Below are 288,358 nucleotides of genomic sequence, written 5' to 3' on the forward strand. Positions count from 1 at the left end.
GGAATCAGTCCTAGAACGCTTCTTTTGTGATGTTCTTCAGTTCCTTCGTCGCATTTGTCTCAATCTCAGGAATCGTCTCAAATCTTCTTCCTTTCAAAGGTCTTTTGAGTTTGGGTAACAAGAAGTCACAAGGAGCGAGGTCAGATGAGTTGGGTGGGTGGGGAAGAACAGTGATCGAGTGTTTGGAAAAAACTCACGAGTTCTGAGGGCTGAATGGGATGGAGCGTTGTCGTGATGAAAAAACCAGTCACCACTCTCGAAATCTCGTAGCATGATCTAACTGATATCCCACACTCTTTAGGAAGCTCTGTGATAGTCAGACGTCGATTTTCCCGAACCAGGATGTTGATTTTGTCTACGTGTGAGTCGTCAGTTGACTTGGAAGGACGTGTATGACGCTCATCGTCTTCAATCGACTGACGACCATCTTTAAAACGTCCATGCCACTTAAAACAGATTGCACGCTTCATAGCAACGTCGCCGTAAGCCGTATTGAGCATATAAAAAGTTTCACTCACAGATTTTTTGAGTTTAACGCAAAATTTCACAGCAACTCTTTGCTCGTTCAAGTCGCTCACACTGAAATTCTCCAAACGAGAAAAACACACTTCACAAACAACCGCGTAGCTAAGCAACCAATAATGATATTTGCAATCAAAAACCTGCGTTGTAATCAGCTGATCTGTACGAACATGGCGACGCCAAGCGGATTTGACTGGAACCAACTGGACTCGAGCAATTCAGTCTACGTATTTTTTGAACAGACCTCGTATATTTGGATAAATCACTGGATAACACTCATTTAATAAATCTATGGTAGTGAAAGAAGAAATTTCGTTTTTATCGGCCTACTTAATGTCCCATTTTTTGAGCTCTGTCTAAATCCTTTTGCCACTAATTCAGGAGACTTTCTAAAAGGTAAGAATATCTTTTAACTAACTGCTCAATAACTTGAAAATCGTGTCTATTCTCGGTATCGGGAAATAAAATTGAAAAATTATACGTTTCTGTGTTGGTAGTTAAATAATTTTCTCCGGGAATTTATTTTCCAATGGTTCTTGGTATTTTTATTCCAATTTTTAGCTCTTCAGCCATTCCACTTTTTTCAAGAAATATGTTTTTGAAATACTTCCATATATATTCTTTATATTTATTTCTGACATCTCAAAAATTTCAGTCATATTTAATGTCGCTTGCTGATTTTAAATCGATGCTTACTTTTTGTAAAAGTTGACTTTCGTGCATTTAACAAATCGGATAAACAAAATTATAGCTACCACACTATTAGTTAATTATTTCAATAGCCCTTGAGCTTTAATAGAAGTATCCCTATCTTTCCATTTAGAGATGGATGTTAAAACATTCACAACCATTAGTAATGACTACCTGAATTGTAATACGGCATCGTGACGTTCAGTCCATCTTGTTTCGCAAAGTTTAACAAGTTTCTTGTCGAATTTTGCTGTTAAAATTGTTGAACGTTTAGAAGAAGCATTAAGAAAGAATGTAGATTCTTGCATTGTATTAACTGCATTTCCAATTGCTCGTATTTTATAAGATTTAGAAAAGCTATTTTCAAAACATGATTAAAACACTGTGTAAAAACGGGACTTTTTGCTTCACTTAGTACAGTGGTTACAGCTTCGCAAACTTCCAAAATCATCGTGCTGTAACCATCAGTTACAAATATATAGTTTTTTTATAACCAAATACTACATCAAATTTAATATTAGTATAACAAATATTATATTTTTTATATTTAAATCGTTAATTACTTTCAAGACCAATTGTCCAATTTTTTCCCCGGTTAATTTCATTTGCTCTTCGGTCATCTCTTCGCTACCTTCTACATTTTTCAGGATCGTCGAATGAATTGATTACAGATTGGTATATTTTAACGCCCAAATAAAACCAACGGTCTTGCGATTTTCTTTAGCTGTTTTTAGTCGTAAATTATTTACTCGATTATAGTTAGTTAATTCTGGTTTTACGAGTACTATGTACTTCTAAAACGTCTTAGGCAGCGCTAACAGTATCTAAACGATATTTTGTATTACTATGCACATTCAAATGGCCATAAGTAACGACTTCAATTGTTGTTTCACTAAATAACTAAGAGAAAAGGTTTTTTGGTAACCACCAAGTTTATAATTTACAAAAAAAGGACAATATTTGCAAAAATATCCTTGTTGAGTATTTGATAATACTAACTATCCCCTGGATGGGTAGTAGTATCTACTATCACAAAGTAACAGACAGTAACAAAACATAGTTAACTTAATTTATTTATAAATTTTTATTATTATTTTCACATTAAAATCTTTTTTTTTCTCTAAACTATATAAATTAAAAAGAATTAAGTGATTTTCAGTCGTTAATAAAAGATTTAGTAACGGACTAAATACTACAGTAATACAGAGAAATGAAATTTGTTACTTGGGCACATTTGAAGGACCATAAAAAAAATATTAAATTTATAATTAAATTAAATTAAAACATATCATTAAACCACTTCGAAAATTAATTTCAATTAACTCATTCGTGGACAAACAACATCGTCCACGATTTTTGACATTAATTAAAATTTTTTTCATTTTTTTACATCAGAATGATATTAGTCTTAACATCTAGATTAAAGATATTTATGAATAGCATAGCGTTTTATTTCATTTTCATTAACAGTATGCATAGAAAAAGGAAATTTTTAGATTTAGGTAGAAACACGGATTCACAATTAAGTTTTTCTTTGTCATGTCGTTTATTTCCTGGTCAATATAGTTTCCTACACATACTTCACAGCATTTTGAGATTGTGTGTATGTGTGTGTGTGTGTGTGGTGTGTGTGTGTGTGTGTGTGTGTGTGTGTGTGTGTGCGCGCGCTTGTGTGTGTGAGAAGTAAAGAATGGAACAAAAGATATTATTCACTCTCTTTTTTAACTAATATATATATATTTTTTTTAAATTTGTTTTTTTAAAACTTATTGAATTACAAAACTACAAAACTAAGAATGTATGTACCTACCATATTATGAAAATGTTGTGATGAAAGAAACATCTCATATCTTTAGTTCATTTGAACTCATTCAATAATTTACAATTTTTATTAGCTTGGTATCTAATAAACCGTAAAATGAACATAAAGGCAAATCTTTTTCTTCTTTAAAAAAATTTGAAATCCAGTGACATAATAACACAGTGGTAGTACACAACTACCATGACATTACTGTAATTAAATAGTATCTTACTGAAATTTAAAAAAAAAAATTAGGCAGATAAACAGAATTTGAACATCATAATGGCCAAATAATGATACATTTTTTAAATTAATTATTCTTATTTTTATTAGTGTATGTAAAAATTTATTTACCATAAAAAAAAGAATTTAGTTTCTTAACTATAATTTTTTAAATTAAGAATTTTTACATGACTACAATAAAGTACTTACACTGGTTAAAAGTTGCACTTTACTTCACTTTTCATAAGAAAATACAACATTTTTGTTTGCCAATTGCAGAAGCTCTCACATCTACGTACTCAAGAAGGTCTAGGTGATGACATCTTAAGCTCTCCATATTTACTGCATTTTATTCTCTACTTTCAAATGTTTTCTTTTTCATTTCATTTTGTTTTCTGTTTTCATTAGTCAGGACTGACTGATATTATAGCATTATTCATAATTTCTGAAAATTATCACTGTATTCGTCTGCTTCTTGAAGCCTATAATTTTTTTTTTTGTTGCAATCCAATTTGGATTGTAACAACCACTGGGGATGAAAGTGCATTAATAAATTAATAGATTACAACATCATTTAAAAGATCTTACCAATTTATTTTTAAAATACCCACCAACAATAATCTCAGATTGATTCTCATTGCATCAGTTAAGTTTCAAATACTGATTAAAGACAAAGTTTATGAACAAAATATGGCTGGTTTGTCATAGAAAACAAAACAATATCATAAAAAAATAAAAATTATAGTAAAACTATTTTTAATCAATTAGAGTATTTTATTTTACAGATTGAATAGTGCAACTGACATGCAGAACTATGATAAAGATATGCTGAAAGAAGAAAAAATGAAACTGAACGAACATAATGTGATGATTAAGAAAGAGATTATAGATATTTTTGAATCATATATAAGTTAACAATATCTTATTTACATATTTAATTTTTAAAAAAAATTCAATGGATATTCTAGATGTAGAGCATCATTATCCTGCCTTGTTGGGTGTTAAATGTGATGGATATCTATCTGGTTTGGCTAGAGGGTAGCTACTCTGGTCATCTGAAGTGCAGATGTGAATGACCAACCAAATAGAAACACATCTCTTACTGGCAAGTCTCTGGTTGGGTAAGTGAGCATATGCAATTTGGAGTTGATGATTACTGCCGCTAGTTATTTGTCACAATACAACTTGGACATAATCCAAAAAGGATTTGTTGGATGACCGGAAAGGTAACAGTAGTAGTAGTAATAGTAGTAGGAGATCAAATATATATATTTGCTCTCAGCAAGCAGAAAAACAAATAAATAAAAAAAAAAAGTTTAAGTTATGCATAGGGTGTCATCATCTATCCTTGTGTAAATGTGACAGCCATCTGGATTGGCCACGATCTGGCCTACCCTGGTCAATTGAAGTGAGATTGCATAACAGACCAGCCAATGGGGGACACATCTGTGTCTCGGCAGAGGAAACAAATGCACTTTCAGAACATTTTCCATTAATTACCTTACAAATTAAATACCTACCTTAATAATAATTTTTTGTCATTAATTAGTATTTTAAATAATTTTTTATTATTGAATTTTTCTATTTTGACATAAAATAAAATGTCCATATTAAAAGTAGCTGCAAACAACATTTTTTCCTCATGTATAGGGATAATTTATTTATAAGTCAAATGCAACAGAATACTACTTGCACTGTGTTTCTCCCTAGGTTTAGTCTCAGAAACTTAGTTAGGAATAGAGAACTTAGTTAGGAAGGCTTCTATCTCATCCTACTTTTAAATGAATTTTAAGGAATTAAATTTACTTATATTAGAATCACTGATGATAATATATTACGACAAAATACGGCTAAGTAAAAAAATCATTTTAACTTACCATTTGTTAAGATGAATTCTGATGGCTGTATAACTACGAATATTTTTATTTTTTATTTTTAATAGAAATAAGAATAAAAAAAACATATTTTCTATTTATGTATTAATGAACATCAAAACATGTTTATTAATCTGCCTTATTTTTCTTTTTTTCAATAAGATAGAAAACTAAAATTTGATGTATTGATTACTATATTTAATATTATACTTTAAATTGGTCATAATTAGACAGTGTATTATTATGAAACTTCTCTGACAGAATCTCAGGGAAATATGTTAATTTATAACTTTTAAACATTTTGTATAAATAAATGATAAGGTAATTCTAGACAATTGTATACAATCATAGATGGATTTCTTTTAAAATATTAAAACAAAAATATTAGAAGCTATAAATATATGAGTATGTACTAAAATGAATAACCAACTCAAATCTATTTGAGCATAAATCTAATAGCAGTGATTCACTGACACTAGTTTACAGCTGTCCATATATAACCCAAATAATATACTTAAATTAATTTTCATAAAGAAGAATACATTTGTATAAAAGAATACATTTCTCTAGAAACATTATTATAAAAAAGAATTAATTTATTTAATACTTTTTTATTTTCCTGATGTGTACATTGGAATCTGTTCAACTAGTTAACAATAGACAACTCCCCATGGCCCAATGTAATGAGGATTATGTGTATGACATGTAAATGAAGTTTATAGTCTTGTACAGACTCAAGCTGACAATTTCATTTTTCATGCCAGAAAAATATATATTTCTGTAAAAACAATTGTATTTCTGTAGTTATTTTTCTATATAACTGGTGATTCAAAAAGTAATTCACAGGTTTAAAAGCATATAAAAATCTATTGCGATAACTTATAGATTTGGTTGAGGTCTCATTTCATAGAAAAACACATCAAGTTTGTCAGACAACATTCACTTTGGTTTTGATATGGCTTCCAAGTGTAATGTGACATACATCTCACCTCATGTCAATTTCATTTCAGACTGTAGCCAGCTAGTCGATTGTTATCTCTGCAGTTGTGGTATTAATTCAGGTTTAGTTCAACAAGATCAGCAGGCAAAGGTAGTATATAAACCCGATCTTTAATGAAACCCCATAAAAAAAAGTTTAGCGGGGTCAAATCTGCAGAGCGAGGTCTTCATGACCAATCCACCGACCTGGGAATCAAGTATCAGGAAAATCTCGGATATAGAACGTAGCGAGTCGATGCTCCCTCTTGATGATAGTAATGACATCCATCTTTGTCATCACATCTAACTGAGGAATTAGAAAATTTTGCAGCTTGACCAGATAAATGATACCCTTTATGGTTACTTCTTGGGAGAATAACGGGCCGTACAGTCTTTGTCTACTTCGGGCACAAAACATTGACCTTAGGATACGAATGTGCTGTGCTTCATTAGGGTTTTCGCTAACCCATATTCAGCAGTTATGGGTGTTCATCTTGTAACTCACGTGAAACGTTGACTCATCATTAAATTACACTGTCTAAAAATGTATCGTTGTCTGCATTTCTATCAATCATTTCCACACAAAACTGCAGCCGAGCAACTTTTTCGTCAATTGCAATGTGTTGAACCATGGTTAATTTGTATGGCTTCAAGTGCAGTCGTTCATGCAATACGTGCCAAACGGTCGTCTGTGGATTGCCAGTCTCTTGTGACGCACGTCAAGTTGATTTCTTCGGGCTACGTGCAAAGCTTTCTCTGATTGTTTCCGCAGAAGTTTCAGGGATGCATGGGCATCCTGGTGATTTTGTATGTTAACAGAACAATCTGTCTCAACGAAAGTTTAGTGCCAAGAGTAAATTTGTATGCTGACTAGGAGTTTCCTAACGTACTCTGTACAAAAATTACACTGAACTGCAGTTGCTGACTACTAACTTGCTGAGCAAACATTGATTAAAGATAATTTTTTAATAAAAACTGATATTATTTCTTTTATATTGTTTATGATTTAAAGTAAAGCATTTGTTAAAAGATTTAGTGGAATTGTTATAACGCTGTCCTTTGGTTTTATTTTCTGTTTTCACTCGTGTGTTTGAAGTGACTATGTTAATGTTTTCAAGAAGTTGTTGTCTCTTGTTGAGAAATTCTACAAAGAGTTTAAAAGTGGGAAGTGTTTGATTTGAAAATTTCTCATTCCATAGTCTTAAAGGTTATAATTCAATTTAGTTGTTAGAAATTGGACAACCATAAATTCATATCTATTAACAGGAAGTGGCATCACTTCAAGCGAATTTACATATAAGGATATTTCATTAAAAAAATTAGATAAAGTATCTATGGAATCTTTTTTTATAGAATCTGACCTTAAAATGCATTCAGCATTATGAAATGCAATTATTTGTTTGTTATCAAATTGTACCTTTATTAATTCTAGAGCAATAAAATAATTTTTGTTTGTTATTGATAGATCTTTAATAATAGCTAAGGCTTCATCCTTCAAAGAAGAATGTAGATAGTGTAATTTTTGAATATTAGTTAAATAATCTCTATTATGTATTAAATCAATAAATAAATATATTAAAATAGTGCTGCTACTCTAACACATTACCTCTAAATATACATATATTATTGGGTTGTAGTTGTGTTTGTTTGAATGTTGTATTTGGACTAACTTCTTGATTAGATGATGTTTGATTATTGTAATTATTATTTATTAACTTATGTAATTTACTCCCTATAGTACACAAATCTTCCTTGACTTCTTCACTTTTGAATGATAAAACATCATCATCAAAATCCATTTTAAGTTTAGATTGAATGATGTCATATTTACGTTGTAAATCAAGAAGATTCGTTAACTTAATTTGCAAGGGATGACTGACTATCACCTTGTGAAGGATCAACTTTATCAGCAAATGTGGCAATTCTAGTTATAGAGGACTTTACTGGCCCTCTGTGTTTAATTAATTGCTCCTTTTCCATAATAATAACTTAAATTAATGTAAAATATGAAATAAATTAAATGATATTACAACAATGATGAAACATTGTAAATTATATGTAAAATAAATTAAAAGATGTTACAATAAATAATATTGCAGATATAATTGTTGTGATCCCTGGTCGTATGAAGTTTGTTGTATATGAAAATTCTTGAAAAATTTTAGATTATATCCATGGTTCTGAAAGACCAAATGATGATTATTTAAATTTTCTGATGATATCCGGCCCAGAGGACCAAAATAATGTTGAAATAATTGCCACCTCAGTGAAGTATGTCAGTTAGGTTTAATTATTTTAAATATTTAATTATTCGCTCATCCCCGATATTAAAAGCTGGATATATAGGAAGCATGGGGAAGTGAATTTTCACCTGTCACAAAACTTTACAGGGCATGGCAACTTTAATTTTTACTTGCACAGAATCTGTAGAAGAGCATCGACGGAATGTATGTATTGCGATCGCGAAGATGATGTTGAGCACACATTTACTGACTGCCATAAATGGAGAGAATTAGTAGACATCGATCTATCATCTGATGGTAACGGCAGATTAATTAATCACATGTTGCAGAGTGAAGATGCCTGGAAGAGGGTTGATTCAGCTATTAAGAAAATATTAACGCAGAAAAATGAGGACGAGAGGAGATTGGGGTTCTGATCTTAGTATAGGGAAGGGCGGATAGCCCCAGTGGTGAGGACTGGCATGCTGAGGTGTGCCAGTTTCGATGAGCCACTGGGGACTCCAAGGGTTTTCTTGATAGGAAAGATCAAAGAAAAGACCCAATCGTCACGTCAAGACAATCATGGTATGGCATGGGGATATATATAGATGGGCATATCAATAGACTCAAAAGAACTGACCGGTGGGCCGACCTGCCATGCCGGACATACAGCCGGTAGGTGGGAAGGCCCATTTGAGTACAACAGGCACTCCCTTGGGTAGCGCAATACCAACCAGTCGGACCAGCCCAGGGGAGGAGTCAAAAAAAAAAAAAAAAAATTGATTATTTGCTTGTTCATTTACATAAATAAAAAACCTTACTTCAGTTATATCATATAAATTATATTTATTATAATCTTGATTTTGTAATTAACATATCATTATTAAATTAATCATGCATTGTAACAAACACAAATGAGTCTTTGAAGGATGGGCAGAGACTGGCTTATTCTAGTGCGGAGTCAACTTTTATAGCATGAATGGAGCTGACTGACCCACCAGGAGCTGTGTGAGCCATATGGAGCCGAGTGAACCGTCAGGAACTGTGTCTCAACAATGGTAACATCTAAATAATTCATTTTAACATTTTTTATTAATATTTTCACTGTAAATCTTACCTGTTTTTTTTTTTTCTAAATAATGACAAACCATGTTTATCCCTGTTTTTTTTTTTATAAGAAAATACATTGGTAAAAAAAAACATGAGCTACACATGTTATTGCATTTAGAAAATTACCACTTGGTTGCTAAAAAAAAAAAAAATTTGTTTGTTTGATATTTTCTTAAAATATAAAATTAGAGATTAATTCATTTATTCAATGTATTATTAAATAAAATGTAAAACGTTCTTTGTATGCACAATTTTTCAAAGTAATTTACTGATCTAAATTAAATTATTTTTATATATATATTTATCTTTATACATCATTTTTTTAAATATTTTAAATAGCAATAACTGTTATGGTCATTAGTCATTAACGACATGATATATTACATTAAAAAAAGTATAAGTATCATTAATATGCAGCTAAACACACTCAAATAACATTAATAGAAACCGGTTTGCTAAATGTGGCTTTAGTGATTGCATTTTATTACCAGGATCATTTTTTTCTCTTGTTTCATTCATTATTTTATTTATTCATTCATTTAAACTCCAGAGCAGACAAAGATGGATAGCTAGAGACTGAAATAAGCTATAGAAAACAATGCAGATGAATATATTTTAGAAAGATGGGTAGCGTACTATGTAATAAGAAAATAATTTAAAACAATAATATGTAATAATAATATGTTAAAACAGTTGAATGAAGTGATAAAAACGTGTAAGGTATGAAATCAATACATAAGAACAGTGACTCTCAACCTTTTTAGCTTCATGACCCCCAAAAAGTAAAAAAAAATATATGAATATTTCGCGACCCCACCAACCACTACCCGATGAAACCTACTTAAAACTATTTAGTTGTGTTGATAATGACGGGTTTGAAGTATACAAACATGAGCAATTTAAGTTCCAACATGATATGTACATGCTCCTTGTAAGTTAGTCTGCTTATATAATATTTGCTTTGAGTGCGTCATGTTTGAACATACATATGATATGTTTCAACATGTGTTTTCAACAGTAAAAGAGATTAAGGAATTGCAGAACGTCAATTTTTTTGAATGCAAAGCATGCATTTGGTGCCTTTATTTAAATTTTTAAAAGCACAGTTTCTTTGAAAATAATACTAATTGAGTTTCGGTTTTTTATTGTTCGGTGAAACAATATAACTGTTTTTTTTCAAATATACTTTTAAGCAAAATGGATAAATTTGTGAAAAAACGTAGTGAGGCATCTACATCCAGTGAACTGATTAGTAAGAAGACAAGATTGTTCAATGACAGTTACTTAAATTATGGTTTTTATCTCACTGGATGGAAAGCCACAGTGCAATCCTTGCTTTCAAGTCCTCTCCCAATGAAACCATGACGCCATACTGATAAAAGTACACTTGAAGCATCTTATCTTGTATGATTAAGAGTAGCTAAGATATCCAAACACCATACAGTCGCAGAAAACCTCATATTGCTTGCTGCAGTTGGTATGGTCAGTGTTTTAATAGGTGTGGAAAAAGCAAAGAAAATTGAAACAAATTCCGCTTTCTAACGACTGGTGAATCGATGACATGGCTGCTGTTGTTTGCAATCAGATAATTCAGTAAGTGAATTTTTTAGTATTCACTTTGATGAATCAACAGATGTGGTAAGCATTTCTCAGGTCTTATGTTTTATGAGTTATGAAAGTGATAGGGGCAGATAAATCAAAGAAGGTATTTTGATTTGGAAATCAATACTTGGTCATATACCAGGACAATGTCTTTTTATGAAGCTACTAAAAACTATAATATAGATTGGAAAAAATTCATTGCAATATGTAGTGATGGTGCAAAGATGACAACAGGAAAGAACAGTGGATTTAAGAAAAAATTGAACATCTTATACCAAGGGTGGAATGGGTGCACTGCTTCCTTCACAGACATGCTCTTGTTACAAAAAATATGCCAGAAAATTTCAAACAAATTCTCTGTAAAGCTGTAAAAATGGTCAATTCTATTAAAAGTCAACCATTACAGAATAGGCTGTTTGCTAAACTATGTGATGAAATGGGTGAAAAGAAAAATGATCTTCTTGATGATAACCCAGTTATTGGAATTGCGAGATGAATTAATAGTATTTTTCCAAGATAAACAAATGCCATTCTCAATGTATTACAGAATAATGAGTATATGTTTTTGTTGGCTTACTTACCTGATGTATTTTCATATTTAAACAACTTGAATGTGAATTTACAAACACTGATAAAAACATTTTATTAATGACAGACTAAATTCATGCTTTCATAAAGAAGCTTGATATCTGGATTATTTGTCTTCAGAGCAAAAATTTTGATATGTTTCTACTCATTTCTGATTATATTGAGAAAAATTTGGATGAAGATGCTATTATTCACCATAGTTTGGATACCATTAAAATGCATTTGGGTGAGCTAAAAATTCAGTTGGCAGAGTGTTACCCGGAAGATAAAAATGATTTCTTGAAGAGATGGGTACTGAGTCCATTTAGTGAACATGTTGTTGCAGCTGCTAAGTTACGACCAGGTCATTGAAATATCTGCTGATAAATCATTACAACTACAATTCACATCTGAAGACTGATAAGATTTGGCTTGCTTGTCAATGTGAATATGGAAATTTAGTCACAGAAGCATCGAAAATATTAATCCCTTTTATGTGAAAAGTGTTTTTCAGCTATGGTTGTGTTAAAACCTAAATATTCAAATCGTCATTTATCACTTGAAAAAATTTGCTTTTGTATATTTCTAACAGATCCATGTATGGAGAAACTTTTAAATGAAAAATAAATGCAACCATCTCATTCACTTTAATTTATTTTCTTTACATGTGAGCTTATAAATGTATATAAAATGTTTATAATAAATGATTTTTTTCTCATAAATTGATTTCATTATTGTTTACATGTAAAGTTGTAGGCTAATTTCTGTAACCCTCTTCATATCACCCCTGCAGGTAGAGAAACACAGCATTAGAGGAATAGCCCTGATAGGTTTCCAGACAGAAAGCTACAGGAATTAGCCAAGTTGGTAGAACAAAGAAATAAAGCATTTCTCAGAAATAAAATTTGGATATTGAAATTGATGGGGAGGTGAAAGAATTAATAGGGAGAAAGACTTGAATCTTTCTTTTGTTAAGATGGAAAAAACATTATTTAAATTCTTACACCACATCTCCACAAAAATCTAATTATACTAGAAACACAAACAGAATAAAAATAGGAGGAAGTAAGAAGTAATTAGAATATAAAGTAAGGGGAAACAAGAAAAAGAAGTTCGAAAATGGGTAGGGTTATTAAAGAGATTGTAGTAATATCATCTTCATCTAGTATCATCTTCATTCATCCTCTTGAGTAATACCTTACAGTGGTTCTGGAGGCTAAAGAGAAAAATGATTAGGGTTATTAAAAAAATGTTTTGTTATAATAAAGAAACAAGAATGTAAATGAACAAAAAGAAGTTCCAATATGAAGAATTACATTCCAATTACTGTACTATAGAAATAACAATTAAATATTTATTTAGAATGGATTTAAAAAGAGTAACCAATGCTGGAATAATTAAAAGACTTTTTTCAGAAAATATGAGATATCTTGTTACAGATGTAGCAGATAAACTGTACAGATAACTATCATAAACAAAAAGGATCATTTAAGCCATTAATAGAACCTTTTTCAACAACATAATGATTTTAAAAATTCTAGATTCAAAAGATGAACTTAAAAATGAAACATTAATGGCCAAAAAAGAAATTTGTGGATATTATGTAATCAATTTTAATAGTACAAGATAGCAGGACACGAGGTTAAGGTTACAAAACTTATAAATTTACTGTAAGTAAGAACTTGTAAAATTAAAACAGATATTACGAGAAGAGGAACTGGATGCTGTTCTTTACAGATACAGAGATGAATTTATAATAATTACATGCTAAGTGGAAATTGCAGACATTAAAATATAACTACTTTTAGAAGATTTACTTAAAATTTTAAATAAAATTATAAAAGACAATTATTTTTTTTAGATGTGGTTGTTACACAGGATTTTACAAGTATATTTAATAAAAGAGAAGTGGAAACACATTTAAATGAAAATTAGAACTTTTCAATAGCTGGGATAGGTTAGATTATAACACCATAAAAGTAAGTGTTAAAAATGACAACACTTACAAATTGCTTAACATGGCTTAATTCCAACTCAAGAAATAAGATAGAAGACAGAAATTAACTGACAAACAAACTTGTCATGAATCATAGTTCTTTTGTTTCAAACTGGGTTTGTCTGCATAGATGAAAGTTTAATTTGCATGTAAGAATTTATTATTTTTTTTATGTAAGAATTTTTTTTTTGTTGAAATATTATGGGATTGGTCCACTAAAACAAAGTCAATATTATTTTGCGAAAATTAATTTAATTATTTTAAGAGAAATCAAAGTCTAAAATTATTTTAAGATGAAAAAGTGGGAATACACTATTGTAAGATTGTGAATACACTATCTTATTGTAAGATTTTTTTTTTGTCTTCAGTCATTTGACTGGTTTGATGCAGCTCTCCAAGATTCCCTATCTAGTGCTAGTCGTTTCATTTCAGTATACCCTCTACATCCTACATCCCTAACAATTTGTTTTACATATTCCAAACGTGGCCTGCCTACACAATTTTTTCCTTCTACCTTCCTTCCAATATTAAAGTAACTATTCCAGTATGCCTTAGTATATGGCCTATAAGTCTGTCTCTTCTTTTAACTATATTTTTCCAAATGCTTCTTTCTTCATCTATTTGCCGCAATACCTCTTCATTTGGCACTTTATCCACCCATCTGATTTTTAACATTCTCCTATAGCACCTCATTTCAAAAGCTTCTAATCTTTTCTTCTCAGATACTCCGATTGTCCAAGTTTCACTTCCATATAAAGCGACACTCCAAACATACACTTTCAAAAATATTTTCCTGATATTTAAATTAATTTTTGATGTAAACAAATTATATTTCTTACTGAAGGCTCGTTTAGCTTGTGCTATTCGGGATTTTATATCGCTCCTGCTTCGTCCATCTTTAGTAATTCTACATCCCAAATAACAAAATTCTTCTACCTCCATAATCTTTTCTCCTCCTATTTTCACATTCAGTGGTCCATCTTTGTTATTTCTACTATATTTCATTACTTTTGTTTTGTTCTTGTTTATTTTCATGCGATAGTTCTTGCGTAGGACTTCATCTATGCCGTTCATTGTTTCTTCTAAATTCTTTTTACTCTCGGCTAGAATTACTATATCATCAGCAAATCGTAGCATCTTTATCTTTTCACCTTGTACTGTTACTCCGAATCTAAAATGTTCTTCAACATCATTAACTGCTAGTTCCATGTAAAGATTAAAAAGTAACGGAGATAGGGAACATCCTTGTCTCCTGACTCCCTTTCTTATTACGGCTTCTTTCTTATGTTCTTCAATTGTTACTGTTGCTGTTTGGTTCCTGTACATGTTAGCAATTGTTCTTCTATCTCTGTATTTGAACCCTAATTTTTTTAAAATGCTGAACATTTTATTCCAATCTACGTTATTGAATGCCTTTTCTAGGTCTATAAACGCCAAGTATGTTGGTTTGGTTTTCTTTAATCTTCCTTCTACTATTAATCTGAGGCCTAAAATTGCTTCCCTTGTCCCTATACTTTTCCTGAAACCAAATTGGTCTTCTCCTAACACTTCCTCCACTCTCCTCTCAATTCTTCTGTATAGAATCCTAGTTAAGATTTTTTATGCATGACTAGTTAAACTAATTGCTCTGTATTCTTCACATTTATCTGCCTCTGCTTTCTTTGGTATCATGACTATAACACTTTTTTTGAAGTCTGACGGAAATTCCCCTTTTTCATAAATATTACACACCAGTTTGTATAATCTATCAATCGCTTCCTCACCTGCACTGCGCAGTAATTTTACAGGTATTCCGTCTATTCCAGGAGCCTTCTGTCATTTAAATCTTTTAATGCTCTCTTAAATTCAGATCTCAGTATTGTTTCTCCCATTTCATCCTCCTCAACTTCCTCTTCTTCCTCTGTAACACCATTTTCTAATTCATTTCCTCCGTATAACTCTTCAATATATTCCACCCATCTATCGACTTTACCTTTCGTATTATATATTGGTGTACCATCTTTCTTTAACACATTATTAGATTTTAATTTATGTACCCCAAAATTTTTCTTAACTTTCTTGTATGCTCCGTCTATTTTACCAATGTTCATTTCTCTTTCCACTTCTGAACACTTTTCTTTAATCCACTCTTCTTTCGCCAGTTTGCACTTCCTGTTTATAGCATTTCTTAATTGCCGATAGTTCCTTTTACTTTCTTAATCACTAGCATTCTTAGATTTAATACGTTCATCCATCAGCTGCAATATATCGTCTGAAACCCAAGGTTTTCTACCAGTTCTCTTTATTCCGCCTAAGTTTGCTTCTGCTGATTTAAGAATTTCCTTTTTAACATTCTCCCATTCTTCTTCTACATTTTCTACCTTATCTTTTTTACTCAGACCTCTTGCGATGTCCTCAAAAATCTTCTTTACCTCCTCTTCCTCAAGCTTCTCTAAATTCCACCGATTCATCTGACACCTTTTCTTCAGGTTTTTAAACCCCAATCTACATTTCATTATCACCAAATTATGATCGCTATCAATGTCTGCTCCAGGGTAAGTTTTGCAGTCAACGAGTTGATTTCTAAATCTTTGCTTAACCATGATATAATCTATCTGATACCTTGCAGTATCGCCTGGCTTTTTCCAAGTGTACATTCTTCTATTATGATTTTTAAATTGGGTGTTGGCAATTACTAAATTATATTTCGTGCAAAACTCTATAAGTCGGTCCCTCTTTCATTCCTTTTGCCCAGCCCGTATTCCCCCACTATATTTCCTTCCTTGCCTTTTCCAATGCTTGCATTCCAATCTCCAACTATTATTAAATTTTCATCTCCTTTTACTTGTTTAATTGCTTCATCAATCTCTTCGTATACACACTCTACCTCATCATCATCATCATCATGGGCGCTTGTAGGCACGTTAACAATCGTTGTCGGTTTAGGTTTTGATATTGTAAGATTAAAAGTGGGAATAATTTTAAGAAAAGATCAGATGGAAATTATTTTTCACTTGAATCTGCTTTTTGCCTTACTGCTCGTGAGCGCGCGCGCGCTCACACACACACACACACACACACATAATTATATATATTCTCTCTCCTTATTCCCTTTTCTCTCTCTCTTTCTCTCTCACCCCTCTCCCATTCACTTAAATGTGCATTTAGTTAATGATTCATTTAATTTCTACTTTGTCTTTCCTTATTTGATTAGTAATAAACTTTTTTATGGATATTTTAGCTTTTATACAACAATGTGTGTTGATATATAAAAAGTGATTGTAGAAGATTGTCACAATAAGAATGTATTTGCACATAAAACTGTACATGGAATAATCAATCGTAATCTTATTTGAAAATTTTATTTATTTATTCACTCAGTGTTAACAAATGTTGCATCAGATATTTTTATCATGCACATCTAGGGTTTACAGTAAGCAACTAAATGATATTACTCTGCTTATATTAACATAATATAAGGAAAGAACTGTCAGTAACTCATTTTGATGCACCTGCTGCTAAATTAAGTCTACTCACACAATGATTGTCTATTGATTAGAATTTATAATGAACTGCTGCATTTTATGTATAAATATATTTTAAGCGCAGCTATGCGACTTGGAATGCAATTAAATCCGTCCTTATAACACTAAATAATAATAAACAAAATTGAAAAATTAGACCCGCCATTTAAAATAAACCTTTTAAAAAAAAACACGCCCAATTAGAATCATCCAGCAGCAAGGGACTCTGTCCAGGTTCTGCAATTTGTAGGGAGAAATTAACTCCCGCCAACTTTGCATTCCATTGCATACTGCTATGCGAGAGTGCTTTAAAATTTTAAGATCATTAAAAAATGAAAGATATTATTGTAAACGGTAAGGATGCAAAAAGAAAGAAAAGAGTTTTGAATGATAAATTTTGATTTTTACAAAGTATGTGTAAATACATACGAATATCTATTTATGACAGATGTGTTCCTCAATTTTAGACTGATTACTCTAATATTAAATTAGAAAACCACTCTAATATTAAATCAGTACAAAAAATTGTATTCATGATTAGCACCCTAAAGATTATTATTATTTTAAAAATAATATCCAATAATATAAAATAAACTAAAAATTCTATTTTTATTGGTTTTACCAGAATAAAAATGTACATAAATATTTTTCTCATATCATAATTATATGTCATTTAAATCATCTTATCCTAAAATATCGATAAGCTATTACACACATAAAAGAAGGAACTGCTGCATCCTTTACTTGGAAGAATGACGAGGAACTATGGAAAAACTTGATCAGCGTAACATGAAAAAAATTAATCAGAATCAAAGTTAATCATTTAAAAACATAAATTGTTTTAATCTGTGATAGTATATTAAAATAAAAATGATATGCAATTAAGTAAAGTAGTTACATACATTAAGTAATGTGATTTTGCGAACATAATCAATAAAATAAAATAAGAATTATAAGCTATTAATTTGCTAAATAAATTATTCTGCCATCAAGTTCACTTTAAAAAAGTATGCAGAAAATTCAGATCAATCTAATTTTCTATTACCTAAAAATAAGTGAACAGATTAATAAAAAAAAATGTTTTAACATAATTTTAAATACAGTAATCCCTCGCTAAATAAATAGATGTTGTGGAAAACTGATGAAGAAAGAAGCATTTAGAAAAATATAGCTAAAAGAAGAGACAGAGAAAAATTACACCAGTAGTATAGAAACCTTAGGTTCTACTTGAATCACCCCCCCCCCCCCACCACTTTTAAGCAGAACCTGAGTAACTTATACAATACATTAAAGAAGACTCCCCCACACCCCTTTTATGTTAACAACAATAACACATCATTATTAAAATTATTTTCATTATAATAAGACCATGAATTTTGAACGAATTGAAAATGCTAGTAAATTAGTATTTTGTTACAAAAATCTGTCCGAGTATGATTTTATTACATTTTTAGATAATATAAATAGTGATATCGAACAATTATATAAAAAATACACTTCTAATCCATTTACTACAGAATTAATTTGTGAATCTATTAAAGATGTTTTTATTTCATATGGAAAAAATCTTTATAAATCAAACAAAATGGAAAAAATAAAACTTTTCGTGGAAAATAAGTTATCTATTGAAAGCGCTTTTGATTATTTATTTGAACAATATTTTCAATTGAAACACAAACTAAATAAAGAAATATTTGTTTCTTGTTGCATATTCAAAAACCAGATACAAATCAAGCATTAGATGGTTCTTTAATAAAACACTCGTGGAATGTTGGTGAAAAAATTTTGTAGACATTTATGAATTTTTAATGGATATGAAAGATGTGGTATTTAACGCTATAAGATTACAAGTTGAAAAATATAAAGGAGACAATATTATATATTATATAGTCAATGTTGTAGAGTTGGAAAAATGTGTGGGTGATAAATGTGATTTTTTTAAAGTTAACTTGCACAGCAGCACTCGATTTACTTTAAATGTATGTGAAAAGCCAGAATGAACAGTATTTACAAGCTTATGAAAAAATTAACGAATCTTTTGAATGATTTATTCAAATGGGAAGTGGTTGGGTTATGAATGAAATAATTAAGCTTGGATCTCTCAATATCAGAATTCGATCCACTTTATGGTGGTAATAGTACATATTTACAAACACCAAAAGCTTTATTAAATAAACGTGCTATATTAAATGTACAAAATGATGATGAAAAATGTTTTTATGGTCTATTTTAGCTCATTATTTCCTAGCAATAATCGTTATTATCGTGTTTCAGTATATAAACAATTTGAAAATCGATTAAACATGAAAGAAATAGAATATCCTGTTTGTGTTAAAGATATTGATAAATTTGAAGCACATAACCCAAATATTGATGTAAATGTCTTATGTTATGATATCGAAGATGACAAAGAATCATTTAATCCTAATAATGTATATATAAAACGTGTAAATAATAATCGAAAAATTGTCGTTTGGTTATTGTTATTAACCGATGTTAAATTAATTCGTTCCCATTATACTCTAATAAATATGACAAACGAATATAATGGTTTTTCAAGGATGTTGAGTGGTAATAATAAAAGTCCAAGAAAAAGTGAATATTGCCCCTATTGTTTGTATTGTTTTAAATCTTGGTCACGTGAAAGCGAAGCTAAAGAAAAGCTTGCAAAACATATTGAAGACTGTAAACAAGAAAAGATTCAGAGAATTACAATGCCAAAGGAATGGATTGGCGTAGGAGACAATCGTAGACGAGGAAATGTAGTACTGTTTAAAGACTATTCTTCAACATTACCCGTGCCATTTGTTATATATGCAGATTTCGAATAGTTTATAATTCCAAACCGTACTGCAAACCCCGAACCGGGTACTAGTAATACTACAAAAACACATACCCATAAACCATCTGGATATTGCTATGTAATTATCTACGAAAACCGTCGTATTGTCGAATCGAAATTATACAGGGCCACTATAGATGATGACAAGGTAGTTGAAAAGTTTCTCGTTGATTTATGTAATAAATGCGAATATTTCAAAATGGAATTGTCAACTAATAAAGAGTGTATTATGAGTGAAAAAGATATAAAAATATTTGAAAATGATACTAAATGTGTTATATGTGGAGATGAGATTAATGGGAAACGTGTAAGACACCATTCACATACAAGTGATAAATTTATTGCCCCGGCCCATGAAAATTGCAATTTAAATTGTAAACACGCAACATTTGTTCCAGTTGTATTTCATAATTTACGCGGTTACGATTCACATCATATTGTATTAGCGCTGAATGAATTGAAGGACTTACTGTAAGACTTGAGGTCTTACATTATAGAACGTTAAAATTGTATCTTCAACAGGGAATGGTGATGACGAAAGTACACAGAGCCGTCAGTTTTAGTCAATCTCCGTGGTTGAAAGATTACATTTGGAAAAATTTCTATGTATGGCGCAACACAGAAGATCCGATTGAAAAAAAAGTCTATAAATTATTAATTAACAGTGTTTATGGTAAAACTATTGAAAATGTAAGAAAGCGAATCGATATGCGATTAATCAACAATAAATTAAAATTAAACGCCAGCCCAAGAGTAAAACATTATTACATTTATGGAAACGATGTGGTTGGAATAACAATGTTGAAAAAAAAATTTTAACAAACCCATATATGTAGGTTTAACAGTGACGGATTTGGCAAAACTAATCATGTACGATTACCATTATAACCAATTTTTACCTAGATATGGTCATGGAAACATAAAACTGCTAATGGCAGATACAGATTCGTTATTATACTCAATAGTGCCAACAAAACAGGAACATTTTGATACACCAAAACGATTGAATCAAAAAGATGGTTGGGATATAGGACTTTTAAAAGATGGAATGGGTGGGATGCCAATCTATGAATTTGTCGGGTTAAGAGCAAAAATGTATTCAATGATTTGGGGGCGTAGACAGTGTTATTTAGAACAAAAAAAGACGGCCAATGGAATTAAAAAAGGTTCTCGTATATTCGATAAAGATTGCAATTTAAACGTTTTAAATCACGAGCTTTATAAAGACTGTTTATTCAATAGAAACATTTCATATTCCACCTGGAAATCATTACGTAGTTTTAACCACCAAATATACTCGATAGGTCAATGTAAAAAACTCTCTCTACAAATGACGACAACAGATTCGTATTGGAAAACCGTATAGATACACTCCCATATGGGGATAAAGAAATTGAGAAATATATATTGAAAAAAAAAGAAACTAGTTTAAATGGGTCAATAAATAATTTTTAAAATATTGGAGTAAATTCTAAGCATCAATACCACATTTAAATTCTGCATCATGGTAATTATACGGCCATTGGCCGTTTTTCTCATACCCTTGTATATTATATCGTCTTTAGAATTATTAATTTCATTCAAATCTGACAGTGTAAGATCACTGAACCTTTGGGTAAAAATATTTTTCCAAATCCTTCAATTGCAGCAATACTTGAACCACCATTTATTGTTTTTATAAACTCTACTTTTTGAATTCGATATCGCCTATTTTGCATCATTTCATTAATCTTTCTAATGCTGGTACAATAATTTAAACTATTCATTTTATCGAAAATATTAGACATTTTTAGTATTCTATATATATAAAGTAAAATTATTTAAAATTAATATTTTATTGACGATGTAAACATTTTTTTTCTATTCACAACCTCTGTGATTAAGTAATCACAGAGCAAAAACCAAGAGTGAAAACAATCGACATTCTATATATGTAATGAAAAAATAAATTGAATAAAACATTAAAAAACTACATCGCTCAAATCGATCCAAGAATTGTACGTTTTATCAAAACCCAACCATTTTACATAGGCTTTGTCGCCTTTTCGCCGTAAAATTTTCTCAATTTGGCATACATCTGTATGTTTGGTTTTTTGTAGTTCGTGATGGTGAAAACGTCCTTTTATGATTTCGTTTCGGGAATCAATTAGTTCATAGGTTACAGGATTGAATTCATTATGAACAGCGTGTATTTTAAATATTTCATTCGTCCAATTTGGTAGATAGCCCTTTTCAAGTAATTTTTATGTTTACTTATACGAACACTGTCGCCTACATAAAATTTAATTTTTACAACTTTTTTTCTATCGTATTTTTTATTTAAATTTGCCAAAACTTCGCTTCGTTCGTCTTGTTTACATCTTTGGGTTTAAATAATATTGCCGAATGTGTAGAATTATTGTATTCATTTAAAAGTGTTTGCAAAATCTCAATCCATTTATAATTGCCATATTCTGTAAATTTAGTCAACATTTTTGTTTTCAACGTTCTATTGAAACGTCAATAATGGCGCGGCCTTTTTATCTGAATGGCTGGAGTAATGATTTATATTGAATTTTTTCACATTTCAGTCTCACATTCATAAATGTGAGACTATTTTTGAAAAATGTTATGAAATTGATGATGTAAAACAACTTCCCATTGATTTGTCAAAAGTAAATTTTCACACTCGTCCTTTATTCAAAATAACTTTTAGAGTGGTAATAATTTATTAATTTTTACTTTTCTCTAGAGAGGTATGAAGGAAATTCAACAAAAAAACTAAATTTCCCATTGTAAATGTATTGGGTGGATGTACATTTAAAAACATAAGTAAACATGGTTCTCTATTGCCAAACACCATTAGATGTATTGTATGCGGCCCATCGAATTGTGGTAAAACAAATGTAGTTTTTAATCATTTAGTTCAAGAAAACGGTGTTCGTTTTCAAAACTTGTACATTTACTCAAAATCGCTTCATCAACCTCTCTATAGAATGTTGTCAAATTTAATGATGATGAATCCTGAAATGGGTTATTATGAATATACTGAAAACGATCAAGTCCCTTAACCAGAGGCGATTGAACCCATTGAATAATGATTTTTGATGATGTAATAAAAGAGAAATAAAATAATATCGGTGCTTATTTTGCACGGGGTTGTCACAACAAAATTGATTGTTTTTATCTAGCACAAACATATAACAAAGTACCAAAACAACTCGTACGTGACAATTCCAATTTTTTAATTTTATTCAAACAAGACAATTTAAATTTAAAACACATTTCCGATGATCATGTAAACGTCGACATATCTTTTGATGATTTTAAATTAATGTGGGATCAAGTTTGGAATACAAACCAATATAATTTTCTAGCCATCGACAAAGAAAAGGATAAAAATAAAGGTCGATATAGAAACAATATCGATAAATTCATCATTATTGATTGTAACGTTTAACATAATGTATAAAGTAACGTTTAACGTAATTTTTAACATAACATTATTATTAATGTTTATAACGTTAATAAAATGATCGTTTTTAAGTTTTTTTCTTTATAGAGCAGTGAAAAAGGAGAAACAAAAGATTGAAATTGACAAACTAAATAAAAATTTTAAACGTAAACATGCAGCCTGTATAATGGGTTTGGCTGAAGAAGAAGCTTTATTTTCTAAACGTTTCAAACCAATAATAGATGCTATAAATGAAATTAAAGAAAAAGTAAATAGATCCAGAAAACTTCCACCTAAAACTGATGGAGTAATTGATGTAGACAGAGTAGGGCGTGAATTGGGTGATAGATTGTCGGCTCATTTAGAAAGACACCAAGACAGATGTGAACAGAGTTTATTGAAATAAGATTCAGAAGAAGAAGAAGATGTAGCCTATTCTACATTATTATCTGAACAAACAACATTACCACTAAATTCTGAACAATCTCAAGAAGAACAACCTAGAATATATACAAAATATACACCTATATTAGAAGACAGTGACACTGAAATAATTAAACCATACATGGAAACGTTAAAAACTGGTCCAAAAGCATCTCTAGACCGTGTATACGGTGTAAAGTATGATAAAAATACAGATACTTGTACTTTGGGCGACATTAAAATTGAATTTAAAGACGATAAAATTCATTTGCAAACCACGTCTTTTAGTGGTTCTGGGTTGTTGCACGCACAATTCAATTATAATCCAGTATATTTATATTGGGACGATCCAAACGAATTGATTGATAGATTGTATACACTTGTGGGCGAATATGATGCTAGAAACGAGACCGTTTCAAATGAAATCATATCCATAATTAAAAAATTGAAAGATGTTGAATTTGAATAGGTTTTTGAATGTTTATTTACATTTTCTTTATATAGAGAAATGTCGCGAATAAAATTAGGTAAAGGCCGTCGACGTGGAGAACGAGGTTCTTCACTCAGACCAGAAGGAAATTTTGATGTAAAACATCATAGATTGTGTAATGTATCCGATCCTATCAATGAAAAGGATGCGTTGAATTTTAAACGATGTAAACTTATGTTTGAGGAACTCGGTGAAAAGTTTGTGGGTTTAGAACGATTAAATGAAGAAATGACAAATCTTGATGTAAACATTAAAAAATATATAGAGGATGAAAAAATGAAACTTGGAGATGCAACTGTTGAATTTATTAAAGATTCCCTCGAACCTCTTAAAGAAAAAAATTCCAAGAATATAGACGATGAATTAAACGGTCGCATTACAGAAGATCTCATCGCCAATCAAATTAAATCATTGTTGGGGCAATGATTCGAGAATACATTTTAAATGCCAGCGTGAAATAGCATTCAGTAGTGCTGTACAGTGAATTACGTAAAAAAAAAACACAAAGAAAATTAACGAGTTTTTTTTAAAGAATAAAGTAAGATAACATAGGCCTATATTATGTTAAAACATTCTGTTCTTAGTGTTCAGTGTTTATAGTTTTTTATATAGGGTGGGTCATATTGATGGGATATATTTATATTCTGAATACTGTGAGCAATAACAGTATGCATGTTTTTCATATAGCTTAACAGGAAGTTTAAATATGGGAGTTACTGATGCGTGTTTCACTGTGGCCCCTGCCACAGTGAAACAATGATTCCCTAATCATTGTGATGATTGAAATTTCCTACGTCGTGGAGACGTTCTTCAGTAATGGAAGCTCCATCATCACACCACAACGACGTTTCAAACAACATTTTAAGAAACGAGTAGTACCTACCATCCCGAAAGGTCAAACAGAGTGTGTTCACGACTTTCATGAGACCGCAAACGCGAACAAAAAATGGTCCCGAGGGAAACCTCGATCGTCGTGTACTGCAATAAGCATTGAACGTGTGTCCCATGCCATGCACCACAGACCAAAGAAGTCAACTTGGCAATTGTGTCGTCAAGTTCATATTCCATGTACCAGTGTGCAGTGAATCCTTAAAAAGGAATTACAACCACATACGTACAAGTTACAGGTGGTGCATAAATTGTTTGACTAAAATAAGGTTCAATGAACCACATTCTGTGATTAGCTAACCAGCAAAGGTGATGACTTTGAGCAACACCTTATCACGTCCGACAAAGCTCATTTTCACCTCAGTTGTTATGTCAATAAACAAAACTATCGGTTGTGGGCTAGACAAAATTTGCAGCTGTTGCACGAGATGCCATTGCACAGTGCCAAGCTTACTGTGTGGTGTACAATGAGTCATGCCTATGTGATAGGTCCCTATTTTTTTCATTCTGAAAAAAATAGAATGAAAAATTTTTTAGAATGAAAAACTGCCATCACTGTCACTGCTAGTGGTACAACACAATGTTACGAACATCTTTAATTCCTTAGACAACTTTGTCTAAGGGACATGTGGATGGAGCAGGATGGTGCAACCAGTCATACTGCAGTAGTGACAATGACAACCCAGTTTGGAACAAGTAAATATTGCAATAATTTTTTATGGAAATAAATTATTTTTATTTTTATTATTTTTTTTTATAACCAAGGTAGCACTTTTTATTATTTGAATTTAAGAAGGAAGGTTTACCTGAATGGAATTTAACCTACTAGCTTATTGCAACAAAAGAAACGAAACAATACTACAGCATCCTCACTAGCTACAGCATCTGTAGCACAGATGCTAACAGGGTCATTGTCAAATGAATTAAAATTTGGAAGATCAAAAGGAAGAAAAAAAGTTGGATTGTTGAGAAAGGATGATTCTGATCATTCAACTCTGGAAGGAACCGTGTTACACAATGAACAACTTTCTTTCTTTAGCAAGTAGACACTCATTTTGTTCATATCCCTTGGATTGTAGCAGTATTTCCCTCAGGATGAGAAAAGTACTTGCTGACCAACAGTTTTATATTGAAATGCTTAAGTATAAGCTATAATAAAAACTAATTTTCCTTCAGAAATTAAAGTCATTCAAGAAAGTTTTCGCTTATTGAAAGAAACATCCCCCAGCCGACATTGAAATTGTTTAATGGATGCTATCCAACTGAACTACGTACAGATCAGTCAGCCAGGGCCAGGGACTAGACAGTGGTCTAGTCTTAACATTAATAGTTTTGCAAAAGTAGTTCTAACTATTTTTGGTTTAGGTTGTTTTTCTTGAAACCAGGACTTCACGGAACAGAGCTGGACGCGCGGATACAAGAATCACTTCCACCGCGCAGATGACCGCGTAGTTCTCCCACCATAGCGGCGCTGCAGCCTCACCGCTCTTAGGCTCCAATAAAAGAGCGTGCACGACTAGTGGTGGGATAAACGATTCTTTTTCAGGAATCGATTCTTTCGATTTGATTCGATTCTCAGAAAGGATTCGTTAATTAGAATCGTTCGTCCGATTCAATGTTATTTTTCTTCGCACCACTACCAGAGCTATAAATTCTAATGCGCATGCTCTCTTTCTCTTCTTCAGCCAGGTTTAGCGGTTCATCTCTTCATACTGCTGTTCGACTCAATTGATGCATACATACTAAATGTCTTCGATTCTTCCTTTTCAACTCTTATTCGACTCTTAGTAAACATCTGATTCTTTTTCAGTTCAATACGATGTTTAGTAAACTTAGAAGCCTATCACTTCTAATGCGCATGCTCTCTTTCTCTTCTTCACCCATGTTTAGCGGTTCATCTCTCTTTCATACTCCTTCTTCCATAAAAATGGCTTCTTCTTGAAACGGTTTCTTTCATACTCCTGTTCGACTCAATTGATATATACCTACTAAATGTCTTCGATTCTTCTCTTTTCATCTTTATTCGACTCTTAAGTAAACATCTGATTCTTTTTCGGTTGAATACGATTTTTAGTAGCCTATCACTTCTAATAAGCATGCTCTATTTCCTTCCATCTACCCAACGATTCTCCTTATTTCATCTCTTATTCGATTCCTTTACGAAAACAAGCTTACATCAACAAACCTCATCGCTAAACAGAGAAGGGAAAATTTAAACTGTTACGCACACATTCTATATGACATCAGTATTCTTTTTTCTTTTAATTTCATTCGGGCTGGAAGCTATGTTGCTCAATATTAATTACTGTCGTTCTTTTGCGCATACTGTCATGCTCAAGATATATTTCACAATTATTCTTAGTAGACGGATAAACGACGACAGTCGATTCTGTTTTCATGGTGCATAATCTTTGCGTGTTCTATTTAGAGTTATGTTTTTAGTTTGTTTATACTTTTTTTATTTGGGCCTACTCAATTTAAGATTCTTACTAAGATTTTTAGTACTTTTATAAGATTTTTTTACTTTACATAATCAGAAGACGATTTTTTTTTCTAAATGCTTATCGGTATTATTTTTTAAAATCATTAGTTTTTACGTAGTAGATTAGTTTTATAAGCACTTTTAAAAAAGAATATTTTGTTTTTAAATTTATAAACATGAGCTGCAGAAAAAGAAGTCGCATCTGGATTTGCTTTTCCGAAGCAAGCCCTGGAAAAGCTTTGTGTAATCTTTGCCGTAGTTCAGTATCCTATGCTGGTTGGACGATCTGTTTCGTCATATTAAAGTTAAACACCCAGGAGCTGATATTTCAAGACAAAAAAATCCTTGCCCTTCTGATTATGTTTCAGAAATGCATTACAACTTAAAACCTCCTGCGACTGAACCAAATGAATCGCAGCAATTAGCCCTTAAATTAACAAATCTTGTTGAATCGCCTAATCCTTCTTCTGTGCATCCAATAACATCTTTGTCCTCAAAAAAAAAAAAAAAACACAACAGTTGTCCCTGGGTACTTCCATTGTTACTAAACCTGTCCCTCAAAGTAAAAGCCGAGCGTTAGATATTCAATTAATTAGGTTAATAACTAAAAAATATCAACCTATTTCACTCGTTGAGGATGAAGAATTCAAAAAGTTTGTTCATATGTTAAACCCCTGGGTATTCACTTCCTTGTCGGAAAACAATTACAACTAGTTTAATTCCACAATTATATTATAGAATTTCTTGTGAGATTCGTAAGTCATTATATAATATAGAAGCATGCGCAATAACCACTGACAGTTGGACATCAGTTTCAAATAATAATTATATGGCCATAACTATCCATTACATTGACCACGATTGCAATTTAAAACCCCAGTTACTTACTTGAATGAAAATCTGCAGTCAACATACGGCTGAAAACATTGCCATTGAATTACAAGGTAAATTCAATGAATGGGCTATTACTGACAAAATAGGAGCGGTTGTTAGTGACAATGCAGCAAATTAAAAAGCTGCTATTCGCAATTGTCAGCTACGCCATACTCCTTGCTTAGCGCATACAATGAATTAATTTAATTGTCCAAGCAGCAGTGTCTGAAGTAAAAACAATTGGGGTAAAATCGAAGGCAATTGTCGAATTTCTTAAACGAAGTTCTCATGCTACCTCCAAACTGCAAAACATGCAACGACAAATGAATTTTAAAGAATTAAAATTAAAACAGGAAGTGCCTACCCGATGGAACTCACTATTGCACATGTTTAATAGATTATTAGAAACAAAATAACCACTAAATTCGACTATCGCTTTGGTGAATCCTATTCTAAATAATATTTCATTTGATGAGTGGACAGTTATAGCTGAAATGTGCAAATTATTGAAAATATTTGAAAAGATAACTATTGAAATAAGTTCTCAAAAAACGTTCACTATTTCAAAAATCTGTTTATTGGCGTGAGCGATGACAAGATATGTACTTAAGATTAAATCTTCTACTCAGAATTCTGAAATCGTTAAAGTATGTAACAAAATGTTAGACCAACTGCAACATAGATTTAAGGATGTTGAAAATAATAATATTTTGCTTAAACCGTGCTATTAGATCCTCGCTTTAAAAAACAAGGCTTTAAAGATGAAGCATCTTACCAAAATGCTTACACAAAATTTTCACAGAAAGTTCGAAGTATTCAGATAGAACCAGATGATAGGTTTAAAACCGAACAAGAAATTATTGAACCCTCCATTTCAACTGCATGGGAAGATTTTTATAAAAACATAACGCCAATTTTAACTAATTCAAACCCAACAGTAGCAGAAATTTTAGAGCTAGATAAATATATAAATGAACCGCTCATCTCAAGAACACAAAATCCTCTCTCTTGGTGGAAAGAAAGGCGGTTAATTTATCTAAAATAATTCAAACTAGACTTTGCATTCCTGCAACCTCTGTTCCCTGTGAACGATTTTTTCAAAAGCGGGACAGTTAATAACAGAAAGGCGAAATAGACTTACATTAAAGAATTTCGAAAAAATTATATTTCTACATGTAAATATGTAAAATACTACAAAGTTTATTTGAAAGGTACAACTAATTATTTATTTTGCTTTTTTTAATTTGTTTCATTATTTTTTTGTGATAATAAAACCAACAATTTTTAAAAACAAAATTTTGTGAATGTCTGTGTAACTGTGCGCGTATTAGTAAAAACATAAAGTAAATATAAAATAACATCGATGTGATAAAAAAAAACAAAGACGGAATCAATGGCTCTCTCAAAAATAAGGTACGGTTCAAGCTATATTATTTTAAATTATTCATTTTGTCATTTATAGCTTATTAGTTTAGCTTATTAGAGAAATTAGTTTAAGATAAATTTTCTAGTTATAAATACTTTTACCCCCCGGGTTGGTCTAGTGGTGAACGCGTTTACGCAAATCAGTTGATTTCGAAGTCGAGAAGGTTCAAGTTCTAGTAAAGGCAGATACTTTTATACGGATTTGAATACTAGGTCGTGGATACCGGTGATTTTTGGTGATTGGGTTTCAATTAACCGCACATTTCAGAACTGGTCGACCTAAGACTGTACATGACTAAACTTCATTTACACTCATACATATCACCTTATTCACCTTCTGAAGTAATTCCTACGGTGCTTCCGAAGGTTAACAAGAAAAAAAGATATAAAGGTACTTTTAATGAGTTGAAAAAAAAGTTATTTGGCTCTCATTTCGCGCTGTAGTTCATAAACAAAAAATGTTTTATGGGGCTTACAGTTAAAATTTAATTGTTTAAGATTGACTCATTTAAATAGCACAGTTAAAGAAAATATTTTATAATCGGAAGTAATAAATTTGCCGAATGTTCAATAAACATTAGTGATTGTGATTTAATAAGTTATGCGTCACGTGTGGAAAACAATAAATAAATAAAACAAATGCAAGCTAAAATTTCGTATGGTAGGAGGATCCCCCACTACAAGCTACGCATACGAAAGACTGCTATGAATCGAATCGAATCGATTCGTAATTGAGAAAGATTTGGTTTTCCGTCGCCTATCAATTTCATTGTTAAGAATCGTAAAAAGAATCGGTTTCTCCTGCAAACCGATTCTCGATTCTTTCGTTCAGTATAAAGAATCGAATCGAAGGAACGACTCGTTCACGATTCTTCCCATTACTAATTGGCAATTCATCGTCGACCACCACCTGGAGAAGACCAAGAAGAAGAAGAAAAAGATGGAAGAAGACAGAAGAAGTTCCCTGGCCGGCTCAACGTCGGACCTCCTGGCGGATGCCAACACCCCCGCCGGAGCATCAGGCCTGGCCGGTCCGTCGAGGGAGTCGATTGATGCGGATGCTACCTTACCGCTTCAACTCCAGCTCGCCAGGCTTCAATCGCCCTGGCGCAGTTTATGACTCAGCCGCAGGAGCTGGCCCAGCTTGCGATCGCTCGGGGAGAAGCGCCTCGGCCGCGCCAGCAAAGGACGACCGACGCCGACCCGATACTGTGGGGCTCTGGAGGCCACCACTGCCACGCTGTAATGGGGACCCAACTGCCGTTGAGGGGAAGCCCGGTTGGACTTCAATGGACGAGCCGCAATTCCCCTACTTCACCGGAGACCAGCTGGACCCAACAGCTCTTCTCAGAGCTAACGCAAAAAACGGCCCTTTTCAGGGCCACCACAAAGTTATGAAATATGAACCATCAAAACCATTCGATGACAACAGCTCTTCTCAGGGCTACTATAAGGTTAGCAATTAGAACGAGCTGCCGAAGCCAATCGACGACAAAAACTGCCCTTTTCAGGGCCATCATAAGGTTATTAGCAAGTGCCACGAGCTGTCGAAGCAATTCGGTGACAAACTATATAATTATTATAGGGAATTAAATTGCAAATCAAATTTATGTTCGTTTTGATTAATTTATCTGTATTATAATTAAAATAAACTTGTAACTTACGTCAGATTATCACATAATCATTATGGCAGTGGCAACTAACATACATTCATACATAATAAAAATAAAAGCCATACTTGTTTCAAAATAAATTAACAGTTGGTTTAATTTTATGGTATCGGATACCCTGAAAGGGTGATTTTATTTTTTGAAGTTAAAGTAACTGCAGTAATTAGTTAAATGCCATTTAGTGAATCAGCTAAATTTTTTTGGAGTAGTTGTATAAAAAATATAAAGATTGTGTAAACAAAATATACAATCTAACTAGATAAAATTATTGATATATCTTAAAGTAAAATTCATTTTTGTGTTTTTATTATTTTTTTTTATTTTAAAAGATTAGAAATAATAATTGACATTCTGTAGTTTAGATCAATTAACAGAAATCTTTTTAGTATGTCTCTGTTTATAATCATATTTCTGAAAGTTCACTGAACAGATTTTTATTTTTGTTTAATTTTTTGTTGAGATGAATATTATAATATAAAAATGATTTCAACCTTTCATAAAATTTTTTTAGTTATTTCTACAAAGTTTTTGTGAACTTCAGGATTTTCTTTGTGTTTTACTTCTCACAAAGAAATAATTGATTTTTAAGTTTTTCTGATTAAAGATATATTTTAAGATAAATTTTTAACCATGAATATTAGAACAAATTAATAAGGTAATCTAATCCATCCCCTGGATGAGTTTTTAGGAACTATAGTGTGAATCAAAAGTGTAATTTAAATCTAAACTTAAATTTTAAGCACTCATTATTTGGGAGAAGATATTCTTCAAAGGATTAAAAAAAATTCAATTATATCTGCTTTAAATTTTTTATGAAAATATTTGTTATCATAGACACTAATGTTATATGGTAATTTCTTCATGAACTGTAGCCCACCATAAATTGACTTTCTTCAATTAATGCAGTTCTATGAACTTCTACAAAAAATAAAACATGTTGTTTTATTTTCTATTTATAACTATGATTGGCTAACTAATAAGAAATCAGTTTCATGATGAAAAATTTCTGTTTAAAAATGTAAAAGGACAAGAACTTTGTAAAATTTTTGAAGATTATATCCTAAAAATGTTGAGTGTATTTTAAGTTGGACTTCTTAATACAATTTTAATGAAGAAAAAATTAATTTAACAAAAAAAAACTGAACTTAAACTAAAGCTCATATGAATGCTGAGGCTTTTGTAGAATTGCTTTTTTAATTTTGACCAAAGGTAATTTTCTGTACCTTTGTATGAAAGAGTGTTTGGTTATTATTTTTATTCTCTTTAAATGAAAAGAAAAAATGTTTTACTATCAGTTGTATCTTTTGTTTAGATTATTTAGAAAAAATTTTACAAGGTACTTAACAATTTTCATGGTGGTTTTCTGAACTATTGTAATAAGTCTGAAGTCCAAAAATATACTCATAATAGTTACATACATATACGTATGTATTCTTATCAGCTTTATCTCTTTTAACTTTTCCATATCACCAATCTCTTTTGTACAAAACTTAATGATAAAATAACTTAAGGTGTAAGTTTTCTATAGTTACTGTGAAAATGACCAGCTGTTTTATTTTCTTGATGATATGAATGTAGTTAATATTCAATAATATTAACATAATAATAATAATGTATGTATGCAATATTAATATGTTAATATGTATATAATATTAATAATAATGTTATTATTAATAATATTCAATAATTATTCTAATTTAAATATTAGTCAATACTAATATTAAATTGGAATAATATACAGCCATGGTAAAAAGTTGTCCCTATACACACAGTAAATTAAATTGAGGTAGATTAATAAATGTATTGAGAGTTCATTTACATTTTGTTTTGCTGGTACCTTCTAGTAGTTAATTCTCTGAAAAATCCCTTTTGCTTCATCCCAAAAAATAAAACAAATAAGAATAAATTAACGTATATGAAAAATAAAAATGAACCTATGGTTGGAAGTATGATTTAATATTGATATAGAACTAATGATGATTTATCATAATTATTAAATTACCATTTAATTTTTATGCATCTAGAGATTATTAAAAAAATAATTAGAGAATTATTTTTTTATTCATTTATTCGCAGGTGGACACTGATGTTTCAGTGGATACCCAATCATGTCAACATATGTCGAAATGAGAAGGCTGATAAACTGGCCAACTGGTCGATGCGGTGGTCAACAGATGAAATGAACAGCACCTTTCCAAGATGGCTGCTGGTAGGAGATGGGAGAATTTGGTTACTGATGGTCCTATCAACTTCGGCCTACCATGTGCGGTCAGCGTAGCTGCCTTCCGACTAAAAACTGGCCATGACTATCTTTCTCGTCACCTTCACAAAATCCATGTGCTGTTATCTCCTGACTGTCTGCTGTGTGGTTGCAGGATAATGGATGCTGATCACCTGAGAGATTGACCAACCCTGGACCATACCCAGATGGATGAGAGCCTGGAATTCACAGAAGCTCGTCTTTATTGGTCAGCGCATCGCCAAATGGCTCAACAGCCAAGGGCAGGTGCTGGCTAGTAAGTATATTTTTTCTCTGTTGTGTATTGAAGGTTATTTGCCCGATAATTTTATATTAAGATATTATTATATCTCAAATTAGGTAAAATTAGATATCATAAAGGCTTATATTTATGCAACGGATAGTTCACAAACTCTACTTAGCAATAGACTTTCTTATCAAGTGGCTATCTGTAAACAACTGAAGTACATATTCTTCTTTCTAGTAACTGAATTATATAATATTTATAAAATAATAAGTAAGTAGTTTGACTAACAAGAATTACTAAATATAGAACCTATTCACTAAAAGATTCTATAAAGAGAGGTTTGGAAGGATCACATAAGTTCAATTCAGGTGTGCTATGATTAGATTGTGTCGACAGTTAAGGATTGTTATCTACATACAATAACAGTTGTAGGAAGGAGAAGTTACATTAGAAAATTGTCAGATAAAACTTTATTATTATTAAACAAGAGAAAAAAAGTAAAAAATGGAAAAGGTGGAATTAACAACCCTTAATAATCATATAAGGAAGGCAATAAAAGAAGATTTAAGGGTGTATAAAGAAAATAGGTTAAGAGATGTTGGAGTAAAGACCTAGCCATGGGATAAAACTGGTTTTTATCTTTTTAAAATAAACAAAAACTTGCAGGCTGAAATTTCCCAAACAGATAATGAAATTATTTTTGAAATTGGAGGTGGAAAGTGCAATTGAGAATTTAAAAAATAAAAAGTCTTCAGGTGAAGATGGACTGGTCAATAAGTTAATTAAAGAGGGAGATTAAGAACTGGTAGTAATTTTGAGGAGTCTTTCTACCATCTTGGTTAAGGAAGAGATTCCATCTAAATAGAGGTAGTATAAAATTATATTGCTTTTTAAAAAATTATAGAAATAAAATAGAAAATTACTGGGTTAAATGATCAGTCCAGCATTATGTAACCTATTTGCAAGATTACTGAATAACAGAATAATGCGAAGTATAGAAGAAACTTTAATAGTGGAACAAGTTTAAAATTTTTGGAAGTAGACTATTTGCGTATGATGAATCAGTTAATTATAAAGGCCAAAGAGTATGGATTAAAACTTTATTTAGCATTTGTAGATTTCAGCAAAGCTTTTGATTGTCTTACTCATAATAGCATTTTTCTAGCTTTGGCCTCAATAGGTATAGAAAAGAAATATATTATTTTAATCAGAGAACTGTACAAGGGAAATACAATTTTTATTGAAAATGGTGTTAAAAGCGATTTTTTTTCTATAGAGCAAGGAGTAAGGCAAAGGGGCCCACTTTCCTCGACCGTCTTTGTGATAGTCTTGAAATGGTTTTAAAAAAGTTAGTATGGTCATAAATATAAATGAAAAATATTTGAATAATATTTCCAGATGATGTTTTCCTGACAGCAACACTGGAAGAGCCCCTTATTCAGATTTAAATGATTTAAAACAGGTCAGTAGGGGAGGTTGGTCTGAAGCTAAGTTATGAAAAGACTAAGATTGTGGCAAATGACATGACAAACCAGATCAAAAAGTGCCACCAAAATATTGATGTATTTGAGGAATTGATCTGCTTAGGGCAAACAGAATCTTTTCAAGATTGCCAAAAGAAATTCAGAGATGAACTGCTCTTCCTTAGCATAAATCGTGGTCTTTAATGATGGTTATAAAAGCAAAAATAGACATTAAATAGAAATGCCTTATGTTTAATAGCAGTATATTGCCGAACTTCACATATAGCTGTCAGACATGGTCTAAAATAAAAGCATTAAGAAGGAAAATACAGGTTTGGCAAAGAAATATGGAAAGAAGCATGTTGAACATAAAAAGAGTCACAGGGTTCAAAGTCAAACTATTAGACAACTTACCAAGTTACAGGATACTGCAGGTTTTTGTTGTAGATTAAATTAGGAATGGGCTAGTCATTTGGGCAAAATGAAAAAAGTACGATTGGGCAAGGGTTCTTACAGTGTTGACACCTATAGGAAATAAGCATAAGAGGGGTAGACAGCTTAAAAGATGGGTGGATGATTACAAAAAAGAAAATGTTAAATGGTTCAGGAAAGCAGAAAAGTAAATGTATTGGAGGGAAAAGTGAGCAGATGGAAAAATTGTGAACTTATAATTCAAGATACAAGTCACTGGAACGGACCAAAACACTTTCAAAAAGAAAAGGACTTCATTTTTTAAAAATAGTTTTGTTTTATCTGGTAATTTGGAAAGTATAAAATTTTGTTTTAGTTATTTTGTACGTAATGATGTATTTTTTTTGTTGTTAGAAATGGTTATTGTAAAAACGTGTTATAGAACTGCTATCATTAAGGATATAACTGTTAGTTCAGTTGTTACTCAGATGAAGCATAAATTAATTTTTGTAATTATAATCAAATATAAATTAATTTAGTATGTTTGATTGCATAATAACAGGTTATATAATGATGAATTTTATATAAGCAGAATTATTCTTTACATAGTCATTATAGAGTTGATCAAATGTAGTTGATATTTTATCTCGCTAGATAGAAGCAGTGAACTCTGCGAGTGTCTGATAAGTAAATTCTTTATTTAACAGTTATGTCTCTAAATTGACATTCAATTAATTTCAGTTAATTTATGATAGATAATGCATAGTAGCTAGAGTTAATCTTTCTTAACACCAAGAATGAACAAAAAATTAAATTATAATTAATGCTTTCTCCTTAACTTGTTTTTTACATCAGTTTGACAAAGTACATCAAACTTAAATAATTAAAAACGTCATAGGTATGTGTTTTCAGAATTCGTTAATTACCCTGAAGTTTTTGATGAAGAGTGAATGATTTTTAAATTGGTTATTTAGTAAATCTATTTTTAATTCATTATTTTCACTTTAATTCTGGGGTTAATGGTTGCATTAAAAGTTCTGATATATTTTGGTAAGCAAGTGAATGCTGTACGTACCATTAGTAACATTTTCATTGGCTAAATCGACTGTAATTAATTTAGCGCTCTTTGTGCGTTGCTAATTATAACAGATTTAGTGAGTAGCATTTTAAATGTGAATGAAGTAGGATTTTCTTTATATTTAGATATTGCTTTATAAATTGTATTTAGTAGAACGTAAAAATGCACATTGGAAAGTGCTGTACTCTTTTGGTACATCCAGAAGTCATATCGTTCCCGCCAACCGCTAGTTCTTCAGTTGGTTATGTACGTTAATAGTTTTTATATTGTAATTGATATTCTTTCTGTAATATTTTTGGTTCTATAAACTACTGTTATAGTGTTTAGATGAATAGTAAAACTTTACTTTGTATACATTTAAATTCGCACTTTAGTGACGGCTAGTGAAAGATTTTAACCGGATTTTAGCTGTTCTCTAATAAAAAAAAGCCCTACTGCAATTTTTGGGACCCAAATTAAGTTTGTGATCTTTTGTAATTTAAACGGGAAACTAGGCTAAAGTAGGTCCCAGAAGTGTAACTCCAGTAGTTTTTTAAGATATCCGACGTAAAACAAAATTTGGCGTCGAAAAACAAGATTTTTTTTTAGGTTTGTAGTACAAAAAGTAAGTAAAATTTTACAATTGGACAAGTTTACAGCTGTAAGTTTGAAATTAAACTGGGAAATATTACTATGCATCCCTTTTTAATACTTGTATTAAATAAATGAAATAAGCCAAATACTAAAATAAAATAATATATATTTCAAAACATTCAAGCATACCTTACATTTACAAACGAAAAGGATGACAAATAGTAATTTAGTTGTTGAATTCAACTACAATTTCTTTTCTCACTTTTAATGCAGTGTTAAAATAACAACCCATAAATCTTCAAAAATCTGTTATCTTAAAAAATGCAGATACTCATTCTTTTAAATTGTGGGGAACAGATGTATTGAGCCTTTTCTTCTTGGTGAAAATTTTAAATAACATGTGAGCCCATTAAATTCAGTTTTTCTGTAAAAAATTAATAGTTTTACAAAAAAAGAATTAAATATCGTAACAGAATTCAGTCAATATTAACACTTTTACTAACATGCACATCATATCAAATGCACAGCCGTATGCTTTTGGGTAGGCCATATGCGTAGTACGTCTATTATACTGGTTTGTCTATTATTAGTTTATTTAGCATTCAAACAAAAAGCAAGGTAATTTTAACTAGAAATAACATAAAACTTAGTAAAAATATAGTATAATATATTACCATAACCTACAATTGCAGAGGCTATGATGTGAAAATGCAGTAAATTCATCATCTGATTTTAATTTTGCAATTATACCAACTTGAAACAAAGTACAAAATGTTAATAACAGGTCAGTACCAACTCATTTCCATTTGGTTTTTATTGAACTGTGTATCTGTTTTATGCATGAAAGTAAAATATCTAGACTAACCTATGATTGCATATGATGCTCATGGACTTTCCAAAAGCATCACTGTGCATTAGATGTGATGCACATGGCAGTCAATGTGTTAATAAATATTAGGTAATTAAAAAACAGAATATCTGGCTGTTGTTTCATTCAAATAGGGTTTCCATGTTTGATAAAATAATTATATGTATAATTCAGTTTGACCTAGTCCATTTTGAGATGGTATCATAAACATCTGTGCTAATGCAGTGCTTTCTTTTTCCTGTTTAGCCTCCGGTAACACCTTTTAGATACCGTTTAGATAATTCTTCAGAGGATGAATGAGGATGATATGTATGAGTGTAAATGAAGTGTAGTCTTGTACATTCTCAGTTCGACCATTCCTGAGATGTGTGATTAATTGAAACCCAACCACCAAAGAACACCGGTATCGACGATCTAGTATTCAAATCCGTGTAAAAATAACTGGCTTTACTAGGACTTGAACGTTGGAACTCTCGACTTCCAAATCAGCTGATTTGGGAAGACGCGTTCACCACTAGACCTACCCGGTGGGTGCTAATGCAGTGCCAGAAGGAATTTAAAGAAATGTTTAAAAAAAAAATTTTTAACATGTTTAAGCAAATAATATAGCTATGATGCTATCTTTATAACTTATAATTAAAAGTAAGTGGTTAGTAATACTTTAGCAATATAACAATTTTTGCTGTTAATACAATTGTGAATGCACCATTAAATTTATTTAAACATAAATTATAAATTGTGCTGACTAATATTTTTTGCTCTGTTCTCTAGTGGATTTATAATTATGATTATACACGTATTTATCGAAATTCTGGCTAAGGTAATTTGTGTTTTTGTAAGTTATAAGTGAATTGGTTGCAAATTCACTATCAACTATAAAATTCTAAAAGGATGTACCAATTGCCCTGAAGATAATTTTATAGATTTATCATAGGTGGTAAGATCACAAAGAATAATTGGCTACTTTATTCTTTTATCTCTTTCTTGTACTTTTAAAATATTATCAAAATCTTTATATTAATGCAATTGTGAATATTATTCCACTCTTAATAGTTTAAATATGTATATATATTGTTATTTTATAAGAAAATTATTTGTTTTGTTCATTTTATGCTGAACTCAGTATCAGAAAAGTAGTGTCTCTTTCTTCTGGAAGGTTCTAATTTCATATCCTAATCTGGCTTACAATTTGTTTATACATGCAAAATTCATCTATCATTAAGTGACTACAACTGGGCTTAAGTCTATGGATAATGAATACATAAATATTTTTGTTTATTTTATTTTATTTTTTTGAAAATATCAAAAGAGATAGGTTTTGCAAAAAAAACAGTCTTTTCGTTTAATTTTAAATAGATTATTTGGAAGATCTTTTATATAGTTTAAAAAAATGTTAATTTACTAAGAAGCACAAGAGTCATATTACCATGAGTAATATGAGTAATATTTATCTATGCCATACAAATTGACATCCAATTTTTGAGTCCTCAGAAAATTCATTCTTTTGTTTAGGCCTTCAGTTTTAGCCCTAAGATATAATACTATCTAGATAGTCAGAATAGTAAGTGTTTAATTATAATGACAAGCTTATTGATAATTAAGATGCTTATATAATACAAAATGGTTGTTTGATGTGGCAAATGAAGTCAATTTGATCATCCCACAAAATTTTTTTATTTGAAAAAATGACCAAACTTTTATACTATGGAGAAGTGAAATATTAATATTACTTTTAATGGGAAAGCTATGCATACCTGTTTTAACCACAGATAGGCCTGAAAAATGCATTGTAACAGTTTTATCTATATTTAAAGTTAGATAGTTACAAATGATCTTGTGAACATTTTGAACTGATAATGCAGAATTTTTTAATCCTGTTGAACGATTATTTTATGATTAAAATACTGTACAATATCTTTGAAGAGAGTAAGAATGAATGATTTGATATTTTGGAAAAGTGATTAATATTAAAAGTAGAGACTAAGAATGCTTCCTTGATATAGTCTGCAGTTTGAAACACGGACCAGTATTATTTGTGGATTCTATTATTGAGAATTAAATTTCAACCATCTATTTACTACTACAGTCAGTAAGCTGTGTCTTAGCCAGCTTCTCTCTTTTCATAATTATTAAATTTTTAATTAGTATGAACTTCAAAACTAAATTGAATTGTTGATTGAAATTATCAGAAATATGAAACTGATATTTCTTATTCCATGTTATTTAAAGTAATTTGCAAAAGTTGGGAAATATATGAGTTGGTAGAACACTTTCAGAAAGATATACTGCTTCTTTTGCAGTGTTACGACAGAGAATAATGATTTCCTATTGTACTTCCTGCATGAACTGAAAATGGAGGTTCCATTTTCAATGAAATATGGGTTAAAACAAATGTGTTTATCTGAGCATAATCTATTTATAATTTAATATAGCTATTCAACCAGACAGAGCTAACATTTTCACTGACTTTTCATTAGTTCCTGAAAAGCAGATAATGATCCTTCTTTCATGTGTGGTTGTGTATATAATATTAAACGTGCTATCTTCATAAAATAGTTTGTTATAAATTCTTACAAAAAAAGAGTCTTGCCTTTTTATAAATTTTACAATTTTGACATGTTGATTTAAAAGTATGAGATATGATACTGATTTAGGTTTCTCACATAACTAAGTTCAGATTAACTATAAAATTAATGTTAATACATACAAATAATAATGCGTTGTACAAGTTGAATCACTTGCACGGTGGACATATATACAAATATGTTATTTTATATTTAACACAGGTGTTAAATTATAAATCTTGTTATAAAGTGATTGTGATATTGATATAGGTAACATGGTAAGCTGCATCCCTTACAACTTGTCTGTTTGTTCCACTATATCTGTGTATCTTAATTAGCATTTTAGAAACTAGTAATTGTGAGTAAAATGCGAACAGCCACATTTAATAAACTGGTTTTGGTAAATCACTGACTGTAAACAACATTTGCTGCAGTTTCATAAAGTGCTCTTGACATTTATTAGTGGCTACTAACCATAGCAGTCAATTCCACATAGAGTTTATAAAAAAATTATAATAATAATATACATAATAGTTAAAGAATGTAATTTAGCTTATGTTACTCTAGTGTTTAGGTATGTAATTTGAACATGTTATTTTGCTGTAGATTAAAATAATTTAATTATTTCTCCTTTCATAATAATAAAATAATGTAGAACTATCCATTTTTTAATGACAAACTGAGCCAAATTTATTTTAATAAAAAATTTTTAAAATCATATCATAATGCTTTCAATGGGCTGTTCCTGTTTTCAGTGGAAAATTATAACAAATAAAGTAAAGAGGTAAACTTTTTTAAAGCAAGTATTTTAAGACTAGTATAATAATGAAACTCAAAAGAATTTAACCTAGGTACATAACAAAGTTAATCCTAACAATCACACTAGTGACATGTCCTTATCGGTTCAATTTTAAAAGAAATTCTTTCCTGGTTTGATGCAGTAAAGCAAAAAGCTAAACCTAACCAAACTGTTTATTTTGTAGCATAAAATGCTTTATATTTAAAAGCTTTTATATCCATACTACGTAATATTTCACCAATATTTTTTATATTATTTACACCAATATTATTTATTCGATCCTTAATTTCAATTTTGTTATGTTTACTTTTATTCTTTTTACACTAGTATATCATTTGTTTTTTTCTTCCACTTACAATATATTATTTTGCTTTCTATTGTTCTATTGGTTTTGAGTGTCATTGCTAGCTGTAAAGGTGTTTATTATACTAGTGTGCAATTTAAGAAGTGTTTCTCTGAGAACCTCTTATTATTGATTTGGGAATTGATCCAATTTACTAAAGGTTTATGTAAAATAACAGATTGCAAATAAGCTTCGAAACAATAAAAAGAAATTCATATTCTTAAAAAATATTTTTATTTATAGTTGCATTAACAATTAAAGTCATTAGCAACTTATCAGTGTAATGTAACTATACTAGTAAATGTTTGTCTTGAACAAACTCAGGCTGACCATTCCTGAAATGTGTTAATTAATTGAAATCAAACTACCAAAGAACACTAGCATCAATGATCTAGTATTGAAATGCGAATAAAAGCGACTACCTTTATTAGGATTTGAACTCTAAACTTTGAAATCAGCTGTTTTATAATGACAAATTTACTACTAGACCAACCCAGTGGGTCTCATTCATATTTATTAATAGGATTTTGAATAAAATAAATAAATAATGAAGGTGGATGATAATAAAAAATACATAATTGTTTAGAAAAGCATACATAATTTTAATAAAAAACAACATTAGAACTGTGTTATGATGTGAAAACTGAAAAAAATATTGTTGGCACTAATTTTATTTTTACAGTCTGCAAATGTTCTGTGCATCAAGTAGCACTGTACGGTACTGTTACAGGCCAGTTTACACATGTCGATTACAAAACAAAGTAAGAATATTTTTTATTACTGGTACTTTTTCTTTTTCCTGTTTAGCTTCTGGTATTTACCTTTCAGATAATACTTCAGAGGATGAATGAGGATGATATGTATGAGTGTAATGAAGTGTAGTTTTCTACAGTCTCAGTTCAACCATTCCTGAGGTGTGTGGTTAATTGAAACCCAACCACCAAAGAACACCAGTATCCACGATCTAGTAAAAATAATTGACTTTACTAGAACTTGAACGCTGGAACTTTCGACTTCCAAATCAGCTGATTTGGGAAGACGTGTACACCACTAGACCAATCTGGTGGGTTTTATTACTGGTAATGGAGGAATTAAACTGTACTTTATCGTGTCACTGTCTGATTGACCATAATTGATTTTAATGAAATTTTGTACGACATCTGAATTCGAATCATTGATGCAATCAAAGAGAATAATTTATTTTTTTAGATAATTCAATTTTCTTAGGCTTTTACACTTCTCTGGGAAAGCTAAGCAGCTGTTTAATGGATTTTTTAAACAAATTAAATAAATATAAATTATATCTAAAGTTTTAAAAATCTTTTATTTTACGATCAAGTATTTTGACAGTACCAGAAATCTTAAAAGACAAACATCATGTCCTTTCAAAATTAATACATTAATACATTTATTATTTTTTTTTTTTAAATTAATACTTACTATATTTGTTATTTATTTTCAAAATCTTTTGTAAATATTTATGTATTTTTAAATTTATATTTTTTGAACAAGAGAATGTTCTACTGGATTTTTAGACTAACAGAAGAATAGTTTGCACTGCTGAAAGTATGTAGTTTTGAAAAGAGAAGAATTATCGATACAGCCTAATTCATACATAAAATTAATTATAAAATATGGAAAATAGTTTCCTTACTAAATTGGAATCCACTTTAATCTGATATAAAATCACTAAGTGTGGATACTTTTTAGTTGAGAGGAAGAAAATCAGTAAGAGAAGAGAATGTGCAGTTGGAAAGGGAAGTTTATTTTAAAATGTTGACAATGCTCTATTATAGATGAAGATAATGTAGGATATTTATATTATGTAATATGATTTATTTTAAGTCATGTTAGTCTGTAATAAATTATTCAATAAAACAACTCTGAAAAATTGTTAATACTGTACAACAGTAATATAATGTGTATTTTCAAGGGTATGACAGAAGGCAAAACAGCTGCTACTTTCGTTGAATGAATGAGCCTAATATGTAGTATGTTAAACAAACTTGAAATGAGAAATTATAATTTTAATTTTATTGGATCAAAAAATGTATTGATAGCAGGATATTTATTCAAGAAGAAACACAACTTTAAATGAAATCTTTAATCATTATTATTATTACTACCAGCTGGTTTTATTCTGTTTCAGCCGTACTGCCATGTCTTGTTCAGTTCATCCTATACATTTTCTCTTACCCAGTTAATATTTTAATAATAAAAGAACAGTATTGAACTACATTAATTCTAAATTTTATATTTTACTAAATAAAGTTAATGGACATTAAATTTAGAATCAATACTAATGCAAAGCAACAATAAATATGAGGTTGTCCCAAAGTAGCAAACTGATTTTTCTGTGTACGTTTTTTTATAATTTTATTATTTGCTTTATAATAATAGAATTTTGTATTTATATTGAAAGCAATAGCCTAGTAATTGAGAAACTGATTGTTATTTTATCAATTTAAGTCATTATATAATTTAATGTGCTTATATTATGTTTAATTTTATTTAATGAAAGTTGGATAAAATAAATTGCAATAATTTTTTAATTCATACATCTCAGTCTGATAATATACACAGATTTCAATGAATTCAGTTATATATTTTTGTGATATCATAATATTAATTGAAACGTTAGTAAAATGTAAATTTTTTAATAATCAAAACAGATTTTGAAGAAGAACCTGGTCGAACCTATAGTATTTAAACACATATTTATTTATAAAAAAATATATCATGAGCAATGAGGAAGACATCAGTAATCAAGCAGCAATCATTTTATATGTTTTTATATAACTTGCACTGTGTCGCACGGCGGGACGGTACCAGAATTTTGTCAGCAATATTTAACCTATTTCTAGATGAGTTAGAAGACTAAAATTTTGCAAACATGCTTGTTGTCTATGACAATGCATTGTGATAACAGAAATTTACATTAAAAAATTTCATAGAAAATTTGTTTGTAAATAATGAAAATTCAAACAACCACGCATGCGTGGTTGTTTGAATTGAGACTTTGGGAGTTTGGTTGAGACTTTGACACAGAGTGCCAGTAGGAGTGATTTGTGCTACGCAAGAAAATGAATAGCCTATAATGTGAAGATGGGCTATAACCCATCTTCATGGGTATGTCGGGTGATTCGAAAAGAACTTCACAATTTTAAAAGCTTATAAAAATATATTCGGTTGATCTCATTTCATAATAAAACACAAGTTTTGACTCACATTCATTAGTACTGAATTTGGCCAGAATCTTTGTTAAAAATGGATACATTTACTGGTGCGGAACATGCTCGCTGTATGTTTTGGTTCACGATTTTCAGATTGAAAATACAATATTACAACATTAGTAATCAATACATCAAATTTTTATTTTCTATCTTATTGAAAAAAGAAAAGAAAAATAAGGCAGATTAACAAACATTTTGATTTTCATTGTTACATAAATGGAACATATTTTTTATTCTTATTTTTATTAAAAAAAAATATATATATATATATATATATACATTTATATAAACACATATATATTTTCCTACACATATATTTTATGTCGGATCCTCTTTTTATTGTCTAGACGTTCAAAAAAATATGACTGCCGAAAAATTTGATGGGATGTAAAATAAATCGGTACCCTTTATGTTTATGAATATGCTATGAATTTCTATAAAATTAGACAAAAGTTGTGTTTGTATAACTCAATACATTTATCGTATTTGGTTTATGAAAAATTACCTTCTTTTGTTTTCATTACTACTTTTAATAAATTACCAAATAATTTTATAGATCTAACTAATTTCTTTTTAAAAGCCCACCACCAGTAAAAATCTCAGATTTGATTCTCATTGCATCATTTACATTTCAAGTACTGATGAAAGACAAAGTTTATGAACAACTGGATGAATGGAAACATAACAGCAGTAGAAGTAGTAGGAAAGCAGATATATATCAGCCAGCAAATAAAAAAAAATTAAGTCTAAGTTATGCGTAGGGCATCATCATTCATTCTTGTTGGGTGTATGTGACAGCTATCTGGATTGGCCAGGATCTGACCTACTCTGGTCAACCAAAGTGTGATTGCATAACAGGCTAACCAATGAAGAACGTATCTACGTCTGGGGAGAGGAAGCAAATACACTTTCTGAACGGATGTTTCATCCCCAGTGGTTGTTGCAGTCCAACTTGGATTGTAATCTGTAAAGGATTTGGATGAATGGTGGGTAACAGATTAGGTTAAAAAAGAAATTGTAGGCTTCAAGAAGTAGATGAATATAATAATAATTTTCAGAAATTATGAATAATGCTATAATGTCAGTCCTGCCTAACTAATAAAAACAAAATGAAATGAAAATAGAACATATGAAGTAGAAAATAAAATGCAATATGGAGAGCTTAAGATGTCATCACCTAGACTTTGTTGAGTACATAAATGTGAGAACTTCTGCAGGTGACAAACAACCATGATGCATTTTCTGATAAAAGTGAAGTAAACTGCAATTTTCAACTAGTTAGAACACCAGTGTAAATACTTGAAAAATAAAAAGTACTAATTTATCATTATTTGGCCATTATGATGTTCAAATTTTGTTTATCTGTCTAAACTTTTCAAAAAAAATTTCAATAAGATACTATTTAAATACAATTATCATGGAAGTTGTGTACTATTACAGTGTTTTCATTACATCATCGCATTTCAAATTTTTTTAAAGAAGAAAAAGGTCTGTTTTTATGTCCAATAGGTCTATTACACTGTCTTAAATCTCTTGAAATTTACGGGTCAGTCATCTTAAGCTAATAAGAATTGTAAATGATTAAATATGTGCACATGAACTAAAAATATGGAATGGATCTTTCATTATGTGTAGGTAAGTAAATTCTTAGTTTTGTAATTCAGTAAGTTTTTAATTTAATAATTACAGTAAAAGAACAAAAAGCATTAGTTTAAAAAAAAGTGAATAACATTTTTTGTTTCATTCTTTATATTCTCACACACACACACACACACACAAACACACACATATATATATATATATATATATATATATATATATATATATTTATTGTTACTACTAATTTAATATTGGTGGACAACAGTGGAGCACAGTATACGTACACGCTGGTACAAGCGCTCCAATAAGAGCGTGCACGAGAGTGAATTTTTAATTCATCGTCGACCACCACCTGGAGAAGACCAAGAAGAAGAAGAAGATGGAACAAGTTCCTTGGCCGCCTAAGCGTGGCCAAGGAATGGTAACGCGTATCTGTTTATTCCTCCAATGTTAAGCATGGAGAAAAACATTATCAAACTTCATCTGTTGCTTTTCCATGAAACTGAACCTTTCATTTCATCGACCCCATGTTTTGTGAGATTATAAAATGTTAGTACTTCTGGCTTGTTAGCTTTCCTAGATCCAACATCAGTATTGTCCGTGCAGTGTATTTTAGATAAAACAAGGCCAATTTTGTTTTTCTTTGGAACATACAACAGTAAAAGGGCGTCCAATACGAATCCAAAAATTCTGCTCCTTACTTTATTCTTCTACAAACAGAATAGTTATTTCTCTTGTTTTTTTCAAATATTACCTATTAGTGTCAGATTGTGTTTTGTAGTATGCTGAGTAAAAGGGGCACATATGAGTACCAATTGCCTGTTGATATGTTTCATCCCAATCCAGAAATCTGTGAAATCCTTTCGATTACGGGTGGGCTGTTATCTTGTGAAATGGTCCTTCAGGTTTTTGTTCAGCGTATACTTCCATATTATAGGTATAAAACATTCTGGCACTGGTCAGCACAAAGATTTTTATATCGTATTTTGCTGGGTTGTTTGGTATGTACTGGCAGAATTGACACTTTCCACTGAAAATTCAAGACTCATCAAATATTGCTAGAAAAATAGACTTGTCAAATATTTGCTAGGTGAATAATTTGACTTACAACGATGACCTTGTTTCTTATATTGTTGAAATGAAGACCTCACAGAAGGAACTTGCATTGCATTTTCCAATTCAGATATTGGTGAACTCTAGAATCGTGTCTATTATTTCGTCAGGAAAAAAAGTGCATCCACATTTTCAATGGCGTTTTTACATGCTGTATATCTCTACATGCTACTGGCAAATGGATTACAATATTCCATCCTTGGATATGCCCCTATGTAGCATCAGAATTTACATGCACATAACATTTGGTATTGTCCTGACCGAAATAATAAGGCCTGTCATCCGGTCAATTTGATTGTCAATTTCCTTCATCTTTGAATTCCGCAGATTCTTAGGTATTTGTATCATGGTCGCTGACATCCAGATAATCTTCCTTATCATCATGCTCTTCATTAGGGGTTATTTCATTTTCTTCATCCAGTTCGTCATCAAAAAGCCGTCTCCTGACACTCTTCTTTAAGTACATTATTCCACTTATTTTCCATTTCTAAACTCCCAAACATTCTTAGAATTATTTCTTCATCTTGAGAATCCATTTTTTGTGATGTTTTTCTATAAAAATAAAAACTATTGCTTATGGAAAATATGTTTTACTGACAATAATAATGACTACTGTGAAAAATGTTCAGAAAACAATAGATAGTAATATATTTCCTACACAAATATTAATGATAACAGTAAAAATTCTAAAAGTAAACATGTTTTATTAGGAATAGTAAGTAATAGAAGTGATTATAAAATAAATATTTACTAAACAAGTATAATAATATATATATATTGTTACTTACCTAAGAATAAGTTGATGATGAATACAAGTTGAGTGCGCTGGACAAAATATATAATATAACAAGTCATGCACGATGTGAAAGGCCGAAGTTGAACACTCGTAGAACTAAATGCAGGCCTGTAAGAGACTGATGGCGTAATGAGCAGCGAATGTATTTGCAATCCTTCACCAACATTCCAAAGGAAGATAACACAGAGTGACATTACCATGAGACGTGACTAAGATAAATTCTAACAGTATATATTACAATACGGTCCTTTCCCCACAATGCGACCTATCCCGGGTTAAATATTTTATGTTCTCCAACTTTTCAATAAAATCACAATCACATCCTGCTGCTTTCATGATATGTGATTTCCAAATCGCTCATCATTTACTACCCTGTAGTTGAAAATTAATGTGTGTTGTAAAAATATTTAGTAATGTTTTTACTCACAATAAGTTACTACTATCTTATTTGTATCGGATCTTATTCAGTTATTTTATTACTTACAATAAATCTTTCTCCTTCACAGTATAAGGCTGTACCATCAGCAAATGAGATCAAGGGCTCTCACAACTTGCCAGAACAAGTCCTGTATGTAAACTAAAAATAATATTGAACCTAAAACAGTACCTTGAGGAACTCCAAGACAAGACTTATTAGGCCTCTACTTAACATATTACTTGAACTCTTCTCTCCAACTAAGATGTAAACCAGTTCCTTTCATCTTCTTTAATGGTACACTATGGACAACAACATCAAATGCTTTATGGAAGTTTAAAAAACGAGATAACACTAAGTCCAGCCCATTGTTAATACTTTTTACCAACTGTGAATCGCTTAAATACATCATATTTGTACTTACTTTTTCCTTAAATTCATAATGGTTTTTTTACTATAAAATTCAATCTTTTTAAGAAAATTAATGTTTTTTTAAAAACTGTCACTAGTATCTCAGAAATTGGAATAACAAAGCAACAGGTCTGTAATTACTGATATAATTTCTATTTCCTGTCTTAAAAATTGAAATAATTAGTACTTGTTTAATTTTTTCATGAAATTTACTTGATTCCAAGGTTTAATTACATAAATGGGCAAGCCAATTCAATATTAGATCAATATATATTCGAGAGTGTGAAAACTTTATTCATCAAAACCAGGTCATTTTTTAGGTTTCTTAAATTGTATAATATTTTCAGTTTTCTGAGAATCAATAAGTTTAAAAAAAGTAGATTTCCACATATTATTCACAGCGAAACTCACAGCATACTTATCATGTTGCATATCATGCAACTCGGGGCTTCCTTAAGGTCAGATTTCAACTGTTTAACAATACCTAAAACGTAATATTTAATACATTAAATATTATATATTTTCACTAATTAGTTGTCTGGAATCTTTAAATTTAATAAAATTTCTATTTAATGTTAGTACTTTTCTGCCCATCATCTGATCAACTATCCTCCATTGCTCTGTAATTACCTTAATTAATCATACAGATTATTAAAATACAATTCCTTAGCATTTCTAATGATAAACTCTGTCACAAATGAGCCTATTTCTATAACTGCTATAACACAAGTCAAAATTTTATAGTTGATCTTTTGCTTTTATTTAAATAATGAAGATTTTTTTAAAATTAATCCTGTTAAAAAAATTATTTACAAACCTATGGATTAAGCTTGAAAATTTTTTACATTACTTCAGTTAACAACTTGAATTTAATATTATACATTCTTAGACCATTACTCCAAAATAATATTAAAGTATGATCAATTATTCCACTGAATATTATATCAGCATAAAAAGTAAAAAAAGGATCATGCTTTTTTTAATTTTCAAAAAATGTAATCAATATAACTAACTACCTGAATCTAACCTGTACAGATATTAAATTTCATATTTAATCAATAATCTGACTGAAGAAAGAATTTATAATTGTGTATAATTATACTCTCTCATAATAAATTAATATTTATATCTCCCACTAACAAGATAATTTAAGCTTCCCAAGAAGTTACATAATCTATTAATAAATATTTCTCTTAGAAGTACATGAAACCTATAAAAGGCATTATTTCGAGAGTACGTTTTCACATGAATAAAACATTTAAACCATTGGCCAATAAGAAATTAATTTTACCAGTAGTATAAGAAATATGATTTTTTTAAAATAAGATACATACTATTCCTAGAATACTGATTGTAACATGTAAACATCTTGTCTTCAATTTGTTAATTTTCTAATTTTGTTTTATAAATCCATATTTCTTCCATTAGAATAATATTTGGACTCAATTTTAAATTAGTAAAAACATTTATAGTCGCATCAGAATTTTTAAATTTTGAAGAACTAAAAACAAAGGCTTATCCCTTATTGAGAAAAATAAATAATAAAATTAATATAAATCATACAAAATACCTAATTAGATTATATTTCACAAAATTATATTATTTAATATTTTCTCCAAAGTATAAAGAACACTTACAGGAGTTTCATCTGTTTTACACAAAAACCTTTTTCCACCAGTAGCCACAAATATTTATACCCCTTCTGTTTTTCATCTCATTTGGCAAGCATATATTTGTACTTTCTTTCAACCTGGTAAAGAAGTTTATTAATATACACAGGAGTTTCAATCCACAGGCCTTTGTAGAAAAATTTCTTTTAACATGCCTACGATTCAAGATTCCATCTTTAAAATTTTAAGTAAAATGAACTGCATCACTGCAGGACCACATTTCCCAGGGCTATTTTATACTATGTAACAAATATCTATCTCATTTTCAGTTTGCAATGGCTTTTACCACATTTAGAACAATTAATTCATTATTCATGTCTTCAGTATTTCATGTATTTCTACATCGTAACCTTGATCATGAGGGTGTTGCTTGGTGTGCCCATCACCTTGTTTGATATTTTTTTCATATTTTAAAATTGTTTTTTTCTTTGTAATATAGCATTTTACAGCTTTCTTATAAAAGATATTGTGATTATGGTCTTTAAATATTAAAAGTTGATAAAATATTCAAAATAAAAGCATAATACAAGAAATAACCTACAATATAACCAAGACAAATGTCCTTTGCAGTCTGTGAAATCCCCAATTCTAGATATTGAAGAATGAGTAAAATTTTAATTACTTTCTTTATAGATTGAAATAAAAATGGATGTTATGAAAGTTAACTTGTGCTAGATTTAAAGTGAATTATTTTTTTGTGACATTCTTGGATTTACAGGTATTAGATTTAAAATATTTTCACAAATACTATTTTTTTATGTTACATCTTTCATTTCTTTATTAAATTACATAATTTCCCTCCTTTACATATCATTTTACACACATTATTTATATATTTTGTTTTTGAACAAATATAATATTAATAATGTATTAAGTAATCTCCTCAGTGGTGGAGTTGTAATATCTCCTTTTTCCATGCAGAAGATTCCTGGTTTGAATCCCAGTTTGACATAGCTTGTCTTGTGTATATTTATTTAAATAAATTCAGTATCACACGAAATTCTTTTTTGTAAGAATTTACCAAATCTTTGTCGTCTAATAACAAATAAATGAGCATCAAAAACAAAAAAAAAATTATATTGCCTGATAATGGTATTCAAACTGATATGATTTCAAAAAGTGGCACCAATACTAGAAACTAATAACATCTAAATCTAGATAACACATATGAAATCCATTTTTCTGAAAGTAATTTTTTGGAGCTAATCAGCATATTCTCAGTGGAGTAGCATTGTTTTTAATTGATATCTACCCTAAAGAATGAGTAAACCACTTAAAGTGCATAATTGAATAATATATTTCATCTGTTGTCTATTTATTACATAATGTTAGTATAAAAAATAATATATTTGTAAATTTTATATAGTTATAAATGGATTGATACCTTATGTTTTTATGTACTTTGTATCTATGTTATAACATACTTTGTATGTCATATTTCTATATTGTGATTTCTAAATTTGATTCTGTAGTTGTCTATAGTACATGTGTGTGTTTTTATTTATAGGGAATGTGTATCTATGCTATCCAATGAATAACACCAATGTTATTCCACATGAATATGACACATTTAGTACAAACACTTCAATTTAATTTGTTTACTCCTGGGCTACTAAACTTTTCAGTGTATTTTTTATTTTGCTAAATGATTTTATATGTTTGTTTTTTACTCAAATCAGAATATCTACAACTATGTTTACAATCATCATCTACAACAATAGTTTTATTGCTTTTCACTGCAGTTACAACTATAGTTATTGCTGAACTAATTTTAAAAATGAAAAGGTGTACATATAGAACATAGTTATAAAGTGTAATAGCTCTTAATTGTGTTAATTTATTGAGTATATAAAAGGTTTTGTATATTTATGTTTCATAATGTTTAAGAAAACATAACTCACTTTGGAAATTGATGTTAAGACATGGTTATTTTAAATTGTTTGATTTGCTGATTAAAACTGATTATTTTCACTGTTGTTTGTCAAAGACAACTAAATCATAGACAAATTTTACCTCAAGTTATTCTAAAGTGATCTGAGAAAAAAGTTTATGAAAATATACTAATGATTTATATTGGAAGTATACAAATTTACTTCCATGATATGATATATAGGTTAAAATAAATCTTAAGTTTATTGGAAATTCATACCTATTAAGTTACTGAAATGTGGATGGGATTTATGAAAATAAAAAAACTAACTTCTTGTGACAAAATTTTAAATTGTTTATTCATATTTACAAAAATTTAATTGTGTTTTTTATTAACTATTTTCCCATAACACAATATTCATATAAGATTATTTAATCTCAATCATGCTTATTTTTGGTTAAATTATATACTTTATAATAATAAAAAATAACAATTGACATTTACATAGTTTTCCCCTCATTTAAATAAAATCAACTTATATTAACAATATTTATGTTTAAGTTGGATCAATACTTGTTTTTATTTAGTAGAATATAACAGTTGATTAGATTTTATTAGATATTATAATCGGTTTGTTTTCATTTGTTCTTACTTGAGAATATACATACGAGTATCTACTACTCCAGTGTAGGAAAACGTACCAAGCGATAAGTAGTCCACTGAAAAAATTGGCCGCAGTTGATCCAATTAATAGCACTGATAAAATATTTTGTACTTCGAGACAGTTTAAATCACTATATCGATAAAATTTATTTGTAATATCTGTTACATATTCACTGTCTATAACAATTCTGCAAACACATGTTGAATTTAATACATTGAACGGTTCACATGTTGCTTTCGATAGGAATAATAAGTGAAGAACACCGAATGCACTAGCACAGAAACAAGCTCCACCAGCTAATATAGACACTATAATACTGAGAACCTGTAACAAAAAAATTAAATAAATATTGAACTCTAAAGTCCAAAAAAGACGGTTGTATTTGCATACACCATTACAGAAAATAAGCTAAAATATACACAAGAATATTATTGTGATCTCTCAACATACACATGTGATCACAACACACACACCACACACACACACATACATTTTTTATTTATTTTGCAAATTATTATATTTGATATTGAGATTAGTTTTCATATTAAGAAATTATATGTTATAATGTCATTATTATTATTATAATTTTATTGTTATTTTATCTATTGCATCCTTTGCAGGTGTGATTTAATTTTTTTTTATTATAAAATACAATGAAGTAAATTTATAAAGTGATTAAAGGTTTTATGGGAAGATTTTCTTTAAACAATTTCAATAAGCCTGTTTATTTGAGTGTGTTTAGATGTAATCTTACATGATATTTAAATGTTATTATTGTTTAAAATGTTATGTTATCTAATATAGTTTTTATTCTTTTTAAATATTTACATGTAAACTCTTTGATGTCTTTAAATCAGTGATTCTCAACCATTTTAGCTCCACAACCCCAAAAGAGTAAAAAAGAAAATATATAATGAATATTTTGCAACCTCCAGTCCCCAAAAAATGAAACCTACTTAAATCTCTTTAGCTGCGTTGATAACAACGGGTATGAACATGCATATTTGAAGTGAACAAACATGAGGAACTTACAGGTTTCAACTTGATGTGTACCTGCTCCTTGTAATTTGGTTTGTTTCCATAATATTCTTTGTAAGAGCATCATGTTTGATATGCATATGATATGACTGAACACGTCTTGCTCTCAGCAGTAAAAAAGAGTGTAAAGGATTGCAGAACGTCAGTTTAGTTTCGATTGCAAAGCATATGTCTGGCGCCTTTATTTAAGTTTTTAAAAGCCTAGTTTCATTGAAAATAATAATAATTGACGTTTTGGATTTTTAGTGTGGGGTCAAATGATGTAACTGCTTTTTATTTTCAATTAGATTCTTATGCAAAATGGATAAATGTGTGAAAAAAGTGAAGTGAGCAATCAACATCCAGTGAATCAACTGGTAAAAAGACAAGATTGTAAAATTACAGTTATTTAAATTATGGTTTTACCTCACTGGATGGGAAGCCATCAAAATTAATTCAACGCTTGGAAACTGAACATTTGGTTCATAAAAGCAAATCCTTGGAATTTTTCAAAAGATAATTACATACTTTGAGAAATCAAGAAGTTTTTATCAGTAAGGCTTGTTCGCAAAACAAGCCTTACTGATAAAAGTACACTTGAAGCACCTTATCTCATAGCATTAAGAGAAGCAAAGATGTCCAAACCTCATACAGTCGCAGAAAATCTCATATTACCTGCTGCAGTTGAGATGGTCAGTGAAAAAATAGGCGTGGATGAAGCAAAAAAATTGAAAAGAAATTCTGCTTTTAACGACACAGTATCAAGGTGAATTGATGACATAATTGCTGATGTCTGCAATCAGGTAATTCAGCTAGTGAGTTCAAGTGATTTTTTTTTTTGTATTCAATTTGATGAATCAACAGATATGGCAAATATTTCTCATTTTTTATATTTTGTGAGGTATGAATACAGTAGGAACAGACCTACAAAAGAAACATCAAAAAGACATTTTTCTTTTTCATGACAATTTATTTGCAAATCCCATATTTATGAAGCTACTTGGACAAAATATATTGCCAGAATGTAATGATGGTGTAAAGGCAATAATAGGAAAGAACAGTGGATTTCTGAAAAAAATAAAAGATTGTCTTGTACCAAGGGTGGAGAATGGACAACTGCTTCCTTCACAGACATGCTCTTGCCACAGAAAATATCAAAAAAATTCTTTTTAAAGCTGTAACAATGGTTAATTTGATTAAAAGTCCACAATTACAAAATAGGCTGTTTACTAAATTATGTGATGAAATGGGAAAAAATCAAAAATCTCTTCTTTTCCCTACAGAAGTCTGATGGTTATCGCAGGGGAAAGTGTTAACCCAGTTATTGGAATTGTGAGATGAATTAACAATAGTTTTCTAGGCTAAACAAATGTCATTCTCAATTTTTTTTACAGAATATTGAATATATGTTGCCGTTGGCTTACTTAGCTGATGAATTTTCATATTTAAATGACTTGAATATGAATTTACAAAAATGTCAAAAACATTTTATTAATGTCAGACAAAGTCCATGCTTTCATTAAGAAGCTTGATATCTGGATTATTCGCCTTCAAAGCAAAAATGTTGATATGCTTTCTCTCATTTCTGATTATAGTGAAAAAAATTTGGATAAAAAAAAAACACCATTATTCATCACAGTTTGGATAACATGAAGATGCATTTGCGTGAGCTAAAAATCCAGTTGGTGTAGCGTTTCCCAGAAGATAAAAATGATTTCTTGGCGGAATGTTTCCTGAGAGATAAAAATGATTTCTTGAAGAGATGGATACTGAATCTATTTAGTGAAAACTTTGTTGCAGTCGCTAAGTTACCAGTTGAGATTCACAACCAGCTCATTGAAATGTCTGCCGATAAAACTTTACAACAATTCACATCTGAAGATTTAGATATTTTTGGCTTGCTTGTCAAAGTGAATATGGAAATTTGGTCACAGAACCATTGAAAATATAAATCTCTTTTGCCACATCTTACCGTGTGAAAAGGATTTTTCGTTGATGGTTGCACTAAAAACTAAATACAGTAATCATTTTTATCACTTGAAAACAATTTACTTTTGTGTGTTTCTAATGTAGATCCACATATGGAGAAACTTTTAAATGAAAAATAAATGCAATCACCTCAATATATTCTCTTTACATGTGTACTTATAAATTAAGTAAAATGCTTATAAATGATTTTTTTCTCATAAAATGATTTCATTATTGTTTACGTATAAAGTTGTAGGCTAATTTTGTGACCCCCTTTTATATCACTGCGACCCCTAGGTTGAGAAACACTGCTTTAGATTAAACAAAAGATAACTATGATGTATAATATTATATATACGCAACACTTGTGAGAACCTTTGCAATAAAATGATACCACCAATTCAAAAATGTAAGTGGGAAAACTATTAGTTTGTAAATTTAGAATCCACAAAGTGTAACTGCTGTTTCTTTAGTTTCTGCCATTTTAAATGTTCAGAAAATGGTGTAATGTGATCATTATGTCAAGCATAAAAAATATAGTTAGGATTATAATTCAGCAACTCTGCAATCACTTGCTTAATTCACTTGTCAAATCATTCTTTTTCTTTATGCACCATCATCTTTATCATAAAGGTTGACATTTGTAATGCCTATTCATACTTTCAAAACTACTGCAAAAAGTAACAAACTGGAATTGCATTCAAATTACTCTCTCAGTTTATCCAGCCGAGATATTCAACTTTTTTTAATGCATCTCTCTTTCCTTGAATTTTCGCACGGTAAAATTGAGAGTAAACCATATTTCTTAGAAAACATTATTTGCCTTATGTACTCATATTATCATTCTGCTCCTATACATTCTATATTAATTTTCTTTCTTGCTTGTGTTCTTCTTAAAATCTTTAGTTTGCAGTTTTATCCAACCATGATATTCTCAAAAGCTGACGTTTCTTAAATCTGTAAGAAATGTATTAATTTTATTTAAAGCAGCTGGATTCAGAATCCTTGCCTACACTCCATTTATTATTAAACTAAACAAATATCATTTCAGTATATAAATCTTTAATTGTAAGGTTAAATTTATTAAAATTGTTTTCATTCTTATACAATTAGTATTTTTCTCTCAGTTACTATAGCACCTAGAAATGCATAGTTTTAATTTTCTTCTCTCTGTCTACCTCAATTTCTTAAAATGTCATTATCATTATTTATTTAGTTTTTTTTTTAGTAAACTTCATAAAATTTGTTTTGAAGTTAAAAGATATTGAGTTTGTAAACAAATTTTAACAAAGTATTTTTGTTAAAGGAAGGTTTAAAAATAATATTATCCAACAGAAGCGATGTGGAATTGAAGGAAAAATTTGAGACTAGAGTAGCTATCCAAGGAGAAAAAATTAAAGTTGTAAATATTAGGTGATGATATAAGGTCCCTTTTGGCAGAAATTAAAGATGAACTACAACAAATATTGAACTGTATGAATTTATTACTATAAAAGAAATTCAATCTTCAAATAAATAAGAATAAAACAAAGGTAGTAAATGTGGCAGAAAGGAAAAAAATGAGGAATTAGATGTTAAGGAATGAAAATATAACAAACCAGTAGTACGAAACTTTAGAGAGCAAAATTATAAAAGATGGACAAATTAATGTGTTAATTTATATCATAAAAAGAATAGAGTATCAAATATCAATTTAATAATTGAAAATAAATCTTTGAAAATATCTATGTGGAGTATAGTGCTTTTTGATGTGAAACTTGGACAGTAGGAAAAACATAAAGAAAAGAAATAGAGATATTTGAAATGTGATATTACAGGAGTATGATGAATATTACATAGTCTGAGTGTTCAAAATGAAGAGGCCGTAATATAAGTAAAATAAGAGAGAAATTTGTGGCAGAATCTTTTAGAAATGAATTAGCTTATTAATTGGCCATTAAACATCCAGATTTAATTAATTTGGTAATAATGGAATACCTAGAAAGTAAAAATTGAATTACATGAAACAAATAGTTGAGACTGTAGACTGTCGTAAATATATTGATATTTAAAGATTAGAAATGAAAGTTATGAAAAAATATCAAATCAGTTTTAATTGACTGATGACTGGGTAATGTATATTATAAACTAATTTTCCATAAACTATTATACCATCACATTTCAGATCCAGAGCTTGGTAAAAATTTTTCCTCTTTAAATAATGTAGGTAAAGAACATTTCCTTTTTTACTCATTTCTTCAAAGAGGCTTTTCAAACAATGTACTTTTTGAATTACTTATTTGATAAGTTGTATTTTGGGCATAAGGCCTATTAGGTTTCCTGATGTTATTCCATCATCAGTTTTTTAATATTATGTGAAGGGAGTTGTATTCTAAAATATTCACATTCTCTTGTAAACTGAAACTGAATAGTTTCAGTAGAAGAAAAAAATAGGAAACTCTATGAAAAGACTCATAGAGTTTTCATAACTTTTCATTTTTTTATGAAAAAAAATTAAATATTAATTAAATTTTTTATTGTGGTATTTTTAGTATTTTTTATAAACAAGTGCGTGATAAATAAATGTATTTCTTTTGAAGTGCATTAAAAATATAGTAAGACGATCATTAAAACTATATTTAAATTTCTCTACATTGAAAAAACTAATTTTATTAGTAACTGAATAATTTTTATAATAGCACTTTTAATCTAATAATATTTTAAGTTATAAGTACACAATTATCATAGTAAATATAAATAAATATTTGTAATCTTGGTTAAAGGTATTGAAATATTATTTCAATTTATTTATAGCCAATAAAACCTAAATGCTCTCTTTGAGTTTTATAAACGATATAAACATTTCATATCAATAACAAAAAAAAAATTAGCGTGGAGGAGTTGTATGATACCAAATTTACATTCTATTTAACAACAAAGAAAATAGAATAAAAAAACTACATATCAGATAGATGTAGTTATAAATAGACCTGCCTTTTATGATCTGTCATGTTTGATTACAGCAGTTGATGCCATATATTTTATTGACAAACAACAATATATATTTTATTTATTAGCAATATATTACTTTTTACTGATATTCAGTAAACAATATTTCTATTGAATAGCTTATAAATATAAAAAATAAATGCTTTTATATAAGGAAACCACAGTTAGAGTATTGAATAACGATTTAATTATAAATTAAAAAATCACATAATCAAGCAATAGAGTATAATGTATTGTAAACATCAAAATAAAAATTCTATCTGATATTATTAATAACTTGGACTGCCATGAAGTCCAGTTTTCATGGTGGATTAGTAGCAGTATTAACTCCTTTCATGCATATAATTGTGGGTTCATACTCTAATTAGGTTTAACTATATTTTTATATTAAAACCATATCAAACAGACACAGTTACACAAACACACACACACACACAACCAAGTAAAAATATCCACGTAATTAATTTTCATATCCTTTTAATCTTCATAATGAACGTTAACTGTATTCCACAGTAAATAAGATTACAAAAATTACAACAATTACAACACTACAAAATGTGAAGTATTATTTAATTAGGAGAAACTAGTTACAGCGTTCAAGTCCTAGTAAAGTCAGATATTTTTACATGGATTTGAATACTAGATCGTGGATACCGGTGTTCTTTGGTGGTTGGGTTTCAATTAACCACACATCTCAGGAATGGTCGAACTGAGAATGTACAAGACTAACACTTCATTTACACTCATACATATCATCCTCTGAAGAATTATCTAAACGGTAGTTACCGGAGGCTAAACAGAAAAAAGAAGAAGAAGAAGGAGAAACTAGAAAGTTGATTCTGTAGTTACTAAATTGTGATAATAACTTGACTGAAAGTTGGTTGGCTGACTAAATTTGAATCCATTGACCATATACAATGAAAAATTCATGAACTTGTTGGAATTTGTCACCAGGGTTGGAATTTATCAGACATAGAAATATATTTCTGAAATTTGTATACCTAAGTTGTGTAATCTAAGTGCAAGAAGCTTTATGACTATAACAGTTGAGCTTACTTAAATATATATAAAAATAGCCATATTTCTTTATTTTATTATAAAAAGGTAATTATGTTAAAAAAATGTACTTGCAAATCTATCTTAATTGTTAATCATTGTTTTTACAAAGTATTAATTTCATTATAAAAGCTTTCCTTCAATTAATGATTCAATCATTCTGATTGTGAATGATTTTGATGAGAGATCTATGATTAACCATCATAAATCATAAATTCCTGGTATAGTACACATCACTGACATGTTTAGGCTTCGGGAGAAGAAAATTACATTTTTTAATCGCCTAGATACATAAATGTTCATGTGAATGAAAAGTGGTGCATGATTTATAAATATTTAAATAAATTCAACTATTGAATTTAAGAAAAAAAGAAGAAAATTACATTTTTTAATCGCCTAGATACATAAATGTTCATGTGAATGAAAAGTGGTGCATGATTTATAAATATTTAAATAAATTCAACTATTGAATTTCGTAATATTATAATCTTACCTTAAAAATAAATGTATGGCAGTTGTATGGTTTTCCTGGATAATCTTTTCTACAACAGCAAAGTAGTATTAAGCCCAAGATGCCAGAAAAAAGAAGCTGAAATATAGATTTAAATATTATTTATTTTGTTAATAATTTAAATATTAAGAAATCCTTAATTTCTAATAATAAATAATTAAATTTGCTTTTTTAATACTGCAGTGTAATACTAGTAGTTATAAAGTTGTAAGAATTTTTTCCCTCTATCCCATTTCATAAGATTATACTCATTTTCATTTTTGTCTAATTTTCCTCATCTTTGTGTATATTTACAATCTTTCTTACCTACTCTCTTTGAAAACCCTGTCCTGTCTTTCTTTGAAGTTGTTCTCTTTTTTAATATTTTACATTAATACTCTAAACTTCAGTGTGTAACCTGCTTGGTTTAATTTCCAGTCTCTTCAACTGGATTAAAGATCTATACATTTTGTCATTTTAAGCTAAATTTATCCTACCTTTCATAACACCTTATTTTTCCCCCTTCTGATCTATGTGATTAATTTCAAAATTAATATTCCAATCAGTCATTTCTATTCAGTCTAGTAACTATCTATGTTCAAAAATATATTCAATATATATTTATTCCAGTTTATCTCTTTTTTTATATTTTTTACTTTCAGGTTTATGATTTTATGCCCTTCAGGTATAAAAAATACTTATTTTAATAATATTTAGTTAGAATTTCATTCAGTAAACTTAATAAATTTAATAATATTAAACTAATAGTTGAATTAAAAATAACTCTATGATTTCTTTGTTTATCTAGCATTTTACAATAAAAAGATTGTTGCATTATTTTGTATTTTACTAAGATGTAAGTAAAATATTTTAACACTTTCCTGGTTATTCATAATGAAATAACTTTATTTTTTTTTTGTAAACTAATTTTTTTAAAAACATTTTTCTAAGATTATTTTTTTTGTAAAAGTAATTTGTATAAAAATTTCGGGATCAGTGTTATAAAATCATAAAAATGAAATAAATTATGGTAATAGTTACACTTTACAAAAGTACAAATTTTTAGTCACAAACTTTTTCTAAATTTTCTTTTTTGGAAATTTTCTATAAAAAATTTCCAATGGCTAACAATATTTTCCATTTTTATTATACTAATGAATTCTGTAATTATTTCTTATCTAGTCTATATATATATACAGCATATAACAGATTTAGTGTGATATTAGTAGAAATATAAGAGATAAAACATCTACCTACATAAATCTTGCCATTTATCCTGGAATTCATACACAATAAGTTGTTAATTTATTAATCTCTAAACATTTAGCAGAAACCCCTGATGATTTTTGAAAATAAAATGAAAAGGCATTGTTTTGTTTATGTATGTACTTTAATAATAATTTAAAAAAATACATTTTTAAATAAAATTTTTTGTTTAATATTAACTATTATTTTTGAAAATGATCTTTTTCTAATGTTCTCCATTACCTTTTTTATACTATTGGAGTCTCATTTTGAAAACTCAGCATTATATGCCCCACAGTTACTTATAGGATGTTCTCAATCTCTTGTGTTATGCATTGACTGTTTAATAATGTAAAGTTGCATAGTGTCGTTTTTTTTGTAACCCCATAGATAGAAGTTTGAAAGGGGAATATCAAGAGAATAGAATGGCCATTTCACATCTCCAAATAGTGTAATGTGATTCTCTACTAACTATGCACAATAACCATATTTGATCAGACTGTGTGATCTGAAACCGAGAAATTGTAGTTGTAATCCCGAGTTATATGGATTAGACATGGCATTGATTTTGGGGATCAAAATGTTGTTTACTTTGTCTGTTTAATGATCTGCCTCTACTGTTGTTATATTCCTTCATGATCTTCAAAGAAAATATGGACCAATTATGCTTGGCAATGACAAAGCAACTAAACAATTAATGTTTGACTGTACAAAGGTACTGATGAAGTTCTCAAAGAATTTTAGCTGCTAAGTAGTGACAGTTCTATTTATTAACTGAATGTCAAGATAAGACTGTGCTTCATTGGAACAAAAAAATTACCCTGTTCTTCAGGATGATTTTAGTAAGGCTCACAGTTTTCAACGTTTTTGCTTGTGATTGTTAGTTAAAAAATGTTTAATCTGAATTTTTAAACGTGTAACACTTAAATATCCTGGTAAAACTTCTTGACAAGTTCAGGTTTGCAGCATACTTTACAACTGATCTCTTTGGGCTTTGAGTGACTACATTTAATACTCTAGCAATATTTTCCTCACTACAAACAGGCCTATGTGGACTTAGAGGTGTTGTATCAGTAACAAACTCTTTTTTCTAAAACTTTAACATCCACTAAATAATGTTTCAAGGTGATGCACTGCATTTATTAGACTGCCTGCAGAATTCTCATTGAGTAGCTACAATAGAATTAGATAAAATAAATAACAACAGTGACAAGGAAACACATAAGGCATAAAATAAACTAAACTTAAAATGTTTTTATAATACTGTACTAATCAGGGCAGGTGTTGATAACATGTAGGTTCAAAAATTCCCTTTTTAAAACAGTCAGTTGTTTCTTTTTTCTCAATTTGTACTTTAATTTTATTCAATCCTCGTATATGGAAGAAAATTGTCCAGAATATTACGTGGGTTTTTGAGCTTAGTTTTACTTATAACCAGGAAAGGATTCATTTCTTATAAAATTGAATGAATAAGACTATCTTGCTAATACGGTAGTTGGAATTACTACTCTTTGGTAGACCTGAGTTTAACCCCATGTTAAGATTCATACTTCCTTTCCTCTTTTTTATTTGTAAAAATAAAATAAAACTAAAACTGTTTAGTTCTTTTTACTCATTATAAATTAATTGAATTTGTTTATTCAGTTGGCTCTGTAACAGCTGATATTTTTATATGAATATTGTAACAATGCACCTATTTCTCTATTGTTCACTCTAGTACCAGCCATCAGAGATTACATGTGTTTTATAATTTACATGTGTTTTCATACACATAAAATAGAAATTTAAAGATTATAATAAAATACTATGAAATATAAACTAAATAAGGAATGTTATTCATTTTATTGCATCAGTGAATAATTAATCCAAACTGAGATAATAAACCAAAGGTAGATGTTCAAACACCCATGTGGATGGAGATTTTTGTATAAATAAGAGATCAATCAATATTAGGTTTACTTTTACTAAAGTGTTTTGCCTACCATGTGAATTCCATAAACAAGACACTTCTACAGAATGATAGAGTATTTATTTCTGCAAAATTAAAAGTTTCGACACCCCTACCAGGTTTTGAAAAGGAAATTTTGTTAACATATCAATTATTTTTAAATAAAAAAATTTGCTACTACCTTGTTTGACTACCCAATTGTAAGTACATTATTGTAAATGATACTTCTATCTGCATATTTTTACAACTATCTTTTTGTGTCCATTCAAATCTCTTCTACATATTAATAAATCATTACTTAATTTCTATTCTTTTCTATATAGTAATTTAGAAAGTTCTTGGCCCGACAGAAATGAGCAAGTGACTATAATATTTATCAAGTATGATCCTTTAGATGTCATGCTGTGAGGTTTCAGACGCATGCATTTAATTTCTTATTTATAGCAATCAAATACAGCAAAGTAGTTTTGACATTTTTTAAGAAATGGGTAAAACTGAAGTTCAAACTATTGTAAAGTTCTTTGTTTTAAAAGTTTTAACCTTTTAACCTTGATGGACTTACAAAAAGAGTTAAATTCCAGTTTAAAGGAATTTTTCCCCTTCGTTTTTGACTGTAAAATGGTGGTTGCTAAATTTAAAAAGTGGTTGTACAGTTATTCAAGATGATGATGGGATGCCCAAAAAAAGCTTGCTCGACTAAATCGTCACAAAAAATCCAGAATGCTGTATTAAAGGTAGGCGAGCTTCATTGCAAAACTCTCGACAGACTGTGATTACTACAATTTTACATGATGTTTAAGGTATTAAAAAGCTTTTCGCTTGATGAGTACAGTGTTTGTTAACAAAAACAGTCGACTCAAAATGGATTCCATTGAAGACTTCTCAAGGATGTTTAGACTTATTAAAATGCTATTTCGCTGAGTTTCTTGGATGTTTTATAACAGTAGATGAAATATGAATTCACGCCATTACATACCTGACAGTGGGTTAGAGCAGGTGGAAAAGAGAAAACGGTTCTGGTTTTTCAGGAAAAGTAATGGTTATAATTTTTTTGGGATTCTCATGATGCGGTACTACCTGGACCTGGCTTTTTTCCAGACTACCTGGAAAAAAGCAGGACCATCACAGGTGAGTATTACGCTTAATTACTGGTCCAATTTGAGTGTTATTCAGGCTAAACGTCCAAATTTGGCCAAAAAAAGTGCACTTTTTTCACGATGAACTGGTACATTCGTCCCGGATTGTTACTGCAAAACTCCACGCCTATGCTTCGAAGTGTTTCCACAAGCACCGTATTCGATGAATTTGGCTCCCAGCGATTACTTCCTGTTGCCAAACCCGAAAAAATGGCTTGTGGACGAAAATTTAATTCAGTTGAAGAGGTCTAAGCTGAGAACCATTTACTTGGTAGAGTCGGAAAAATCTTATTATGTCGAGGATATTAAACAGTTGGAAAATCGTTGATCTAATTGTATCGAATTGCAAGGTGACTACGTTGAAAATATTTTTTTAATTTTCTGAAAAGTTGTGTTTTTGTTAGGCCGTGAAATTTTCAAACAATCCTTGTAACCCGACTCAATTTCTTAGTCTAAAATGTTATAGTGAGATTAGAGAATTATAGTTATTTACTATATTTTTATCTAAAGTAACGTACAAAAATATGTGTGGATAAAAATACATAATGTACTCTTGACAAATATTCTGTTATATTCGTTAATTGACTATTAATTTTGTCGGAAGAATTTCGCTAAAAGAAAACTCTCTTCTTTTTATGTATGTGTGTGTATATATATATATGTGTGTGTGAGTTTGTTTGCGCGTCCGCGTGTTTCCTCATCTTAAATAATAAAGTTAAATGTATTATTTCTCAGATCTTTAGTTTGATATATTTGTTTTTACTATATAAAGTCTAATAAATCTTTTAAACTAAATAACACCTCAAAAATAAAATCAGAAGTAATGATACTTTTAAAAATATGAATAAAAAAAGTTTAAACATATATTTTTCATTTAAAAATAACAGTAAAACCAAGTAACATAAAAATTTATTTACAAAATAATTTTAATAAATTATTAGTAAAATATAAAACAAAGAAAAAAAAAATCTACTTACTGGAAATCCACTCCAATACGGTATATCACGAGTTGACAGACGTGGTGCCCAAACTAGAAGCCACGTGGCAAGTGTAGAGATGGCACAACCTAATAATGTCTGTAATGCTGCTAATGCTCTACCGAGCCTGTATTGTCGTAACACGTGTGGCATATGCTTCCTGTGTACTAAACAAACAAAACCAAACACGCACATATTATACAGTACATCTTAAAATGGAATTATTTTACATTACTATATATTAAACAAAGTTATACTTATGTATGCACGCACGCGTACCTTTTATATATATATATATATATATATATAAAAGGTACGCGTATTATAAATATGTATGTATATATATATATATATACACACTCGTATATCAGTGGAGTCAGAGGAAGTGGAGAAATAGACTGAAAAAGGCATGTGCAAACCAAGAATTAATTATATGTAACTGTGAAGTAAGATTTCAAAACTCTTTTAGAGCATAAAAGTCTATATATATAGATAAGCCTTCATTTTTCCTGTTTAGCCTCCGGTAATTACCTTTCAGATAATACTTCAGAGGATGATATTATGAGAGTAAATGAAATGTAGGCTTGTACAGTCTCAGTTCGACCATTGTGTGGTTAATTGAAACCCAACCACCAAAGAACACCGGTATCCACGATCTAGTATTCAAATCCATGTAAAAATAACTGACTTCACTAGAATTTGAACGCTGGAATTCTCGACTTCCAGATCAGCTGATTTGGGAAGACGCGTTAACTACTAGAACAACCCGGGAGTGTACGTAAATAAGTCTTTAATTTTAAAACTGTTCAAACATTATTTAATTTCTTTATGTCGCATTTTACCGGAATATTTTCAGAAATTAAATTTATCATTTTCTAATAGGATTTTCACGTAGTATTTATAGTTTCGGTAACAATATTAGCGTATATATATGTTTATATATTAAGCATCTTACGCTTGGTTCTCTATGATGCAACTACATTTAGATTACTAGTATTGGTATTAATCACTTTTTAAAATGAATATGGCCGATAGTAAAGTATTTTTTACGAAAATGGAATGTCATTGTTAATTAACAAAAAAAAAGTGAGGATTCTTGGAAAAAAGTAATGGAGGAAACTGGAAGAGAATAAACAAAAATTATGAAGTTGAGCAATTTAAAACAATAAGGCTTTGTGAACGTGCTTCAAGACTTAGAGTTACTTGGTTATCCTCGGTAAAAAGATTTCTTAGAAAAAATAAACCAAAAATTGTTCTCAAGGATGAATGAAAGAAAAAGAAAAGAAGATTTAATCAAAGAAAAGTAATTACAAAATGTAAAGTTCCGATTTTAAGGGATGATGGGGAAAGTATAAAGATTAACATGAAGGTTAAAATGAAGTTTTTGTTAATGTAAGATTCTAGAGCTGTTAATTAAATAAGAATTAATAAATAACTTCATTTTCTTGTTTCATAGCGTTTCTATTCTGTAAGACTACGCATTTATAATGCTAGAAAACTTACATACGCAAATGTATCTGTATCGGTAAAGCAATTTGTCCTGACTGATTCATCAACGCCTAGCAAAAACTGCTGACTATAAATTGATGAAAATGTGTATACATGTTCTTCTTACGGTGTAAGTGCATACTATGAAAGGATTTTTTGAAACTCCGAGTTTAAAGGGTTAAAATAGAGCAAAAATGAAATTTACTATTTTTTTTAAGTTTCCCGGTAACAAATGAAAGATATCAACTTAATTTTTGGTATGTGTAATATATAAATATCTAAAAAGTAAATTCTAATTTTTTTGAAATTTCAAGGTTAAAATGGATTTTGAATTTTTTTTGAAACCCATATTTTTTTTTAATTTCTCGGTAGCAAATGATATCATTTTTTCAATTTCGATCTTTTAAAAAGTCCGGGATATTATATATAACCAACACAACCACTGTTATTATACGTGAGGCTCGCCTGATTGCACTTGCCTCCGGTTACTTAACTAAAAAAAATTAAAAAAGATTCACCGCAACGGGGATGATATATATTTAAATTGCAGGCTTAAAGTAAGTTCAGTTTTAAATTTGCCATCTATATACGCGATGTAAACAGTCGGCGCTTGCGTAGCTCAGTTATATCAAACTATAGTCAGGTATTAAAAATAATAATTTAGTGATTTTGTTTATATTCATCCCTGCACTCATAATGAGTGCTACAATTCGTGATCCCGTCGGTTGTGAAGTAAAAGGCGTAATCAGATTTTAGATGCAAAAAATAATCCTGTGACTGAAATTCACCGGAATTTGTAACTTTATGGGTTGAATACTACGTACGAGTGACGCTAAAGTAAAATGATTACGCCTTTCATTTCGACAAGGGTGAATGAAAGTCATGATGAACATAGTTGCCGGTTGTCAGTTTTTGACTGAATAAATTGACGAAAATGTTTGATAAAACCGGCACTTTACCATATCAGAATCGTCTTTGATATTTCTTGATCTTTAATTTATGAAGTTTGACTGAAAAATTGGGCTATAAAAAATTGTGTGCTAGATGGATGCCGAAGATTTTAAACTGACAAACACAAGTAAAAACGTTCTGGTGTGGAGCATGAATTTTTGCTGCGTTACTAAAATAAAGGTGAAGAATTGTGTGATAGCATTGTTGTAAGACATGAAAGTTGTACTTCTTACTCGAACGTTGAGACAAATGATATTTGTCGTTTTCTAGAACGAAGAAGTTCAAACGAGAACTTTGGTAAAGAAGATTACGGCTACTTTTTCTTGGATCTTGCTTGTCAAATTCAGTGTTCTCGGAATTATGGTGAATGCCGATACGTATTGCGAATCGTTAAACAATCTTAGAAAACTATAAAAAACATACGACCTGGGATGCTATCGCGTGAGATTTTGTTTTTTCATGACAATACTTGGCTTTTTATGACAAATCAAACAGTGAGGCGATTGGAATAATTTCGTTAGAAAATCTTCAATATTCCGTCGTTCAATCGCTAATTTTCTTTTTCTTCACCTTAAACAACGTCTTGCATCACAAATTTGATTTGAAAAATGGCGTTACTGCATGATTTAAATCGCTGACTGCGGAATTTCTCGAATATGGAATGTTTCGCTATAGCTTTAGACGGGAAGTATTGCAATCGGTCCAGTTTGGGAATATGCGGTTTTCATCGGATCTGAACATTTTGATACCTAAGGAACTCAAAAAACCGGAAGGAAATTTTCCGGATGTTAATATTTGAATGAACGCGTACGTTGGCCTCTAAATCACTTATATCTCCAGAACTACTGAATTGATTTTGACCAAACTTGGTCAGATTATTTCTATATCTGGATCATTGATCCCATTACATTTTCAACTTAAAACATCAAGAGGATGACGCTGTAAAGCAAGGTCACCCTCAGTATCTCGATATTTCGCCTAATTAAGGTCATATTTTTCTTAGGCACATTTGCTAACAACTAAAAAATAACAATATCTGCAAAAAATGTTTTTGCAAAATCGCATCCTCACCTCAAAAAATGCTTTAACTACTGCTATGTTATGATGTCACAGGTGAGCGGTAGAATTAAATAAATGAATAATATTTAAAGTGTAAAAATAACTCGGTCTGGCTGGGTTTCGAACTCGATCGGCCGGTTGACTCGGTATTTGGTGCGTTAAGCCTCGCGACTACACCATTCTGCCGACCATGCAAGCGAAATTTATTCTATGTAAGTTGTGAAATTACATCAGTTTAGTTGGAGCTGACCGTCGCCGCTAGTACTGCCACACCCGTGCAAATTAAATACAGTATACACGCGCACTTTATTTAAAATCATTGAATTAAATAAACAAATAATATTATATTTATATAAAATGATACATATTTTAAATTAAGTTATATGTGTGTATGTGTGTGTGTGTGTGTGTGTGTGTGTGTGTGTGTGTGTGCAAGCCGTGAATCAAAAACAACTTACAATTGTAGGATTTTCCTACTACTGTAGGAAAGTCCTGCAACTGTGTTGTCAGCTTTTTTTTTTTATTGAGTATAATTATATAACCATCTTAGCTTCGTCATAGTTAAATCATATGCTGACTATTTTGATATACTCCATTTTTAAAAATCACTGTACTAGAGCATAGTGAGTTTACGCAAAAATAAAATTTATACAATACAAAAATTGTGAGGATCTTAGCAGAAAAAAAAATAATACTATTTTAACTTGTACATAACTTAATATGCCTTATCCTTTTAACACATCACTGAGTCCCTAATGAATGCTCATAACTTTAACTACTTTTCAATAGAATACTGGAATCCAAGCTGGCGGCGCTACATGAAATATTATTACAAATCAATAAATTTCTAGAACGTGATACTATACTTGTGTACTGAGTTATCCCAGTCTAGGAGAGATCACTGTTCATTCAAGTGTAGAAAGCTATTTAGGTCAGGTAATTTGAAATGGTACATATATATATATATAAAGCAGCCTTTACATTAGTCACGGGCTGGAAAAGGCTACTATTTAAGTGGGGGATATGCTGTAGTCTTAAACCGTGAAGTTTCGTTTATTTATTATTATTTTTTATAAACTTTTTACTCCGTTTATCTGTTGTATAATTTTTTGTTTTAATGAATATTACAAAAAAAAAAAAAACGAAATTCAATTCGGTTATAAATATTAGTTATTTTTACAATATTTTTTAAGGTAGAAAAACATAATCATTAGTTTCTTTGTTATTTATTAATTTCGATACAATTCGTTGTGTTTACAACTTATATGCGTGCTAACGAATAATGCGAACATGGTAAGCAAGCATAAATACACGTATAAAGAAATAGAAGAGTTTTAAAACCTGTAAATATTACTTTTATTTAAAAGTCTAATCCGTTAAAAATAACTTAAAACAGTTATTAATTAAGAAAGGTAGAACGGTATGAATTTTAAGTGTTCAAAAAAAATGTTATTTTTATAGGAACAGACAGTACTGTAAACAAAACAAAAAAATATACACTATTAGAATGCTAATTTTTTTTCTCTTATGAATAAACAAACAACTTTTAAAGGCATTCGCATTATAATTTTAGGAAACGTAACAGGTATATCGCATTGCCGTTGCGTATTCGTTTGAACTCTTACAGGTATTTTTTTTTTTAATATTTGTTTCACGTTTATTTATAGTAAATTGTTTATGAATGAATTCAAATAGAATCGAATTTCATTTCAGGATTTGTTTTAAAGTTCTTAGAATTTATTCTTAAATCATTTAATAATTTTTGCGGTATTTTTGGTTATAAATGAAATATACATATTATTTAATAATTATAAACAAGTTGACTTTTGAAAAAATGTCGTCTTTTAAATTTTTCCATTTAAAACTGATTAGGTATATTACGTCTCATTTTCAGTAATAAAATCTTTATTGCGTATAGAAAATATTTCCTTTACTACACGTACATGTATGTGTTTGTCTGATAAAGTATCAAATCCTGAAGCCTTCATAAGTTTTTAACCCGCATGAGATGCTTTTACCTTGATTCTCTCTTAGGAATTTATAGCACACACTAAGTATTCCCAAGGGAGTCACTTCTTCAAAAACGGTTTCTTTAGTTGAAATTTTTCTTTTTGATTGCCGTTGTCCGTAGGGGACCGGTCATTTTTCTTTGAAATTAATTCAATTGTAAATGAATATTTGTCAATTCCGATGCACCAATTCAATACAATATGATGATAATATAGTTAAGAATACCTTACGTATTTATCGTTAAAATTTTTATTTACATTTGATTTATTATTCATTTTTTTATTTTAAAGGTTGTGATTTCAATTATTGGAAAAAATATTATGTATCTTTTGTGAAATGATTTTTTAAAAGATTGTTAAAATGATTTTTTAAAAGATTGTTAAGTTTTTCCAGAAACAATAGACTAACGCCCTATTATAATTTCATAATAATATTTTTTTTTCCTTTTAGCGTATCAAAATACCAGTTCTTTCTGAATTTAAATACTGATGCTACTATTCCTATATGGAACTAATCAGGGATATATTATTTACTGAATTCGCGTAATATTATTACAAATCATAAATTTTAGTTTGCGATAAGTAGGTATAAAGTAATGCCTATCGTCTTCGATTCTTGGTTAAGATGCATAATTTTTACCAGTTAATTTTCGTTATAACTAACCTGAAATTAAAAATTAAACAATAAAATTTTAGTTTAGTATAAGATTATACCAAGACAGTACAAAAGTAGTTATTTTTTGTCTTTGTTTTACTTCTTGGTAATTTTTATTTCGGTAATATTTGCTTAAAATAATATATTTTACTTATCTCTTTTTCCTTTTATTCTAAATAAATCGATTAGTCTCTTTCATTCAGAAGGTTCAGAGTTCGAGTCCCTGTAAGGATTGGCATTTTTCACACGGTATAAAATTAATCTTTCATAAAAAAATTCGTTATATTGAGTTCCAGCCTGAAGTACAATAAAAATAAATTATAATGTAATTTTTTAAAAAATGTTTAAACAATTCTGTTAGATTTAGGAAATTTAACGATTTTTCGGTTGTTATCTTTTTTACGGTAGTCGTTATGTATCATTCACTGATATCACGAAACTTGTAATGTAAAGGGTGCCAGGTTTTGTTTTCACTGTTAATTCGGCCTTTATTTGATAAGTAGCTGCACAAATTAATTAATCGGTTTTTTAAAATACAACGATGAAAACTAGATCATCGGTTCTAAATACAAAGCTTGATGATTGTGTATTGACTGGCTTAAAATTCGAAAAAATTTCATTTAAAAAAAAAACACAAGATCCTTTCTTCAAAAAGATCCTTTTTTATTTTTGGAGGACGAAGGATAACTCGGAATAAACTACGTGTACGAGTAGATAAGAATGTGGGGCTGAAGTTTGTGTGATAGCAATGCTGTATACTTTTACGATCAAAAAATTATTATGTAGTTAATATCTTACTAATCTTTACTAAAATTATTAATCTTTATTTAAATTGTAATTTATTATAAATAATTACATAAATGTTTTTTTTTTTTCACTGGGTTTGAGTTCCCACAAATAATTTCTTGTTTGATGAATTAATTCACCTCAAAAGCTTGAAGCTTATGCGTGGGAATATAGAAATTGAATTTTATAGAGTACGAAAAATACCGTGATTGACTGGGATTCGAACCTCTGGATGAATGACAGAGACGCTACCACTCCGCCACGGAGATCGGCAAATTAATTTTATATTCATGAGATTTTTATTATGTTAAATTATATTGTATGTTACTGTAAATTGTATTTTTGATCAGTTTCCTGATGTACCTACTTTCTTCATATATATATGCATAGTCATGTTTTCTATATGTTCATTCAACTTCGCTGTATATTTAAGAGAATAAGCCGACAAACTAATTGTTTTATAATTCTAAAATGTACGTATAGACACATCGTTGCCTATTTATAGTCTAATAAAATGCGGAAGTTTCATTCAAAGTTGACAGTGTACTTGTGCTATTTATTATCTTTTTTTTATATAAGAACTTAACTCATGCAGTTAGTTACTAAGTATACATTAAAAATTTAATTTACTAAATAAATTTAGTCTGGTTCTTCAGTATTGCATACTTTTATTGCCCAATTATACACCATACTCATGGGTCTTCATCAGTCATAAAGAAATGCCGCCATATTTTATTTTGTTGTGATTGATTAAATGTTTTATAAACCCTTTTCTTTCTTTATCCTGTTTAGCTTCCGGGAATTACCGTTCAGGTATTACTTCAGAGGATGAATGAGAATGATATGTATGAGTGTAAATGAAGTGTAGTCTTGTACAGTCTCAGGTCGACCATTTTTGAGAAGTGTGGTTAATTTGAAACCCAGGATCTAGGATCCTGGGTTTCAATTAACGGTATACAGGATCTAGTACTCAAATTCGTATAAAAGTAACTGCCTTTACTAGGACTTGAACGCTGGAACTGTCGACTTCCCAAATCAACTGATTTGGGAAGATGCGTTCATCACTAGACCAACCTAGTGGGTTTGATTTATAAGCCCTAATTGACATATTCAATACGCATCCAATAATTCTGGATATTCACACGTCCGTTTCTCTTCAAAGTGACTGGAGGAATATATATGTGCAACTATTGATGGATTCCTAGCCATGTAGAAATCCAACCAAAGAACGAGCTGACGCCACCATTAAGAAAGCTTGCGTTCGGTCAGTTTTAAAGAAAAATGTTATTCATTCTGATTACGCGCTTTGTCAAATGTCATCCAAAAGCAGTTTGAAAAAATGATTTATCGAAAATCAGATTAAAGTTATCGTATCGTTTTGGAAGCAGTGGAAAAGTTTCCGGGAAGTTGTCCTCTTTCGTTTGCGTTTGGAAAATTTTATTTTAACTTTTTCGGGAGTTATTTTTACACCCTCTTTTGCTAGTTCTGTTTCGTACACGTAATTTATATATTTTTTTCTTACGATTTCTAAAACATGGATTTTTACATCGTTTTCAATTTCAACATTGTCTCGTAAGTGATTGTGCCTAAATACTTCCTACTTCAATTACAGTTGAATACACTTGTTAATACATTGTAAGAAGGTACATATGTATTTACTATTTATTGCTTATAAAATACAATATTATATTTTATGCTTCATAGATCATTTTGTTTTTTATTTGTTTTCCATAGCTTTTCCTTAAAATTTTATTAGCTTTCCATAATTTAAAGTATTTTGGCAATCTTTTGGTGTTTTCATGGTTATAATAACCTCTCGGGTTATTAGTCTTAAAAAAAGTAACCTATAAACCTATAAAAAATAAATTTCTAACACTTTTTTATTATCTTTATTACCATCATCACCACCCACCATCTCCAATCACACAATCTTGTTTTTACAAGAATTGTAAGCTGTGTATATTCTTTTATGCTAAAAAATAGTATGATTTCTTTTTTTTACACATTGAAAGAATTGTTTATGAAAGTGTTCAGAATAAAAATAAAAATCGATTCATTCAGCCTACGTGATTTTCTACCTACTTAATTTGTTACTAAAAAAAATATTACCAACTTCGATTTTTTTCTGTTTAGTCAGAATATCTTCCAATAATACATATTGTATACATATTTCACATTTTATGCGAAGTTATATGTAAAGTTAAACTAAAAATGAATAACAACATAGTCACATAATGCAGTACCACCGTGTTACGGCTTACCCATAAATTATTTCCAATATAAATACCTTTGTCGTGACTACTCCATAATAATGATAAATTATTAAATAGAGAATTTTAAGGTAAAAAAAAAATGTTTATTTGAGAACGTAGAATTAGCTGACTTGTTCCTTTGAATTGCATTACACTGCAAAGACATTTAGAATCATTACAACCAATGATAGCAAACTTTTTATGATTAACCGTTACTTTTAATTAAACTCTTCTCTATTATTCATCTGTTAAACATTTTGTTGTTGATTGAGTTGTTAATACCATTTTCTTGACAATTTTGTTTTTTATACAAATCTTTTAATCTTTTTGATTTTTAACAGACTTTTTAGTAAAAGGAGGAGGTTCTCAGTTTGATCTATATGTTTTTATTTTTATACATCTTCAAATTAATGCCCACCGGGATGGTCTAATAGTTAACTCATCGCAAATCAGTTGTTTAAAAGCTGTTTTTGAATTTTTTTGAGGTTCAAATTCTAATAAAACTTAGTTACTTTTATACGGATTTGAATACTAAACAGTGGATATCGGTGTACTATAGTGGTTGGGTTTCAATTAACCACACAACTCGGGAATGGTCGGTCAGAGTGTTTACAGTAGAAGCCTACATCATTACAGTCATACAAATCATCCTCATCTCATTGGGCTATGGAAGGGGGTTGCTTATTGCAATCTACACATTAGGAATAATAATATACTTTACTTTACCAATTAAAAAAATCTGATGTGGACAACACATGACTTTCTTGTACGCCTATTAAATTAGATTTACACATTTTTAAAATGAAAAGTACGTAAAATTTTATTTCATTAAAAAGTTCTGATATTTATTCATTTTTTTAAAATTATTATTCATTGCAATTTTTTTTTACAATGAGAAGTTAATAATTACAAATTAATCAGTATATTTAAATTAAAAAAAAAACGTTAAAAAAAGAGATGAAGTCTGATTCGAACCGATGTGCCTTCCTCTAAGATCCAAATATTTCATTAATTAAAATTTTATTTGGCTATAACTCTGAAACCAGTGAAAATAAGTACCACTCATAATATATTGTTGAAAAGTTCTCAATGAGGGTTTATTGCTGCAGTTAAGAAAAAATCGAAAAAAAACAAAATCCAAATGTTTTTGGATTTTGGGCTTTTTTGGACACTTTTGGCTCAGTTAATTGCAATCAAAAAGGGAGGTGCACAACTAGACGTTACAACAGTCCTAAATCCAAAATTTCAACATCCTATAGCTAATCGTTTTTGAGTTAAGCGAGGTACATACGTATATACATATGTCACGCCGAAACTAATCAAAATGGATTCAGGGATGGTCAAAATAGGTATTTCTATTCTGTTAATATCTGGAAACCGAAATTTTTCGCGATCACAAAACTTCCTTTATTTCGTAGAAGGAAGTAAAACGGACTTATTTTGAGAATCTTTTTTTTTATTTCACAGAAATGTTTTTCTGTCGATCCTAATTTAAGTAACTTAAAATAGGATCGATTTAAGTAACTTAAAATGGAATCGACAGAAAAACTTTTCTGTGAGATAAAAAAAAAAAGATTCTCGAAATAAGTCCGTTTTACTTCCTTCTACGAAGTAAAGGAAGTATTGTGATCGCGAAAAATTTCTGTTTCCAGATTTCAACGGAAATATCCATTTTGACCATCCCTGAATCCATTTTGACTAGTTTCGGCGTGATGTGTGCACGTACGTACGTATGTATCTCGCATAACTCAAAAATTATTAGCCGTACGATGTTGAAATTTTGGATTTAGGACTGTTGTAACATCTCCCATTTTGATTGCAATCGACTGAGCCAAAAGTGTCCAGAAAAGTCCTGATTCCAAACAATTTGATTTTGGACTTTTTCTATCTGCAGTAATAAGCCCTCATTGTGAGAACCTTTCAACTATGTATTATAAGTGGTACTTATTTTCATTGGTTCCAGAGTTATAGCCAAATAAAATTTTAATTAATGAAATATTTGGATCTTAGTGGAAGGCACATCGGTTCAAATCAGACTTCATCTCCATTTTTTCTTTTTTAACTTTTAATTTAAATATATTGACTTATTATTAATTATTAACCGCTCATTAAAAAAAAAGAAAAATACAATAAATAATAATTCAATAATAACAAAAAAGAAAAAATATCAGAAGTTTTTGATGAAATAAAATTTTACGTACTTTTCATTGTAAAAAAAATGAGTAAATGTAATTTAATAGGCGTACAAGGAAATCATGTGTTGTAGATATTTTTGTCTACTCTTTAGCGTAGTTATGTATAATTATAATGTGGTGTTTATATAATATTCAAAATAATTTCCCACGAATATTGAAGAAAATTAGTTGGAAAAATCAGTATATAAAATAATATTTTTCTTTTTCATGTCGTTTTAATTATTTCTTTTTTATTTATAACAATTCACAATTTTCTCTCCTCAACGTTTTTCCTAAGCGGCTTTTTCATACAGCAGTATGTTTTTGTAGGCTTATCCTAATTTTAAATAGAAAAAATATTTAAAAAAGTGAAATAAAGCTAAGATAACGATAATATTTGTTTAGTTCTTATTTAATTTAATCTGTTCGAAGTCGGTGAAAAATTAATTATTATTTTTAAATTTTCTATAGTTTTTTAATTTTGATGTAGGCTTCTAAAATCGAAATTTATACAATCGAAAATAATTTTTTTTTTTTACTTTTAGAGCGATTAAAAAAACTGATTTCTATTAAAGTTTATTTTACCTTAAGAATTTTTCCATAAAGTGTTTTAATTAATGTTTTAATTACAGTACTGGAGATAAGTTTAAGGTGCGTTCAAATTCAAATATCATATGTAACACGTTATTTATGATCATTCTTTTAGAAAACAAGGAGTATTTTATCAATCCTTTAGTTTAGCCGTAAATAATTACGTATCTTATTATTAACCCATTTTATTATTATCACCATTTTCAGTAAAAGATTATAAACAACTTGAATGATATAAATACTTTTGATATAAAACCATCAAAAGTTTTGATACTTTTATATCAAAATATAAAAACTTTTATAATTTCGGGCGCGCTAACATAATAAATGTACTTAAATATACTATTTATTCGCTTAATTCACGCACTTTTTTAATCAACATTTTTCTTTCTAAAGGTGGTTTATGAGAGCAAATGATTTTACATAGATTTAAATTGAAACTAAAATTTGATATCCGTGAAAAAATAATATTTATTTGACTGAATATTAAAAATTAAAAAATTGTTTAAAAATTCAGATGCTTAAAAAATGAGAGTAAATACGGTATTTACTATTTTGAGATTTTACGGCCTTCACAATTAGAAGTAGTTTTTATTAGGTAAGTTTTTTATTAAAAAAAAAAAGAAAACGCTATTTTAATTACAGTTTCTACTCAGACCCTCAAGTGACATAATTAGTTGTAATGATGTATAGCTAACAGCATACTTCAGACTGCTTTCTATTGTTAGTGAGTGGAGACACCGCATAGAAATCAAGCCGATCCCTTCTCGAGATGTTAAGTTTCAGACATCGCAACAAAGGTTAAATGTAAAACTGATTCTTTTATTTTCTTGATGATATATATATATGTTATAAAATGAATAGAACATTTACTTTGAAATAAATATTTTCTATGTTTTTATTTATATACTAGAAGGCCCGGCAATGGTTCGCTATTGCTAGATTTGAGTACACACGAATTAAATAAACACAATTGAAAGTTTGTAAAACATTAAAAAATGAACATTACGGAACTTCACAAAATTTAACCTTTCCCTTTTACCTTTTCACCCTTCCCTCGTTTCATTCTTATTGAATTCCCTATCCCTCTTTCCCTTATTTTCACATTTCCATTTTCTTCCCCGTTTCTCTTTCCCTTGTTTTCCTTCCCCTTTCCTCTGTTCCACATTTCCCTTTTCCTTTTTTCCTTTTCACCTTTTTTATTTTTTCTATTTTCTCCGTCTTACTTTTCACCTTTTTCGATTTTTCCCGTTCTCCCATTTCCCCGCACGTAAATCGGTCTAGTAGTTTTTTAGTCTATAGCGAACACATATCGGAAACATAGAAATGGATTCGTAAAATATTTAATATAGCGTGTGTTGCTTTTACGTCCAATAGATAGCGCTGTTAAAAAAAAAAACATGTTTTACTGTCACAGGTGTGACATCTAGTTATATAAATAATAGGTATATAAAAAAACACGTGCGTATTCGAATGCAACGTTGTGTCAAAATTTCAAAACAATCGGTGAAGAACTTTCGGAGATTTAAGATTTTGAACAAATGCACATTTACATTTTTATTTATATAGAAGACTAACTCTACCCGCCACGCTTCGCTGTGGCACATTGTGGTTGCATGGATGAGAAATGAGAAACAAAACAAAGCATACGTTTCATAGAAGTTTAATTTTGTAATACTTGTGGATATACAATATTTTTTTGTTTTTCCACTGTCTGCGTAGATATAAAGGCTATCTGGTTTGCCGACTTGGGAACACGCAACAAACAGTTGCCCATGTGAGAAGCAATCCGCATCTAAATCTAAACCACACAATTCTAAAGATTGACCTTGAGCTTTATTGATTGTGATTGCAAATGCCAATCGAATTGGGAATTCCAATCTTTTAAATTAAAATGGTGTATCGGTCGGGATTATAGGTATTCGAGGAATGAGGACATCTTCACCTTTGAAAGGCCCCGTTAAAATCGTTACTTCCACTTCGTTATTTATCTATTTCTTAACTGCAAGTCGCGTGCCGTTGCAGAGTTTTGGCTGATTAATATTCCACAACAGGATAATTGTCATTTTTTGATCGAATCGTAGCTAGAATCAATCGAATGAGGAATGTTTTCCCAGTTCCTCCTGGCCCATCCAAGAAGAAGGTTCCCCCCCAACTCCGTCATTTATCATTTGCATTATGCGATCATAAATGCCTTTCTGTTCACGCGTTAATTTGGGAATGTTTGATTGGACATAGGACTTAAGATCACCAATGTTGTAACTCTGTTCACGGCGTAAATCCACATCAAATGAAGCAATCGCAGCTCGGGTGGGTGATGGCATTCCCAATTGACTAAGAACTTTATTTGCAATAGGTAAGCACTTGTCTTCAATATTTATCAATGCTTCGTTGTAAATGCCTTCTGTAAATTCCATGGTCATATTGGTATTTTCTGGGCGTACTCTATGGAAAATATCCTCAGCCATATGCGATCGATATCTTTCCCATAACTCTGTTGGAGATGAAGGGAAGCAAGCGGTCAATATAATTGCGAATAATGCGCGAATTTAGTTTGGATGTGCAGTGTTGCACGCGTCATTAATACATATATCCCACTGTTGGTCGTTTTCTAATAAATTCAGAGCTTGGTGAAAGGCGCAGCTCAATCACGACACGATCACACAAAAGTACCTCGATTAAGGTGAATATTTAATTCAGATTGTATAATAATCTGAATCAGATGCAAGTGGATAAGGTTTTTTTTTTGTTAAGGAACGTAATTGGGAACAGGTATTGTTTCACATGTGACCGGTTGTCGTTAGGTATGGCGAGTGTTCCCCTCGCTTCCGGCAGATGGCGCGGTCACTGGTACACAACTGACCGTTAAAAAAACTGTTTTCTCGCGGTCGCGGGTATGTGACTAGTGCGAAAAATAGATAAAAACAATCTTTGATGCGGGTTATATATCGTGCTAAAATTTGAGCTCAATCGGTGCACAACATTTTGAGTTTTTGAAGCGTACTGAAACGAACTTAACATTTTTATATATAAAGATGAATGAAAATATTCTAATACACGAGTATTTATGAAAGATTTGGAAAATTTAAAAATATTTGAATCGCGTATTTATATTACACATAAAAGAATAAATTTAATATAAAAAATTTTTTTTCCTCAAAAATAAATACTGTAAGTCTGCTGATTTGTGGTAGGGTGTTTAATGATCCACTCTCTTATTGTAGGTGCTTTAAACTTTAACAGATCAAATAATTTTTAACAGGTCAAGGTTTAAGGGTAATAATGTTTGGCTGTTTCAGTGGTTTCTCAACAAAAGCAATTAACTTAAAATAAATGAATAAAAGTTAATTTATAAATGTGATAAAATCCATTGTTCAACCTACACTAAAAAAAAAAACTATTTTACTTTAATCTGATCTCACATAATATTTTTCTTTCTTTTTAGCAATTATATAATTTTATTTATTTTTATTGTTAAGCTATTTTATTGTAAAAAATGTTAAAAACTGACCTTCGTCTCTGTGTGAAAATAATATTAAAAAAAAGTAAACAATAAAGTAACTTTTTCTATCTGACGTAATAAAATTTCAGAAAGAATTATTCATGAAGTTTTAAAAAGGAATGGGAACAGGTATACAAACTCAACTTTACCCTTAAAAATTGTTACAAAAAACAATAAGATTTTCGTCCTAATTTTCTATTGTATATCGTTTTTTCACATTATGTAATTTTAAGTTTTTTCTTTTTATAAACTACTGATATAATTTATTTACAATAATTATGTTTTATTTGTTGATCTTCTGATGCCTTTTATCACTTAATTTAAATAATTAAAGTTTGAGGAGTTGCATTTAAAATAAATATTGTAGCAGTATCAAACAAAAATTAAATTAAAAAGTTATAATATAAAAATTTAATTCTCTTAATGATTTTAAAAATTGTAGCGTAAAGAGTAACAAAATTAATGGAGAACTAACTGCTGGTAAGAATTGCAATTTGTACTTTTTGTTAGGTTACTAGAAACATAATAAAAGAGTTGTAAGATTATTTACAGCGAGAATAAAAAAATTGAATTTCTTCTATAAATCCGTTCATCTTCTACATTCAATCAGCTTATTCAGCAACAATATAACCAAATCTATTGCATAGTCCATGACTTAAACCCTTCATTTTTAACGTATCGCTATCCAGATTCTGTAATATACAAAAATAATATTTCTGAAAAAGAAAATTATAAGCTAAGTTCTTAATAGTGGAAAAAAGCTAATACTTTGTCATTTAGTTAAATACTACGTTTAATTTTTGCAGTTAAATTTTTTCGAAGCGAGCTTTTGAGGCGTTCAGGGCTTCTCTCATTTGTATTATTGCTGTTACGGTATTTAAATTCATCTTCTGCAGAGATATTATTTAAAATTCCAAATTATTAAGTTAGTAGGATTTAGTGGTGGAAGTTATTTAACATTATTTCTAAACAGTTTTGCCTTATTTCTTGAAAATCCATTGACCAAAAAAGTTGAAGTTTGACACAAAAATTTGGCTATTTATCTGAATACTAGCATTTCCCGTCTCGGCTTCACTCGGCTTCGATTGCGAAATAAATACTTAGCATTTTAACATGAATAATAAAAATTAATTTCTCAACGCCAAGTTTTTTTATTTTTTTAATTACAAAAAATCTGATGTGGACACCACATGATTTTCTTGTACACCTACTAAATAACATATACACATTTTTTGCTGCACTTCATTCAAACTTTATTTCATTTGAAAGTGAGATACGATCCTTAAATTCTCTAATAAAATGGACAGTTACACAATTGCAATGTGGTGGACACTACATTGAATCACATTTTTTTTGTGGTGTCCGTAACAGCATTTTATATTAGTTTATATATTAATTTTGTTTCACGTCGCTTAAGTAGTTATGTGGTGTAAATGATAAAGTGTCAGATCCGTAACCATACACACAACGGTTCGAATCCGACTTCATGTACATCTATAATTTTTTAACTTTTTTTTTAATTTAAGTTCATATTGATTTATTAATAATTATTAACTTCTGTAAAAATTTTTGAATTAAAATGAAAAGTACATAAAATTTTATTTCACTAATAGTTTCTGATTTTTTCGAATCTTAAGTTAATAATTATTAATAAATCAATATATTTAAATTAAAAAAAAGAAAGTTAAATAAAGAAAATGTCGGATTTGAACCGATCTCCCCCTTGTAAGATCCAAATATTACATTGATTAAAATTTTATTTGGCTATAACTCTGGACTCAATGAAAATAAGAATTACTTATGATATATCGTTGAAAAGCTATCAATGAGGGCTTATTACTGCAATTAAGAAAAATTACAAAATCCACATTTTTCTTTGGACACGTGGCTTTTTTGGATACTCAGGGTAAAGTTGATTGCAATCAAAAGGGGAGGTGCACAACTAGATGATACAAAGTTCTAAATCCAAAATTTCAACATTCTACGGCTATCGTTTTTGAGTTATGCGAGATACTTACGTACGTACAGGCTTCACGCCGAAACTCGTCAAAATGGATATTTCCGTTAAAAATTGAAAACCGAAAACTTTTTCGCGATTGCAATATTTCCTTTACTTCTTACAAGAAAGTAAAAATGAGTGATTATTTAAAATTCAAAGTATCTTAAAAAGAAATTAATACTAATAGTACGAAATTTGCATGGTTTGAAAAAGAGAGTATTAAAAAGGAAAATATGTAAGTAATTTAAGTACAGTGATGATAGGCATAACAAGAAAAGGGAAAAGAACCTTTCTTTCTTTCAAGGTTGAATTCTGAAAAATCTGAAAATTCGTTTTTAGATATTTACATGAAGATTACACATACCAAAAAATCAAATTTATATTTTTATTTGTTATGAGAAATTCAAAAAGTAGGCGGGTTTAAAAAAATCAAAATCCATTTTACCCTTTAAACTGGGAATTTAAAAAAAATTAGAAATTACTTTTTGGATATTTACATGAAATTACACGCACCTAAAACCAAGTTGATATCTTCATTTGTTACTGAGAAATTAAAAAATAGTAAATTTCATTGTTACTCCAGTTTACTCCCTTTAGCCCCCAAAAATAAAGGGGCTAACGGGATCCAACTTCAAAAAATTAAATTAAATTTTTTTTCAAGATTGAAAATCAATTCATCTTGTATTTATGTAGAATATGTAGAAACCTTTAAAAAATTCCATCCGAAAAAATATTTTAATCATTTTTGGGACTTTTTTTTTTAGAAATTTCTGATATTTTTCTCTTTTTAAAGTTTTGGCTGTTATTAAAAATGTTATATGAAGTAGCTGTCGTATAAAGTCATCAAAGTGGTCACAAATTTTATTTTTATTAAAACCTTTGAAAACCGTCATTTGTTCAACTGGAATCCAAAATGTTTTACTAAGAATTTTGATTTTTTTCCCAATTATATTTTTTATATTGCATAATTTTTAAGGTAAAAACGTCATTTGATCAAGAAGGTCAACTCAGAAACCAAATTTTTTTACTAAGGATTTTAATTTTTTTCGTAATTATACTCTACGCTAATATTTAAAGACCCATGGCATATTTGAAATTAAATATTCTGGCTTTTTTTTCTATTCATTTGTTGCTGTAACTGAACGAACAGTTGTAGGCAGATGACCTAACATGAAACACAAATAAATTTGAAAAACTGCATAATCATCGTCAACAATTTATATCATTTCATACCAGGCTTATTAGCGAAAATAAGAGATAAAATAGTAGTTTACCGTCACCTTTTAGGTAGATTTCATAAGAAAGCTACCTATTGTAATGGGTACCATGATTCGACTTCCGGAAAATTTCGACATATCTTCGCATTTCATATCCCCCAGACCCCAAAACGACTCTCAGCTCAGAAGTTTATATATACATTTATTTTTATATATATTTCGATTTCTTTTGGATACAATAACTGCCGTTATGCCAATCACTTTCGAATTGTTCCTTAAAAATAACTCGTCCCAAAATCTCAGTCGAGATTGTTAACGGCCGAAATCGGACTGTGGGGGAGTAAATGGGGGCTTTATCGAAAAAAAATATCGCTATAACTTTCTTATGAAATAAAACATCGAATTCGTTTAAAATTCTTACTATTTTTTGGATAAGGGCCTAAAACTTATTTTCTAAGTAAAGTTTTTTGATATCGCCAACTATTGGCTCATGGGAAAGAAAAACGGGGTTTCGAAGACAAAAAAGAATCATACCTCCCTTAATAGGCACAGTATCGAATCGGTTTAAAGTGGTCGTTAGTTCTCTATACATCACCTATTATTTTTAATATGACGAACCCAAGGGACAACCCAAAGGAGCAAGGGATAAACAAAATGTTGCTGGAATTGTAAGAAGGTGGGGGGCTTGTATGCTAAACATGTGAAATTTTTTTCACATGCAACCATTGTCGTATTGTGTAAATTTGAAGTTTTTCTTAACTTTAAGGTGGAAATCTTTTTTATCCCCTTCTTAGCACCGGTGAAATCTACCTTCGCCTTCCGGCGTGCCAAAATGAATTTTTTTAATCGAGCGAAGAGTACTGTTACAAATTACAATGCCAAACCGGCAGATTTAATAAATCGGCTTGATAGATCGATCTAATAAATTTACCTTTTCTTTGTTCATAACGTTACTGTTTAGATAATAAACATAAATTACTCCCAGTAAAGAAAATAATTGAATCTTTTCTATTGTATTTCAGATATTTTACATGTGCCACAGCCATAAATAAATATAATTTATATAGGTAATATTTAGAACAGAAAATGTAATAATTTTATTTCTTTTAAATATTATAAATTTCGATTTATTGAGATCATTATTCTTTAATTATCAGATGTATATAAAATGTGAGAAATTATTTTGGCTAATACTATTTATGCATTCGGTTCTAGTGGTCGCGGTGTTTAAATTATCTACACTATCAAAGAAATACAGAAACTGGACGAGATCAATAGCCTAATAGTAATTTAGCTCATAGCCTGCTGTAGATCGTTTAATTTCTAATTTCTTTCCTTTACCATAATCCAGATATCTTTCTTTCATAATTTGTGGTGAATGTTTAAATGTTTTTCATTGGGATTATTATGTTTACTTGGTTAACTTTTATTAATTAAATCTTATTAACAATTTTTTTTTTTAATATAAAATCTAGTAAATATTTATTTTTGTTGATACTATCCAGATCAGTGTAAGAAAAAATAAAGTAACAAGTGATCTGTTCACCTAACCTAAACGAAAGAACGGGTAAGGAGTTAGCTATAAATAAAACGAACGCATCTATTCTTGTCTATGAATAGACCAGGCTACTTACTATGAATAAAATAAATATCTCTCTAGACATCGTTCCTTTTAACAATATCTAACAATTGTATCGTTATAGATTACTTTATAAAAAATTTTAATTAAATTAAATTGATTTTTATTTAATAATTACATTAATTGTTAGAAATAAATAGTTTTCTATTATAAATTTATATTAAATTCTTTTCTTCGTGTTTATTTCATAGTCTTCGATGCATATTAACCGAAATTCTATTAAGTACAAACCGTTCTATTTAACGCTACAAATTACTAATAGTATTAATTGTTTTTTGTTAAAAATATGGCTAATTCACAAATATTTGCATAAATTTTTGGAGAATTTTGGATCCTTTTAATTACATGTCATCTAGATTTATGCTGCAAGATGGAAAGCGTGGGAAATCAGAAAATGGGGTTAGGGTTTTTCATTTCTCGTCGTTTCACGACCCAAGGAACCCCAAAAAACAAAAAAAAAATTGGAGGCTAATGTTTGTATATATATATATATATATATATATATATATATATATATATATATACACGTGTGTTGGCATATTTTAAGCTTAATAACTTCTGACTGGATAAACCGATTTTAATGAAAGTTTTTAGACAGATTCATGTATTTGGAGCAATTTGTTGGTAAAATTTAGGGATCAATATCTACAGGGATGTAGTAGATTGTTTCTTTGAGGTCAGTTTTCTCAAAATTTTGTAAACATAACCTCTCTTCATATGTTACTTAACCTAATTTTAGCTTATCTTAGTATTTAAAAAAAAAAAAATTTACCACAAAATTCCTTCTTCCCCGAAAATCGAAAAAATGTATCTTATTTATCGCATATTTTTTAACCGATTTTTTTCTATACCTTCGTAGGCATAGTAGTAGTGCAAATGACCCCTATAAAATACTTAGGGGGAAATACTGGGTGTAGTTGAGCTAATAAAAGTTTAAAAATATCAATATTTTTTAATTAAACTTTTTTTTAATGTTTTTATTTACAGACTCATTTACAATTACAGTCATTAGCGACTAAAATAACACTATCATGTAGTGTTACATAAAACAACAAAAATCATAAACAACAAAAATAAACAATAAAGAAACAGGAACAATAAGGAATATATTTACAAACTAAAATACATAAATCAGACAAAAATCACTAAATCGTATTCTTCATTCCATTGTAGAAGAGGAACCGCAACAGATGTTTTATACCTTCTTTCTGGTTTAATAGAAATTTCATATCTGAACCCAGGTCTAAGTTTTGTCGGATGGTTCCAAAAACTGGGCAATCAAAGAGCAGATGGCGCACGGACCATTTGACATTGTAAGCCTCACAGATCTTCTGAGGAGAGCCATATAGATGAGTGTGGGTAAGCCTGGTGTGTCCAATCCTTAGCCGAAATAAGATGACCAAAAAAAACCAAAATATTTTTGGTTTATTTAAATTTTTAATAATAATATTACCATAAAATTTGATCATAATTAAATTTGATTGTTATATTATCCCCAATCTCCAATAAAGTAATCAGTCTTAGGTAACGTTTTATTGGTTGTACATTTTTTAATAGAATTTTTTAGTTTCTTTCATTTAACATAGTAAATGCAGGAAAATCAAAAAAATCTTCTTGGTAGGTAATTTTGGAGGATGGGAGCAGAAAAGAAACTTTTTTTTTAATTTTTAAACTTCTTTGATCTATCTAATCATATAATGATAAATTTTACAATAAAACTCTATCATAAATCACTCCTTCCTCAAAAAAAATATATTATTTAACTTTTTTCATGTATTATTCTATTTCCACCATATAAGAATAAATAACCAATGCCAGGAAAGAATAACTTTTGTTAGATTTTTTTTTACTTTCCTTACATTCCGTAAATGTTTCGGTTTGTTACATTTAACAGATCTATAAGAATCTCTTTAAATCACACGCATTTTATTTTTGTTTAAGATTTAGAATTCTTGTGTTAAGAATTCTTAAAAGGTGCATATTTCATCTCTTAATTGTTACTAATACTTGATTAAATTAACTAACTCTAATCGTTATTATAAAATAATACTATGTAACATTCTTCGATTCAAAATTTAAAGAAGTTGTTAGAATTTAATTAATTAAAATTAAATCATTTGAATTAAATAAATTAATAAATTATTTTTTTTATTAATTAATAAATAAATAAATAATTAAATTAAAATAAATAAATAAATTAATAAAATAAAACTAGTATAACATTCCTCCATTCAAAATTTAAAGAAATTGCTAGAATTTAATTAAATTAGTCAAAACGTTTTTTTTTTGTTTGATGCTTCACCATGTAAGCTTGAAGGTTGTGTGTTATAAAAATGGAATTTTGTAGCCTACGAGAAAAAACATGCCTAACCGGGATTCGAATCCCGAGACCTCCAGATGAAAGGCCAAAACGCTACTAATTCTCCATGATAATTTTCCTTCGTCTTAAATGTATGAGTTTATAATTCAGTGTTAAAGCACATACTTTTATTTTTATATGGTCAAGTACTTTATAATTCAAGGTTTTTATCCTATTACTGAATTTTGAACATTAAATCTCTTACTTAGTTTCAAATAAATAGTTGAATGTCAACATCTCCAACACTGTTTTGAGTTATTTTAATTAATCTTTTATTTTAACGTAGCGCGAGTGGTAGTGTCTCGGCCTTTCATCCGGAGGTCCTGGGTTTGAATCCCGGTCAGGCACAGCATTTTTCATACGCTACATTTCCATATCCCACGCACAAGCTTCAATTATTTGGTGATATCTGCAAGCAAAAAATAAAAGATTTTTGTTTTTCTTTAATTAGGTTTTGATTTTCTAAGGACAACGTTTCACTTCTTGGAATCCCAGAGAATGTTTTGAGTTTTAATTTAGTAAACATAAAGCGTTTTTTTTCTCGTAAGTGGATCTTTTTTCATCTCATTTTGATACATAGCAGAAGTTTTCCAGCCGTCTTTCTTTTACCATCATCAGAAGTTAAATAAATAAAAAAATCTCTTATAAAAATGTTTACCTAAAACTTAAAACTAATTGGCTATTTTAATTGCCAAACAATAATCATTATTAATAGATAATAAGGAAGGAAAAAATGAAATATACAATGAAAAAATAATAAATATTAATTAAACAATTACTAAACAATATTTACGAAAGATTATAAAATGAGTATTAATAAAGATTCCCAAAAGAACGAGTAGTTCTTAATCCCAATAAAACGTAAAGCGATTATTAAGATTGGTTAAAACGAACAATAGTTGTTTGTATTTTTTACCTTTTTTATAAACATTGTTACAAATATTCATTTAACAGAATTTCTAAAAATTATTTTTATTGTTTCTTCATTGCAATTTTTTCTTATTTATTTATTTATTATTTCGTTACAAATATTTATATAATTTTGTTTCAGTAACTACTTTTGATATGTGTTTAATAATCGATAAATGCATCTAATCTTAGATTTTAAATAAACCTTAAATAAATAAAAAAATGTTGTTAATGATTTTAAAAGTGTTTCCGAAGTTGCTTTTTTACATTAAAAAAAAATCATTCCTCGCTCATTTCCTTAAATATAAATTTTAATTGATTATCTCTAACACAATGAAATTATTGGTACGTACTGAATCATATAAAAATATGAACAATATTTTCAGTATTCTAGTTCAAGTGAGCCGTTGTTTAAAGAACTTACACTCTACTTTTTACGGAAGATTGTGGGTTAGATGATAAAATTCTTGATTAATCATGTATTATGAATTAAATAACTTTCATAGATGAAATTGATTATTTAAAAAATCCATGAAATTGTGTAATTATTTTTCTAACCTATTGCTTAAATAAGCTTATTCATTCAAATTGTTAAAATATTTATGAATAATGTGGACAGACTCATTCTTTATAGTTTTCTGGTCACAAAAACTAATAAAATATTTTAATGTTATTTAAAACAAGCAAAATAAAGAAAAGTATGTTTAAAAAACAGTTTTTTTTTGTTATTATTTTGCATTCTTTGTATGAAGTTAATAACGCTTTGTCTTTCTGTTAAGTTTTTTCTTCACAATAAGACATTTTATAATTCTGTATACGTAGTTCGCGTATTTGATTGAAAGTTCAATATCATTGATAAAAATTCAGCGGTTCGCTCATATATATTTTTTGTTTAATAATCGAGTGGGTGTGGTGGAGTACCACATACCTCTAACTCGGTTGTCATTGTTCGCTGCTGGATATAATCCAGCTGAATTATAACAATAAATAAAATGCAATATACTGAATGTAATGTTGCACTAAGGGTAACTCCAATAGAAAACAACAATGGGAGAGAATTTAATAGTTTAACCTACATTTTTACACATCTGTGATTTATATCACTCGAGTTAAATACAATACATTTAACTTTTATTATAATACTTGTATACGAGTATATGTAAGGGAAAAAGGGAATAGTTATTTATTTTACAACGGCAAATACTGCACGTGGGTGATCTGGCAGTACGTATAAGTCGGCAGATTTTAAGTGGTATTCATTTTGTTGACGTCTATAAAATAAGATTAACAGAGAAATGAGATTCACTACGGAGTCTTTGATTAAAATGTTTAAAATTGAGTACCGATTAATTCCAAAGCCGACGAAATATTTTAAATAATTGTTATTTAAAATATATTAACTTATCGTATTACATTAAAACAAGTTGATGTGATATCAAAGTGAGAATGTGTACCAAATGTTATTTATTACTCGGAAGGTAACTCTTGATTAAAAACAAGATAAATATTAAAATTAAAAAAAATACTGCTCTGATATTAAATAGCAATGATAAACATTGCTCTTTAATATCGGATAATTACTAATATAGCGTAATTAAGGAGCCTGCCGGTAAAAATTTTGTATATAGTATAATTCTTTTAAAATTCTATTTAAACGTGTGTATATATATATATATATATATGCAGATGATCCAAAAGGATTCTAGCTTATTTATTTTTACAAGACTATCCAAAAAGGTGTGTAATGTTTTTAGAGGATATTTATGTACAACATGCATTGTTTGATCCACCGTAGCAGCTCAACGGTCGAACCGATTTAAATGTATGACGCCGCGTTAGAATCCTTACGTTTCGGGTAGTGTAATAGGCTATATAAATAAGTAGACATGTATATTTAATTGTAACTTGTAATTACTAGCCCAAAAACATGATATAAACGATTCTAAATGGAAAATCGATAGTATTTTCAGTATCGATTTATTTGTATGAAAATAGTTGGGTTTTAATATCTGCTACAATATTGAATGAATGAATTACGGCAGTAAAATTTATTAATTTATTTTATAATTGTCATTACTGTTGTTATTTATTGTTTATACAGTTAAGAAAAAATCTTATGGTTTTTTAATGAGCAGTATGTTCGATCATGTAAGGATGTTCTTTCTTCTTGCTCTTATTTGTTGGTGATGCTTCTTCTTACTTATTGTTTATAAACGTTCAAGGAAAAAAAAAATCATATGACTTTGTACAGGCACTATGTTCGTACATGTAAATTGTTCTTTGTTGCTAAATAATATTAACTAATAATCCCATTTTTTTAACCTCCGAATCTACCGTTAGGCATTCTTCAGAAAATGAAATGAATGATTTGTAGCGGGTGTGAAAATGCATGCTTGACCGGGATTCGAACCTGGGACCTCCGGATGAAAGGCCGTGACGCTACCACTCGCGCCACGGAGGCCGGAATTTATTGAAAGCCTTACTTTTATTGAATAATTCGCATCTCACGTATGAGATACGAGATTTCTGAATCGTTCAGAATGAAGCGTTGAGGTGGGAGTTATTAAAAAACGACTCATTCATCTGAATGAGTCGTTTTCAAGTCGTGTTTCAAATCTATTATTATTATTATTATTTTATAAATCAAATGATCAGTTTTATTCATGTAACTAGTGATTTTACACGAATGCCCAAAAAGGAGTGTAACTTATTGTTTATATCTGTGTGTATGTACGTTTGTTTCACCGTAGAAGCACAAAGGCTGAACCGATTTAGATGTATGGCCACGCCTTGGAATCCTTACGTTACCGGGAGTGTCATAGGCTATATAAATGTGTATAATATATACACATATATATATATATATGTGTGTATATATATATATATATATATATATATATATATATATATATATATATATATATATACACACACATATTTACATAGCCTGTGACATTCCCAATAACGCAAGGACTCCAATGTGGGATCATACATTTAAATCAGTTCAGCCGTTGAGCTGCTACGGTGGAACAAACATGCATACATACATACATACATATATACATACACCCTAAATATATTTCACTCCTTTTTGGCCAGTCATGTAAAAAAAATTATACAACTTTTGCCTCCCTTAAAATCTTTAATAATTTCTTATTTTTTAGCGACAGAGCTTACAAGCCTTCGCGTTTCATGTTTTAAACAAAAATAAACTTAAAAAATTTAACTCCTGAAGGAAAATAAGTTGGTTTTCGCATGTGCACGAAAGAATGATTGCTAATCACGAAGAGCAATGGCATCATAAGGCTCGTCACTATAACATACGATATCTAAAATTAAATCACTTGAAAAATTAATTCAAAGCAGCTCACAGTTTCGGATATTAAAATAACTAAAAATCTTCCTTAGAGAAAAAACATACAATTTTCTGAAATTTCGTTGCAGTTGATTAATTTGTTCAAATATTATAAGGGAATAATGTACGTTGTTTCCGGCCGAAAAAAACATACAGCTGGCTCGGCTGTCGGCCGTGAAATAAAAAGATTAAACAGATTTAAAAAAAAATCAGTTTTATAAATTTCGACTTCTAAGAAATCGTTATTAAATTAAGGACTCATAAGTAAGATGTTGGTAGTAAATTTACAAAAAAATTTCGTCGATTATCTATTATGAAAGTTCTTCTTTGGTGTTGTAAGACCCAGTTTTAAATCCAAGTAGAGATAACCTGCATTTACTTAAAAACATTATTTTATTAACTTATTATTATCAATGCGGTTTAATTTAAAGGTAGAGCAATAATTTGTAAAAATACCGGATGGAATTATTAATAAACAATGCAGTCGATGAAAGACTCAAAATATATATAACGGGAATTTTCTGAGTGCTGCATAATAACCTGACGGTTTTCATTAGCGTGCAACTGATTGCGCAGACGGTGACTGGAGAGGGAAAGGACTGTTCTAACAGAAAAGACATGTGGAGCCGATCGCCCACACGGCTCTATTTTAGTACTGATAGAAATGTGGTTGAATGAGAAACAATGAGTTCAATCAAAAATGTTGAATGTTGCGTTACTATTCAACGCCAATTCCGCCAAAACTAGAATGTGGCTCAAAGAGATCGTTTTCCATCTCGTAATTCCATTTTTCTATGGATGTAAGATTAAACTTTAAAAACTTAACTGACGGAAAATCTTGGTGAGCCAAAATTCTGTGGTTTTAATTCTCTAGTAAATGTCGAGCACGTTATGCAAGGAGTGGAAACTACTCCCCATCTCTTTACGCTTTAAAATTTCTTGATATCCGAACTTCAAAAGAGACGCGTTGTTCGCAATCGAGTTCGGTACCATCAAGATTGCGTACATGCCTACATAACTATCAATGCAATGAATTATTTGAAACAGAAATTTACTGGGCGCTTTATTTCTTACTATGAAGACATTTTTTGACTTGCTCGTTTATAGAATTTCAGCATATGTGAGTTTTTCCTCTGGAGTTTCTTAAATCCAGAGTATACTTGAATAACCCTGAAATTAAGAATATCATTGTCAAAGAAATATCTGTCATAACGCAAGTGACGTTACATCATGCTTTTAAGAGCTTCAGCAAAAGGCTTGAAGAATACTGGGTGAAAAATAGACATCGTATGGATGGTCATTTTTTAAATTTAAACATGATTTTTTTTTATTTAAAAAAAATGGTATGTATACCAAATTTTATCGGAAAAAAATTAAGTATTTAAACTGTTGTTTCTTTTCCAAAACCGTCAGTTTTTTTGTCGCACTTTGTATAAAACTTAATTTTATCTTACAATAGAATAACTCTTTCAAAAATAAAATATTGGAAATTTTTTTTGGCATTACAATTCTTTGTAAACCAGTCGTATTCTTTGTTTTTTAACCAATCATAAGGTGAGAGTAATTCTTATCATTATTAGGTAAAAAATTCCAACCAATCGTATTCTTTGTTTTTTAACCAATAATAAGGTGAGAATAATTCTTATCATTATCAGACTCGATATTCCAACCAATCGTATTCTTTTGTTTCGTTACCAAACATCTTCAGAGAATGATTCTTAAATAAAACTATAATTACCAAGTTGTTCCAGAGATATGAAAAAGTATTAACTCTGTTAATACACTATTACAAACAATAAATTTTTATTTTTGGAGATAATTTATTTACTGTAGTAATTAGATTTTTTTTCTTCTAAATTTTCTGAGCCGTTCGGGTATTGAATTCTCGGAATTTTAACTTAAGCATTTAAATACTAACTTGGGCTATCATGACGTTCTTCATTTCCTTATTTGTAAAGGACCTTTACGAACTAGAAAGGGAGCAAGAATCTTAAATGAAGAAAGCAATTTACATATTACACTATGTTGTGCGTACGTGTGTGTATATGTGTTAGAATTCCATTAGTATTAAAAAAAGATTTTAAATATTTGGAAGATAACATTAAGTAAAAGCACTTAAAGATAATTTACATATAATTATAACCGATTAAAATGACAGAATGCTTTAAAAATTAAAATATGTAAGTAATTTATTTTTTTGTTGTTTTTAGAGTAAGTTGATTCTGTAGAAGAGAAGGAAATGTATGTACTGTATACTAGTTTAAAAGAATATATCGGTACTGAAATATTATCTACTGCATGTAATTACTATGTTATACAAATATAATCACCTTAATTACTGGTAGAGGAAAGAAATTTTTAAAAGTGAATTACCTGGATATTAGAAAAACTGTGTATGTTGTGATAGTAATTTAAGGCTCCCTTTATAATATATAACTTCATATTACTCGGTTGGATAATATAATAAAAAGTAAGCATGGTATGATCTGACAGAATGATGAGTATCAAGGCAATTAATACATTGCCATTACGTGTACGGAAATAAAATCAAAGTTTCTTTTTATATTACCACTTTTATACAAGTATAAAATAAATTAATACTTAATATAGATATTTTGAAATGTAAAATGAAAGAACAAACAACATTCCAATCCGCTTTTATTTCTATATATATATATATATATATATATATATATATATATAAACGTAATATTATATAGTAATAGACACGCATGAAACTTTCTATTCATTATCAAATTACGTAATATTAATATGATTATATAACAACTACTAACTAATTTTATTATAATTATATTATATCGATGCAATAATTACACTTCTGTCGTTTCTTTACCGTGATTTTATATATTCTTTTCTATAATACTTTTAAGTCCGTGTTAGCGTTAATTCATTAAAAATATATATTATATTAATGTACGGCATTCCTTTGGGTACTAGTTCTTAATTATTAATATTAACTGAATTTGATTGAAATTAAAAAAAAATTAACAAAAATTTTATTTATTTTAATTCTTTTTCGCTGATATCATTTGCTAAGGTATATCCCTCCGGCAAATAAATTATAAAGCAGACTTACGCAGAAGAAAAACGGAATTGAAATTGAAAAAAAAAATTATTCAGAGTGAAACATAGATAAATGTTATCTATGTTTTATTTTAGAAATTGGTTTCCTTATAAGAGATTTCCTTATAATAAGAGATAAAATAGTAGTTTACCGTCAGCTTTTAGATAGATTTCATAAGAAAGCTACCTATTGTAATGGGTACCATGATTCGACTTCCGGAAAATTTCGAAATATCTTCGCGTTTCACATTCCCAGACCTCAAAAGCACCGTCAGTTCAAAAGTTTATATATACATTTATATATATTTCACTTTCTTGTGTACACGATAACTGCCGTAATTTTGCCCCAATCACTTACAAATTGATACATAAAATATAACGACCCAAAATCTCGGTCGAGTTCTTTACAATTCTCTACAAGTTTTGATAATAAAATTTACACATTTATTACTTACAAAAAACGTGTTTTTCGTCACCGAATTTTTCTGCTTTACATTGGATATCATGAAAACTATGGGATATACAGTTCTGGGACCTGAGTTATTCAATTTTTCAGGTCAAAAAATATAAGAAATCATCAAGTTTACCCTTAGAAATTTCAGTATGATCTTATTTCAGTTACCGGATTTCAGTTACCCCGGTAACTGAAATAAAACCACTTTGTATCACGCATGACGGAAAAATATAATAATAATTCTTTAAAATACATATAAAATATCTATTTATGAGAAATGTAAATTTTAAATTAGAAAATAAATATAGAAGGAATAAATTAATGAAAAGTAATTGAGCCAATAATAATTGTGTCTGTCACGCGAAAGAAATACTTTTTTTCGGCTTAAACTGGTTAATTATTATGTAACTTAATTTCGTTTTAGTGTATATTTATGTCAGAATTTCGATCGATGTGGAACATTCGCCGAAGGTCAGCCGCAATAATTTAAACAACTTTTCTTGAATATTGTCATTTTTCTTATATTGACTGGAGCGGTTGTTGCAGCTGAACCTCTGTTTAACAGGGGTATTATGTATAAAATTAACCTTAGTTAATTAAAGTACAAAGTACTTAGTTAATTAAAGTAAAGTTAGTTAAAGTACTGGAACGTAACATTTCTCTAATTCTAATGGATATTCTAAAGCAAAAAGTACCTTTCTGGTCGCATGAAATCTTGCTTTGCGTATAAGACTACGTAACACAGTTATAAATAAAATTTTTAACATCTTTTTATTATAAGTCGTAATTGCAGATTCAGCTAATTTCATTGAGATGTTCTGTTACTTTTCGTACGAATTCAGATAGTATTGTTAAAGTAAATATAGCATTTATTAATTATATGTAAAAATAAAAAAGGTTATTTTTAGCTTTGTAATATATTAGAGCCTCAACAACAATTCGAGCTTTTAAAAATTCGGTTTGTTCGACCTTTGTAAAGTACGTTTACGATTCATACATGTTAAACACATACGTCTGTATTTTGTAAATAAAAATCGAATCATTACGTTTCCGTTGAGACGCAAAAAAAATCATGATTGTGTTTTAATGAATCAATATTTTAATTGCATACTACGATTATTTAGCAAATTACGTGGTAAAGATTATATTAAATTGCAGAAATATAAAAACAAGACAAACTAGAATTAAAGGTGATTAGATACAAAAAAATTAAACGAGATGGCCGATTATAAAGATAATAGTGAAGAAGATGGAAAAGAACGGTTATAAAATGATTACTGACGTCATTCAGTGAGATTGAAGTTATAAAATTCGTAAAATGAAACCGATTTCGACAAAAATGACAAAGAAGCAGTTGTCATCAGCAATGGATCATTACTCATGGTGAAGATTTCACTGCGTTACAAACTTCGTTCGCTTAATAACTTCAATCAATTAACTTCAGTCAATTTGAATCGTGTCTAACGTATTTACTTATGCTATAAAAAAGCAACTTAACGCAGGAAAACACTTTTAAAAAATTGTAGAGCCAAAAATTTACCACTATTTAAAAAAAAAAGAAAAAAAAAGATTTAATCTTTTTGCTCGAGCAAAGCGAGGTCCTGTTTTAACTAGGTCTTTTGTCATTTCGTCTATTTGTGTGTTTATAATACGGTTACTGCCGATTCCGATTTTTATGAAATTTACTTGTTATTTGGCGAAACGATGGGTTAACGATTTTTTTAATAAAATGTTCCGTTTCAAAATAATGCCCTGTACAGCTTCAATCCTTATTATTACAAAGATAAAGTTTTAACGAATGATTTGATCAAATTTTAAAGTCTACCAGCAAAATAGTTTATGCATGATAATTAAGTAATGATAATGTTTCTTCAACGGTTAACAATTCTTTTTTGAACGAAAATGCCAAAATATAACAAAAATCAAACTATAATTAAATTATATATTCGAGAAAATTAACATAGTTTAGTACTTCGGAAATATATAGTATGTCATAAATTTTTCATTTTTTACTAGCTTTAAAACAATTTGTATAATTAAGAACGAAACAATTAAGTTACAGTTGATGTATCTCTTCGATTGTCATCAAGAGATTGGTAATGTCCAAAGTCGCAGGAAATAGTAATACGATATTTGTACTATCTTGGTATCAAGTTTTAGAACTATCTTCAAGAAGGAAAGTAAGGTAATCAGTCAAAAAAATGGGGTATAGTTTTTTTTTTGCATCTTTCCGTGTTTCATGATCTAGGAAGCTCCAAGAAACAAACACGTGGAGGGGGTGATGTAAACCCTTCCACTTGAAAAGTGAAGGGTGTACAAATTTGGGTTGCAAACATAACCCCATTTTATATCTGTATGTTTATCTTACCATCTTATAAAAAAATTTACCTCCAGATTTTTCCCCTTCCCTATAAATCGAAAAGTTCTCTTCTTATTTATTGCATATTTTTAACCGTTTTTTTCTGTGTTCCTAGAAGTGCAAGTGACCCAAAAATAATAATTTGGAGCAAGTTTGGCGGTGAGGCGGTCAAAGTTTAAGAATATAGATTTTTTAAAAGTTTGTTAATTTATTTAAAGTTTTAATAATAATAATGTTACAATAGACTTTCATCACAATTCACCTCTACCCCCAAAAAAGAAATCTTAAGTAACATTTTTTTCAAGTATCACTTTTCACTATGTAAGATCAAATAATCAATGCCAGGAAATTATAGCAACTTTATTGTCAGCTTTTACTTTTCTGTCTAGCGCTATAGTAGAGCTGTAACTTTAGAAGGAAAGTATAGTAATCGGTCCAATTTGGATATATGCGGTTTTCATTGGATCTTTACGTTTTTAAAACCTAAAGAATTCAAAATACCGGATGGAAATTTTCCGGATATTCATATGTGCGTGTATGTGTTCGGTCTTGCACTCCTTATATTTCCAGAACTACTGGATCGATTTTTACCAAACTTGATCAAATTACTTCTATATATGGCATTGATGCCATTAAATTTTCAACTTAAAAAGTCAAGAGGTTGAGGCTGCAGAGCAAGGTGACCCTCAATATCTCAAGATTTTGCCTTATTAAAGCCTTATTTTTCTTAGACACATTTTTTAACAATTAAAAAATAATAATATTTACAAAATCGCACCCCCACCCCACAGAAATAGTCTTAATAAACTAGTGGCTAAGTGGGTATACTGCGTCATTAATACCCTCTCTGAATACAAGGAGCGCTAATGTAGCACTGAGGTACAGCTGCTGTAGTCGTCTGCTATTTTGTGACGTCATAGGTGATCGGTAGAATTAAGTAAATGAATAATATTTTAAGTGTAAAAAAGTATTTAAAGTGGCCGCTAGTATCGCTACACCCGCGCCAATGTACGATATATGTACAATACGATATGCGTGCGAGGTTTAGTTAGAATCACTGAATTAAATAAACAAAAAATATTATATTTAAATAAATTATAAATATTTTAAATTAAGTTGTGTGTGTAAGCCGTGCATCAGAAAAAAGCCGCGTGATGGAAAAATCTTACAACTGTGTTATCAGCTTTTTTTAAAAATAATATTACCACAGTATTTTTGAGGTTGGATAAAGTTTTCTACATTTAAACCAATACATGTAACTTTACTGATTATAACTCGATAACGTGTATTTGTCAGTAGCAAAGGTAATACACTTATACATAGCATTTAATTTCTATAAAATTTATAATTGTACTAATTTGGATAATTATAAATCATAGTTTTTAGAATTACCATTTATATGATTCACATAAGTAATTTTTTTTTTTGAAATTCGGCTATTTAGCGGATTTCTAAGAAGTCATTATTAGTAAAAATATTTTTACCCAGGGTTTCACTGTTGGTAACCTATAATCATAAACATGTTTTTTAAGTCATTTTAAATTCTTAGAAAATCTAACATGATGTTCCACCATGTTTGATTTATTGTTAGTATTAAATGTTTTGTCTTCCGTTGCGTGTATTTCGTTAATTCATTTACACCTAGACGAGACGACACGACAATCAACTTAACAAAACTGAAAAAAAAGAAATATATATACGGAGTGTTTTTAAAATGAAGGGCTGGTTATACTTTTTCAGATTTTACTTATAAATTACAAAAAATATTCTTAGGATAAATGGCAATTTCTCCTTCGTTCTCCCGCTGTCCGCCATTTTGTTATTTTTATATAAAAATTTATATGTGAAGTTCGGATAGAGGAATCACATTAATATTTTGTAAGCCTCTTTGTAATAAAGTTTTAAACTAGCAAAAAATCAGGACTTAAATACCTTCGCAAATTATAAAATGGTTTATTTTTCAATCCGTTATATCTCCATAAATATAAGTTATTGCTAAAATAACAAAATGTATGTTATTTATAAAATATTAAGCCTTTTATTTTGAAAAAAAAAATACAATTTATTTTTTAAAATCGGTTAACAAATAGCCCAGTTACGGCAGAAAATTGATGTAATTTTACTGCTGATCATGTTAACAATGTAAAAATGAAACTTCTTTCAACAGGAATGGTGTTCAAAACCATTACATCCAGCGTATCTGGAGCGACGAGAATCCTCATAGTACCTTCAAAATTAGCCATCAACAAAGATTTTTCCTCGACATATGGGCAGGTATTTCTAATGAGTATGATTTGGGTCCTGTCGTTCTACAAAATCATTTAAATGAAGAAAATTATCTTTCTCGTTTGACCGAAAGTCTTCCACATTTTTTGGAAGACGTACCTCAATAATTAAGAGGAAATATGTGGTTTCACCACGATAGAGCTCTAGCACATTTCAGTCAGATGGTATCAGATTTCCTGCATGACACTTTCCATGAAAAATGGATAGGCCGCGGAGGGCAGTAGGGCACTGCCCTACTGGCAGGTGATCGGACAGGCCAGGGCGGCCTGTCCGATCACCTGACGTAAACCCTCTTGACTCCTACCTGTGGGGCCATTTGAAACATATTGTTTATTCAACTCCAGTACTCAAAATTGAGTATTTTCAAAAAAGGATCCAAAATGGATCTCAAGAAATTAGGAATACTCCCGGAATTTTTGAACGGTTAAAACAATTTCACAGAAAAAGATTGGAGACTTGTATAATTTCTAATGGTAGATACTTTGAACATCTCTCATAACTTTTAACAATTGTTAACTGTTTATTTAAAAAAAAAGGGTAAACCTAATGTTCTACATCAATTAATGTAAGATTATCACAGGTTGATTGTTGTAAGAAAATTATTACTCAATTTGATACTAATTTGTAATTCTAGAATTAAAAATAAATAAAAACAATATTTAATAGAATTGAATGTAAAGTGGAGGACATGAAAACAGATACAAAATTACAACATCAATTTTCTGCCATAACTCGGCTATTTGATAACCGACTTTAAAAAATAAAATGTCTTTTTTTTTCAAAATAAAAGGCTTAATAATTTAGCAATAACATAAATTTTGTTATTTTAGCAATATTTATGGAGATATAACGGATTGAAAAATAAACATGGCCGCCATTTTGTAATTTGCAAAGGTATCTAAGTCCTGATCTTTTGCTAATTTTAAAACTTTATTACAAAGACTCTTACCAAATTTTATTGTGATTCCTCTATCCGAACTTGAGGAATAGATTTTTATATAAAAATAAAAAAATGGCGGACAGTGGAGAACGAAGGAGAAATTGGAATTATTTCTAAGGATATTTTTTGTTTAGTTTTACAAGTAGAATCCGAAAAAGTATAGTCAGCCCACCATTTTAAAAATATCCTGTGTGTATGTATATATGTATATATACATATATATTATAAAATTGTGTGTATAAATCCAAATGAGGAAAATAGTATATTTTATTTATTTTCAGATTTGTTTTAAAGTTAAATTTTATAAGTCAATTTTATTTAAAATGATTCAGTCCTTCATAGTAATTTAGTGAAACTGGTTTCGTTGAGTAACCGGATTCGTTTTAAATAATATAAAATATGATTCACGGCACAAGAATATTAAATAAATCATGATTAAAACGAGGAATTTTGTTATAAAATTTACTTTTAATGCTTCTTGAATTTAATCCGAAAAATAAATTCTTCTTTTAAATTAATTTGACGGTGAATATTTGCCATTTCCGAAATATAATACAAGGATATTAATAATAAATACAATTAACCCCATGTACCACATGTATACTCACTCGTAAAAATTTTATTTATATCTGATTTATTATTGTTATTACTTCATTTTTATTTAAGAGGTTGTGATTTCAATTACCGAGAAATATTGCGAATTTTTTCTGAAATCATAAAAAATTATTTAGGCTCCATAAACAACAGACTGTGCACTATTATTGTTTCTTAATGGAAGATGAATTTTGAAGGAAAAGTTTTGTATTGAATTTTTGTTTAACACATCCTACCTGGCGCTACTACTCTGCTGCAGAAGTCAAAGTCAGTATTACTAATCGAATTCGAATTATACAAACTGATAATAAATTATTCAGCACATTTTAGATGTTAATAAAAAAAATAAAAAAGCAATGTACTTACATCAATATTTTATTGGTGAACAAAGCATTTCAAACAGTTTTACAAAAACTTTACAATACTTATAAACGTAACAAGTTCCACTTGAGCAAGAAACGATATTCAGTTTCACGCTACCATTACAAAGAAGATCTGGAATTCCGTTAATTACACCTTCGATTCTTCTTTTTAGTTCATTGATGTTGACAGCTTCGTTGAATCTTGACTTTGACAAACCCCGAAAAAATAATTGAATGGAATCAAGGTGTCCAGAGAATCAGTATATCACGACCGATCCAACTATTGAGGAAGTTATTCATGTAGGTAGTCCCTAACATGTAAACCGAAATGTGGTGGTGCGCCATCTTGTTGAAAGTTGGGACGTTAGAATTTGTTGGAACTGGAAATGTTGGGTAGTCGATGTTCAATTTTTGGCACTGGGTGCTCCTGTAACTTGTCTAGATAACTAGCGGTAGTAACCGTTGGCTCGACGAAGAAAAATGGTCCTATCACTTTATAAGCAGTCAACGCAAACTAAACGTTAATTTTCGGGCTATCACGTTTTGTTCGACGAATGGCATGAAAGTTCTCCTACCTCGAATGCGACAATTATGACGGTTAACGTGACCAGAAACATGGAAAGTAGCTTCGCCAGAGAAGATTATTTGTACTAAAAACACATTATCTTCTTTCACTATATCAAGAATGTCCATAGCAAAATTGAAACTGTGTGTTTTACAGTTATCTTCATTTGCATGCACCGACTGAATTTTGTACGCATGAAGTTTTAGCGCTTATGTAGAACTTTCAGCATTGTTGACTGCAGTATTCCCAATTCTAAACTCGCACTAGTCGATTAGGTTTCTCTGTAAAGTTTCTCTTACACGATCCACAACTTCCTCGGAGATGAAGGTCTGCCAGCACCTTTTTTGTGTACTACATTTCCTGTATCCTTAAACTGCTGATAACGCGTTTAATAGAATCTTTATCAGGAGGATCACGGCCATAATATAAACGAAAACGTCTGTTGACAGTAATAACAGATCCGCTTTCATGAAACCATAGTACGCACGTTGTTTTATGCAACGATGTACTAATATTCTCTTCCACGGTAGCCATTGCTCAACTGACGATCCCTCTGTTGTTTCATCACGCCGGTGTGTTAATTCAAGGTCATTCATTAGTAACTCTAGTACCTACACTAATGTTTGAAAAGTATCAATGCGCGCTTTATTATTTTGTTCATTTTTTATTAACCTCTAAAATGCACTGAGTGGTTTATATTCTCTCTGTATAATAAAGATTTTGCTAGTATTATTACGACTGCTGAATTTTAACTTGTGGTAACCACATTTTTTGTGAACTATCTAATACTGGATTCGATTCTTGGCCATGATTTGTAGTTCATTATCTTTATAAATTATGATTGTAAACAATGGATATTTCAGTGCAGTAAAAGATATCAGGAAAGCACAAAAATGGTCTGTTTATTAAAATTCTTGACAAATTTTATAAGGATAGTATTTACTTGAAAATTTCATCAGTAATTTTTGTTTTCTTATATTCTCAATTAAATAGTTTTGGTCTTTCATCCGGAAGGTTCTGGGTTCCATCCTGATCAGGCTTGATTTTACACGCTATGAATTTCGTCACATCTCATATGGTAACTGTAATCGGATATAAACATATAGTTGTGAATGCCAATTTCCTTTACTGATATTTGTTAGAGATTCAGTCCCAGAACCCCTGAGTGAAAGGCGGAAACGCTACCGTTTTGCTGCGGAGATTTAATCTTCATCTTTAGTTATTTATCTTCCCTTTCTTTCTTTGGATTTTATGTGGGTTATACTATGATACATATTTTTTTCCGTGCAATTAATATATTTTTTGTTTTCTTGACATATGACCAAACCGAATTAGGTTTTCGTTTTGTTACATTTTCTTTACTTATTCACTAATATTCGAACTCTTATATTTTCATTATATTAATTTATCTAAATGAACGTTTTACCTCACCAAGTCTATCTACCTACCAAGAGTATCTAACCCTCGATAATCAATGCTTTAACACTTGATGTTCCAATTTAACATTTTTATGATTGTAGTACATTTCTTGATTACCATCTCTTGAGCCGACACAACCTAAAAATTGATGTAAAGAACTCTTTTACCTAAGGAATGAAATGTTTTCATCATAAAAAACGTTTTTTATATAGTTAAATGAAAATAATAAATACTCAAAAATTTTTTTTTTTGAAATCTCAGTTAATTTCTCATTTTTTCTACCTTGAAGTACTGAGAGTGAAAAAAAGTACATTACGCTAAGTTTTATATTTTTGTTGTAGTCGTATGTACTATAAATTTCTCTACAATCGCTGGGTATGTCTCTTGAAGGCAACAAACGCTTTGATCTCTTCATTTGATATATAAGATTTTATTTATAAAGAGGTTAGCAACGAGCACACATTTTTGTAATGGACATATTAAATTCATATACCATGTAGTATGTATTTAGTTTTTGGTTTTAAAACCAAAACTAAAAAAATCTCATATTTCTTTAGAGTTCGTTAAGTTATTTAAGAGGAACGTATTACACGTGCAAGGGGCAACGTGACACAAAAAAGGTACAGTAACTGTCAGTTTCTTTAGCTAATAGTTTTAAATTTAACTTCAGTCGACGGAACCTGGGTGATTAATGCTTGTTTCTCAGAACGTGGTGAAAGTACGTGCTGCAGTGAATACTTTTATCTGGTTAATGCCCCAATGTTTACTTCTGTGATGGGAGGGAATCGGCTACTATCCCATAACTCGTGTTTGAGTACACTCCTTTAGCGTTGCTCAGGTTGACAAATATTATGATTATCGACCGATGGTAGCATTTGTTAATCTACCCAGTCTTCTGGGTCATTCATACGATACAAATTTAACTTAAAAAAGATAAAACTGTTTCATCATTTGGTTTTAGTAAATATGTTTTGTTTCTTGTATTCCCAAATATCAATTTCACATCTCTTTTTTTAAATCAAACATCTTTATTTCTTTATATTTTTTTGAGATATTTTAAATCATCGTTTCTGATCTTCTTCCTCTTTTTTCTTTCAAGAAAGTACATTAGAGACAATTCCTATTTTGTACCCAATGTAAATATATCATCGTCATGAGGTTTTTCTTCTTTCTTACACATTCCTAAACATACCTCTCCATCTATTTTACTTTCTGCATTATAAATTTGAAATGTTTTTTAAGTATTTATCATCAATTCATTATTTTTAATTGTAAATATTGTAATAGCTTTCAAATAATTTAAACATTGAAATGATAAAATTTCAATGATTATTTAAATAAATATCTTAAGAAATTCTGTTGTATTATAAAATATTTCTAAAAATGGACCAAATTTCTTATTTAAATTTGAGAGATATCTTAGAGGATTGACGAATTATCAGTTTAAAACTGTTTTAAAAAAGCTTCTAAAATCGTACCTATGATTTTACAGTTAATTACTTCTTATGTATATTTATAGAATAGATGGAGTAATAATATAACTGAAGATGTACGATAAAATATTGGATTTAATTTCCTATTTCATAAAATTTTATTATGGAAATTAATTTAGTTTAAGCTGCTTATTAAAATAAATCAGGAAAAGGATTTCCTGCTATAATCGCGACCAAAACACAGTAAACAATTAATTTTAACTTAACGTTCAGTTTTAATAAATGAATCAACAGGGTTAATTTTCTTTTTATTTATTTTTTATTTTTTTTATACTGTATACGATATAAGAAACCTTGTAAGAAAGAGATCGGTCATTACAAGAGACCTTATAACTGAAAAAGGGGTTGTAGTTTAAAAAAAAAAGGGAAGTCTAACGATATTTTGTACATTAATGGGAAGTCATTACACATTTTCCACTAGAATGATCTAATGTAAAAGTTAGTATAAGGTGTGGTGTTATAAAGAAGAAATATAAACAGAAAAAAATATAAATAAAATAAGATTGAATAGCTATGTCATCACCAAGTGGAATTATTCACTCAGAGTACCGCCCTGAACCGGAAATACACGTGATGTTACTTCAAGAACAGGCTAGCTACCACCACCTTAGTTTGGCTACTTTATACCTTTATATTTTATTTGAAACACCGGAAATGAAACTCACGAATAAAAAAACACGACTGTTTATTTATATACATGTTCCCCTAGCATACATAATGATGTTAATCTTCTCTCCTTGCATATTATTTATTGTATAATGCATACTACATTCCTTTTTATCTACCATAGTAGCATTTTCTTCATAGTTTAGAATTAAAATAATATTTGCTTTTATTTTTATATTTTACGGCGTTGATAATACTGTACACAATTGGTTTCGGTCATAACTTAAGGTACTGATGACGTACTTAAAAAATGGCGGTGAATATTTTAACGTTGAGAAATCTATTGAGCTGATCGTAGAAGCTGAACCAGCCTATTCGGTAAGAAGTAAAAACAATGTCGTGTGGTGACCGGCACGGTGTATTTTTGGCAATAGGCTTTTTCTCATCGCTATTAATGATTTTCCTAGCAGAAAAGCGAAGAAGCTTTCTTTCATTGATGATTATAATTTCTTTTTCTCGGCCTTCTCGAAAAATAGCTGGAGCGGTTCAAACATATACACATGGTGATTGATACATTTTCCTTGTTCTCCTTCTTTAATTGAAACCATTCGTTTTTAACATCTGTACTATACCCAGTTGTTCGTAAATTTAAAATTAACAATAATCACGAAAATAATTAAATTTGCATGTAAATAATAATAAATAGATGAATAGATACGTAACTAATATTTCCCGGAATTTTCTTAGATTTTTAATTAGACTCTTTGACAATGATAAATCATTAACCAGAACATCTTGCAGCTTGTCGTAGACCTCTGATTGTGCGGTAAAAGAGGCTTTTTTGCAGCCACCTTTCAGTAATCGATCGTTGTTTTGAACGACTTGTCTGTTTTCTGAAGAGTGTGATTCGTAATGACTGGCAGAGTGAATGGAATGCTACCATAATAAACTTCGTCCTATTAAGGACACTGTGTCACCCTGGAGCTCTTCATGTAGGAATAATTGTCGTAAGGAGGTTATTATTTGCCATTTGCGAATAGGGAATACTAGGCTCACTCATGGATATCTCATGACTAAGATTGATGTACCCGTTTGTTTTCACTGCGACTGCCAATTGACGGTACACTATATACTTGTGAATTGTATCTGTTATGCGCCATTACGTCGGAAGTTTAAACTACAGGTTAACTTCCGAAATATCCTAGGAAACAGTGAGATGATGTTATCAAATATTTTACGATTTCGTAGCATTGTCCGTTTGTACTCAAATATTTGATTGTTACTATAGTAATTTTAAGCTATTTGTCGTATGGAAGATGGTAATTTTATTTATTTTTATAATTTAAATTATCAATGAGACATTTAATTATGGTTTTATTCTTATTTTATCATACGTCAAAGGCGTTTTCCATTTTTGGTATATTTTTATATTTCTGGGTATTTGCTTTTAAATTAATTTGTAATATTTATTTTTTTACTGTATAAATATTTTGTCCAGGCTCTGATAACGACACTACATTGTGCGCCCAGGAAAGCAATAGGAGTGGACCGTGAACCACCCAAAAATTACTTTAATTTTTTGAAAATACGAAGTCGCTTATACCTATGTCCGAAACATATGAGTGAAAACGGTTGGTTTATCCGTATTTTTGTGTAGACTAAGAATTACAGGTGTAGAACGCGGATATTATCGTGCAATAACGCAAGCCCACATCTCCGATTTTGATTTTTGCGGGAAAAATTTCTGAAGCGTTTCACAGAAGCTTTTAAAAAAATTAAATTCTAAAATCCCATATTATCTGTTGTTCTTATAAGGTTGTATAATGTTGTCGATCGTATAATTAATCGATATTAAAAATACAATAGCGTAATATATTAAAGCTGTTTTTTACTTCCTTGTACGAAGTAAAGGAAGTAAAAAACGAAAGTAAACAAAGTGATCGCTAAAAATTTTGGTTTCCAGATTTCAACGGATATATCCATTTTGATCATCCCTGTATCCATTTTGACTAGTTTTGACGAGACATCTACGTACGTACGTATGTATGTATGTATCTCGTGCAACTCAAATACGATTAGCCGTAGGAAGTTGACATTTTGGATTTAGGTCTTTTGTAACAATTAGTTGTGCACTTTTCCTTTTGATTACAATCAATTGAACCAAAAGTGTCCACAAAAGCCAAAATTAAAAAAAAATTGGATTTTGGACTTTTTCTTAACTACAGTAATAAGCCGTCTTTTGAGAGTTTTCATCGATATATCATGTGAGCTAATTTTCATAGGTTCCAGAGTTACAGCCAAATAAAATTTTAATTAATGAAATATTTGGATCTTACATCGGTTCGAATCAGACTTCATCTTCTTTTAACTTTTTTTAAAAATTAAATATATTGATTTATTAATAATTATTATTAACTTCTCATTGTAAAAAAAAAAAAACTTTACGATGAATAATAATTCAATAACAAGAAAAAAATCAGAAGTTTTTAATGAAATAAAATTTTATGTACCTTTCATTTAAAAAAAAAATGTGTAAAAGTAATTTAATAGGCGTACAAGGAAATCACGTGTTGCCCACATTAGATTTTTTTTACAGATGAATTAATTCAATCACAAAAGTTTACAAAAAACCTTATACGGGAAATATGAAAATGGAAATTAGTAGCGGATGAAAAATGCCACGCCAAAGCAGGATTCGAAACCGGGACCTCCGGATGAAAGGCCGAGACGCTACCACCCCGCCACAGAGTGGCAATATTTTTATAATATTTTATATTGCTTTTTTTATCTTTTCTTACGTATGATTCATTGAGTGTCTTGTTAAAAAAAAAACAATAAAAGTAAAAGGAATAAAAGAAAATGTAAAGAAAGATTAAGAGTAAGATGAAGAAATATAGAAGGTCACGATTATAAATCCGGTATTATTTTTTGGTCACGCACGTCAATGTTTGGATAAATTCAATTCCTGATTTCTACGGTAAGATAAATCGTTAACGATATAAAAAGGATAGCAAAAAGGATATGTAAAGGATAGTTACCGTTATCCTTTTCTATTCTGATTTTCTAGTATCTTCATTTTTTTCTTAATTAGAAAGTTATACAAACCTTATTATTTTCTTTTTAGGCTTTAAGTTCTAGGAGACTAAACGGAGGTATATTCACTATATTTTTAGAATTATATTTTTTTTTTATATTCTCACTATATTTTTTAGAAATATTTTCTAATATTCTAAAACTTTAATGTTAGTTCGTTTGTCTATAAGTGTTTGCCATAAACTAAAGTGTTTTCTTTCTTAAATTTGTCGATTTCCAACAACTAACCTGTATTTTGTATAATGATTAAGGCTTCTTAACACCAATTTCCATCAATTAACAAAAATTAGAATATTTTGATCATTTTAATTATTGTTCATTTTTTAAGAAAAACAAATTATAATTTTGGGGTAAAAAATCAATGATGTTAATTTTGCTCAAATACTCTTGCTTCAGCATTTGTGAATTAAAAAGAAAGAATATTGTCATGTTCTATATAGAGAGATTAAATATCTACGGTGCCAAAGAGGTTCAAGTCTTTCTTCCGTCCCGAGGCTACGTTTATTTAATTAAAATAACTTACAAACCTCTTCATAACATAATTGCAGCAAATATTTATTTATGAAAATATTTAACGTAACGGAGTGTCTATATAAAAGCCGATGTATAAAGTAATTTTTTTTTTTTAATTTTATTTGAAAATATTTTATTTCATCTTTAGTTCATTTTATATATATTAACAATGTGTTGTCGTAAATAAAAAAATACCCTAGTTACTTTGCTTTAATTTCTGAAGATGAAGGTGTACCTTCGAAATTACTTAGGACAGATTTAAATTAAAAATATTTTTTTACATTTTGGTAACATGGATTAACTTAGTAATAACATATTCTCATAAATATTATAATAAAGGAACAAGATATATATATATATATCTAATAAAATTATATATGCATATATATATATATATATATATATAATTAACTTACAAAAAAAAAAAAACACCCTACCCGCTATATATATATTCGCACATATATAGTAAGCATGGTAACATTTTTATGTAATCAAAATTAAAACACAATTTAATGATAACCTGTAATTTTTTTAAAATTCTAGCTGTAATAAAATTGTAAATCCCAATAAAGATAAATTGCAGTATGAAAAGGAGTAAGACGACAGAGCTAACAGAAGAAAATAATACATTTTTATTTTTGGTAGATCAAAGAATGATTTATATGGTTTTATACAAATTGCATGGCTAAAAGTAGAAAGGAACTGAATACAGTAGTATGATAAATTTTAAGAAATAGTTTTGTGTCAATAGCATTCCAGAGGACAGACGAATTATTGTGCTATTTTGAAATTTTATAATATTTACCTGTTATAAGAATGAAAGAAAAACCATAACGGTGTTCAGTAAGTGAATTCTTATGTAGACCTACCTACCAGAAGGTGATGAATGAGAATGGATATGTATTTACTAGTTTTATTTCAGGGTGTTTTTTTTAAGTGTGTTTTAAAATAAAAATCTCGATTCATCTTTTATAATGTCCAGTTTATATTTAAAAATTTTATTTTTTATTGTATAGATATAAAATCCTGATAAAATCGAAAAAGATGTATCAAAAATACAAATAAGGATCTCTTTTTAATTCTTTTTGGAAGAAATCTCAGAAAACGGGCATACGTTTAGTGTTATAATTTACATAGTTTTTTATTTAATGAAAATGTAAAACATGTTCTTTTTTAAGTATCCAAAAGGACAACGTTCCAGAAAAAGTTAAATTTGGTAGAAATAATATGTTTCGGGAAATTTCCGCTATACTTCATAGTGCTTATTCCTTTCATCAAAGTAATGAAAAAATTTCATTTAACATAGGTCTGTAAACGAAATATTCGGCCAGATTTTGTTCTAAATCTTAAATGAATCTACGGGCAAAAATTACATAACCAAATTAATTGTTTTGTTTAGAATCAAACATTAAAAAAAAAGAAGAATCCAGCACTATGATAAATTCCCGCTGATATGTGAGAAAATTATTATATAATCAAAAAAATTTGAGCCGAAGGCATGATTTTTAAATTTACTGTGTTAAATTACCAATAAAGAAACTAAAACATTAAGTCAAATTTTTTCTTAGAAAGTTGATATAATGTAAATAAATGGTTAATGGATTAATGATGTGAAATAAATTAAACACAAACCAATGATCAGTTTTAGAACCAAACAACAAAATTCTTAGTCTTCTATTACTGAGTAAAAATCCTTTCTTCTTTATTGTGTTCAATTTTTTCTATTTTTCTTTTAGTAAATTGTTTAGCTGCCAATAAATGTAATATTACCATTAATAAATAATATTTAATTAATTAAATAAGTAATTTAAGTTGTTTCAGTAATTTAAGTTATGCCGATCTCTATGGCGGAATGGTAGCGTCTTTGTCTCTTGTCCGGAGGTTCTGGGTTTAAATTCCGGTCATACATGGTATTTCTTTCAAGCTAAAAACAATTATTTCATTATCAATTACCAGGAGCTGACACAGAGTGTTAACCAGAATAAAACGGAGAGTATAGAAAGTTAATTAGTATTGATCTTTTTCTTCCTCAAGGATGGTTACCAGGTGTCCCGATTTCGGCGAGAGTTTCCTGATACTTAAACTCTGTTCCCGATTCCCGTTATGTAATCACCAATTCCCGATTGTCTACAAATCGCATACTAAATATTTTTTCGAGAAAAAAAAATTGTTTTGATAGTTCATATTTTATAAAGATCTAGTTTTACCTTAATTTAAAAAACTAAAATTTATATTTCAATTATTCAATCCAATTTCAACCTTTATAAATTTCATCTCAATTTTTGTGTGTCTTCAGTATTATGAAGTGTATATTGAAGTTAAGCTAAGGTACGCTTCAACTACATTACGATAATAGTTAGGTTTAACAATAAATGTCGCAGTGCGTGTGCCATGTGTCTTCATGTTCATTATTATAATTTTTTTTTTACATTTATGTTTTTCTTTATGTTGTTTTTTATATTATTGAAAAAGGACTTTGAATTTAATTACTGATTATTTTAATAAATAAAAAAAAAAATTAATTTGTTTTTTCTGAAATCCCGATATGTCATTTCGAAAAACTGGCAACCCTGCCCTCAAGTTACTTATAGACATTCAAATCATCTATTTATTATTGAAGGAATAGATTTTAGATATTTAATTGTGTCAATAAACCCCAGTTAAGTAATTTTTTATTAGTGGTAATCATGAAATCCAGCCGAATGTTGTCATACATTTTTTGCAGTAAGTTGGGTTTTGTAGAACCGATTTAAAGAGATAAGAGTATCATTTGTTTACAATGTAAGACTTATCTTTTGGTTGAAAAATATATTTTAATAAAACTAACGATTACAAAGATATAAAATATTTAAAAAAGTCAACACGACCGTCACTTTGAATTATGTGAACTTGTTTACACCGTTAATTTTTATTTATTAGAGAAAGTTAGTGTAAAAATTTGTACAAAATATTATAATAATTTCTCAGTTCGATCTTGAGATATGCATTTTTCTTTAAAAAATACAAAATGGTAAATTGCAGGAAAACTAAGTTACCTCGTCGAAATAACTAATGACGTAATAATTAGTTGTTTCCTAAATGTTAACGACTGATTAAAAAAAAGAAAAAAACATTCGCTTATACGAAGATTATTAATACTAAAAAATTTTGGCAAAAAAAGAAGACAAACATTTCAAATCGTGTCTTCGTAGACAAAGTATTCTTCATCTAAAGAATTTCCCACTTAAATTTTGCGGATAAGAACGGCAAATAGTCTATCAGAGGGATCTCGTCTACAAAATAAAAAAAAAATAGTTATTTAAATCCATCCATTTGGTGAAATATATTTATAAATTAAATCATATATAAATTCATAACTACATAAAAGAAAAATACGGTTGGATTTTTCTAGCATGTAAAAAGATTATTTACATACAATTATGGTTATTCTATTTTGTTTAAATTTAGTTAAATATAGAGATTCAAGTATTTGTAAATGTTTTTATGTACGAGTTGACGTAGAATGTAAACGTGGTAACTGTCAATATAAATTTTTTCTTTGTAAGAACAAAGAAAAAATTTAATCTTTTTCCTTTTTATCCAGAAACAAACCAAAAAAAACATAACGTGATCTTACTTTATGTAATTACCAATTCCCGATTGTTCACAAATCGCACACTAAATAGTTTTTTCGAGAAAAAAAAATTTGTTTTGATAGTTCATATTTTAAAAAGATCTAGTTTTACCTTAATTTAAAAAACTAAAATATATATTCTAATTATTCAATCCAATTTTAACTTTTATAAATTTTCTTCTCAATTATAAAATTTAATAATCGCAGTGCGTGTGCCATGTGCCTTCAGTTCAGTGTTTCTTTTTTTTACATTTATGTTTTTGTTTGTTGTTTTTATTTTTTATTTGCCGTTCTATAAATTTTTTTTATTAAATGTAAACGGAGGAAAGAACGTAAAAATATTCTATTCAAATGTAAACTAATATCGTTTTAAAAAGTACCGGTTTTATAGAAATATCTGTCAAAAGTTTTCTTTCAACAATAAATACAAATGACAACCAGTAATAAACGTCGGTCATGTTAAAAAGTAGTTGTAGTAAGATAGTATTCATAGTTTGGACTTTACCTTAATGTATATTCTAATTTATTTTATTCTAAAACATGTATATGATTTACGCATAAAATATAATCTTACAATACCAAAAATAATTATGTTTGTTTAGTTTTAAGTCAAAATTAAATCAGTAGGAAAAATAATTACGTTAAAATTACTTTATTAATGAAAAACGGTTATACCAGAGAAGCGAGAAAAAAATTTTTAACATCTGAAACGTTTTAAAAATAATAAACATCAGGCTCAGTTTGCTGTTGGGAGGAGAAAAATAGATGCGACATATTGTGACACAAGTGGCCAAAAAGCGTTCAACTCGAGTATGCAATGCATCTTTTTTCAGTGTTTGTAAAAAACTTCTGGGTGGGTTTTACAAAAAAATATCATCTTATTAATTGAAAATTTTATATTAAAATATATTTTATAATAATAATATGTTTAAAAAATTCTTCTACTACTAAAAATAACCAATAAAAATTTTATTGTAATCTAAATATGATGAAAGGTCACTTCACATTGGTGCAGATCTATAAATTCTTCTCTGTGTAAAACTTTTTATTATATATATTTACTAACATATTTTTATATATATTAAAAGTTGGGAGGTTTTACAGAAAAATATTTGGAAAAATTTCCGAATACTAATATATTTATTTTAAAATAAGTTACTAAATATAAAAGTTAAACATATTTTTCCACTTTACATTAACTTAATTTTTCTAATAAATAAAATAGCCGCTTTTTGTCTTTAACCATACGTTTGCAGCTTAACTATTCACTTTATAACTGTGAAAGATCAAAAGTTGTTTTAATTTATATCCAATTAGTTTTGTATTAACCTATGCGATTTTAATCCATTACTAAAATTTGAGATCCCTTATCGTTACATCGCGCCGGCGTGGTCATTCAAGGTTCATTGAAAAATATCAAATCGTGCTATATTTCTTTGTTCATTTTTTATTAATCCCTAAAACGCGCTGAATAATTTGTTTACTCTGTATATTCTGTGTTATCAGGCAGATGTAACTGTACTTCCTTCTAAGTTGTTAATGTTGCAGTTTTACAAAAAAAGAAAATTTCAATTACTTTTCTACCCCTGTAGTTACTTTAATTATTATTATATTCAGTCTCTTTCTCGGCTTATCAAACGAAATATAAAAAAGTAACCATTTCTAATTAAAGAAGATATTATTTAATTAACCGATGATAACCGAAAAATTGTTCGTTCAAAATTATCCAAAATAAGGTTGATTAATGGAACAAATTATTTGTTAGGCAAATAATAGAAGAATATTTTTATATATTTTATTTTTTTATGAGTTTCAACTGGCGTAAATATAAGTTAAGTTAAAAAAAACTTAAAAAAGATGCTTTTGTATAGTTTTCTTTGAATTTAATGAACTAATTTCATTATTAATAAAAAATGATTGGGCGAATAGAATAAGTTTTTTTATGCTATTATTGTATTATTAAAAGCATGTTATAAGCTTTTAACTTATCAGCAGAAATATAATATGAATGATGTAGATACTTACATCTATTCTTTTCTTTAATCTATAAAAAACAGAAAAAAAATGTTTCATGAAAATCTACTTAACACGAATTTACTAAATCTACGATTTAGATAGAAATAAATTTTAATACCTTGTAAAATTTTTAAAATACTTTTTTTTAATATATTTCTTACATTCAAAATAAACGTGTGTTTTTTAGGATTATAAAAAAATTTATGCGAATATATTCTACCTTTCGTAAAGTTCTCGGCTTGACACAGATATGGCGCAAATATAACCAAATAACTTAGCTATTTATCAAGTATGATTACGGCATGCTGCGAAGTTCAGTTGCTTGTTTGTGGTGGCCGAGAAAACTAAACAAGTTTAGTAATTTTGTGAAGATGAATAAAACTGGAGTTTGAACTACGATAATTAGATAATTAAGATTAATAGAAATAAATATATTTAAAGATATTTTAAATTAAAGATATTTAATTAGATAATTAAACTACGTAACCATGTACAAGTACTTTGTTTTAAATGAACGTTTACGAAGTTTTTTAAATTACTTTGTTTTATCCCGACGGATATACAAAAAAAGAGTCCGAAAACTAACAATTCAGAAACCAAAAATCAGCCCAAACAGTGGGTGGGAGCATGTGTATAAGTTTGCCAAAGAAAGTGATAACGATTCCATATGAAGGAAAAGTCATGTCTACAATTTACTTGAGATTCTCATGGCGTAGTGCTCATACTATTAACTGGAAAAAGGCAGAACCATCACCGCCGGGAATGTTACTTCACTCCTGGACTGATTAAAGGGCGCCATTCAGGCTAAAAGTTCACATCTGGCCTAAAGTAAAGTGCTCTTTCAATACGATAATGTGCCTGCACATATGTTTCGTGTGTTTTGCTGCAAAACTTTACGCTTTGAAGTGCTTACACATGGGTCGTTTCGCCGGATTTAGTTCATAAATTACTTCCTTTTTCCAAACCTCAAGTAATAACACTCTGGACAGAAATTCACTTCAAATGATAAAGTCAAAGCTGATACAACGGCTTATTTCTTTGCAAAATTGAACAAATTGTAAGGTGAACTACGGTGAAAAATTTTTTTAAATTCTGAAAATCTTGTTTTCTTTGTCTGGCCGAAAATACAGAAGTAACTAAGAAAAACATTAACCATAATTGTTTGAATTACATTATAGTACATTATATGTGAATATTTCTATCCAGACCATTGGTTAATTAATAATAATATATACTTCAAGGGTGGAAAGGAACTGGTTAATACACAATAAATATTAAACAAAGGCATTTTTATATTGCATTCTAAGCTGATTATAGTAACTTATTGTATTACTAGGTAGGTTAGATCAACCCACCGGGTTGGTCTAGTGGTTAACGCGTCTTCCCAAATCAGCTGATTTGGAAGTCGAGAGTTACAGCGTTCAAGTCCTAGTAAAGCCAGTTATATTTACACGGATTTTAATACTAGATCGTGGATACTGGTGTTCTTTGGTGGTTGGGTTTTCAGTTAACCACACATCTCAGGAATGGTCGAACTGAGAATGTACACACTTCATTTACACTTATACATATCATCCTCTGAAGAATTATCTAAACGGTAGTTACCGGAGGCTAAACAGAAAAAAGAAAGAAGGTAGGTTAGATCAATCCTCAGACTTTTAATTAATATAAATATTGAATAATTGAAAAAAGAAAACTGTTTAAAATGTGATTTATTTTCTATATTTTAGGAGATTTTATAGGACTGCTTTGGGAAAAATTAATTGGTTTTCTAATATTACTAAATTTAGACGACATTGACACTAATAGAAACAGTGTTGTCTCGCAGTTCGTTCTAATAGTATATCTGTCTTTAAATCACATTAATTATATTTTAAAACCTGTTAAGCAATTACATTGATCTATTAGTATAATATCACTAACATTAAAATACCATTAACAAATGAATCACATGATATCTTGTAGGCCATTAATAATTAACTTAGCGATGATTTCCTACACTTACTCTTTCATAATACTCGTAGCATAATCATCTTACATAGTTGTAGAGTGAATTACTATACACAGGATTTACAGATTTAAAGGTTATTACTGGTTAATATCATGGCAAGACATAAAATTAAAAATTAGACTATTACTCATTTTCAAATAGTCTTACTATTTTAATATTAGTCTATTCATTTGGTTTTATTTTTAGATAAATCGATTGTTTAGTTTTCAAGAAGCAATGAGATCACATTTTGAGAACTGATCTCTGTGATAATGTTTGATGATTTATAATACCAAGGACGAAATATCTAAAACAAAATTGTTATGCTTTCGAAAATCTTTTAAGACTGTGAAAATAATAATCTTTTCTTATCATTTTAAAAAATGAAGTTATCTTTTTAATTAACTTAGCTAAGAATGCAGCTAAATGTAAGGATAAGTAAACTGAGTTGTAAAATATCAATTGCAGAAAACGAAATTTTAAAGAATTTTTGGTTTTTGTAGACTATTTCCACATTCCAAAACGCTGTAATTTTTTTTCAGGTATGTTTTCGTAATTGAAAATTTTAAACAAACATATAACCCCTTTTTTAATCAACTTCAAAAAACAATTAGGAGCTTCCGTTTTTTTTTGTTTTGCTATATGTAAGTTATATATATATATTAAAAAGTTATATATATATATAAAATCTGAAATAATAAAAATTAAAAGGAAAATAAAAATAACACAAATTTCATATTTCAGATAATCTTAGCTCACGCTCGGTAATGTTAATTGTCGATGTTTCTCTACGAAATTATTTTCTTATTTTTATCAAGTCCCAAGAATTATGATTTTTATGTTTCTTGTTAAACAACTTTTTTGCTATGGTAATAAAGACAAAAAAATTATAAACTTAATATAAATAAGCGTAAAAGTAAAACCAATTGAAAAAAAAACGCACTATAATTAAAAATGGAATACAATTTCATTCTTCTTTAAACTTTGGCTTTTTTGAGTTATCTTTCAATTAAAGTTAAATTTTACTCGTCAAAGTTTAGAAAACTCAGTTGATCCACAGGGTAAAGATGGATTGTTGTTGGACCGGTGTCTAGGATTTTACTTCCAACGTTCTGAAGCGGTTTAATATCCTCTCCAATATACTATTAGCACTACTAACACTACACGTAGAACTAACGAGCTTTTACATGAAATTATTTATGACTTCTGAAACTTGAATAGCAGCTAAGCGCACGCTTATACAAAAACGTCTTCGGACAATAATTGTTCAGTTTTGATGTATTTTAATCAATTTGAAGACAAACAGTTTAGTCTAAAGCAGCGGCGCACAACCCGGGGTTCGCATGGAACAGTAAGTGATTCAGTAAAAGAATCATAGTTAAGTAGTTAAGTTGTGCAAATATCGTTAAATTTCTCTTTCGTAGTGAATTAAGGAAACAGAAATTTTTTTCTTTTTGTCAGTTACTAACATTGTAGCAGAATATACTTCGGCCCATTCTTGGTATATTAAAAAGAGGAATTGAAATTAGCTTTGGCATTTCCAATTAATTGTAACTTTATCAAGGCCGTTTCCAGACGGCGAGCTCATCAAATTTCTTTTTGATTAGGAGATGGTATTTTTTTTGTTATTTTTGCAAACCCTTTCGAAATTTCCCCTGATGAAGTGGAACCTGCACTGCAACTAGAACTATTTGATTTTGAGTGTAATGAAGTAGAATTCATTTGCGAGATGCAAAACGCAGGGGCCATGGTTCGTTCGGAATACCGAAATTCCTGAGTCTTTAGGGTTATCGTATATTCGAGAAAAAGTCAATCGATTGACACGAAGTAGCGAATAAAACTTAATGACCACATGCACCATCTAGCTGTTAATCTCTTTGACAATGGTAAAGATGTTAGACGGTTAAAGCAGCTACATGTATTAGACCAGGAACCTAAAAATGATAATCAGGAAATAGCCTCTATTCTTGAGTTCAGCTCGGAGAAATTGGTTCTTCTTTAGATTTGATTTTTAATTGGAGAAGCCGGGCCGAATGGGTAATTTTGGAGAACTTCATGTATTTGGTTCTTCAGCAAGTTGTGGAGGCGTATAGGAAAAGTAGTTCAGACAACCAGGGTGCCTAGGGTTCGCTTGGGCGTTTTCTAGTCTCCAAAGTAGTCGTTTCGCAGTTTTTGTTTTGTTATATCGTGATGTTGCGCGAAATAAGTTCATTTAAGTTTTGTAGATAGGGTAATAGCTCAAAATTTAATACTTTATTTCTACTCAGGGCAGTTCGTATGAGTAGTTTTAATTTTTGGTTTGTGATGATTGTTATAGGTTTTACACCGATGGAAATGTCACCTGCGACATTTGCATCAGTGGAATCCTGATAAGAGGCCAAGCTAATGACTGGGAGATGTTAATCAGTCTATGGGTCCAGAAGATAACTTCCGGTAAAGCCCATCAGGGCTAGGAATGGAGGTGATGGCGTGGCGACCGGAATCGTCACATGGCGAGTGTCTTTCCCTTCGGGGTCAGGATGTACATCATGGAAATATTTATGGTAATGTTTATGATTCTGGTATCATTTGATCTTATGTTACTTTTTCTTTTACCTTGTGATTTTATTCGTAATACTGAACATATGGATTCTAGAACCTAGTTGTGTTGACTTTATCATAGCATACATTAGCTTTGATTTGCTATTGATGTGTTTAAAATGTATTTAATTAAGGTGTTTCAAGGAAACTCCTTTACATTTGCTTATTGTGATGATGCTTATTCTTTCTACCCTGGAAACTAATTGTAAATATGATTTGAGATACGAAAAATATTTTCAAACAAATGTATCAAGCTATGATATGCTGATGGAATTAGATCGAGCCAATTATAACATAGACACAAGGCTCCGACAAGCAGTACCTCCCGGTGAAAGATTAGCAATCACTTTAAGATAAGAATTAAAATCATAACATTAATGCTCATTTTATTAAGAAACGACTTAAAAAGAATCATATTTTTGAAGTCTTTGTATAGGTATCTTTCTCTCTCAGTAACTATTAAAAAAAATGAGACGAAGGTTTTTAACATTTTTACGCTCTCATTTTCAAGTAGTTGTTTTATACCTACGTAAAGAGGATGATACGTATTAGTATTTATTAAAAGATTTAAAAAGTTATATTCCAAAACTAAAGGTCCATCTTTATAAAATATTTAGAATTATACATAGAAAAATTCACGTCAATCAGTTATGAGGCTAATTTTTGCCACTATTTAAATGAAATATATAATTTTTTACAAAGTAAATATATTATTAAATAGTAAAAATAACTTATTTTTGTTAAAACGTTTTATGTCTTACTTTATTCACGTTTAACAAAAGGTAAATATGCTGCAATTTCAGCAGCATATCATAGCTTGAAACATTTGTTTGTACATTTTTTCCTATTTCAAATCATATTTACAATTAGTTTCGAAGGTAGAAACAATAAGTATTATTATCTTTTTTAACATTTATATACAGTATATTTAATTTTATGGAGAATGAAATTTAATTAATCAAAGACAGAAGATCTAATTTAAATTCAATAAATTAATACTAAAATAACAGTATAATTATAATTTAAGAAATTAGATATCCAAAATTAGGAAAAAATATATAAATATTTATAATAAATTCAATATATTCTAATAACTTGAGTTTATTTTAAAAGACAGTTCAGTTTAGAGTTTCTGATACTTAACGCTTTATTACAAGGAAGCAGACAATCTGCTTCTGTTCTTCTCAAGCGCGGTCTGCGATGTATGGCAGGCAATTTTGTCTAAAGAGAAACTAAAAACCTTTTTTATCTGTGGTCTGTGTGCTGTTATATATTGTTTCTTAACACGAACCGACTTAAGACTGCCTAAAATCTTTTGTCTACAGTTTGCGCTTAGCCTAATAAGTTGTTTGTTTTTAATTTCACTCCAACTTTAAATAGAATTTTAAATCTAGAAAAGGGAGTTAATGAATTATTTTTAGTTAATTTTTTAAGGTCGGGTTTTTAATTTAAAAAAAATTATCTTACAAGTAAAATTAACCAAATTTTGTCAGTTTTTTATTTTTAAAGAATTTCTGTGAATATAGTTTAAGATTTTAATACGAATATATATATGATATTAAAACAGTGTAGGTTTTTACTGTTGATGCACAATTTTGTAATACATTGTAAGCTATCTCACTAACGATTGAACGGCTAATTATTTCATCAGATTGTAAGTGGATTAGTAATGTCAGTGCGGAAAACGTTCTACTATTTAATTTTTTAATTATTTAAACGTTAATTAATGTTCTACGGAATGCTTGTTGTGAAACGATTTTCACTTATTACATCTTAATAATAACGCTTTTATGTAGATCGGAATTTATTGTAGAACAAGAGTAATTTAATTCATTAAAATCGATTCGGTTAATATTTTTCAACGTTTTTCTTTTCTGAAAAGTAATTTTGTGGACTAGTTTGGCAGGTTTGGATAAACATAAATCTTCGAAAGAAATACATCTGTCTGTATGTCTATTGGTCTAACCGCAAAAGGTATTTGCAACTGTATCTCGGGAAGTAACCGATCTATTGCTTTGAAACAATAAACTATGTAACGAATAAATATATAAATCCGATTGATTCATAACTTATTCAATTTCTGTCGGTGGTAAAACAGACCAAATGATAATTTTATTGTCTTTTCTTAAACAATTTCTGAGTGATATTATTTTTCAAAAGAATCTTTTCGTTAATAATCATTTTTATGTCATGCAAAAACTATTTCAAATTTCGTCACTAAAACATATTTACGGAATAAAAGTTGGGTTTAACATCAGGCGTAACTCCTAACACTTTGAAAGAAATTAATATTAGTAACGCTAATGAAAATACTAAAATTCAAGATTTTGATGGAATTTTTTATAAAATATTTATAATAGTTTCAGGAAAAAAGTTGTGTATATTTTGATGCGCTTTTTTACAAAACAAAAAAACACACAAAAAACAAAAAAAAACAGAATGATAACTTCTTAAGTCCATCAGTTGCCAATAATTGAATCATCAAATTTTTTACTTACAGAATATATCGTTATTTTATCATAAGAGAAAATAACTGTTTTTTTTTCTTACAATAAAAATACGATCTATGCTCTTACTAATTACTGATGGTGTGTGAAAGCACTAGAATGAAACTGTCAATTTCATTTAAAACTTTTAAGTTCTGCTAGCATTATATTATTTTCTTAAGCCTTTTTTAAACTTAGTACGTTTTAGATGATTGAATTATAATCTAAATTTTTTGGAAAAAAAAAGTATATATATTTTGTAAATCTATTTCTTGATATTTAAGTAAATCAAGAAGACTCAATTAAACTGAATTATAGGACAAAATTGTCAGTGTTGCGATCAACAATTGTTTTGCTGGTATGAAAACAGTATTTCTAGTATTTAAAGACTCGATCAAGTAATGTTTGCATGCATAGTCTAATTGAAGTTAGAAATAGGAAGAGTTTTTGTGTGAAACCTTTGGTGTTAAAGGAAGGCGCGGGGATCGCGCTTCCGCGAATCGATTAATTTGATAGTTGAGGGTTATAAATTGTGGTAAGTGGTCGTGATTGGAGGAGGTTAAGCGAAGGTGATACTACGTTGTGTAAATATACTGATGGAAACGTCTGCCGAGGCATTTGCATCAGTGGCATCCTGACAGAGGCCAAACTGTTGACTGAGACGGGTGATCAAGTTTAGAGGGTCTAAAAGAGAACCTAAAGTAAAGCCCATTAGGGTTAGGAACAAAGAGGGTGGTGTGGCGACCGGGATCATCACATGGTGGATGTCTTCCCCTATAGGGGGTCAGGATGTAAGCACAGAATTTGTTAGATAATAAAGATAAAACCTGTAAGGGGGGATTACTATAGAGGATAATTAAAATATAAAAGAAATTCCTGTTTTTAAATATAAAAACATTTATTTGTTATAATCTGTAAATTCTGTATAATCTGTAATATTTAAATCTTATTTATTCTTAATAATTTGTATGAGTAAATTCTAGGATAATCTGAAAATATAAAAACAATTGAAAACACCTTTTATTCAGGCGGGGTCCATAGGTAGGTATGGTTAAGTGTTTCCTTTATTTGTGTATTTGTGAAAGTGTATGAATTACGTGTTAATCTGATTGTAATGTTTGATCATAAAAATACTGCTAGGTCTCGATCTGTCGTTCTTCCAACAGAAAGACAAGCAGTTAATTTATTATTACATAATCCCGACACCAAACTTAATAATTTTTTTAACTAAAAATCCTTAAGAACTAATCTTATTAAATAATTTATAGAATAGGATTATTTTTACCTTTCCCTGTTCTATTGAGAACGATCATCCTGGAATGACGAAGAGAATTTCTAGTCGGTGTATGTCTTCCCGCTATCGCATTTCCGGCTATATTTTGCGGAACAGTTGTATTTAAACATAACGCTTGCGATGGATTGGCACCGTTTTGAGTATTAGTTGCAGGTGGACAGGGCGTACTCGAACCGAGTACTCCTGTGCTACTTGCATTACTCAAAACACCGCTTCCACGTAAATTATCGTATAAACTTGCCGGACGATCTTGTCGTGTTCTTGTAGCTCTTGGTAAAGTATTCGTCGAATTTGTACTTAATTCCATTTTTTAAATCTTATTTTATATAGTTACGTAATAGTTTTTTCCTAAATATTTTAATTTTTAACGAATTTCACCATGCTAAATTAACACACTTTGTTTTTGATCACCTTTTAATTCACTCTAAATAAAAATGTTTGAAAAATATCTGTGTTCATTTTTTTCATCGTAATCTTCTTTTAACAATCATTTATTTATTATAAAGTCGCTAAATGTAAAAATAACTTCATTAATTATAATTATTTTATAAGAATAGAGATTAAATTATAAAATGATTAGTACATCATTTCCTTTAATTTAAATTGAATATAAGTAATATTCAAATGAAAAAATTCGATTATGGTTGTAAAATCTAATTATAGAAAGAACTATTATGTTAAAAATAATGAAGGAAGTTGTATTGCATTATTTAAATAGATTATATCAGTACCCCTTCACACAATTTAACTGATGTGCAAAAGATCTTCTCAAACGGAAGTTTACAATAACAAAGATATATTTGGTAGTAGCGATTATATACCTTTATTTCAGCCTGTACCCTATCCATCCAATAAAGGAGTGAGATTTTATCTAATATTTAAATAATACAATAACAAAACGTTTTTTAATCTACAAAATGTTTCTGCCAAACGGTTGTAAAAGTTACGTATGGATTACAGTCGAATCGATAATGATAAATAAACCCATTTTAATATTGATTTATTTCTGTGGGGGAATTGAGGAAATAATTTTCAAACATGTTTGAACACAGTTTTCATCATAAAATTATCGATACTTTTAATAAGATATTAAAAATAAATTATTTTAAATAGTTTAAAAAACAGAACAGATCTCGTTGGTGCCGATTTGCTAAGGCACTATGCTCCAAATAAGATTGTAAGGAAAATAATATAAACAAATAATATATAAGTTTTGATTTAATATCCATAGTAGGCTAAATACAAAATTTTCTGTTAATGGTAACTTTTTTTCCAAGAGAATAAAAAGTTTATACCTGCATAACGACCGATTTGTTATAATGGTTTTATGAAATGATTCTATGACGGACCTAGCACACAACCATTACTAAATTTAACAAAAAACAAAGTAAACTGCAGGTGGGTTTTAAAAATGTTATCAGATAATTCTTTTAGCTGTTTCAAATTATAAGGCAGTGATTCCCAAACTGTGCCCCGCGGCCTCTTCATAGGCGCGCCACGAAATATTGTAAAAGCTTCATAATTAATTTAATTTACATTCATAATTATTAATTTAATGTTAAAAATGTAAAAAAAAATTAATATACTCGAGTTTTATTTATTTTTATCTCTTACGAGTAGTCATACTTTTACTTTAGGGTAGGGTGTCATGGGAAAAATTTAACTGAAAAAGGGCGCCGCACTCGGAAAAGTTTGGGAATTATTATTACAAGGGATAAAGCTGCAATTAAAACAAAATTGTTAAGGTATGTCATTCTGCCCAATAACAAGGAATTTACCTGTAAAATTCCATAATAATCGGAATTAAAATTGCATTGTCAATTTGAAAATGTTCACTGCCACAAATAGATGAAATTCCCAAAAATTGAGTTAAAAAATTCTTCACTCAGATAATAAAAGTGAACATAATACGTAAGAATTAGAAACAGTTTGTGAAAAAATAAAAATATTTAAGTAAAAGATTGTATTAAATAGACTAGAAAGTATAAGACGAGAGAATAATCTTAACATTCAAATTACTAATAAAAAATTAAGTCAGTTAAAAAAAAGAAAATGTTAATTTTTGATAAATTAAAATATTATATTTAACCCCATTTAAACTTTTATCGTTTAATGTGATCATAAAAAGATTAAAATTTTAGAAAATGATAAATCTTTAATAATTATTAAAACGTTTTTTAAACGTTAAGAAAACATGATTCTACTTTTTTTTTAAAGTTTTAATGTAGAGTATAGAGATAATACGGTTACGTACATACATAAATAAAAGGCAGTGTCTTGCATAATTTTACTTAGATTTATTAATACGGTCTCGAATAAATATTTAGTTATTTTAATCGCATCTCAATGAAGAGAATGAATTCATGAAATTTTGATTTTGATCTTGTTTTAGGAATCGAACCAGACAGCAACTGATTTAGAAATCTCAAAAATGAACGTAAAATTATGGATGTATTTATTAAAGTATATCAAAAAAATTTTAATAAATCTGTTTTTTAACAAAAGATTTTAATTTGGTGAGGGGACGTGTCCAATTAAAAAAAAAAAAAAAAAAAAAACTAGTAAGAGATTCAACATAACATTAAATAAATTTCTGTTTTTTTTTGTTTTTTTTCTTTGCATAAATTTGTATTATATTACAAATCTTAAATTGAGATACTTTAAATCTAAAAGGCTAAGCTAATTTTAGAAAAATACTGTCAAATAGTGTTGAATTTTAATTATGTACAGCAACTAATTAGCATAATAACATTATCTACAATATCTTTTTAACGAAAATGTTACATACACATTATGTTAAGTAAACATTATTGACGTTTGGTAATTGTAGTCAACTAACGTATAAGTGTGAAATCTTTAATAGCTTTATTAGAAAAATCTTACGATTATGTTTCAATTTAATTATTATTTGGTAATAGATTGTATATACATTGCAAAGAAATTACGTTATATAATTTTTTTTTATATATAAAAATGAATGTTTGTTTGTTTGTCTCGTATGCGTTCCTATACCATTCATCCGATTGCAATGAAACTTTCATGAGTTGCGCGCACGCCCGCGAAGGTTTCTGAATTAGTTTGGACTCGCTAGGTGGCGCTGGGGTCGTGATATTTCAAAAACTTTATTTGTAGTCCGATTTGTCTCATATTTAGAATATATATTAGTTACGCGAAAAGAAACATTTTTGCGAAAAAGAAAAAAGGGAAAGAGGGAAGGAGTGAAGATTGGAAGAGGGAAAGAGGGTAAAAAGAAAGGTTAAATTTTGTGATGTTCCGTAATGTTTAGTTTTTTAATGTTTTATCAAACTTTCATTTATGTTCATATATATATATATATATATATATATATATATACTCAAATCTAGTAATAGCGAAGCATTGCCGGGTCAGCTAATTCTTAATAATTATATAGGAAAAATTTAATTAAAAAAGAATAAATCAAGATATATAAATTTGTTATAAGCAAACATTTGAATTTGTGCATTATATGGATAGGTTATGATTATTTTGTAAAATAAATAATTTTTAAATTTCTAAAAAACATGAAAAATGTTAAAATAAGAAGTGCAACAATAAAGTAATGAGACTGATTTTTTGAGCAAAATGTGGCAACCCTGTAGACGTCATAGACACTCCATCTTTGACCTTGATCTTCCCGCCACTAGTAGTTCAATCGGCACATCTGTCATTCTCTCAGTCTTGAGTAGTGGTGTAACAAGAGGACGCGTATTTTGGTCTCTCTTCACGGAAAAATTTTATAGTTGATCTGTTGGAAAAAATACAAATCAACCCAGAGTTATTGAACCGTGTTATCACTGGTGGGAAGAGTTGGTTCTTCCAGTATGATGCAGAGGCTAACCGTTAAAGTTCGCAATGGTGTTCAAAGAGATCATCCAGACTAAAAAAAGATGGTATATTGAGGTCAATGCACGCTTTTGTGCTTTTTGGATTCCAAAGGGGTGGGTGTCTCCTCGATAAACAGTTAATCAATATTTCTACAAGGAAATTGTACGTTCGAAACGTTTCCTCCGTGTCCGTTCAAACATTGGTAGGAGTTGAATTCTTCATCACGATAATGCGCCATCTCATGCTGTATTGTCTGTACAGCAGTTTTTAACATCAAAATGCATTTCAGCACTACCACAGCCAGCTTATTCACCAGATCTCACCCCAAATGATTTTTTTTACTCCCAAGAGTCAAACTGGTGATCAAGGGACATCATTTTCAAACAACAGATGTCTTAAATGCTGTGACCAGGATCTTAGACCACATTTCAGAAAAAGATTCCAGAAATGTTACCAGCAATGGCAGAAGCGTTAGAGTAAGTGTATGTAAGCACCCACCGGGTTGGTCTAGTGGTGAACCTGTCTTCGAAAATCAGCTGATTTCGAAGTCGAGAGTTTCAGCGTTCAAGTTCTAGTAATGGCAGTTACTTTTATACGAATTTGAATACTAGATCTTGGATACCGGTGTTCTTTAGTGGTTCGGTTTCAATTAATCACATATCTCACAAATGGTTGACCTGAGACTGTACAATATTCACTTCTTTACACTCATAAGTATCATCCTCATTCATCCTCTGAAGTAATACCTGGCGGTGATTCCCGGAGGCTAAACAGGAAAAAGGGAGATGTGTGTGTAAGCAGAAGGAAACTACTTAAAAGGAGATTACACTACAGCTGACTAGAAACATAAGTAAAAATTTTATCATATCATTCTCATTACTTTATTGTTGCATCTTGTTTAATTATGACCGTATCAAACAATCCAAATTTAGACGGAATAAAATGCCAGATTTTAAACTGCATTTAATTAAAGATTTCATTGAATTAGTTGTGGAATCAGTTGTATGAATGATACAATAAAGCTTTATATATTTTCTATTTTCCTTTAATTAAATTTTTTATATTACAATTATATCTTTTTTCTACGGAATTTTTAATTTTATAATTAATTTAGTTTATAAAACATTATGATCGCGGTAGGATTTTTTCTAGTCTTTTCTGATTTTCTAATTTACGATGTCGGTTTATTTTTCACCGTTATCCAAAACGGACTTCAGAACTTTAAAAGCATATAAAATGTATTTAGATAAGTTATAGATTCGGTTGAGTTCTCATTTCATAGCATAATTATTATTGTTATGAATGAGTTTTATTCACGTGGATCATTAGTACCGACTTTGGCCACCAGCGCTATCCTCAGTGTTGTTAAAAATGGATACATTTACTGGTGCGAAACGTGCTCGTTCTGTGCTTTGGTTTCACGATTTGCAGTCAGCAATTGTAGTTGAACGTAATTTTCGTAAAGAATACATTAGGGAGCCTCCTAGTGGGCATTCAATTTACTCTTGGCACCAAAAGTTTGTTGAGATAGGTTGTTCTGTTAAACATACAAAACGACCAGGACGCACCGTTGCCTGCTGATCTTGTTGAACTAAGACTTCGAGTTAACGCCGGATTTGCTGGTTACAGTCTGAAATGAAATCGATTGCAGTTGGGATGTATGTCGCATTACAAATTGAAGCCAAACCGAAACCAAAATGAGTTTGGGTGATAAACGTGATTGATTTTTCTATGAACTGAGACCTCAGCCGAATCTGTAAGTTATCTCAATAAATTTTTATATGCTTTTAAAGTTGTACAGTCCTTTTTGAAACCCTCGGTATTATCTTCTGGCGTTTTCTTCTATTCTTTAATAAGTTATCTATCTACATATAAATTAATAACGATGACAATTTACGTTCTCAAATATGTTGCCTTGAATGTAGTTAATACAATTCAGTTAAAGTTATTTACTCGTTGACCACATTATTAAGCTTTAAAAATTTCGTTTTTCTTGGTGACAATTTATTGTAAATTTTGTTAAATCTTTAGTAGATTTTGTATATCTATCTTATAATTTTTTTTCGGGTGATACTACAGTAAAAGAATTTCTGCTCGTGTAATTATCAAGAAGGAATATTTTATTTTGTAAAAGTAGCAGCTACAGCTTCGAAATATTAGTTCGATTTCAACTCGATGTGAAGGTTATATGAAAGCAATATTTTTACTATTATTTATACGATGATTTTTTTTCTTTAACTTTCATTACTTAAATATATATTATTATTCTTTAATATTATATAATATAATAATTATTATTTTAATCTTTTTTTAAACACAAGATTAATATTTTTTAATGGGACTAACAACTTTCTAACTTATTCAATAGTTTTTTTTTAAATGTACAACAATAATTACTTTAATAATCATTGCATTCTCGAAACACAACATTCAATAATATAACAAATTTACTGTTAAGGTAAAAGAATTCCACAAGTTATAACAGAGTGCGTAAATTATAATCTTAGATATACAACACACCTGGCTTTAAAAGGTTACACAGATATATATACACATACATACACGCATTTTAACATCTAACTAAAGTTAGATGTATTATTATTTATCCCTACCATTCATAAAACTACTAATATATAATTTGAGGTCATTCAGCCTATATAACTTGTAAAACATGCCTGGTTAGAATTATTATTAGTATTATTACATCATACTTTCACCAATACAATTCACTCGATAACTAGGCACGACTAAAAAATAATTTCATTGTGAGTCGTGAGGTAGGTATATACATATTCTTTTTGTTTTTTTTTTTTTTGATTACATTTTTTATCATCCTCTAGACCTTAAATTTAATGTACGAACTAAACTTTATATCGGTGTATATAAACGGTATATATATATACTACCTAAAACTGCGTTTGAAACACTACACCCATCTGGAAATGATACTGGAACTTGTCTGTGACGTAATTTTATGCGTAGGTGTGTGTAGATTCTTCTTCAGCGTTCTTACTTTTCTTGAATCTTTTAATTTACACAAAGTCCACCTCCAGGTTCTTTTAGAACCTTCCTTCTTCTTCTTCTTCTGTACATAATATATTTACTGAGTAGTAGCTCTCTGCTGTATTTAACATTAGACAAATAAATTTCTATTTCTTTAATAATTATTCAGTTTTCATGATCTTTTATTGTTTTAAAAGTATACAATTGTTTAATCTTTAAAGTACAAACTCGAGATTAAAAAAAATAAATAAGTAATTAGGTGCAATGTGAACATATTTATTTTGATAAAGACGTATATAAGAGCAAATAATTTAAATCTTAAAATACTTTAAAAAATTTACCCGGATTAGCTACACATTTTAGGGTGAATATAAGGAAAACTAGAAAAACATTAATAAAAAAAAAACATTATTTATTTTAAGATAATACTGCTTAACCCATAAACCCATTTATAGTTCCGAATATTTGTCTTTTTCAAATAATAAGTCGAACAATCGTGAAAACATGTCATTAATTGAATCCTGTTTACCTAAGTAATGGCAGCACAGATATTCAAATCCAGTTAAAATTCACCGCTCAATTTGAACTACTTTTTTTGAAGGACATATGAAATAAATATTCGTATACTATGGTTATGTGTCGCTTTTTAGATACTTAGTAAATAAATAAATAATAAGACAACATTAATTATTTAATGGTAATCTATGAAACGTAAAATAATCTAAAATTTATGGATTAACACCTTTCCTCCATGTTTCGGGAAGAATTAGTGGAACAATTTCTTATATTAAGTAACATAAAGTTACATTAGAAATTCCTGTATTTTATACAATTATGAAATGTATGTATATTTATTTATAATATACCACATAAGTGGAAAATTTTAAAAATAATCATATACAAAAAAAAGAAAAGTAAAGAAATTTACTCAATACGACAATGATTGCATGTGAAAAAAGAATTCACATGTTTAGTATACGTTTAACCCCCATTTTACAACTCCAGTAACATTTTGATCATCCCTTGTCGTAAGAGTTGGTCATATCAAAAATTGTTTCAGATAAAGGTTTTAGGTAATATTTAGAAGACTAACAACCACTTTAAACTGATTCAATACTGTGACTATTAAGGGAGGTATGAATTTCTTTTTCTTTGAAACTCCATTTTTTTCATCACCTGGGCCAATTGTTGGTGATATAAAAAAATTTTACTTACATAAGTTTTAGGCACTTATTCAAAAAATAGTAGGACTCTAAACGAATTTGATATTTTACTTAGTAAGAAAGTTATAGCGATATTTTGTTTTTTTCGAAAAAGCTCTTCTATTTCCACCCCCATGGTCCGATTTTGGCCGTTAAAGAATTCGAACGAGATTTTGGGACGAGTTATTTCTCAGAAATAATTTGAAAGTGATTGGCGGAAAATTACGGCAGTTGTCGTGTCTACAAGAAAGTGAAATATATATAAACTTTTGAGCTGACAGTGGTTTTAGGGTCTGGGGGATTTGAACCGCGAAAATATGTTGAAATTTTTCGGAAGTCGAATCATGATTCCTATTACATTAGGTAGCTTTCTTATGAAATCTATCTAAAACATTAGAAAAAGTATGGAATCCAAATAAATGTTGATATAAAACGATATCAGAAAAAATTTTGTACTAACAAAACATCAAGCGTACAAGTTTTGAAGATTAACAATATTGTAAAATAATAAAACCGTTTGAAAAAAGGTGGAAATAATGCACCACAATATTTCTTTTTATACATTTAAAGGAAACCATTTTGGGATAGAAATTCAAAGGATGTCCTATAGAAAATCATACCTTGATTAATACGAACAGCTTAATGAAATGTAGAAACAATCGAATAACAAATATAACGAAAAAAGAAAGCTAGATTGGTATTGTATCATTTTACTAATCAGAGCACGGTGATGGTTTTGACGATGTCAGTATTGTTCATTTATTCTTTCTTTTTTTTATAAATAAGATTTAACTGTATATATATATATATATATATATATATATATATACAGAGTGATTCACAAAGAATGTAACAAACATTCAGGACATGTTTTACTGGTGAAAATAAAGAAGAAAGTTGTGATATAAACATAGGGTTCGGAAACGCTTCGTTAGCGAGTTTCGACTGGCCAATAAATTTCGCTCTGATTTCTGCGCCTTCAGTAAAATTAAATCAGACTATAATTCTTGGAACCCAAATTAAGGGAGTAAATTTTGTGGTTTTATATAAAATTTGACCTGAAAAATTAAAAAAAAAAGAATGAAATATTTCATATCATGAAATGAATTGTTTTATATCATGAATTAAGATATTTCAAACAAATTTAGATACTTTCTATAGCAATTTTTTATTTAAAATTTGAAAAAAAAGAAAATATTGAAAGAAAATGAAAATTAAATTTGAAATTTAAATAATTAAAAAATTTAAATAGTTTACTAAATTTCAGTAAATGTATATGAGCTATTGCAGCAACAAGAATACAGGAATACCACCTCATACTAGAATTTAATTTTTTTACTAAGAGCAAATTTGTTTACTCGTACATGTATACATTAAAACTGATCAACAGAAAATCGTTGGTGAGTAATATACTTTTTTAATCCTTGGTTTCAGTGACCTGATTTCCTGATGACGTTGGGATAGGTGCTCGATATTTTGAGAAGGTCTCTAAACTTAAACCTGAGTTGGTTGCTCATCTCAAACTGTAGCTCATACTTTGGGTAGGTCGCCCATTTCGTCATTCACTCTTTAGCTTAATTTCATAATTCTTTCTTTCTCATTTAAATTCTTTGAATCTGATCCAAACCAACGATTGGTCCGTTCCAGGGATACGAGATGTGTAGACCTGTTGCAATCTTAAATGATTTAATTAGTTACAACGTACTTACGGACATATCAGGATAGTTTTTATTTACTTGTACGAAATAAAGAAAGTATTGTGATCATATGGAAATATATATTTTGACCATCCCTGAATCCATTTTGACTAGTTTCAGCGTGATGTCTGTAAGTACGTATATGGCCGTAACTGAAAAACGATTAGCCGTAGGATGTTGAAATTTTGGATTTAGGACTGTTGTAACATCTAGTTGTGCACCTCCCCCTTTGATTGCAATCTACTGAACCAAAAATGTCCAAAAAAGCCCAAAATCCAAAACAAAATTGAATTTTGGACTCTTTCTTAACTGCAGCAATAAGCCCTCACTGAGAGCGTTTCAACGATATATTATGATATATCGTACTTATTTTTATTGGTTCCAGAGTTATAGCCAAATAAAATTGTAATTAATGAAATATTTAGATCTTACGAGAGGAAGGCACAGCGGTTCAAATTCGACTTCATTTCCTTTTCTTTTTTTTAAATTTAAATATTTAGATTTATTAATTATTATTAACCTCTGATTGTAAAAAAAAATTACAATAAACAATAATTCAATAATAACAATTAAAAAAAAGAAAAATATCAGAAGTTATTAATGAAATAATATTTTGTGTACTTTTCAGTTTAAAAAAAATGTGTATATGCAATTTAATAGGCGTACAAGGAAGTCATGTGGTGTCCACATCAGATTTTTTACTTTTTTATTACTATCAGCCTGTTACTGTGATGCTGAGCGTGTGTATCTCCTTCTCCATTTCATCATCAATACAGAACTATAACATTTGAGCGTTATTATATATAAATTTTTTTTAAATTTTTATTTCGGGTTAGTACTATCTGAAGGATTAGTCTAGAGTAATTTCATTACTGATTCTTCTTTCACTTTTACCAATCTTAAAAAGAAAAAACTGGAAAAAAGTCTCTGAATTTGTTTTTCTCTATCTATCACGCTCTCCCTCTCTCTGTTCCCCTCTGTCATTCTATTTATTTATATACCTTTTTTGCCTTTACTCTTCTAAACATAATTAAAAAAGTAATATCTCCCTTTCTCTTTCATCTTTTTGTGTTTGTGTGCGCGCGAGAGGGAGTACATCTCTCTCTCTCTCTCTTTCTCTCTCAATCTCTCTCTCTCTCTCTCTGTTTGTGGCTTTATAATAATCAATCCTTTTTTTAAAAGCTTTTATTTAACTCGCTTTTGGAATAATCAAATCTTGCAACTGCTATATCTTTTGATCTATCGTATGAAAATCAATGAAATTTGGTACACATATGTAACTTCGATGAAAATACAGCACTACGGTGTCGGAATTTGATATGATCCACCCCCACGCGCTACCCCTACGCTAAATTCATGCATTTAGTTGAAAATTTTCATTTCTCATGAACTATCGTATGAAAATAATTGAAATTTGGAACACGTATGTAACTTCGATGTGTAAAAATAAATATTTTTACTTTTTTTAGTCTTAAAAAAAATACAAAAAAAAACAAAAAAAATTACAAAAATATATTTGATTACATATAAAAAATTATTTTTAAAAAAAGCTTTTATTTAACTAATATTAATATTAACATTAATAAAAAAAGGAATCAAATTAGAAAAACCCTCTAAAAAGTAAACAATAAGAATTAAATCAAATTGAGAATTTTAAACAAAAAAATATATTATATATAAAAATGCACTGAAAACTAAAAAAAATAAATTATATAAATATCTAATAAATAACCAATAAATAAAAAATAAATAAATTTAATAATTATTAAATTTTAAAATTAAAAGTAATGAAAATATAGTAGAAAGTAAGTTAAATAAAAGCGTGGCCCAGTTTTTATAACAATGTTTTCGAATAAGTACTTATAGACATTTGCTATATTTAAAAATATATTTTTTGTTTAATTAGGTTGTTTGGTATATGTATATACTTTATTTATCTGTAATAAAATAAACTCAAGTTTTATTTCTTTGATGGTTCAAATTTGCACCGAGATGACCTTTAAGGGTTAATAAGATTAAAAATAAAAATTAAATTTTAAAATCTTGCACAATGTTATTTCATTTTGACGGTAATTTGAAAAATTAATAATTATTATCATTATTATAATTGTAATCGTAATTATGAATTCATTAAATAAAAATTTATAATTAATTAAAATGAAACTTTTAGCGGGAAGAGTGCGTTCAATTTGGCTTAGATTAAAAGCAGAATTCCAAGATGAACTTAAACTATATGAGAACACGTGCAAAGAAAGCGAGTGGGTGCATTTTCCCAGATTGTTACTTGCAGCTAGTCAGTCTCAACTGGAGAGGTTCCAGTAGACTTTTCCGCCTCATCGCGTCGTTATTGAAAATGAAAATAAAAATTAATTGTTGTAAAAATATATGTTCTGTTGTTTTAAATAAATTAAAAAAACTGTGCTACACTTTTATTTTAACTAAATATTTTTATTACTTTTAATTTTAAAATTTAATAATTATCACATTTATTTATTTTTTATTTATTGGTTATTTATTAGATATTTATATAATTTATTTTTTACTTTTCAGTGCATTTTTATATTTGTTAATATATTATATTTTTTTTTGTTTAAAATTCTCAATTTAATTTAATTCTTATTTTTTTACTTTTTAGTGGGTTTTTATAATTTGTTTCCTTTCTTTTTTATTAATGTTAATATTAATATTAGTAAAATAAACGCTTTTTTTTAAAAATAATTTTTTATATGTAAATCAAATATATTTTTGTACTTTTTTTTAATATTTTTTAACATTAAGATAATTTCTAATAAAATGAAAATATATTTTAATAACATTAGGATATTACAGGTAAATAAAAAAATAACATACAAAATAAAAGGTAACAAAGGCTTTTCAAATATTTTTTATTAATTCACTTTTAGAATATAGATATGCGTAACATATTACAAAGAAAAAAATTCTATAAAATCTATAATCGAATGAAGCTTTTTTAATGGTTTTTTTCTTAAAACTCTCGTATATAAATTGTTTTATTTAAGATATCCAATACCGTCACCTTGTTTGAATAACTTTCAACCGAAGTTTTTTTAATACAGTAATTTGTACTCAATTAAGATCGGGTTATAAAATCCATTAGAAACAACTGAAACTTCCTTCTTTTTAAAGCTGTTAAATATAATATATGCACAATTTCAGCTAATTGATAATAACGCGTGGTTGTGGAGTTAAACTTATCTAAAAGTAAAATGAGAACTAAAGAACAATACGAATTAGCGTAATGCTTTATTACATTCAATCATGAATTTTATTTTATTTTTTTAGATTTATTCATTGTTGTTTTACCGAGTAAGACATTATTTTTTTATGTATAATTCTTCATCCAATTTTCTATAGAGAAGTAGTTCAACAAATCTATAAATTTTAAAAATTCTTGTGGAGAAAATGAAACAGATTTTATGATCAAAAAATTACTCAGTAATATAGCAAATATTATCATCAGTTTTTTCGGGAGTTGAAATTTATCATTACGGATCATTTGACATTTTCATTTAACTGTTAAAAAAATTGAAGTTTTCTTTTATTGAATATTTTTTTGTCTTAATAAAGGAGAACCAATTTTCCTGATTTCTGTATGATATAGAGGAAAAATAAAAAATTAAAGTTTTCTCCAACGATTTATGTATTTTAGAAACGGTTTTAAGTAGAAATTAAAGGTTTAGAACAGTGTTTCTTGAAGAAGTTAGAAACCACAAGACAAGATTTTCATTTTTTAATTAACCTTTTACAAAAAAAAAAATTATTGGGGTCTATTTTACCGGATGATAAAAAACCCTTTATAAAAGAATTCACAAAATTATGCATATAAATTAAATATGCATTTGATGGGTTTCTGCAAAAAAAAAAAATTGATTGTTATTTTTTGGGGGGGAAAATCCAATTGCTTAAAAAAATTATATGTTACTAGCCGGCCCGTCTAGCCAGAATCTGGCTCGCAGGACTCAGGTCTGTCTAGTTAAAACCTGGAGCCAACTCAGGGGCTTCTCGGGGCCATTGGGCCGCAAAGTTCACTTTGGTCGCCACTCCCGTCTACCCAGAGGGCTCCGCCCTATGAATCCCCGCACTGTTCGTTATCCTCATGATTGTGGGAATAATACTGATAAAACAGTTAAAGTATTTAGGCTTTACAGAAACCTGAAAAAGAAACTAAATGACAAAACACAGAATAGTAGTAGCTTTGGTAACTAAAGTACACACAACTTTGACGATGAAAAATTCATAACTTATTTTTTTAATATACAGGTAGAAATATAATAATGAAGTCAAAGGATTCATTTTTTTCCTTAATGAATATCTTTAATTTACACTTTCATCCTCCATGGAGTGGTGAAGAAATAATGAACATTTTTAATATTTTAACCTTCAAGGGAGCTAGCTAGGGCCTCGGTCTGTGGCTTAAAACCTTCCGTAGTACAAAACAAATGTATCCTGAAAATTTGAAGGCAATCGATTGATTGGTTCTTAGAGATTTTTCGAGATGAAATATATTTTAAAATCTTTTCAGTTATGTCAATAAGCATGGGTAAAAATTTGGTTGCGATTGATCGAGTAGTTTTTTTATTTATCCCGAACAAAAAAAAATCTTCCTCTTCTTTATATAATACTATAGGGGAATACTATACGGGGAAAGAATAGAATTTTCCTGTTATAGATGCTTGCTGATGTATTTATATTATTGTTAAAATTATTTCCTGAGATATCTTATTTCATAAATATGCCTTTTTTGTTACATTTTTCAGATGTAGATGATACTATTCAATAATTTTGTTAAGCATGGCCCGTTAGTATAAGTATATAATTCAATTTAATATACAAAAAGCCGAAGCCGCTAACCAACAATTGAATTCAAAACGTTCAAGCGCTTTCGGAATTCAATTCCATCTTCAGGAACTCTCATATTCGTCCATTTGTAATAGTAATTAAAACATCACATGTAAATTATAAAAATCGTGATTTTGCTTAAAATATAACAAACAGTTGGTCGTCATATGCTATAAAATTATGTCAACGTAACTGTCCTGTCAATTTGGTGGTCTCATCAGTTCTCCACCAACTTGTACAACAGATGAGACGAAACAATTATCACGACTTTTATAATTTACGTGTAAAGTTTTAATTACTATTACAAATGGACGAATATGAGAGTTCCTGAAGATCGAATTTAATTCCAAAAGCGCTTGAACGCTTCGAATTCAATTGTTGATAAGCGGTTTTTTGTATGTTAATCACGTTATTCAAACTTATTTGTACAAGCAAAGATATTTTTTTAAGAACTATAAATATAAAAAATAAGTAAGTAGTATATTTTTAAAATTATTAAGTAAAAGGAATCATGGAGTAATACGGCTAGGACAGTTGGTCGGCATCATGAAGCTTTATGTTGTAATCAACATATCTCCCCCCAGTTCTGTTTATATATATATATATATGCAACAAAAAATAAATTATGCTTCAATCATGCGTATATTTCAGAGTATTCATCTAATATGCATGCATAAATTACGACACGCTTCATGGACTAAAAACTATTACCTGAACCCAAATTCAATTAAAAGTTAATTATAATCTGCTCTTGGATTTGTTCTAGAATTCTGGATCATCACAGAACAGCAACTTTCCGAAATGTATATCGCATCTAGCGGATTATATCTTAGTATTTGTACATAAAATAAATATTATTATTTTCACTGAATAATGTTTAAAATTATTTTTGTAAATGTTTTATAAATTATCATGATTATTATTACTGGTAACAAATATACACAAAATGTAACCAGATATTTGTTTTATTAATATAAATAGGTGGGGCCAGAATACCGCAATTACTTTTAATTTGGTTTTTGTTAATTTTGAGTCCATTTTGATAAATATTTATTAGTTTAATCGTTTTTAACAAATATTGTTTGGAATTCATTCAGCAATATAGAAAAGGTTTACGTCACTTTAAAAAAAGGCAGAGTTTAAAAATTTCGAAAATAATTATAATAAATGAAAATAATTATAATTATAATGGTAATAAATATTTATAATGTGAAAAAAATCTGATATGGACATCACATGACTTCCTTGTATGCCTATTACATATACACATTTTTAAAAGTACATAAAATTTTATTTCATTAATAACTTCTGAAATTTTTTCAAAATTTTTTTTTATTGTTATTATTGAATTATTATTTATCGTAATTTTTTTTTACAATCAGTGGTTAATATTAATAAATCAATATATTTCAATTAAAAAAAAGTTAAAAAAAGAGATGAAGTCTGATTTGAACCAATGTTCAAATCCTCTCCTCTTAAGATCGAAATCTATATATTAAAAATGAATGTTTGTCTGCCTGTATGTCTCTTATGCCTTTCTAAACCGTTCATCCGATTGCGATGAAACTTAGGCGAGTTGTTGGGCGCACGCCCACGAAGGTTTCTGAATTAGCTTGGACCTGCTAGGTGGCGCTGAGGTCGTGATATTTAGAAAAATTTTATTTATGTTCCGATTTGGCTCATATTTAGAATATATATTAGTTATGTGAAAAAGAAATATTTTTGCAAAAAATTTACCCGCTAGGTGGCGTTGGGGTCGAGATATTTCAGAAAGTTGCATTTATGGTCCGATTTGGTTCATATTCAGAAAATGTATTAGTTACGTGAAAAGAGATATTATTGCAAAAAATAGTTCGCTAGGTGACACTGAGGTTGAGATAATTAGAAAAATTTTATTTATGGACCGATTTGAATCATATTCAGAATGTATATACGAATGATACATGAAAATAAAAGTTTTTACAAAAACTATATCCGCTAGGGAGGCGCCGGTTATTCACGAAACAAACAAACAAATATACCAACAGACTTTCTTCTCCCTTTCTCTCTCTCTCTCTCTCTCTCTCTCTCTCTATATATATATATATATATATAAAATGCAATGTTGATATATATCTCCTCTGTAGACTAAAATACTACTGGACCGATTTACGCGCGGGGGAAAAACGGAAAATGGGAAAAAATAAAAAAGGGAATATTGGAAAAGGGGAGAATGGGAAAGATGAGACATGGGAAAAAGAAAAAAAGAGGAAACTGTAAAATTTAAAAAAGAAGGAAATAGCGGAAATGAGAAAAGGGTAAAAGGGAAAATGGAGAAAAGGGGAAAAAGGAAATGGAAAGTGAAAAAGGGATAAAGTGAAAGGTTAAATTTTATGAAGTTCGTAACGTTAATTTTTTTAATGTTTTATCAACTTTCAATTGTGTTAATTTAATCTATATATATATATATGTGTGTAGCAAATCTAGTATAGCGAAGCATTGCCGGATCTGCTAGTATTTCATAAATGAAAATTTATTTGGCTATAATTCTGGATCCAATGAAAATAATATGATATTACCGTTATGAAAAGCTATACCGTTGAAAAGCTCTCAATGAGGGCTTATTACTGCAGTTAAGAAAAAGTTCAAATTTATTTTTTGGATTTTTAGCTTTTATGGACATTTTTAGTTCAATCGATTGCAATCAAAAGGGGAGGTGCAAAACTCGATGTTACAACAGTCCTAAATCCAAAATTTCAAAATCCTACGGCTAATAGTTTTTAAGTTATGTGAGATACATACATACGTACAGACATCACGCCGAAACTAGTCAAAATGGATTCAGGAATGGTCAAAATGGATATTTCCGTTGAAATGTGAAAACCGAAAATTTTCGCGATCACAGTACTTCCTTTACTTCGTACAAGGAAGTAAAAATACTAAAACTGGTTGGTTTAAAGGGAAGTTCAATTAAATTTCTTCCTGATTTAACGTTAAAATACTGTTATAAACGTATGCAAAATTTGTCCATAATAAAAATCATATTAAGAAAATGATTTAGGTCAAAATATATATTATAGTTATATGAGTCAATTTTCCGGCCTCCTTGGCGCGAATAGTTGCGTTTCGGCCTTTCATCCAGAGGTCCCCGGTTCGAATCCCGATCAAGTACGGCATTTTTCGCACACGCTACAAATCATTCATCTCATCCTCTGAAGCAATACCTTATGGTGGTCCCAGAGGTTAAACAATAAAAAAAATAAGATTTTTAGTAAATTATACATAAATTTTTGAAATAGTCTTCTGGTAATAATATTCCAGCAATCTTTTACATAATGTGAATAATAATAGTATTAGACAAAGAATCAACACAGAAGTATTTAAATTATTATTAAATAAAACATTTTATTTAAAAAGTATTACGTTTTAATATTTATAAAGCAATAATATGATAACAGCTATATTAACATATTAAAATAGTCTCTCTGATAATCATATAAAAGAAATTTTTAAGCATAATTTAAAAAAATAATAAATTAATTTATTGATTTAATATTTATATTAAATATTAATATAATATTATATTATATATTTTGTATATTTGTTTAATATCTAGTCATAACTTTCTAATATAATTATTAGACAATAAGTAGCTTTCATTAAAAAGACATCTTAGTTCAAATAATTCTTTATAGACACTAGAAGAAAGACTGGCCTGCGGCCCACCGCAAAAATATTACGTGGTTTATGTTTTCATAGGCTACCAATTTCCGAGCTAATGATCATAGCTGTTGATGCGTGCTCTTTCAAACAAAATAAAACACACACACACACACACACACACTATTACAAACAATAAACGAAAATGAAATCTAATTTGTGTTTCATTATGCATGATTTTGTTAAATTTTGTTGCCAATGTAACTAAATAGCGTTCATGAATTTAGCGTACTAACAACAACAAAAACATTTACAACGAAAAGCTTCAAAATTCTGAACATCTTTAGCCGTTTCTTGAGTTGTGATTTTTTTAATACATCTCTAACCCCAATGTTTCATTTTTTTATCCCAAAAACACAAATATAATTTTAGATAGATCATTTATATCAAGAAGTATAAATCGTTCGAACGAATGAATCGTTCATGTGCTTCATTCAAAATAAAAATGTGAGCACATACAGAAAACAAATCAACGTACTATGCTTTTTATTGGAGAGAATTAAAAATGTTAAAATAATTCTGGAAAAAACATAATTAGTGAAAGCATTAAAAAACCAAAATTGAAATAAGGCCAGATCATAATCTATGAGATTTTTAAACATAGATTTTTTTTCTATGGCTGTATTATAACATTTGAATTATGTGGATGGAACCTGTATCATAATTAGGGTTATTATGAAACAGATTTTCACAATAGTACAGGCATTCAATCGAACAAAAGCCTACTCTTTTCAACTACCAACCAATCAGAAGCGGGTATTGATTAAAGTATCAGCTGTTTTTTTTTTTTCATTTTATTTAGTAGTTAGCAAGCAGATGTTAATTTGAAAGCACATCTGGTGCGGAGCCTACCTCCACCGGTTCGGCAGAAGAACATCTGAATGTCGCTACTGTAACCATGGTCAAGAGGATTATAAAGACCAAAGAATGTGAGCCAGGGAATGGGACGGGGTGCAGTCTGGAGATAAGGGCTCACAGGGGCAGCTCTGCTCATGAAAGGGCGGTTCGCTGAGGTGGGCCGCCCTTGATGACTGACCGGGGACCCCTGAATTCGTGGAAAAATAAAAGACCGATACCCAGCTGGATCCCCAATTGTGGAGGGGGTACAGTTAGAGCTAATGGCAACATAAAAGACCAAGTCCCAGCCTACCGGGTGAGCGACCTCCGTAGGTCACGGTATAGCCGCATCCTGCGGAGTCCCGGGAGGTTAGAGGCGTAACAACCACTGAGGATGCGCAATATACAATGCTGGTCAATCCTCACTGCGAAGGAGAGAAAAAAAATTGAAAGTACACCAATAGATAACTAAGTTTCTATAGTACCCTCTTTATTCTTTTGTTATTATGTCGGATTCTGGGGAAGAAATGTCTTTTACTACATATCGATATTAGAGAAAAGCCAAAACTTATGACTAATTACTGTCACAGAAATGTATTTTTTGAAAAATTAAAAAAAAAATATTCCGTAAGCAATGTACTTCATCATGATAAAGTACATTGATACATTGATAAAGTAAAGTATGGCTGTAATGGGCATTAATGCACTCTTGCAAAGTTTACGACAATCGGCAAATTTGTAAATTTCGCAATAAATTCGCACTCGTGCATCAATGGCTATTATTGTAGCCTTGTTGGTTAAAATATTATATATATTGTGTGACTTTTTTTTATCATTTGCATCGAATTTGAAGTTTTACCTGCAGACTTTCCTCTCTTGATAAAAATAGATTTTTGCATTAGCTCACAGGATGTACATGGTCATTAACTGCCCTGAGATATGATCCCCTTGCATCATGTCCTTCTCCATTCTCTTCTATTCCTAGCCTATCTTCTAAGAACCTGATTTAACTCCTTTTCTCTTGAATCGTTTATAGTTTTTATATTTATTTTCATTCCATATTCTTTTATATTTTTTAAATTTGATATATTTTGTTGAATAAACTAGCAACACTCCTTAAGATAACCATATCATCTACTAACCTTATAATATTTATTTTTCTTCCTTCTATAATGATTCTTTCATCCTCTTTTTGAGCATTTTTCATCATAACTTCAATATAAATACTAAACAAAGTTCTTGATAAGCAGATCTTACACCTTTTTCTAGTTAAACCTACATTTTCAGAATCTTTTATTTTAAAGGTAAAATTCTCTAATAAATCTTTTATTTTTGAATTCTATTCTTTGGCTTACATTTGATACGATCGAATGCTTTTTCCACATATAAAAACATACATTTATTCCTTTAGGCTCTTATATATACCTCTTTTCATTAGTTCTTATTAGCTCAATAAGTTGTTTCCATCCCTTGTTCACCTTCCCATCCTGAATTACTGAATTTATAAGGGATTTTTCTTATAAGGGATTTCTTTAATACAGGGAATTTTTATTAAAGGTTACACAACAATAAGAAAAATTAGGTAGTGTTAAATTCGTTCCCTTTTTCGTGAAATTTTTTTAATTTACATTCACAGGATCTATTTTAATAGCAAAACAGATAAAAAATGGCCTACATTTGAAACAACTTTCTTAGAATTTTTTATTTATTTTCATTTCAAACGTTCTATCCTCCTTTTGGAAAAACTATTTTTTATAATTTTTTAGTTTAGGATAATTTTAGCGAAAAATGTCAAATGGTAAAAATTAAAACATATTAAACTATTATTATAAAAAAAAATTCTCAAATAAGAGGTTGCTTTTGTCACTTTTCAGGGACTGTTTTATTATTATTTTTTTTTTATCTCGCTGGAGATATATTTTAGTAAAATATTCTAGAGAAAAAGAATTAAAATAAATAAAATATTTATACATACTTTTTTTGCAAATTTGATTGAAGGTACTCTAACAATTAGTCGGAAATAAGAACTGATATTTGAGAAAAGTATGGGTAATTCATCTTGTGCTGTTTTTTTAAACGGTAATATTTTATAAAGTAATTTTTGACAATAGTGTACTAACCATAATTTAAGTTTCCGTTAAATTTGAGCCTCAGGAAACATATATATATTTAATTATTTTATTTCGTAATTTTAGTTAAAAATATGCTTAGAGGAAATGTTTTTTATTCCATTTTTAACCACGTGTTCCATACACATCCTGCTTTCCTGTTAGAATAAAATTTTACATTACAAAATGATAAGAAATCGGTTAAATATAAGGTTTTTAGACAAATTTGAAATCCTTATTAATCTACTGATGATTGATAGATTTCCATTATAGATGTGAATCTACAACGTATTGAAGTTTCAGAAATATATATTATTGTAATTGTAGGTAAAAATATTAAAAATTATGAGTAACATCTTAATGAGAATTCCTAAAATAGAAGAAAAGTTAAACACAGTATAAGGAGGGAAGTTTTAGTTTAGTAACTCCACTGTGCTATATAAAGCAACAAGCAGAGATCAAAGACCACACAGGTAGAATTGAAATAAATAAATAGGATTGCGTGATGTTGCAAATAAACGCACTGACGGACAGAAACAAAAAGCACTTGAAATTTTAATAAAATCAACTTTGATATTCTTTCCAGATAAATAACTTTTTATATTATTGTTTTTTATTTGTTTTTTTTTTGTAATTAAAATGAATACAGGCGTAATTTTAATAAATTTTTCCTTTTATAATATTTATTTATTCCTCACTAATTCCAGTCCGGGTTTTATTAAATTGTCGAGACTCCATGTATTTAGTTCTTTAAAACAGTTATGTCTTTCTATCTCGTAATTTTTTTACATTTTATTTCACCAAACAGCAGGTTTTTGTATAGAATTACAATTTATTTTAAATTTTTAATTAAAGAAAGAAATAAGATTAATTTAAGGTTATACTAAGATTCATTTAAATATTAAATTAAAGAAATTCAAATTAAGATTTTAATTTATATCTTTGAATAACTTAAAAGATTAAGTAGAGTAGTAAAAAATATCATTTTTACGATAAATGATAACACAGACCTATTATCTGAAAGCGTGTCTTGGAAAGTACTTGAAGCTAATATGTATGGTTGTTTATTTTCCCACGAACGTAAGACTATAAATTTCGTATGTAAATAGTTGGTTTTTTATAACATTTAATGATACCTCAAAGTGTTTTATAAAGTGTGAAAATACCCGAATTTTTCTGGTTTATATATTATTATTATTATTATTATTATTATTATTATTATTATTATTATTATTATTATTATTATTATTATTATTATTATTATTATCTATATATATAAAAATCAATGTTTGTTTGTTTGTCTGTAACAACTTAACTCGAGATCTACCTGACAGATTTGTCTAAAATTTTGCACACCTACACTTTGAAGCCCTGCGGTGAACAGGCTAATTTTTTTGGACCTCCGACATACGAAACTTTAAAAATGAAATTTAAAACACTATTTCTTCCTTAAAGCTTATTTAATTTTTAGCTATCATTTTTTCCAACATTGAATTGATTAATTTTGAAAAGGGTTTTAACGTACAGTTATTCCTAAGTTTCAATTGATTTAGCGCACATGCATATGTAATTTTTACGATTCATTGATTTACAATTTTTTACAGCTGTCTAAAAACATTTTATCTTAAACATTTTAGCTTTTGTTTATCATGTGTGTGTTACTAATTTAAAGTGTGTAAAGTATTTAACTACAATCTTTTAAATTCTGTGATCTTTTTTCGAAACATCATACCATGCCTAAAAGACATTCTTCAATTGGGAGAAATACAAAAAAAGCACGTATGATGAAAACTGCGGCAGAGACTGAAGACGAAAGACAGTCAAGATTGGAAAGCGACCGAATACACACAGCCCAATCCCGTTCGACTGAAACAACTGAGCAACGGGAAATACGTTTAGAAAGCGACTGAATACGCTCAGATCAATCCCGCTCGACTGAAACAACTGAGCAACGGGAAATGCGATTAGAAGGCGTCCGAACTCCCTGGCTGGGAGTTCCGGCGAAGCCGGCCTAGCGGCTAGTTTTATATAAAATTTCGAGATTATTAACACTTTTTTATTAATCCAGATTGATTTAAGAATTTGCACTGTAGATAAGAAATGAAAGTGAGCTTCGTTAAAGTAAAAGGATATACAGTACATATAGTTTATTAAAGATAATTTTTGTTAAAAATGTAAATATTATGACACACGTAATTGTTAATTTATTATTTTTTCACCGTATAGGTAGATTTCATAAGAAAGCTACCTATTGTAATGGGTATCATGATTCGACTTCCGGAAAATTTCGATATATCTTTGCGTTTCACATCCCCCAGACCCCAAAAAAAAATATATATATTTCACTTTCTTGTGGACACGATAACTGCCGTAATTTTGCACCAATCACTTTCAAATTTATACATAAAATATAACGACCCAAAATCTCAATTGAGATTGTTAATGGGCAAAATCGTACCATATGGTTGGAAATGGGGGGATTTTTTCGAAAAAAAATAAATCGCTATAACTTTCTTATTAGGTAAAATATCGAATTCGTTTAAAGTTCTTACTATTTTTTGTACAGGGCCTAAAACTTATCTAAGCAAAGCCTTTTAATATCATCAACCATTGGCCCAGGGGGTTGGAAAAATGGGGTTTCGAACAAAAAATATCATACCTTCCTTAATAGGCACAGTATCGAATCGGTTTAAAGTGGTCGTTAGTCCTCTAAACATTACCTAAAACTTTTATCTGAAATAACTTTTGATATGACCAACTCTTACGGCAAGGGATGACCAAAATATTAGGTAAAATATCGAATTCGTTTAAAGTTCTTACTATTTTTTGTACAGGGCCTAAAACTTATCTAAGCAAAGCCTTTTAATATCATCAACCATTGGCCCAGGGGGTTGGAAAAATGGGGTTTCGAACAAAAAATATCATACCTTCCTTAATAGGCACAGTATCGAATCGGTTTAAAGTGGTCGTTAGTCCTCTAAACATTACCTAAAACTTTTATCTGAAATAACTTTTGATATGACCAACTCTTACGGCAAGGGATGACCAAAATATTGCTGGAATTGTAAGAAAATGGGGCTTGTCGTATGCTAAACATGTGAAACTTTTTTCACAATGTAACCAATGTCGTATTGAATAAATTTTAAGCTTTTCTTAACTTTAAGGTGGAAATCTTTTTTATTCCTCATTTACCACCGGTGAAATCTACCTCTGCCTTCCGGCGTGCCGAAAGGGATCTTTTTAATCTAAATTAATAATGTTTAAGTAATGAATCTTTCTCTAATATAGTTTCAAAAATGTTTTATATATATAAAAAAAAAATTCTGTACATTAAAATAAGATATAAAATTTACATTTTATTTTTTCTTTCCTGACCTTATAGTTAGTTTTACTGCACATTTATGAACTGCAGTATATAATGGAAAGTATGATAATCGTTAAAAGTTTATTTATTGGGATTTTTTTTTTGATTTCGAGCGTTTCATTATCCTCTCCAGCCAAAAAAGACAATTTTAACATTGAAAAATTTCGGAAAGATATATCTGTGCTAGCCTATTTTTTGCTTGATATCTGTGGACTGGATAGAGCGATTTGGATGAAATATGGCAAGATTATTTTAGTATTTGGGACATTGATGCTATCTACTTTTGGTCACTGGTCAAGAAAGAAGGGAGAAAAGAACCATACGGTCTCTCATCTGAACATTTTACTTGAAGGTAAATTTTGAGATATAATTTTTTCACATAATCTAATGCCCCTTAGGTAGCTAAGATAATTTCTGATGCTGTTTGATCTTATTCGAACCCTCCATATATGGTGGTGGAGGGAAGTAAAAAGCCTTTTTTACTTTTTTGTTGTTTCTGGTCTTAGTCACATCCTTTAGTAATTAGTTGATACCAGTATGTTATAATATATCACTTCGGCTATGTTTCAGGGTTTAATATGATCAACGTGTGGAAAATTACGTCAACCACTTAGCGATCAGTCTGTTTGATAATAGCGGGTATGTCCGAAGGTTGAAACGTCTCCTCCATGTGCTTGATTTAGGAGCTCGGTTTGCAGACTATTTCCAAATATACTGATGTTATTTTTGTTTACTTTTTTATTATTTTTTCGTTTGTAGCTAAAAGTTGTTCTGTTGTCAATTTCTACATTGTTATGTGTCTATCGATTCACTATCACTTGATTATTTTCCGAGCGATGGTAATGCAAAGGCATTTTTCGCCCTCCAAAAAAAAAACTTGATTATTTGTTTGTTCTTATTGACTCTTTATTCGTTAAAGTTTGTTTTTATGGACGATGAAGTGAAGGCAGATATATTCTTTTACCAATGAATTTTAAGTAAATTGCTTATTGATAACTTTTTTTATGGATGACTTACGGGAATTCCTTAAGAACCCCGTATCATGTGCTTATTACCAAACGATTTACTTATAGTTCCACTTAAGGAGCCGATTGTAAATATAATAGTTGTGGAAAAAACTTCATTCAGAGGTGAGAATAATAAACCTATTTTTAGAATATTTTTTTCTTAAGTAATTTTTTTTTATTGATATCAAACTGGATTAACAAATGCTATTGAAATTTTGTAAGTTGACTTCTGATTACGGATGACCAATAATTTTGGTTACGATTTACCAAGAGAATGGGAAAATGTGGTCACCATGGGCCCAGTATCTCAAAATTTTACTCTAAATAATTTTTTTTGCATGTTTCAATATTTCTTAGCAGGCGTATAAGCCTTTGGTTAAGATTTTATATTTTTCCCAATCGTAGAGATAGGCACTGTATACAGAAAAAAACACAATTCATCAAAATCTCTCTTTTTTTAAAAAAACCAACTTCACGATTTATTTTCCTTAACCAATCTTCATTTATTGCATCGTCTCTTATAAGATCGTATTTATTTTTTCAATTTTCTATTCCACGTTTTCATTAAGAAATCGATTTCAAATTTCTCTGCGAAGTGGGAGGTAACTCTTTTTATTCGGAATATGTTTGTCAGAAAAATTAAAAAAAAAATTCTTTTACGTATAACATTAATGAAGTACTACAATAACATAGCATTTAATATACAAATAAGATAACAAAGCTTTTTAATCCATGAATTATTTATTTCCTTTAATAATAACGTATGAAATACAATAACAAAAAAGAAAACAAACTTTTTGCATTTAAAAATCTATCTGCCTTTAAAATATTGTAATGATTTGCATGTATGATTGTACATATGAATATGTGTATGTATGTATATATATAAACGTACGTATTATTTTAAATAATAGGTATTGTTAATTAACAAAAAAAGCCGGCTATGAATTTCATTAACTTTCCCGATTACGCCGGTAAAGTGGAAGGGGTAAAATCTTTTGGCTAATTCTTTTTTTATTCGGAAAATAAAGAGCTAGGACTATCAAATATATTTTTTTTTAGGTGAAATAGGTAACTTACAAGACAGATTTAAATTTAAAATAATTTAAATTATTTTAAATTAAAATAAATAAATATAATATAATAAATAATATAATATAATATAATATAATATAATAAATATAATATTTTAAATTAAAATAAACTCCAGTGTCAGACGACCACTGGAGTGAGCTCGGCAAAAACTTTTTATAATGGTTTGAACGTTTATCTATCGATGTAGAAAATATAGATGCAAAACATTTCCATTAACTCCTTTTCTGAAGAAAGATATAGGTAAAATGGGGGAGGAAGGTGAATAAATAAAAATTCTTGGTAATTTTTGATCTTGATGAAAAAACATCAACTCTGGTAAGACATTTTTTTTACTAAGTAACCCAGTAAAGATTGACATTTTATTTTGGCTAAAACAACCCCACTCCTTCTTCTAATCTGCAAAAAATTAATACATTCTTTTCTTCGAAAGTTAATAGGTTCTATCAATCAATTCTGAAAAAAATCGGTCAACAGGGTCCATAGTTATAGAATAAAATACAGGGAAAATAGTACGTACATTCGCACAAACATTTTTCTGGTGAAAATAGATTTTCTGGACTTCGGAATAAAATCTCCAATCGGGGATAAAATTTTTTTTTGCAGATTATTTACAATTTATTTAATTCTATTTCTATTGTTAAATTTTTTTAAGTTTTAAGGCAAAATCTTAAAAAAATACTAATTAAAAAAAAATTTTTTTGACCGATCTATACACTTTTCCGTTATTGCTGCAACAGCATATATCGTTATAGTCGGTAAAGTAAAAGAAATTAAAAGAAGCTTGAATTTTTTTTAATATATTTTTTACAAATTTTTACGATTATAATTTTATTGGATCTTAGATTAAAAATAAATTTCGCAATTATAACACAAACACATTGATCCCCGAGAATCAAATCAAGAACTGTAGAATTAATAAGGCTTCATGTAATTTATAGCTATTGTTTGATTGCATTGTTAACAAAACTGATGAAAGCATAGCCTATATATGTAGGCAGTACGTATATATACTTCCTTAAATAGAAGTATTTAATTAAATATACAATTTATGTTAAATGCGTATATGTGTATGTGCGCGCGTGTTATTTACGTTGCGGAATACTAGATAAATATTACGTAATAATTCGTTGCTAAATATGTGCTAATCTGAATTTTCGTTTAATTAATATGAACGCAGTATTAGAATCTCGATTGATTATCTTCAATGTAACAGTCTACCTCCTTATTAAAGTTAGGTTATATATTTAAAACCAAAGGCTGTTAACCATAAAAGATGAATTCAAGACAGCCAATAGTTCGCAAAAGGAATTACGAGAATAGTAAAGTATCAGTTGAATTGGAAAATTTAGTATATCAACTAAATTAATATGTCTATAACTAGTTTAACTATCCATGTTATTCCGTTTACTACAACTTTTTACCGAAAAGTGTAAATTAAAAAGAAAATAATAAAAACCTTAAAAAAAATTGTTTCAAATTTTACTTTATATAATTGTTGTCCTTTAAATTTTTTACTTAAATTTATTCAAATGCTGTTAATTACAACAAAACAAATTCTTGCAAGATGAAAGAAGAAAATCTTAGGTTTGAAATTCAGAAAAAGGTTTTTATGAATGAATGTTTTATACAATAATTTTACGTCCTTTTACTTTATTCGAAACAATTTTCTGACATACATCCTAACCGTGGAAATTAAAAAAGAAAATTTTACTAAAAGGGAAGCCAGTTTTTTTTGTAAATTGTATTTTAAGCGAGTTCATAAATGTTAATTTTTTTTTTTAAATATTTAAACATTTCATTTTTAACATTTATTGGTAAATATTTAAAGTATAAAAATTGCTAAAAATCATCTAATTTTTTATGTTTAGTTAAAATAAATTCTTTCTGAAAATTTGTTAAAAAAGTAAAATTTATGCGTAATCCTTCACGATTAGTACAGAGGGAGCAACATAAAACCGAACCTGTAATAAAACCGCTATCTAACACTTTTGAGACTCTCACACAACTAGCGCGACTAGTGGATGTATTTGTTATTACTGATTGTTGCTGCCGTTTGTCACTTGGTTACGTGTCAATGCAGTATACGTTTTGTTGCAGTGCAGTATTATGAGTGCATTTGTGTTTGTGTTAAATACCTTATTCAGTCCAGGAGAGGATAGCTATAGTTGGGTATATATTCTTTCTGGGTCGTTTGAAGAATAACGTGAAGTATTCGTAGAAAAATTTTCAAATGCCTGTATCTCAGCGAAGAGTAGCATACACGATTTAGTTAAAAAAATGGCATACAACAGGTTTGGTTTCAAATGCAAAACAAAACAGGCAATCTTCCGTTAGGAATCCACAGATCATTGCCGATATTGAAAGGAGAATTACAGCCAGTCCAGAAGATGCCATTTTCAAAGAATTCTATACCCAATAAACTGATGATGAAAAAGAATACAGCTTCTTCCAACTAGACGGAGCAACGTGTCACACATCAAACGTTTCAATGAATCGCGTTCATGCAGCTTTTACAAATGAACGATCTGTCAACAGAGACGGTGGCCTCCACGTTCCCCAGAGTTGTTTACTTGTGTTTTTTTCCTTTAGAGCTACTTAAAAGAGAGAGTTTATGCATCTAATCCCCACAATATTGATGAACTGAAGGTGAATATTTATCGAGAAATCAACGCAATTGACAAAAACGTTTTGTGTCAGACGACTCTCAATATAATCAATCGAGCACAAAAGTGCATCGATGCCCAGGGTGGTCATTTTGAACATTTTTTGTAAAAATAAGGTAAACAGATGTAACATTTAAATTCCGTTCTATGTTTTTTTTATTTAATTTATCCGTATCATTCATAAAATTTCATTCAAACATAACCTACCAATTCTGCAGCGGTTACTTTATGGGTTCGGTTTTATGTTGCTCACTCTGTATAACGGACATAATTCGTGATAATGGATATAAATAAAAAATAAAGCCATTGAAGCAAAAACTTTTGGTTTAATTTTATATTTTGAAACTTATTAATAACATGAAAATAAAATGATTATTATTTGCTGACATAATTTTAAATAAATAGGGAACGCTTCGAAAAATTACGTTATTCGTCTGTCTAAACAAAGTCATACATTAAAAATTTTCCCGTTGATTTTTGAGTAACATATATTTTGAAAATCAAATTTAAAAATATAAATATCCATTCGCGCGAACGAAATTTAAAAAAAAAAATGTGCGACATAACATAATCACATATTTTGGTGATTGGAGGAGGACACAAATAAACACAATTTTAAAATTTTTTACTTGGAAATCATTTCTTAATTATTTGTAAGAAAAAATACTTGTAATGCAATTTTAAATTATTTGATTTATTTAGTTAAATTTCATGATTTATAAATAGTTTCGAAATGAACATCAATGTGTTACTGATATTGGATTAGTTGAAAAAAACAAAATTAATTTGTTTCTAACTATTAGACGTTTTATGTAGGAAGAAAGTAGAATGGAGAATCTTTACTTGCGATAATATTAATTAGTTTTTCTTATAAATGAAAGAGACTAGCAATGTTTAAAGTTAAAATTCTGTTAACTTTTGAGAGAAGTTAATATTTCGTTTAATTTCAAGGGTATGCGAACACTACTAACTTTTCTAGTAAAATAAACTAATTTTTAATGGTAAAATTTATTGTAACTAAAAAATTAACCCACCGTATAGTAATTATAAAACGTAGAAAGCGAAATTGACAAATAGTCCTGTCACATAAATTCAAAGCAAAAACAAACCGTTTGTTCATAACTTCCCGGAAGTTGTAACGAACATAGAACTTGAATTATGTCAACAGTGGAGAATTTTTTTTTTTTAATTCTATCTACCGGTTTGTTAAAATCGAATGGTTTATTAGTTGTTTTAATTCTCAAAAGCGTTGAAAAATAAATATTTTCTATCAACTCACTTTTAAAGATTGGGAAATAACTACTTTTATTTACAAATTTATTGTAGCCTAAATATTTTTTTACAGATAGGTTTCTCGTTAATAATAACGATTGTAAGTTTGATATCTACTTATAAAAAATTTCAACAAAACTTAATTTTATAATTTATCATAAATTATTTAATTTCTGTATAATTTATATTTTAATCAGTTAATTTGATGCTCTTTGTAATTCTGAAGCAATTAAAAAACATAATATATATATATATATATATATATATATATATATAATAAACGGGTGATTCAAAAAGTAATTGAAAACTTTAAAAATATATATTTATTGAAATAATTAAAGACTCGGTTGAGGTCTCATTTCGTAGAAAAAACATCAAGTTTTTCACCGAACGTTCACATTGGTTCTATATGGCTTCATTTGTAATGCGACATACATCGCAACCGAAGTCGATTTCATTCCAAACTGTAGCCAGAAAGTCGGGCGTTATTTCTGCATCTGTAGCGTTAATTTGAAGTCTTAGTCCAATAATATCAGCAGGCAAAAGTGATACATAAACTCGATCTTTAATGAAACTCCATAAGAGAAAATCTACTGGGATCAAATCAGAGAGCTAGGTGGGCATGGAATTGGACTTTCACGACCATACCCCCGACCTGGGAATCGAGTTTTAAGAAAATCTCGGACTTCTAGGCGGCGGCAGTGAGTTGGTGTCCCGTCTTGCCGATAGCAGTGGCGTCTATCTTGGTCATCCACGTCTAACTGAGAAATTAGAAAATTTTTAACAATGTTCAAATAAACGATACCCTTTACTGTTGCTTCCTCAAAGAAGAACTGGCTTCTTTCTGGAAGAACAACCTGTCTCAACGAAGGTTTGGTGCCAAGAGTAAATTGTAAGCCTACAAGCAGGCTCCCTACCGTACTCTCTACGAAAATTACGTTGAACTGCAGTTGCTGACTGCAAATCGTGAAACCAAAACACACAGCGAGCACGTTCCGCACCAGTAAATGTATCCATTTCTAACAACACTGGTGACAGCGCTGGGGGCCAAATTCGGTACTAATGAACTACGTAAGTCAAAACTTGATGTGTTTTGCTAAAATGAGACCTCCATCGAATCTGTAGGTTGCCTCAATAAATTTTTACATGCTTTTAAAGCATGAAAAAATTATGAAGTCCTTTTTGAATCACTCGATATTAAAGCAGTGTTCCGATGGGGAAAAGTTCCTGTTTGGAATACTTGGGTTACCGATATTATTGTTTCTTTGGAAATCGATTGCTATGGTAATTAGTGAAACATACATAGTTACGCTGTCAAATAGATACTGTATCCAACCATTATACAAATTTATATATGGGAAACAGTTTATTAAATAAATGCAGTTTCTCCTGTTTATCATTTTATCTATACTTGTTATTATCTTATTTCCATGATTCTAATTTCTAACATAGGTGCTAGAGATCTTTTATAATGGGTATACAGTTTATTGGTTTTCTTTTTTTTTAAGTAAGGCATTATGTTTTATCTGATAAGTAGTTACTCATATAATATCCATGTAATATTGAATGAGAAATTTTTATACACATTTTTTTTTGCGTCTATATATATAACACCATTTTATAAAAATTAAATATTGAAGTGTGCATCCGGATTTATGTGATTGATCTTTGTATTTTTAAAACTTAATTAAACACATCAAGTCAATAAACTAAAAGTCTATGTGCAGTACAATAAAAGTTCATTTTGGCAATCTGACAGCTATTTAGTATAAATAAAAGCAATTTTGTTATAATTTAAGAACAGTAACATATGCATCTGAATTAGATATTTTTTTACTGAAATGAAGGGTACTATGTATTTATATATCTATATATATATATATATGATTCATTATATTATAAGAAACTAGCCGGTCGAGACTCGACTCCCTGGTCTCCCCGGAGCCAAGGGGCCTACCCCAGGATCGGAGAGGTCGCTTCGCTCATCATTCACGTCTAGCCGGAGGGCTCCGCCTCCTGGACCCCCTGCAGTGCTCGTTACACTCATGATTGTGAGAATAATACTGATAAATAACGATTAAATTATTCAGGCTTTATAGCAGCCTGAAAAAGAAACTAAATTAAAAAAGACAGAATAGTAGTAACTATGGAAACTAAAGTACACAAACCTTTGACGACAAAAAATTCATAATATTTCTTTGTCATGAAGGCAGAAATATAATATTGAAGTAAAAGGATTAATCTTTTTTTTTTAATGAATATTTTTAATTCATAACTTCACCCCCAAGGGGACTTTTGGGTCTCGGTGTATGCCTTAAAACCTTCCCTGGAAGAACACAAATATATCGTGCAAATTTGATAGCATTCGGTTGGTGGACCTCGAGTGATGTGAGAACAAATAAATAAAGAAGAAAAATTTTCGGCTTTATATATAAGATAAACGATAAAAGATGAGTAATATGAATAACGTAACTAGTCTCCAGTTGTTGATATTGGATGAGCATAACAACTTCTGTAGAATGGAATTACAAGGGAACAAAGTCTCATTCCATTTGGTTGTCCTGGAGAATTAGATTTTCTTCTTCTTTTTTTTTTTTACCAATAAAAGAAGGTTTTCGACTCGACCCGTACTATTTTTTCATGTGTGCTCAAACTTTACTCTTTTCAAAATGTACCGATCTGAATGATTTTCTTTTTTAATTTTGTGTAATAAGTTTACTTGGTTGGTTGTGCTTTTCAAATTATGAAAAGTTTTGAAAAAGGGAAATTACATTTCTGCTTAGACGATTTCAAGGTATTTTTCACTTTTTTGTTATAATCAATGCTTGGGATTGGACTCTTATATAGTATAATGATATATGGACTATTTTAGCATATAATGACGTTTTGACATTCTAGTATTATCATATGAAAACGAAAAACAAGAAAATTAGTTGAAAAAAATTTATTAGAAGAATAATAAATATTCCCTCATTTCAGTGAATCTTAGCACACTCTCTATTATAGTTTTTATCTGAATTTATATTCTGATCTTTATCAAAACATAGATTTTCTTGCCTTTGCGTTTCTCAGGGGGATGACATTTTTTTGCATGAGCAACATTTTTTTTGTAAATCAATCGACATTGTAAATGAAAGAAATATATCTTTTATGAAATAACATCAAATAAAGACGCTCTATAAAACACACACACACACGCGCGCACACACACACAGAGAGAGAGGGGGGGAGACTTTTTCAATTTTGGATTCATTTTATTCGAACATGGTTAGATATTATAAATAACAAATAATTTATCACCTTATGTCCACTTGAGAAACGTAGAAATGCTCCTTATCAGTCTATTTACATATCGTCGTACAAAATAGTTTTACCCTTTATTATTTCTTCATTAACCTGAAGATTAAATTATAATTACAGTAGTTATCGATTCTGTCAAATAACTTCAATTACTGGATATAAACATAAGTGTAGACTATATTTAAGAAAATCGACAAAAAAATAGAAGTAATTAATTGATTAGAAACGTGTAGTAATAGATGTTTCAGTTATTACAAATCTACTTGTCTTCCGCACACCAGTATAGATACTGGTTAATTAAAAACACTGACTGCCATTGTTATTAATAATTGATCGAATTACGATGTTGATGTTTTCAGTTTCTCTACTTCTGTATTCGATGTTCGTAGTACATGTACGACGTACGTAGTAGGAAGAAAGCTAATATAATCCTTCTCGTTATGCAATTCAATCTAGATTTTGATAATTCATTCTGCAAGTTATTGTTCAGTTCAAAAAGGATTATCTACTCATTAGCATCAGAATTTATTTATAACCTTTATTTTTGTCATTTCAAGTTTTCTTTGTCGGTGCCGCAGACTAACTGAGATAACTCAGGGTTTAGACTACTCGTTACATCTAATAAAAAAATTCTAAATTCACGTTTTGTAAAATAGTAAACTCGTAAAATACTTACAACAGGGAAGTCATAAATTTCGTATTTAATTTATTATACTACGTTTTATAAAGAACTTTTAGAAAAAAATATATGGCCTAATGCAAAACTAGAAATGTTATTAGCAGCGCGTAAGATTTGTTTAAAAATAAACTTTCCATAATCGAGTTTTGAACCCGATTTTATGGGCAAATAAAAAACCTTCGTTCAGAAATTTTATCTATTCAACTCGTAATAAATATCCTTTATATCTTACTTGTGTTATTGAGCCATATAAAAAAAATAATTGAGAACGAAATCGGAATTTTTTATTTATTTTTGTGTTAGACAACTCAATTTTTTAACATAATATTTGAACTTATAATACGATGTTCTTTTTAATGTTTAAGATGATAAAAGAAATGATGTTTGATTTATATCAGTAATTACGAAAACAAATTTTATAATATGATTATTTAAAACATAATATAATCCAACTTAGGTTTTAGAAATTACTTATTGTAAAAAAATGGTTAAGATTTATATTACATACATCTTTTATTTGATGAAATTAACAAACGAAGTAGATTAAAGCCAAATCAAAAGCATACGTCAAAATTTATCATAATAAAAAAAAGTTGTTAGATTGTAACCGATTTAACAAATGAAATCTGTTCAAATGAAAAGTAAGTCAGTTGATGGCGTTTATTTTTTTATTGTATAATTAATCTATAAAATATTAATCTAAACGCTTCGTTTATATATTTTAATATTTATTAAGGTTTTGTTGGTTAACCACTGTAATCTGTTTCTTAATTTTAAGTAAATCAAGAGGACCTTAAGTAAATTGAATTATAGGACAAAATTGTCGTTGTTGCTATCGAAACTTGTTTTTTTTTTGGTATGAGGATAGTATTTTTGGTGTTTAAAGACTCAATTAAGTAATGATCTGAGTGTATACTCTAATTGAAGTTAGATATAGGAAGAACTTTTTTGCGAGACCTTCGGTGTTAGACGAAGGCGCGAGGATCGCGCTTCTGCGAAACGGTTAATTTGATAGTTGACGGTTGTAAGTTATGTTACGTGGACGTGATTGGAAGAAGCATTACGAAGGCGACAGTAAGTTGTGTAAATACACTGATGGAAATGTCTGCCGAGGCATTTGCGTCGATGGCATCGTAACAGAGGCCAAACTGATGACTGCTGTGCTATCAAGTTTAGAGGGTCTAAAAGACAACCTCCGGTAAATCCTATCAGGGTTAAAAAAGGAGCGAGGGTATGGCGACCGGGATCGTCACAACTCTTCCTCTACAGGAGTAAGGTTGGTTAACCAATGTAACGGCAACTCATTTCGAGAGAAATTCCAACTGAACTTTACGATTTAAAAATATGAAATGATGCAAAGAAATATAATTATTTGATTGGCAAAGAAAAAACTTGTTTGAAAATTTTTATTTAAAAAAATATATATCTAGATCGTTTGTAAAATTAATAAATAATAATCGTTTTTAAATGGGTATTGTGATAAACGAGTACCTTGTTAAGCTATTAAGAATTTTCTACGCATTAATGTAGTTATTTCTCCACCTGTTTTAAGAATAAAATGTAAAAAATGTTCTACCACTTCTTTTAAACACAACTATTATCCCTATGAAAATATATCATTTTACTATGATTTAAGAAAATGTTAACAGTTCCTTCTCTAAAATCTTTATGAATATTAGAAAAATTTTCTATTCGAAAGTGTAAAATAAATCACAAGTTAGTAAAAACTGATGTGTAAATGGATTACTCAGATATATAAACAGCCAGCTTAAACAAAATTTTATTTTATTTCAATAGGAAGATTATGAATCCGACTTTACAAAATTTCACAAATCTACCTCCTTTTAGCTGGTGATTTAGAACCCAAAATATAATTAAAAAAATTAATTTCTCCGTTATTTTTTTTATTTTGTTAAACACAAAATATTTAAAATTGATCTATTGAACTGTTAAAAAAAGTTTAAAGTAATACTAAAAAAAGAGCACAGAGCACAGTCAATTTGATGATTATTGAAAATTGAATAAAATATGTACCAGGATTATTAAATAGCGTAGACTTGTTTGTTTCTTTGATTACATCTTTCAATGTTCTTATTATATTAAGTGCAATTTTTACATGACCTTACTGATTCAAATAAGTACGTATATTCATATTAAGAAAAAAGATAGAGCGCGCGCGTTCGTATAAGAGAGTGACTATATTACTTAACTATTAACAGCAAAGTATTACGTGTTTATTACATTCAAAGAAAAAAATACATTTATTTTTAATAATGAGTAATTATTTATTATTGCGAGTTTACGTAAATTATTTTATTTCTTACGTGATTATTACTTTTCTCTTCTTAAATAAAAAATAGTTAACTTTCAAATACAATCTGCTTTTAATAAAATAATACTTTTAATTGAGCAATATCTGTGTTCATTAAAATAGAGATAATTTATCTTAACGTAGAAAATCTTACTTATCCAAGTAATTAGGGATTCCAAGATTTATTTAAACATAAATACATTCGTCATTATTTATTGCAGTACCATTAACAAGATAACAAAACTTTGTATCAGTAAAATATGTACCCTTTAATTATAAAGCTGTAAAAAAATATACCATCAACGGTTGACTTCTTAGTATATCGGTCAGCATCCAGATCTATCGGGCTTGGTTTCACTTCCTAGCACGATATGCCATTTTTTTGTAAATTTATCTTTTTTGTCATCTTATCTTGCACGTTAAAAATGAATAATCGAAATTATTTAATAAAACAAAAATTTAATGTATGTCTAGCTTAGTGTTATTTCCTGTAAAGTGTAAATATTAATAAAGTAAAAATAAAAAATATCCAGAATCGATAAAAATTTACGAGGATGAAGTTAGATAAAAGTTTTTACTATTTTTTGTTAATTTGTTGTTTTTTTTTTTTAATTTTATTACATTTAAAACCTCAAATATAATTCTTATTAACTTTTATTTATAACTTTTTAGTATATTTTATCATTACTACCAGGCTAAAAACAAGATATATCTAAATAAACGGTAATAAAATAAAGCATGCACGATAATTAAAATAAAACTGAATTACGATACATTAAACTAAAACGCATAAACAGACAGTAACCAAAATAAATGTTGATTATAGTTTGTAATATTTTTTGTTTACAATTTTATATAGAGATGTCCCACGAAAAAGTAGCCCCGCCAACTGTCGGTAGCCCCGTCAGACAACTGACGATGACGGTCTGAGCATAGAAATGAAGGTATATGGTTCTGAAACCTGTTTTATTCAATTTTTCAGGTCAAAAACCATAAAAAAATCAAGTTTTCCCCTTAATTTGGTTTCCTAGAATTTCAGTAACGTTTTTATTTCACTCGAAATATTTCGCTAGCCATACCTCACTAACGGTGCGTTTCTGGATCTATGTTTATATGGACTTTTTTCATTATTCTCGCTAGTAGAAAGAGCTCAGAAAGCGTTAGTAATATTACCTGAATCACTCACTCTGTATATTTAATCAAATAATTTTTCGATTACGAAAAAATAAAACGATTGATAATTTTAGTACGATACTCGTTAAATTTAACTGAATAACTTTAAAACATAGATAATTTATTTTTAAAATATTTATATGAAGGAAGGATAATCAGATTACAAGGCAGAATTACACCTTATAGTTGAGTCAATAAAGATTTTAACGTCAAAAAAAAATTCTACAACAAATAAATTATTGGATTTGGTTCGGAAAGATATGTAGAACAAAAGTATGCAATAGTGGTCATGAGCGATTAATTATTTAACCTGATAATTAAATTAAGGAAACATTTTTAGTTTTTCGCCAATAGCGGGTTTTTGCATAAAAAACCATTCGAGTACTTTTTTCTACGAACAAAACTAAGGGTGCTAGCGAATTTTACAATTAGCCCCTAAATCGCCCTATAGATATCATATGTAGCTAGAGCATCTCGACGGCGCGAAATAAATAAACTTCCATAACTGTTTCTATTAGAGATAATTAAAAAATTCAAAAAAGTTACGGATTTATAACACCCTAGGCTATAAATTAGTCAATTTTTTAAAGTATTTTTAATTTCTAATTGCTCGTTAATTCAGATCAACTGTGATAATTTGTAATTTGTTGTTCTAGGCGTTGATAAAACGCCTATAACAACGAAACGCACAAACCGAAAACAACGAATTGCAAAAAGGAAAAAGTCAAAATAGCATTCTCTGTTCTTTAGCTTTCTACCTATTCATTCCGTCAGTGATATCTCTATATCTTCTTTAATTATTTATTTATCAACATTTGAAAATTGAATTTTTTTTTGAAAAACCTTTTTTTTGTACCTCGGGTAACAAACAAAGTTAATTGATTAATTCTGTTTCATTATTAATTCTGTTTTTTCAAATATAAAAATATTTTAATTGTTATTTGTAAGGTAAAATACGTACTTTAAGATGTACGATGGTTCTTTTAAAAACTTTAATTTTTCAATGAGTTTTAAGAAGTAAATGTTGGTGTATTTTGAAAACACATGAAAATGATGCTGTAAACAAATTGTTTACAAAATGAATGAAAACAGATATTTTTATGCAATTTCGTAGATTTACGTAAAAATACGTAATTTATCAATATTTAACCTTACATTTGATTGATTTTGCAAACGTTTTGCTGTTTGTGGTAAAAAGGTGGTTTTTTGAAAAAATATCTAATTTTTCATCAATATTTTTATTTTTAATTTTATGAAAAAATAAATACAATCAGTAGAGAAAATTTGCATAAAAAAGCGCTCCAGAACACTTTTTTCTACGACCAAAATTAAGAAATTATGGATATATTCTTAATTTATCCATTTAGTCTTACTGTGTACGAGAAGGTACCCAGTTTTCAAGCTACTCTATATCATAGCCTGATTTTGGTGATTATTGTAAAATTCGCTTGAGCCCTTAGTTTTGCTTGTAGAAAAAAATACTTGTGAGGTTATTTATGCAAAATTTCCTCAGCTATCTGTGGTGCTTTATATCTTTATATACGATTAAAAATAAAGCCACTATTGACGAAAAAATAAAACTTTTCCTTAATTTGTTAATAAATTAAATAGTTATTCGCTCATGTCCACTAAGGCACACTTTTATTCTACATATTTTTCCAAACTCATTCCAACAATTTATTTGCTGTATTAAATTTTTCCGAAGTCAAAAATTGAAAACTGTTTCTCTCTTGACTCAGCTATTACATGGCATCTGCTGTTGTAGAGAAAAATTTATTAATGTAAAAATGAAAAAGGTGTTTACAATTTTAAACAAAAATTCAGACGTAAATAAAGAAAGAGAAGATTTTTTTTTAATCTGTAAAGAATCACATAATAGCTGTGATAAGATTAAAAGACAAAGAAGAAGTTATAATGAAAATGAGGAACAAGTTTGAAAGCTGAATAATATTGACAACGAGAGAAAGTAAAATGAGATTAAAAATCCTTCGTTAGAAATAAAGAATTTGTTAGAAATAAAGAATTTGTTAGAACAGTTACTGAACAGCTTGAATTTATTAGAAGAAAAACTAACTATAAAAACAAAGGTAATGGAAAGGAAATTCTTTTTGTAAAGGAAGAAAGAATCAATTTTAAAATTAATAAGAAAAGAAATCCCCATGAATCTAGAAGTTCAGATTTAGGAATTAAAAGAAATTCTTAGAAATATTTGTGCGTCTTGAAATACTGCAGAAAATCATTTCCAACAGGAAATTACAATGGAAATAAGTTTGAAATTTGCTTCGGTAGAAGAATTTTTAAAATTATTGTCCTTGGATAAAGTTTAAATAAAGAGGTTTCAAGACGAAGAGAAAAATAGAATTGTGGAAAAATCGGATTCTTGGTTGGTGGGTTGTAATTAAACATTCAAATTTAATTGATTTATAGAAAGAAGTGTAGAGTAAAAAATTTATTGACAAATAAAGATTTAAAATATATGAAAAATAACTAAGGGTGTAGGATTTCAAAATATGTTTAAGTTAAAAGATTAATACAGAAGAGAAAGGAATACAGAAAAGCATCATACCAGTCAAATGATTATTTATAAACAATCGCTACAATTAATTTAATAATTTGTTATAAGAGCTTATTGCTATCAATAGTAATAACGCATATATAATAATAATAGTGTACTCAATTAATAATATTAAATGTATTAATATAATTAATTTGTTCGTTTAATTATCATTCGCATAAATTATAAGGCAATTAATTTTCATAGGAAACAATGTTTTAATTAACTTAAAAGAAAAAAAAATAATTACGATTTCTGAAGTTATTTCATAGAATAATTCATAACCAATTAAAGTTCTACAACACAAATATTAAATAACACGTCGCACTACAACATATCACGTATTTACGTATTTATATACGTCAATGAATGTCATAACACTAATAATTGTACACTCCAACTACCAGAAAAACAAACGTCGCGGCGCTGCGTTAACTGCAAGACTGAAGAGAAGCGAGGAGAACTGTAGGTGAAACATGATTTCAGAGAGTGAAAGAGAGAGTGAAAGAGCGAGAGAGAAACATTGTATGACTATAGTAAAAGGAGGGGAGGATCAAAGACGGGGACGCTACCTGACGAGCGATTTTGTCGGATAGAATTTTGTGCGAAAGAGCGATCGGTGTGAAACACAGTAGACGCCGCTAAGCGGCAATGGTCATAATCAAATTCAAAATGATGTAAAGAAAAAAATCCTTATTTTATTAAATAAATAAAGCCATTTCGATCTGTATGCTACGTATTTTATACCATTAAAAAATAAATACATTACTCTTATTTGTACTTCCCACGTCCTTGGAGTTTACAATACAAAGTCACGGCGTAAAAATAAAATCTTGTTTAAGGTCACGTTTGCATTCTAATAGATTAATAAAAAAGTAATAAAACATACAATACATTTACGATAAAAAACGGAAATGCAATTTATATCTTTTTTATTGTAATTTTACCTTTAAAAATTAAATATCTAAATTAGTTATTTTAAATGAATTATTCATAAATAATGATCTTTTTATCGTTTAAAGATTTTTACTTGTAAACGTTATTAAATAAATTGTTAAGTTCTCTACTGTATTAAATAGTTTTTAATGGAAAAATGATTAGTGAAAAATAATAATTTACAAAAAAAAATTGTTCTCCGAACTTTCGTACAAAAATTCCATACTCAAAATTTATCATCAATAAAATAAGTTAAAAAAAATGACTTAAAAAATACCGTAAAAAATAATAATACTTTTTTCAATTGTTCTTTAAATATTGAATTTGGCTAAAAAAAAAAAAAAAAAAAAAAAAAAAACAAGAATATACCACTGTACTAACCTTAATTTGGCGCCACTTAAAAAATAATATATTTAATAAAGTATTTTTTTTACGGTAATTTTATTATTATTTTCTATACTTTTTAGTTTTGTTTTTATTTAAATTATGGATTGGAGCATAAAAAGCGCTTCCCATTTGAAAAAAAAACCGTTTCCAAGAAATCTGTATCATGGTTAATATAAGAAAAAAAATGGGTAGAGAAAATTACGTTGACAAATATGTATTTTCTAAAATTTATTTATTTTATTATTTTTATTTTTTGTATAAATTAAATTTTCACTAACCAAAAATTTAAAAAGTGTAAATCCTAGTACTTTTGGAGCTGTTGCTCCATCTTCAGGGATTTTTAAGGATGTTACTTTAAATTCAAATCAATATTTTTTACTTTATTTTTATTTCTTTATTATTACATTTTTATTTTTTAGTTAATAGTATACATACCAAAATATTTTTATTAATTTTCTTGACTGGGTAAAAATACTATTCATAGCAAAATTAGATTATACTGTATCTCTTTGCTAAAATAATTCAATGTTAAGCAATAGTGATTAAAAAAAGCTGGGAAAGGACACAAAAACTTTCCTGGTTTAACTCTCGACAAATTTTTATTTTAAAAATACCGTAGAACTTTTTAAATGTTAATGACTTAATTATGCAATATTTACAGTAAAATTGTGAAAAAGATCCAAATTTTCAGTAAAAACGTTTAGGTCTGATTTGAACCCTTTGATCGAAAGACGTTTTTACCTTAAAAATGATACAATATCTAAAGTATAACTGAGAAAAAAAATCATATCTCTTAGAAAAAGGATTTCGGTCCCAGTTGACCTTGCTCTACAGCAGTGATTTTCAACCTTTTTAGTTCAACGACCCCCAAAAAGTAAAATAATATATAATGAATATTTCTCGACCCCCCCCCCCAACCACAAATCAATGAAACCTAGTTAAAACTATTTAGATATGGCTGTTTTTTAAACTGTGCGATTAAATCGGCGAAAAGAAAAAAAATCCCTTCTTTTCCATAAAGAAGACAGATGGTTATCGTGTGGATTGCATATGTTATGCGGCCTTACGTGTAAATTTAAATTGCCCCGGAATATTCGTCAAATCCTGGGCAATAACAAAGAAGTTTTGGACCAGGTGTTTTTGTTTCTTCGACGTGTTAGTATTTTACATACTTTTTAACAGTGTTTTATTTCTTTATTGTTGAGAATTTGATGTTAAATTTTTATTATTTCTGTTGTCCGAGAAGGAGCCCTTTACACTCCTCTCGGAGTTGGTTAAATTTATTTTAGTTATATATATATATATATATATATATATACAGATTTTTTCAAATTTGATTTATTTTTAAGATATTATGTGTGATAGTAGTTGTATGCTTTAATGCTTAATATTTTAGTTAAGTTTTTATTTTGTTTAATTTTTTTTCTTAGATTTTATATTTTTGTTTTCCGGGTGACGATAACGTCAAAACATTTTTTGAATCATACTCATTGTAATGCTAGTGATGTTCAACCTTATTTAACTCTGTTCACTAGATTAACTGTGCAATGATTGTAGAATAATTGTACTATGAATAACAACGATGTGATGGTAAAATTTTGCAAAAGGAATTTAAATATTTAGGAATTACTTTAGATAGTAAATTGAAATGGAAAAGGCATATAACAATTCTTTTAAAACAACTTCATTTAGTTACTAGTAAATTTTATTCTCTCATTGGTGTATTACCCTAAAAAATAATGATTTTGAAATATTAATTAATATTTGAATCATTAATTAGGAATGAGTTGAAGTATAGGGTTCATCAGAAATTATTTAACTGAAAAATTTAAAAAGGCTCAAAAAAGAGTAATTAAAATAATTCTAAGTTAAAACCGTCGAATTCACCGGGTTGGTCTATTGGTGAACGCGTCTTCCCAAATCAGCTGATTTGGAAGTCGAGAGGTCCAGCGTTCAAATCCTAGTAAAGGCAATTACTTTTATACGGATTTGAATACTAGATCGTAGATACCGGTGTTCGTTGTTGGTTTAGTTTCAATTAACATCACTAGCATTACAATGAGAATGATTCAGTGACTAGATAGCAGTTTTGTTAATATTGACAAAAAGTAGGCCACTTTCAGAAATGACTTATTTCTCATGTCACAATAAATGACTCTAGTTCCTAACAAATATTCAATATGTATTTATAATAAAATCTCAAAGATTATTTTTTAAATATACCTTTTTCAAACACTTTTTTAATACTCATCTCAGGAGTGGCGAACTGAGACTGTACAAAACTATACTTCATTTACAGTCATACATATCATCCTCATTCATCCTCTGAAGTAATACCTGAACGGTAATTCCCGGAGGCTTAACAGAAAAAGAAAGTAAAAACTGTCGGATGATAGGAAGGAGAAACTATTTTAATGTTGTATAAATACTATCGCCTATAGGTTTTAATATTGATGTGTATGTTCCATGTGAAAAATGAATTTAAAACTAACAAAAAATATTATTCATCAAACTAGGTATAAAGATCTATTTGTTGTTTTAAAATATATAAATTTATATAATAGAAAGCTACTGAAAGTTGTTGTTCCCAGTTTACACAATATGTTATCAAAAGAAATAAAAGATATGACAAATTATAATTTGTGTAAGAAAGAAGTATTTCGATGGCTAGCCTCTGAACTGCAAATATCTGTTATCTTAAAGCAACAAACATTAAAACCTTTAATATTTTGTTACGATTGAAATACATATTTTTACCGCAACATATATATTTATATTTTTAGAACATTTATATTTTTTACCACAAAATATATATTTTTACCACTTTACGACTCCACTAAATAGTTTTCATAATTAATAGTATTTTTATTATAAACTTAGTGGTAAACTGTTTTTAGTAAATATACAATTTTGTTTTTTTTTCTTTTATAATAAATTTTCTAGTAGATATATTTTTTTAAACTTTCTTTATTGCTGTAATTATTTATGTAATTTTTTCAGTATTTGTATGTTTCATTGTTAATGTATTTGTACTGTATTGAATGGGCACTTGCCGATAAGGCTATTGCCCATTTAATACAGTGAATAATTGTAGTGTAATTGCAGTGAATAATTGAATATGAAAAGTGTGTCCACGGATACGATAAAAATTGAGGGTTACACTTACAAAGTAATAAGTGCAATATTACGTCATCACGGATCTCCGATTCATGAAGGTCATTACACTAGTTTTATTAAAAAAGGAAAAATGTGGTATGAAGTGAACGATATGACTATCAACAAAAAATTGGCTGAAATTCAAAAAATGTATATTTGTTTGTTCTAGAAAGGCAATAAATCTTAATAATAAATACATAAGATAACAATCAGTAATTCATAAAAAAAAATAAAAGATAATCTAAAAAACTGCAGTGATATTCAAAAAAAGTACAATGAAATTGTAAACCGTACGGTAAGAGTCTCGCAAATATCATTTTTTTCGCTCAAAAAACAAAAATTTTTGTAATATAAATAAAACTGTTTTTAACAAAATGATACTGATATCAAAACAGGTAAGACACTACATTTCTATAACCAAAATCTGTTATTAGTTTAGAATTTTGTTTAAAAAAATACATGTTAAATGTATATAATAGACAATAAATATGCAATAATAAATAATAATGTTTAACCGTTCCATATAATAAGCAAAGAATAAAAAATTTGGTTACAAAATTCTTACCGGCCCGATTTCATTTATGTGTAATACATATCACATTTACAGAAATAATACAATTCTTATGATTATTCGTTGTTTAATAAATGAAATTGAGCCAACAATAAACATTGTTTATTGTATATTATTGTACAACAGATTTTGATAATAGAAATGCAATGTCTTGCCTTTTTTGATATCAGTATCATATTTTTTAAAACAGTTTTATTTATATTACAGAAGTTTTTGTTTTTTGAGCGGAAGAAATAATATCTGCGAGACTTATCGTACTGTTTAAAATTTCATTGTATTATTTTGGGATAAATAGCTTTACCAATCTCGTTTCTCTTTTTTCCTTGTAAGTTTTTTCCTTATATTCAAATATACGTCAATGGTTACGCGTTATAAATATTTATTATTTAAAATCAGTTATTGTAAATTAAGATTATTTTATATGTATTAACTTCCCTTATTATTACCATAAATAACCTGTTGTATGTAGGTACTACATATATTTTTTCATATGTGCATAATAATTAATTGTATTTGTAAATCGGTTATTTACAAATAAAAGAAAAGGTATGATGTCATGTATCATGAATAATGCATACTACTTATTCATAAACATGCATCTTAATATCTTATGAATATGTACAGTTTGTGTTAGGAAGAGTACGCTAAGTATTATAAGTACTATGTAATGTATAAAAGATAATGACGTAAATATTACTGTTTGTTTAATTTTTTTTAAATAGGCTTTTCAAAACTACTTTAGATGCTTCTGTTTCATTTTTGATCACATTATTTCGAGACTGTTATTAAGGGCTTAAGGTAAAGCTTAGATTTTTCTTGTTAGTACAAACACCTATTAACCCACCGGGTTTGTCTAGTGGTGAACGCGTCTTTCCAAATCAACTGATTTGGAAGTCGAGAGTTCTATCGTTCAAGTCCAAGTAAAGTCAGTTATTTTTACACGGATTTGAATACTAGTTCGTGGATACCGGTGTTCTTTGGTGGTTGGGTTTCAATTAACCACACATCTCAGGAATAGTCGAACTGAGACTGTACAAGACTATACTTCATTTACACTCATACATAACATCATTCATCCTCTGAAGTATTATCTTTAAGGTAATTACCGGAGGCTAAACAGGAAAAAGTAAGAAAGTACAAATACCTATTTGTAGTGGTTTGTCAGCTATAAAATCGCAGGTATATTCGTTTGTGAGAATATTTTTTGTTAATACGATTCATTCCATGAATCGTATTAACGTTTCGTAATCGATTAACGTAATCGTATAATCATATGACACGGGGTCTTATACATTGTAGAAGGGTTGGATTCAAATTGCCCTTGCCTCGGCTGTATATCCAAATTTAAATATTAACACAGATTATCTGGTAACATGGTGATATATTCCAGTGACATAGTGACAACGTATAAACGTTGGCTGTGTTACCCGATTGAGGTTCGAAATTATTGGTGTTCCTTACCTCTCAAGACAGGAAGAAGAGTTGGACTCACACCTAAGCGAGGTCTGATAGTTCTGTCTTTCACTTAACCTCTACCGCGTAGCAGGTGATTTCAAGCTGAATCAGCTCTATTCAGTTAATTGCATGTCGGGGAGCGCTTCCATCTCGTACGAAGCTGAATGATCGCTAGAATAGACCGTGCTGATACGTACCAGACCAGATCCATACCCGAAAAAATTCTTTTCTCTCCGTAGGTATCCACCTGGAAAAGGCAGTATAATTTATTTGATTTTTGGACGGGCATATTAAATGCATGCTGTTTTTTATTGGTAACTGGAGATGAATAAGGGTAGTTGAACGGCTACAATTGTTGTTCCACGATCTACGGTAACATGTGGTTAGGTAACATGTGTTGTTCAATTAACCACACATCTCAGGAATGGTCAAACTGAGAATGTACAAGACTACACTTCATTTACACTCATACATATCACCCTCATTCATCCTCTGAAGAATTATCTAAACGGTAGTTACCGGAGGCTAAACAGGAAAAAGAAAAAAAGAAAAAGGTAACATGTGCTGAATCATAAGTTGAGTTCTTACTGTAGAGGTAAGCGGCTCCCGTTAAAGTCCAACAGGGAAAGGAACTGGGGGGGGGGGGGGGTTGGCGACCGGAACGTCAATAGGCGGGTGTCTTCCCCTACGGGGTTGTGATGTAGACGTAAGCGGGAGATTACGATGATGCCATCAAAACTTAGCAGATATTTCTTAACTTAGTAAGGCTCTTGTTCCGTTTACATTACCATCGTTGCGCTCGGAATTCTTTCCGATATTCCATAGAACGATTGAATTCTGGAATATTTCCGGTCTGCTTTAGTGATTTTTTTTTATTTTATTTTATTTATATTGTAAAATTTAAATTGTCTTAAAATAAATTATCTTCCGTCATACTTCCGCCACATTATTTTAACTTGTAAATATTTCATTTTTTTGAAATTTTGAATACTCAAACAAAGAGATATGTGATTTATTAGAGTGATATCGCATATTTCTATTCTGGGCACGGGATCGTATATAGATTCAATGCCCAAAAGTAATTTTATATCTTTTCTACTTAATAAAAAAAAGATTTTTTATTAACGATCACATAAAAGCTTATGATTGATAAAAACAATTTCACCTTTAAGGTTTCATTATTAAAAAAAAAAACCGGAAAATGAATTTTCCCATAAATGGGATCCTAATTATTTGTACCAATAGAAAAGGGATCTGTATATATATATATATATATATATATATACATAAAAAAAACCAACAACGTTGAGTCGCTGGTATACATTTTATTCAGAATAATTATAGATTCTTAGGGGAAAATATCTTTTATACTATTATAGAAAGTATTATAGTATTTTATACTATTATACTTTCTGCTTCAATTTTCTCTTAAATCTTATGATTTTTATTAGATAAAATAAACTAGATGTTAAACAATCATCAATAGACAATATGATTTGATCAGCTAATAAAGATCCTATTCCTGAATCCTTTGAAATAGATTTATAAGAAAAAATAATCGCAGTTTGTGTGCGCGCGCGGATGTGTTATGTGGAATGTATTCTGCATGAATACCTCAGTAAAATAATATACATTAATGTTTTTTAATATATATTAACAACATCACGTTGAGCCTACTGTAGCGGTCTAATGATTTCTCAGATGACCAGTCGATATTACTGTCACAGTACGTGCTTCTAATACCATTTTTATTCTTTTTCTTTTAGTTTTTAAATATCCAATTTAGTCCATCTGGTGAGAAAAGATTTACTCAGGTGGCAATAATTTCATTTCGTTAAAAAACCTCTGAAATTCTCGTTTTTTTAATCGGTTTTGAAGAAAAGAGTTGAAGTTTTGTATTCAAGAAAGCATTAGAGTGCACGATTTAAAACTCAGAAAGTGTAAACAAAAATTTAATTGAAAACACAAACTTTTCGTAAATTACATCTTATAATCTTGGTCGGTTGGTAGTCCTGCTGAGTCGAACTGCGGAAGCCGGATACACAATGCTTCAAGTGCTGGGAAGAGAGGCACACCGCAAGAACCCCGATCGTAGTTACAGATGTTACAATTGCGGGGGCAAGGGACATAGGAGGGCAAACTGTACGGAGCCGACCAGGTGCATCTTGTGTGATGAGAGAGGATATCGGATGGGGCCCAAGGATTGTTAACTCTTTAAGACATTAAGTGTACACAAATAGAAGCTCCATTGTACATGATTTGGTTTGGAGGACAACGTTGGAAATTGATGTTTATTACCTGATGGTCGTTGAGCCCAATTTGAGGGTTGCGGCGACTCCGAGGATGGTCGATAATTGGGGAGACGTTTCTATTTTCAACGTGTCTGGAAGATGCCCAGTAGCTAGCGTGGTTAGAGGAACTGGGTTTCTGTCAATGGAGCTGACTGAATACATCATCACAAATAGACATACTTCACCAAACTGTGACATAGACCGGTTTCAAGTTTTTATTGGTGAGCTGGAGTCCTGCATAAAAAGAGTAGGCCGGTAATACTCATGGAAGATTACAATTCAGAATGTAGGGAATTAGAAGGATTTAGGTCTACCATGAGGGGGTATATTCTTGCTACTATGCTATCTGCGACGGGACTAGTGGTACTAAATGCACGTGAATAGTTTACCTTTACTGGTAGAGGTAGGAGCTCGGTAGTAGACCTGCTGGCGGTCTCAGCATGAGTTTTAGCGAGAATCAAGGACTGGTTGATACTAGAAGAAGATCATGCAAATGACTGTGCAATTATCTTTACGGTCGATTTTGAACGGCCTTGCTGCAACGCCAGGGTTCCACGTTGGAAACTATCAGGCAAGGCGAATTGTAGATGCGGTTGTTGATCGGATTGACCCCGCTGGGAGTATTACCCCTGAGGTGTTGATGGATGCCCTTGGTGAGGAGTGCCGTCGGGCAGGGAGACACACTGCTCCGGGTAGAAGAAGGTCCTATTGGTGGACGGAGGGCACGGCTATAATGAGAGCAGAAACGTTGTCTGCGAGATGAAAGTTGCAACGGGCGAGCAGGAGACCTTTTTCTGATACAGAAAGACTAATTGAAGAATACCGTAAGGCCAGAAAATCTCTATGTGCCGCGAAAAAAGCAGCCAAAGTGAAGTCATGGGAGAAGCTTTTAGAGGAGCTAAATGTAGATCCATGGGGGCGAACTAACAACAGGTTGATTATGGATAAGTTTGGAAGAACAATTCTCCCCATATCACGTGGACAAGATCAGAGAGCTAACCTTGAGCTCTTCCAGGCTGTGGAGCTAGATTAGTGTGAGATTAAGAAATATAACAATAAAAGATTCACTATAGACGAACTGAGATGTGCAGTAAAAAATATCAACGCACATAAATGTCCTGGACCAGATCAGATACCGGGAGCCGTTGTAAAAATGTTAGCAGAAAGACATCCCTGGACTGTCTTAGACGCCTTTAACTATGCACTAAGGAAATGTCGATTCCCAGATTGCTGGAAAGAAGTTAGAGGGTCTAAAGACGACCTCCGGTAAAGCCCCTTAGTGGTCGGAATGGAGGGGGTGGTGTGGTTAACGGTAACGTCACAAGGTGGATCTTCTCTACGGAGCTGGGATGCTGGAAAGAAGCCAGATTGGTTTTAATACCAAAAAACAGTGAGATAGGCTTGGATATTATATCCTGCAGGTCTATTAGCCTATTGAATACAACTGGTAAACCTTTTGAGTGCATGATTGCCGGGCGACTTAGGATGAAACTTGAAGATAGAGGTAGGTTTGCAGCCGATCAGTATGGTTTTATTAAAGACAAATCTACGATAGACGTTTTGAATCATGTCTTGAGATGGGCTAAGGACCGGGCAGGTGGCACCTGGCGTCGGAGGAGGATCCCGTTAGTGATTCTCCTGGACGTCAGGAATGCGTTCGGCAGCCTACCCTGGGATGTTATAATAAAAAGGCTCAAGGATATGGAGGTCAGTGGATATTTACTGGCAGTGATAAATAGCTATCTGCATCACAGTCGTTTTACGATTGGGACGGAAGATGGAGACGAAGGGTTTGAAATGTTTGGTGGGGTTCCACAGAGATAGGTCCTAGGATCGCTCCTGTGGAACTTCGTCTACGATGGTTTGTTGACAGTTGTTTGAAGGAGACACAGAACTTGTCGCCTATGCGAACGATCTCGCTCTTCTGATCACAGGGAAGACAGAAGAGGAGGTAGAGGAGACAGCTAATGCAGCTGTTGAGGTAATAAGTAGATGGCTGGGGAGTAGAGGCCTTCGGTTAGCCCCTCAAAAGATCTCGATAGTCGCCTTGGTAGTGAAGAGGCGTATCAAAGAAATGCAGGTCACAGTTGATGAAGCTATGATATCCACATCAGGGTGTGTTACGTATCTCGGCGTGTGGTTAGGAAAAAGTGAGCTCTTTATTGTACTTACAGAAGGTTGCAGAGCGTGCGGGGATCGTGGTTGATTTAACTGAATAGATCAATGCGAATACACCGTGGTACCCTTGCCTCTAAAAGGCGACTCATCTTGTCAGTGGCCTGTGCCATAATTTTTTATGCGGTCCCTGCGTGGGGGGAAGCTCTAAACAGGAGAAAGAATGTGGAGAAGCTGTTCTCGTTGCAGAAGAGGTCAGCGATAAGTACCGTGGCAGCCTATCGGACCATTTACAGATGTGTCAGTATGTCAGGTGGGATGACAACCACTTCAAACTTGGACTAGATTGGCTAACGCCGGATGCAACAGTTGAGTATATGCTGAAAGGTAGTAAGGAGTGGGAACAGGTAGCCAGACTCTGATAATAGAATATAGAGAGAGATAGAAGAGGCAGGAAACCAGAGAATGGTTAGGAGAATAGGGTCATCACTACTAGAGGATATGTTGAGAAGCCATAAAGCCTAGAAAAAAGCCCTGACCGAAGAGGGAGGGGGGAAGGACACCCTCCTATGGAGCCGTCGTGCGTTCTCGCTTGCGTGGATGGGCGGCGGTGATGATGCATGGGTCACTGAATCCCTTGAACTCGAAGGCACTTTCCGGGGCCGCGCAATGCTTTATTGCAGGTCCGAACCCAGGAAGAGGAGCTGATGAGGTGGTCAGGTTTAGTCGGTAGGGCGCAGGTACACATATGCACTTTAATAACACCTTGCAGAACCTGTTGCGAGTCTGACACTACACCCTCGGGGCCGTACGTAAATGTTATTCCCACATCTCATCAATACCAAAAAAATTACACCTTATCAACTTCAAGATGACATACAATAACTCTCAAAATAGGTCCAGGTGAAAAAATCAGAAGGTATTTCCAAAGTTCTTAGTTTTTTGTTCTGAAGCCATTAAATTTTTATTTTTGTGAAAGGAAAACTCCTAAAAATATTTGTGAAAAACGACATAATAGAAAATAACTATTCAAAATCATATCGATAATACTCGTTTATCAAATATTTGTAATATGAATAATTTATCTACAATTAAAATCTAAATTACTAAAATATATTACTATAATTTATGTTATTTTATTATTACATAACATTAATTTCTGATAAACATAGTAATTTAATTTTATAGTGCTTTAAAAAATATGGGATTAAATCTATAACCACAGATTTATGTCTCACTACAATCTCTAATTGGTTGGATTCTGCTACCTCATCCTACAATGATCATATTTTTCATGATGTCAATGTTTTTTTTGTTTTTTTTTGTATGCTTATCCAAATTTTAAATAGAGATAAATGTGACATGCATAAACACTTTTTTTTCTGTAAATACTGTATAGTGTACAAAATATGTTTTTGAAAAGAAAATCATGGAGAGATTGTTACCGGATCATTTTGTATGTTATAAGTAATAAGTTCATAATTAATATAACCATTTACTTAAATTAAAAAAAAATTAAATCAATTTAAAAAAAGTTGATAACAGTTGTAGGACTTTCAAGTCACGCGGCTAAAGCCGCGTTCCGGGAAAATTCCTACAACTGTCGGTTGTTTCTGATGCACAGGTTACACACAACTAATTTAAAATTTAATTTAATTTATTTATAATTTTATCTAAATATATTTTTCGTTTATTTAATTCAATGATTATAATTAAAGAGCGCGCATGCAGTATTTAATTCGCGCAGGTATGGCGGTACTAGTGATGACAGTCGGCACTAACTAAACTATTGTGATTTCACAACTTACATAGAAAAAATTTCGCTTGTACGCTCGGCAGACTGATTTAGCAACGGAGCTTTACGCACCAGGTACTGAGTCAACCGGGGGATCGATTTCCTGACCCACCTAGACCGAGTTATTTTTACACTTTAAATATTATTCATTGATTTAATTCTACCGCTCACCCGCGACTTCGCAACATAGCAGACGACTATAACAGCTGTAGGTCAGTGCTACCGACATTTAAAATATTAACTAAGTTAAATAAAATAGTTAGTGTTTAAAGTGTAAAAAATAATTTTGTTGGCAACCCAGTGGAATTTCAAATATCCTGGTGGGAAAAGGAAATTTCCCACGGGGAAAAAGGACAATTCCAAGATAACCGACTGCAACACTAGCGCTCATTGAGGTGACAGGGGGTACTATTGACGAAGTATACTCACTTAACCATTAGTTTAGAGTATTTTTTAAGGTGTGGGTGCGACTTAGCAATAATATTTTTACAAATATTGTTATTTTTTAATTGTTAACAAATGTGTCTAAGAGAAATAAGACCTTAATTAGACGAAATCTCGAGATACTGAGGGTGACCTTGTATTACAACCTCACCCCCTTGACCTTTTAAGTTGATAATTTAATGGCATCAATATAGGCCTATAGAAGTAATCTGACCAAGTTTGGTCAAAACCGGTCCTGTAGTTCTGGAGATGTAAGATGAATTAGAGGCCGACACCGAACACACACGCGTACATACGAACACTAATGTAGGAAAATTTCCATCCGGTTTTTGGGGTTTCTTAGGTGTCAAAACGTCAAGATCCGGTGAAAAACTCACGTACCTAAACTGGACCGATTACAATACATTCCCTTCCAGATTTATAGCTCTGCTATAGCGCTATCTGGATAGGAAAGTAAAACTACTCTAAACACTGAAAAATAATACTTTTGTCAGTTCTTAAAATTTCTGAAATTTGTCTCAAATTAAGTGTATGGTTGGAAGTTGTTTGTTTTTAATTTGGCGCAGACTTGAAAAATCGAAATTTAGAAAAAAAATTGAAGTATTATTTTTACTTCCTTGTACGAAATAAAGGAAGTATTGTGGTCATGAAAAATGTCGGTTATCAGATTTTAACGGAAATATTCATTTTGGCCATCCCTGAATCCATTTTGACTAGTTTCGGCGTGACGTCTGTACGTACGTATGTGTCTCGTGTAACTCCAAAACGAATAGGCGTAGGTTGTTGAAATTTTGGAATTAGGATTGTTGTAACATCTAGTTGTGCACCTTTCATTATAATTGCAACTGACTGAAACAAAAGTGCCCAAAAAAGCCCAAAATCCAAAAGAAAATGGATTTTTGACTTTTTAATATATGCAGTAATAAGCTTTCATTGAGAGCTTTTCAACAATATATCACAAGTGATACTTCTTTACATTGGTTCCAGAGTTATAGCCAAATTAAATTTTAATTAATGAAATATTTTTATCTTACAAGGATACATCGGTTCGAATTAGACTTGTTTTTTTTTAACTTTTTATTTTTTAAATTTAAATTAGCCTCCGATTGTAAAAGATTTTATGATAAATAATTCAATAATAACAATAAAAAAAAAAGTATGAAAAATATTAGAAGTTATTAATGAAATAAAATTTTATGTACTTTTCATTTAAAAAAAAAAATGTGTATATGTAATTTAATAGGCGCACAAAGAAGTCATGTGGTGTCCATATCAGATTTTTTCATTAGGTTTAATCTTTAAATAAAATTGGTAATTCTAAAACTTAAACTTAAAGGAGAATTTAATTCTTATTTACTTAACTGATAAAATTTAAAACACAATTTAATTTTTCTTGAAAATACAAGAAATTAATTAATCATTTTACATTTAACCTACTGACTGTTCTGAAATTAAGTCTAGGTTAAGATTATTATTAGACTGAAATGTTTTAAACAAGATAATTTAAAACGTATTCATGTTTTTCATAATCATTCTATTACTTTTTATTTTAGGATCAGTTTTTATTTATTTAAAACTGACTATTGTTAAATGCAGATATTGTACAATTCATTTTTAATTATATTGGAAAAGATCCAGCAAATATTTTATAGGTTAGTTGAATTGTATGCTTATTAACCTATTTAAAAATAAAAAACAAAAATAATATACAGCAGAACCATAAGATGATTTAAACTATTTATCTTAATGTTTTGGAAATACCATGAGATCTGAATAAAAGATATGTTTGTGTAAGCAAACGTATTATGTGCCAAACAAAGAGTTATTTGTATTATTAATAGTTTATAATATTGTCAGCAAATTTTCCATTTGTTTAATTTTATAAACTCTGCTGTTAAACAGCTGGCAGAAGCCAAATTTCTTTGTTGCTGTTATATGATGACGTTTGTGGTAATATTTTTTGGATCTAAGTTTATTACAAAGATAGTTAGTTAATCTTTACAACAAAAAAAAACTGATTTAGATAAGCCTATCAAAAAAATATAAGATGACAGGCAATCTTTTGATACCCAATCCTGTAAAAAAGGTGTACAGTATTTCTACCTGACATCAATGTGCGAAGATTGATCAAAACCTTAATATGTTGTAATATTTGTATATTTGTACTACTTTTGGAATAGTTTTTATTTTCTAAATATAATTATTCTTGTCGGTACCTTTACTTCCATAATCTGTTTTATGGTGGTTATACGTTAGTAAAAATTTTTAAAAGAAGTAATTGGTATCTTAAATGCAGATCTTGAAAATAACATACTTTTATTTTTAATCTTTTAAACAACAAAAGGAATTGCCCTCAAAAATGATGTTTTTTTAGGAAACAAAATTCTTTGCTTTCATATATTTTGAAATAATGTCTTTGGCTTTAATCTAAAAAAAAATTACAAATTTTAATTTATAAATTAAATTTTTTGTCTGTGTTAGTCTTAAAAAACTAATACTTTTGTATGTTTTGCATTTATTTTTAATTATCACATTTTTTTAAATTATTACAGAAAAAAAAATCTCATTCTTCAAACATAAATACCCTAAATGCAGTTTGTTTCTTGGCAATATTTCATACCTTGAATATCTTTAAACACATTTACCAGATTTTATTCTGGTTGCCTGAATGGTATTCAAAAAAAATTTTTAATGTGTTTGGAAAAAAGGTTCCTGGAATAGATGCATTAAGTAAATGCACTGATGCCATTTGTTGTGATAAGCCATATTTAAAAAAATGTTTAACCATTTACTGACTGAATGTTTATTTGCTTAGGTCTGGTACATTCAGCTCCTCATGGTTCTTTATAAAAGAGTTGTGAATGTCCTTTACTTCCCCCCTTCTTATCGACCACTAATGCTACTGTCCACAATTAGTAAAATATTTCTAACAATTTAAGTCTGACAACAAATGCCAGCACAGAGTTACACAGTATATGGTATACTGCCATGATGGCAGGGAAAATCTTCAATCTTCTGCATCTTTATCTAACATGTATATGGGTCCAAATAATTTTCATTAATGCCTTAAATAACTTTTTTTGTACTTTTTTAATATTTTTACATATGTATTTTACTTCTATTCCACATATTTATTATTTTTAAATACTAATATGGACTGTAAACACCTGAACTTTTTCTATATTTAATTGTTTTGTGACACTGTCCTATTCAAGCTTTTCGATGATCTCCCTTGATTTATCTCGGCAATTGTATGGAGCATTTCCTTTCTTTATCTGTATAGTTAGCACACACTCATTTCTGACATGATACATGTATTGTATTATTAATTTACAGATAAGAATAACATTTTCATTTATTTATTTAGTTATTAGGACAGGCGACCATTGTTATATTTTAGGAATTTTTCTGGACATTTTTAGTGGCGAGTCAAAGTAACTGTATTCCTTTATTATTACTCGTACAACTGATTCTTAGTTCATTTGGATAATCTACATGTCAATTTTGGAGAAAGGTAAAGTTGCTACTTTAGAAAGTTTCAGCTTGTTTTTAGATAGCCCTTAAATTTTTGAAGAAAATCAATTTGTTCTCATGTATTTAAAGCTGTCAATACAAAATTGTTAATCAGTAATGAGTTGCTCAAATCTCTGTTAGAATTATTTTAGTCTTTTTATGGGTTGTGAGCAGGTTGAGCAACTAACAGTGGAGGAGGGCTTGAAGATACCTTCAAGGCAGATTTTTTGTTTTAACATTGTTCCCCTATAGATCAATGTCTCTTACTTATTAGACATTTGTCTTCCTTATTACCGATTCATTCTGGTTTCTGTGGGAATTGATATTCCTTTTTCCAGTAGGAAGTTGTTGGGACTAAATATGTAAAACAATCTTGGTTTTATCTAGTATCAAGATTTCTTTTGGATTTATCAACGGGTAAATATACTATATATTTCTTCTACACATATTTTGTTTTATGGTGCCTGTTTAATAATCCTAACAGCTGAATTTCAAATCAAGTAAAATTAGGTTTCCTTATTTCTACTAAAATACAAAGAAAAACAAAATACATCATTAGTAAACAAGGTGGAATAATTTTAGCTGAAAAGTAACTGTAACTCTAGATAATGAATATTTGTAGTTTTTAATATTTTCATGAATGATCAGAAAACTTTATTGTAGGCAAAAATTAAAAAGGAAAAAAAAAATTATAAAAGAAATCATGGTAGTTTTATTTTAGTCATGATATGTTATTTAACTGATAAATTATAGTTAAAATGTTACTCATGAAAAATAAATAATTGAAAGATATACAATGAAAGGAAATACTTATTTGATTACAAATACAATATCAGTATCAGTTTAACATAAAAAAAAAAAAAATATGGCTTATGAATTTCATATATTTCATTACAATAAATGAGATACATTTCCTAACATATATTACTTAGAAATATGTATGTAGTAGTATTTCAAGGATATTGAAACAAGATAGTTAAGGTGAAAACCATAATTTAAGTTTTTTATTTATTTATTTTTTGAATTCTTCCTATCTGCATGGTTATTGTAATCGTAAATATTAAAAAGTATTTTGTAGTGAAATACTTTACGTGACAATCATTAAAAAATACCATAAATTAAGAGTAAAATCTATTTATTCTATGCATTTATGATTGTGATTTTTGCTTATAATAAAATAGAAGTTCAAAAGAAGACATCTGTAAAAAATGTCTATCCAAACTTACCTGCAATTAAATTCTATTTTTATTAATATAACTTTCTATAGCCCATTTAAATTTTATTAAAATATTTAATAATATTTTGTGTGTGGATTTCTAAATGAAACCAGAAGTTGGATGTCGTTTGTGGTAGATAGGTAACAATAATTTATGATTTTTACAAATATTCTTGACATTGCTTGATTTATAAAGATTAATATGGATATGAATTATTTTACTTTAGTTAAGTACAAAAAACATTTAATTAATTACTTCCTTATTTAATGGTAATATTTATATCAGCAAGCATTTTTTCAAACGTTAGTTCAGAGGTTAGTGTAGGTTAGAATATTATATTAGATATTACTAATGTCATTTTTCTTTACTTAATTATCATTACATCAGTTTTTATGATTATTATTCAAAATCAATATTAAATGAATTTATTATAAAATAATTCACTATTTTCCAATAATTTTGTTCATATTTTACTCTAGCAACCAATACTTGTTTTTCTAAATTAACAGTAACAAATACTTAATTTAACAATTTAATTATATTCTTTTGATTTTATGCATATGATGTATGCATATAGATATAAAATAGATCCAATTTATTTTAATAACTATTTATTATAGCTCTTTATTTGTGTTATACATAAATATATTTTACTTATTTTTTTACATAATTTCCATAATGCTATGATTTAACATCTAATGCAAAGAATAATAATACCAAAGATTAAGAATGCTACTTACACAGTTCTATTTAAAAAAAAATTATAAATAATTTATAACTATTTGTTGATTAACGTAAAAAATTAATTAAAAAAATTCCTTTTATAAATACATTTTGCTTCCATAAAATATTTTTAAAGCATATCTTCATAATGTTAAACTTCAGTGAATTTATATTTTTAAGAGTGTTGAGATCATGTGTTTATATGTCACATTTAGTCAATATCTTTCTCCTGCATCTACACATAGATACTAAAAGATTATTCAATTGATGTAAGAAGTACTAGAGTGTGGGTTCTGTGTATCTATTTCTGTATGTGCAAATGATGTTTCCAGTATAGTTATTGAAGCTTAATTTACTGACCTCTGTGGCAGAGTGGTAGCATTTACCCAGAAGTTCTGGGTTTGAATTCTGGTCAGGCATGACAATTTTCACTTACTTCAAGTTTCTATATTTATATCATTCCACTAGTTGGTATCAGAAAGGGCATCTTATCTATCTCTTCCATTACCTATCCCAAGAAAAAAACTAAGAAAATGGGGTGTTAAAATAAATGTAGTTTTTTACTTGTGGTTATTTGTGTTATTAGTATTTGTGTCATTAGTACTTTGTTAGTTTATGGCATAATTTTGTAATTAAATAAAATAGTAATTAAATAATCTAAACACTTCAATATGAGTTCCATTAACAAAATGACTAATGAAGAGACTGGACATCTTCTGGGGGCATATTTCCATGTACTCAGAAGGGCATAAATTTTGTTTAATGAATAAATCACGTTTCATTATGTAACTTGCTGATAAGATGTAAAACTTATGTACTGAAGATGTATAAAAACAACGGAACAAACCAGTTGTCGAAATGCAGTGAAGAGTTAGTTCTATAATAGGCAGAATTATATATCTTAAAGTCATTAGTTAGTAGTTTAAAGTTAATTTTACATCAGAACAGATATTATAGTAAACAAGTTGGTTAGAAGTAAGGTGAATAATAGTTTCAAAAACATGTAAGGGAATGCTAGCATTATCACATGACACAATTTAATGTAATTAAGCAACCTGAATAATTGCTAAACATGAAATACTAGATTAACAACTACAGATATATAGTTCTGAAGTTTTTACAATATTATGGTCGAGTAATTTGTACTACTGTAGAACTGGTAGTCACTTTATTGACTGGTAAATGATAAAAGTATTTTTCTGAACATAATTAGTTTTTTTAAATTTATTTATTCAAAATTACACTGACTTAAATTATATACAGATGAATCTAACTAGAAATTGACAGTTACTGTTCATTTTCAAAGTAACTAATCTTAACAATACTGTTAACTGAACCTCAGTGATAAATTATATTGATAACTTTACCATTAAATTTAAGAAACAGGAACTGTATGTTCATTTATTTGGATTTGAACTTGTGTTTTATAGTGAACTACTGACAATTAAAAAATGCTTAGTGCTCTTTTTGTGGATAATAACAGTTTTTCTATTGGCTAACATACCTCTTAATTGCTGTACATCTTTTCATAAAACGTCAAACAAAGAAACTTTAAATGAAAATAATAGTTGGATGAAAACTACAATGTACTCTAATAATTTTTACTTTAAACTGAATTTTTTCTGTTTTTAATAGATTAGAACTGGTGCTACTGGACTAAAACAAAATTTCCTTATCAAAAATGCCAAGACCTAATTGCAGTTGCTATTATTCAGTCCTAAATATTCACTAATTACCTCAATAGAAAAATATAATGAATAGGTAAGTGTATAAAAAGATTTTCATATTAATGATTTTTTTTTAATTTAGAAAAAAGCTTTTGTAATGAATTTTTATTTTAGTTTAAAATATTAACATTACTATGTATACACTGAATGCATACCACAGACAAAGATTTTAATATTAATTGAATGATTACAAAAACTTATGGTTTTATTCAAAATGATACTTTTAAAGAAGAAAAATACTGCTTTATAAATAAGCAGGTGAGAAATGAGGCAGGTGTATTTGAGAGGCAGTCTTTTTTATCCAAAAGGGAGAACAGCTGGCAAACAAGGGAAGGTAGATCAGAAACTAGCAGACTTGTTTACTGAGCATATGGAGTTGAGGACCATTATCTTCTCATAATAGGTATACTCAACCTTCTCCCCTTTTTTCAAAAATCTTAACCGCTCTTATTCTGATTATTTTCTTTTGTTCAGGTTTATTTTTTCTTTTTATATAAAAACTTATGTTCTCATGAAGGATTTTTAATCAATCAACAACAGAACAAGTAGTTCATAATGTAACTGGCACATGATTGTACACGATAATGTGCTGTTGTATCATCATAAAAATAATCTGTCAAATTATGTTGTTTGAAAACACTCATTTTAGCAATTACTTATCTTTTAAAAATTAAAAAAAGAAAAGATATTTGTGTAAGCTATTGATAATTATAGTTTATCGTGACAAATCAATATTCTGTACTCATAAAGAAAAATACTTACATTAAAGAATCATATTATTATTGTTTTCTGTTCTTTATCAGTTTTCAGAATTCTTTCAATTTAAGAATACCAATATTTGTTTTTATTTTGTTATTTGCATAGTCTCCTGTGTACTGAGGGATATAATGTACATTTACATTTCCTATGAAATAATAATATATTTCAATTTATATTTACAAGGAAAACTTTGTCTTATTATAATCAGAACTCTTGATATGATATGATAATACTGAATTCTTATTATAATAAAGAAACTTTTGTAAATAAGCAATACAGAGGATAAGGGCAAGGGTCATATCTGATAAAGTTGTTTTCCAGATTTAACTATTTCAATTAATGTATATTTAAGTACAATAAATCAAAAAGCAAAACCTCATTGACAAGTAGCATGGACAGGGAAATAACTAACATCTGTTGATGATGTTTTTGTATATTAAAGTATATATTACATAAATTATATCTTCTATAAATATAAAATATATTATGCAACAATGTTTTATAGAATGTATATTTTAGCATCATAATATTTTTACTATGTATTAAAGCTACTGCATCTGTACTTTTTTCTTGAATTCCTTAAATATTAAACTTACTAACATACATCTGGAACAAGATGTCACTATTTTCGTATTAAACAAAGCATGACATCACAATGACAGTCTTCCCCCTTATGGTATTTACTTTCCTGCCTAGCACTATAACAGAGCGACAGCTTTTCACAGGAAAGTATTGTAATTGGTCCAATTTGGGAATATGCAGTTTTCATTGAATCTTAACGTTTTGACACCTAAGGAACCCAATAACTGGATGGAAATTTTCCGGATGTTTGTATGTACATGTGTATGTTTGGTGTCACCCTCTAAATCACCTTATATCTCCAGGACTACTGGACTGATTTTGACCAAACTTGGTCAGATTACTTCTATATATGGGACATTGATGACATTAAATTTTCAACTTAAAAGGTCAAGGGGGTGAGGCTGTAGAACAAGGTCATCCTCAGTATCTTGAGATTTTGTCTAATTAAAGTCTTATTTTTCTTAGGCACATTGTTAACAATTAAAAGATAATAGGAGTATTTGCAAAAATGTTTTTGCAAAATCGCACCCCCCACCCAAAAAAATGGTTTAAATAAACTAGTAGCTAAGTGGGTATACTGCATCAGTAGTACCCCCTCTCACCACAAGGAGCGCTAGTGTAGCACAGAAATACAGCTGCTGTAGTCATCTGTTATATTGTAATGTCACAGGTGAGCGGTAGAATTAAATAAATGAATAATATTTAAAGTGTAAAAAAATATTTAAAGTGGCTGGCAATTAGTACCGCCACACCTGCACTAATGAAAGACGACATGCGCATGCAATTCAGTTAGAATCATTGAATTAAATAAACAAAAAGTATTATATTTAAATAAAATAATATTGTAAATTAAGTTATTTGTGTAAGCCATGCATCAGAAAAAAGCCACGTGATGGGAAAGTCCTACAACTGTGTTTCAGCTTTTTTTTTTATAACTTTTGAATTTTCATGTTATAATTTTTTCTTTCACAGATGGTAATGCTATACAAAATTGGTTTAGCATACGGCAAAATCTGCCGTGATGCTTATATAAAACTATTCTAGATAATAAAGATAATATTAATTTACTTTTAAATTATATTTAATAATAAGTGGGTTTATATGTTTGCAAATATCATAACTGTAATGGTTGTAGATGATCTGACATGAGTCGCAAGTCATTCTCAAAAATGATGGAGCCATTCTCAGAATAACGAACATGACATGCAAGGTTTATATGGTACCATGAAAGTAAGAAGGAAAGTAGTATTCCCATTGTCTTCTCATCGATCCATATATACAGTTGCATATCAATGAGCCAAGTTCAACTAATAAATGGGGTAGCTATGCAGCCCTACAAGTGTATATGCATCTTCACGCTGCCCATCATAGAGAATGTGTCATAGAATTCATTAATCTAAGAAGAAGTCATTCTCAGATTAATGATGCAACTGGTGCTTCTTGCTTTGCCTCAAATGATTCACTTGCATCACAGTGATAAGGAAAGTAGGACAGATAGAATAAAGCAGTAAATTAATGTATCTTTTCCTTCTGTAAAATAATGCATTATAATGTATATTGCTTCAACTTAATATTGTAGGTCATAAGTTCACTTATTTATTAATATGATCACCTGCACAGTATGTTATGATATTTGTTCTGGTGTCTGAGTAAATTGTTACAAATTTAAAAAGTTAGTAAAAAGAGTCTTTGTTGCTGAAATTCAGAAAATAATTATATAAAATTTAAGAATCCCCTTAAATTTTAAGAAAATATATAAAGGAAAATTACTTTTAAAATTCTTCTAAAAAAATGTTTCTTTGGGGTTTAAAATGTTTGAAAAACAGCCCTTCATTTCCATTAATATTATTAGAAAAGGATATGAATGCTATCATTAAGATATTCATTCACTGTTCTTTATTGTTTCAATTTTTTCTTAGCTGTCTGCTTAGAATTAATTTGATTTTGCAAGAGTGACTATCATTGATTGAAAGAGTTATTATAAACTGCCTATAGTAGAAAATATAAATATTAAAAGATTAACTTAACTGGCTATCATTCTGTTTTCATTTTACAACTAAAAAAAAGTCTTTTTCAATGAAAAAATATTTAAAAAAAAAATATTTCTTCTAATTATTTTATTCACTGATTTTTATTATTGTGTTGTTTGAAGTAAGTGGTTTATCATTGCAATATTTAACATTTTAAATATGAATGAAAAAAGCATTATAAGATAAGAAGATAAGATAAGAAATGATAAGATGTTTTGGTGATAAGATAAATTTTAAAATGGTAAAACATATTACTCCAGAAGTTTTAAAATTCTGTTATTATACCAGTAAAAAAACAAGGTTGAAAAAAGTAAGGAATTTTAAAATATACTATCTTATCTTAAGGGAAGAAATTCTTTGTGCATAACAAAAGTCTGTTATGTAAAACTTGTAGCAATTTAAAAGAAATTTTAAACACTTTAGAGAGAAATAAGAACTGTAATATTTTCTAGCTGTGAAAAATATATGGTAGGGAGACTAAATAGGCAAAAATAAAGCCTTTGGTGTGAAAGGAAAATTTAAAGATTAGGTTTATGGTTAATTTTCATTGTTAATTGTTTTAAAGTAAACTTTAGAAGAAAGCTGCTTTATACTAAATTGCTTTTTATTACTAGAAGTAAAAGAAGATGCTAATCTGTTTTTACTAAAAGATCACAAGATTCACTAGAAATCACTTGAAAATTTTACTAGAAGAAGTAAAGATTAGATGCATTATTATTAGAATTAAAAATCAAATTAGTAATTGGCACTAATAAAATATTCAGGATTGGCTTGTTTAGTAATAAACAGAATTTTAGGGTAAAAATTCTACCAAAGTAGGAAGTTTAAAATATAGTAAGGGATATGTGTACTGTGACAAAGATAAAATTCCTCACTTTTGTTAAATGCTTGAAGACAAAAAAAATTTTTTTAAATATTTATATTCAGTAGAACAATACTTACATTATCATTATGATTGTTAATAAAAAAAGACTAAAACAAAACCTGAAAATTGAATCCATTAATTATCAGAAGAGAGTTGCGAGAGTATGAGTTATTTCTTATTTAACACTTTTTCCAGTACATAACTAATTAATCAGTCCTTACCAGACCCTTCCATTTATTGTAAGTAATTCAAAAATATTGGCTGCTCTGTAGGCCTGCACACAAAAAGCATTATCTGGTTTTAATTATCTAAGGATTTATTTGGTTTGTTTATTATTAGATTAGCCATCAACTTAATTTTTAAAATTCTTTAGTTACACTACATTTTAAAAGGCTCTATACCTGTCCAGTCTCCCAATCATATATTTTTCATTACTAGAAAGTGATATAGTAATTATTTCTCACTAAAGTGTTAAAAACTTTTTTTAAATTTCTGCAAGTTTTATATTAGTAAACTTTTGATTTTGCACAAAGAATTTCTTCCCTAAGATATCTGTTTTTAAATTCGTTACTTTCTTCATCCTTTCTATTTTTACTGGCATAATAATTATTTGGTTAATTTATTATTTTGGTATTAAGAGTTACCTATTTTTGATTTTTATAAGCAAAAGGAATGGTTCAATTATTCATGTTAAACTTAGGCAGTTTATGGCTGTTATGTTATGAGTTTAGATCAGGTATGATATTATTTACATAAATTTCATAACAATTAAGTAAGTGTAATGGACTGAGAATTGTGGTCTTCCTTGTGTATTAGCAGATCATGTCCAAAACTTAAGTGATAACTAACTAAATATTTGGAATTTAAATTCAATTTTTCACATGATACAATCTGGGATATTGTTCATCTTTGTTTTGAGTACTGAAAAGTATGCAGTAACTTGATTCAGGTACAGCAATCTCCTATTTAAAAAGATAATAATGAATTTTTGGAGAAAAAATTCATTTTTGACAATTCATGTCAAGTGATTGCATTTAGATAATGCAATGTCTTTGATAATGTCATTTAGATAATGTCTTGGGTGATGTGTGAAAATGACAACAGCTGGATCAAGTTTCATCTCTGAACTTACACAGTTTAGATTTACGGGTTTCATCCTAAAGAGGATCAACCTGAAATGTAATTACATTGAAATGTAGATATGAATATTTTCAAAAGTTATAATATTTATTTACAAATAAATTATAAAAATTACATTCAACTTGAAAAACTTATTTGCTGACTTCCCTTTGTATTATCCTGATTTGATTGATAATAATATGATAGGAAATACTCATTTTATATGTAATAAAGTTTTTTTATTATTTAAAATTTATTTATAAGTAATATTTTTGATTGGGTTCTCAATTTCCTGGACTGTAAATATTTGATACATGGTATATATCATTGACAGTTAACCAGCCTTTGAACTGGTTCATTCTGTTAGTTACATCATCAGCTGCAACACAAAATCTATATCCATAACAAAAATGAAATGTGTTTAAGCATGTAATGTTAGGAAAATGTTTATGATCTTGTAGCAATTTTCTTACTTTCATCAAGGATTAATAAATTTCTACAAGAATAAATAGGTGGCTATTATGATTTAATAAAATAAAAAAGCACTGAAAAATATAAATAAAAAATCTTTTAAAAACTTTTGAAAATGTATACAATTATGGACTCATGATTTTTTAAAATTTCATATGTCTGTTCTGGTTTTAACTTGGTACCTTGTAAAAAACGAAAAAATAAAACCTGAACAAATAAACTTGAATCCCCCATTCACATTTTTAACATAAATAAATACTTTTAATTAACACCCAAATTTTCTTTCTTTTCTTGTCTTTTTTTAAAAATATTAAATCCGTCCTGGGATTTGCCTATTTATTATTTTTATTTTGGTAGAGTTTTCTATATTTTTTTATGGATACTGTAGCAACACTCTTTAAAAATATATTTGGGTTTCCTAACTTTAAATTTCTGGATGAAAATTTGGATTGGTGTATTTTGTTAAATGCAATGCTCAGTTATTTATGATTTTTTTATTAATAAACAAGTGACTTACATTTGATTTTTTAATATCTTTCCTTAATTTATAATTTAACTTGTAACTTGTCTGAACATGTGTGTTTTGATACTTAAAAACCTCCTGTAAGCATTGTTATTACATTTATTGATATAATTTCTGGTCATGGTCTTTTAGTAACTAAGTGAAATGAAGGATTTTAGGCAAAACATCAATGTAAGCTTAGCCAGTTTTTGCTTTAAAAAAATGAAATAAAAATTTTTGGCTATACTATTGTTGTTTTTATAATATTAGTTCTTTTGTGTCTTTTGTGAATTTTGTTTATTCTAGTTATAGTTTGAATATAGATTGTATATATTTATTAATTAATCTAAATTTCTTTATTTTTTAAAAGTTTGTTTTGAAATTAACTAGCCATAATCAGTATCAGTGGTAATTGTTATATAATTTTAGCTTCAGTTATTGTCTATCTTGGCTTTTCTTTGTCTTATGTTTTCAGTTACTGTCCTTTCTTTGGTCTTTGGGCTTATAATATGGTGCAACTATTTTGTGTGCAGAATTTTAATATGCCACATTTTTTTTACATTAAGTATCAATTTTATTCAATTTCATTCTAAAATTATATTAAAAAATGGTAATTATGAAAATCTATTAATTCTTATATTATTGTTTATCTATAAAAATTGTTTCAGACTCACAAATTCTATGAAAAGTAATATTACAATAAAAATGTTGTTTATTACATAACAGGATATCTGTTGCTAAAACTGAAAAGAAGTGAGAGCAGTAGTATTAATTATGTTTGAAATTTATATCTGTGGGATTTAATATTAATAAGATGGATGATTAAAAATAAAAAGCCAAATAAATATATATATATATATATATATATATATATATAATTATTATTTTATTCTTATCAGTGTATATACAGCGCAGATTTATAGTCGGTAAAAGTTTTTCAAAAGTAAAGCCACTCATGGCTTTTGCAGTATCCTTACATATTTTCTATTTTTTTTCTGCTTAGGAATACAAAAAATATACGGCAGAATTTTGGCATAATTCTGAATTTATATACATGCTGTCTAACTGTGCAATCATAGAACATTCATTTAAAAATGGAATTTGAAAATATCAATAATAATTAAAATTACCTCTATCTAAAAATATAGTAAAAAACAAAAAACACTTTCTTATCATATTACTCATGCCATCATCAGGTGTAAAATATATTTACAACTACTCAAAATATAAAGTGATTGTTACCATGAGTCCATTTTTATCATGTAATTTAAAAGGAATGAAATTCATAAGAAATTTAAATGTATTATTTTCAGACACAAAAATTGTCTATTAAATGAAGTGTAAAATATATTTAGGGTTAGTTTAAATTACAAAATTTACTCATTGTTTCTTTTCTAGATAAAACACCACATTCAGATACTGGTTACACATTTATCAACTTATTGTTGTTAAAATGCATATGGTCATTTTCAAAACTTGTAATACAATATTAAATTTATTATTTGAAAAGTACAGTACTTGATGATTTGGGTTAAATTTATGACCATCTTACATATAAATACGAAAGTTGTGGATCTGCCAATCTGTTTGTTTACAACAACATCATGCAAGAACCAGCAAACCGATTACTTTGAAATTCAGAATACATTTCTGTTATCACAGAAAGGTTTTAAGCCACAGAACAAGGCCTTACTCCCCTTGGAGATTAAAATATTAAAGATATTCATTTAAAAAACAAAATTTAATCTTTTTGCGTCACTATATTTCTATCACCATGGCAACAAAAATGTAATGAAGTAAAACGACTGATTCTTTAATTAATATCTGTAAAATATTTAATATTCTCACAACGATGAAGATAACGAACATGTCGGTAGGTGATCAACAGCTAGATGGTTGGGTGAATGAAGGGAGTCAGTCCTGACTGGCTAGTTATGTAATAAACAAATATGGAAAAATTTTATTTATCAATTTTATTTTTATTAATATCATTTATGTATTCTGAAAACCTAACTTTAAATAAACAATTAGTTACACAATTCACAATTTAGTTTTGTATCCATCTGATCTTTCATTAATATTGGTTTTAAGTATACTATCATATGTAATTCAATGACTTTTTCTTGTAGCTCCTTTTCCTTAGAGCTCTTTTAAATTATATTATTATCATAGTTTAATTTATGTTTAAATTCACACTTATGATACATTAGATCTGAGTATTTTAATTATTAATTCTGCATGATTTATCTGTGATATAATAATTGCAATCGTTTTTTAAAATTTTTCAAAGATTTTCATCCATTTTATTTTTGTATGATTTAAATTATTTTGACTAATTTTAATTATCATATACTATCTTACACTCCTGAAGATGATATATTTATCAGAAAACACTGGAGAATTTTTAAATATATTTTGCTGATAAGAGGTGGTTTTTAATTATTATTAATATTTCATATTAATTATACTACGTCTGATTTTGGTTATGCTTGATAAAATAAAAGGAAATAGTCTTCACTGATTAAAACTTTCGAGAGTCAATATCCACGAGAAGAAATTTTTCACAGGACAAAAGTAGATGTTGTACATCCTAGCTTTGTAAAACTACCCTAGAATATTTTAAAAGTTATACTTAAAGAATATCTATATTAATATTTATTATAAATTTTGAAATTTTAATTATTAACTATGAGTATTACTTAATTAGGAACATATTAAAACCATAATTTCTCAAAACTGTTGCAGCAAATACAGATACTACGTTAATGTTTTTCCTGTATGTAGATTTTATTTTAATTCTTGGAAGAAAAAATAACAGTATGAAAATATATTGTTCTGGCATCATAGAAATTAGAAATAATTATTATACTAATTGCTTTATTGGATCTGGTTGAGGTAACAGAAATGACTAAAACTGAAAATGAGAAATTATTAAATATTAAAAGAGTTTGAATAAAGTTTTACTGGTTTAGTGTAGTCAAGTAACACTATTGTATTCTGTCTGGTTATGTAGTGCTCTGAGCCATATATCACCAGGACAAATCTGTGTTCAGGGAGTATTCTTATTCATAATAATAAATTTGTTAGAGAATTTTCAATATTGAATTTTGTCATAAAACATTATGCTCAGTTACTAAAGAGTCGGTTATATTGAATGACTACAAGTAAAATTTCCTAGATAACTTTAAGAATGATCTGTAGAATGTTTTAAGTTGGTTAGAGCTGCCATTTAATAATTATTTCTTAGAGATTGAAAGGAAAAAAATTGGACACCATTTTACTAACTGTATAGTACATTACTAAAATATTTTAAAACCTTATAGTACATATATTGCATGAAATTGGCTTGATACAAGGTATCATACAGTAATGTGACGTATGTCTCTGATGCTTACAGTATAGTACTTATGCCAAAGCATATGCCTTAATAAATTACATGTATACAATTTCAGAGATGATAACTATTGCGGATTAAGTACCACATGCATGAGCACCTTGAACTAAATGGTAGTTGGCATACCTTTGGATCAGTAAGCCAATTGGGAATGGGGAGTAATGATCACATTAGGTATATACTATTCAGTAGGTAGGTAACACAAATGAACTCTGAAATTTATGTAGAGGCTTCAAAGAAAATCCTGATTTAAGCAGGATTGTAAAATACAAGATTAATTTACAAAAACTTATCTGTTACAGTTCACATTAATAATAGTAACAATTACTCGATGAAATAATAATGATCAGAATATAATACATAATTAATATGCATAAAAAAAATTGTGGAAAAAAATAGTTTTATAGTTAAAGTAAAAAATATTTTAGTGTTTATTTTAGAACATATTTAAAGATGATAAAAGAATAAAAATAAAACAAGTTTATTTTATTTTAGGGTTTTTATTATTTTATAAGTTTATTTTAACAAGTTTAGTTTATAAACAAGTTTATGTTTAGGTTAGTTTAGTTTTATTTTAATTTTAAAAACTTTGAATAATTTTTTTAACTGGAAATTTACTTTTCATTAAGCTTAATGAATAATGATTGTAATGATTTATAATGATGATAAGCTTAATAATGATTAACAGAACTTTTAGATGGTTAGGTAATTTATTACAAGTTGCAACAGGTAAATAATATTACCAATAAATCAGCTATTCTTGTAAACTGAAGTGTTATGTTTTTTCTAGATAATTTCAAGCTTAATTAGAAATAACTTATGTTTTTTGTTTGTGCAAATGACAATAAATAACAAAGGTTTTTCTTTCATTCATATTCTAAATTAGGGTAAACTGTTAAAGTCATTTATAAAATAGTGGAAATAGTATATGAATTTAGTTGGTAAAGTTTTTCAAATGCATCCAACATTATTAAATTTTGATGATCAGCATTTCATATTGACATATAGGTTATTAATAGTGACTGTGGCTGTTGGTTTTTAAATTCAAAAATGTTAAATCCAGGATTCCCTAGGGTATTCTAAATGTTACAAACTTATCAAATAGAAGGTGTGGTCTTTGCCACCTTCTTCATGATGAAGTTTATTTTAACTCTGTTTTTCATTTATTTAACATTCTTTTTTTATTCATACTTCAAAGCACCTTTAAGTTCGATGGGTTGCAATCTTAGATATTTTATTAAAAATTCTGTTTTATGTATAACATATAATTTTCTTAATAATAATACCAGAGGAAATGGCTTTAAAACTGGTTTAATCTATAAAACGCATTTAAAAATACCAAATTTAGTATTAGATATAAGAACTGGTTTTAAATATTTGTACTCCTACATAACCAGACATTGCGTGGGTTTTAACTGTAGAAAAATTTCGCTTATGTTAAATTATTTATTCAAATTGCTGACAGCTTATTAGAAAGTCTTATTATTTTGATATATTTATTAAATCAAGTCATTCATATTCAAATTATGTTTTTAATATATTTCATATTAATTGACTTCAATGAAAAAATAATAAAGCCTTATAAAAGCTGATATAAATAAAAAAAAAAGGTATGTAAAAGTTACAATTTTTGGTTAATTCCAGTACATGCTAAAAACTATAATTATAAGTAGCAGTAGTGATGTGGAAAAAACAGAAAATTTTACATTTTATTAGTGTTCCAATAGAAATAATAGAAACATTAACATTAAAAAATCAAAAATTTGCCTTGTTCAATTGAATGGAAAAGAACAATACGTGAAATAAACATTTATAATTTTATAAAGTAAATATTTGCTTAAAAAGTTACAAAATTCACCTTATATTTTGTTTAAAATTATTATAAATAATTTGTTTAAAATTATTATTTTCTCATTATATATATTTAGAAAATAATTACTCTTGGGGTGGTTAATGAAAAAAAGGAGAAAGATTTGGAGTTATAAAAATTTTTAAAGCAATGTATATAAAATTTTATTACATTTTTAAAACCAGATATTACCACTAGGTTACATGTATTTATTCTTATAATCGTATTTTTATCATAAGTTAAAAATTGTAATCAGATCTGATAAAGGTTATAAATATTTAAACCATACTCATTTCTGACAATCTCACTGACTACCTATCTTGGAGATGTTGTTTGCAGCTCATAAGGACTGTCAAAATCTCAACTTTTCCATATTTGGGAAGCTTTCTGTCTTGTGTAAATATAATAGAAATCAATCCGGTTTTCATAATGGCTGTATCTTTAAGGTCCTTAAGGTTAGACAGGCATTAATCATATAGTAGCAGTTAATTTAGCTTTGTGGGGTGATTACTTTGCCTTATTTGCAAGTTGTTTAGAGGTTAAAATTATGTATTCTATATTCATAGAAAAAGCCCAGCTAGAAGCTGAATTTCCTATTAAATATAGATCAGACTCATAATTTTGTTCCTTAAAACAAATATCCATGCAATGGTTCTTTACATCTTTTAAATTTTGTAAGTAATTTTATGATGACTTTATTTTTCACATTCTAAACTCCATAAAACAGTTAAAATTATATTGATTGAATAAAATTGATACCTTGTTACTGGAAAGAAAATTAAAAATTTTTACAGATTATTACTCTTTGTACATTGATGGCAATTGTAAATTTTTATTCAGTTTTGTTTATAATTTTGTAATGACTAAATGGAAGAAAACTTTGAAATTAGGGATTAGGTAAAAAAAAATTGTTATTTTTTTTTTTATAATACTAATGCATTCAAAATGGTAATTTTTTATTTTTACATAAAAATTCAAAAGTAGATCACAACGCAACAGTTCATGTGTATTTTTCTGTATAGAACTTTATTTCAATTTTGCATTTATGTTGCTGTTAACTTTGTATTAATTTTTCACTTTAATACTGATTCTATATATTCATATACTGCAACAGTACTCTTTATATAAATAAATCTAAAATAGAAAAAAAATATTATAAATATCTTTTACATTTATAATAATGTACCTAATAATTTTGTTGTCATTTAAAAATATAAACTTTTGAAATAAAAATTGAACCAAGAATTTTATGAAAAAAAGTTTTTAAAACCTTAAAAATATTTTCAGTTATTTTTGTGACTATCTTCAAGTCTTGTTGCTTTTGTTCTCATTGGTTGATGCATTGGCATAAGTAATTTTCTTCTTTTTTTTTTTTAATAAAGTATTCAAATGTTTAGAATGTGGTTGAGAAGAATGTTTTTGAATTATTTTAGTTCAATAATTATATCGTTTGTTTTTTTGTGTGTTTATGTATTTCATAATATTCAAGTGTGTTATGATGTGAACCTTTTTTTATGTATTTTAGAATATCAAGGTTGTTGACAGTGTTGATGTATTTTTGTCTATGAAATGGTTGGTAAATATTGACTCTGTGTTGTTATGGAAGCCTTTGAAATGTTCAATGTGTCTGTTTAAATTTACATCCCATTTGACTTTTGTAGAACATTATACATTCAAAACAATTCAGTTTAAATATTTTAGAGGTATTTTTTTTGTTTGATGATTGTGTTCTGTGTTTTATTTGTTATTTTGAAGGCTAAATTGTATGCAGATTTTTAAATTTGTAAAAAAAAAAATTGTAAAAAATTTGTAAGCTATTTTCCCTGAGTCTTTGTTTATGTGATGTATTTTTGAGTTTTATTATTGTTTATACTTTTAAAAGCAGGTAGTTTATGTTAAGCAGAGTGTTTTGAGGTATTAATAAGAGTTTCTTTAATTATTATTTTTCTGTACATTATGCAGAGTGATTCAGGAGGAAAGGGAGGTAATTTGAAAACTTATTCCAGAGCTTGAAATAAGGGAAACGTTCATATTAAAATACATTGGACTTATTGACTGACATATGTCAGTCAAATGCATTGTTATAAAGTTACAGCTAGCAAAAAATTTCATCTGAATATCAGTTCCCCAGTGAAATCAGGTCATATTGAAATTTTTAACGTGTTATATAAGGGGTAAACTTAAAAAATTCTTATGTTTTTTGACCTGAAAAATCAGAAATTTTAATTTTTTTAAAATACAAAAATTCAGTGATGAAATCAATTTTTTTAAGATTTGAAGTACAATAAACTTTGTTAAATAATTAATAAATATGTAAATTGTATATCTAAACTTGTAGAGAATTTTATTCTGAGAAAACTAATGTAATAAAGTTTATGAAAAACCAAAAAAACATCAACTTTTATTATTAAAAACAAAACTTAATAGAAAAATGTTATGAATTTGTAGAAATAAAAGCAGCTGTTTTTAGTACAAAAAACTTACACCTTTGAAAAATTAAAATACTTTCAATTTACTTTTAAAAAATACTCACTGCGGTTTATACTGTAATAATTAACAATATTTATTCAAAAATTCCACAATTGACATTGATACACTTTTCAACTTGTTTTCTTACCAAGCCTTGAAGAGGACAGCAGCATTGAGAATGCAAGCAATCAGTTCATTATGAGTGTCTACCTTTGCTTGTATATATCGCATCCACAATAAAAAGTAATCTAATAAAAAGTAGTAGTAAGATTCTGTGATCTAGTAGGCCAATCTACCAGCTCCCTACATCCAATTCCTTTACCAATAAATTTTTATCTAAGAATTGTCTTAATTCATTCATGAATGTGTTGGTGCTTAACTGATAATACATTTCAATTTGTTTATCCGGAGAGAAATTTTCAAGCTTTGTAAGAAATTCATTGTTTAAAAATTCCAGATAATTTCTCCCTGTGACATGTTGTTCTAGATGAAAGGGCCTATTTAATTGTTTGTAAATCCTGCCCCACCAAATGTTCACTGAAAATCGTTGCTGGAAATTTGACTCAGTTACACATGTGAGTTTTCTTAAGACCAGGATATGATTTTTGTTTGTTGTTTATACCAGGTAAAAGTAGCTTCATTTGAAATTAGTATTAATGAAATTAGGTGGTAGTTATTATTAACCCATTAACAAAACTTCTGTCATCTGGCATAGTCAACAAATTACAGGTGTTGAACTTCCTGAATATGATAAGGGCACAATCCGTGAGCATGTTGTCCTTCATACTGTACTGTATGGAAAGTTGGGTTGTGTAAAAATTCTTTGTCTGCTCATTGTAGGACTAATCTGCACCACTTGAAGAATGTTTTCCTTTTATCACCATGTACCAGTTGATGTTCAGATGAAACATGAGTGCTGGGAAGTGTAAGATTCTCATAAAGATTATAAAGAATATTTTGAATATAAAGAGCATTTATTAATTTTAAAGAATATTTTATAAAATATTTTATAAAACAGTATTTTGTAAAAATATTTTACAAAGGATACAGAACAGAGTTTTATTTTTTTAAATTCAGATTTAACTGGACAAATGTAGCTACAGTTTAGAAAACAACAAAGAAACACTACACAACTTGATTCTCAAAAATAATTAAACACAATCAAAATTACGTCAAAAACAATTAAACCGCCTAATGCTTATTATTAATACCTAACCATAATTTTATAACAACAATAAGTATTCAAATTAATTTCAAAGTATACAATTAGTCATTGCCAACCTATTTTTCAAGGGTCCAAATTTATTGTACCAAAATCAGGTGTTTTTAATTTTTATAAATGCATCAATTTTTCTATTAAGTTTTGCTTTTTATAATAAAGATTTATTTCTTTTTGTTTTTCAAGACTTTATTAGATCAATTTTCTCAAAACAAAATTTTATACAATTTTTGGTTACAAAATTTTTCGCATTTATTAATTATTTCACAAAGTTATTGTACATCAGACCTAAAAAAAATGCGTTTTTCATCAATGAATTTTTTTGTTTTACTACCGAATATGAAAACTGCATGAAGTACTGTTCCGGGAACTGTTTTATTTGATTTTTCAGGTCAAAAAACTTAAGAAACCATCAAGTTTATACCTTGTTTAATGCATTAAAAATTTGAACATGACCTCTTTTTACTGGGAGAACTGAAATCAGGGGAAAATTTTTCACTAGTCATAACTCAATAACAAACTTTTGGATGTGTTTGTATGAACCTATTACTTACTTCAAGCTCCAGAGTCAGTTTCCAAATTATTTGCCTCTTCTCCTGAATCTCTCTGTATTTTATTGATTTCGCTGAGTTGCTCTACTGTCATCCAGTTACTTGGCTTGTTTCCAAAAAATTAAATTGATTAAAATTTATGAAGGTGATAAAGGTTTTAAAAAATAAATATATAATTTAAAATTGTTCTTATTATACTACTTTGTTCTTTATTACCTAAAGTGGTAATAAAGTATATCATAAAAACATAAATTTTTGTTTCTAGTTTACCTTTATCAGGGAGGAGTTGGGGTATACCTCCTTTTTCCTTTTTCTGTTTAGCCTCCAAAATCACTGTAAAGTATTACTTCAGCGGATGAATGAGGATAATATGCATGAATGTAAATGAAATGTAGTCTTATACAGTCTCAGAGGTATACCACCTGCAAAAATTAAGTGTAAGACTATTGCTTCTATTTAGGTATAAATTTAAAAGGAATAATTTGTCATGATATCAGTATCACATTTATTTTTTTATATCATCTTCTATCTTTAATAAATAAATTGGGTACATTATGTGCTCCTACACAGAATTAGTATAATATTGTTATAATTAAAAGTACAACATCCAGTTATATTAAAAAATTACTTAATACTTTAAAAAAATACTATCTCTTAAGTACCAAAACCAAATAGTAGTAGGCAATCTAGCATTACGGACAATTCTCCCTAAAATAGCACTGGCACTCGAAGCAGAATGATACCATTGGATGTGCTTTTGTTGTAAATGACAGAACTTATGTGTTTGGTCTACCTGGTATTACAAGTATCTGCAATGCTGAACTGCATGCCATTAAAATGGTGTTGAATATCAAAATATTGTTCCACCCTTATCTGTAGCGATTCATAAAGTGTTTTCCAACCTTTAGAGGAACTGTATTCCAGACATCCTATTGTGGCCAAAATACATATTACATTCAAATTAAATTGCCATAACACACAGGTGAATTTCTGCTGGATCCCCTAGCCATGTGGGTATCCTAGGTAATGAATGTGTGAATTTCGCTGCTAAAGGTGCATGTAATCAACAGTGTTTCACTACTCGAGTTACAACTTCCGATTTTATTAATTACATTAAACATACACTTCGAAGAAGGTATGACTGAACTGCTTCAGTGGATAATAAACTCCGACACATCAAAGATATGGTGTTACCAAGGAACTTTTCATGCAGAAGGATTCGCTGAGAGAAGGTGGTCCTTTACTGATTGCAATTAGCACATACCAGAGTTACTCATGGATGTCAATGGAGCACATAACTGTGTGTCTGACGTGACTGCCACTTGGCTGTGTACCATCCTTGTGGACTGGTTATGTTATGCGGCCTAACATCGCAAATTTAAATTACTGAGGGACACATGGAACGTTCTAGGAAGTGACAAGAATGTACTAGACCAGGTATTGTTACTTCTAAGACGAATAATTATACTTAGTATGATTTAACCCTTCTTTTTCCTGTTTAGCCACCGGCAATTACCGTTCAGGTATTACTTCAGAGAATGATATGTATGAGTGTAAATGAAGTATAGTCTTGTACAGTCTAAGTTCAACCATTCCTGAGATGTGTGGTTAATGTGTGGTTAACCCAACCATCATAGAACACTGGTATCCACAATCTAGTATTCAAATCCATATAAAAGTAACTGCCTTTACTAGGACTTGAACGCTGGAACTCTCATCTTCCAAATCAGCTGATTTGGGAAGACGCATTCACCACTAGATCAACCCGGTGGGTAGTAAGATTTAACCTGTCTAAATTTTGTTATTACATAATATAAATGTAATGTAAAAAATGTATGTAATTTTGATATTATTTTGCATTACATATATTGTCCTAATTGTTGCGTTTCTTTTTCTATTTCAATTTTATTCCTATTATTATCTTACTTTTAACCCTACTTTTCTAATATTTTAGTGTCCGAGAAGGAACCTCTTGATATTATTTTGATCCGGGCGATGATAACATGAAAGCATTTTTTGTCCCAAAAAAAAGAAGAATTGGCACTCTCAAGAATTACAAGCATTTCATGCCAAGCTTTCTTGGTAAAATGAGGGTGGAAATGATTTCTCCATTCCTTTCTTTATTTAGTCAAATAATAGACCTTTTGTATATATATATACATATACATATACATATATATATATATATATATATATTCCATTTCCATATTCCATTTCCACATCCCACACACTAGCTTTAAGATTACATGGTGATAATTAAGCAAAAAAAAATTATTACATTATTTACTCAATTCTTTATTTTTTTCATATTTTAAATAAATTATTTAATTATTAAAAAAATAATCGAAGTTTATTTTATTACATTTCAGAATTGGATTAAATTAATTTTAATCTTATATTATTAAAGCAGGTTGTTTATCTTATTTTGTTGTCTTTGTTTTTAAAAGAGGAAGATTAAAAAACAGTCCAGTCAGACTTCTTAATCTATTCTAATATACAGTGCAGGTGCTCAGAACACATGGCCCCTTCGATTATCATCAAGATGTTTAGAAAATACTAGAGTATAAACATTGTTATCTAACAACAGGAAAATGTAGAATTTAAAACAAAAGAAACAGAAATAACTTGTTCTTAATTTTAGATCTGTTATAATGTTCTAGTATACATACCTTAAATTTCAAACAATAAATAGTTATAATCACTATTGTAGTAATAATGACTGTAAGAAATTTTAGATGCATATTTAAAACTCTTGTATAATATGGTTTGTACAGTAAAATATTATATTAAAAAAACAATATAATAATATAATAGTTTCGTTATAAGCTTTTATTTAACTTGCTTTAGTTATAATCAAATCTTGCAACTACTATATCTTTTGATCTATTGTATGAAAATCAATGAAATTTATATTAAAAAATAATATATTTGTTAATATATTATATTTTTTTGTTTAAAATTCTGAATTTTTATTTTAATTCTTATTTTTTACTTTTTAGAGGGTTTTTCTAATTAGTTTCCTTTTTTTATTAATGTTAATATTAATATTAGTTAAATAAAAACTTTTTTAAAAAATAATTTTTTACATGTAATCAAATATATTTTTATAATTTTTTTTTTGTTTTTTCTATTTTTTACTTATTAGTCTTAATGAACAATAAATTTTTACATCCAAAAAAAATATTCTTAATAATATTTATTATATCTGAATATTATTGTTTGTTCAAGTTTGTTTGTTTATTAAGACTAAAAAGTAAAAATATTTATTTTTACACATCGAAGTTACATATGTGTTCCAAATTTTAATCATTTTCATACGATAGTTCATGAGAAATGAAAATTTTCAACTAAATGCATGAATTTAGCATAGGGGTCGCGCGTGGGGTGGGTCATATCAAATTCCAACACCGTAGTGCTGTATTGTCATTGAAGTTACGTACGTGTACCAAACTTTCGTTGATTTTCATACGATAGATCAAAAGATATAGCAGTTGCAAGATTTGATTATAACTAAAGCAAGTTAAATAAAAGCTGATAATGAAAATATTATCAACAATTTATATTGTTTTTTATTTTTAGTTTTTACAAATACCCAGGCAAAATTAAAGAAAAAAATTATCTATTAAAAAATTGTTATTTCACACCTATTTTATTGACACATGTCTTCCTTTTTCCATTTTTTAGACTTCTATAAACTTTTTTTTCTGAGAGTTTCTTTTTTTTTAAGTACGACAATTAAAAAGCGTGTAAATGCAAATATTTTGAAAATTTCTGTTAAAAAAAAATTACTATCAATAATTAATTTTAAAGTTACAATAACAATTGTTTATTTTAAAAATATCTCAGAACCTTTGTTGTATCATATAATTCTCTTTTAGAAAATAATACTGAAACTGGTTTGTAATTTTATAAGAATTACTACTTTTTTTTTGTTTATAATCAAACATGAAGGAAATTTGTCTCTATTTTAATTGAATTACAATATTTATTACATTAAGATCCTATTGAAAGATATGTAAACATATCATGTCATCAAGTTCTCCAACATGATTGTCATTTAAGAAGTTAGCACCCAAAGTTTGATTCTATGTTCATAAATTCTATTAATTTAGGTAATAAAAAACAAGTTTTAATATACTGGTAATTTAATATTACACCAACTGTTATAAGGTATCATAAGTAATGTTCATTATATCGCTTAATGTACGGAAGAATTCCCATTAATGATAATGTTAGTGTTTTTGTTGATCTTCTTCTTCTTATGCACAAGGATTAGGCTTATTCCTGTTCCAAACTCGTAATGTGCTATTGCTATCTTTTACATGGTCTTCCAATCTTTCTCCTTCCCCATGGCTGATAATTTTGTACTTGTATAGGAATGCTATCATCAGAAATTCTCTCCAGGTGTTGCTTGATTACATTAATCTGTCAATTTTTCATTCAAGCTACAAATATCCAATTCAGTTTTCATTTCTCTATTCCGTACCCAATCTAACCATGTGATGTTCTTCAGCCTCCTTAGAAATCCCATCTCCATTGTTTGTATCTTATTTTCTTATCTTTATGTTGTGGTAACCCATGACTCACTTCAATAAAGAAGAACTGGAGTGGCCATAATCTTATAGAATTTGGATTGTATTTTTTTTCTAACTCTATTATTCAACGTCCTGCTTATGGTATCACACACAGCTGAGAATTTATTTATTTTTGTTGACAAAGGGAAATTTCTTGGTGTTTTTATTAGATGATAAATTCTCTTGGAATGATCAAATTGATTTTGTTTGCAGCAGAATCGAATTGTACTGTTTAAGCACTGTAATAAAATGTTAAATTTATCATCATTATTAAATAAATATTTATTAAGCTTACATACAGTATAGTCTAAAATATATCTCTTGGAGGGGAGGGTCTCCTCAAAAGATCAGGATTTTGAAGATATAAAAATGGTCTGTCAGATCATTGTTTGTCAGTCATGAATATAGAATCATGTAGACCAATATTTAGAAAATAAAAAATATTAACTTATCCATGTATTTTTACAGAATCATCATAAAAGAATGTAGTTTTAGGGTATGAATTAAATAAAAATAAAACTATTTACAATTACATTGTTTTACTTGTCAGATTCTTCATCTCAAATACTTTTGTTACATCGTCAATAAATTTCAGTATGAATGTCCTTAGTTGTTCAGTAAAAGTCCAACCAGTTTTTGCCTGTTCACAGTGTAACATATTAATTCTGTTATAGTTGTAATTACTTCTTAAATTATTTCCACTAACTGATTCTGTTTACGTAATTTTTAGGAGTAAACATTGTTTTAAATGTACCCTCACAAGAATAATTCAGAAGGGTTACATTGGCATTTCTTGAAAGGCAGAGTATGTAGCCTTCTCGGCTTATATATTTGAAAATTATTCATCCATAGCCTGATTAATGAATGCATTAAAGGGTAGGGGTGCACATCATGCTATAAATAAATTCTATGTATATTTTCTAGTGTATCCAGTTAAGAAAAGTTCTTATTGAGATAAACATTGCCATAAGTACGAGTAGTCCTTTCAGCAGAGAAAAGAGGCCAGTAACATGATTTTTCATTAACCAAAGCAAGCATTAACTTCAATGTATCAGGTGTTCCTCAAAGATTACATGTCAGTTTTCAGATCTGCATTTTCATGAGTTACGTTTGTTAACACAAACTTTAAAATGAAAAATAGGTTCATATGTAAAAATTACATCATTTAAAAATGATTCGTCCTTATTAATTTTGATTAAAATCTCAACATCGAACTGGAAATGTTTTTCTGTAAATGATGATTGTATTTCTTTGTAATAACTAAATTTCATATACATGCAAGTGCACCTTTTTACTTAGAAGTTTGTAAATGGTTGTTTTTGGAATGTATTAATTGGGGCTTTAACAAGTGATGGATTTATTTCGAATCCTGTTTGCAGATATTCTAATTCGTTCAACACTTTCTTCTGATCATAGTAATCATTCAGGCGATTTCTGTTTTAGAACAGATTCTGTTTCGTTGACCCGATTGAACCAGCGTAATATATTGTTTCCATGTGGTGGCTGCTTTTCATACAGTTCGAAATAAACGTTGAACTATTATTTCTTTAGTTTGGCAAGGCACGAAATGTACGGTTTTTTCTTGACAAAAAGATATAGTAAACAAAAAAAACACACATTGGCAATGATACAAAGACTGATGCAATGGTTAAAATAGCAATTATACAAATTTTTGGTGGAGATTTCAGTGCTGCAATCATAATTTCTCAAAATTAGGCGTAAAAGTACACCTTTACGCCTAATCCGAGTTTGATATAAGACTTTCAGGACATGTTCTACTAGTGAAAATAAAGAAGAAATAAACAAAATAAGTAAAGAAGTTCATATATATATATATATATATATATATAGATTCGGAAACGTTTTGTTAGCGAGTGTCGGCTGGCGAAAGGATTCGCCATTTCCCAATTTGTTCGCCTTCAGTAAAAATAATAAATATATGGTATTGGACCAAATTTGTATTAGTATAAATTAAGACTGCGGTTTTCTGAAAATACGGAATTAGAATAGAAATACAGGAGAAATATGTTAATATTATAATACTTATACGTTTAAAGCGCTAGGAAAAAATTTGCATTGGTTGCTTATATATGTTTATTTATTTATTGCAAAAAAGGAAAAGCAAATAAATACAACATTTTATTACAAATCATTTAATAATAAAGTTACATAAATGTAATTTTATTCTAAAGAACATTACTTACGTTATCTGAAAAGAATAAATATTTTTTACTACTGGCTTCAAAAGCAAAAAAGAAATCTCGTCTGCTGAAGGAAGTTGGAATTAAACTATCGTCCACGTATATAATAATAGACTCTTATGTACTTACACACTCATTCAAAAATAGAGATTTATAAAAACATGAATGACCAGATTTTATTAGCTGTTATAGTGAAAAAAAAACTTCTTACATTATAACGATATAAAACTAAAACAAAAAAAAAACTAAAACGCAGTTTGTTACCTGGATTTAATACAGATATGGTACCATAATAATAAGATTATATAATATTTAAAAAAATTTAGAACAAAAACTATTTTTGGTTATTCAGATGATGTACTGTTATAAATGTTACCATTAGGAATGTTTATCAAATTAATTGGAATTAAATTTATTAATTTAGCGCTAACGAAATATAACTTTCTTCGTACCGTGACAACAAATAACTTGGGTTAATTAATTCTAAATCTATATTATTTTCATTAGGTATGAAATTGATCTGTATTTTAGTACACATTTGAAAAACCTTTTGACGTATAAAAGATGTAAACTGTTAATACATAACAATATACCGTCTACAATCTCATAAAGCCAGGTTTTATTGAGTATTTTTTTAAATTATCACTTTTTGAACACTGAATAGTGTTTTTACATGGAAATCAGAAGTTCCGCACAAGAAGTTAAACCATATTTATTGACAGACTAAACGAACGCAGCATATGACATTTTTTACTTTAAAATTTTTCAAACTTCATTGAAAAGATACGATATGAATCTTTAGAATTTACAATAAAGTTTATGCTTCTCGTTTCAAATTTTCGTCAATTATTAAACGTAATTATTTATTATTTTTCACCTTCCTTATAACAGTGCATGAACAATCAATCTATCTGTTGTATTAGTCTATACGTATAAAAATGAATGTTTGTCTGTCTGTATGTCTCTTATGCCTTCCTAACCGTTCATCCGATTACGATGAAACTTTGATAAGTTGTGCGCACGCCCGCCAAGGTTTCTGAATTACTTTGGACCCGCCAGGTGGCGCTGTGGTCGAGATATTTAAAAAAAATAGATTAATGGTCCGATTTGGCTCAAATTCAGAATATATGTTACATACATGGAAAGAAATACCTCTGAAAAAAATGGACTCGCTAGATGGTGCTGGGGTTGAGATATTTGGAAAAATTATATTTATGGCTCGATTTACCTCATATTAAGACTATATATTAGATACGTGAAAGGAAATATTTTTACAAAAAAAATGGACCCGCTAGGTGGCGCTGGAGTTGAGGTAGTTGGAAAAATTGTATTTATGGACCGATCTGGCTCATATTCAGAATACATATTAGATATGCGAAAAGAGAAATTTTTGCAAAAACTATACCCGCTACGTGGCGCCGATGTCAAAATATTTTCGAAAAAAAGAAAGAAATATACAGACTTTCTTCTTCTATAGATATAAAAGGCAATGTTCGTGTGTTCGCTACAGACTAAAAAAGTACTAGACCGATTTACGCTACTGGTCCGATTTAAAAGGAAAGAGGGGAAATGGGGAAAATACAGGGAATAGGGAAAAGGTAAAAAGAGAAAAAGGTTGAAAGGGAAGAAGGGAAATAGGGAAAAAGAGATAAAGTGAAAGGTTAAATTTTATGAAGTTCCGTAATGTTAATCTTATTAATGTTTTACCAAACTTTCAATTGTATTCATTTAATATATACTCAAATCTAGCAATAGCGAAGCATTGCCGGGTCTGCTAGTATACAGTAAAAGTGTACCTTTCATATCTGGTTGGCTCAAACCACTTGGTGGTTTGAAAAATCTAAGTCATAAATTTAAATCTAAGTCATAGATTTAGTTTTTTCCAGATCAAAAATCCATCCACCAGGTTGGTCTAGTGGTGAACGCGTCTTCCTAAATCAGCTGATTTGGAATTCGAGAGTTCCAGCGTTCAAGTCGTAATGAAGGCAATTACTTTTGTACAGATTTGAATACTAGATCGTGGATACTGGTGTTAAGGTTTGTAATTAACCACACACATCTCAGGAATGGTTGAACTGAGACTGTACAAGACTACACTTCATTTACACTCATACATATCATCCTCTGAAGTAATACCTGAACGGTAATTCCCGGAGGCTAAACAGGAAAAAGAAAAAAAAGATTAAAAAACCACTATTATTTGCTAGCCTTTTTTAATTAGATATTTTCTCCTTCTACATAAAAAACATATTGAAGCATGAATTATTAGAAGATATTAATGAGGTTTTACACGAGAATAGCTTTCAGTTACATAATTTTGACATAAGTATATCATTGACGTAAAATTTAAGGAGTCTTTATCTCCTCTAATCAAGACCATATGACAAACAATTTTACCTCAAGAAAATTGCTACATACATAAAAAAATAGATGAAAAAAAACTGGATTTACGTGTTTTTATTTGATTGCCTCTGATTGAGAGTTATACTATTCGAATAAAGCATGTTGGCATCTTTGATTTTGCGTATCATTCTCAAGTGCCTCAGTTGCTTTTTACTTCCCTTTTTCTCATTAACGTCATTATTTCACTATGTTTAAAAATTCTCACCAGGCTTTTGCTGAGAATAAAGGTAAATCCGTTTTAACTGAAAATTTGCGAAGAAGAGTTTTGTTCGACCTGATGAAATAATAATAATAATAAAAGATATAACATTTAAAATAATAATAAATATAACATTAAACATTTGAAAAAAAATCATTTTTATTACTAGGTACGTGTAAAGTCTTAATCTATTTTTAGACAAATTATAAACAAAATGTAACTGTTTTGATTGCAAACGTTTCTGAATTTAAGTTCAATGTACCCGCCACTCGGTCACGAAGAGTTATCTGGATGAAGCCGGGTGAATTGACAATATTATAACAAGGTCGTATAACGGGTTTACGTAACGGGTTTTTTTAATTAAGAAGAAAGAGAGAGAAAATAAAGAAAGAAGAATCTAGAAGGAATTAAAAGGGATTCTTTATTTAGAATAACGGGTCCATTTTCAGTTTTTAACGGGAGGTCAATAGCGCCTATAAAAGCTCCAATTCAACCAGAAGGATTACCGGACAGGACAAAGAATTTATAGAAAAACGTAATGGGTTTTGCAAGCCAGGAGTTATAAATACTGCCGGAGACCAGCGGACACAGTCTTGCAAGCCCGAGTTCGGTGCCGTTGCGATAACAGTAAGCGTTTGGTAACGAGTGAAGAGTACGTCACGAGCATTCCGTTGTTGAACAGTGGGTGAATACAAGAAGTTGTTCGGTGAGGTATTGGTAAACAGAAGTGAAAGTGACAGTAATCTATTCATTTATAAAGTGTAGGGTAGTTCTTTTATAAATAGTAAAAGTAATAATATTTGCAGAAGTTGAATTTTATCAAATTTTGACTTTTCTATCCTGTTGTTAGTGCAATATTAAGTTCTAGCGGTCTTATAACGTTTATGGTGAATTGGACTATATTTTGGTATTTATAATTTAATTGTCATTAAATACATTTTGTCTTTTTGTATATGGATTACTATTTTGTGTGTTATATATTTATCATTATTATTATTATGTTATGTTATATATTTTTTAGAGTAATAGATTGTATTAATAAGAAGTTTTTACGTCTACTAATCACTCAAATCCTTGTCGAACCGCGAACACGCAACAATATTATCTCAGACTATCTTTCTTCAAGGTTTTATCTTGATATCTGTACACAAAATATTTATAAACTATTTTTATAAAGTAAGAAAAAACTTAGAAATAGATCAAAAGATCTTTATTTCTTTTGAAGTCAGTTAAATGTTATTATTTATCAAGATTTCTAAACACTTCGTAGAATTGTATTATAAACTTTATAATACAATATTTATTTAAATACTTACAATAGTTACAGTACTTAAGGGTAGCGTGTGTAAAGTTGGCTTGATATGAAACGTCAGTCTTGAGTTACGGGACTTATTTCGATTGTCTGGAATCGAGTATTGATGCGAGAACTTATCCTTAATAATGACACGATTAGATCCGCTGAAATCGAGACTGATGTTAACATTGTGAATTTTAGTATCCACTTTGGTCCGGCTAGCCCGTTCCTGATTGATGCTAAATTAAAGACGTTCTTTCCTTTAAAAGCTTTTCAACCTGTTATGTTAAATGTCCTCAGAGATAATCTAATCAGGAAGAAAAGTAAGGTAATGGGAAGGGATTAAATAACAATCATTAGCCCTTTCTCCATTCGCTCCTATTTTTTACCTGAGAAAGACCTTTTACCTGTTAAAAATAAGAATCCACCCTTTTGGTATTACTCCATCAATCGTTACATTTACTATGTAGCGCTACGTTTTATCTGTTCGCTTCACTATCCTAGAATATGCTCTCTCTTTTATTGTCTTCTGTTGAGTATAGAGAAAACAAGTGTTGATTGGTAATCCTAATTTTTAATAAATGATAAGGTCACTGAATTGAAACTTTGTGATTTAAAAATCTGATGTGGACACCACATGATTTCCTTGTACGCCTATTAAATTAAATATACACATTTTTTGCTGCACTTTATTTATACTTATTTAATTTGAAAGTGAGATACGATCCTCCAATTCTTTAAGAAGTAGACATTTACACAAATACATTGTGGTGGATACCAGTCGAGTTAGAGATTCTGTCGCGTTCGGACGTATTTCGGTACGCTCTGCTAGTATTTTGGTTTTATCAGTTCAACAGTCTTTGTTTCTGATTTGGAATATTGAAAATTCTCGGTGGAAATTTACTGGAAGCGTCTTTTAAATTTTATGATTTCTGGATACGGACTGACCTTTTTATTTAGTTTTTTAGTAGTAACACGTTAGTGGGAGTAGTAGTGTGTTAGTGGATTGACTTGTTTACTGCTTGGGGAGTTGTTTTTATCTTTAGTAGATAGTATTGTTACAACTGTTATCGATTGTGGAGAGTAGACTATCATAGCTTAGACTGATAAGCGCTGTTTGAAATTAATTTGATTAATTTCTATTATAGGTTATTTCAATAGACAAGAATAAAAAAATAATAATAACTGAGTTAACTGTTTTGTGTTGCAATGCCCATCACGAACCTGCCCATCATTCACCTAAAACCATTCTGGTTGATGAAAAATGGAAGAAAGCGCTTTTCAGCCGCGGAGGAGCCTTGCACGCTCGCCGGAGAGTAGAATGGACCTCAGACCGGTGTGTCGAACTAGTCTATCGGGTATTTCCACCATTTACCCTGGCGTAGAAAGAAGTCGAGAGGCCGTGGAGCAAATGGAGGAGTGTACTGGACGGGCACCCAAGAGGAAAATAGAGGCACTTGAAGAAAATAGCGAATGTGATGCAACGGAGGGGACCGACATGGATCACCTAATGGAGGAAATCTACCATCTGTTGAAACTTATTAGAAGAAACCCTAACACCAAAAAATAAATTAAATTATATGCTGATCTAATCTTGGAGAAGGCAAAAGACGTTAACACCACATTATACGAATAATCACACCCGAAACTGATGAAGATTATGGAGACGCAGACTGAATCAGAGAAAGTCGTGGAGGAAAACTAAAGTGAAGAGTCAAGAAAGAATTGAAAAGATTCTATCCGCTGGCGATGTTAAAGGATGAGAAGAGATCATCGACTCCCGTTGGTCAAGAGAGGTATATGAGAAAGTGACCATTGCAAGAGGTTCATTGACCATAAATGAAGACAGTTCTCGGGTTTTTATTGTGCCGAAAGATCATGATAATAAGAATCCTTATCTGGATACAATTCAGAAGCTCGCGTCAGGAATTGGACGGCGGCTTGGGAATATGACGAATATACAAAAGGAATAGTGCTTAAAAGATTGGTGTAACACTGCGACATTTTATCCGGAGGATAAAAATATGATAGGATAAGTGTACTATTTTTGCAGTTGTAATGGATGAGAACAGCGAGGAGATGATTACTCAGACTGTGAAGGCCCTTTACAAAGTAAGACCTGCGGATAATGATCGATTATGGTTTTTCGACCCGGGTGACAGTATTGGAGAAAAGTTCAGTAAGATACTTAAGTATTGGATTAGGAAGACCCATCTGACACGCGGTAGCCCCTATTCCTTACGGATAGAGAACCCAGGAAGAAAATTATCCAAGGACCAGCGACATCGGTGGTTACAATAGGTAAAGCAGGAGTCAGATACGCAGATGTATTAAAACAAGTTAAAGGTAGCGCCAGGTATAGCAGATGATATTTTATCACTTAAGAAAGGACGTGCGGGTACGATGAAAATTAGAAATAGCGGTGGTGGAACGAAGAAAAATACTCATTTTAGTATCGATGTGGATGAAGTCCAAATGGGCATGATGCTGCATGTTAAATATTTGGGAGTTTGGTTTACTTAGAATGGTCTGTTTAATAAACTCCTTCAAGAAGTCACAAACAAAGCAGAAAAGACCATTAACTCCCTCAGGTTTGATGACCTCTAAATGGGGGCTAAGAGCAGAAAAAGGTAGACTATTAATGGTAACGGCTACAGCTGTGATCTTCTATGCTGCGCCTATATGGTACGTCGCTTTCGATAAGAAAAGAAATGAGCGAAGGTTGACCTCACTGCAACGTCGGACCACGCTAAAGATTACGGCTGCGTACAAAGCAAAAGAAGATACGAAGGGATGTCGAAGGAGGACGCCAGACGCTTTTATACCAAGAATGGCAGGAAGCGTGGGACGCGGCACGCTCGGGTGAATGGACTCGCCGGCTAATTCCCAGACTAGAGCCTTGGCTGGAAAGGGGTCATGGGGACACGGGCTATTACGTTACCCAGCTTCTTTCCGGTCATGGGGAATATGGAGAGTACTTGCTTAGATTTGGGCGAAGAGAACTGTCCAATTTTATATATTGTGGATTGATAGACTCGCCCCATCACACATTTATGAGTGCCACAGATGGGAAAGACTCAAGCATAGACATGGCTTGGGTTGGATTGCTCCCGAAACCACTGTAGAGTACATGTTACAATGCACCGCAGAATGGGAATCAATTGAAACACTGGTTACGGAAATAATATTGCAGAAAGAAATTGAATACCGAGAGTGGCGAATGGTCTGAAAAAAAAAGAAGCAAGACTGTGTCCCAGCAAATGGGGCAGGATCTGGAAACGGTATAACCGGGCCCGGCCTCTCCCGCTTCAAAGCTTGAGGCAGGCAAACAAAGTTAATTAAAGACAGAGTCCCGGCTGGCGGGGCGGGGACCCCAGGAACGGCATAGACGGGCCTGGGTTCTCCCCTGTCCCGTCAGTTAGAGAGGCAGGCTAAGGATGGTAAAAGATCCAGAACCGGTAGGCTGACCTGTCGTGCCGGACGGGTGGGAAGGCACATTAGAGTCACAGGACACTCCTCTGGGTTGAGTTAGTATCCACATGTTTGATTGCAGGACCAACCCACGGGAGCAGAGAGAAAAACAAATTGTGGTGGACACCACATTGCATCACATTTCTTCCTGGTGTCCGTATCAACATCTTATATTTATTAGTTTATATATTAATTTTGTTTCACATCGCTCAAATAGATTGTGGTGTAAGTGAGAACGTTATTCAGTTATGCGAGATACATACATACGTACGTACAGACGTCACGCCGAAACTAGTCAAAATGGATGCAGGGATGGTTAAAATGGATATTTCTTTTTAAATCTGAAAACCAAAATTTTTCGCGATTACAATACTTCCTTTACTTATAAGGAAGTAAAATAAGGATTAATTTTTCCTGTGGCCTCGTTAAACATATTATATAATTATAACAATTATTTAGTAAAAGTTATTTCGTAAAATAAGTTTTTCTACTCACTCTATTTGTTTTAAAGTTTTAAAGCCACAAAAGATTATCTAAAGATTTGGCTGTACCTAAAATTGACACCCAAGTACTTGAAAAACTCGGGTAATAATGACAAATGATAGTTATTTCGCAATTCGGTACACTTTTTTTCAAAATGTTTTTCTAAAATTTTACTAAAAAAAACCAAATTTTCGTATGTGTTCTGATGTATTGGTATGGGTTTTACTGTAAGGTATGTGGATTGTGTTTCAGACGCCGTGGGTTTACTGGTGTGAATGTACTTATAAATTTGATGATAAGGATCTTTTTGGACTTCCTAGAGAGGACGTGAGACCCCTGTAGGATGCTTGACTGCTCCCTCTTGGTGGCTGGGTACAGTTGCATTGCTAATTACAGAAAGGTTCTCCATCGGGAGTTTGTCGTTGCCTCCGGCTCTACTGAGAGTTACTCCAGTCGGTTTTCTAATCCCGGAAAGTTCTGTGGCCTATACCGGGGTTTGCAGCTGAAAGCGTGTCAAGCCTGACTGGAATTTGAACCCGAAATTTTAGACATAAAAAAGAAATGTAATAATTTAGTCATGTAAAATTGGTTTTCTTAGTATAGTACCATTTTTGTATTACAATATATATAAATACATATTAAAAATTTCCAGTGATTTAATCTTAATTTATTTTACAATAAATCTTTGTTAAGCCATACATTTATTTTTAATTAAAAAGTTTTAAAACTTTCAGGATTATTTCGATCAAAATTGTTTTTACATATACTTAATTTCGTTACGAAACTATAATAAACGTTCTCTTGACATTTTCTTTCCAACCTATTTTGTTTATTCCTCTTGAGATTTATTTATTTATTTATTTTTTATTTAGAAAAAACATCCGATATTTTCATGTCTTCATATATTTCTAAACCCAGTATCACTTGTGCAGTTAAGACAATTGTTTATTAAAATGAAAATCGGTACAACCATTTTAAAATAAGCGACTTACAAACATTGTATACATGCATCCCTTTACAAGATTGTCAAGACACATTAAAATTGCATCATGAAAAGGTTACGTTCACTTTAAATCATTAAAATCTAGAATAATTATTACTTATTGGCAGTCATTTATTCAATGTTGGTATATTTAGATCGATATATTAAAAGAAAAAAATTGTTAATAACGCTTTGTTAGCTCACTGTACACAACTCATGAATGTGTGCGTGCGTATACATAGTATTCTTTTTTTTGTGAATAAAAGTTATATATAGTCTGTCCATTTGATCAAAAGAAAGAACGTAAATTTTGCATGTAAATTTTATTATAAGTTTTGCAAGTTAAATAAGAAAATGTATAGATATAAATTTTAAATGTGTTTATTTTAAAGAATAAACAAAAATAGAAAAAGTTAACATAAAACTTACGTACATCCATAAAACTGATAGAAATGTTCGATATCAATGTATCCGATGCTGACTGGTAGGAGTCTTAATGAAACAGAATCGCTTGAGTTTAATGGAGTAAGTTTTGCACGGTCTTTCATCACTGAACTAGTGCGGTTATTAGTTTCCATGCTTTTAGTACCGTATTTTAATACTCTTAGCTCACTCACCCCACCGCATTTGATTTGTTCTATTTGTTTATTTGTTGATTAACATTCTGCCAACTTGGCGAGCTTAAATGATTCAACTATACTTGTTTTGACTACAGTAGTTCTATTTAGCTTATCTAAGCAGGAAGAAAAAAAAATATTTACACAACAAAAAAACGCATGATTTTTATTGAATTACGGATTCTGATTCGTTAAGACGTAATGTAGCAAAGACAACAGATCAGTTTCTTCTATTGATTTTTTAAAAGAGGAACAATATCTAAAGATTAACTATTAGAAGGAGCTATAACCTGCTTCGCACGGGTTCCGTCGACTACATCTAATCTCTTAGAAATATTTTTTTATAATCGATTCAATGTATCATCATCAAAACGGTTTATTCCTAGTTAAAGTAACAGAATATTTATTTTGCAGAAGTTTTTTGCAGATTTTACTTTGTTAAAATTTTTTCCTTAGAATTATTTTGTTACATCTGACCTCATTAAAAAAAAAAAAAACATTAAAATGATGAGAAACTAAAACAATTCCTTCGAAATTAACTAGATTTATTTGTTTGGTGTGTTAGGATTCTGATCAAAATGGTTAAGATAATATCCTGAGATATCTAATCATGTCCTTTTTCTTACCTATCTCTTCTTGGTATCCTTGGTCCTTTCTCCATTTTTGGTTCTGATAGTACAGATTAAGCTGTACTGTTTTGTGTGTTAAGGATACCGGAACCTAATGAGCCAATGTATCCTTAGTACCTGGTAGAGGGGCTGCCATGACTTAGTGAATCTCATTTCCAATTGCTGTACAATAAACGTTTTGGGTAAAGATGAGCCTGCTAAATCCCCTTTCCAATAATCAGTAGGTACTGTAGCTGAACAGCTGTAGGTGACTATTCACCTATTTGTTTGTTGTCTCATGTATGTGGTGGTTGATATCTCATTTCATAGTCTCATTTTTCATAGACTTCTCACTCAGCCAAATATTCTGTTTACTGAAGTGAATCTCCCTGGCAGAGTGGTAATATCTTCAGTTTTCACCCGAAAATTTTGATCCCAGTCAGGTTTGGAATTTTTTATACTAATACAAAATTCATCTTCCATACAAAGAATAGCAATATAATTTTGAAATCAGCCTGTTAATATTAAATAAATAAATGTCAGTGACTGACAATACTAAATAAATATCACTTCCAACAAAATAGAGGTGATATTTGATTCTGCAAATGACACTATAAATAAATACTCAGTTTATTCTGACACTGTATTTCACTCACTTCACTGAAATGATTGACTGTTAAATGAACATCAATACTCTCAGAAAATAACTCTTGACTGGTGCCTCTTATTTAACAGGTGCTTTACAAGTTACAACCATAAAAAATAATATTGGAATCAATAATGCAAATACCTTTCTTTTCCTTTTTGTATGGTAACTTCAAATATTTATCCCTTTCTGTGTGAATCATACAAACGTTATGTAGTGTCTACACTTGGAAGGGAAATTTAGATTTACACACTTTAGACTAAAATTTAGTTAACAAGGTTGTACATATATTTATTAGATTTGTGAATATTTTTTGTGAACCAAAATAGTTTTTTGTAAAAGAATCAGCATTCACCATAAACTGGAAGAAATAGACAAGAATTCAGTCAGGATTAAGATAAGTTCATTCAGCAAGATTTATTAACATTGTTAATCTGTGATTGCTTAATAGGTCAACAGACACCCAGAAACAATCTCTCAAAAATTTATTTGATTTACCTGAAATCCTAAATTAGTGTTAAGTTCAAAAATTGAAATCAGTAACAGCCAAAATACAAACAAATTTCTTCAAAAGAGATTTATTTTTGAAAATTGTGAATGCGTAAAGTTATATAGATAAGTTTCTTGGGGAAAAGTATGTCTATGTATTATTAGTAATTTTATCATTGACACAAAATTTATATTTTTTTGTAAATGTATTCTGATTACCAGATTATGTTTCAGCAATGACAATTTTCTTTGACACAACACTGATTAAACAATCTACTTTTTTCTGATAAATTTTAATCTTACAGACTACTGTATTTCTTAGCCACTAAAATGACAACATGATGTATCATAATTTAACATAGGTATTACGTAGAAAATTATTAATATGCCAGTATTATAAAATCTTTGGTTTAATAAAGAATATATGTTTAATTAAAACATATTTTCATCAGCTATTTGTATTCGATGCTTACTTCACAGATTGAACAGTTCTAAATTGTTACCAGAGCAACTCCTTCCAGGTAGTCCTAGAATGATTTTTTTTTAATATTCTTTAACATTTTTTTTGTACTCATGTATTTATTTAAATATATATATATTTATTTATTTATGTGTGCGTATATATATTTTTTTGTCTATTTATATTTACTTTTTTTTTTGTACACATGTATTTATTTAAATATATATGTATTTATTTATTTATGTGTGCATATATATTTTTTTTTCTCTATTTATATTTGTGCATTTACAGTAGCGTGTAAATTAATCCGAACACAGATGTTATGTAATAAAAAATAACTTTATTTAGAAAAAAATCATACCTGTACAATTTATGAATATCTAATAATAATAATAATAATATGCCCTCCTTTATGTTTAATCAGTTTATGATTTGGCATCAATTCAACAAGTGTATTACATAGTTTTTGATTTCTCATCATGAAACCATACTGATATCATTGCTTTAATGAGGTCAATTTTTGTGGCAGAATTCATTTTGAGAGTCAGTTTTGACTATTGCCCAAAGATTTACAATTGAGTTTAAGTCTGGATAGTTGCCTGGCCACAGAGCATTTTAATGTTTTGTTTTTCAAAAAGTTTTTCCACTTTTTTGCAGTATGCCTTAGTGCCAAAACTTATTGGAACACTCTGGTATATTGAGGGAATGTATTTTGAAGTTGTGACGCAACCTTTTCCTTCAGACTTTTAATCTGTCACTTTTTAACATACCATCTATTGGAAGTAATGAATAAGTACCTTCAAATGCAAAACAACTCCAAAACATTGTTTCTGGGATGTTTAACTAATTGCTGGATATGAGCCAGTGGTATGTTTTCATCTGATTATTTTCTAATGTATGGAATCCTTTGCCCCAGAACATAAAAACATGACTTGTCAGAAAAAATAACATTTTTCCAGTCTTCATTGGTCCAGTTAGCAAGTTCTTTGGCTCACAAGAGCCTTTTTTGCACATTCTGGTGTTAAAAGCTGCTTTTTAGCTAGCCAACAAGCTTTCTGTCTGCAAGAAGTCGGCATCTAACATTTGTTACTTGAAAATTTGTTTCACTGACTGTTAATTGCTGAGATTATTTTGGATCAAGTTTACTTTGTCTCACTAAAAATCCATCGTATGTAGGAGTAATTTTTCTTTTACAGCCACATATGCCTTTTCTTTGAGGTCAAAAGGAACAAGTTTCTTTAAATTGTTTTAGAATATCAATCACTGTTCCTAGTTCAACACCACATACCCTCAGAAGCTGTTTGTTGTTGTTCATACTGTGGTATTCTCAGAAAGAGAAATAATTTTCAAATGATTTTTTTGGAATTACGTCCATTATTATGTATTCAAGACACACAGAACAAAAAATATGATTTTGTAATAATGAAATAAACTTTGTCAACACTCTTTGTAACATGAGAATGACTAAATAACTAAAGAACAATAACCTCACATTACACTGACAACTTAAAGAATGAATGTGATCAAGCAGTGTAACCACAACGTAGAAATAAACAAAAAATTCCCTGTGTTCAGATTAATTTCCATGCTATTGTATATTGTTTTACATTTAATTCAGATTGTTCTTACAATACTAAAAATATCTTCTTATTTTTTAAGGTTATTAAAATTAAATATCAAATTGAAATTATTAAAAGTTGTTGGTTTTTATGATTTAGATTAATTACAATCATAATATGATGATATACAATGCATTGGTTTACACACCACATCTCAAATGTGGTTATGTAAACCACATTAATAAACATCATTATATATTTTATTCTATTATTAATCTTCATCATCACTTTAGTTAAGCTAAAACAGCTTCCACACAACACTGGAAGGCAGAGAAAACATATTATTTTGGCATGTGTAGTTTAAGATCAATGTTTAACTGCTTACTGAAAAAAAATCTCATTTTCAAGAAAGAATTATGAACAGTTACTTTTATTGTTTTCATTTCCTCAGTATATTCACCCTATCATTAATAACAATTCCCAAATATCTTTCCTTTAAACCCTTTAAATAACTGGATCGGCTATCAATAACTTGATAGCTGAAATAGCCACAACACTCTGGTGTTTTTGTGAAAACAATAAACTTTGTCTTATTTAAATTCATTTTTACCCCCTAAGTTAAGCTAAAACATTTCTTTGCAAATCTTCAATAATTTCAACCAATAGAACAATATTATTTACATTCCCTTATGTTGTTAATCGGTACACATTTACTATAATTCCAGATGACTCATTGTGAAATACCTCTTTTATAACAGTCTCTCATAAACCGTATGTGGAACTGAAGGTTGAAGTACAAATAAAATTGATAAAAAAATCTGATATTTCTGTAAGTCGGATGCTTAGCTGATTTACATGGTAATAAACATCATTCCTGCCTTCTTATGTTACAGGTTCTTAGCTACTGAAATCAAATACAGTATCTGTTAATGAGTTTCAGACTCTTTCGATCAAACCTCTTTTTAAGTTACGAAATCCTTAGTGAGAGGAAAGTTAGTTTTAGAAAAATTTCACTCAAAAGCTATACATTTAATTTAGAAAAATTACAATTGTTTGTTACAAATTATGGATAAAGGATACTTATCTAAATGGCAACGTTTTGCCGTTCATTTGAAGTATTTACTTTTGACGTTTTTAAAAATTGTACTAATAAAATTATAATATAACAAAGAATTTACATAATTATATTTAATTTTTTACTATGTAATATGCTTTATTTTGTACTATGTAGTAAAAATCTGAAGTTAGAGTTAATGAAGAAATTAACTAAATGCATGGGAGTGAAAGATAAACAATAAGGAAGAGGGAGATGGACTGGATTGATACTTTTCAAATGTAGGTTTGCAGAAGGATGGAGAAAATAAGATGAATGGATAATGTGAGGAATGAGGAGGTAATGAACAGGATTAAAGAAGAAAGAATATTTGTGAAAGAAGTAGACAAAAGAAAGGGAAAACTGGTTAAAATATGATTAGAAGTGGAATCTTTAAAACTACACTGTAAGGATCAATGGAAGGAGAAAGAAAGAGAGAAAGAAGAAGGATGAAGTTAATGAATGAGAAGAAGATTGGAAGTTATAAGAGGATGAAGGTAAGGCTTGTACAAAAATGGATAGAGTCAGCAGTGGCAAACAACAGATGACGATAATGATTGGTTTAAAATTATGTGTAAAAAGGCAAAACTCAGCATAGAATTAAATAGGTAAAACTCAGTTTATCAGTAAATAAATAGAAAAAGCAGTAAGTAAATAAGTATATCAGTTATAAGGGGATGGAGAAAAATAGAGTCATTCTCTTACACAGTGAAAATTGACATGCCACATATGGTGAATAAATAAGATTAGCCAATGGTACAGTCAGAGTCATAGATTTTCTCATGGTTATGGTTATTAATATCTACTAATGGATAAGTCTGGTAAAATTAATTTATTTTGAAAAAATATGTTATAATTTTCATTGAGACATAAATACTTCTTATGATCGGCTTAGCAAGTCTCCTTTATTTTAAGTGAAGCATTTTATGATTTATTATTATTATTATTTCTGATTTTGTAGACTATTTAGAGACAGAAAATTTTCTTCAATGCTGGATTGAATGACATTATCATTAATAATTTCATTCAGAGCATATAGTAACCCATCCAACTAAAATGTCAGTGATGTTAAACTTTTTTAACTAAAAAGAAAACCTCACTGGTTGTCATTTTGATGGCTGCATTTTTTTTTTTTTTTGTTACCTAAAGAAAAGGTAAAATTTATTTTTAAATTTAATCAAAAAAAATTATTGTTATGTTTCAGAAAAATTAATCTCTTTTGCTATATTTTTTTTACAACCTTTCATTTTTACATACCTGGTATTCATCATACCTTAATCAATAGATCAGGATGATGAAGTGTGATTTGAAATTCTGTAAAAACAAAATTATTCATCTTCATAACTTTATTTATAAAAAAAATATTAAATGAACTATCAAACAGAAAAATGTAGTTATTTTGTATTATTTTAGAAGGGAGTGAGAACAAGGTCCAATGCATTTAGGAAGTCTTTTATGCACTCCCAGAAATTAACCTATCATAATTTTTGTGTTTCTAATAAATCAACCATCCCAGCCAATTCAGAAAAGGCAACAAGTAGGTAGGATACAAAGATGTGAGTTTTAAACTCGCATACCTTATAATCTAAAGAACGTATTTCTATCTTTTGAGACTGATGCCATATTCTTTATAGGATATTGTCCTGGACTATATGATACTACTCAAGTGTCTCCATGTTTAGTAATGAAAAATAGAAACTTCACTCTTACCTTCTAGCAGAATAAGAATTTTCTGTCTACCTCTACTCATTTGCGCCAGGGAGTTCAAGAGAGATCTATTAGGTTTGTAAATTAATATTAGCATTGAATTAATACTACTTACAGACCTGGGCGAATATATGAGCATCACATTTAGCCTTATACTATCATCATTAGTGTCCTGGCATTTGATTCAACTCTCATCTATTTTAGGTAATGAGAGTAAGCAAAGCTTGGTATTCTTACCAGCTGATTACTAACATATTGTCATCTTATCTGTTTCATGTGTAATTGTCGTACTTATTCAACATAAGTAATTCTAACAGACAAGCTTAATATTTCAAAGGATACATGAATGTAATTTTATATAAAAAATTCAATTACCACAGAATCTTCTCACTCTGTTGCAGCATCTCTTGCACATATCTCTTACCATAGTATTTCCTCACACCATAAGATAGCATAGATTTCTTCTATTTAAATGCTTTGGTATTTTCTGGTTGTTGGTATCCTACAGTCAGTCTCCGTACATCCCTGTCCATTATTGTACTTCACCACTCTCTTGTACTCATGATCACAAGATCTATTGTCATTCCATCTATCCACTTCATTTTAGGTAATATTTCTACATTCTGAATCTGTGGTTCTTTCTCTTAATGGTATTATTCTTCCTCCACTCTAAATAATTGTCTAAGCCATTTAATTTATTGGGATTTGATGGATCTAACAATAAATTTTCCTTCTAAAAGAGAGTCCAACGCTTAGTTAACTGATATCATAATATTTGTCTTGGAATTCTTGTTCCAAATATTTCATAAATTTAGTTCTGGAAAAATGTATCTAGTATTGAATCTTAATCACATGAAAGTTTTCAAACAGACACCCCATATTCTGCTCATTTTTTCATGGGATCATCTATGAAAACTCAATATTGTTTAATTTAATCACTAAGATAAAATGATGAATATTTTAAAGTTACAGTGCTGGACTATACTAGTTTGTGACTGGTATACTGACTAAATTTAAAATCCTTCATACATTAATTTTTATCTCTCCTTGGAACTGTTATTAGGCATCACTTCATGAGAGAAAGTCAAAATCTAACTTTTTTGACCTTCCACCACCCTTTTCAATTTCATTCTGCACTTTTCACTAACCCAATAATATTTTAATTATATCTTTTATTCTTTAATAGGTGAATATTCAGAACACCATTATTTTGCTTCTTTGGAATGCAACATGGTCTTCCGATCTTATTATACTGTTGTGTTGTTCTTTGGAATATTCCACTTTTTCTGTGTAGTGTAATCTATAATTTTCTAGTTGAATGTTCATTTATATTAAACTCATTTTGATTCATCATCAATTTTTTGTTAAGGTTATCTTCAAACATACTTGGAAGATATTTTAGAACAATCTTCTACCTTGGACAAAGCTTGCTCATCCATTTTAATTCATTGTAAATTTAGTAACTTTTTAAATTTCTTTTGTATTTTTCTAATTTTCTTTTTTCAATTTTCTTGTGTTCAGGGCGACACTCTTATTCTTCTGATTTTGCCACTTTCTATCCACCCGAGTTTTTTGCTGCAGCGAAGAATTATACAAACCAATAATTAGTCAAGGTCTTTTCATCTACTTAAGTTATTCGTTTTAACAATCATTTTTGAACTTCACGTTATGTTACATTTATTGTTCATATTGATAATTTCATGATTTCATTTGATGGTTGTTATTTCTCTCCTTCCAAAAATTAAATCCCTGTCCTTGTCAGGCCAACTAGGTCATTTCTGAAGATGAATTTGTATTAATTCTTTTCTCAAATCCTATTTCTTTCCACATTGGCAATCGAGTTTTCAGTTATAATAATCTCTCCTCTTGTTCTAAGGCATTTCTAATCACCATCTGAAACAAATATAGACATGTGATCTTTATCCAAACAATGAGGCCCTAAACAGATGCCTTTGTCAGTTGCATAGAACTTTTTATTCTGATTTGTTTGTTAGATATAGACCTGCAATTGGTTTCTTGGTAATAATTGTGATGGATTGTTTATACTATACACTAATTAACAATACATAGACGTCTCCTTCTTTGAAAACCTGGATTAGCAGGTCATATTGAGCCTGTTTACCTTTATCCAAATCTATTTGAATATTTTAACACATGTTTGTTCATTTGGAAACATTCTTTTTGCCAAAACCAAAACCCAAACTTTTAAAATCAGTTTCCAATTTTTTAATGATCTCAGGTCTAGTATCCAGTGTTTTAATGCATTTTAATCTCTTTGTAGTCAGACATAAATTTATTATCACCTAGTTATAAACCAGCAATAAAATGGTTTGGTTCATTGAAACAAATATTATTAATTTATAGATGTTGACTACACTTTAAACCAAAAGAAAACTTGTTCATAAAACATAGTAGAGTTCTCTTTTAAGTTCATATTTAATTAAAAATAAATATTACAGATAATAATTATAATTATATTTAATGTTATGTAATTTAAATTTTGGTAACTTTTCTAAAATTAAATTAAACATTTAACATTTTAATTAATTTATTTACAGATGCTATTTTCTATTATTGTTCAATTTAATTATTCATATTTTGAAAATTGAAATTTCATCTGCTTAAGTCAAAAACTAAAGCAGTTAAGACATTCGATATTCTGTTTACCCTCGTTCTGTTTACTTGCTTTCTTCTCGGTGTCAAAACAAGTTATACTTGCAATTGACATATATTATTTTATATGTAACTTACAAAATTCTGAAACTTTCTTTTTGGATTTATATTCATAAATTTATGAACTAAAACAAATTTCAGCATACTAAAACCCATATTAACAAACGCATCAACTTAAGAGAATACAAATTAAACTGGATTGGTTACACTAAATACCATATCAGAGAGTCTAATTAACATTTATTTATCAAGTGATAGTTGTAAAAAGTAATCTAAGGCCTAACCTGGACTGGATCAAGGGAAACCGTACCATCATAGCCAGAGGCCTCAACACTGAAGCATTTGCAGTTTTATTTTAATTTAACATTACTCATTGAAAGATTATCAGTGGAATTAATTTTAATAAAATTTTTGACTTCTTAATGATTCTTTCATAATGAATTTCTTTGATAATTCTATAACTTGTTTAATTTGAATTTTTCACTAAAACATTTCATGCATCTGTATTTATTTATAAATACGAGGGCTATCATGCTTAAAAAAAAAACAAGAGCAAATGTCAGCTAAGCATCTTGGAGTATTTGTCTATTTAAAGCATGTCATTGTTTACCCTTTCCAGTAATAATGTTGTTATATTTCTCAAATTTTAAACCTTTATCACTTATTAAGTCTTTTTAAGGTATGGTAATTGTGAGAACTTATATCCGTAAATTTGTTGACAATTACAACAGGCAATAATTTGGTGACAATTTGTTGAATTTGTAGAAATAGGGTCAATAATATATATTGCCTATTCCTTTATTGAGTATCATCTTTCCTGGGAGTGGCTTATATCTCATGTAACAATCATTGGTTATAGAACCAAGTATATGTATATATCATTGCTCTTGCTTTGATTATGTGTGTCACTCATATCTCTAGAGTTCATGAAGTGTTGTAGTTGATGGGGGAATTTGCTAGTCTTTGAGAAGCAAACAGCTGCCATAGGTACTACTAAAATGTACCTGTGGAGAAGTAAGATCAAGGAATGTTTTCTAAATGGTGCTATAGCTCTTTTATTAATTATTGAGGGCATTAACTGATTTGATAGTAGATGCAGTCTGAAAAATAAAAACTTATGGTTGTTAGATTTTGAGTAATGAATGTAGTTGACAACTAAAGATGTATTTTCTGACGGTATGTATTCTTCATTTCTTTCACTTGTTATAAAATAAAAATTATTATGACTCTTCTCAGGAAAGGTATTGTAAAGGTAAAGGTCTGCTAATCAGAACTCTAAGTGGAGACTACATCAGAGGAGAGCATCAAACAATATAAGAATCATAACATTGAGCTAAGAGTATGAAATGCAAGAATAGATAATATAAAACAAAAAATAGATAAATAAAGTGAACATAACAATATGAATTAATAAAACTTTAAATATTACTCCTACAGCTATTTAACTAATTGGAATTATATTAAGTGAAAAGAAAAACAGAACTTATGTCCAGAATATTGAATAATCTCAGAATTATTTAACGGGAATCCAAAGTAGGTATAATGAATAAGCAGTTAAGACCACAGGTAATATTCTAAGTACTACTGTTGAAGAATAGTTTTTATCAGGATAAATTCAAAATTTAGACCAATGTCAATTAAATGTTAACAGTTTCAGAAGATGAAATGATAGAAAAGGTATGAAAAAACAGATTTTATTCAAGTGTGTGTAAAAGGTAGTGAAGTTCTAACAAGTAATGAGGGATTTGGAAGCCAAAGAAGAGGAACTATGAAAAGGGAAAATTATAGGAGATTACAGTCTTCATCAAAGAAATGGAAGTACAACTGGCCTTTCAGAATTTTGTACCTAATATAAACTGTACCTAATATAAATTCATTCAAGAAGACACACGAGTGAGGCCAGGAGATACAGTAAGATATCAGACACCATTTAACAATGATGAAGTTATGATTAAACTGTGGATTGAAGTTCAGTCTGTTAAACAGATTTTGTTTGGTGTCATAACTGATTATTTGTAGACAACCTGACATGAGAAATCATTTGCTCCTGAAAACAACAGAGCAATTCCTAAAAATAATAAGTTTCTGCACATAATAGGGGAAGCGATTAGTGAAGTGGTTTTCTGTTACCTTTTTTATTGCTTTTAATGTACTAATACATATTAATATTACAAATACACTGAAATGCAGGTGACATTAATCCTGAAAGTGGTACCTTTACTGTGTCCACTAATGTCTGTACTATGTTAAGTAACAAAAATTCTTATGTCTTATTTATAGCACAATTCTACATGTATAAAAAATAAATTTTTTTCAGTTTTTTTTTTTTTTATTAACCCTTTGTCATATATATTTATGATTTCAATTTTCTTTTATATTAATATAATAATAATTTATCATTACTGTATTGACTAGTGTTGCAATCAGTTACCAACAGTTTTAACCAACAATTTAACATTTTTTATTGGTAAAAATAAATAATAACATGAATTACTGAAGACTGTTGTATTCACACCAAAAAAATAATAAATACTCTTATTCTACTTCTCAATAGATTTAATAATCTTCTCAGTATAATTTTGATTTGATAGATTTAAATTCCAAAACAATTTATTAAATGCAAAATTTATTTAATTTATAATAAATTTTGAAATTTAAAAAAGTCACCACATTATAGTCACTTAGTGGTTCTTAAACTCATTGGTCCTGAGTCCTGGGGATTCAAATCCTAGTCTGGCATGGCATCTTCACACGCTGCAAATCATTCATCTCAATCTCTGAAGCAATACTTAACGGTGGTCCCGAAGGTTAAAAAAAAAAAAAAAATCATTGGTCAATGGATTAATTGTAGTTTGTGATCCATATCAATGAAAAAATATGTGTATTAAAAAATATTGAATGCAAGATTTGTTTGAACTTTAAATAACTTTTACCTAATTCAGTATTAATTTACAGTATTAAATACTGTATTCATACCATGAGGTGATTTCACATGAGATTAAAAATATATAATTGTTGCGTTGGAATTTTTCATTTTAACATTGAAATACACCAGTTTTGTAATACTTAAACAACATCTCTTTTAATGATTGTGCTGGTGACAACAAGCCATAAGCCAGATTAAAGTCGGTTATTGGTCTTGACCTAACTCAGCTAGATCAGTCTTGAAAAAATACTTAATGCAAAAAATAATCAACATTGATATAAATTAGTAGGTGATAAATATTTTGGCCAAGTGACAAAGCTAAGTAGCATACCAGTAGTTTCGTGAAGTAAACTTGTTTATGAATTCAACAGTAAAATTTATTCTTGTGATAAATAGTCATTCTACAATTTTTTTTTTTTTTACTTTATGATTTTCAGTATTATTCCATCATTTCTAATTTAATTATTACTTGTAATGCAATTTTTACTGTTGTTTCCAAAATATTGTGTTATATTTAACTAAATTTTTCTTTTTTTTATTATGCATGTGCTTATTTCATTACAGCATTACTTTTGAATTCTTCTGATATATGTAAAAAGTACTGTAATTATTATAAATAAAAATAAGTTATTAATTCATCAATTCGATTAAATAAAAAAATAATATTTCAGTGTAATATATGATTCAGTTTTATACAATAAACATTTTATTTTTAGCAAAAGTTTTAGTCTGTAGGGGAGTACAATAATTAAGATATAATCTCTCTCTCTCAGAGGGAGTATGCAAATATATATATATATATATATATATATATATATATATGTGCAGTAGAAGCAAATATAGATCGTTGAGCTTTGAGAGGGAGAGAGAGTGAGTGAGAGAGGGATTACTTTTATTGTATAAAACTGAATCTTATATTACACTGAAATATTATTTTGATTATATTATATATTTTCAATAGAGGCAAATGTAGATTGTTGAAAAAGCTCAATGATCTACAATTTGCTATAATGCTCTGCAGTAATTTGGATGAACGCTTTACTTTGCCTGAATGTATGTGTACTGTTATTCAGCCTAAACATAAAACAATTATTTGAAATTTTTTTTTTAATGTTTAATTTTTTTTCCATTATTTCATGTAAACAATATGTATTTAATGTATACAATATTGTTATAATACGAGTATTATAACCCTGTTATACTGTTTCACTTAGGAACATCTTGATTGGTTAGTATGAATTTTAATTTTAGTTCTGATAAGCAGAAATATATAAAAAAAAAAAAAAAAAAAAAAAAAATAGTAAAATAAAATACTCAATAAAAATACTTGAATAAAAAATTATTTTATAACTCTTCTGATACAAATATTAGAGCTGAAATAATAGTGCCGATCTGGTCATAATGAGCCTATGATGTAATGAGTGAAACAAAAGTAAAGTAATAATTAAGATCAATTAAGCAGCATCATTTTTCTGATAAATAATTACAAATCGTAATGATAACTAGAAAAAAGTGTTGAAATATCAACAAAAATTTATATAAAACTTTTCAAAATTTTATTATTATTGTCATTACTATTCTATAAACAGATAGACTTTCATTTTAATTTATATTGTTTACATTATGTTTTGAAATTTTAGTAAGTAATGTAAATAATTAATAATTAATGGGGAATGATAATTCTAATAATACATGGGAATAATAATTCTATTCTGGTTAAATATTGTTATTCTAAATGTTTAACTTTTTGGCTTAATTGGCAATGAGGTTCAATTTGGTTTTCTTTTTCAGGCATTTTGTTTTGTTTTAAACACACAGGTAGACTTTTTTGTAGTATTTGTTAGTCATATTTTTTACTACCTACTTATCCATTTATTATTAAATTAACCAAATCTCTGGATGTCTTAAAATTTGGTCCATGAATCTAGTTGCTTGTAAAAAGTTTCTACCCTCTTCTATCCATTTAAAAATCTTCTATTCAAAAAAGATTTTCCACCTAGTTCTAAACATCCTCCTGTAACATCATATTTCAAAGACATCTAATCTTTTCTTTTCTATTTTACATGTTTCATGGTGACAAACCACTACATCCTGCATAAATATTTTCAAGAATTTCTTTCTAATTTTTAGATCTATATTTGATACTATTATTATTCTTTTGTTTCTTTCATTTCTGATTATGTCAATCTGCTTTTGTTTCTTTTCTTCATTTATACTTTCTAATTTTACTAGCTAATATAAAAAAAAAAAATCTTTTAACTTAATCTAATCTTTTAACTTATGGTATGTTGAGTTCCTTTATCTTATTATATTTCCTCATTATCGTCCTTTCTATCATATTTCATAACCTTTATTTTATTTATTTTCAAAATAAATTTCTTTCCTGGCAATAAATCTATGCTGTTCAGTGTTTTCTCTAACTTACAACTAATCTTTCGGTTTGTGCCAAAATAACATTGTTATTTTCACTTCTTGAATGATTAATCTACTCTCAAATTTAGTTTCACCTTAATTTGTTTGTTTTATATACAAGTTGAAGAGCAACAGGGACAGACTTATTCATAGTTCTTGACTTATTCATAGTTCTTGACTTATTCATAGTTCTTGTCTTATTCATAACTGAACCAGAGTTTGCTTTTTTCTATCTTCTAATGTAATCACTGCCTCCTGATTCTTATACAAATTGTAAATAAATAACTTTTCTTCTCAAGGAAGATTTCAGTCTGTAAATAACTTACAGATTGACATTTAAAATGGTTTTTGTAAATGTTTTATTACATTATCAAATTAAATATAGGTGGCTTTATTCTCTTAAGCCTTCTGAAATTACTCTTGAGTACTTGAATGGCTTCCTTTCCTTGTACCTATTTTACTTATACCACACATATTCTATTCACCTGTGAGCTATCCTAACTGGTGCATTAGTTATTAAACAGATGATGAAAAAATTGTTTTTTTTTCTATTCATGCTTTCTTTGGTCTGATAACAATTGACACTTTTTTAAATGTGAGGTTACTTCTCCAACCTCATAAATTTTTTATATTTATTTTAAAGGTTATTTGTACAGACTTCTTCCAGTTAGTATAGCTATTCAGAAAGTACATCAAGTCTTTCAGACCAAACATTTATTTGATTAAATTGAATTTGAATTTGATTTGAAGTTTCGAATTCAGCAAAAGATAAAACTTCTTTCAGAATAATTTTGTGGACTTAATCATATAAATAATAGGCAAGAAATATCAAATTATTTATTGAAAACCCTCATAAATATACGTATCTACATTAAATTTACCCTATTCACACAAAAGATAAAACATGCAGCTTTTCCACATATATTGCCTCATCTAATGTATACATCTTTATCACTAATGACACTAGAAAAGAATTCAACAGAATTAAATGTCTAACATTGCAACATCATCATGTTGCAATGTTAGACATTAATATGCATCTTTGTTATGTGATATGCAAATCCAGAGTTCAGTTTAGTGTCACCTGTGTAATCATCATTAATTTCACTATTAGATAGTCCAATATAATTTTGCTACCTAGTAGCTCGTGTTTATTTTTCTTCTTACAATGGTTTCCAACCTAATCTCCAAATCTAATACTACCTTTAATTAATTGTAAAGACTACAATTTTGTCTTCATTTCTCCAAAGTTTTAGCTTATGTTTTTTTTATTTGCCACAATCTACTTTTCCAGTGATCTCATTACACCTCTAATTTTACATATAAGTTTAACTTAGTATGTTTTTTGTTTGCTGCATTACTTCAATCCCATTTAGCACAGTTTATTATTTATATTTAAAATGTTATTCATGTTTTTCAAACTTTTTTTTTCGTAAACATTTGAATAAAGATTATAAATTGAAAGATAAACCTCTGTGGTTTCTGAATCTATTGAGTTTACATTTGTAGTTGAGAAAATGTTTTTTTTTAAGTGATTAATTAAACTTCAAGAAATATGAAAAGCAAAAAGGTAACTTTCAAATGCCAAATATAAGTAACTGAATATGGGAATGTAAAAACTTTTTACAAAGATTAAAACCTGTGCCTATAAAAAAAGCTGGCAAAGTATTATATAATTTTCCTGGCTACACCAGCCAAATGAGATGATTATCAATACCACTGGCGATACTACTATTTCTTCTTGCAAATCATAAAAATTAATGCTGTTATTAAAACACTTTCTTTTAGATTCTCATATACACTTATTTAGACTTTCACTGGCTGTAAATATTGTACAGTACTCTAGGTATCAGTTAAATTTTTTTTTTTTTGTATTACTATTTTCACAAGTAGGCAGATGAATTTTTTTTAGCAAGCAGAATTCATACCCATTTAACAAATAATTACTATTACTTCTGTAAATAATTTCTATGATTTGGTTTTACTTGCATGTTATTTGTTGGTTCTGAAAAAAACTACTTCAAAATGCCTTTAGAAAGAAAATTTAATTTAAATTTATTAAAACTCCAAATTTAATGTTTGGGAATTAAACTCAGATATTAAATAAAACCAAGTACTGGACATGTAATTTTTTTTTTGTAAATCGAGTGAAGTAATTTTACATTGTGAATGCAATTTATTTGCTGTGTTTATACTAATGTTACGATTTTAAGTTATTGCCAATTTTATTGAAGTGATCTTATGTAATAGTATAATAATACTACAATATGTTATTATAATTAATAACGTTTAACATAACATTAAGTATAATAATGAACATCATAATAACTTATAATAATGGTATTTAGGCTACGCCGCGCACTTTTGGATGAAAAACTCTGATCCGTCAGGTTTGAACTGAAACGCTCATTCGTGTAAACTTCGGGCGAATCGAGTTAAGCTGAGCGCGGGAGACAGTCTTCTGGGTAGAGAATAAATATGATCGGTCAAGACTCCGAGGTGAAACGCTGATTCGGGTAAACACGGCGAGCCGAATTTGTCCGAGCGGGAGAGAAACGGTTAGTGTGTGTGCCTGGCTTCTGTGTTTGGCTGTTTTATGTTTTACGTTACAAAACGTTTATAACTTTGGTTCGGTGTGCGTATGAATTATTCGTGTAACTACTTTACCTATCTTTCGGTGTCTACCTTTAGACATCATCGTTCTAATTCGGAAAAATATTATTGAAGAGTAATTCAGTTATTGTGCATGTAAGTAAATTTATGTATTTCTCATGTATAAACTTATGAATTTCTAATGTATTCCGGATGTATAATATTACAGTATAATATTTCTAAGCAGAATTACCGTTTATGAGAACGTTACGAATAAATTTACTGCAACTGGAAATAGTAATATACAAGTTCTGAAATCGTAGAATTATCAACTATTCCTTTAGTTGAATTATTCACTCAGCCGCCAATTTGAAGAAACTATTAGGATGTAAAATATACAATATTGCTTGAAATAAAATCTTAATTCATTCCAATGGTCTAGAGGTAAAATATGAAGGTAATTAGCCAACTGATCTATGTAAAGTCAAAACATTGTTTTGCTTCTGATTAATAGATGAAGTAGAATTGTTTAAGAATTATCTTAAAACCTAACCTATTGTCACCTATTTAAATTAATTTTCAAATTGGTTTCTTACTGAATAATTAAATATTCTCTACATATTATCCAGTAGTTGAGATTTATAATAAAATAATAAATAAAGTAAAAGTTTAACTTAAAACAAACATTAAATATCATCTTATTAGTCACTAATGTTTTTTATGCATACAAGTTACGTGTATTGAAATTCATTCGTAATATTTTTTTCATATTTTACATTGATGTAAAATTAGCAAAATAAAAAATAGAAACAATTTTCTAAATATTGTGTAGTAAATTAGGTAAATAACAATAAAGAGTGATTATTAATGAAATAGATGCTTTTGTTGGTCTATAAAAAACAGAATTAACTTTTATAAGTAAAGGGCGTAATTAATATGGTTTTACAGGAAATATTTTTAAGCTAGTGTAGTCGCTGTTGTTAATAACAATATTCTGAGGCGTAACAGTCTGATGAGATGGCTGCTACTCCTGTGGAGAAAGCTTTTTGTGTAGTTGAATTACCCAAAACAAACTCCATTACTATCATGCAATGACATTTCAGAATGGAGTACGTTAAATGGCTATCAACAAGGCAATCCATCTGACTGCAAAGAGCCATCAGAAAACTCAGGGTTTCTTTAAAAAAGAAAAGTTGTGAAGACTTTCCATATCAAAACAAGTTGATGATATTCGTGCCATGTACCAAAGTAGTCTAGGTAAATCAACTAGAAGCAAGTTTAGAATTACAAATTCAGCATCAACCATGTGGGAAATTTTGCTGAATCAATTGAAAATGATGCCTATATAAATTATAGTTAGTATAAAGTATAAATGATTACAATAAAGTATTATCTAAAACTTTCTGTGTGGAGATGCAGGAACATGCTGACAAAGAAGATGGTTTTTTTTATCTTCTAATTTTTCTAACGAGTGTACATTTTACACCAGTGTCAATATGGAAAACCCTGCAGAACTGTGCAACATATCACAATTAGCATGCAGTGAATGTAGTTTGTGATATTTCCCTCAAAAAGGTGGATGCACTGTTCTTTTTTCACAAAGACCTATTAGTTGGAGGTCCCGACATGTTGAGTGAATGGCTAATATTTCAACTCAAGGAAGGAACCAAGAACTTCATTGTTGCACAAGATGGAGCTCTGACACACTGGCATATGAGGTTTGAAATTATCCTCTAAAAGATTGGATTGACTATGCAATTAACAAAATCATGGTGTTTATAGGTTGACCATCAAGAAGCCGAGATAAAACTTTTGTTGCTTTCGTTCCTGTTGATGTAGATGACTTAAAATGATGTATTTATTATAAAACATTGTTGCTAGTGTTGAGTGGGATATGCTTCCAAGTGTTTGGGGTGAATTCGTCTACTGTATTGATTGATATCTGTCATGTGACTTACAATGTACACATGAAACATTTATGGATAAAAATTTTAAGAAATTTTCTGTAAAACCATTCTTGATATTTGAAAAATAATTTTTTTGCAAATCATCAAATGTGTTTATTTTGTTTGCATTTATTCTACATGTAATGTACGATTTACCACAGACATTAATTAACACTATATGTACCAATCCTTGTTATAGTTATGATGAGTGTAAATCTGATAAATATAAATTAATCTGTTGTCAGAACTTAACTTTCTCTGAAAGTAGTGGTGTTATATTCAGCCAGTCCTTTTTGTGAACAAAACAAAGGGGTAACATCCACAAAATATATATCATTTGGATTTCAGTAGACTTGTAATCATGATTTGCAGCAGTACACTCAGCTCAGTGGAAAAAGCAATGGTAAAGCAAGGTATACAGTATATGAATGATAAAATGAACTGCAAAACCAGTTCACTCTTCATTTACCTTGTTAGCATACTAATTTTGGATTTTTTTTATTTTTGGGAATGTATATGTCATTTTTGGAAGAGTTGTTTGTCTCATGTCAAGTCACGTAAGAACATTTGATTCAGATACTAATTATAGTAACAGTACAAAAAGTTTCGTGATTTTGAAAAAGTTAATTTTTGATTTCAGTGGGGATTGAGGATTAATCCCTGATTTGTTTTTAAATTTTGGTTTCATAGTATTAAAAAATAAAAATACAATAAATATAAAACAAAAAATACAAATAATACCGGCCAGGTTAGTCTAATGGTTAAACTATACATCGCAATATCAGCTGATTTTGGAAGTTGAGAATTCTAAGGTTTGAGTCCTTGTCAAGGAAGACCTTTTATATTGATTTGACTCTGGATACCGGTGTTCTTTGGTGGTTTGATTTTAATTAACCACATGTCTCAGGAGTGGTGAACCTGATTCTGTTGCAAACTACATGTTGATCAGTATATTTACACTACTACTTCAGCCCTAGCAAGCCGATAGCAGTAATTGCATTTGTTTATACACATGCACACGTGCTGATTGTTTATGACCATGAACAATTGATTATTAAACTCAAATGCTAATTGTTTGATTTATGATTATTAATAATGGTGATGTTACTAAAATAGGTATTGTCAGTTAGCAATTTCTTCTCTAATAATATAAATTAACTTTCTCAATATTGTATGTATACAGAAACTGACTAGGTTGTTTTAACACATGATGAATATTATTGATGTTAAGTTATTATTAAACACAAACTACCCACTAATTTATTGTCAGACATGACATCTCAATTGTTGAATTATTATGTATTTTTACCTCATTATTACGATATATAATTATTCACTATTGTATGTAATGGTTTATATAATATATAAATTTGCTTTTTGTTAGGTTTTTTTTGATAATTGGAAGTTGTGCTATTACAGCAATATATTAGTAGAGTAATTTTTGTTACTGTTAATCAGAATTATTTATTATTACAACTTGCAGTATTTTTCATTTATAATAAATTATCCATTATATATTTTATTTAAACTGAAAAACATAATTATTTAGTGGTTAGGTACTTCATCTGGGTACTTGAATAGTGAAGATATCATTCGTTTAGGGCCTCTTTATAAACACACTAAATATTTTTTTCCCATGAAGAAATAAATGATTAATTAAAAAATTTAATTGATTAACAATAAAATAAAATTTAAAAAAAATGAATTAAAAAATAAATAAATTGAATAATTAAAAAAGTAAATTGATGAAAAATATAATTTTTTGGACTTTTATTAAATATATTTGTACCTACCATTTATATGAGGCTCGGCTGATAAATTTTGCACATATATGCGTAAAATGGGAATAAAAAGAGATATTGGAATGAAATAAAGAATGAATAAAAATACAATACCTTAGCTAAAAATGCAGTATTTATTTTTCAATATAATCCCCGTTTACACTGGTACACTTTTCCCAACACGTGAAAAGTTTTTGCATTCCGTTACTGAAAAATTCTAGCGGTCTTTCTCGGATCCAAGTGGCCATAGCTTCCTTCACCTCATTGTCGGTGGTGTAATGATTACCTTTGAGATCCTTCTTGAGATGAGGGAAGAAGTGGAAGTTGCTCGGAACCAAATCCGCGAGTATGGTGGATGTGGAATAGGCTCAGACTTCAGCTTGCGGAGAACCATCAGAGAGTTTGCGTGGTACCATCGCGCACAGATTTTACGGTAACCCAAAGTTGACAAATTTTTTAAAATGTCAAAATCACAACTACACCACACATTACAAGAACTAGATAATATAATAAAAATTTTATCAGTGCATGAAGAATCATTACATTTTTATTATCAGAGAGATTTTTTTTTAATTGTCAGGAAATTCTACATACCACAGTCTATGATTCATCCTATGAACTATGCCTGAAAGCAGGGCTTTTATTTTTGTCCTAAATGGGAACCATGTGTAGGATCAACTCTGGAGTGGAAATTTGTAAAAGAAATAAAGACGATATCAATTGGCTGCAGTAAGGTGAAAAGAGATCCAATGAAATCTAAGATTTAAAAAACTGTTTAAGTTTATCTCATTGTTTCTCTATATTACATACACACTACTACATTTTTTATTCCCCCCCCCCTCCCCATTTAATTAATTAAAATTATATAATTATCCATTATATAATTGTTCGTAGAAATGCCTTCTTTAAGCTCCTTAACCAAATCAGATTTATAAGGAAAACTGAATCATCACTCTGTTGATTCACAAAGTAAAGCACAATTCTAACCTTCTACCATGAATCAAATCTGTTTACTAAGCTTCTATTAATCTAAACTGTTAACAATGTAAATAACTCATATTACAGAAAACATATTAATGAAGCTGACATTCTTCAATACAGAGCAAACAATGAAAAATTTGCAAATAAATCTTATTGGCATTTAGAATTTAGAATACACTTGCTCAGCAATTATGGATTATTCTGTTTAAAAAAAGATTGCCAAATTGACAGAAAAAAATAAAGAAGTATATTTTAGTAATTTTTTACGAAATCTAAAATTAAAAGAATATTGCTTCACAGTTCAGTCTAACTTCATATGATACTATAGTCTAGCAAAACTTGTAGAAGTAAAAATTAAAAATAAATAGTCAAAAGGGCAATAAATTATTCCCACCATGCATTTCTATTCTTTTATCATAAACATTTTATTTATTCTTTGTCTACCTATAATATCATAATAAAATGAGACTGAACATGAGGGTTTTGCATAGTTAGGGTTTGTGTTGGCACATCTGTGAACAGAATTTCCCTTTGGGCATAGTATAGAAGATCTATAAGTGTGTGTATGTGAATACATTTATCAAATAGGAAATAAGTAGATAATTTAGCAGCTCTTTTAGAGTTGTTTCTTAATTTTTGCTATTGCACTAACATTAATCATCTTATATTAATAAGAGAGAATATTAATTTCTTTTATAAAGTATTGTGCAGTTTTTCAAACTTCATCTACATTTCATCTATTACTTTTTTCTTTTTAAAATAAATGTGCAGCATGTCTGAGATCCTAATAGTAAAATAAAAACATTCAAGTTTATTTTTTTGTTTAGCTTGAAGTAGTTTTTATATGCTAGTTAATTATACTTTATTTTTAAATTGCACATCATGTTGGTGCTATTAATTCATTATGAATTAATTTTATTCATATGCTTGAAGCTCCATTCGAGGATATGTGGAAATGGAATCTTGTAGCATATGAAAAATGCCAGACCCAAGATTTTGAACCCGAAACCTCTGCATGAAAGGCCTAGATGTCACGTGGATCAGCTTATTTAAACACCATTGTTAACCTGAATCACTTATACTACTCAATAATAAATAATTATATGATAAATCAATTTTCTAATGAAAAGTATATTTTAAAATGTATTTTATCTGGCTATATCATTTTCCATTAAAAAAATTCTAAATACTTCACATAGAAACATAAAAATTTCTTTTTTTTGCAGAATAGTTTTCTCAGATTTCAAGGTGAACTTCAGGTGTAGTTAATAGTCATGTAGTTAATAGTTCATAATAGTCATGAGAAATAAATTAAATTAAGTGGATGTTAACAAATTTACATATGGTCTTCTGTACAAAAAAAAGTTATCCTAAGTGGTTAAGTTTCTTATACATACATTCCACTCCACCAAATGAGCCACCACAAACCATTTTTTATATGTCATTCAGAGAAAGAGTCAGTGTTTTTATAAATTTACAGTTGGCCAAGTTACATTTTTTCTCTTTTCAGCATTTTGGTGTAAGTATACATATACGTGCACATGTTCTGTCAGATATTAACCTTGAAGGTTAATTCCACCTTGAGGTGGAATATTATTCTCAGTATAGGTAGAATTGCTGCCTTTTAAATGGAAGGTTCTGGTTTGAATCCTGGCCAGGCTTCAAAATTCACTTCTTATCATTAAAAAAAAAGTATTAAGGTATTTAGTTGTAGGCCTGTTGTTACCAAAGATAAAACAAATAAATGGTCAGTTATTGTGTATGTTTTGTATCTATTGTATTAATAAAAATATTTAATTTAACTAATGAATCTTCATTTTGTATTAAAACCATTCTGTAAGGAACAATAAATATTCTAATTTTGTTTAATTTAGGTAAATTGAAAATCTTTAACTAGACATGAATTTTGAATTTTGATTGGTAAACAAGATATTAAGTCACTAATTGAAAATAACTACTTAATCAATTAAAATAATCATCAACTCTGTAAGCATATAAACAAAGTTTTAAGAAAATTAAACAGAAAATAAATTACATATTTAAACGAAGTTTAATAATTTAAATAAACTTAATTATACAAAGTTGAAAACAAGTTATTAAAACAACTCAGCTCATGAAATATTGTAAAATTTTTTCTCTGTTTTAGTTAAATAATACGTAAAATTTGACAAAAAAATTATATATATATATATATATATATAATGTTTGTTATATATATAATCTTTGTTATATGTATATATATATATATATGATAAAATTATCTCCAACCCAAGAAACAATAATAACTGACTGGAAGAAAGTTTATAAAAGTATATCTCTTCATCAGTTAAGATGTAGGCTAAAAAAAACAATATTCTGATTTAAAAAAAAAAACACTTATTTTTGTTAAGCATTTTAAAGTATATATTAGTCGCATATCATTATTCATATTTCATATTTTTCTGTCATCCTAATAAAAAGGTTTTATTATGTAAAGCTTTATTAAAAACTTTATTTCTTAAACAGTTTTTAGACTATTCCAAGCAGTATTGGACTAGCCAGTTGTATATTCTATATTGGCATTCTATATTGGCAATGAGCTAAATATTCCTTTGACTAGGCTTACCATATGTCTGGTATTAGCCCGGACAGTCCTGGATTTTTAGTGCTGTCCAGGGTTTGAGAATTTTATGTCAGGCGAGGATTTGTAATAATTTTAGACTTGTATGTTCGACATTGTGTTTTTGATCATTCTCTTACGGCCGTGCATCTCTCAGCTGACCTTGGAGCAAGTGCTGATTTTAATTTTGACAGGCGTGGCTACCGGTCTCGCCACATCATTTTATTTTATAATTATTCTAAAAAGAGTATGAAAAAGATATACTGATTAAAATTTGTAATTTAATTATAATTTTTGCTTAAATTATCAAACAATAAATGAAATCTGATCCTTTATTATTTTTTTCTTAAAACATTTAAAAATAAATAAATAGCAGTATTTTCAAATATGCTGTTATTAAAGTGGTTTAGTAAATAACGCAATATATTTTTTTAAATATAAAAACTTGAACTTCCTATTAATAAAATACATAAATATATAATGATTTATCATAATAATAGATAAGTTGAGGATAATTTAATTTCTATTTTTCTTTATATTTAAATATGATTTGAGTTTCGTTTATGAGTATTGTTTTTTTGATCCATCTCCTCATACTTAGATACTCTTACTATTTAACTTATAAATTAAGGAAATATAAAAAAAATGTACTATACAAATATTATATTGCTATATAAAACATTCTTACCGCAAGTTAAATCGTAAAGTATTAATTTAGAATAAATTTACTTGTTAATTCATATAAAATAAAATATAATATAACATGCACGATTGCTATTAGTAAAATTATTCTTTAAAAATAAATATTATAATTTTAGCGAATCAATAAATACAAAACAGAAACCTAACTGATAATAATACAGCGATGATAGGATTTGATGCAGATCACCCGGTGTCCATGGCTCAGTGCCACAACACCCCTTAAAATGGATTGAAAAGGACAGTGCATGAGCAGATACTCACTCTTTTTTACGTAGACATTTGCATAGCACTGTCATGTCAATCGAAGGTGGTAAGATGGAACATCAATCCATTTCAAAAATTTTCTTCATCCTTACACCGAGCAATTTGCGCTGAAAAATATAATTTTTATGAACAAAAGATATTTCACTTTTTTTAATTTGTTTAAAACAATGGCCAGAAATTCTTTTATTTTAGTCTGTATATACAAAATGTACCATGAAGTTCTCCTAACCTTTTCATGAGTAGAATATATAATATATATATATATATATATATATATATATATATATATATATATATATATATATATATATATATATATATATATATATATATATATATATATATATATATATATATATATATATGTATGTATGTATAAAGAACAATAATAAATGTTATAAACACTATCTATAAAATTTATAATGTTAATACTTTTGAAAAAAGTATAAAGAATGGAAAGAATTCTTTTTATTGCAGGTAACAAACTAAGGAACATTGTGCTGCTATAAGATAATACTTTTTTGTAATTTGTTTCCACAAATTCACAGAAATATTTAGTTTCGTTACTCTTTCTGTATGTATGTGAAAATATTTATAAATTTTTATAACAATAACCTGTATATCCAGGGGTAGAGAATCACATACTGTTTGTACTGAATTGTGTACAATAGGTCTGTCTAAATCACTTTGAATTTTTTGAACACATTTTCATTCCCCTTTCTCTTCACACCACCAAAATTATTGTTAGTATTATCAGCAGTATAACAAACCAACTTTTCTTCAAGTTTGTATTTTTTCATACACTGCAAAATATACTGAGTCAAAATTTGATCAGTTTCAGCCGACACTTAAAATGAAATTTAAAAGTTTAACTTGAATTCCCTTCTCCAGACTGAAATATCTTACGGCAATCGGAACAAGTTTTACATCACTTCTCTTTGAGCTATCCATCGTTACTGTTACATAATTGTTGTTAATGGAAATGGTGAAATAACATTAACAATAATTGCCTCAGTTATGGTTCTAGCAGATGAAAATTTTAGGTCATTTAACTTTTTAACCAGTTTAGATGTGCACTCTGATGTTTCGAAACCGAGTTCATATCTAGCAGTCTTGTATGAAAATGTAGCTTCTTTAGCAGCACATGCAGATCACTGTTATTGTTATTCCCATCTTTAAAAAAGTCTAAAAAAGTTAAAAAAAATCTCTGTTTGCTGAAGCAGTAGCATTAATAGCACTCCTATGTTTAGCTGTTTTCACGTGGTCTTCAGTATCACCCTTTCCTTTATGTCAACAGAAAATTCTCTAGTACATACTCTGCAATAAACATGTTCGTTGTTACTGTCATTACACAATTTCAAAAATTTGTATTCCTGTTACAGGTTAACATTAAACTCACATTTTCTTTTGCCCATTGCTAAACTATGAGACAAAAAACGAACCGAGATAAAATGATGAAAAACGTGTAGACAAGTTACTTCACACACAAAAACAACATAAACACATTACCTGTGTTGTGTTTCAAATGACTAGTAAAAAGTTGTGGCAAGACCGGTAGCCACACCTCTGTCAAAATCATCAGTGCTTGCTGATGAAGGTCAGCTGAGAGATGCACGGCCATAAGAGAATGAAAAATGCGATGTCAAACATATAGGTCCAAAATTAAAAAAATCCTTGCCAGTCATAAAATTCTCAAACCCTGGACATTTTTGCAACAATTAACAACAAGAAAGTTTATAAAAAGATCTCTTTCATCAGTTCAGATTTCTTCTTCTTGGTAGATCTGTCTTGCAACAGGTTTCAACTGGACAGTTTTTCCACTTTCTTGTTCCTGAGTTCTTTTTTCTTTGATCACTATATTTTCTTTTGCCAATGAATTCTTTCCTTTCTTATATCTGTTGTCACTCCTACCTTTCTTCTACTTTTCCTGATTTTCCTTCATCTATCCTAAGATTAAGATCTCGTAGGAGAAGATCCCTAGTTACAATTTAGGATAAAAAAAAAAAAACAATATTCCTATAAAAAAAGGAATACTTATTTTTGTAAAAATTAAAAAATTTTTAGTTATAATTAAAACATTTTTTTAAATTAAAAAAAAAATTATATTAGTTGTATATCAATATTAAAAGTATTGTTATTGGTTTTAACAGTAACATTTCAAATCAGATAATTCTTTTAAAATCACATAACCATTCTGTACAAGGTGAATGTTTATACAACAAAGATATATTAATTAGTGATCCTTGGTTTCCGGTTTTTTTAGAAAAATATTGTAGAAGATTATCTAGTAAAGTAGAAAATCAAATTCCAATTTGACTGAGTTACAGCTAATTTTATTTTAATTGGCATTTTACTGATTACAGTAAAGAAGTTTAACTTGAAGAGAAAATTAGAGATAAATGAGTCCAGAATTCACATTAATTGATTGCTTTTTATAGTAAATCTAAATTTCTCTTGTTGAATGACTTGTTTTGTTTTTATGTCAAACTAGCATCAACAAGCATCTCCCTTAGCCACTGTGTATTTACTCAATTATCGTTTGTTTTGTTGATAAGTCAAAAAAAAATCCACAGTCCATGCTAAACAGTTGTAATTTATGTACCATAAATATCTTCAATTTACTTTCTATATAGTCATTTACTAATGCATTTCAAGCTTTTATTTGACAAAGTTACATTGAAAATCATGACTAAAAAGTGAATTATTAAAGACACAGTAATTTTGGATTAAAATTACAACTGCCATTTAATCTAAAGTTTTTGTAATTTAGATGATCAAATTGATTTCATTTGTAATAAAATCAAATCTTAATTGATTTGTTTTAAAGTGTCGTAATGAAAGGCTAAGCTCATCACACTATTATTAAACATTTGTTATGCTATATATATATATATATATATATCTGAAAAAAGAAATCAATATATTTTAAACCAGACAATAGACAAAAACTCTAGTTATATTATACTCCAAAGAACAATTAAGAGCCTTTATCTGTTTGATTTTATTTCAATTTTTAACATAATGTTAATCCATTTGAAAGGTTTTCTATCTGTTCTTTGAAATATTAAAAGAATTACTCTACAGAAAAAATATTTCTGAACAGTCACAAACCTAACCATTCCTGATGTGATCTGAATAATGTATTATTATAAACAAATCAGAACAAAAATATTTATTTATATTTATCAAGCATACCCTCAATTATAAACATTAGTTTTAAATTCTTGTTGCCTTTCTATTCAGCAAGTAATAAAACTGCTCTATAGTTTTATTTAAAACTGTTCACAGTTATGTTTAAAACTGTGTTTTGATATATTTACTGTTATCTTAAATGACATCTATTGCTATAATCATTAGCCACTAAAAAACCTAACAGACTGCACTAAAGTTGTATCCAGATCTCTGTAATCTAAAGAAAGTTGTTTATTTAAATTATTAGCTTCAGGCACTGCAATTTGTCTCTATTCATATCTACAGATTTCCAGAATTCTTTTCCCTTATTCATTTTAGGCATTGAAGAAATATGTGGTGATGCAGTTTTACATCTTACCAGGAGAACTTACAGCTTTTTAAAATCTTACTTTTTTAATTCCTCTACTACTTAACCCGATGCCTTGTTCTCTCTAAATTTCTCCTGAATCCATAGCTCTTTTTGCTTTAATTTACTTTGATTAAATTGTTTTTAAATTTCTGTGGTTTTAAATCAGTACTACAGTATATGTGAACTTTATCTCTAAAGTATGAATGTTATTCATGAGAGAGCAGAACTCAATAGTTTTATATGAATTACTATGATAAACAAAACATGTATAGTATTTTGAATAAAGCTATTTGCAATATATTATCCTAAGACACTTTTACATATATTTCAGAAGGTTAGAAAAATTATTGGATGGATTGGGCTTTAAATGTGGATAAAACCATTGATGCACTTTCTCAGGTTAATGTGCCATTTTTATACACATGGCATATTCCATTTAATGATTATATTAGTATTTTTGCTGCCCACAGTATAAAATGTTTACATTTGAGGCAGCTCATATGTAATGTTACACTAAGATTTTTTTCATTTAGTTAGATGAACAATTTTTGTGGGATGACCAAATCAATTTCATTTGCAAGTTCAAGCTATACTGTTTGCTTTGAAGCATCTTAATCAATTTCTAAGCTTATAGTGACACACATTCCCATCTGAAATATAATATTACACCTTGGGTCTACTTCAAAATTTCAGACTGCTTTCTTGATACTAAAATATACTGTCAAATATTTTTTTAATCCTAGTATGAATCATGTAACTGATAATAGCAATTCAAAAATTCTATAATTTCCACGCATAAAAAGTAGTTTATTTCTAAAAAAAACAACATATTTGTGTTTCTAAATCAAACAAGAGAAGTATGTTTGCGTTGCACACAATGTTTTGGCCTGTTAAAAGAAACATTATTGTGCTTCAGGTTTTGTTTTTTATGGATTAATATACAATCTAAAATTAACCTTATAACCAAAATAAATAAAATTAAAAAGACCTTTACAAAAATAATTGTTGAATTTTTAAACAATACTAATGAGATAAACCTGAATTTTCAGCATATCCATTTAATGTGTCCTTTAATTCTCACTCAGATATTTAACAGTATTAACAATTTTTAGTGTCTGTTGTTTTATTCTGTCAGTTTAATTTTTTTATGTTAATGTGGATTATTACCTCTCATACATTTCATTCATTTTGTTATTTTTTAATGCTGATCTGTTCCAAGGTTTTTGTATGATTTACATTGGTCCTTCTAGGCATCTGGTAGAGCAGTTCCTTTTATTATTTGTGTAGTAGTATTCTTCACATATTCCTGATGTGATCTATTTTATATAAAATTATATTATAATTTCATCAAATATCTATTTATGATTACTGAATCTTGAAAAAGATGTGTAAGGTTAATACTTGATTACTTTACATAAAATTAAAAGAAAATACTAAAATCTTATCTAACAGACGTTAAGCCAAATCATTCAGAGGTTTGGGTTTCAGTTAGACTTGGCATTTTTCACATTCAATAAAAATTAGTTCTCATTTTAAAAAAGAGAAAGGGAATACAACAGTAATTGAGCATCAGGCTGTAGTTTCTGAAGTAGAATTTATTTAAAATGCAATTAAAAAATTTTCTTCTATAGAAACAATATTCCTCTATTGTTGAATTTTTAAATAATATCAAGTAGGAAAAAAGACATGATTTGACTACATCCAATTTAATATGAATATAAATATGTGCACAATTAATTTTAATTAACACCTTCTGAATTGTGATGTATTTTGTATATATTTTTTATACAATGTATTCATTTGTTTATCTTAATAATATTTCATGTGTTTATACTTTAAATAATTAATTGAAATTTAATCAGATTTATTTTTATCTTATAATTTATATTTTTGTATTTATAATTTATCTTATGATGACAATCTAAATAATACATTGTTTTTACCGATCAGAATAACCTTATTTATTAATTCACTCAGACCCTTCTAACTTTTAAATTGATTTATAGCTAAAAATACAATGTAGTTATTAACTGGAAGATGCAGTATAAGAAAAACTACAAAGCCAGATGTTTACAAAATGTTCTTTTTGGATTTACAAAAGGATTCATTTATAAACTTGTATACCTAAAACAAAATTCAAAATAAAGTTTTTTAATGGATACTAATCTTTATATTATTTTATTATAGAATTCTAAAAAAGTGAATTTCATATTAAAACAAGAATGACAGGTTTTTAAGAACTAGTTTACCTCTTTTTTTTTAATATTGAACAATTTAAACAAACATATATAACTACTCATACACATATTAATAAACTCGGATTTAGTTTGAAAAACATAACAAAAGTACAGCTGTCTGTTTATAACCAGAAAATAATAATAATAATAATACTGATATATAATTCAAAAACAAAAACAATAATCATGAGAAGGTTAACCAACTATTATTTCTATTACAAAAATAATTGCATTAAAAAGATTTATTTTCTTACAGTTTTCTCCCACCCCACCAATACCAAACTATTTTTTGTAGGTTTGATGATTTCACCACATAAGCTTGAAGATTGTACATGGGAAATTGAAATGGAATTTTGCAGCATATGAAAATGCCAAGCCTAATGGGTTTCAAACTTGTGATCTCCAGATGAAAGGCAGAAATGCTACCACTTCGCTACAGAGATCGTGGCTTTTTATCAGTGTCTTTTGCCTTCCCTAATTACTACTAACTCTCTTTTATTCTGTAAATCTCTTATGAAAGATATAAACCAGAATGTCCTTCACTTTATTATAACTTCTTCCTTGCATTGTCTATTAGAATTCCAAACTTTTTTCTTCCTCTTTTTCATTTCAATTTTATCTCCTTGATTCTTATCTGCAGACAATTTGGACAGTGCGTGATCTAATGAAAATGTATTCCTTTTTGTGTTTTAAACTTCTAGGGAAGTTTTCATCAGTAAATTTTCAATTTTAAAAAGTTGAATGAATGACTTTAAAATTGTTTGTCGCAGTCAGTGGTCTATGCTGATATTCTGATCAGTCTCTTTCGCGAATTTATCCAACAAATTAACTTTAAATCATAAGTTGTTAATGAAGTTATCAAGGACATTACCTTCCTCAGAAATTTAACGTAATATTAAAACCTTGCATGTCTTCACGCATGAATTATTTTCCTCAATATCATTTTTTATAACATGTTTTTAATTACTGTTGAATTTGTAAAAATACGTTTGCATATATATATATATATATGCAAACGTATATATATTATATATATTATATATATATATATATATATATGCGAGTAAAAGAAAGAAAGAATATTGACAAAAGTATGTGCTTTATTTAACATCATTCAGTTAATGAAACTAAATGGAAATATTTCTTTGAATGAAACATTTAAAAAACTCGTCACTTCTTCATATGAGTCTTATTTTTTGTTATCTTTTATTAATCATTTTTACATAAGCAGCTGTATTAATTATCTTACAATACATTTAATATAGTTAGTAATTAATCAACTTCAGAGAAAATATAAAATAATTATGTATAAGTGGTTTTATGCATCTATTTGTACGTGACTAGTAATTTTTTCATTCTTAATAATACTTTTATTTTTTTACATTTTTATTTCTATTTTTTGTTTAATATTATGGCATAAAATAATTACTTTATCATTTAAATTAATTCAAATTTTCATAATATGATATTATGAATAATTAATCACAAATAATATAATTGATGAATCATTATTTAGTCTTTATTTTTTAATAGACAATAAAGTGAGTTAGTGAAGTGTATTGCTAAAAATATAATTAAACTTGGTTTTGATAATTAATAATGATATTTTTTGAAGAAAAAATTTAATTATTATTATTAGTATAAAACTTTCTTTAGTTTTTTTGACTACCTGGCATCTGTGTGTGGTCATTATGTCAATGAAAATAATATTATATAAATATATATAAAAGTATTTTAAGAGAAAATCATTATATGAGGTCTGTAAATAAAGTAATGAGACTGGTACAGAAAAACTTTTTATTTACAGTACAATTATACATGGACTTTTATCACCTTCGAATTAGTTCCCTTGGGTAGCCACGCAACAGTTCAAATGGTTTTCACACTTCATAACAGTGTTGCAACTCAGAAATTGGAATATTCTTCAGATGGTCGGTTACACATTTTTTAAATTTTCTACTGTTCCAAAATGATGTTCTTTGAGGTGTTTTTTTAAAGTTGGGAACTGGAAAAAGTCACAGAGGCTGAAGTCAGGTGAATAAGGTGGTTGAGGAACTACAGGAATGTTGTTCTTTGCCAAAAACTCATTAATTGAGAGTGCAGTGTGACAAGGTGTGTTGTCATGATGCAGCATCCAGTTGTCTTTGATAGCTGGTCTCACATAGGCAACTCTTTTCCACAGTCTTTCAAGAATTTCTCGGTAAACATATTGATTTGCAGTCTATCTCGTAGGCAAAAACTCCTTAAACTCCTTGGACAATGCCATTACTATTGAAGAAATAAATTAGTGTGGTTTTGATTTCTGATTTGCTCATTTTTGCTTTTTTGGGACATGGTGAGTTTGAGTACTCCTTGCTCTGTTGTTTTTTTTTGTACTCAAATATCCAAGATTCATCACCAGTAATAACATTTTTTAGAAAACCAGTATCAGTTTCAATTCACCCTAGAAGATCACAGCACACTTCCATCCTGTTGTTATTCTGTTCAACAGTGTTGTTTTTTTGGACCAATTTTGCACAAATGTTTTTCATGTCCAATTTGTTTGTCAAAATTTGTTGGACTGCGGTATGGTTCAAATTCAATTATTTTGCAATCATTCTGGCAGTTAATTGCTGGTCATACTGTATCAAGTCTCTGATTCACCCAACATTGTCATCACTTTGACATTAATAGTCCTCCCGAGTGTGGATTGTCAGTAACTGACTCCCAGCCATCTGAAAATGTTTTAAACCACTAAAAACTTGAAGTCGTGACAGAGCGTCATCTCCATATGCCCTTTTCAATTTCAAAAAAGTTTCAGTAGCATTCTCACCGAATTTAACACAAAGCTTAATTGCACAATGTTACTCAAAATTAGTATCACTCATTTTTGTAATGCACAACAAAAACTCGTTTCACAAAAAGTTTGGTTACATCTCACGTGGCAACAATTGACTAAAAATATTAATATCTAATATCAGCTGTTCATATAACCATAGATTTACTAGTAACTTTACAGTGTTGCCACTTTGGCTTCTAAAAAAAAACTAATCTCATTATTTATAGACCTCATGTAGATCTAGACTACCAAACTCTACGATATAACTTTTTTGGATTTAGAGAGGGAACCACACTTAGATTTGATATCATTTACTCCCTGGAACCCTGGTACCAAACTCCCTTGGAACCATTTTAACTGTGAAATATTAAACTATTTAAAAAAAAATTTATTAAGTAAACTTACCAGATTCAGCAGTGTCAAATTGGTTTAGTATTTTTGTTCTCCAAGGTCCATTTTAAATAACTTTCATCTTAGTATTGCTACATCAAAATTTTCTTTTTAAAAGAGTTTTCCTTTTGAGGACCAATTAAAAAACTGGTTGGATCAAGTAGACTCAGCCAGCCCCCTTTTAATTGAATGACAGAGATTTGGAACAACTTGCACTTTAGATCTTAACCTCTCAGTTAATCTTTTTCAGTACTTTAATAGTTATTTTTTATTCAAGGGAAAGTAAAAATTTCAATGCTAACCAAAAAGTTGGGGACCCTTTTTCTGCGGGTCTGCAAGCTTTCTCTAATCAACTAATAATTGAAGTATTTTTGATGCTTAAAATATTGGTTAAGTGTACGTCAATTATGGAAAATTTGAAGTGTCTCATGGGTAACACAAAATTAAATAAAAAATTAATATTTATTTTTAAATGAGAAATCTAAAAATCATAAATGATGACATAAAGAAGCAGTTCTGTAATAAATAAATAAATCACGACTTTCCTTAACAGTTTGAGAAAAATGTAACTAATTATATGGTAATTATGTTGAAAGCTAGACATGTATTTATTAAATCAACAAATTATACATTTAATCTAAAAAAAAATCTCGTCATTTTAAATTAACTAAAGTTATGTTCATAACTTTTCAGCCTGCATTACACATATACACACGGTCATGTGTGTGTATAAATTTTTTTGGCATATTACCTTAACAGAATTAAATTATTTTTTTAAAGATAAAGCTGATAACCTTGATTATACAAATTACTATTTTCGTCAAAACTTTCCTTATTAATTTTCAGATTTTTTTTTATTTATTTTTTTTATTATTAAAGGAATGTGTAGTAGGTCAATTTAATGTAATTTAAACCATGAAATATAATTTTTTTAGAATATTACTAGGCTAAATTCCTATAATTATATTATTTGATAAAAAGTGTTGCCATTAAAACTAAAAAGTGTTGCCATACTAAAAACTATTGCCATTAATAAAATTAATTTGAAAGAACATTAAACAGTACGTTTGGAAAGTTGCTGTGCACTGAAATTATGGAAGTTTAATGACGAAACTTTCTTAATTATTACTTTGTACTTTTACTTCACTATTTTATAGAAACTGATATTACGGTAATTGGAATAGTTTATAATTGGTGTTAAAAATGATTCCCTCTATCAATAGAAAACTGCTAACATTTCAATTTGTTTTCAAACCCTTTAACCAGCTGATGTATTGGAATGTCTCTTACGTTTACCGTTACTGAGCTTTTTAGTTAGTCTATCGTGCGTGGTCTGTTGTGATACACTGCTTGTTTCACTGCCTCCACCATAGAAAGTAATCTGGGGGGATCAGATCGGGCGATCGTACTGGCCGCAAACTCCTCGAGATGATTCGTTCATCAAAGAAATGTAAAAAAAGTTATTAATCTGTTAACAGTGTGCGGTACGAGCCATCTCTTGTTGTAACCAACCGTGATTGATTTCCACTTCTGTTAACTGATTAATGAAGTTTGTTAAAACAGCACAATAACTATCACTATTAACTGTTCTTTTAAAAAAGATTTGACCTACAATACGCGTTCTACTCAAACCTCGACCCGGACTCTAATTTTCGCTTTGTGTAAAGATTGTTCGTGTTCATGGGGGTTAGTTGTCGACCACAGTAATGTATTTTGTGAATTAATAATATACTCTACCAGATGAAACTACGCTTCATCTGTAAAACCCTTTGAGAATACCTACGAAATTTTGGTCAATACAACTTTTATAAACCATTGACAATAATTTAGTTTTTTTGGCATGATCTGTAGGGTTCAGTTCTGGAACACACATTACTTTGTACGGAAAACGATTTTAGTTCTTTTCTTACAGCCTTATGTGCGGTAACAAATCCCAGATATCTTGCTGCTATGGTTGCTAACTTAAGCATTAATTCTGTTTCGGCTATGGCATCCGAAATATCAAGCAGTTTCTGTTCGTTTAGTTTAGGTGGTCTTCCACTTCTATCTTCAACAGATTCTGTTGCCCGAAATTTTTTATAAAATTTCGAACTGCATTGCGGTTCGGAAACTTTGTAGAGAACATTTGGAAACTTTTTTAGAAAACATGTACTTCACTAAACCAGTGTACTTATCAGCTTCACAAAAGACGTATTCAACGAGGAAAATTCTACCTAAAGAACCATTATGTTTCTCGCAACTATTGATTCCGATAAACGAAACAACACGAAACGAATCGAAGCACATTCATTCACAATTCAACAACTGACGTGTTTGTTAATTACAGAGCAACGCCCAACGAACCCACAGGGCAACCAACCTAACGCCGAAAGAACACAATGCACCACATAAATTCGAAAGCATACTGCAGAGCGACTTCCCGAACACACATACAACATTGGTATAATTTGGACTTTTCTTTGTTGGAATTTTGTATTCAATATGTGTATGTTTTTATCTTGCTAACAGCAGAACCAACTATTAAAAAAATTACGCAACTGTTCTACAAGCCCAAAAGAAATTACTGGGTGAGGAGGTATTTAGCAAATCAGGGCACCATTTAAAAAAATGACAAAATACCACTGATTTTTGTTTCGGTAATATCTTTTTATTATTGTAATTGTAATTTATAGTAACTTTAAAATTTATATACTCATTTCTAAATTATAAATTAGATCCTTGGTGTCATGCAGCTGTTCCGTATAATATTTTTACTAGTCATCGATGCAAATTAAAGTCGTAGTCCTAACTTCAGGCCAAATTATAAAATCTTAATAGATAAATATAAGTATTACATACATGCAGTTAAGAGTATTTTAGATGTTGACAAAATTAGTGGGAATTCCCTACTTACTTGCTTACTTTTTTTTTAGTTTAAGTTTATGAAGTTTAAAATTAAATATTTATTTAATGTTGTTTTGTAGCCACAAAACAAATACATCGTAAAAAATGAAAATAAAAGGAGAATTAAGTTGCTGCGTGAGGAGTTACTGGTTTCTTTCTATAGTTAAATGATTTCCCTCAATAATTGTTTTGAGGTTAGGAAAACACTTGGCGCCAAATTGGCGTTATATAGTAATAGAAAGAAATAAAATTTCTCTTTTTTTTCCAAAAAAAAAAAAAAAATACTGTTTGTATGTTGTCCATTCTAACAGTACGATCGTGACGCAACACTTTAAAAATTGTTGATTTCCCAATTTCGCAATTCGTAATTGTTTCATATCTCAGTGTACGAGTAGGATTCATGGTATATCCTATTTCCAGATAATCGGTTAGGTAAGCAGGCTTTGAATTCTTTCCTCTTGCAAAAAAGCGGAAAGAATCTTTTTGGTAACTGAATTTTGATTTTTTTTTCAGTGGCTGATGTATGGTAATATTAAATGACCTTTACCTCGGCTTTCCATCCGGAGGTCGCGGATTTGAATCCCGGTCAGGCATGGCATTTTCACACGCTGTAAATCATTCATCTCAACCTCTGAAGCAATACCTAGTGCTGGTCCAGGAGGTATTTTCGATGGAGTCTTACTGATGATAGTTAAACCCAGTTATATCATAGGTTATGTTTTTGAAATGTAGTTCGTTCCTTTTCTCCTCGTTTAGCTGCAAAAGTTTCTTACTACAATTATTTCATACGTATTTGTTATCCGATACAATTCTCGGTAACCACAGAGCACAAACGTTTCAGGGTAATCTACTTAATAATGCGGCCTAATCATTTTCGAGATGCATCTTTGAATGATGAAACGGTCTTTAGTTCAAGGAATTAAATCTGATAGTTTGGATCGTTCACAGAAACGGATATTGCATTTTGAGGTTCATCCGATATTCTCATGATTTAATCTTAACATTAAATATCTTGCAACTATTTATTGTAATAACTATAATATCGTAGGCCTCGTTTATTAATAAATATTTCCTAAAACATGGAGCATACGCGAACTTGTTCAAAAGTTATATCGGCGAAAAAAAAAAAATTGTTGAGTATTTATTTGACAATAGGAGAGTAGATTTTTCTATGTTATGTTTCGTTATCCACTAAATAATCAGGCACGCACAACAAATCCCCCTCCATCAAGTCTCTGCGTTAAGATAACTTTGACCTACTGAATATTACCTCATGACTTCCTCCTTTTCTTAACATGACCTCGGGCTAGCTATTCCGAAGATGATCTTAAAGCTGTGTAGTACAGTATTTAACTATAGATGTTTATTTTTTTCTTTTTGTAGAAAAATATCCTATTACAACAGCAGTGTGAGAGTTTCATTTGTTGAATACCAGGATATTCAAATGAAGTTCAAAGAGCAACATTTTTATCAACTAGTTAATACCACTTCTTTTTCGTATTACTAAAATAAAAATGCAAGATATGTACCTGGGCATTCTAAAGTAATATAAAAAAATTAATTTTTCTGCCAACTGGACCAAATGGAAAAGAATGTCAAAGCGAATCTACTGGGATGTTTGAAAATTATATATGGAGTAGATTCCATCATAGCGGCAAGCTTTGCAGCTGATAAATTACGATGTTTAGAAGAAAATATTTTTATTTTGTTTTACAATCAAAAATCTCTTACAGGCAACAAAATCTAAAAATCTTTAAATCTACAATGAAAAATTGATTAGTGTTTATATATATATATATATATATATATATATATATATATATATATAATCATAAACATTTTTCAAAGAAATAGATTTATTAATGTGATGATTAATGTATGATAGAATTATTAAATCGGATTAAACACTAGTTTAGCGTTCGTGAAAGTTGTAATATTAATAATGAATACTTTATTTAAATCAGATCGTAATTATACTTACACTGATTATTTCTATAGTTTTACATATGTAACTGGGAACTCTTCCTGTATTTATCTGGAAGTATTAAGGGAAATACTATTATTTCCCTTCTTTTCAAGGCTTTTCTATGAAAAGCCTTGAAAAGAAGAATATTATAAAAAGAATTACTAACGAATAAAAAACGATAAGGTTCATATTAATATATAAAAATATTAATTTATAAAATAATAAAATCGCCTCAGTTTTAAATATTAATTTTTTTACTTTAAATACATTAATTTTAACTCTTGATGATGGCTTCCAAGTAAGCCGAAAGATCTTGGGTACAGAGATATAGATAAGAGATAAGATAAAGATCTTGGGTGGATTATTAATTGATAACTTATTTAACAGATCAGCGGTACCATGTTTGATAAATTAAATTATTAGTTACTTTATTATTATAATCCATTTTGCCAAATACAAAATTAAGATCAATCAAAATGTTGAAGATTTAAGCTCTAAAAAAAAGTAAAAATTAATCTTTTTTACTAATATACATATAAATATTTAGTGATGAAACTCAAGAAAAAATAATAAATCAGAATGATCTTGAAAGTATACTCGTACATATATCTGCTTTTAAACAAAAAAAAAAAGTTATAATGTTAAAATATGCAGATTTTCGTGATTTGATAAAAAAAAGTTGTAATAAAAATAATACACCTGCATATATAAATTATAATTTGACCCACATGTCAAGCGTAATAGATAGCATACGAGACGCATATTATACATAGTTCAGTTACTTTTACAAGGTTAATGAACATTTTTATCAATATATTATCTTGCAAAATGACTAAAATGTTAAAAATGTAAGTAAATAAAACTTAATTTTTTAAGTACAGTTAAATTATTTAACTAAACTCTGATTATAATATAATCTATAGTAAGATATGAGTAGTAAAATCTTCCTTAAAGCTTAAAAAATGTAATTTTATTAGTTAAAATAATACTAAATTATTTTGATAGCATCCACTAATCTCTCTCGCTATTTCTCATCATTACATCAACTGTAGTAGAGGTTTGCCAACGAGTTTGAAATTTATTAATTTGCTTTATAATACGGGTAAAAATTTAGGGTGGTCTTATGTTATTCCCATCATTTTTTTTAAAATGCATAATTTCTTTTTATTACTAAAATTGGCACTTGTACATTTTCGGAATTTCACAGCCAAAATTTTAGGTAGTTTTCATAAGAAAGCTACCTAATGTAATGAGTACCATGATACGACTTCCGGAAAATTTGGACATATCTTCGTGTTCCACATCCCCCAGACTCCAAAACCACCGTCAGTTCAAAAGTTTTTATATGCATCTATTTATTTATTTCTATGTGTTTCACTTTCTTGTGAACACAATAACTACCGTAATTTTGCGCCAATCACTTTCAAATTGATACATAAAATATAATGATCGAAAATCTCAGTTGAGTTTGTTAATGCGTAAAATCGGTTCGTGGGGTGGAAATAGGACTTTTTCGAAAAAATCAAAATATTGCTATGACCTTCTTATTAAGTAGAATATCGAATTCGTTTAAAGTTCCTACTATTCTTTGGATAAGGGCCTAAAACTTATGTGTGTAAAGGTTTTTATATCGCCAACCATTGACCCTGGGGTTGGAAAAAATGAGTTTTTAAAGGCAAAAAAATCTTACCACTCTTACACACTATCGAATCGGTTTAAAGTGGTCGTTAGTCCTCTAAACATTACCTGAAACATTTGTCTGAAACAATTTTTGAAATGACCAACCCTTACGGCAAGGGATGACGAAAATATTGCTGGAACTGTAAGAATTCCATTTGTCGTATGACAAACATGTGAAACTTTTTTCACATGCAACCATTATCGTATTGAGTAAATTTGAAGTTTTTCTTAACTTTAAGGTGGAAATCTTTTTATCCCCTTCTTAGCACCGGTGAAATCTACCTCCGCCTTCCGGCGTGCCGAAAAGGGATTTTTTACTTTCCTATCTTGATAGCGCTATAGCTCTAGAAGGGAAAGTATTGCAATCGGTCCAATTTGGGTACATGCGGTTTTCACCGGTTTTTGACGTTTTGACACCTGCGGAACTCAAAAACCGGAGGAAATTTTCCGGATATTAATATTCGTAGTACGTGTGTGTATGTTCGATGTTGGCTTCTAAATCACCTTATATTTCCAAAACTACTGGATTGATCCTGACCAAACTTGGTCAGATTAAGTTTATATATGGGACATTGATGCCGTTAAATCTTCAACTTAAAAGGTCAAGAGGATGAGGTTGTAGAGCAAGGTTATCCTCAGTATCTCGAGATTTAGCTTAATTAAGATCATATTTTTCTTAGGCACATTTGTTAAGAATTAAAAATAACAATATTTGTAAAAAATGTTTATACAAAATTGCGCCCCTAACCCAAAAAATTCTGTGAACTACTGCTATGTTGTGACGTTACAGGTGAGTGGTAGAATTAAATAATCGAGTAAAAACGTAACTCAGTGTGGTTGTGTCTCGTTCATGATCATCCGGGGTACTTGGTGTGTTAAGCCTCGTGGCTACACCAGTCTTTCGACCGTACAAGCGAAATTTGTTCTACTCACATGCAAATTGTGAAATTACATTAGTTTAGTTAGTGCCGAGTGCAAGGTTAAAAGATAAAGATGCTGCGATTTATTAATGATATAGTAATTCTAGCTGAGAGTAAAAAATATTTAGAAGAAACAATGAATGGCATGGATGAAGTCCTACGCAAGAACTACCGCATGAATATAAACAAGAACAAAACGGAAGTAACGAAATGTAGTAGAAATAATGTAGACAGATCACTGAATATAAAAATAGGAAGAGAAAAGATTATAGAGGTAGAAGAATTTTGTTATGTGGGAAGTAGAATTACTAAAGATGGACGAAGTAGGAGCAATATAAAGTGCCGAATAGCACAGGCGAAACGAGCTTTCAGTCAAAAATATAATTTTTTTACATAAAAAATTAATTTAAAAATCCGGAAAACATTTTTGAAAGTATATGTTTGGAGCGTAGCTTTATATGGAAGTGAAACTTAGGAGTACCTGATCGGAGTACCTGAGAAGAAAATATTAGAAGCTTTTGATGTTGTGTTATAGGAGAATGCTAAAAAATCAGATGGGTGGATAAAGTGATAAATGAAGAGGTGTTACGGCAAATTGATGAAGAAAGAAGCATTTGGAAAAATATAGTTAAAACAAGAGACAGACTTATAGGCCACATATTAAGGCATCCTGGAATATTATAAGGCATCCTGGAATAGTCGCTTTAATATTGGAGGGACAGGTAGATGGGAAAATTGTGCAGGTAGGCAACGTTTAGAATTTGTAAAACAAATTGTTAGGGATGTAGGATGTAGGAGGTATACCGTAATGAAACGACTGGCATTAGATAGGGAATCTTGGAGAGCTGCATGAAATCGGTCAAATGACTGAAGAAAACAAAAATACATAAGTTAGTATATTTGTCAACTGAAAAAAAAATAATCGACTGAAAAAATTGGTGCTGCAGTAGCATAGTAAAAAGGGAATGTATAACGAAAAGCGAACGGCCAGAATTTTCATATCGGGATTTTCGCAAATGTTTACGTTTCAAGTCGTCCTTAGAAAAACAAATAACACAAAAAAATGGCTTTAAAAAAATTTTTTTTCAGGATATCTGTTCGTTTGTTGCCCTTTGTTTTGACTGATATCTCCGGACTTGCTCAAGAAAAGGTCTTCAGAAATAGTCCAAAAAACTTTTTATTAATGAAGATATTATGACATTAAATTGTGAAAAAATTAAAAAAGGGTAAGGGGTTGTTTTTTCCTTTCTTAATTTTTACTTTTTGTATAGTGGCCTTAGAAAATTTAGCTTAAGGTTCGATGAAAGTGCTTATTAAGTTATTTAAAAATACAAAATTTTAAGTCAGTCGGTTTTTAGGATGGAAAATATTCTTATTTCGAAAACCCGTTGACCGAAAAAGTTGAAATTTATATCCCAGCTTTGGCCTGATTTTTTACCCCTTCGGACAAGGGAGCATCATGGTACCCACATCTTTAAATCGACTGTATTGGGTCAACTCGTTGAAGAATTTATTAATAAATAAACTATTAAGCTCCCCCCCCAAAAAATATGGTTGAAAGGACCTGTACTTAAAATTTAATTTTTAAACTTTACCTTTCTTTTCGTAACTGCACTTTAAATATTGCATAATTTATTTATTTATTGGTCACTATAAAAACGTAATCCAATAGGCTGTTATTTAAAGCTTTTTTAAATCAAAGAGGTTGAATAATAAATTTAAAAAATGATAGAGTTCTATTTTATAGGGTATCGAGTAACGTTTTATGCATATTGATTCTCCATGCTATTACTAGTTTTTTTTGCCTTTTTTACTGAGCCGAATATAATACAGCATATCAACGTGCCAGAATCCACAGATATTGCAATTAATCTTCAGTTCTTTCTTTTTCCTGTTTAGCCTCCGGTATAATCTTAAGTTCTACAATTAACTTCATTTTAATCATTCTTTGCATAATGAACACCATTTCTCTCGTAGAAAACAACTTTAACTAGAATAACTTGTATTTTGAATGTTTTAAAATCTTTACAGCCTTGAGACATTTGAATTTAATTTAACAGTAGCCTCTAATCTAACTTGTTCCTTCAGTTTTGATTTCATACATTATTTTAAATATTTTTGTACGCAGTACATTTTATAGGAATTGTGAGACATTCACGTTTTTGTTTAGCCTTGATTCTCTTAGAGACATTAATTATTCTTTTAAATTTTGATGACGATGTATCATTAATGTAGTGGCGTGTTTTATGCATTATAATTATTACAATAATTATATTTTTAGTGTATTGAGATGATGATGTTTACTTATGTGATTGACGTATGCCTTGATGTATTATTATTAATATTTTTGGCGAATCACGTATTTATCAAGTTATCAGCTATGATTCTGTAAATGTAATGACAATAAAATTTATATTTATAATTTCTTAATTGTTTTATTTATATTTTACTAATGGCCTCGCTTAATTATTGTTATTTATTATTTTTTTTATGAAGGAGCAGGCATCAACAGCTGTTGTCATTAGCCCGGTGGAAAGAGGTAGCGTATGAAAAGATGGCATATATGACCGGGATTCGAACCCGGAATATCCGTATAAATTGTCGATATACTACCTACTCAGTCACGGAGGTCGACTACTTAATTATTATTCATTTACTTTAAATACTTTAAGTATTGTTTAATTTCTATCTTAATTTTTTTGTTTATTTACTGTGAAATTTTTGCTTGAATTTGTTGTAATGATATTTTTTATCTGAATATGATTATGTATTTTAATTTAGCCGTTTTACTGTAAATTGTGAATTAATTACCCAGTACGATGTATTATATTGTTATCATATATTTAACATTCAGATATTGTCACGTAAGACATTTTTAGACGATTTTAAAACTACCTTAATATCTGTAATTAAGCAGGTAGATAAAAAAAATTCGTCTATGACTCATGAACGCTGATATTTATAATAGATTAGCATTCCTGTTGTTACTTTTTCATTTATTTTTGGTAAGTTGTAATTTATCATTCAACTATAGTCGTAAGATAAATGTTAGAATGTTACTCTGAAACCAGTTTGATTTATTGTGAATATTTACGATTTATGATGGTAAGATTTTAATTAATGGTATTGTCTTCCGAGTAGATAAGATTAAATATCATTCTGGAATTTTCCTTACATTTTACCACAAAACAGCGTACCGTATCATAAGGTCAAAGACCAATGACTGAAGATACGAAAGATTGTTAGCCCAAAATAAAAGATTAAAAAAATCTGGTTTAATGTACAGAATTATTTTTTTATTATAAACCAACAGTTAATAAGTTAAAAGTTTAATTGGAAATATATATATGTATATTGGTTACATACACTAGATTTTTTATGCAATTTTCAATTGAACTTTACTTACACATGGTTTTATGGCAGCAAACAAAAGAATTCGTGCAAGTATGAGTATTTATTTTTTAAATCTAAAATTTTAAAATTTGTCTATCTCATGGCGGTAGCGTCTCGGTTTTCGATCCGGAGATCTAGGGTTTGAATCCCAGTCAGGCATGGCATTTCCATACGCTACAAATTTACATTTTTCACACTCCCGCGTACTAGCTTCTTTGTAAGCTTATGCTGTGAATTAATTGATCAGTAAAAAAAAATCTAATTAAGTTAACAAAATATTAAAAAAAAAACTAGGGTGTAAAATATTTAAATATCAAAATGTATGCCTGTAAAAGAATTATAATTAATTAACATTACATTTAGCAAAATATATAACTAACAATCGAAAATTTTATGGATTTAATTTTTAGAAATGAAGCTATTGACTTTGATTTTATATTTAAATTAAGGTATTCCGGTACTTCATATACATTTTGAAAAAAAAAACAGTTAGTGACAGTACATTACCTTTAATTTTGTAGAAAAAATTATAAATATAAAAACGTATTTTATATATTTAGAATTAATTTTGGCTACAATCACTTCGCAATGCTTTAAAAAAATTGTATAAAAGTATATTTTGTTATGAATTAAATATATTGTGTAATAAAAAAATTATTAATCACTAAAAAGATTAAGCAGCTAACCAAATTACAGATTTTTTAAAAAGTAAAATTCCGGCGTTAGAAAAGTGTATATCCCATTAAAATCTGGTGTTCATGAACGAAATCAACAGATGACTTCAATCTGTTTTGCACGGTGAGAAATTTTAATGATTTGTAAAATTATAAATTATAATGTTTATAATCCATAAAAATAAAATTGTGTTTTATTAATTATAATAATTTATTATTTGGGGAATATATTTTTTTAAAGATTATATAATTCATGAAGTAATTTAAATAATTTTAATTAGGAAGAATTAAATTCTAATTCACTGCCAAGTGTAACAAATTAAATCTGGTGGTGTAAAGTAATGGAAGAAGGAGATAATAGCAAAATAAGAAAAGGAGACGATAAGGGTCAGCATCCACAGCAGCTTATAAAGCGTCTATACTTGCTCCACCCATGTACGAGCTTGTTACGTCAGGAGCAGACTGCATGTTACTACTCGGCCTTAAAACATCAACTCCGTTTATCAAATCGAAGTATTATTTATCATATTGTACGCGATAATAACTATCATATTTACATTTACTAATTATAACTAAGACGTAATTAATTTTTTTATAGCCTTTATTTATACTAAATTATTAATTTAATAATAAACAAAAGCTTACTTGTATTTTCTTCATGTAGCTATATCAAACTTCTAGCAAGTTCATCATCCTCACTAAATGAATCACTACCACTGTCACTTTCATTTTCACTTTCACTGTGAGAGTTTACGCGTATTTCATCTATCAGTGGTTCCAGTTTTTCATTCTCTTTTTCAATATTTTTTACTTTTTCACAGTGGGGTTAAGTCATCTTCATTTATGAATAGTTTTCTTCGTAGTTAATTTTTCAACATTTGTTAAAGAAAATGTGTTATGACTCGTCACGTCTTTTTACGGCTGACCGTACTATCTCGATCAGATTCAAATCAGGATGGTAAATCAGAACACGAAGTCCATGTTTTTTCAAAAGTTTATCCAAGTGATATTTTTATACTTTAGTTTTATGTAATTTTACTAATTCATATAACTGTGATTTCAGTGTTTTTGAACTATACGGAATATGGGGTTTCTCCAGCCATTCGGTTATATCTTTTCTTCGTGGAGTTAGAATTTGACGTTTTATCAATACCTGTATTGTGATAAGAGGATAAAGGATATTGTTGTTGATTGTCAACAACTGCTACTGACATTGATGGAAAATTTGGAATCAACTTTCACGCGCTCATTTCATGAAATTGTTTGTATTCATGTTGTCACGGTAGTAGCCACTTCCCGAACTGGCTTTCCAAGTTAGTAATCCGTTCGGAATAAAACCGATTTCTCCTTCAACATGAATTACTATTAAATGGTCAACTTTATTAATCGCCACATGAAGTCGCTCAACAATACCATCAGATCACGACTTTGTCGAACAATGCGAACTTAAAACGTACGTTACATCCAAATAAACAATTTTAGCATTACTTTGTCTGTACTTAGCCTTTGCCTGCAAATATTTAAACTACCTGATATTGGATTTATCAATTAAAAGTTTTCTGTTATTTTCAGTTTTATGCCATTTAAAACCTAACTCTTTCAAAATAACACTTAAAGTTGATTCAATGCCTTTAAAATCAATGGATAACTGAAGTTCTTGCCTTTTTTTTTAAAGTAGGTAACTCTTTCTTCTTTGAATAAAATTCATTAACTGTTATTTTAATTTCATCTAAATCAAAACTGTCCAGTCCACTGAACGGTTTCGAACGTCTTTTATACTTTTTCTACGTGCTGAAAGAACACGATTGGGGTGTTGATTGAAGAATCATGTCTTTTTTTCTCTTCTAAGTTTTTGAACCTGTGTTATTGATATCCCACAAGCAGCAGCAGTTTTCTCGTACTTTTGAATGATAATTATATGTTTGTCGTCAGTTAATTACCTTCTTTTAGAGCTTCCTTTTTCATAAAATCATAAACATTACTGACCATTTCACGTGCTTGACTCTTAAGTTTTTTTTATTAGCTTTGGATTTAAATTCTGCCATAACAAACCGCACTAATAACACAAGAACAAAAATAAAACAAAAAATAATATATTACAAACAATTTTCGAAAAACAATGATAATTATAAAATAATATGACCGTACAAAAACGCTATCCGAATACCTTCACTGAACACGATATAAACTGGACTAGCTAGAGTTTATTTCTTTAAACACACATTGTGTACAACAAAATGACGAATTTAAATATAATCTATAATTTTTATAGGCCTGTACATAATACCAGTCAAAGCATTAGTCATTGGTTAAAAAATTGTTATTGTTTAAAAAATTGAGTCGTGCATTTTTATACATGTAAATAACTCAAGTGGAAAGAATTGAATACACAACAACATAAATATATTTTTTGGGCGCCCATATTGTTTGTAAGTCGAAAAATGAAATAAAAATAATAATTAGGTGCAAAAATAATGTTTCGAAAAACAATAATATATTGAGATGTCAGTACGTGACGTCACAAGCTCGTAGATTCGCTGGGGCAACTATATTTAGAAAGAGCTTTTTGTTTCTTTAACCTTTCTTCTATACGTCGTGTAATACCGATTTCGCGGTGAGGAAACTGCAGGAACAGTTGGACGGGCTGGAGAAGTGGCTCGAGAGGTGGCGGGTCAAGGTGAACGGAGACAAATCCGTAGCCGTGATCTTTACTCCTCCCGGGAAAAAGCGGAAACGGCCAGTCCGGTTGGAAATCTGTGGCGACCCTATCGAATATAAAAAGTCGGCGAAATACCTGGGGGTGATCATCGATAACCGGCTGACCTTCCGGGAACACATCTTAAGTGTAACCGAGAGGGCAAGGCAGGCTCGAGGAGCACTCTACCAGGTGCTGAACCGACGAAGTCCAACGCCGAACCTAATTAAGATCTTACTTTTCAGGATCTACGTGATTCCCATCATGGTGTACGCCTTCCCGGCCTGGGGAGGACTGGCGAGCGCACAACTCTTGAAAAAACTGGAGGTCGTCCAGAACATCGCCCTCAGGACAATATTCGGGGCCCCTTGGTTCATCAGGAACTCAGCTCTGCGCAGTGACGCTAGATTGCAGACAGTCTGCGAGGTGGGTCTGGAGCAGGCGAAGCGGTTCTACAGCTCAGCTGCTGCTTCCGAGTTCCAGCACATCCGGGACATCTGTAGGGAGGACCCGCAACCACAGATGGTCAACAAACGACCACATGCAGTCTTGGACGAACCGCCGTAAGGTAACGGCCGGCCAGGTAAGCCATGCCACGAAGAAGAGGTAAGTCCTACTACAAATTATATAAACATTCACATATATAATTATTACATTTAATTATTATATTAATAATAGTCAACAACTGCAGCGGGGGTTGCCCCCGGGCCGCCACAGGCAATTATAATTGAGGTTAAAAACATATCTGACTTGCACATAAGTCAACATAATGGCATGATAAATTATGTCATCCCCAGCTAATTAAAACCCAAGTAGTGGATATAAATTAAAAATAAATACACGTACACATATGTTTGTAGGATAGTATGCGTATATACAATAAGCGAACCCCTTAAACCCAATCCCCTCTGCTCAATCCTCCATCACCTTCCGCACCAGAAGAAAGAAGAGACGACGAGGCAGCAGAAGAAGAAGACGATGAAGAAAGAATTGCTGCTGAAAGAAGAAACCTGCCTTCTCGCCCGCTTAGTTCTTCTTAGAACTACAAGCAAAGCGGTGACTTAAAGATTACTCAAGAGAAGAGTTAGGCAAGGTCTACGGCTTCGCAGTGAGGTCCCACCAAAGGAAGACAGGCGGACACTTTACCAAATTCCGCTCCCACTTCCATACCCATCCGGCAGCATGACTGCCTTAACCCGTCACCACCACATACCACGGTGATGAAAGAGCAATCTTTCTCACCACTTCAACAGTTCAATCCGCTGTGCGCTTGGGCTTTTTTTTTTTCAGGTGAAACTCCAAGTACTACAAGGACAGCTAGAAGAAAACGTGTTTGGTCAGACACCACCAGACCCCCCAAACCCTCTGCGGACCATTATATTTTGTAGGGCTAGACCAGCAGCTGCATCAAGTCCAAATTTATATATAATAGGGGGGCGTCTTATTCAGAATTGTCACCACCCCGGCGCACGGGCGCACGAAAAACAACCTGCGTTATGTATATCTCTCCTGCCTGCCCTTACGGCGGGCAGACATCTAATTCTTAATAGAGGTATATCGCGCTCAGAATAGTAAACCGTAAACCATACTTCTACTGACTGAGATAGCTCTGAGGCGCAACGCCCCAGAGCAATCCATCCAACCACATTTCCTTAATTCAAACCAAGTTAAATTGAATTGAATTAAGTAAATAATTAAGTGTAGGCCCAAAAATCGCCTCCGACGTCCTTTCCTTATGAGAGGACGCCCCCTTAAACGAAGGATTTCAGCCAATCCTTGGCTGAAATGGAGCGCGTCACGGAAGATAAGCTTATTAGCAAATCGTTCCGCCGGGCCCCTACCGACAAACCATCCATTGGATCGGAACGCAATCCAAACTTCACAAAACGAATAAACGTCAGCCACTATTAATAACAGTCAGTAAATTAGAATCACCCAGCAGCAAAGGACGAAAGTCCGTATACTGCGGAAAATAGGAGGGTATTGCACCTTCCGACATCCTTGCGTTCCGTTCCGTTCTTTAACCTGTTTTAAAGCTACTGCCAGGTGTATTGTGTGTCACCGCTACCGGCTTGTCAGGCCTGTCGTAGATGTAGACGTACTACAATATAAGTGTAAATGTACACGTAAACATATAGTCTTGAACAAATTCAGGTCGACTACTCCTGAGACCTGTGGTTAATTGAAACCCAACTACCAAAGAACGCCAGTATCAACATTCTAGCATTCAAATCTATATAAAAGTAAACTGAAAAAAAAAAAAAAAACAAATAACCCAACATAGAAAGACTTGAAAGAAAGACAAAAAATAATTATAAATTCAAATACAAAATCATGTATAGGAGTTTGTGTAATGCTAAACATTTACCTTTACAAGGACTCTCCACTTCGAAAATCAGCTGAATGCGATGATGTGGTTAACCGTTAGATTAACCCGGCGGGTTATAGTTAGAAAATTGCTACATCAAAATAATTTTAATAAAGAAAAAAGAACACAATTGGGTTTTTTATTTTTCATAATGTAGTACAATCTTTAATAAAGAGAAAACTAATAATAATAATAATAAATAGAATTCCAAAAATTATTTTTTTTAAAGATCATTTAACCACAAGTAATTCTTATGCAATGTTAAGTGTTATTTATCTATTCAATATAACTGAGAAAAAATGATAGAAAAAATATCATGAAACAAGTCAATTTTACCTTATTAACAATCTTTCTATCATGTAACTCTTTGAAGTCAATTCTGTGGTACGTCACTCTGTACAGGCATTCATGTACACATGGTAACAGATATGTAAAAAAGATCTACTCTTACAACATTAGATTTATCTTAGTCATAAGCAAATAATATTGTTAATAATAATTTATGACTTGTTACTTGCATTCATGTTAGAACTAAGAAATTTCGCTTAAAACCATCAAAAAAAAGTTATACAGAATTTCCCTAATTTTCTGAATCTGTCATGGTGGAAGCTTAAAATTATGATTGTTATTGATATGATTGTTTTTTATATGTAGAAGCTACAATTCACTCGTGAAAGTGTCTTCAACATCTGGAAAAGCAATGGATCTTCCTTTTTAATCCATGAAATTAATTTAAGAAAGATTTTCCCTTTTGAAAATAGAATGAAAACAGGATACGCATGAATTCTCTATTTTCTAAATTAACACCTTTAACAAAAACTAAAAATTTGGAACACAATTGTTACATTTTATCCCTTTTTTTATATTGAGTACAATTATTTTTCTTTCTCAGCTTCGTAATAATTAGATCACATCTTGTTTTCACAATACAGCGAGTTTTATAAATGGAATATATCCGAAACCCATCGATATATAATTTAATTTTGACAAAGCTAAGAAAGATAATGAATAATTGTACGCAATATAAAAAAATCCCTTTCAGCACGCCGGAAGGGGGAGGTAGATTTCACCGTGCTAAATAGGAGATAAAAAATATTTTCCACCTTAAAGTTAAGAAAAACTTTAAATTTAATCAACACGACAATATTTGCATGTGAAAAAAGTTTCACGTATTTAGCATACGACAAGCCCTATTTTCTTACAACTCCAGCAACATTTTGGTCATCCTTTGCCGTAAGGGTTGGTCATTAAAAATCATATCAGACAAACGTTTTTGATAATGTTTAGAGGACTAACGATCACTTTAAACCGATTCGATATTGTGTCTATTAAGGACAAAGTATCCTTAAGGTCTATTAAGGTTTTGGTCTTCAAAACCCCCCATATTTTCCACCCCCTGGGCCAATGGTTGGTGATATCAAAAAAATTTACTTTATAAGTTTTAGACCCTTATCCAAGAACTGTAAACGAATTCGATATTTTACTTAATAAAAAAGTTATAGTAATATTTTGTTTTTCCGAAATATATATATATATATATATATTATATATATAAATGTATATATATAAAATTTTGAGCTGACGGTGGTTTTGGGGTCTGGGGGATGTGAAACGCATAGATATGTCGAAATTTTCCGGAAGTCGAATCGTGATTTTATTACAATACAATAGGTAGTTCTTTTATGAAATCTACTTAATTATGACGATCTTAGCAGAAAAAAATATATTTTAATCTAGTTGTAGTTGTTACCTACAACAATCTATAAAAATATATTTCGAGTTTTTCTTAAACAGCCATTCTTAAGAGATTTAAATTGGGTAAGGAGTTTTGTATTTTCAGTATCTTCAATTTGCATTCTCAAAGTACTGGAAACACGTATCGAAAAGCATCATACGAAGTACAAAACATTTTTAATAACTTTATTTCATTCATATATTTCGTTAAAAAATTGAATTTAGAAGTGACTACTTTAAAATAAAATATCAAATTTGCAGGTAAAAAATGTGTTTTTTTCTTGAACTGGAAAGGACTGTTGTATGATGAGGAAACTAATTCATTATTTGGCCATGCAAAAAACGGGTTACTTGATTAGTTTGTTTTAAGTAACTAACAAATCGTTAGTGTTGGGTTCATATGTTAACAAGGGAGGCGTTTCCCCTACCAAATCTTTATTGTGAGTCAATGATAGAAATGTGTTATAAAAATAAAAGTAATATTTTCGATATGATTTGAAGCTGATAATAGAACGTATTGAACGCGTTTACCATCCAACTATGTAAATTATCATTTTTACGGCAGTACAAGGACTTTCTATAAAGCATTGTCGTGCTGTCCTGTAATCGTGTGATGATGTATAACCGGATCTTGAACATTTTTTAATGAGTCTATTTATTTAAATAGACTTGAAATACAACTTTTACTTATTATTGTAAATAAATAGTGATATTGAGAATTTTTTCAAAGCAATCAAAATAAAAAAAAAAATCATTTTTTTCTTAATATATGAGTTTTTCATAAACTACGCTTTTCGAGAATTAGTCAAATGAAATCAACTGTAAAGTACCGCTAAGAAGAATTATTTTACATTCTTTTACATTCTTATGAGGGTGAAAATCGATTATCAAAACATATTTATCTCGTTCCGGTTTAGATATAACACTGAAATTTACTAAGAATATTCCAACAATATTCAAAATTTAAGGAATTTCGCTTAAAATTGAGGAATTTACTCAAAGTTAAGGAATTTCGCTTAAAACCTCCTAATAATATTATACGGGTTTTTAGTAATCTTCAAACATTTCTATTCCATTTTAATTCGGTAAATTATATTAAAAGGCAATTTTATGATAAATGGTACAGCAGAGAATTTTAATAGCGTTACTAAGATATAATTATCAATGTTTAGAAAATGTTTAACATATAGATGCGCAGTAGTTCTTGGTGGGGTACCTAAAATAGTACTGGCACTGCTAATAGTACATTGGAGGGGATGGTGTAACGGAACAGGACGTTGAAGATAGCAACAAGCCAATTTCATTCATCCCTTTCTTACGCGATAACTGAGCTTTCTAAACTTTGATGAGTAGTAGTGTTTTTGTTTAATATACGACAGTTGATTTTACAAACCACTCTTTGCAAGATTTTTAGCTTCATATCCAATATGTCAATAACTTTTAGTATCAATTTAATTCAAATATTTTTAAAGGCAAGTTTTATTTTTTTATTATTATTTGAGAGTTGACTGAGAATTTATTTATTTATCGGAGGAAATTGGGAATTTTTATTATAATTGTAAGATAGTTCTTTGCATTTTTTATGTAAGACAACTAACTGTTTGGATATCCATTTACCGAGTTTTAAAATTATGCGATTTCCACTATGTTTAAAAACTTTCATATAAATATTATTTATTAAAATCGTATTGTAGTTGACAATTCAATGTATTTGTTCATTTTTAATGATACTATTTTATCTGATGGAAATATTTTATCTAATTTAGGTGATAAAGAAAGAAATTATTCATGGTACGCAAAATGCTGACTGCGAGAATACCTATAGACATCTTAACTTATTTGCAGAAATGAATATTTATTTCACAAAATTCACGTTACATGATGAAACAAGGATCAAATGAAAATAAATTAAATAATGAATTGTACAATAACCAATCAGTGTTCCGGTAAGAGAGACTAGTTATTTCTGTCTGAATTTGTACTCTTCATTTTATTGTGAGTTCAATATTCTGGAACGGAACGTGATTGGATATCACGTTAAAATAGCTTTGATTCTTTCCTATAATTCAGTGAAAAAATAAATAAATTATTGCGTGTCAAAATTCAGACTTCGCGATCACTTTTGCAGATTCTTGTGTACCTTTTATAAATTGCTTAAATGAAAATTTTATCATAAAAAAATTTATAGAATAAGAGAGAAATATTAAAAATTAAAAAAACACGAAAATACGTTGCTGACAAAAATTGCTCTTTAATATAAGATAATTAAAGAGCGTGCGGACGACAATTTTGGGTATAGTATAATCTTTTTTCAAATATTTAAAATTTATTTAAACATATATATATATATATGTACAGCATATGACACTTCCGATAACGTAAGGATTCCAACGCGGGGTCATACATCTAAGTCGGTTCAGTCGTTGAGCTGTTACGGTGGAACAAGTGTTTATACTTACATACATACACCCTAAATACATTACTCTCCTTTTTGAACTGTTATCTAGAAAGCTACACATTAATATAAAAACATTTATATAATAATATATAAAAACAACAATTTAATCATTATTTTTCATAATTCAGACATTATATGAGAATACCTAAGAAACCAGCGTTTGAAATTCAAAAGATTAAACATTTCGGCTTGTTTTTCTTCTTTTTTTATTCTCATTGTAATATCAAATCTTCCTTAAAATATTATTTACGAACCTAACTTTATATGGGCCAATAAATTAGAAACAGTTTTAAAGATTTAGATATTTTAAAGTTTTAAAGGAGCAGATAAATGTGAAGAATACAGAACAATTAGTTTAACTAGTCATGCATAAAAAATCTTAACTAGAATTCTATACAGAAGAATTGAGAGGAGAGTGGAAGAAGTGTTAGAAGAAGACCAATTTGGTTTCAAGAAAAATATAGGGACAAGGGAAGCAATTTTAGGCCTCAGATTAATATTAGAAGGAAGATTAGAGAAAAACAAACAAATATACTTGGCATTTATAGACCTAGTAAAGGCATTCGATAACGTAGACTGGAATAAAATGTTCAGCATATTAAAAACATTAGGGTTAAATACAGAGATAGAAGAACAATTGCTAACATTTACAGGAACCAAACAGTAACAGTAATAATTGAAAAACATAAGAAAAAATCCGTAATAAGAAAGGGAGTCCGACAAGGATGTTCCCTATCCCCGTTACTTTTTAATCTTTACATTGAACTAGCAGTTAATGATGTTAAAGAACAATTTAGATTCGGAGTAACAGTACAAGGTGAAAAGATTTGCTGATGATATAGTAATTCCAGCTGAGAGTAAAAAGGATTTAGAAGAAACAATGAAGTCCTACGCAAGAACTACCGTATTGCGGTAGTTCTTGTTTATTTTAAACGTTTATTGTGCTTGTTTATTTTAAACGTTCTTGCGTTTAAAATAAACAAGCACAAAACAAAAGTAATGAAGTGTACTAGAAATAACAAAGATGGACCACTGAATGTGAAAATAGGAGGAGAAAAGATTATGGAGGTAGAAGAATTTTGTTATTTGGGAAGTAGAACTAACTAAAGATGGACGAAGCAGGAGCAATATAAAATGCCAAATAGCACAGGCGAAACAAGCCAATAGTCAGAAATATAATTTGTTTTCATAAAAAATTAATTTAAATGTCAGGAAAAGATTTTTGAAAGTATATGTTTGGAGCGACGCTTTATATGGAAGTGAAACTTGGACGATCGGAGTATCTGAGAAGAAAAGATTAGAAGCTTTTGAAATGTGGTACTATAGGAGAATGTTAAAAATCAGATGGGTGGATAAAGTGACAAATGAAGAGGAGTTGCGGCAAAATGATGAAGAAAGAAGTATTTGGAAAAATATAGTTAGTTAAAAGAAGAGACAGATTTATAGGTCACATATTAAGGCATCCTGGAATAGTCGCTTTAATATTGGAGGGACAGGTAGAAGGGAAAAATTGTGCAGGCAAGCAACGTTTGGAATATGTAAAACAAATTGTTAGGGATGTAGGATGTAGGGGGTATAACGAAATGAAACGACTAGCACTAGATAGGGAATCTTAGAGAGCTGCATCAAACCAGTCAAATGACTGAAGACAAAATATATATATATATATATATGTATATGGTATAACGAATTGTTATACCTGGTCTCTGGAACCGGGTCTCGGTCTTAAGAACCAAGACCCGGTTCGGGTCTCGGTCATTAAGGCATAATGACCGAGACCCGGTTCGCTGCTGAGGGGATGGGAGGTGGCGTAGCCATACCCCGTCTCCGAGGCAGGCGATTAGAGGCAGGCGAATAAAATAAAATTAAAGATCCGAGACCGGGGGAGCTAACCTGCCGTGCCGGGTGTACAACCGGTGGGCGGGGGACGCTCCCTTAGAGTAAAAGGACACTCTCCCCGACTGAGTATACTTAAATGGATATCCGGTCGGGGAGAGTAGGGGAAACAAAAAAATACCATATAAAATTACTGGTCTTACTTAGCTATTGCAGTTGTAAAAATGTCTTAATTTTTTTTAATTTATTTATTTTTTGTTTTTATCTGCAAATAGATTTGTTTGAAATACTTTTTTCTTCTTTTTATGATTGTTATAATCATTTTTCATATCTTTTTTAAACTATTTGTTTTTTATTGTTATTATTGTTTTCATTTTTTAAACTAATTTTCTATACTATTAATGATTAGTTAAAATTATTTTTTATATACTTTTTGGAACATTTTAACTTATTTTATTATTCGTATAATTCTGAATCTAAAGCTTTCTTTTTATTCCTTATATTTATTCCTAATTATAATAATGTCAGTTTGACTGAAAAAAAAAATACAGTATTATAAAACAAATAAGAACACATAGTAAATGCGAAAATGCAAACTTCAGCGCTGGTAATAAAGAAAAACCAAATCTTATTTATGTCTTTATATCTTTTATATATTTTAGAATTTATTTAGAATTATTTATTTTAGATTGAAATTAAAATAATAAGTGATAACACTCAGTTTTCTTAGTTTTTCTCGTTTTATATAATAATTATCTTTGTAAAAGTTAAAAAGAGGAAGATTCGACCTCATCTGAGAATGCTAATAATGAATATAACTTATGCTGTGTAATGTAGGTTTCCTATTTTCCTAATAAATTTATAAAAGAAAATTATCGGCAGTACTCTTATATTGGAATCGCCAAATATTAATACCTACTTGTATTTTTTAAGTAATGGTAGAGGTTAAAAAAAAAAACAGTTCATTTAATAATAAACAAAAAAATAGCTTTTATAGCTACTTGTAATTTTATGAGATTTTATTTTAAAAAATCCTATGTAATTAGGTTTCAAGTAAACGTCAGTAGCATCATTTGTTTGTAAACTTATATTCAATGTCATTAATAACTTTTGTTTCCTGATTAACAACTTTCATCAAGGTTACTCTTCTGTTATTTATTTTTACATGTTAATTCACTTAAGCCGATAAGCTAATTTAAAAAAAAAAAACTCAAAATAATTTTTATTTATTCTAAAACTTATTCTTGAATAGTTTGCTAAAAATTAGGTATAAGATATTATCTAAGAAAAGTAATTCTGGTTTAACTGCGACTTGGGGTTTTAATTGTATACAATAAGTTCTTTGTTTTCCTTCGTTTTTAGAGGTCCTTACATAAATATCACCTTAGGGAAAATTATTTGGAAGTAATTAAAAATAACGTTTAAAATAGTGTTGATATAATTGTTTTTAAATCTGATAAAAACATATAATTATTAGGTGTGGTACATATAAAAAAATAATTAAATAAAAAACAGTTATTTGTCGAAATAAAAATTTCTTATTTAAAAAATATACCTATTAAAGTACATGTAAACATAAGAAATAAATATCTTTTAAACAATAATAATTTTACCAAAATTTCTAAATATTTTTACGTTGTCACTAGTACTTCCTGGACTCCCGTAATTGTTATTTTAAAATGTATTCAGAAATTAAAGAAAAGTGATTCTTAACAACGCTGCAGTAATAAGATTATTTTTTTTTCTTTAGTTAAAGATTTACATAAACCTATTCCCATCACAATGATCTGCGGTTGATTAGTGCTCCGCGAAAATATGTTGGTATCTGATTGCATCCCTTCATAGTCTTATGCTACAACTCTTGTGAAAAAATTTCAAAAAAATACAGTATATTAAAGAGATTTAACAGATTCTGACCAAAAAAAACCGTTACGATTGGATATTTTTTATGCCTGTAACAAAAAAAAATTGAAACAGTACAAAAATTACGATAATTTAATTGCAGAATTTTTTTGCGCATTTCTACCGCGTTTTTTATTAGCGAAATTGTTTTTTTTTTTTTGCTTTGTGTTTATGAAACATAGTTTGCTGATTTTAAAAATAATACTTTCAAGCAAATCGGTTGAAAATTGGGCAAAATATGATGAAAAACCCGTGCCATAAATCACAGATTAGTAACATATGTTAGTATAAATGAAAGTAGATTCAGAAAACTACGTTTTATAAAAATTCCCACCACTCAAAAGGCTATTCAGATTGACAAAAAACCATTTTTACTGTATACTCTTATTCATTACGAATCTATACGTGTTACATGTTTACCGATATCATTTGTCAAAAAAGATATTTATAGACCTCAAGTAAAAGTGACGTATTTTTGACCACAAATTCCTTCTTTTTTTTTGTGTGCCGTATATCATAATTTATTATGTGTTTCAATATATCGATATGTTGCTAGTAAGATAAGCTATCTTTGTAAATAATAAATAAATCCGTAATCCTCATAGCAATTATAATACACAAGTCACACACATACACACATGCACATTTCTGAGAAAAAAATGGTCATATTCTTTCTAGTATAAATAAAACATTTTACATCGTATAAACGTCGTTCAAATTGTATAATAAAACTGATTCCTTTATGAATAAAAAACAAAATAACCGACTTAGATGCCATATAAAATGATTTTGTAACAGCGTTTTAAAACTGACGCCGTACATAATCAGTTCCAAGGCTACAAGATCTGAAAAGAAATATAAAAAAAAGGAATATATTTTTGATGTACAAGTAATTTATAAATGTTAAAAATAAAAACAGTGATCGTAACCTTTTCAATGTAAATCTTAAATTTATTTTCAATTTGGTCGGTTAATCGAGTTTAGTGATTCCGTTTATATTAGAGCGCAGTTAAATTAAAAAAAAAAGATCAACAGATTCTGTCAGCGTTATAAAGTAGCATTGAGTCATGTCTCTTATTATACCGCCTTCATTCTGCATCCTGTATTTGAATATTTCATATCAATGATCAGTTTTGAATAGTACGTTACAAAAATTTATATTATAGTTACAATAAAGTGATAAAGGTTCGAGTTCTTGTAAAAATACTAAGTTTTACATGGTTTCGATTAACCACACCTCTCAGGAGCGGTCGATCTGAGTCTGTTCCAGACTAGATGTTTATCGGTTCATTTAAAATTACACTGCAGCTACGTCAAACCTGGCAAACCGGTAGCATACACAAACACACACATATACGCGCGCGCGCACACACACATACACACACGCACACGCAGTAGTAGCTGGAAAATAGTTGGAATAAACAAACAAGAAATAATGTTGATTTCAGAACAGAAGAGAACGAGATGTTAGGATGGTTTGTTTGCGTTAATTATAAGAAAGCTATTTAAATGTATTATAAGCTTTGCATACTCTAAATTTCAGTTTAATTGGACTTCAGTGTATTTATTTAGTAGTTTTTATTGTAAGCTCTGCTTCTGTTAACAATATTTTAATACTTTTTTGAGCAATATTTTATATTATTGTATGCTTTTAAAGATAAGATTTCCTGTTTTAATCAATAGTAACTTTCCTGATCTTATCAATAAACATAAAAAAATATTTTTATTGTCATTTAGATTTTATTTGGAAAATTCGGTGCTCGTAGCTTACTCACAGTATCGTTTTCATTAGTAAGTCAAGTAACTGTCAGTTAAAAGTTGTAAATAGTCATTTTGAACATTTTTACGTTAATCTTTATGATCGTAGGAGTTTTATCACATCAACATAATTATAAAAAGATAAAACATGTATGCAAATAAAATTGAGTAGCGGGTAATACGAAAACATTTGGAAATGCAACGTAAATTTTTAGTGTACCAGCATATACTTTTAGTTCATTTTCCTACATTGCCATATGTGGATTATGGGAACAGACAATGTGCCATTGAACCGATGTCATTCTGACAAACATTTTGTCTCCCTTGATCTGTGTAGAGCATTCCTTCCACTACAAATCAAAAACATCAGTAGGTAAACACAGTGGAAACATTGATGTTATTCCTGTGTCATTGGTACCTCGAAATATCAAAACCCTTCTATTTAGAGTTTGAATACGGTTCTCAGGATTACTATACCTAAAGACGACTCTTGATAGGCGGAACATACAATATAATACATACATATAATATATGTATATGTATTTTATCTACTGTAGATATGGTTGTGTGGGCGTGAATGGATTTAAATAAGTCTAAAAAAATTCTGTGCTCGAAATAATCTAGCATTGAAATAAAAATAGCATTCTTACTAATCAGTTATTATAAAGTTTTATTTCGCAAAATGAAGAAAATATATTACGTTTTTTCTTATTATGAATTAGAATATTAAAATCAATGAACGACTTGTTACTAGTTAAATTGTAATAAATTGATAAAAGTTAATTTTTTCAGAAAGATTACGTGTTGGCTTTAAATTATAGTTAAATTAATTTAGTTATTAGTATTAAAAAATTCATTGATTTAACCGTTTATGAACGACTCTGGTACCTATTTTCATTAAGAACTGTTTGCGTCGCAATTCTTATTGCCAACCACACCTTTCCACAGTAATAATCATTTTTCAAAAAATAACTGTAAGGGATCAAGTTGATTCTCCCAACGTGTTCATAACCTTTATCTAGCGAGTCTTTAGCTAATAGTTAGAGAAAAGAAACTTAAACATGTATCATATCTGAAATTATTATCGAGTAATAAATTTTTTTTTTTTGTCTGCATTTCAATGATGGTAAAAATTATTAAATAACAGTGAAATTCAGTGATTCATTGGTCTAATAAAAGATATAAGTTCGTAGATGCAATGAAAGCTAGAGCTACATATATATAAATTGCAGGAGAATTGCTGAAAAGGGCAATTGCTGAAAGTGGTAAACCGACCGGTGGATTACCAAAAGTTTGAAACAGGATTATAAAACTGTATGACTGAGTTTGCTGAAGACGTCAGGATAAACCTTTACGCAAAGTAAACGCAATCAATTTAATCAGTATTGGTAAACACCGTCGAAATAATTCGATTTTTTAGAAAAGACCAAAACGCGTTAGCCATGAAACTGCTAGCAGATTGATGATGTGTTTTCTTGTTGATGGGCTTTGAAGCCTTTTGATTTTATTCCCAAAATTTCCTAGAAATGATATGGTTTTTTGATTACCTCTGAGACTGGAACGAAGAGGATTTTATGATTTCTTGTATCTTATGCCAAATGATAATTCTTTTGTATTGGTCAAATACCAAATTTACTTGGCCTGAGACCTCTCTTTGAACAGATTTTGCACGATGAACTTTACCAAGAAATCATTAAGAAAATGGGTTACGTTGAAATTAATGTATATTTCAATGAAAAAATGATGTGAATTATTAGTTAGCGAATACCACAGGAACATCATTTTGCAAGAAAACTTACGAATGATTCTGATCTAAATTAGATCGCCCAAGACCATCTATTTTTTTTCCTATTCCATAAAAAAAATTCAAATAATAAACAGGAATTATGCATCTTCAGTATGAAATCAGGGGAAATAAATGCAGTAGAAAAAAGTAAGGAAGCTATTGAGAAAAAGCCTAGGGCCAATAAGAATAGGTAAAAAACGAACTCAGAAATAATAAATATGAAACTAATATTATGAAACTAATAAAATTTCAGATTCTATCAGAAAAAGGAACAGCCAAATTTTTCGGCCGCCTTATGAAAATGAATGATAAATGCTCACAACAAATCACATTTCCAGATAATTGGATAATCCGGATAATTGTCCATTTCTATGGACAATTATCCAGTCTATAATTCCGGTCTTTTTTATAAGACCGGAATTATATCATTTTCCATATAATTCCGGTCTTATATGGAAAATGTAACCACATTTTCCATATAAGACCGGAAATTAACAGGCCACAACGGTTCAAAAAAACTTAAAAAAATTTTTTTTTTGAAAAAATAGTACAAGATAAATAATGTTCAGAAATTTTACAAGATTTCAAGGGTTTGCAAAGAGAAAGAGAATAAAGAAACCAAAAACATCTGGTCAGAAGAGAGAAAGCAAAAATAAAATGAAAAGTAAAAGAAGACGCTGAAAAGAAAGAGAAATGGTTGTAAAATATTGCTTCACGTGATCTTCAGTTGTAGAAATTCGGGAGGGAAAAAACTGAAATTATATCGTTAGGAAACTCATGTTTTCAGTCATGAAACAGAAACTTAATTTACGGTTGAATAATCAAATTAAATTTTTAAATATATAATAACCTGTTTGAAGTTCATATTTATTTATTCAATACTCAATCTATTGGTACAATGTCATTACAATGTAGTACAATGTACAATGCAGTACAATGTCATTAGATTTCCAGCCTTCCAGTACAATGTTTTTTTCTGAAAGTTTGCAATCATAAAAAAACAAACGTTATCTTCATCCTTAAAGATTTTTTTGTGTGAAGAGATATCCCTTGATTGATTTATGATTCATTGTATCTTTATTTTTCTTGTGATAAGTTTTGTCTGTCTAACCTACAAGAGAGGCGGGCACTAATTCCTGATGAACAGTCGGAATTGGAAATTAATTATTTATATATTTTAACGGTATTTGGATATATCTTGAACAACAGTTTTTGGCCTTTTTTTGTTTTGTTTTTCTTTTGCTTTTTTTTATTCTAAATAAAATTTTTAATTAATTTGTTTTTTATTATTATTTAATTTTATTGTTTGTATACTTTTCCTTAGTATCTGATGATGATTGTTTAACAATAAAAAATGACCATATTATATATTAGATGTTAAAAATAACAATTTTTTGTAAGCGGTTTTAGAAGCGTATCTTGTTTTGTAATTTATAAGAAGCGCGAGTGGTAGCGTCTCAGCCTTTCACCTGGAGGTCGTGGGTTCGAATCCCGGTCAGGTATAGCATTTTTCATACGCTATAAATTTTCATTCAGGCTAAATAGCAGTCGATGCTTGCACATATTTTTTTTTTTTTTTTTTTTTTTGTCCAGTCATTTGACTGGTTTGATGCAGCTCTCCAAGATTCCCTATCTAGTGCTAGTCGTTTCATTTCAGTATACCCTCTACATCCTACATCCCTAACAATTTGTTTTACATATTCCAAACGTGGCCTGCCTACACAATTTTTTCCTTCTACCTGTCCTTCCAAAATTAAAGCGACTATTCCAGGATGCCTTAGTATGTGGCCTATAAGTCTGTCTCTTCTTTTAAACTATATTTTTCCAAATTCCAAATTGCACATATTATATTTATATAAATAATACATTAATTAATACAGAGTGGGCATAACAGTAACTTCTCAATTTTTTTTAGTAAAACATAATTTAACTCAAAACTTATCTGTTTATTTTTAAATTAAATTTTTGTGAAAACATGATATACTGAATTAGGCTCTGAAAATAATATCTTTTAAATGCTGACATCTGAAGTGTTCAAAATCTAGGTTCTTTTTAACACATTTTACGTACTTAAAATCAATGTTTCTTACTGTATTTCCGCTATTTCGGCTCGAATGTTGTTTTATAGCTCTTCTAAATTTTGTGATTTATTTACATAAATCTTTTCTTTCAAATAGTCCAAAGAAAAAAAATCAGGAACCGTCAAATCCAACCTTGGACCTTGGAGGCAAATGAAAATCTAAATCTTCGAAATACTCAATTTCTAAATTTTGACCTAAGGAACTCCATTGTGGCTCTGCTTTTTAAGCCGATTTTTGAGTTATGCGAGATGCATATGCATATACGTACGTACGTACAGACGGCATGCAGAAACTAGTCAAAATGGATTCAAGGGATAATCAAATGAATATTTCCGTTGAAATCTAAAAAAACGGAATTTTCAGCGATTACAATACTTCCTTTACTCCGTACAAGGAAGTAGAAAGTAAGCAAATACAGGAAACAAACCAACGAACCGTGCTTTTTTAATTGGAGATTGGAGAGATAGTGAGACAACTGACAAAAAATCTGTAAAGGAGTGGTTTTTATACAAAATAAAATATTAGTATTTGAAATGTTTTTACACACACGATAATGTTTTGATAAGTATATCCTTATTACAAACATTCTATTTAACAATAACAATGAAAATACTTGTAAATATTAATTTTAAAATGTTATTAAGATGTGGCCTGTTATTAAGATCTGGCCAGAACATTAATGTACCTATGTATGTATGTATTATTTATTATTTTTTTTGAGTTTTAGGGGCATCGACATATCCATAGATAATCCATAGATTTGACGGTGACTGCAGGAGCAGCAACCTGTGCATAAGTCGTGGTCTTTGGCGTTCTGCTATGCACGATTTTCCTGGATTCGAAATAACTGACCTTTTGTACGGTCTTTACTTCCGTATTGCAATTTCCTCCTTATATTTTGGATAATATCTTGATCGTACGCTATGTTGTCCATTACAATTTACGCAGATCGGTGGGTCCCTGCACGGATCATCCGGGTGGAAGGGGTTGCCACACGTGCAGATCTGTTTCCTCGTGCATCTCGCAGCAGTGTGTCCAAATTTTTGACATCTGAGAGACCGCAATGGTGTTGGGATGAACGGGCGCACATCAAGCTTATGAAATTCTGCCTTTATTTTCTCTGGAAATTTAGCCCTGTTACAGGTTAACACGTGTAACGCGGAGGGTAAAACTTCTCCGTTTCGTTGAGTGTTTAGCCGTAAAGTTCCTCCGTGCAGTTAAGTAAATCTCTGCACACAACAACTCCTTTAGAGGTATATAGAGTACCGTGTGGTACAACCTCAACGTCGATAAGTCCAATCTTCTTTGCTTTTAGTAACCGAGAAGACTGTACGTCGTTAACGGTCAAATAATCCCATCGCAGTTTTCCTTGTATCTTTGACCGGTCCTCCAGTTGCTTCGGTGATACCACGAAGGGACTGATTTTAGAAAAGTTACCATCCTTTTTCTTTATTGCTAAATACTTAGGAATAGGTCCTCCGCTCTTAGGTCGAAACATGGTTCGATTCTTCCTTTCTAAAATTATAAACTCCTCCTAATCGCTAAACTCAACGCTTTTCCTCCTCTTGGCTACCGAAGAAGAGGATCTCCAGAACGAGGATTTTTACCTGGACCCTCTGCCACGGAAGTTGTTTCCATAAACCTATGTAACGTCAGTCAATATGTCACAAGGTGCGGGCGGAAAGACGGTAGAGCGTGCCCCCGATCAATGATCATGCCTGGATTCCCCCAGTCAGCCGCCTCCCACAAATTCAACCCGGGCCTGGCAGTCAGGTACTACCTGACCCACGATACCGACATCCCAGGGCTTGTAGCAGCAGTAAGTGCTCAGACACTCTTACCCATGAGACAATCCCTACCAAAGGCCGAAGTGACTCACACTGGACGGCGCAAGACTTTGGCAGAGCAAGCTCACAGCAGCCCACCCTCAACCCGGCTCCACAACCTTGAGGAGGGATGGACACTCCCCGTCCGTACTCCGCTCAGTTTCGGCAAGCAGATCATGATTATGCCACTCACCCCCGCTGAAAACAGCGAATCCGAGAAGCACAACCGCAGCGAGTTCGGAACCGCCATTCCCGTACTCCGTAAGGAGTTCCTGAGCAAGACCATTTCCCCGTTGGCTGACGTAAGAAGAGGTATCGAAGTATCATACCGTTCCCCGCCCCGGACGTGTGCATAGATGTTGTTGCACGGACGTGGGGTTGGATTTATCCGGGGCATTATTATTATTTTAAACTTAACTCACTGCAGGCAAAATATTTTGTAGAATAGTTTTTTATGAACAAATAAAATGTAGCCAGAGAGGATGTCATAATACTTTATTCATACTTTATGTTACCACTTTATAAGTCTCAAATTGAATTACTAACTATTTAATTAAGACAAGCGCGTATGAAGTTCAAGTAAATATTTCAATTTTATTCATCCGAATGTTTATTAACAATATTCCTTACTGTTATGACACGTTTATGATCTAGAATCTCAGTTTTCCCGTTGGCCATTGAATTTTCACTTATTTTGGATTAATTTTTCATGGGACTGAATTTTGATAAAAGGTTCCCTCGTTTGTATGACGAACAGCTTTCGTCAGCGCTTTCGTTGCTTGTAAGTATTATTCTTATGCATGGGCGCGAACCTAGTTATATATTAATTATGCTTATATGTATTATTTGTGTTTAGAAATCTCAGTTAAACTTGATTCGGGTTGAACTGCTGGATCGATGACGAATTACTTCCTTGTACGAAGTAAAGGAATATTATAATCACGAAAAATTTCGGTTTTCAGATTTCAACGGAAATATCCATTTTGACCATCCCTGAATCCATTTTGACCAGTTTCGGGGTTAAGTTTGTACATACGTACGTATGTATATTGCATAACACAAAAACGATTAACCGTAGAATTCTGAAATTTTGGATTTAGGACTGCTGTAACATCTAGTTGTACACCTTCCATTTTGATTGTAATCACCTTGACCAAAAACGCTCAAATAAAAAAAAAAATTGGATTTTGGACTTTCACTTAACGGCAGTAATAATTGAAAGATTTTCAACGATGTATCATAAGTGGTATTTATTTTCATTGATTCCAGAATTTAGCAAATAAAAGTTTAATTAATGAGATATTTTGATCTTACAAGGGACATGGTTCGAATTCGACTTCATTTCTTTTTTTTAACTTCTTTTTAATTTAAATATATTGATTTATTAAATTATTAACCTCTAATTAAAAAAAAATCTTCACAATAAATAATAATTCAATAATAACAATAAAAAATAAAATATATGAAAAAAAATCAGAAGTTATTAATTAGTGAAATAAAATTTTATGAACTTTTCTTTTTAATAATACGTGTATTTTAATAGGCGTACAAGGAAGTAATGTGGTGTTCACATCAGATTTTTTATTACCTATGACGTTCTTTTGCGTTGCACTATCCTTTTCATTGGAGTATTAGCAATACTATTTCAGACATCCCAACTAGAACTATTGGGCATCACTATATGTTGACGTTTTTTATACTTTGACGATGTAATGGCTTAAATATTTACCGTTTGGGATTTAAAAAAGATTTTTTCATAACTGACGCCGTCAAAGACTGTAATATATATATTACAGTCTATATATAGTGTATATAGACTGTGTAATGACTATATATACACTATATATATACACTCACACAAATTGTTTAACAATTATATATCTAAATACTCTTGGAAAATGGTCTTCATTTTCATGAAAAAAGTGAAGTAAAAATTTCTATAAACATTTATTTCCTATGAAATAAACGCGTCATTTTCCATCTGGCTATGTATTGTGATGTTTTTTTTCGTAAAAATTCATTTCTAAAAACCGGATTGAGTAGTTTAATGAGATATGACATACAAATTAAACGTTTATCCTTTACGAAACTTATGTATTTAGTACTTTTAAATTTTAAAAATGGTAGCCAATCAATACCTCAAACAATTACGATGTAGTGGAAATCTGAAAAAAAACTCTACTAGATTTTGTTTTAAAACGGTTTTTACGTAGATCAATGCAAATATTTGATTCCAATTTCTTATTAGATCTCAAAATCTATAAATAGGGTTAAATATGGTGTTTTGTATGAAATTTTATAAAAACAAATAGTCTCTGAATATAAAATAGGGAGATTTTAGTTAGGAAAATAGAAAAAAAAGACTACTGTCGATAGCCATTGGATAATTTTTTCATTTTTCTGATCTACCTTTTCATTGAAATATCTTAAAGCCTATTCAGATAAACTAGGACAGGCAGTATTATATAGGAGTAGCAGAAAAATGTTTTTACTACATATTTTTGATGTAAAATATTTAAAATTATCTTATACTTTAAATGCCGTTAATTTTGTTATTTATATCTTAATTCATCAACAGCTTTTAAAATACAGGTTGAGCAACATAAAACCGAACCCGTAATGAAACCAACACTATTTGTGAAAGATTATCACACAACTAGCGCGACTAGTGGATGTACATGTTATTGATTATTGCTGCCGTTTGTTAAGTGGTTACGTGTCAGTGCAGTATACGTTTTTTTACAGTGCAGTACTGTGAGTGCAGTTGTGTTTGTGTAAACTGCCTTATTCGCCGGCCTCCGTGGCGCGAGTGGTAACGTCTCAGCTTTTCATTCGGAGGTCCCGGGTTCGAATCCCGGTCAGGCTTGGCATTTTCACACACTAAAAATCATTCATATCTCATCCTCTAAAGCAATACCTAACGGTGGTGACGGAGGATAAAAAAACTGACTTATTCAATCCCGGAGAGGGTAGCTGTAGTTGAGGCCTATATTCGTTCTGGATCGTTTGAAGAATCACTTCAAGTATTCGTAGAAAAATTTCGGAATCCCTATATCCCAGCGAAGATTAGTTAGCATACACAATTTAGTTAAAAAATGGCCTACAGCAGGTTCGGTTTCGAATGTAAAACGAAGAAATAGGCAACCTTCTGTTAGGACTCCACAGGCCATTGCCGATATTGAAAGGAGAATTACTACCAGTCCAAAAATAATCCTACGCAAGTTATCCCAACAACCTGTTGATAAATATACGTCTTGTCGTAAAATTTTCCATGAATTAAAATTGAAACCATACCATGTTACAACTGAAGCAGACAGACAACCGAAACGACTTAATTATTGCAACTGGCTTCTCGAAAACATTGTTGGTGGACAGATAAACCCGATGTCATATTTCGTGTCAGACGAGGCATGATTTCATTTATCCGGCCATGTTAATTCCCAGAACAGCAGGT

General features: G+C 29.4%; 1 protein-coding gene across 4 annotated transcripts; it reads right to left on the minus strand.

The window, feature by feature from the left end:
* Positions 1-53,635: 53,635 nt before the first annotated feature.
* Positions 53,636-218,496, minus strand: LOC142328970 (uncharacterized). Of its 4 annotated transcripts, XM_075373191.1 has the most exons (6): positions 166,407-166,606; positions 132,239-132,417; positions 125,478-125,995; positions 66,795-66,961; positions 61,492-61,587; positions 53,636-54,293 (listed from the first exon to the last, which is right to left on the minus strand). In XM_075373191.1, exons 3-6 carry the CDS (start codon positions 125,791-125,793, stop codon positions 53,910-53,912), a joined length of 963 nt encoding a protein of 320 aa, XP_075229306.1. In that variant the 5' UTR covers positions 125,794-125,995; positions 132,239-132,417; positions 166,407-166,606; the 3' UTR covers positions 53,636-53,909. The 4 variants fall into 4 exon arrangements, with proteins under 4 accessions (XP_075229306.1, XP_075229307.1, XP_075229304.1 ...); XM_075373192.1 differs by lacking the exon at positions 132,239-132,417 and having other exon boundaries at positions 125,478-125,960; XM_075373189.1 differs by lacking the exon at positions 132,239-132,417.
* Between the last annotated feature and the right edge of the window lie 69,862 nt (positions 218,497-288,358).

Source organism: Lycorma delicatula, chromosome 8 (genome assembly GCF_047948215.1).
Source record: "Lycorma delicatula isolate Av1 chromosome 8, ASM4794821v1, whole genome shotgun sequence".
Classification (NCBI taxonomy): domain Eukaryota; kingdom Metazoa; phylum Arthropoda; class Insecta; order Hemiptera; family Fulgoridae; genus Lycorma; species Lycorma delicatula.

What these genes read in the sequence shown, in the direction of transcription:
- LOC142328970 (XM_075373192.1), bottom strand. Translation starts at nt 125,793, where the DNA reads ATGGAATTAAGTACAAATTCGACGAATACTTTACCAAGAGCTACAAGA. An exon ending in CGTATTGGAGTGGATTTCCA is followed by an intron (nt 61,588 to 66,794) that starts GTAAGTAGATTT and finishes TCTATATTTCAG; the next exon opens with CTTCTTTTTTCTGGCATCTT. An exon ending in GCCATACATTTATTTTTAAG is followed by an intron (nt 54,294 to 61,491) that starts GTAAGATTATAA and finishes TTTTTGTTACAG; the next exon opens with GTTCTCAGTATTATAGTGTC.